Consider the following 243,190-nt stretch of genomic DNA (forward strand, 5'->3'; position numbering starts at 1 on the left):
TCTTAATATTTCTTAGTGGTGTTTTACGGCACTTTTGCGGGATAATGCCGTAAGGAGGCTCAACTTCATAAAGCAAAATTGGCCAGTTATTTCAGGACAGAGCTTTATTATCACTGGAACCTATTATTAAGGCCTCCCTCCTTCTCTCCATGTTGTCAGCGCAATGTGAGCTGCCTTGCTTTTCGTACATGCATAGTGGCAGAGTGTATTATTTTACACATGGCACAAATTATCATCTGGCTTGAGAATGAATGGTCTGTGAGGAGGTCAGGATGAGAACAGCTCTCTCTGCCCATTCTGAGGACAATCTGGACTCCAAAGGCTGGCATGCTGGCTCTGAGAACGGGGCTGTGTTTCTCCTGGCTGGAAATCTGCTGAGAAGCAGCATCTGCCGGCAGAGCAGAGATTTAACCAAGTCACTGCTGGCAGGATTTTGCACTGCAGCAGCAGACCTTGCCTCCATACTGGGATCGTTGTGCAATGCCGCACTTCACCAAAGCCGCTGCCTGTCCCAGCATGACTGAAAGCAAGACATCTTCACCCTCTTTCCAGGTAGGATTGAGTCCCTGCCTCCTCCAACAATTGATTTCCTTTTGCCAGGTTAGAAGAGTCTTGTTTTGTACAGTTGCCTGATTTCTCTCTATTGTACTGCATTATGCTATGAGAAGAGGATGCTAATGGAAGAAGAAAGCCTGATCAGGGTATTACAGCATGGCCCATTGTATTTCAGATCCTTAGGGAAAAAATGTAGCTGACACATGGGTGAGAATGTATTTTCAGAAGGCTTTCATGGCCGGAATCACTGGGTTCTTGTGAGTTGTCCGGGCTGTATGGCCATGTTCCAGAAGCATTCTTTCCTGACATTTTGCCTGCATCTATGGCAGGCATCCTCAAAGGTTGTGAAACGTCAGGAGATAATGCTTCGGGAACATGGCCATAAAGCCCGGACAACTCACAACAACCCACATGGGTGGGAGTTGCTTCCAAATAAATGTGTTTTAAGAAAGCAGCTCTTGAACTCAAAGGCAAACCATCCCCGTGGATTTTGTGTAGCAGAACTTTCTGTTTTACTTGTGGGGGACACATCTCCTGCAATGGGATGGAACTCCTGCAGAAACTTGGGTGATCTGGTTGTGTTCTCAGGGATGGTTCGTGGTAGTCAATGAAGGCTGCGATCCTCACTTTATGTGTGTCTGAAACAGCACAGTGACATTCAGCAAAGCCATTCTAGAGGAGGTGGCCCAGTTTGCTTTTGATTACTCTGTGATAGTATGCCAGTGATTTTTTTTCAGGACCATATGACTTAATAAATCAAAATAAAGTATTTATTAGGACAAAACACTCTTATGGTGCTTGTGGAGTACTGTATAACCTTGACAAGGCTCTTTCTTTGGAGGTTGTTAAACAGAGGCTGAATGGCCATCTGTTGGGGGTGCTTTGAATGCAATTTTCCTGCTTCTTGGCAGAATGGGATTGGACTGAATGGCCCACAAGGTCTCTTCCAACTCAATGATTCTATGAAACTCAATGATTCTATGAAACTGCTGAAGTGGATGATGTTATATGGGTGTACTTAACACTTATATGGGTGTACTCAACCACTGAACTGCTGAACTTGCTAACCAGAAGGTTGGTAGTTTGAATCTGTGGGACAGGGTGAACTCCCACTGTTAGCCCCAGCTTCTGCCAACCTAGCAGTTTGAAAACATGCAAGTGTGAGTAGATCAATACTCACCTCGGTACCGCCTCGGAGGGAAGGTAACGGCGCTCTATGTAGTCATGCTGACCACATGACCTAGGACAGTGGTTCTCAACCTTCCTAATCCCGCAACCCCTTAATACAGTTCCTCATGTCGTGGTGATCCCCAACCATGAAATTATTTTTGTTGCTACTTCACAACTGTCATTTTGCTACTGTTATGAATCGCACTGTAAATATTGGATATGCAGGATGTATTTTCATTTACTGGACCAAAGTGGGCACAAATACCTAATACGCCCAAAATTGAATACTGGTGTGGTTGGAGGTGTAATTGATTTTGTCATTTGTGAGTTGCAGTTGCTGGGATTTATAGTCAAGAAGCATTCTGAACTCCACCTGCGATGGAATTGAACCAAACTTGGCATACAGAGCTCTCATGACCAACAGAAAATACTGGAAGGGTTTGGTGGACATTGACCTTGAGTTTTGGAGTTGTAGTTCACCTACATCCAGAGTGCACCATGGACTTCAACAATGATGGATCTGGACCAAACTTGGCACAAATGCTCAATATGCCCTAGATGTGAACAATGGTGGCGTTTGGTTGAAATAGATCTTGACATTTGGGAGTTGTAGTTGCTGGGATTTGTAGTTCACCTACAATGAAAGCGCATTCTGAACCCCACCAATGATAGAATTGGGCCAAACTTCCCACACAGAATCCTCAGAACCAACAGAAAATCCTGTGTTTTCTGATGGTCTTTGGCGACCCCTCTGACCCCCCTCGTGACCCCCCCCCCCGGGGTCCCGACCCCCAGGTTGAGAAATGCTGACCTAGAAGATCTCTACGGATAATGCCTTCTCTTTGGATTAGAAATGGAGATGAGCACCACCCCCCAAAGTCAGACATGACTAAACTTAATGTCAAGGGGAAACCTTTACCTTTATAACACTTAGGAATATTTGGACTAAAGGTGATATAAAGATATTACATATGAGACTGTAGCCTCATACTTTAAGGCTGAGGGTGTTGTCTAAAACCTATTATGATTGGAAGGGGTTATATTAGAATGGGAGAGAAAAAATAATGCTGAGTTAGCAAATGCTGGATTAATGCATCTCAAAGCATTAAATCAGAGCAGCAGCAGCTGCATGGAAGATCAAGATAGGCTCCATTTCATTGAGGAAAATATGGGATTTTTTTTCTTAGCTGATCTATTAGGAAGATTAATTTATTTAAGAAATTAAAACATTGAGAAGTAGATAGTGATTGGATTGGGGCAACACTGATTATACTGAAGGCTCTCGGTTTTCTTTAAACATTATTACTGCCTCATTCACACATGAGTCTTTTGTTTCATAGAGTCAGTAATTAATCAACACAGCAGTTAATAATCCACATAACCAATATTATTAATATTACTAGGAAGAACAGAACCAATATTCTTAATATTATTAGGAATAACAGAACCAACACCACTGTGCCCGAGTTCAATATGCCAGAAGGTAAGGACTTTTAATACCTGTAAATAGGAATAATTACTAATTCATAAATTATCAATTAATTTATAATTAACTAGATTGGGTACCTGGTGTTGTCTGGGTTATTTCAAAGAGTAAATTTTTTTACACTAAAGAGAAGATTTTACTCAAACGAGGTTTTTTTTTTGGCTTTTCTCTGGAAGATCATACTTTTACAAAAGGTTATCATTTTCAAATGGTTGTGAATGCAATTTTTCTCCAAGTGCTTGTGGAGATTCTGGTTTTCTAAAAGGTTATGGTATCTAGTGCAGCGTTTCTCAACTTGGGGGTAGGGACCCCAGGAGGGTTGCAAGGAGGCTATCAGAGGGGTCACCAAGGACCATCAGAAAACAGTATTTTCTGTTGGTCATGGGAGTTCTATGTGGGAAGTCGGCAAACTATAAATCCCAGCAACTACAACTCCCAAATGTCAAGGTCTGTTTTCCCCAAACTCCATCAGTGCTCAAGTTTAGGTATATTGAGTATTTGGTCCAGATCCATCATTGTTAGAGTCCATGGTGCTCTCTGGATATAGGTGAACTACAACACCAAAACTCAAAGTCAATGCCCAACAAATCCTTCCAGTATTTTCTCTTGGCCATGGGAGTTCCGTGTGCCAAGTTTGGTTCAACTCCATCGTTGATGGAGTTTGGAATGCTCTTTGATTGTTGGTGAACTATAAATCCCAGCAACGACAACTCCCAAATGTCAAGTCTATTTTCCCCAAACTCTACCTGTGTTCATATTTGGACATATTCAGTATTTGTGCCAAGTTTGGTCCAGATCCGTTATTGTTTGAGTCCACAGTGGTCTCTGGATGTAGGTGAACTACAACTCCCAAACTCAAGGTCAATGCCCAACAAACCCTTCTAGTATTTTCTGTTGGCCATGGGAGCTCCATGTGCCAAGTTTGGTTCAATTCCATCTGTTGGTGGAGTTCAGAATGCTGTTTGATTGAAGGTGAAGTACAAATCCCAGCAACTACAGCTTCCAAATATCAAGGTCTATTTTCCCCAAAGTCCATAATGTCCACATTTGGACATATTAAGTATTTGTGTCAAGTTTGGTCCAGATCCATCATTGTTTGAGTCTATGGTGCTCTTTGGATATAGGTGAACTACAACTCCAAAATTCAAGGTTAATGCCCAACAAACCCAGTATTTTCTGTTGGCCATGGGAGTTCCGTGTGCCAAGTTTGGTTCAATTCTATTATTGGTGGAGAATGCTGTTTGATTGAAGGTGAATTATAAATCCCAACAACTACAGCTCCCAAATATCAAGGTCTATTCTCCACAAACTCCATCCCGCATATCAGATATTTACATGACGATTCATAATAGCAGCAAAATTAGTTGTGAAGTAGCAACTAAAGTAATTTTATGGTTAGGAGTCACCACAACATGAGGGACTGTATGAAGGGGTCATGGCATTAGGAAGGTTGAGAACTCTAGTGTGTCACCAACAGGGAAGGCAACAAAATCAACCTCTGTACATGGCATTCATTGACCTTGCAAAGGCATTCAACACAGTGAATCGCAGTGCTCTCTGGACCATCCTCCAAAAAATCGGGTGCCCTGACAAATTTGTGAACATCCTGCGGCTCCTCCATGATGACATGATGGCAACAATCCTGGACAGCAGTGGCTCCCAAAGTGACCCATTTAAAGTGGAATCCGGTGTCAAACAGGGATGCGTTATTGCCCCAACTTTATTCTCCATCTTCATCGCTATGATACTTCACCTTGTTGATGGGAAGCTTCCCACCGGAGTGGAAATCATCTATCGGACAGGTGGCAAGCTATTCAACCTCAGCAGACTGAAAGCCAAAACCAAGGTTACAACATGTCATAGAACTCCAGTATGCTGATGACAACGTCATCTGTGCGCATTCAGAAGAAGACTTACAAGCCACTCTAAACACCTTCGCAGAAGCATACGAGAAGCTCGGCCTCTCATTGAACATCGATAAAACCTAAGTGCTGTTCCAGCAGTCACTGACCAACCCCTCTCCAATGCCAGCGATACAGCTTAATGGTGTAACATTAGAAAATGTTGACCATTTCTGCTACCTTGGCAGCCACCTCTCCACCAAAGTCAACATCGACACCGAAATACAACACCGCCTGAGCTCTGCAAGTGCAGCATTTTCCAGAATGAAGCAGAGAGTGTTTGAGGACTGGGACATCCGTAGGGATACCAAGGTGCATGTCTATAAAGCTATTGTCCTCCCAACCCTGCTCTATGCCTGCGAAACATGGACTGTCTACAGACGTCACATGCAACTCCTGGAATGATTCCATCAGCGCTGCCTCTGGAAAATCCTGCAAATATCTTGGGAAGACAAGCGGACAAACGTCAGCGTGCTAGAAGAAGCAAAGACCACCAGCATTGAAGCAATGGTCCTCCACCATCAACTCCGCTGGACCAGCCACACTGTCCGGATGCCCGACCACCGCCTCCCAAAGCAGTTCCTCTACTCTGAACTTAAGAACGGAAAACGGAATGTTGGTGGTCAGGAAAAGAGATGTAAAGATGGGCTCAAAGCCAACCTTAAAAACTCTGGCATAGACACTGAGAACTGGGAAGCCCTGGCCCTTGAGAACTCCAGCTGGAGGTCAGCTGTGACCAGCAGTGCTGCAGAATTTGAAGAGGCACGAATGGAGGGCGAAAGAGAGAAACCTGCCAAGAGGAAGGCGCATTAAGGGACCGCCTTCCGTCTGGAAACCAATGCCCTCACTGTGGGAGAAGATGCAGATCAAGAACAGGGCTCCACAGTCACCTACGGACCCACCCTGGAGGATTATCCTACTGGGACAAGGAGGGCTCGCCTAAGTAAGTAAGCAACATGAGCATGTGGGGAACGCGGGGGCGGGGCCTCCCTTCCCGGTCACGCCCCCTCCCGCCCCGCCCCCTGACGTCACGCACTCCTCCTCCTCCCCCCTCCCAGCCTGCCTCCATCCGGGCTGCTCCCCGCCTCTCATTGTCAGGAGGCGCCCGCGCTGCAGCACTCGGGCCGGATCCAAGCGCCCCCCCCCCCCCCGCTTCGAGGAGAAGGGGTCCCCGGCGGGGAGGCCCTGCAGTGCCGCCCTGGGCTCCGGGAAAGAGGTAAGGAAGCGGGGCAGCGAGAGAGAGAGAGACAGGCAGGGAGAGAGAGAAAGTGCTGCCCCAGCCCAGGAATGTGAGGCATCCGCTTTGTTCCAAGGGAGAGAGGAAGAAAGTGCGCTCTTGGGCTGTTTCCTTCAGGAAAAGAGCGCAAGCCCGCCTTGTTGGGGGAACTTCCCAGGTTCTTCCCAAGGAAGGAAGGAGGGAGGGAGGGAGGGCTGGGCCCTTCTTCCTGCGCAGGAAATGGAGGAGGAGGAGGAGGAGGGCGGGAGAGAAGGAGCTGCAGGCCCGCTCCCCTGGAGGAAGGAGGAGAGTGTGGAACGCCTCTTCAAGGCTGTGGAGCCCCTCAGAAGCCCTCCTTCTTGCAGGTCTCAGGCCTGGGCCAACTTGGGCCAACCTCCTTCCAGGTGCTTCGGACCCCCAACTCCCCCCATTCCTAACATCCGGTGGGAGTTGGAAGTCCACAAAACACCTGGAGGGAGGGCCCAAGTTGGCCCAGGCCTGGCATATTGGAACCTGATTGGTTCCTAAAACATATCACTGTGGGTGGTGGGCTTACCTGCTTTGAACTGGATTATGTGGCAGTGTAGATGGGTCCAGAGCAGGCATGGGCCAACTTGGGCCCTCTAGGTATTTGGGGCTTCAGTTCCCACAGCTCCTAACAGCATCAGCCCCCTTCCTGTAGAAGGGAACTGGAGAAGGGAGAATGTAGGCAAGTAGCTATCCCAGGCTTGGGCAAACTTCGGCCCTCCAAGTGTTTTGGACTTCAATTCCCACAACTCCTAACAGCTTCAGGCCCCTTCCTTTTCCCGCTTGAGCTGCTTTAAGTAGGCCTTCACCAACCTGGAGAAGGGAGAATGTAGACAAGTAGCTATCCCAGGCTTGGGCAAACTTGGGCCCTCCAAGTGTTTTGGACTTCAATTCCCACAACTCCTAACAGCCTCAGGCTCCTTCCTTTTCCCGCTTCAGCTGCTTAAGTATGCATTCACTGAGCTGGAGAAGGGAGAATGTAGGCAAGTAGCTATCTCAAGCTTGAGCAAACTTCGGCCCGCCAAGTGATTTGGACTTGAACTCCCACAATTCCTAACAGCCTTAGGCGCCTTTCTTTTCCTACCTCAGTCGCTTAAGTAGGCTTTCACCGAGCTGGAGAAGGGTGAATGTGGGCAAGTAGCTATCCCAGGCATGGGGAAACTTGGGGCCTTCCTCCAGGTGTTTTGGACTTCAACTCCCACCATTCCTAACAGCCTCAGCCCCCTTCCTTTTCCTGCCTCAGCTGCTTAAGTAGGCCTTCACTGAGCTGGAGAAGGGAGAATGTAGGGAAGCAGGTATTCCAGGCATGGGCAAACTTGGGCCCTCCAAGTGTTTTGGACTTCAACTCTCACAATTCCTAACAGCCTCAACCCTCTTCCTTTTCCCGCCTCAGCCACTTAAGTAGGCTTTTACCGAGCTGGAGAATGTAGGCCAGTAGCTATTCCAGGCATGGGGAAACTTGGGGCCTTCCTCCAGGTGTTTTGGACTTTCAACTCCCACAATTCCTAGCATCCTCAGTCCCCTTCCTTTTCTCCCCTCAGCTGCTTAAGTAGGCCTTCACCAAGCTGGCGAAGGGAGACTGTAAGCAAGTAGCTATCCCAGGCTTAGACAAACTTGGGCCCTCCAGGGGTTTTGGACGTCAACTCCCACAATTCCTAACAGCCTCAGGTCCCTTCCTTTTCCTGCCTCAGCTGGTTAAGTAGGCCTTCACTGAGCTGGAGAAGGGAGAATGTAGAGAAGCAGCTATCCCAGGCGTGGGCAAACTTCAGCCCTCCAGGTGTTTTAGACTTCAACTCCCATAATTCCTAACAGCTTCAAACCCTTTCCTGAAAGGTCCTGAGGCTGTTAGGAATTGTGGGAGTTGAAGTCCAAAAACATCTGGAGGGCCGGAGTTTGCCCATGCCTGGTCCAGAGTGTCACACCCAAGGTTTGCGATCCAAATCCAGCCCACCTTGTTTTATGTGGCCCGCATTTCAGAGCTTGTAGCATTTCAAATAGTTGTGCTTGCATGTTGCTTTGTGTTTGTTAAAATTCACAGAACGTGGTCAATGATTGAAGCCCGTGTGCGATATGGTTTCTGAGGTTATTTAATGATATCTTAAGGCATAGTTACATTTACACAGTCTTAACCACTGCACCGTTGAATTGAGATGTTGACAAACTGGAATGTGTCCAGAGGAGGTTGACTCAAATGATCAAGGCTCTGGAGAACAAGCCCTATGAGGAGTGGCTTAAAGAGCTGTGCATGTTTAGCCTGGAGAGGAGACATGATTAGGGCCATGTAGAAGATGTGAGTGGAAGCCATAGGGAGGAGGGGGCAAGCTTGTTTTCTGCTGCCCTGGAGACCGGGACGTGGAGCAATGGCTTCTAACTACAGGATCACACCTGAGCATTAGGAAGAACTTCCTGACTGTGAGAGCTGTTCAACAGTGGAACTCTCTGCCCTGGAGTGTCGTGGAGGCTCCTTTTTTGGATGCTTTTAAACAAAGGCTGGATGGCCATCTGTCGGGGTGCTTTGTGATTATCCTGTTTCTTGGCAGGGGGTTGGACTGGATGACCCACAAGGTCTCTTCCAACTCTATGATTCTACATGGTTGTTTGAAGGCAGCCATAACGCTGATATAGCCTAGGGATGAAAATGAGCTAGACACCCCTGCTTTATGGTTTTATTTCTGCCATTTTTCTTTCTCCTTCTTTCATGGCCCTTCCACACAGCCATATAACCCAGAACAACAAGGCAGAAAATCCCACAATATCTGCTTTGAACTAGAATATCTGAATTTACTCTGCCATATATCTCAGTTCAAAGCAGAAAATGTGGGATTTTCTTCAGCTGTGTGGAAGGGGCCTCAGTGTCCTTTACGGCATTGTCATGGGTAGAAATTGGGCTTTCCCCACAATGGATGAATCCGTAACAGTAAAACTTTGTATCTTGCCTTTCGCCCTATCGTGGAGCTCTTAAATATTGTATCCAGGAAGCAGTTCGATAAGAAAAAGGTTGTAATGCAATGGATTAAACCCTTTTGCTGGCAGGACTGCTTACCGAAAGGTCGGCGGTTCGAATCCGGGAAGCAGGGTGAGCTCCTGTCTGTCAGCCCCAGCTTCCCATGCAGGGACATAAGAGAAGCCTCCCACAGGATGGTAAAACATCCAGGCATCCCCTGGGCAACGTCCTTGGAGACAGCCAATTCTCTCACACCAGAAACAACTTGCAATTTCTCAAGTCACTCCAGACACGGGGAAAAAAACCCCTTAGGTCGGATGGCATGAAAAGTTTGGATGGAGCACATGACTCTAAGGAGAAAGTGAAACCTTGGATCCTTGGAGTTTAATGCTGGAAGCCATTGCAATTAGGCCGCATGAATCTGGGAGACAGATTCAGCAGCAGCAATAAACGGTCCGCTGTTGTTGCTTTATGTATACAACACATTCCTTTAAAAAATACATGGTTTATTATTCTGTTTTGTTTGTTCTTCTCAAGTCTTTTATTATCGCAACAGTCTGGCAAGGCCGGCAATAGATTTTAACTGAATTTTTAAAATACTTTTTATATTTAATTCAATTTTAATGTTTGCATATTTGTATATTTTAATTTGTATGCTAATGTTTTTATGTTAAGTCCCTTTGAGTCTCCTTCAGGAGAGATAAAGTGGGGTATAAATTAATAAAATAATAATGTGTTGTCAAAGGTTTTCATGGCCAGAATCACTGGGTTGCTGTCGGTTTTCCGGGCTGTATGGCCATGTTCCAGAAGCATTCTCTCCTGACTTTTCACCCACATCTATGGCAGGCATCCTCAGAGGTTGTGAGATCTGTTGGAAACTAAGCAAGTGGGGTTTATATATCTGTGGAATGATGTCCAGGGTGGGAGAAAGAACCTCACCTACTCGAAGCAAGTTGAAATGCTGCAGTTGGCCACTTTGATCAGCATCGAATGGCCTTTTAGCTTCAAAGCCTGGCTGCTTCCTATCTGGGGAATCCCCTGTTGGTATCCTCGATGAAGCGGAAAAATTCCAGACAAAAGGCAGTCGGGGCCAGCTAACACCCAACAGGGGATTCCCCCAGGCAGGAAGCAGCCTGCTGGACACCACTTGTTCCTGAACAAACCCTAGTGATCCCATCTATGACTATATATTTTTTTTTCTTTTTAAACTAGAACAAATACAGCATCGTGTGTTAGAACTCCTGGTTGTCATTGCTCATGTTTACAGTTTCAAGTGACATACTATCAAACCTGTACTTGTCAATACAGAGGTTGGATTACTCTGCAGGAGGTCACTATTGGGGCAGGGGAAGTGAATGTTAATAAGTTGCTGTGAGTTTTCCAGGAACATTCTCTCCTGACATTTCACCCACATCTGTGGCAGGTATCCTCCGAGGTTGTGAGGTCTGTTGGCAGCTAGGCAAGTGGGATTTATATATCTGTGGAATGTCCAGGGTGGGAGTAAGAACTCTTGTGTGTTGGAAGCAAGTGTGAATGTTGTAGTTGGCCAGCTTGATTAGCATTGAATAGCCTTGCAGCTTCCAAGGCTTTGCTGCTTCCTAGCCTGGGGGGAAATCTTTGTTGGGAGTTGATTAGCTGGCCCTGGTTGTTTCTTGTCTGGAATTCCCCTGTTTTTTGAGAGTTGTTCTTTATCTGTTGTCCTGATTTTAGAGTATTTTAATACTTGTAGCCAGATTTTGTTCATTTTCATGGTTTCCTCCTGAATGTTGCAGTTGGCAACATGGTGCTCATTTCCATTTCTAAGCCAAAGAGCCAGTGTTGTCTGTAGACACCTCCAAGGTCATGTGTCCGGCATGAATGCATGGAGCGCTGTTATTTTCCCAACGGAGCTGTATCTATTGATCTACTCACATTTGCATGTTTTCGAACTGCTAAGTTGGCAGAAGCTGGGGCTAACAGTGGGAGCTCATGATGTTCCCTGGATTTGAACCTGCGACCTTTCAGTCGACAAGTTCAGCAGTTCAGCAATTTCACCCACTTCACCACTGGGGGCTCCTTGCTTAGCCCCAGTGGCCACCTTGCTTAGCACTAAATGGCCCTTGCAGCTTCAAAGCCTGGCTGCTTCCTGCCTAGAGAAATACATTGTTAATACATTGGGCAGTTTTAATGTTATGCCATTTGAAGAGCAGATAAATGTGTGGACCTCTGGATGTTTTTGGACCGGAGGAGGGAGCAAGCTTGTTTTCTGCTTCCTTGGAGACTAGGAACCGGAACAATGGCTTCAAACTACAAGAGAGGAGATTCCATCTGAACATTAGGAAGAACTTCCTGACTGTGAGAGCCGTTCAGCAGTGGAACTCTCTGCCCCGGAGTGTGGTGGAGGCTCCTTCTTTGGAAGCTTTTAAGCAGAGGCTGGATGGCCATCTGTCAGGGGTGATTTGAATGCAATATTCCTGCTTCTTGGCAGGGGGTTGGACTGGATGGCCCATGAGGTCTCTTCCAACTCTTTGATTCTATGATTCTATGATCTCCCATGGGTCCTTCTTGTATCATCAGTGTTGTGGGGAAATGGTCAAACTGAAGTCCAGCAGCGTCTGGCTGGCAATACTTTTTCCATTGCTGGAATGGGATGCTATGAGTGTTCAACAGTCTGAAAAATGGTAGCCTTCATGTGTTATGTTTGTTTCTACTTTTTTAGTCTGCTGTGAAGACCTAGAGCTTTCCAAACATTTCATGTTGTTGACACACTTTTTAGTCATGCATCATTTTGCGACACAGTAATTCAGTTTTACTAGCAAACTGCAGCTTAAACCAACCTCTTATAAGAGATACTAACGTATACATAAATTATAATAATGAAATGTATGAGCATTTATCTCATGAAATCTTTAAAAAAATGTGATTCATTGCTTATTTCACATAGACTCAGAGGTGTCTCACTACATTTGTGTGACACACCTACACGGTGCAGCCAATACACCAATGTGTCACGACACATTTTGGAGAGCTTTGACCTGAAGGGAGCGCCTGCATAGAGCATACCCAATGGGCAAGTGGTTCAGGGAAGCTCAAAATGCAGTAACCAGTCAAGAACTCATCTGCGTCAGGAAGACTTGTTTTAATCAAACTTCACCCCCAGGGTAGAGATGTTTGTGCTCAATTTACTCTGAGGAATTTTTGCAGCTTTCTCTAAAATGAAACCAGCTCCCTTGCTCATAGAAGCAGATTTTGGGTGTGAATCTGAGCATGTTTATTGCCTTCTGGGTCTATTTTTATTTATTCAGGGCTGATGAGTGAGCAAGACTGTTTTAGGAGCATGGGAAGGAGCCAGACCATTGCTTTCTGAGGAAACAATGCATTTGTTTTCACTAAAGTTCTATGGAATTCAGCACTTTTGGCTGTGGCCAAGCTATTGTCTGAAAGAGAAGCAGGACAAGGGTTTTTGCTTTCCTTAATTATTAATTGTGCCCGGTTCCTCTGTTGGTGCTCTGATACTAAATTTGGCTCAGCAAGCCAAAGGCAGCATTCTTTCCTCCGTTCTCTCCAATTACCAGTGCCCTGTGGTTACTTAAAAGAAAGGCACTTTGCTTATACCTGAGCATGCTTTTTAAAAAAATCTGATCAACACACATTTGTTGCCACAAATATTACACCTGTTTCTGGATATATTTGACTTTCTGTGTCTTAAAATGGCACCAGTTTCCCCCTATGAACTCTAGTTTATGAGATATAGAACATATGTCATATACTAGTCACCATCTGCTCATCCATAAAAAATCATGATAACCATAGCTAAGAAACTGAGCTGATGCGGTCTACCTTATTTATTTATTTTGTATCAAAAGCATTGCATAAATTCGTATAAAATTGATAAAAATAGAAGGAGCGCAGGCAGCTAAATTTTTTTTGACCAGAAACGGGCAACAGCAATGGCATTGTCTGTAGCCTCCAACAATTCTTCCTCTGTACATGAGGCAGGACATAGTGGACAAGCCTACAGATGCGGAGTTGTCTACCTAATGCAAGCCTCTGAATCAGCGCTCTGAAGAACTCCAAAAAACAGGCCTGAAAACCAAGGTAGTAAGAAGAATGTGTGTGTGTGTTTCTGTATTTTGGAAGTAGGAATGTTGAACTTCTGGAAGAACCGCCAGAAGAGCTGGAACGGGCCAAACTAAAGGCTTATCCAGTCCAGCGTTCTGTTCCCATAGAGGTCAACCAGATGCTTGTAGGGCTCTCACAGCAGGACATGAATGTAGTAGCACCCTTCTGTTCTATGTTCCCCAGCAGAGGTGTATTCCTTTTGACATTGCAGATGATATAGCCATCAAAACTAGTAGATGACACTCAATGAATTCATCTAATTGCCTTTTAAAGCCACCCAGGGTGGTAACCGTTTGCTCACCTCCTGAAAGCACATTCCTTATTTTAATTATGCCATATATGAATAAGTCATAAAATAACCTTTCTTCTGTCTTGCATCATTCAGCAGATTCTATTGTTGTTGTTATTATTATTATTATTGCATTTGTTACCAATACTACTATAATAAATAATAGTAAAACTTTATTTATATCCCTCCACCATCTCCCGTAGGGACTTGGGCGGCTTACAAAATAGCACACAAAGATGCCATACATAAAATACATAAAATATAATACATCAACATAAAAACTATAAAACATTACATTACTATGACTACTATTATTATTCTTTGCGTGTTTAAACTTGGTTAACACGGTTATTATGAGAATGGAATTAAAATGTATTTCAGCCCACTTACCATTTTCTTATGGAGCCCCCGTGGCACAATGGATTAAACCCTTGTGCTGGCAGGACTGCAGACCGAAAGGTCGGTGGTTCGAATCTGAGAGCAGGGTGAGCGCCCGTCTGTCAGCTCCAGCTTCCCATGCAGGGACATGAGAGAAGCCTCCCAAAGGATAGTAAAACAACTGGGCATCCCCTGGACAGGCTGTTAATTCTCTCACACCAAAAGTGATTTGCAGTTTCTCAAGTCACTCCAGACATGGAAAAAAGTTTTTTTATATATCCAATTCCATACCTTTGTGTTGTTTCCATTGCTTTTCCTGCTCCCCCCCGCCCCCATGTTAAAATGTTTCCTAATTTTCGTGGCATCATTGGCATATATGATGCCTCTGAGCATGTAGAATGAGGGAAAAGTAATTCTAAACAAAGAAGGAATGCCATTTGCCATGGTGATTCTTTTATTAATAGCGAGTTGTTGAATGTTTTGGGCTTTCCCTATGTTTTTTTTCTTTTTGCCATGCTTATTTCATTTTTTAGACTGAAGATGGTTTTGGTTTTCTTTTTCCAAAAACATCCTTTCTTCCTTTCATGCCTGAAGCAGCACTGAGAAGTGTGTTGGTGGATAATAGGTTAATGACAGATTTTAAGAGAAGTTGGCTCCAATACAAGAGTAGGGCATGTTTTTGTTCCCGAAGTAAAATTCATTTCGGAGGGGAACTGTGTTCAAGTTGTGTTCTAAAGACCACAGGGTGGGCTCAAAGGATAGTCGGTGGAAAATATGAAATTTAAAAAAATGAATTTCAACATTTCCTACCAAACATAAACATCACAGCTCAATTCTGTGCATGTCTGTATGTTCCTATACAAATCGACCCAGGTTTAAAGATCACAGATATAGCTAGTGCAGTCCTTCCTGGTGGCTGCTCCTAAACTTTGGATGCTGCCAAGGGATGTGCAGTTGTTCCTTTTCCTGCATTCTTTTTGCTGGCAGACCAATTTCTTATTTAAACAGGTCTTCAGCTTTTAACCGCTTGGTGCACAACATGTTGATTTTAATGTCCTTTTAACTATACTAAATTCATGTTTCTAAGCATTTCAGAGTTTTTAATATTTGTGTTTCAGATTGTTTTTAGCTATATTACTTTAATTATTGCGTGAGTTGTTTGGGTCCCATATGGAAGAAAGGCAGGTTATACATTAAATAAGTGAGCTCCAGGGCAATGGTTTCTCGGGGTGCAAAGAACGGTCCAGTTCTCAGCTACCTTGGGCCTAATACTACGAAAAATGTGGGATATAATAAAATAGATGCAGACATAACAAAATGAGTGGAGCAACTTCTGATTATTTGAGCCTAAGGAAAGGGGGCACATTGTTGTTCTGCTTCTGGCAGCAAAATATCTCAGCATGGTGCCATTTTTCCTGGTGCTACCACTGAAGTGAACCCCTACAAGCATTCTTTGTTAACAAAGAAGGGCTAAAGTTGGAAAAAATATTTTTTTGGACTGCAACACCCAGTGTGGTCAAGCTGCAGGGAGAGAACATTGCTAAGTGCTCTGTTAGTTGGCAAAGTAGCATCATTTTTCTCTCAACAGGAGTTATATTTTGAACTGAGTAACTGTTAAAGGAACAATCCTAAATATTTACCATATTTATACCCTGCCCTTCTCACCCCGATGGGGATTCAGAGCGGCTTTACAGGACACACATATGGTAAACTTTCAGTGCTGATCATACAATCTTATTTTCAGCATCTTGGAGGCTTTGCTTGACTCTGGCCACAGAGGGATTCTGTTGCTCCATCTTCCATGCTGAGGAGTTTTCCTCCAATCAATGCCCTTAAGAGCACATTTATTACCTCCTCATTAAAAGCGGTACCTATTTTATCTACTTGCATTTCTGCTTTCGACCTGCTAGGTGGGCAGGTGAGCTGGTCTAGCGGTGGGTGCTCACCCCGACCCGGGCTCAACCTGCCGATCTGCCTTTCGGCAGGATTTTTCTGCAGAACAATGGTTTAGCCTGCCGTGCTAAGCCCGCCCTCTCAAATATCTCAAAAGTACCAGATCCTGTCGGATCTTGGAAGCTAAGGAGGGCCAGTCCTGGCAGGACTACCTCTGCCTACATAAAACTCTATGGGGTTGCTGTAAGTTAACAGGCAATTTGAAAGCCTGTGCAACAAACACAACTGTTGAAGGCTCACGAAGATAGAACCAAAATTGACAGCCCTTATTTCTTATTTTTCTGGTGTGCTATGCAAGGCAGACATTGAAAGCAGAATGAGACCGCTAACTCCATGTGCTTCACACACTCTGTGTGGAACTACTAATTTCTTATAGTTTCATACTGACCCCAAGGTGGTGTCAATGGGTTAAACCGTTGTGCTGGCATTTCACACCAGTTGTGACTTCCAGTTTCTCAAGTCGCTCCTGACATGAAAAAAAAAAAATACTGACCCTTTTGGATTAGCTCCCAAATTGTCCTTCCATTAAACAAAATTAGACAACAGTCTTAGGTAGCAAATATTAGGGGGCACTCCCCAGCTCCTCCTCTAGACCATCAGCTTGTGTCAATGGCAGGTCAGGTCTGCTGTTTAGTCCTTTGCCTCAAGCAGGGATATATCCTGGGCAGACACTACAGGCTCTACCTTAAGCCCATTTCTGACTTTGTTCCGCCAAGTTGAAACAAGGGGAAAGTTTGAGGTGTAGCTCATGAGAACATTGCCTCTCACAAATAAGAATTCTCTCTCCCCCCCCCCCCCGCCTGCCCACCCGCCCACCCGCCTTGCCCATGAAATTTTCTTTTATTCCTTACATTTCTAACATTGTCAAGAATGAGACATTGAAAACCATTAACACCTGGGACTCTTCTATTTGCTGTGTTCGCATTCCATTGGTAATGTGCTCCTTTTCGTTGGATGCCGCCCTAAAGTGTATTTCTTAATGCTTGACTGAAAGTTTAAGTTACTGCAATGCTAGAAATGTGGAGTTTTAAGGTAAAATGTAACTACTAGGGGACTGGATTCTTATTGTGGAAGCCCAGTGTGAGTAGCAAGAGGAGACAAGCCCATTTCCTTTCCATTAGCCAGCTGCTGGTGCCTATGCATGAGGATCACTCTGATACTCTGATTATTCTACCCAATAATCTACACAGGTTTGCAAGCCATTTCCCCCCTTTCAGCCAAAAAATGTACGCGGAAAGATCATTTTGATGCCACTAGGAGGCAGAAAACTATGCCAATCTGCTTTAATTCAACCAGCAATCTTAGCAGCAGATGCCCTAATTTTAGTCCCCTCAGGCCTGGCATATGTGATTGGTTCTTAATGCACAGCACTCCTGAAGGTGGGCTTACCTGTTTTGAACTGGATTATATGTCAGTGTAGATGCGTTCAGAGTAGGCATGGGCTAACTTGGGCCCTTCAGGTGTTTTGGACTTCAACTCCCACAATTCCTAACAGCCTCAGGCCTCTTCCTTTTACTTTTCCCTTTCCTTGTCCGCTTAAGTGACTGAGGGGGGAAAGGAAAGGGCCTGAGGCTGTGGGGATTGTGGGAGTTGAGGTCCAAAACACCGGGAGAGCCCATTGGCCCATGCTGGGTCCTGAGTGTCATGGCCAAGGCCCGCGGTCCAAATCCATCCTGCCATGTTCTATGTGGCACACATTTCAGAGCTTATAGCATTTCAAATGTGGCTACCAGTCCAGTAAGCTTCTCCCAGTGTCCTAGTCGAGCATCCAGACCACCACATTCTCAATACTTTTGAATAAATCTGTATTTGTGTATGCAAACATGATAAGATATCTTGGAGATGGGACCCAAGTCAAACACAGAATAAATTTATGTCTTATGTACATCTATGCCTGAAGATAATTTCATACAATGATTTTGTGCATGAAACAGTTTCTATACATTTAACCATGCTGAATTCTTTGCCTTCTTTGACGCCTGCTTGACAACAACTGGTTATACCTGGGGTTTACAAACACAACTGCTGTCAGGCGCAATATGGAGACAGGTAGATCAGTGGAAAATGGGTGAAACAATGCCCAGAAGCAGCCCAAGTATGCTTTAAGGATTAGGGAGCTAATGGAAAAAATAATACTTTAGCTGATCTCCATCACATACCAGAAGTATGAAGGGATTGGTGATAGCATGGGTGGAAATACAGGATATGTGTCTGTCGGTCAATATTCTGGTTGTGTACAAAATCTTGTTCTCAGGACTAGTAAAGATGGAGGCTAGAACCTAAAGGTAATTTTAATAGGGTGGCTGCCACAACTGTTTGAAGGGCCTTTCCAAAGTACTTAAAAGGATCAAAGAAGGCTTTTCTGTGTAACTATGTGTGTGTGGGGAGGGTGTAGTTTGATAAGCCTAGGTTAATCCACACACTTTGTTATGGAATGGTGGGTGTACTTAAATTCTCTTTTGCAGGTATGTTTGTTTCTTCCTCCAATGTCTGGGTGTGGGGAGGTGCAGACAAAATGGCACCATCCAGCCACAGAAGGGAGGGAGCACAAGACCTGGGTGAATGCCAGGCTTTTCAGAAATACAAAAAGATGGGAGTGGGACACAGGGACCTTAGTTGGAAGGGCATTCTCCAGTATGGGTACACTAAATGTGTGGGTACACTTAGAGCAGTGGTTCTCAACCTTCCTAATGCCGTGACCCCTTAATGCAGTTCCTCATGTTGTGGCGACCCCCAACCATAACATTATTTTTATTGCTACTGCTATGAATTGTAATGTAAATATCAGGATGTATTTTCATTCACTGGACCAAATTTGGCACAAATACCCAATACACCCAAATTTGAATACTGGTAGGGTTGGGGGGCATTGATTTTGTCATTTGGGAGTTGCAGTTGCTGTGATTTATAGTTCACCTACAATCAAAGAGCATTGTGAACTCCACCAACGATGGAAATGAACCAAACTTGGCACACAGAACTCCCATGACCAACAGAAAATACTGGAAGGATGTGGTGGGCATTGACTTTGAATTTGGAAGTTGTAGTTCACCTACATCCAGAGAGCACTGTGTTTCCTGATGGTCTTTGGTGATCCATTTGACACCCCCTCATGACCCCCCAGGGGTCCCGACCCCCAGGTTGAGAAACGCTGACTCGGAGGCAACAGAATGTTGCTTAACTATTAGTGACAGAGGGCACAGATAACTAGGGAGGAAAGGAAGGAAGACTGGAATAATGGAATGGATTAATGTGGAGGCGGTCATGGCGGAGTGAGTGGAACAATGAACAGGAAGTCTCTGTTGCGACATTTTCACAGGTCTCATTTGTATGATATATTCCTTATGTTACACATTTCACAATGAGCTCTTCTACATATTTGGCCAACTTCTCACATTATGTAAAGATGTATCATAGAAGGGCCATGACTTGCAACAATGAAAAGAGGAGCCAGTTTTTTAAAAGAGGGAGAGAGGGCGATGAAACAATTTTGTGGACTGCCATGCTTGAATAAATCCCACCAGCTGTTCTAGGATAGTACATAATCTTGAAATTATTTAAAGGCAATGTGAATGACTAGCTGGAAAGCCAGATTTTTATTTTTTTTCCCAAATAATTTTTATTAAACATTTTATAAATCAACACAGGGAAAGAGGGGGAACAATAACAAGAGGATAGAAAAGAAGGAAGGGTAGCACAAAAACACAACAAAAAAAAACACCTAAACTAATCTAAAATGACCTCCACTCCAACCTCAGGATCTTCTCACTCTACTTCTCCAACTTACTTATCTATTCTTGTCCTCTAAAACTTTTATCTTTAAGTTTCTTTTCGTAGTCATAGAAAAAGGTCCAGTCTGTTCTCTTTAGCGATTTTCCAGTATTTCTTCTCATCAAAAAAGTTAGTTCATCCATGTCTCTTGTTTCTTTAACTTTCTCCAACCATTCTTCAATGGTCGGTATTTGGTCATTCTTCCAATATTTGGCAAAAACAATCCTTGCCGCTGTAGTGTAGTATGTAAATAATTTGTCTTCATTCTCATCCAGTTTAAAATCCGAATCTGTAAATCCCAATAAATAATACTCAGGTTTCTTTTTGAATCTCTTCTTCAACATCTTTTGTGTTTCCTCATGGACCGAAGCCCAAAACTTAGTTGTATCCTTACAAGTCCACCACATATGGTAGAATGTGCCTGTTTGTTCCCCACATTTCCAACATTTATCTGAGACATTTTGATACATATGACTAAGTTTATTCGGTGTCAGATACCATCTATAAAACATTTTATACCAATTTTCTTTCAGGTCCATGGCATATGTATATTTCAACTTTTTGTTCCATATTTGCTCCCATTCTCTAAACTGGATGGGTCGTCTTAAATTTTCGGCCCACTTAATCATACATGTTTTCACCTGTTCAGTTTCCGTTTGCCATTGGACCAATTTATTATAGAGTATTGTCACTGTTTTCTTTTGTATTCTTAATACTTTATCCCATGTGTTTTCTTCCCAGTCAAAACCAATTTTTTGATCTTGTTTGAAATATTCTTTAATTTGTAAATAATGTAACCAAGTTATATTGCCATAAGAGTTCTTGAGTTGTTCAAAAGATTTAATCTCCATTTTCCCTTTTACCAAGATGTCCTTATATCTTGGCCAAACCCTCCATCCTAACAATCTTCTTTGATGTGCCTCCATTGCTGAAACCCACAATGGTGTGTTTTTGTAAAAGAGAGCTTTATATCTCATCCATGTCCTCAGTAGGGAGGCTCGCACAAAATGATTACCAAATTTTTTTTCTTTTAATTCTCTATTATACCAAACATATGCGTGCCATCCTACTCTCAGGTCATGACCTTCTAAATTTAAACACTTTTCTTTGTCTAACGTCATCCAGTCTCTTATCCATGACAGAGCACATGCCTCATGATAAGTCTTCAAATCAGGAAATCCCAACCCTCCTCTAGATTTTTTATCTATCAGATTTATGTAGTTTATTCTTGGCCTTTTTCCTTTCCAGACAAATTTCAATAAATCCTTCTTCCATTTTTTGAATAGGGTTTGATTTCTTATTATCGGAATATTTTGAAATAGAAATATAAGTTTTGGTAGAACATTCATCTTTATTAAAGATATCCGGCCAAGAAGTGATAGGTTTAAAGAGTTCCATTTTAGTAGATCTTTTTGAATTTTCTTCCAAACTATTTCGTAATTATTCTTCAGAAGTTGACCATTTCTCGCTGTAATCCAGACTCCGAGGTATCTAATTTTCTTAACACTCTCTATCCCCACTTGTTGTTGTATCTTTGCTTGTTTCTCCTTTTCCACATTCTTAAATAGGAGCTTTGTTTTCTTCATATTCATTTTAAAGCCTGCCACTTTTCCGAATTGTTCTATTTTTGTTATCCAATTTTGTAAATTTTTCTCTGGATCCTCAATCGTTCCTAATAGATCATCCGCAAACGCTCGTATCTTGTATTCAAATTTTCCAATTTTCGCTCCTTTTATCTTTTCATCTTCTCTTCTCAAGCCAGATTTTTATGTAACTTTTTAATGCATGTATAGTTTAATGCCAGCCCTTTTGACTGCAATTTGGACATTTTATGATGCAGTAGACCAGTGGTTCCCAACCTGTAGTCCGTAGACCACCAAGAACAAAATATGGTCCGTGGCCTCACCATCACTATACCGTTGCATCAAAACCACGTGGCAACAAGAGCGACTGACCTCACAAAACCTTCTTATTGTGCTGAGGCAATGAAGATGTCACAAGGGGAGAGGCTGACTACCCATGAAAGATTACTACTACCACATCAGCTCTAGATTATTAAATATGGTTTTCTGTGGGCAAGCTGATGGCAACTACTGGATGGCATACGTTCTGTATCAGAAACTAGAGCTGATGTGGTCTATCCAATGCAATTTTCTGAATCCGCACCCCAAATAGCAAAACCAAATCTAAAGCTGAGCAAAAACTGAATCGTAACCCTTTGGGTACTAATGTTGGAGTGTGGTCCCTGGTCAAAAAATGGTTGGGAACCACTGCAGTAAACTCATAGAGCTAGATGAAGTCTTAATCACACAAATAATAAATCAATTGAAATAAATGAGAAGTCATTGAATGGACCTTTAAAATTACAAGACAGATAACAACTTCACTTACTAAAACAAAGCATTGGATACTCAATGTATTGTCGAAGGCTTTCATGGCCGGAATCACTGGGTTGTTGTAGGTTTTTCCGGGCTATATGGCCATGTTCTGGAGGCAAATTTTCTCCTGACGTTTCGCCTGCATCTATGGCAAGCATCCTCACTACCTCTGAGGACGCTTGCCATAGATGCAGGCGAAACGTCAGGAGAAAAATTGCCTCCAGAACATGGCCATATAGCCCGGAAAAACCTACAACAACCCATTGGATACTCAATTAGAAAGATGACTATATAGATGAATCTGTGGATGTAGCATCATAAAGCAAAACGTAAGCACTTGAATTCAGTTGGCTATTAAAACCAGATGTGATTTTCTAAAGGGTCTGCTACTGTAGAAAGGAAGGTGTGTGCCATCTACCAAATTACCATCAGTGAGGGCCACTTTTTCCCCCAAAATATTTCATATCGTATGTCTACTGAAAAGTAAGTACTATTGAGTTTAAAAAGACTTAACTTTCATACTTGCTCAGATATCTTTTAGGCTTCAATTCCTAAAAGACTTTGCCAAGTTTTGCACTTACCACGGGAGCTCAACAAGATTTATTTCTGGGTAGCCAGGCATAAAGCTCTTGAGTATATGTGAAGATTTTGAGTATGTTGTATTAGTGATCTCTACAATGTGAGATTATGTTTGGAAGGGATGATGATGACTGACTGAAAGGCTTCAATTTGGAGGAGGCTGTTTGTAGTGACTGTCATTAAGTCTCTGGAGGTTTCAGGCATGGGGTTTTCCCAGCCCTATTTGATAGTTCCGTGGATTGAACCTGTGACCTTTATTGGGCAAAGGATGTTCTCTGCTATTAAGTTATTAGCTCCTCTCCGGTTGTATTTCACTCCTCAGTTCCCTTGGGGCTGAGGATGATTAAGAGAGGTTGGACCAAGTGACTTCATTATTCATATTTGGCTCTGGGGCTTCAAGCACGCCATTCATGTATTGAGTCGTGAAATGTCTTTGAGCTGTTGGGATTTTGCTTCTTATAATTGGCATCAGTAGTGAGTCTCCCATGACCCAAGGGGTGAACAGATATTCTGGTATGGATTTATTTACTGTATTTAGTTAATTTTTTCATTGAGGTATGCAACTGACACAGAGTTTTAATAACCCACCTTGAGCATTTGTAATCACCAATTCACATAATTGGCCAATTGTATATGGATCAGTGTATTGTGGTTTGCAATAGAAAAGACTCTAAGGTACATAGGGTTCCAAATGCTAAAAATACATATTTTGATTTAGCTCCACAAAACAAAGAAATAAGCTGGAAGATCTGGAAGCCAAACCTTATATAGAACGACTTAGAGTATGTTTAGCCCAGAGGAAAGAAGGTTAAGATGAGATGTGATAGTCATGTTTTAAGTATTTGAAAAGATAACAGATTGAGAAGGGAGCACGCTTGTTTTCTGCTGCACCAGAGACTAGGATATGGAGCAACAGATTCAAACTACATGAAGAGATTCTACCTGAACATCAGGGAAAAAACCTCCTGCTGGTAGGAGCTGTTCAACAGTGGACTCTGCTGCCTTTGAAAGCAGTGGTGTTCTTGGTGTTAAACAGAGGCTGGACAGCCATTTGTTCGAAGTGCTTCAATTATATATTGTCCATATGGCAAAGGGTTGGACTGGATGACCCTTGTGGTCTCTTCCAACAATATGATTCCGTTATTCTATGATAAGCTTAGATGCAAGAATTAAAAACAGCAACAGTGTATAGTAATGATAGAGCAACAGGAAAGCTTGAGGGGATGTTTTTGTCACCACAAAGTTCCGTTGCTTCATACTGAATTATCCGGGCTGTTTGTAAAATAATAATAATAATAATAATAATAATAATAATAATAATAATACTATTTTTATACTGTTGGTCATTTTGGATTCTGATCCTGTCCTCTGGGGTATTATTTTTCCTCCATTTTAGTGTTATCTGCAGATTTGATAAGCATTACCTCTATTCCATTGTCAAAGACCCCATCTACACTGCCATTTAATGCAGTTTGAAAGTAAATTCATGTAATGCCGTTGAATGCAATTCAAACTCCACACTGATCTGAATGGTCAATGTAGATGTGCCCCTAGTCTCTGGGTTTGCATTTTGCTTTCAGCTTTCATGTGGTATGGTATAAACAGGACAGGTGTCGCCTTCCTCTTGCTATAGGCAGCAATTTAAGGATGGATGGTTCCCTATGCTATGGCTGCGCTTCCATGCTCTGGCCATAATCCAGCCCACACTCCTTGATGTCATCATTTTATTGTGTAGCATGGGCAGGACTTGTTGCTTCTTGGGAACTAAATGAAGGATGTGAGTCAACATGCTTTTATTATTTATATATGTTGGTTGATTTTAACAGACTGTTTTGGGTACATGGTATAATCGGACACAAAATCAATACCTTGATAAAGTTTTGTTTCGATTAGATTTATAGAGGTTCATCTCAGTTACAGGCAGACTTATGCATGCTCACAAAAGTGAAGAAAAATATTTCTAGTAGATTAATCCATGTCTTGTTTCTTTGTGAATGGTGAGTACTCTTTTGGATCATGTTTGCAGGAAAAAGTCCTGAGCAGCACTCAGGAAAAAAACAACCCTTTTCAGAATTCTTTAGCTGTTATAGCAAGGCGTTGGGGAATTCTGGAAGCCTTGAATAAATAGTAATTCCTGCTCTTGCTGTTATATGTGATTTTAGATAACCAAAATATCATAGCAGCCTGAAATGACCATGGCCACAGTTAGACTTGAAAACACTTAGAGATAGCAGTTTCCAAAATCCCTCGTGTAACATTATAGTAAGCTTTCCTTCATTAGATCAGGGCTCTTGGTGTTTTATTGTCACAAGTACTCTTCCCCATAGCCATGTAGCATGGTTAGGTAACCTATGTCTCATTCCCATCATTCCCCTGCTTCTGCACTTTTGTTCTAGACCAGGCAGCTTCAGGGCTTTTCCTAAGATATTTGGAGATTTTGGAAAAGTTACATTTTTGGACAGCAACTACAGCACAATCTAAAACGTTTAGTCAAAAATTAACATTTCCAAAGTTGGAATAATGTGTTCAGGGAAAAGGGATGTTGACGCCAGAGTATGGAGATAGCATATTGCTTTGATTTGGAGCCAGTCATTCTGTCCATGCTGTGCGGGGCTGCTCCAGAGTTTCACCAAACTTTCTTTAATGTGGAGCTAAACTGGTTCAGCCCAGTTTGTCCCATATTAAGGATCAAACGTCCCTGGACATTGTTTGGACATTTAAGAGCAGACATGCCTCAAGACAGTTACCTTTATGTAGCAAAGTGTATTTATCACTTTGGACTACAGTTATATATGAAGGAGAATCACATTTTGATTGCTCCCCCTTATAATAAACTGCCTGTAAAGAGAAAACTAGATTTTAAAAAGCTTTTTACAAACCTTAGCCTGCTCTGCTGGGTTTCTGTGTGCAGACAATCAAACATAGCTGTGCATCCAAAAAAGTATCACTTACTCGGAGCTGTCATTTTATTCTCACCTCTTTCTATTGTGAATGTCAAGCTTCAGCAGAGCTTTGTTCACTTTGTGGATGAAAGTCTAGAAAGCTAAGTAGAGTTAATGCTGACTATTGATTTTAGTTCACTACAACCCCACTGCAATGCTGAACATGCAAATACCTACTACACTCTCAGGTGGGACTTAATGTATAAATAAGATTTTCAAATGGCTGAAATGAATAAATCAACTTTAATTCTACAGTGAGCTAATACACAAAAACTGCAAGAAGAATGGAAACCTTTTATGGATTTCATAAAAAAAAACAGAAAATATGACTACAATAGGATTTGTGAACTAAAAGTAAAATGAAATAATACTTGTGTATAAAGTGTATGATTTGCATATTTAAGAGTAAAAAAGTGTTAGAAAATTAATTGAGTTAATACTTTTGAATTAGAATAGAAAGATATACCACTTCAAGAAGGTTGATACTGTAGATATATATACATTATAGGAAGATTTAGTATGTGTAGAATCTACATGAATGATAATTATAATGCATATTTTCATGTATGTTACTAATTTACTAACAAAATTAATTAACTCTAAGATATGTATATAGATGACTGTTATTAAGAGTAGAAAAAATAGAGTGAATAAGTTAATTGATGAAAAAGGCTGAGAAAGGTGGTATACAAATACAGTAAGTAAATAAATTAAACAAATAAATAAGTAGAAGGAACACTCTGGTTTGGAAGAGAAGGAAAGAAGTAGCAATATAAGAAGACAAATGAAATCAATACAGATCCTGAAGGATAAACTTTTACTCTTGTTAGAGAAGATATCATAGTTGGAACTTTTCTTTCTTTCTTCCTATACTGAAGAATATGTATAACGATACTCCAGTGGGTGGAAAGGAGTAATAGAGTTGAACGTCATCTGTACACAGATGATGTTCAACTCTGTTACTCCTTTCCACCCACTGCTAAGGAGTCTGTTCAGGTCCTGAACTGGTGCTTGGCAGCTGTGATGGTCTGGATGAGGGCGAACAAATTGAAATTGAATCCAGACAAGAAAGAGGCACTAACTGGTCAGTCATAAGGCCAAACAGGGTATAGGGTTACAGCCTGTGCTGGACAGGGTTACACTCTTTTTGAAGGCACAGGTTCACAGCTTGGGAGTGATTCTGGATTCATTGCTGAGCCTGGAACCCCAGGTCTTGGCGGTGGCCAGGGAAGCTTTTTCATAATTAAAACTTGTGCAACAGTTGTGCCCATACCTTGGGAAGTCAGACTTGGCCACAGTAGTCCATGCTGTAGTTACATCTCTAATAGACTACTGCAACATGCTCCACGTGGGGTTGCCTTTGAAGACTGTTCGGAAGCTCCAAATGGTCCAACGGGGGACAGCCAGGTTGATCACCAAAGCAGGGTACAGGGAGCACAGAACCCCCCTGTCATGCCAGCTCCACTGGCAGCCAATCTGCTACCAAGCACAATTCAAGGTGCTGGGTTTAGCCTATAAAGTCCTAAATGGGTCTGGCCCAGTTTACCTGTCCGAACGTGTCTCCCTCTATGAAACATCTTGGTGGCTAATATCGTCCGGGGAATCACTGCTCTTGGTCCTGCCTCCTTCGCATGCGCAACTGGGGGGGGGGGGGGCGAGAATAGTGTTTTACATGCAAGTGTTTTGGGACAGATTATAATTCCCATTCTATAGCAGCAAGCCAGGCTAGGTTTTCCCTCTTGTTAAATGTGACTGGTATGATTTCCCTACCCCCAAGGAGAATTCATTCTGTATCTGGTTTTACTCCTCACACTAAGCCATCATTTAGCAAAATGTACACAAGTTGGAAAAGTTCCCATGAACCTTGACATAACAAATTCTATGGTATTTCTCCCATGCTGTGGGAAGGTTATAGCTGTTTTTAGTTCTGCTTTATTGGAAGTTCAGTTTACCACAGCATCTGAACTAGATATCATGTAGAGCAAACTCTATTTAACAAGTTAGCTTCACAATCCACTTTGGTTTGTTATAGACTGATCTAGCAATATGTAACAGCACATTGATGGCTGCAATGAAGTTCCCTCCTGGCCATGAAGGAAGAGAAGGGGAATATACATGAGTTAGATCTTAGCAAAACAAAGACATGAAGTGAATCTGACATGAAGTGAATCTGCACTTCTCTCAATCTTTGCTCAGAGAGCTGGTTCTGGGTTTGGTTCTGGTTTTTAACATCTTGTCTCCCATCCACAAAAATGCTTTTTTTGGTATGATATAGGCCAGGTATCATATAGATGTGTGAGCCTCCGGTGGCACAGTGGGTTAAACCGCTGAACTTGCTGACTGAAAGGTTGGTGGTTCAAATCTGTGGAGCGAGGTGAGTTCCCGCAGTTAGCCCCAGATTCTGCCAACCTAGCAGTTAAAAAAATGCAAATGTGAGTAGATCAGTAGGTACCACTTTGGTGGGAAGGTAACAGCACTCCATGCAGTCATGCTGGCCACATGATCTTGGAGATGTCTACGAATGCTGGCTCTTCAGCTTAGAAAAGGAGATGAGCACCACCTCCCAGAGCTGGACACAACTAGACTTAATGTCAAGGGGAAACCTTTACCTTTACTATTGGCCAGTAGTTTCTACCTTTGGATCCCCAAACGTTATTGGATTTCAGCTCCCAGATGCCGCAGCTAGTATGGTCAACAGCGTGGGATTCTGGGAACTGTAGTCCCACATCTGAGGAAGCACAGAATAGGAACCATGTATGGATAAGCAGCAGGATGGCAAAGGCAGAAAAAAGAAAGAAATTATGCCAATTATAAAGAGCAAAAAGTTACTTCTCCAAGTGATCAACTCCTCAGGGTGCACCTATATGCTACATGCTCATTTTTTTTTAAATCATGATTATCATTTATGTTTTTTTTCTAAAGGACCGTGGCAGTTCTAATAATGTAAAAGTGCTGAGACTTCAAGGGCCTTTACAGAATAAAGTGTTTGCAGGATTCCACTATAAAGAAGTGACTAGTGGAGAGCCGCAGAGTTCAATCTTGGGCCCAGTACTGTTCAACATCTTTATTAATGGCTTGGATGAAGGTTTAGAGGGTATTAGGATCAGAATTCAAAATGACATTAACAGATTAGAGAGCAGGGCCAAAACTAACAAAATGCATTTCAGCTAGGAAAAATGTAAGATACTACACTTAGGGAGAAAAAATGAAATCCAAAGGTACAGAATGGGTGATGCCTGGCTTGACAGCAGTTCATGTGAGAAAGGTCTTGGAGTCTTTGTGGACAACAGGTCCACAAAGCCAACAGTGTGATGTAGCAACTAAAAAAGCCAATGGGATTTTGGACTGCATCAAAAGAAGTATAGTGGCTAGATCGAGGAAAGTCATGGTGCCTCTCTGTTTGGCTTTGGTTGGACCTCACCTGGAAACAACTTGCAGTTTCTCAAGTCGCTCCTGACACAACAAAAACAACAACAACTGGAATACTGTGTCCAATTTTGGGCATCACAGTTTAAAAGAGATAATTGACAAGCTGGAAGGTGTCCAGGGGAAGACAACTAAAATTATCAAAGGTCTGGAGACCATACCCTATGAGGAGCATCTTAAAGAGCTGGGTAAGTTGAGAGGAGACATGATAGCCATGTATAAATATGTGAAAGGATATGATAAGGAAGAGGGAGCAGGCTGCCCTGGAAATTAGGACTTGGAACAATGGGGTTAAATGATAGGAAAGGAGATTCCACCTGAACATTAGGAAGAACTTCTTAGAGCTGTTCAGCAGTGGAACTTCTGGAAGCTCCTTCCTTGGAAGCTTTTAAACAGAGGCTGGAAGGCCATCTGTAAGGGAACTTGGATTTTGCTTTTCCTGCATGGCACAGGGTTGGACTAGATGGCCCATGTGGTCTCTTCCAACTCTGTTACGCTATGATTCTTTCATTGAGACCTGACATAAGGAGACAGCTTGATGCTCTGGTAACAGGGATAAGCAATTCATAAAAATGATGTCTGTTTTCTCAATCCCTTATTTAGCTGGTGTACTATTTCTCTTTAGATGGATAACCTTTTTTGCAATCAAGTTTACCTTGGTTGAAACTTATCAATGGGATGGAGCAAGAATGGAGAAAATTAGGTCCCTTTCCAGATTTTCTTGTTATAAATGCGATCAATTTTGTTGAAAGGGAACAATTGGCCAAGATTGTGCAGCTGTCTAAATAGCTTTATGGGAATTTGAACTTCATCCTCTCCAATCTTGATTTGACACAATAGCTAATGCACTCTACTAGTGGTCATGTAGGCTTTCAGCCATCACCCATTGACCATCAGTGCCAACAGTCACATATTGTCAAGGTTTCTTGAGTGCTGGCTAACTGCTGTTGCCTGAATGCTGTTATCTTAGTTCCCTTAGTCTGCTGCATTCAGTAACATGGTTTAGTATTCTGAAAAGCAGATTTCCTTTTTTTTTTTGCTGCAGTGCTGCAGGTTTGCTGTGTCCTTCACCAGTCTGCACTTTTTAAAAAAAGGTGTGGTACAAAAATGCATCACTGCAAACAATGCAATGCTTTCAATACACACCGCCTTCCAAAAGCCAAAGAATGCTAACACATGCAGCTTGTGTGATTTGATGAGAAGGGGGGGGGGAGGGATATTTTTCTCAGCAGAGGTGACTGCAGACTCTGGAAATGCAAGCAGGTCACCTGATCTCATTGCAGCACTTTTCAGCTGGCTCATGCCTGGTTCACCCATCCCCTTTCTCTTCAGAGTGTGCAAAGCAAGCTTGAAAAGGAGAGAGAGAGAAATCTGGTGAAATGCCTTTGTGAACTTGTTGTTACATGTAGTACCTAAGTGAAACATACCAGAGGGAAACAGAACATATAGCAAGGGGTCTTTCCTCTTTCCCTTCCTCGATCTTGCCATTAACAATGTGATTAGGCTGCGCCTTTTGTCTAGCTTCTCCCGTTGAGAATAATAATTATACTTCAGAACATTCCATTAAATTGTTTTACAGACGGAGATCCTTAATGTGAGGCAAGGAATTCTCCCTTAACTCTGATATCCCTGCGTATGCGTTTTGTCTCATTTTTGCCTTTCTGCAGCTTAAGGCCGACAATGACCTTGGAACCACCGTATTAAACTATTCAATGTATTGTATACAGGCTGCCTAAAAACCTGTTAGTAAATTACTGCAATAACTAAATTAAAAGACATTGTTGGCTCATGTTTAACTTGTTGTCCACAACGACTCCAAGATCGTTCTCAAACATACTGCTGTTGAGCCAGGCATCCACCATTCTGTATGAAATGCAAAGATACAGAATGGGGGATGATGCCTGGCTCGACAGCAGTACATGTGACAACAATTTAAACATGAGCCAACAATGTCATGCAATGGCAAAAAAAAGGCCAATCGGATTTTGGCCTGCATAAATAGGACTATAGTATGTCTAGATCCAGGGAAGTCATGCTACCCCTCTATTCTGCCTTGGTCAGATCACACCTGGAATCACATTGTGTCCAATTCTGGGCACCACAATTTAAGGAAGATGTTGACTGAGTTAGAATGTGTCCAAATGAGGGCGACTAAAATGATCAATGATCTAGAGAACAAGCCCTATGAGGAGTGACTTAAAGAGCTGGGCATGTTTAGCCTGCGGATGAGAAGGCTGAGAGGAGACATGATGAGGGTCATGTATAAATATGTGAGGGGAAGTCTCAGGGAAGAGGGACCAAGCTTGTTTTCTGCTACCCTGGAGACTAGGACGCAGTGGAACAATGGCTTCAAGCTACACGAAAGGAGATTCTACCTGAACATGAGGAAGAACTTCCTAACTGTGAGAGCTGCTCAGCAGAGGAACTCTCCCCCAGAGTGTGGTGGAGGCTCCCTCTTTGAAGGCTTTTAAACAGAGGCTGGATGGCCATCTGTCAGGGTTGCTTTGAATGCGAATTTCCTTCTTTTTGGCAGGAGGTTGGACTGAATGGCCCATGACGTCTCTTCCAGTTATATGATTCTATGATTCTACTCAGCATGATAATGCTTTTAAATGATATATGAGGTATTCTTACATCTCTTCCTGGGCACGTTCAAATTTCTGGTGGTCTATAGATCAGAAATCTCAAACAGTGGATTGAAAGCTCCATTGAGAAAGTTTGCCAAACAATTTATTCCTGAACCAAATTATTTCTCTTTCTCATAATTCAGACCAGGGCTGGATTATTGAACCAGTTAACAAGAACCTGAACCTGAATAATTTGTCATAGTCTACTAATTGTTATCAGTAAAGCAGTATCCAAAAAGTCCCTATGCTTTTCATAATACAGGGGTATGGGAGGCACGCTTTACCTGTGTCATTCCAGCACCAAATCAAGACATTTTAATATATGTATTCTTGATCTAGTTGGAACTGCTACCTCTATCCTTCCTGGTTAATTTATATGCTGTATTTCTGGTTTGTATTTAGATGTAATTGTGACTTTGTATTGATGCTGCTACTTCCCTGGGAAGCTAAAAAACTGATTTTTTTTTTCTACTTCAAGCATTGGCTCTCAACCTTCCTAATGCCGCAACCCCTTAATACAGTTCCTCATGTTGTGGTGACCCCCAACTATGACATTATTTTCGTTGCTACTTCATAACTGTAATTTTGCTACAGTTATGAATCATAATGTAACTATCTGATATGCAGGATGTATTTCATTCACTGGACCAAATTTGGCACAAATAACCAATATGCCCAAATCTGAATACTGGTGGGGTTGGGGGACATTGATTTTGTCATTTGGGAGTTGTAGTTGCTGGGATTGATAGTTAACCACCCATCAAAAAGCATTCTGAACTTCACCAATGATGGAATCGAACCAAACTTGGCACACAGAACTCCCATGGCCAGCAGAAAATACTAAAAGGTTTTGGTGGGCATTGACCTTGAGTTTTGGAGTTGTAGTTCACCTACATCCAGAGAGCTCTGCGGACAATGATTGATCTGGACCAAACTAGGCACGAATACTCAATTATGCCCAAATGTGAGCACTTGTGGAGTTTGGGGGAAATAGATCTTGACATTTGGGAGTTGTAGTTGTTGGGATTTATAGTTCACCTACAATCAGAGACATTCTGAAGCCCACCAACAATAAAAGTGGGCCAAACTTCCCACACAGAACTCCCATGGCCAGCAGAAAATACTGTGTTTTCTGATGGTCTTTGGTGACTCCTCTGACATCCCTCTCATGACCCCTCCCCCCAGGTCCCGATACCCAGGTTGAGAAACGCTGGACTGGAGGGTTTAAATTAAGTAACACTGAATGAAAACTGAGTAGAAAAAAGACTACATAGGAAGCACCCTCACAATATTTGCAATGGGCTTTATATCTTTTAAAATCCTTCTCAAAACAGAAGATTGCCGACTGTTTAACAGGCAGTAAGGAATCAGAATCTTAGAGTTAGAAGAGACTGCATGAGCCATCCAATCCAACTTCCTTCTTTGATGCAGGAAAAGCACAATCAAAGCACCCATGACAGATAGCCATCCAGCCTCTTTTTAAAAGCCTCCAAGGAAGGAGTTTTCGCCACACCCTGAGGCAGAGAGTTCCTCTGTTGAATAGTTCTTACAGTCAGGAGGTTCTTCATAATGTTCAGGCGGAATCTCCTTTCTTGTAATTTGAATCCATTGCTCCAAGTCCTAGTCTCCAGGGCAGCAGAAAGGAAGGAAAGATGAAGAGAATTTAATTTGTAACAACAGTTTTCAGTCCAGAAGCAATGGCTGAACCCATTCACTCCTCAGTTGGGGATGAATTACTTGTCAGCATCAGTGCCTTTGAAGACTGGCAAAATTGCATTGCAGGAACTACATCTAATTGTTGTTTCCAATTAAAGTAGGTGAATTGAATCAGTGGAATTTGCATAAGTATCAGTATATCTAATCTAGTTTGCATGATTGCATTTAACAAATTATTCTTAAAATATGTGAACAAATGACAGTGATATGTATGTGGCAGCCCTATCCATATACTTAAGAGTACATTCACTGTGTCCTGATCTGGCTATTGCTTGGCTTTCCTGTCAAGTTAAGCTGGAGTTGTGTTAGAGCAGTATCACTTGTGCATGTATCCAATAGTAGAATAATAACTTCTTCCTACTCGCACATCAGCATCATAACAATCGCTTGAGTTGTTCATAATTAAGTATTACTTCATGCAGAAGTGTGCATTATCTTATGTTTCATCACTTGTGACTTGCAGCAGCCATGGATTCAAATTGTCCCCATTGAACAATAATTTGTTTAATCTAAGACGCTGTTTCTCACATATGACTCAACATTTGAAGTTACCTTCATTCAATAAAATAGCTACATTGGCAACACTGAGGCCAATAATTCGATACAAAATTTTTATTATTGTATTTTAAGTTTTACCCTTTTTTCATGTCAGGAGCAACTTGAGAAACTGCAAGTCACTTCTGGTGTGAGAGAATTGGTTGCCTGCAAGGATGTTGCCCAGGGGATACACGGATATTTTGATATTTTACCATCCTTGTGGGAGGCTTATCTCATATCCCCGCATGAGGAGCTGGGGCTGACAGACAGGAGCTCATCCACGCTTTCCCCAGATTCAAGCCTCTCAGCTGTCGGTCTTCAGTCCTGGCGGCACAAGAGTTTAACCCATTGTGCAACCGGGGGCTCCAGTTTTACACTCATGACAAAATATTTAATCTTTTTTTAAAAAAATTATACTCGTATCTCTATGCATTTCCCTTGTTTTTGAATACAGTTGTATTGTGCCATGCCATTGTTGAGTCCCTATGGGGAGAAAAGTAAATAAAAATAACATCATCATCATTATTATTTTGACGAGAGGAAATTAGTATATTTTAGGGAAATGTTTCACTTTAATATCACTATGGCTATCGTCTTATTAAGACTTACTTAAGAATAGCTTTTTGGGATTTATATCTAAACAGAAAGCATGCAAATACATTGTAAAAGTGTAATTATAGAATAAGAGTTCAACTGAATTCAGTTATCCCCCATGTTTGCAGTTTTGACTTTTGTGGATTTGATTAAAATGTTTTCTCTGGGAGTCTGTAGGGATGTCATGAGATAGTTAGGGTAAAAGTGGTGAAAACAGGAGAGAAACCTCTTCCTCAGATCCCTCCTGTTTTCCCCTCTCTTCTGGGATGACCATCCATCCCATGTCCTTCCACCGTCTTTCCTCGTCCTTCCTTCCCATACACCATCCTTCTCTATCAGGATTCAATTGACATCCGACTTTTGAAAGAGGTCTGTGGGCTCCATTTCCATGTGCAAAAACGAATTCCTGTGCACGTTGCAAATATCTTATTTGTAGTGGAAAAAACATGAAAGAACAATGCAATCTTTACAATGAAGAACAATTTTAACCATCATAAACTTTCCAGTATTTCAATGGGAAATGTGGGCCTGCTTTTGTCTGCTGAGATAGTCAAGTTAATTAGGATTGTTGTAACTGTGTGCCTTCAAGTCATTTCAGACATCGGGCGCCCTAAGTATAAAGATTAGGGTGGAGGGTGGGTCAACAACCTTGGAGGGAGCCTTAGTTTGGGGACACCTGAGATAGAGCTACTTCTGGGAAGGGAGGCATTAATGTGGCTAGGGCAGTGGAGATAGGCATGCTTTTTTGCTCCCTCTGATGCTTTCCGACTGAGCTGAAAAGGAAATTGGAAATTTGAAGAAAATTTAGATGAAAGATTTCATATGGAGGTTAAAGGGGGCATCTTCTAGGTATGAAAGAGAACCTAAGCCTCCTTGCTCATGGAAAACAAACTTGCCCCAGTTAAGGAAGAGCAGCTTACTTTGTAAATATATCTTGCCTCAAGCCAGAAACCATTTCTGTCCTTGCTGAAAACAAGGGATGGTGCTCTCCAGTGACTCAGTCTTGGACATTATTTAGTTGCAGGGAACAAGTTTAGGCAGGTTCTCTGCTCCTTCTGGTTGTCCTTTTGGATCCGTGACAACGTCATATGAAGTCTAAGCTTCCTGTGGAAGAAAGGGCCCTTCCACACAGTCCTATATCCCAGAATATCAGTGCAGAAAATTCCACAATATCTGTTTTGAACTGGGTTATCTGAGTCCACACTTAAGATAATGTGGGATTTTCTGCCTTTATATTCTTGGATATCGGGTTGTGTGGAAGTGCCCAAAGTGTTTTTTAAGAAAATAAAAGGAGCCATACTGGATTATGCTGAAGCCTAAACTAACTCGACATTGGTCAAGCAGGACTTGATGTAACAGCGGCATTCTACATGTACTCCTCACTTCACGAACTGTTCCTGCATGGCATTCTGCTCTGATAATTGGAAGAAATATATAGCCCAGTCTCTGTCATCCTCTTTTAAAACCTTCCATGCCAGCAAGCACTTCTGCATCTTGCAGAAGAAAATTCCATAACTGAATGAGTTACAAGCTGAGTAGATGTAGCATATATGGATGTAGCATATATGGATTTCAGTAAGGCCTTTAGCAAGGTTCCCCATGACCTCCTGGCAAACAAACTAGTCAAATGTAGGCTAAGCAAAATTACGGTTAGGTGGATCTGTAATTGGTTAAGTGAACAAACCCAGAGGCTGCTCACCAATGCTTCCTCTTGGTCCTTGAAAGAAGTGATGAGTGGAGTGCCGCAAAGCTCTGTCCTGGGCCCAGTTCTGTTCAACACCTTTATTAATGACTTAGATGAAGGGTTAGAAGGCATGATCATCAAGTTTGCAGATGACACCAAATTGGGATAGCTAATACTCCAGAAGACAGGAGCAGAATTCAAAACAATCTTAACAGATTAGTGAGATGGGCCAAAACTAAAAAAATGAAGTTCAATAGTGACAAATGCAAGATACTCCACTTAGGCAAAAAAATGAAATGCAAAGATACAGAATGGGGCACGCCTGGCTTGACAGCAGTACATGTGAAAGAGGTCTTGGAGTCCTCATGGACAACAAGTTAAACATGAGCCAACAATGTGACGTGGCAGCTTAAAAAGGTCAATGGGATATAGTGTCTAGATCCAGGGAAGTCATGCTACCTCTCTATTCTGCCTGGGTTAGACCACACCTGAAATACTAAGTCCAATTTGGGCATCGCAGTTGAAGGGAGATGTTGACTCTGAGCTGGAATGTGTCCAGAGGAGGGCGACTCAAATGATCAAGGGTCTGGAGAACAAGCCCTATGAGGAGCGGCTTAAAGGGCCGGACATTTTTATCCTGCAGAAGAGAAGGCTGAGAGGAGACGTGATGGCCATGTATAAATATGCAAGGAGAAGTCATACTGAGGAGGAAGCAAGCTTGTTTTCTCCTGCCCTGGAGACTAGGACGTGGAACAATGGCTTCAAACTACAGGAAAGGAGATTCCTGAACATTAGGAAAAACTTCCTAACTGTCAAAGCTGTTCAGCAGTGGAACTCTCTGCCCTGCAGTGTTGTGGAGGCCCTTTATTTGGAGTCTTTTAAACAGAGGCTGTATGGCCATCTGTAAAGGAACTTGGATTTGCTTTGAATGCAGTTCTCCTGCTTCTTGGCAGGGGATTAAACTAGATGGCCCACGTGGTCTCTTCCAACTCTATGATTCTTTGATTCATCATATAAAGAAGAACTTTTTTGATCAGTCCAGGGGCTCCCACCATTCTGTTTTATTGGTGTTATGAATGAGAAAGAAAAACAAGGCTTTTTTTTTCACTTTCTTCCTGCCATAGTTCTCATAGTACTAACATACTTGTCTCTTTTTTATTTGTGAGGCTTTTGCTACAACTTAACAATGAATAATGTTTCATTTTTCATGTAGTAGCTGCTTACCAATAGCAGTGTATGTAGTAAAAATATAGATTTTCAACAAGTTTCCTCTTAAAAGAGAGCAACCTTTCCTGACATGTCTTGGTGAAAGTTCCTGGGTGGGGAATGGGAGGAGTCTGAGAACTGAGACCTGCCTCAGGGATAGGAATTACTGCTCTGGCTAGAAGCCAGACTTTAAAACAAACAAACAAAACTAGACCTGAATGTGCGTGTTTCAGGAAGCTGACTTTTTATTGTCGAAGGCTTTCATGGCTGGAATCACTGGGTTGTTGTAGGTTTTTTCGGGTTGTATGGCCATGTTCTAGAGGCATTTTCTCCTGACGTTTCGCCTGCATTTATGGCATGCAACCTCTGAGGATGTTTGCTATAGATGCAGGTGAAACATCAAGAGAGAATGCCTCTAGAACAGCGTTTCTCAACCTGGGGGTCGGGACCCCTGGAGGGGTCGCAAGGGGGTATCAGAGGGGTCGCCAAAGACCATCAGGAAACACAGTATTTTCTGTTGCTCATGGGAGTTACATGTGGGAAGTTTGGCCCAATTCTATCGTTGGTGGAGTTCAGGTTGATTGTAGGTGAACTATAAATCCCAGCAACTACAACTCCCAAATGTCAAGGTTTATTTTCCACAAACTCCACCAGTGTTCACATATGGGCATATTGAGTTTTCATGCCAAGTTTGGTCCAGATCCATAATGGTTTGAGTCCACAGTGCTCTCTGGATATAGCTGAACTACAACTCCAAAACTCAAGGTCAATGCACACCAAACCCTTCCAGTATTTTCTGTTGGTATTTGGGAGTTCTGTGTGCCAAGATTGGTTCGATTCCATTGTTGGTGGAGTTCATGATGCTCTTTGATTGCCTGTGAACCATAAATCCCAGCAGCTACAACTTCCAAATGACAAAATCAACCCCCTACCCCACTCTACCATTATTCAAATTTGGGCATTTTGGGTATTTGTGCCAAATTTAGTCCAGAGAATGAAAATACATCCTGCATATCAGATACTTACATTACGATTCATAACAGTATTACAGTTATTAAAGTAGTAACGAAAATAATTTTATGGTTGGGGGTCACCACAACATGAGGAACGGTATTAAGGGGTCGCGGAATTAGCAAGATTGAGAAACACTGCTCTAGAACATGGCCATACATCCCGAAAAAACCTACAACAACCCAAGCTGACTTTTGCTGCAGAAAACAAATTCTGTGTGTCTGTTGACTTAATTCATGGAGAAGCAATAGGTATACATCCCAATGATGTCAAACCAAAGACAGTTGTATCAGTGGTACAGTTCTCACATATTTAGTGCAGCAGTTTCCATATGTATGAGGCCCCATCTATACTGCTATATAATCCAGTTTCTGAATCCAGATTTTCTGATTTGAACTGGATTATATGGCAGTGTAGACTCATATAATCCAGTTCAAAGCAGATAATCTGGATTCAAAAACTAAATTACAGTAGAGTCTCGTTTATCCAACATAAATGGGCAGAAGAACCTTGGATAAGCGAAACTGTTGGATAATAAGGAGGGATCAAGGAAAAGCCGATAAAATGTCAAATTATGATATGATTTTACAAATTAAGCACCAAATCATCATGTTCTACAACAAACTGACAGAAAAAGCAGTTCAATACATGGTAATGTTATGTAGTAATTACTGCATTTACAAATTTAGCATCAAAACATTGCAATGTATTGGAACAGCCTTGGATCCAGGTTGGAGGCAGACTGGTTAGATAATAGGGAAAGTTGGATGAGCGAAGGTTGGATAAGTGAGACTCTGCTATATATGGCAGTATAGATCCAACCTCAGTCTTATGCAATGTTGTTGCTACAGCCGCTGAGTCCTGAATGAACATGTAGAAACAATTCTGAAGGTGCCTCTATGCTGTGGAAATGATGTTGTTTGACACTACATTAACTGTCATGACTCAGTGATATGGAACCATGGGAATTGTAGTTTGGTGGGTTTGTTGAGACAACAGCACTCTTTAGTTTGGTGAGACACCAGCACTCTTTGACAATGAACACCAAAGACTTTCTAAAAGCACCAGTCCCAGTATTCCACACCTTTGAGCCATGGCAATTAATGGTGTCAAACTCCATTAATTTTACAGTGTAGATGAAAGATTCGGTTCGAATCTGGGGAGCAAGGTGAGCACCCACTGTTAGGCCCAGCTTCTGCCTACCTAGCAGAATGTGTGAAGATCAGTAGGTACTACTTCTGTGGGAAGGTAATGGCGTTCCATACAGTCATGCCAGCCACATGACCTTGAAGGTGTTTACGGACAACGGCGGCTCTTCGGCTTAGAAATGTAGATGAGCACCATCCCCCAGAGTCAGACATGACTAGGCTTAATGTCAAGGGGAAACCTTTACCTTTTTAGATGCACCCTGTGTCTCCTAAACCTGGCATTGTTCACCTTAGAAGAATTTGAAAGCCACAGGGAAGTCCAAGAATAACTCCTGTGTGAGAGGCTGTGAACCAAGAGACCACATTCTGGAGAAGAGCCGTAGCAGTGGGCTGTACCTTATAACTGTAGGTCACCAGCTTAAGCTGAAGTGCATTTCCAGTGAAGTCACGTAGGAGCATTCACCATAGTGAGGTACCTTATTGTGAGTCAGTATATAGCTTAAGTGGGTGGAGTAGCTGTCATTTCTGATTAATTTGAAGGCAGCATTTCCAGATGTGTAAATCAAAACTTGCTTTGCTTGTCCCCGTTGCCTGTCACTTGTTCTCACAGTGAACCGATTGTCATGAGTGTAAAAAAGTATTGAAAAATGTAGTGTTCAAGGAAGAAATAGAGGCCAAGTAGAAACCATGATCATCAGAATTGGAGGAAAGAAGAGGAAGATACAGTTGTCATGGCAGTCAGTTTGTGGTCCTCCTGGTCCCTTTCCACACTACACCATTATGACACTAATTTTAGTTGAACAACCGTAGTTTAATCCTATGGAATCCTGCGGTTTGCAATTTAAGGAGTAGTGGTGGTGGTGGTGGTGGTAGTAGTAGTAGTAGTAGTAGTAATAATAATAATAATAATATACTTCATTTATATTCTGCTCTAACTCCCTGAGAGGACTCAGAGCAGATTGCAGAATACATATACAGTGTTCCCTCACTACTTCGTGGTTTGCTTTATGCGGACTCGCTGTTTCACGGGTTTTTGAAAATATTAATATAAAATATAAAGCATTTATGCCCAATGGAGGCCAGGGACCCTGGAAGTGCAGCATCCTGAGACCCAACAGGGAAGGCCTGCCTCCCTGGCCTCCACATACCCCGGAAGTGTGGTGGCCTGAGGCACGGCAGGTAAGGCCTGCCTCCCTGACCTCCTGCGGCCTGTGTGGCTCTGCCGGGGTCTGCGGATGCCAGGGAGGCAGGCAGGCGCCCTCGGGATGGGCCAGGAGGTGAGTAAGGAAGCGTGGGTAAGAAAATAATACATAAAATATATATAATAATGTATAAATATTAAAATTTATATAGTGTCCCTACTTTGTGGATTTTCACTTATTGCGTGTAGTCCTGGAACACGATAATTGAGGGAACACTGTATGGCAAACATTCAGTGCCGTTATACAATTAACAAAGACAGACAATACATAGACACAGACAAGGCTTCCCTCTTTTTCATTTCCAGCATTTCGAAGCTGTGCCATGGGGAGGTACTGTTGTTCCATTTTTCCCACCGAGGAGCCTGTTGTCCATGGATGCTTTCCTGATCAAATTGCTGGCATGTCTTCAGGGGCACCTTTTACCTCTCCGCTAAAGTTATATACCTATCTACTCACATTACTGTTTTCGAACTGCTAGATAAGCAGAAACTAGGGCTGACAGCAGGAACTCACCCCGACCCGTGGCTTGAACTGCCAACCTTCCGGCCAGCAAGATTTTCTGTAGCTGGCAGTTTAACCTGCTGTGCTAACTGCATCCCTTAGAATATGTACTCCGTTATATCATTCCAGTGCCTAATCACACTAAGCTCACAAAGGCATGGCAATTAAAATGAAATCATATCATAATTTTGCAGTATGTAGTGTGGAAGGGTTCAAGATTATTTTGGAACTATAGTTCCAATCAAATTAGAATGTTGTATGAATGAAAAGTCTTTAGAAAGGTTAGGTGAGAAGGAGAGGCCTTTATAGGCTCTGAAAAGGCTGAATCTGCAGTAATGAGCTACAAAACCTACCGTATATCCTGATATATAAATCTAGTATTTTTACCACAAAATCAAACCGAAAACCTGATTTGTCTTATCCATGGGCCAATATAACTGCTGTACCTTAACTCTTGTCAAAAAAGGGACCACTCCTTTCTTGTTGAAAGGTTAGAGCAGGGGTCCACAAACTTTTTAAACAGAGGGCCAGGTCACAGTCTGTCAAACTATTGGATGGCCGGATTATAATTTGAAAAAAAAACCCATGAATGAATTCCTATGCACGCTGCACATATCTTATTCATAGTGTAAAAAAAAAACACTTAAAAACAATACAATAATTAAAATGAGGAACAATGTTAACAAACAATACCACTAGTATTTCAGTGGTAAATGTGGGCCTTCTTTTGGCTGATGAGATAGGATTGTTGTTGTAGTTATGTGCTTTCAAGTCGTTTCAGACTTAGGTTGACCTGAGCGAGGGCTGAATAAATGACCTTGGAGGGCCGCATCTGGCCCCCAGGACTTAGTTTGAGGACCCCTGGGTTAGAGCTTAGTCTGGACAGCTCAAAAGAAGTACCAACCTTCTACTCTCTTTGTCCATGGGGCTACTTCAGGCCTTTTTGAAGGTCTGGATGGGAAAATGGCAGCAGTGGTGGCAAGGGGCATCTGCCCCCCTGAGACAGCGCAGGCACTTGCCCTCTCCATGGATTGTCCCTCAATTTATTCACAGGTCAGATCAAAAACTGCAATTTAAGCTACAAATCCTGTCCTTAGTTTATACATAAGTTGATTTATGCACAAATATATATATGGTAGTTTGTTTTTAAATGTTAAAACTTGTGTGATTTGCAATGGGATAATCAAATCAGGCAGATTAAATAGCTCACGTTTACGAATGACTCAGTGAGTGCTGCTTCAATGTCAACTTCCTAGGCGTGTCAAAGGAAGCGTGTGCACAGACTCCTGTGGAAGTTGGTGCGTCTATCAATTTCAATTTCCTGGTACAAGGGCCATTCCTGATAATACCAATTTACCAAGGGAAGCTGTGTTAATGTCTGGAACAACCAAACAATATTGGTGTGGGCAACAATTATTATCTTACACTCTCCCTTGCCCAGCTCTTTTATAGTTGGCCGCATCCATTTTGTAATCCTGGCCATTGGTTGTTAAGCCTTGTCTGATGAATCTACAATGCAATTGGTTTTAAATTTTTTATTTTTAGTATGCTTTAGCAGGATTTTTGTATTTTATTATGCTTCTTTGATATTTTGTTTATTAAGTTAAATTAGGTTGTTTTATATTGTCTAATGAGCTTGTCTTGATGTAGTTTGTCTGTATGGTTTTCTTTTTGGCGATTGAATGTTTGCATTATATGTTGGAAACTGCCCTGAGGAGATAGGGTGGTATACAAATAATGATTATTATTATTATTATTATTATTATTATTACAACATTCATAATCTACAGAAGAAATGGAGATCATTTGTTCTAGATTAGCGCTTTCCAAACTTTTCATGTTGGTGGCAAACTTTCTAGGCATGCATCATTTTGCAACACAGTAATTCAGTTTTACTAGCAAATCTTAGGCTAAACCAACCCTTTATAAGATATATGATACATTGTAATAACAAAATGCATAGGGACACAACCTACCATGAAAATCTTTCATTTATATTTTTAGATATATGATTTATTGCTCATTTTGTATAGACTCTAAGGTGTCTCAATATATTTACATGACACACCTACACGCTGCAGCCGACACACTAATGCGTCATGAAACACAGTTTGGAAAACTCTGCTCTAGATGTTTTGGACTACATTTCCCATCATCCTCTCTGATGTTGGCTTGGGCTGCTAGGAATGAAACAAACTGACCTTTCACGCTACACAGTTTTGGCGCCATATTCCACTAACTGCCATGGCAACATCTTATGGAATTTCTAGTTTGGCAAGGTGATATTCCTGTCTAGTTTAGAATTCTAACTATACCATTCTAAACTGAAAACCCCAACATCTCATAGATGTAATCATGGCAGTGAAAATACGATATAGTTCCGTTTTATAACAGTGTCATGCAAAAAAGCCTCCAAAGCCTCAAGGCCCACGTCTGTATTCTACACAATTCCTATTCTCAACTAGAGAAAATATTAAAGGTCCTTTGCTCTGAAGATGGTGGGTTAATGAATTAGCATTGTTTGTTTCTGTAACGTCAACAAGAGACATATCACAAGAATGTCACCATGTTGCTGTATGTATCTTTGTATTTTAGTAAAATCCCAAGAAATTGGACCAAGCAGGACGGCAACAGACTTGTGACATGTTCCTGTTGACATCAGAAGCAACTTCCAGGGATATGATGATTGCATCTCTACTATCCTCACATTCAAGGACCTTAAATAATTATGTGAGTTGCAGACATGGGTTTCTGTTTTAAAATACTACTATCATTGAATACAAGATTGGGAGTGTATGGTTCTCCAGCTACTAGACTGCAACACCAGTCTACCCTCACCATTGGCTGTGCTGGTTAGAGCTAATGGGAGTTGCAGTCCATCATCATCTATACACATTATCCACCTCTGCTTTAATAGCAGAGGTGATAACTAATGAGAAAAACTTGTTAAGCTATGATTTGAAATTTGTTCTGTTCCCTCTATCCCAAGGTTTGGCAACCTTTGGAATGCCACAGGGTTATTCTGCACCAGAAGTCACCCAAGGGTCATATCCCATATGCAGATACATTTCTTGTCATGCCGTTGAAATTGAGTAATTTGGGGCAGTAGTAGCAAAACTAACAATTTCATAAAATAATTCATGCGGGAAGTATACACATTTCATTTTAAATTGAGTCATGTTTATGTGCCTCTACTAGGCAGATCATTCAGCTTGAAAATAAAGTGTGTGTACACATGCCTCTTATTAAAATAAGGCGCATACTCATTTCAGACTTTAAAGAGAAATTGCAGGTCAGCACTGCATTGCTGAAATTCACTATTCTCATTACTAATACTTAGTATGGTCCAGTGATTAGAATCTAACCACTATACCACACTGGTTATTAGTAGTGAATCAGATAATCAGGTTTTAGAGAAGACTTGAAAATACAGGTGAGAGTACTTACATTATTGAATGCTCCTCTATGTTACAATCATTGCATGAGGAAAGCCACCACAGCAAGAAGAATACTGGGCCAGAGTGCCTTATTTATTTATTTCGTATCAAAAGCATTGCATAAATTAGTATAAAACTGATAAAAATAGAAGGAGCGCAGGTGGCTAAATATCATTTGACCAAAAACGGGCAGCAGCAATGGCATTGTCTGTAGCCTTAACCCTAAGTTACAAGTTTTCTCTCTTTAAGAAGTGTTAACTTAGCAATTACAGGTGAAAAGCCCAAAGGCTTTATTCTACTTCTAACAGCTGTCTGCTGCTTGAAGAAAAGTAGGCATAAAAATAGTTAAGACCTCTGAATTTCATATCTCAGTTTTGCTTATATATGCAGTAGAATGAGGTGTTGTAATGTTGGTTATGGGGGTTCTGTGTGGGAATTTTGGCCCAATTCCATTGTTGGTGGGGTTCAGAATGATCTCTGATTATAGGTGAACTATAAATCCCAGCAACTACAACTCCCAAATGTCAAGGTTTATTTTCCCCAAACTCCAGTGTTCACATTTGGGCATATTGAGTATTCATGCCAAGTTTGGTCCAGATCTATCATTCTTTGAGTCCACAGTGCTCTTTAGATATAGGTGAACTACAACTCCAAAACACAAAGTCAATGCCCACCAAACCTTTCCAGTATTTTCTGTTGGTCATGGGAATTCTGTGTGCCAAGTTTGGTTCAGTTCCATCATTAGTGGAGTTCAGAATGCTCTTTGATTGTACATTAACTATAAATCCCAGGAACTACAACTCCCAAATGACAAAATCAATCCTCGCCAACCCCACCAGTATTCAAATTTGGGCGTATCAGGCATTTGTGCCAAATTTGGTCCAGTGAATGAATATACATCCTGCATATCAGATATTTACATGACGATTCATAATAATAGCAAAATTACAGTTATGAAGTAGCAACAAAAACAATTTTATGCTTGGGGGTCACCACAACATGAGGAACTGTATTAAGGGATCACAATGTTAGGAAGGTTGAGAACCAATACTATAGTAGTACAAAATAGTATATCAGATTGCAGGAGGGAAATACTTTTTTTCCAATTCACCCCTATCTTTACAATGGAGTAAGCAATAATCTTATCAGATTTTATTCCTATCTACATTGGCTCACTGTAGCATTCCAAATTTTCATACAGGAGCAACTCTCTCAGCTCTTTTTGGAAATACAGCTAGCCCTCAACTCATAAGGAATTGCTTCCAGGCCCTTATTGGGTTGCTGTGAGTTTTCTGGACTGTATGGCCATGTTCTTAGAAGCATTCTCTCTTGATGTTTCACCCACATCTATGGCAGGCATTCTTAGAAGTTGTGAGGTCTGAGGATAGCCATACAACCTGGAAAACTTCTGGAACATGGCCTTACAGCCCGGAAAACTCACAGCAACCCAGTGATTCCGGCCATGAAAGCCTTTGACAACATTGAGTTGTTGTAGTTCCAATAACTACAAGCATTGCAAAGATAGTGAAGAAGAAGCAAGGAGCACTCCATTAAGTTCCTAGTTGTCCTTCAGCAATGCAATCCCAATGTCAAAGAATAAGCAGAGAGCGTAGTCAGATCCATAGTTGGTTGAATTTGTGGGTGCAAAACCTTTAAATATGGAGAGCCTGCTTTATAGTCAAAGAAGTCAGAGCAGATTGAAATACAAGTCTTGAAAAGAAAACTACTGGGACAAGCCTTTTCTCCTTCATTACAATCTCTTTCTTCTCTTTCATTTCAGCTGCCATCATTTCATCAGGATTAATGAAACAACAGGAAGAATAAAGCCTTTTGAAAGCCCTTGCCCCCCCCCCCCAAAGGCAACAAAAACAACAACAGCAAACATGGCAGATTACTCTGCTTATAAAGAGACCTCAAATCGTCATTTGCGTTTCAAGCTTCAGAGCCTCAGTCGCCGCCTTGATGAATTGGAAGAAGCTACCAAAAACCTTCAGAAAGCTGAGGATGAACTACTAGAGTTGCAGGACAAAGTAATCCAGGCAGAAGGCAGCAACTCGAGTATGTTGGCTGATGTGGAAACTTTGCGGAAAAGGGTTCTGAAAATCGAAGGGAAGGATGAGGAGATCAGGAAGGCAGAAGAGCTTTGCCAGCTGATGAAGGAGAAACTGGAGGAAGAAGAAAGTCTCACTCGGGAGCTGAAATCTGAAATTGAGCGGCTTCAGAAGCGAATGACAGAGCTGGAGAAGTTGGAGGACGCCTTTGGCCGGAGTAAGAACGACTGCACTCAGCTCTGCCTCAGCCTCAATGAGGAGAAAAACCTGACCAAGAAAATTTCAACTGAACTGGAAGTTCTTAAGGCCAAAGTAAAAGAACTTGAACAATCAGAAGACAGGCTAGATAAAACTGAGCAGAGTTTGATGAGTGAGCTGGAAAAACTGAAATCTTTAGCTGTTGTTTTTGTAAATGAAAGAAAACACTTCACTGAAAAAGAGAAGCAGAATGAGAAGTTAATTCAAGAGCTAACACAAAAGTTGGAGCAAAACAACAAACTGAACCGGGCAGATCAGACGCGAAACACATCGAATCTGCTGGAGCGATCGTCCAATAGTATACTTGAGAGAAATGATCTGAGGATTGAAGTTGACTTGACGACATCTGCACTGTCCTCAAAAGAAACAAGAAGAAAAGGGAGCTTGGACTACCTTAAACTCATGGAAAATGAAACTCGAAACAAATCTGAAAACCAGAAGAATAAAAACCAAGAAGACAACAAAGTGAACGACTTAAATCAAGAGATTGAGAAACTGAAGACTCAAATCAAATGTTTTGAGTCTTTAGAAGAAGAACTTAAAACCCTGAGAGCCAAAAATAATGACCTGCACGATAGTTATTTAAGTGAGCAGAATAAAAATAAGGTGCTCACGGGGCAACTTGAAGAAATAAAAACGCAGATGAAAAAACAAAAAGAGCTAGAGAATGGTGAGGCAGAAATTGAGGAAATTAACTTGCCTAGCCGAATTAAGCATGATAGAGCTAAACACCGAGCGGTCGCTGCTGAATCGGCTGTTTCAAAGCAAAAGTCCCGAGAACTTTCTCCGCAGCATAGACGGGAGAGGATACGTAATCGAGAAACCTCATTAAATTCTGAGGGCTATGGCCAGGCTAGTAAACGGGTTACAAGTCCTAATCTGAACAGCAGGAGAACAGCCAAAGCGTCTAGTACTTCAGCATTGTTAGACACATTAGCAACTGATGGCAAACAGATAGAAAACAAACCAAGTCCATTGCAGAGAGAGAGTGTCACTCCACCTGCTGAAGTCAAAAAATCTCGAGAGCAACCATCCGTGCTTAGCCGTTACCCACCTGCAGCACAGGAGCACAAATCATGGAAGTCTTCTTCGAAACCCAAGAATGAAAGTGCATTGAGAGGTAAAGCCGAAAAAACATCTCAGACACTCAATGACACTCATCTCTGTAAATCTGATGAACTTGAAGACATGTTGTGCAAAACAGAAAATGCTGTATCATCTTCTGAAAAGGGAAATAAAACACATCTCACGGAATCATCCATTCTTCTGACGGAGACTCGGATCTCAAGCACTAATTATGGGCCAACTAATGGAACTGCTTTGTCCTATCGGCATTATCTCTCTGCAGAAATGTTAGATACTGAGCCCACCAGCTCAAAGATGGAAAACACACCACCTGTTTCTTCTCGCAGACAGCACTTGGAAGAGGACTCTGTAAAGGTCCCTAAATCTCACGAAAGAGAGTCTATAGATGCTCCAGTGGAAATGACAAAACCTTTACCTTTAGCAAAGTCTTGGCTTTCTTCAAGAAGCCAGGAAGATCTCTTGCAGAGTCATTTAGCTGCTCAGAAAGAAAAGACTGATCAGACGTTCACAGTAAATTCAAACAACAGTGGCCTGAAATCAACGTCTACAAGAACCAAAGTCATCAACCCCAGTAACACTCCAGAAGAGAAAGGTAAAGTCACAGTTGCTCCTAATACGTTTGATTTAGGGCCAAAGAAGGAACCTGTTTCTAGAGACTTCACAAGCTCGATGGGATCTTATCGGACATCTCCCCTCGAGAATGACAAAAGGTCTTATGGTGAAGAGGGCCAGGAACTCAGAAGGCCATCCAAAACATCTTCAGCAGGGTTGAAATCCAGAAGGCAGTTCAGCCCAAGGGAAGCTCTGAGATCTCAAGCCGTCATCAAGCCAGCAATTGTGGAAAAAGACATGAAGGAAATCATGGGTGGTTCTGGGTCAGGGTCAGAAGCCAGTTCTGAAAAGCAGCCCGCTGTCTTTAAAACCGTGTCACACAAAATGACAAGCAGCATTACTATTTACCCATCTGAGCCAGTTACTCAAAGGACCAGCACAAGTGAGCCCAGAAAGGACCAGCAGCAGGTTTCCGCCAGCAATAGTAGAGTCATTCCAAATGAGCTTTCCACAGGAGGGAAAGCAGCCAACACACCGTACGAGATCTCGATTAACAAGAGCAATATGTCTTTGAAGTCACCAGGGGCTGATAAAAATGGGGACCCTGTTTTGAGAAGCAGGGTGGGAACTGTAGTCTCTAAAAGTAGCATTACAATCAAACCTTCTGAGTTACTTGAGAAGAACAGTGAAACAGCGGTGGACACGCTTCACTGGAAAAGCCATGGCCCTCCAAACTCATCTGAGACCAAACAAGTCACGGTGAGAAGTGCGTGGCGAACAAGGCAGGGTTTGCACTCTTTGGAGGATTCGGCAACCAAAGCTGATGAAAACGCAACCCCTCGGGATCCATATCGGTCATCTACTGATCTTTCCAAACCAGAAGGGACTGGCCCACGTCTATATGCGATTGAGCAGAATTCCAGAAGGGCCAGTGCTGGTATAAACTCTTGGAACACTCCGGAATTAGACAGTAGAAGGACCAAAAGTAGCTTGAGTGCATCTGAGATGCTCAGCCAGAAAAGTAGTGCCAATGAGCCTGTGGAGGATTCTTCCTGGAGTTGCCCAGTATTACCTGTAAGTGTGTATGTCATTCTGTTGTTTTAAAATAATTACAGTTAGAAATTGGGTTCAAGGTGTTGGAAACCAGGAAGCAGACATGGCGCTTTGTGGGGTGTCAGCATGTGTCGTTGTAAAAGTCATAATCTCTCTCAGGTATCACTCCTCCCCATTTATTCCCCATTGGAAATAAGTGAACAATAATGCTGGATTTCTTGATTATTCATATAAGAAGCAGTCTACACTCTCTCTGAGACTATCAGAGAAGAAGGAGATACATTAATGAGATGACATCTGAACTTCTGTAGGCCGCCAGGTCTGTTCTGAAAACTCTAGCAATGTTCTGCCAGAAAAGTAAGGGAAACATTGGGTTGTTGTAGGTTTTTTCGGGCTATGTGGCCATGGCCTAGAGGCATTCTCTCCTGATGTTTCGCCTGCATCTATGGCAAGCATCCTCAGAGGTAGTGAAACATTGGCAAATTGGGAGCACTGGGGTAAAGCATAATATATTATATTATTAGCATAGTACAATATCAGTATTATATATTACTGTATTGTATTATACCATTATATTGTAATATTATTAGTAATATTACATGTAATAGGAGCCTCCGGTGGCGCAGTGGGTTAAACCCCTGTACCGACAGGACTGAAGACCGACAGGTCGCAGGTTCGAATCTGGGGAGAGGCGGATGAGCGCCTTCTATCAACTCCAGCTCCTCATGCGAGGACATGAGAGAAGTCTCCCACAAGGATGATAAAAACATCAAATCATCCGGGCGTCCTCTGGGCAACGTCCTTGCAGACGGCCAATTCTCTCACACCAGAAGCGACTTGCAGTTTCTCAAGTCGCTCCTGACACGACCAAATTTTTTTACATGTAATATAAAATATATTATAATAATAGCATATTATTATTAGTATTATATTGTATTACATTATAATATTATGAATATTATATGTATATACAATATATACTTTATGCCCTAGGAAGGAGCCCCTGGTGGCACAGTGGGTTAAACTCTTGTGCCAGCAGGACTGAAGACTGACAGGTCGGAGGTTTGAATCCTGGAGAGTGTGGATGAGCTCCCTCAGGCAGCTCCAGCTCCCCATGTGGGGACACGAGAGAGGTCTCCCACAAGGATGGTAAAAACACCAAAACATCCGGGTGTCCTCTGGGCAACGTCCTTGCAGATGGCCAATTCGCACACACCACAAGCGACTTGCAATTTCTCAAGTTTCTCTTGACATGAAAAAAAAAATCCCTAGGAAAGAATCTGACACTACTCAAATTCTGGGGATTTTCCTCCCATTGCAGTCAATGGATTTTAGGCGGCAAGGCTTGCAGTCAGTGGAAGGCAAGAAGAAAATGCCTGTCTTCCGTCCTCCCTCAGACACTTGTTACCAAGACTGTAGCACAAGAGCAGGTGCCTTGTCTACGGATACCTCCCGCACACACCCCTTACATATGCAGTTAATATATTTAGACTGCAGAAGTGGGCAACTGCAGTGACTGCCAACAGTGCTTTTTGTCCCTGCAGAGCATCCCATTTGAAAGAAATGACTGAAGATCAACTTCTGGTTTCAACTTCCAAATTTTGTTGTTGTTGTTACGTGGATAGGTTATTTTTGGGGAGGATGCTTTGGGTCCTGAGCAGCATTGCATTCTGGGAAATGTAGTTTACGGCAGGGCCTTTTGCATTCTCTAACACTGGGGGCCTCGCCTTTCTAAACTACATTTAAAATGGCTGAGTCTCCCGCTCATTAAATGTAGTCCCGCTGTCCTTATGATGACAATGGGACAAAACTCCAAAGTAAAAGAATTGGTTTTTAAGCACTGTATGTGGCTTTAGCAAAGTTGCTCAATGGTTATATGTACTGAAAATTAAACTGACCTTGGGAGACATCTGAACGTTACAGAACATTTACAAAAAATGCTTCAATTTCTAAATTCCTCCCCTCTCCCCTCTCCCGAATGTCTTGGACATTGCATCATATGCACAAATTTAACGAATTTAATCCAATATACAATTATTATCCAAAATTATGCACAAGCCTAGTAGATACAGTTGTTCATGGTGAGTACAAATTGCTTGTAACAAGAAGTAAGGCTTGGTAAACTGCAGTTCCCAAAATCCACAAGCATTGGCTATGCTGGGAGGGGAGTTCTGACAATTGTTCTGATGATTTTTAAGATTGAACCAGGGGGTGTTGTGTTTTATGCATCTTAATAGATTTGTGTCATGGTTTTATTGCTTTTAACTATGTATTTTTTAATATTTCTATGGTTTATTCAGTGATTATATGTTTTTTTTAGATTTTAAATTATATAATGTATTTATTTTTATTTTAGTTGCTTTTTAGAGAGATAAAGCAGGGTAGAAATAACAACAACAACAACTCTGTAGAGATGTTCAATGTATTGTCGAAGGCTTTCATGGCTGGAATCACTGGGTTGTTGTGAGTTTTCCTGGCTGTATGGCCATGTTCCAGAGGCATTCTCTCCTGACGGTTTGCCTGCATCTACGGCAGGCATCCTCAGAGATTGTGAGGTCTGTTGGAAACCTGGAAAATTGGGTTTATATATCTGTGGAATGATGTCCAGGGTGGGAGAAAGAACCCCGCCCACTTGAAGCAAGTTGAAATTCCTAAAGTTCGCCACCTTGATCATCATTGAATGCCCTTACAGCTTGAAAGCCTGGCTGCTTCCTGCCTGTAGAATCCCCTGTTGGAATCCTCGATGAAGCGGGGAAATTCCAGACAAAAGACAGTCGGGGCCAGCTAATAGCTCCTAACGGGAGATTCTCCCAGGCAGGAAGAAGCCTGGGAGAATAAACAAAATCTGGCTACCAGTATTTTAAAACCTCTAAAATAATAACTGAAAATAAAGAACAACACTCAAAAACAGGGGAATTCCAGACAAAAAACGATCAGGGCAATCTAATCACGTCCCAGCAAAGGATTCCCTCAGGCAGGAATCAGCCAGGCTTTGAAGCTGCAAGGCCATTAAATGCTAATCAAGGTGGCCCATTGCAACATTCACACCTGCCTCAAACAGACAAGTGTTCTTTCTCCCACCCTGAATGAAATTACATTTTACAGGTATGTAAACCCCATTTTCCTAGTTTCCAACAGATCTCACAACCTCTGAGGATGCCTGCCATAGGTACAGGCGAAGCATCAGGAGAGAATGCCACTGGAACATGGCCATACAGCCTTGAAAACTCACAACAACCCAATAATAACTGCTCTCCAAAAGTATTTTCTCAAGCTGTTATTGGAATCTAGAATAGAACTTTAAGGGACCACAAGGGCACCATTCTGCTATGCAGGAACACACATTCGAAACACTCCTGACAGATAGCCATCCAGTGTCTGTTTGAAAATCTCCAAAGAGGGGCCCCACTTACACTGCCATATAAGGCAGTTTCAAACCATATAAGATGGCAGTGTAGATGGGGCCATGGAGACAGTTTCTTTCTCTCTACCATTTCTCCCCCTCCTTGAATGTTTCCATAGCATTCCTATATAACACACCATAGGAATGTGTAAACAAGCTAATCAGTTCCATTTATTCCTGTGCACGAGTTGCCTTTAATAATATAATAATAAACTTTATTTATACCCCGCTACCATCTCCCCGATGGGGACTCGGGGTGGCTTACATGAGGCCAAGCCCAAACAACAAATTACAGCAAAATAAAACCTAAAACAAAAACAATAAACAGCATCATAATTACATAAAACATATGAATGCATAGCGATATAAAATTACAGTAAACACAATCCCAGTGACAATGGTCAGGCTACATGTAATGATTAAAAGAAAAAACTAATTAAAAACAGATTAAAAATTCGGGTGAGATAAAGGAGAAGCAGGTTGAACACTTATTTATATGGCTGGAACAGTAGTTCCAGCCATATAAATAAGTCCAGCAGCACTTGCATACCATCACTTTGAGGAGCAGGAACCCCTATGGCGCAATCGGTTAAACCCTGGTGCCAGCAGACTACTGACCGACAGGTCAGCTGTTCGAATCCGGGGAGAGCAGGTTGAGCTCCTTCTGTCAACTCCAGCTCCCCATGCGGGGACACGAGAGAAGCCTCCCACAAGGATGGTAAAATATCAAACACCCGAGCGTCTCCTGGGCAACGTCATTGCAGACAGCCACATCCCTCACACCAGAAGCAACTTGCAGTTTCTCAAGTCGCTCCTGACACACACAAAATTGAGCTATTTTCCCATCTGTTCTTCAAAACAATAAGATTTTATTATAGAAGTCACGATGCTTTTGGCAGAGAAAGGACTTAACAGCCACCAAGAAAAATCTTTCAAATGCTCAGGAAGCCAGAAGGCAGCAATTAGCAATGTGTGCATGTGGTTTGGGTTTTTTAAAGAACCATGATATTGAGGGAAGGATGCAGAAGGAATTTGGAATATTTCTGGGATTAATAATACACGTTCCAATAATGTTAGGGTGACTTTGCTTTTGTGTTGTGGGCCCTCTGCTGGTACTAGTTTGTAAATGCAGGATTCTTTTGGTAAGATTTATTAAAAACTATGCACTGTAATGCCTGAATGCGTTTATGTTAAGGATTTATTTAGAACCCAGCCAGATCCCAGGTACAAAAGAGTAGAACAGATAGGCAGCCAAGCATACTCTTAAGGAAAAGGGTGCCTTTGAACACATGAGGTCAATACCAGAACCAAACTCATAAATCATTTAGAACATTAGGAAGAACTTCCTGACTGTGAGGAGCCGTTCAGCAGTGGAACTCACTACCCTGGAATGTGGTGGAGGCTCCTTCTTTGGAAGCTTTTAAACAGAGGCTGGATGGCCATCTGTTGGGGGTTCTTTGAATGCAATTTTCCTGCTTCTTGACAGGGGGTTGGACTGGATGGCCCATGAGGTCTTTTCCAACTCTATGATTCTATAATTCAGTTGACTCCCCAGTGTTTTTCAGCAACCAGATGCAAAAGAAGAAGTTGACATGGGAAAGGTTATTTCCTGGTTTTTTTCTGTAATGAAAATTTAAAAAGATCTGGAATCATTTCACCAATATAGACGATCCCCAAGTTACAAACAAGATAAGTTCTATAGCTTTGTGTGTGTGTGTGTAGGGCCCCCTGGTGGTGCAGTGGGTTAAACCACTGAGCTGCTGAACTTGCTGAATAAAAGGTTGGCAGTTTGAATCCAGGGAGCGGGGTGAGATCCCACTGTTAGCCCCAGCTTCTGCCACCCTTGCAGTTCAAAAGGATGTAAATGTGGGTAGATCAATAGGTACAGCTTAGGTGGAAAGGTAAATGTGCTCCTCATTGTCATGCTGGCCACATGACCTAGGAGAAGTCTACAGACAATGCAAGCTCTTCAGCTTAGAAATGGAGATGAGCACCACCCCTCAGAGTCAGACACGACTAGACTTAATCTTTACCTTTACATAGACATGCACACACACATATACACATACACACACACACACTTGAATGCATGCTTCGGAAAGCATAGGGAAGGGCAAACAGCCCCATGGTGTTTGTCTTGCTGTCTGTGCCCCTATTCAGAAGATTTCACCTCACTTTCTGTCCCTGTGATCATTGGATTTTGAAAATTTGGCTTGTTGTGGAAATAGGGGTTGGTGACAAGGCTACAGTGGAGACACCTTTCCCTCATGATAACTCTTTCAAGAGTGAATTTCCCTTCCGAAGGATAGGTTCCTCTCACTTCTGGTTGTCTCACCCCCGTTTTAAACTAGGAGTTCTTTGTAAGTCAGATGTTTGTAACTTGGGCACTACCTTATACTGTTTCTAAATTCACATGGGCAGGAGACAAATGAACTTTGCCACAGGCACTTGGGGATCAGAAAGATGCCATCTGGGAGCAGCATGAACAGACATGTCTTCCTAAAGCACCTAACCCTTTTCTTGGTTTTGGTACAGGAGGAACACAAAGACTTTGTTCCCAGTTCCAGAAGAAAACCATTCAGCTCCTCTGAGCAGCTCTCCTGGGCGAACACACCAAGGAAGAGGCCAGAAAGCAAGCTGGAGTCCTCTTGCCAGCTGCCAGGCAGCAAATCCGAGGGACGGAGACGTTGGTCCAAAGGCTACTCAGAAGGAAACTGATCTGACTGAGGGTGAGGTGGGATCTCTTGTGGTTTAAGATTATCGTGGAGTTTAAGATTGTTCGCAAATGTGTTTGGCGGGGACGAGAGACAGGGCCTTCTCGGTGGTGGCCCCCCGCCTGTGGAACATGCTCCTCAGCAAAATTAGGTCAGCTCCATCTCTCCTTTCCTTTAGGAAGAAGCTGAAAACATGGTTTTGGGACCAGGTATTTGGGTAACAGGCTTGACAGCAATTGCAATTCGTGTGCTCTTTTTGTATAATCACAGAATATGCCTGAGAACTGATGTAGGCACTCAGCAGATTGTGGGTTAGTACTCAAAGGACCATACCAGACCATAGGTGCGTTGTCTGTCACCACCATCATAGACGATCTCTCATGGGGGAGTAGAGCCTTGGCTGTGAGTTAGAACAACTGATTCCATATCCATGGGCCATGAACCACTCCACAGCTAGAGGTTTCCAGATTTCAAAGTTCTGGCCCTGTTGCCACTCACCAGTTTCCATGGGACTTTTGTTGATTTTGGATAGACACACATGCCATTGCAAATCATCTGTTTGAAGTAATCCCCAGATGTATATTTATTTATTTCAAACATTTCTAACCCGCCCTTCTCAACCCACCCTAACAGCAACCCCTTGATGCATGTAACCCCACTGACCACATAACTACTTTGATTCCTTTGCCAAGAGAACGGCAGGATATTTGATCGATATAGCTAGGCAGAAAGAAAAAACAATTGTTGTGGTTAGATTCCCAGACTAGGAAAACTTGAGTTTAAAACTTTATTGGTCCATGAAAGTTGCCAAGTGACCTTGGATTGGTCATATTGTGATCCTGAGCTACTTTAGATGTAAACATTAAAGAAGTGGATGGAACTAAGCATTGATAAATCCATAGCTTTCTTCTTTCCCTGTAGACACATTCTTGCTGCCCTGAACTCTTTTGAGGACGTGTAGAATAAAATTATGCCACCTCTATAAAAAAATCACACCATTTAGCAATTTGCTTTTTTCCACAAGCAAGGAAGCCCTAGTTCTAGTTGAGTGGGACCTGATTTGTTGTCTCTTTTGGGAGAAAATGGTGTTGTGTCATTATCGTTCATGCCTACAAACTCAGAGCAACCACTTCCAATCTGGATGATGGAAGTGATGGAAGTTGGAATTCAACACAACTGGGAAGGCTTTGGTAGGGAAGAGCAGTAGCTCTTCTTAAGTGTTGGAAATAGCAATCTTCCAAGCTTCCACTGACTGTTAATGTATCTATACTTGTTAGCCTGCATTCTATGTGTGTGTTGATTTGCCAGTTTGACTTATCTCTTTGATGTGGAAGGAGTTACAGATGTGATTGTACTGAGCACGTGCAAACTCAGGACACCATTTTATGTTCAGTTTGCTTTTGGACTTCAATGAGGTAGATGTGTTTACTTCAGTGTGGTAAGTCTGCTTACCATTTCATTGGAAGTGGATGTATGTGCTCATGGACTTGAGTAAGTATAGATGTATTTAAAGACTTTTTAAAGACTATTTGCTTGCATACTGAATATATATAAGTTTGTTAGTAAACAAGATATGTTACTTTTCAAAGAAGACTACTTTCTATTGTCGAAGGCTTTCATGGCCGGAATCACTGGGTTGTTATAGTTTTTTCGGGCTATATGACCGTGTTCTATAAGCATTCTCTCCTGACATTTCGCCTGCATCTATGGCAATCATCCTCAGAGGTAGTGAGGTCTGTTGGAACTAGGAAAATGGGTTAATATATCTGTGGAATGACCAGGGTGGGACAAAGAACTCTTGTCTGTTGGAGCTAGGTGTGAATGTTTCAACTGACCACCTTGATTAGCATTTGATGGCCTGGCAGTGCCTGGGGCAATCTTTTGTTGAGAGGTGATTAGATGTCCTTGATTGTTTCCTCTCTGTTGTTTTGCTACTTTGTTTTGTCTCTTGAGTGCATGTCTTAAATAAGAGGTTTTAAGGGAGTGTGTGTGTGTGTATATATATATATATATATATAGGTCTTACTTTTCTACATCCCACCTCTGAGTTTAAGATCGTTCGCAAACGCGTTTGGCAGGGACGAGAGACAGGGTCTTCTCTGTGGTGGCCCCTCACCTGTGGAACATGCTCCTCAGCGAAATTAGGTCAGCTCCATCCCTCCTTTACTTTAGGAAGAAACTCTAAACATGGTTTTGGGACCAGGCATTTGGGTAACAGGCTTGACAGCAATCACAAAGTTTTAGGACAGGCTTTGGACTGGGTCGTTGGTTGCTGAATCGGATTTGGATATGGTAGTGTTATATTGTGTTTTTGTATGTTTTGGCTTCAAATTGCTGCCAGTGTAAGCAGTCCTGAGTCCCCCCTCGGGGGTTGAGAAGGATGGGTTACAAATGTTTTAAATAAACAAACAAACAAATAAATATTACAACAGCAAATTCTACTTCAAACAATCATCATCTGCTAACCAGGTATATTTTTAGTGGCCTGTCTTTATCCTTGTCCATTTAAAGACATGGTTCCTCAGTTTAACAGCTGAGCTACCTGTGTGCTATTACATTAATGTTTTATGAATATCACTAGTCTTAAGGTTTGACTTCTAACAAGGTCACACCATTCTTGACTTGTGCTTTTCAAGTAGTCTCTATGTTCACAGAGATTCACCTTTTGCTAGACAGAGGTGACATCATTTTACCTTTGTAATAATGTTATTTTGTACTGGAATTTCCAATAGATTGTGGACTTTCCAATATTAAGGGCCATCCAGTGACCCAAGCCCTTTGGCTTTCGTGGATAATGCAAAGCTTCCTCCGTTCTTGCTTCAGCTGCAGCAGCATGTGAGAACCAATGGCAAAGGAATTGTTCCCTCTTGTAGGCCACAGCCAGGAAGAAGCTGAACCATCAGCCACCAGGTTAACAGCAAGAAAGGGAGCAAGGTGGTGGTGGAAAAGGTAATGATGGATAGTTACCCACAAGTCCAGCACTTGATATAATGTTTTTTCTCTTTCTCCACTCCAGTGTTTCCTGCCCCAATACATGGCCTCCAGAAGCTGAACTTCACCCCCTCCTTGCTCTGGTCTTCCATGCCGCTGTCAACCACTGGGACCCATCTGGTGCCTGTCCTTCGACCCTTTCTGTGCTCAAGGCCTTGCCCTCTCTCTTAACCTTGGGCAGATTTTGAAATTTTATTTTAAGACTGGCTTTGCATTTTCCTTCACCATGGAGTAGGCCACAGCATTGTTGCTCAGGGGAATCCCACTCCATTGTCTTAAAGCTTGAACCTGCAGGACCGCATCTTAAGAGACAGCTGGGATACTTGGGACAAACATTTCCTGGAAAAGCAAAGAGCTTTTTGTGTTTTAGCAACCACTACAAGTGGAGACCTAGCCTAGTTGCATCTTGACCTTCAGGGTCTTTTAAGAGGCTGGAATTTACGTGAAAGCCATGAATCAGACTACTAAGAGTCTCCATCAATCACTATGGATTTTTGCTGTTACAGCTTCAGAGAGTACAGTTGCACTGAACCTGGATGCCCCAGAGTCTGGTGCTCCATGCGCTAGCTTGGCTGCAGCTCTGCAAGGGACCGTTTGGAAAGAGGAGGCCATTGCTTCACAACAGCCCTGTCTCCTCTCTGCCCTCATCTCCTCACTTGGCCCTTGTGAAAAACTTTCTCCCCAATTCTTAAGCAATAACCTAAACAAACCCTTGTCATCACAACTCCTTTGCTGAGGATTGTCAGTGTACCCACCTTTTTTTCACTCCGAAAGTCCTCATTCCTTGACCTCGGCTCCTTGGGCAAGTCTAACAAGATCCAGAAGTACGGCCTCCAGTTGCAACGGATCGGGCAGTGCAAGAAGCCTTCTCACTACATCCCGCGGACTGCTGCACAAGGCCAAGAGGGAGCTCTTGCAGAGAGAGATCCCCTCAATGCATTATTTGAACTAATCACATGAGGTCTTAATGCTGGCCCTCTTTCCCCCCAATGGGACAGCCACTGGGAATTTGGGCAGAACTGGCTGGAAAGCTGAGCAAGAAGAGTCTCCTATGTACAGTCGATCAACACATTCATGGGGTGGGAGGGGACACTTTTGTAAACATTTCTGCTACCTCACTCTTCACTTGCTTGAGCAAAGGGACCAGTGGAGATTCCTCCAGAGATACAGTGTCCTCCTTCCATACCGAAATCAGCACACTCCGCTGTGCATCTATCTCCACATATCTGCTCTAAGTCTTCCTCCATGTGCTTGGAGCATAATTCTTAGATGCTGCTGAACTGTAAGTTTTCATTCTCTCCTCCCTACTCCCTCCAATTTGCAACTGCTAGGGATTAACGTCTGCCATCTCCCTTTTAGGATGAACTGTGTTAATACATGCGATACCTACTCATGTGATGACCATTCTGAAATGGTCAGCCAGCTTTCCCCAAGGTGTTATTCTACCGTTGATACATCTCTGATTGTCACAGCCAGCAGGGCTAGTGGTCAGAGATGGAGTCCAAAATATCAAAAGAGCAAACCAGTGCAAAGTAATGGCACCATAAAACACTAACTGTACAGATTATGGGAAGCAGTAAAAAAACACATCCATACACGCATGTGACCACATTCACTATCCCCAAGCAATTAATATATGTGTCAAAAGGGCCCTCAAGACTGAAACCAAGCAGATGCAGGTCAGTCAGATGATAGTGTTGTGTCCAGGAGATTTGCAGGAATAGATATGCAGGCAGGGATAGATGCTTAACCCCAATCCTCCTCACATATGCTTGCACACATGCTCAATTTGCCCAGGTGAATGTTTACTTGAGAAATGGGAGCATCATGAAGTGGGAACTGGAATAATCCCCTCAGTTCCTCCTTGCAACTGCATCCGTCCCTGCCCCGATATTAGTGCTGGGAAGCAAACACAGGTTTGGGGATCCCTTTTTATGACTTAGGGTGTTGTTTAGCTGAGAGCTAACCTTGAAATCTCAGCGTCCCATCTTGACCAACTGCATTCTCCTGTGCACGTGCTCCAGATTAGTTGAAACCCCAGTAATAGTGTTCCTCCTTCTGCACACAACAAATCAGCATCAACACTTTTCCTTCCAGCCCACCAGCCTGGCTTGCTTGCTACTTGCTTGATGGCAAGGCCTCAAAAGGCAGCATTGTTGCATCTAAATTAAGATGTGCTTCAACCTCTCTATACTGAGGGGTGTTTAATTGCACTTTCAGGAAAAGGAATCAAGGCTAAACATTCCTTCAGAGCTTTATCCAACCCTCTGGGCGTGTTTTGCAGAACTAAAGAGCTCAGTTCAGCCCACAACTCTCTTCCAAAGCCAATATAATTTTTTACCTGGATTTTTAAAAAAATATGAAACAATCACAGTATTTATTTCTTTGCCTTTTAATATGTTGAACCTGTATAAAATTTAACTAGATTCTGTTTCTTCCCTCACATACTTATTTTATGTAGTTTTTTTTTTTTAAAAAGGAGTATAAATGTTCCTAATCGTTTTATATATATGAGGCAGAGGACACAGGCAATACCTTTTGCTCATCTAGCTGTTGAAAGTGTTAGTAAAATGCCCAGTAGGAAGGGCCTCAAACATGAGCCTTCTACTAAGTTGAGATGCAAAATGTCCAGGTATCCTGTTGGGCAAATAAAATTGACTATTGCCGCATATTACCTCATAGTGAGGGAGGTGGCATGCTTTGGGCCTTTAGAAATGTGAAAAACACAAAAGATTTTGTGCTTTTAAAATTTAAATTCCACATGAATTTTCCATATATACACTTATGTGTGTAATGCATTGCTGGTCACTGGACAAGACCATGGAGGATACTAAACCACACCGTGCAATAGCCTGCTTAGCTATTACTCTATTTTCCAGTGTATAAGATGACCCCCAACTTTTCCAGTTAAAATATAGAGTTTGGTATATACTCCCCATATAAGACTACTCCTCTTCCAATGCACACAAAATAAAAAAATTAAAAACATCAGATTTGAATTCAATATAGTGATTTTCTTATTATCGTAACTCGTTCTCTACCTCTCAGATCTCGCGCATGCATGCCTCCTGCGCCACTTACTGCAGTCCTCAGGAGCAAGATCTGAGAGGCAGAGATGGAGTTACGATAATAGGATACAAGGGTGGGCCAAACAAGTGAAAGACACATGTTTTTCTGGGCACAGCGCCACTCTATCTCTTTTTTCCATACCCTGGGCATCCCAGACACCTGCAGCTTGCTCCGCCCTTCACTTACACCTTCCCGGTGAGCCTCCCCCCTCACCTCATCATCGGGACCGCGTTAAGTCACTTATTTCCATGAACCCTGGCAAGTGGATTTTCTTCTATCGTACTTGTACAGTGGCATCCTTGCTGCTTTCATACGGTTGCCATATACGGTGGGGATGTGGCTGCAGCCATTTTTGAGCCCCCCCCCCCCCCCCCCGGTATGTGGCGACCGCAGATTCTCCAATCTGGCTCAGAAGTTTCAGCACTCAACCTATAAGACGATACCCGGTGTATAAGACCTTCCTGGGTTAAAAAGTAGTCTTATACGCCAGAAAATACAGTAATTAGATCATATCACGTACTGCTCATCTCATTTACACCCACCACTGTTGAAGTCTCGAGGTGTAGAGCCCTCTATTCACCTGATGATGTAATTATGTTATATCCACAAACTGCACCGTGCCCCTTCTGAGGTCACACTGATTCTGTTGACTTGAGAGTTATGTCACTTGCCTAATCAGACTGGTTCCATTGATAGAGCGTTTACATAGCCTTTATTCCCTCTCAGCAATAATTAACTTGGAGCAGCCATTTTCCATGAGCAAAACCTGTATGTACTAACGGCGTCCATTCATTGGTCAACAAGGGCTTGAGAATTTACCTGAAGTAGTTGTGTGTGTATGTCTGCATGCTAAACATGTTTTGAAAGCCATTCCACTCGATTTAAGAAAGCACTTTAGCTGTCACATAACACAAACAGTTTCAGTCTGCTCATTGGAACTTGGATCTCACCCTACTTGAAAATGCAAGCAAACCACCCATGGGGTGTGTGCGATGCTGCTATCCAAAGCCACTCCTATGGCTGGGCTATCGATGCCTGTCATTTTCTGCAAGGGGAAGCAGCCAGTGCAGAGCAAGATAACTTTGTTCATGTGTGATTTATAGCACCTTTCTAAGACATATTTATGTGGAAATGAGTTCCCTTGGGACTTGATTAGTAAGACTGCTGCCTTAAATACTACCACCCCACACCATTTCCCTTCTCAGTGTGGTGAAATTTCAGCCATTTTCATTGTGCCCTTAGAACAACGGGGAACCTAAAAGGCATTGAACGATAGCTCTGCAACTCATTACCATTAGCCAAGCTGGCAGGGTCTTCTGTGAATTGCACCTAATACCTAGAGCAGAGCTTTCCAAATGTTTCATGTTGGTGACATGCTTTGTAGTTCATGACACAGTAATTTGGTTTTACTAGCAAACTGAAGGAAAACAACCCCATATAAGAGATATGGGCACATATATATATAAACTGTAATAACAAAATGTATGGGGACACAACATACAATGGAAATATTTCTTGTATATTCTTTAAAAATACATGATTTGTAATACGATAGCATATATTTCCAAGATTTTATCATTTCTTGTTATGTTCATGCAACACACACGTTACAGCCAACTGTGTCCCGACACACAGTTTGGAAAGCTCTGATCTAGAGGGCCAAATACTCCACAGCCTGGCCTTTGAACAAGGGCAAGAATTGTCGCCAACCAGCTGTTGTTGGAATGCAGGTCTCCGCATTCTTGACTATAGACAGTGCTGGTTAGGACTGCTGGAGGGTGTGAGTGCAGCAAAACATCATCTTGACAAGTTAAAACATCTTTTTCAAACTTTATGCCCTCAAGGTGTGTTGAAGTATAACTCCCATAATCCCAACTGTCTGTGATTTTGTAGTACATGGACGTGGAACCCAGTGGTAGCCCTCTCAAAAATTTGGGATCAGCATGGCAGAAAGTTGCAGTCAAAAATAGCTACTAGGCCAAAGGTCTCCACCCCTACTCTAATAGGAGCAGGAGGAATGCCCAAATGATGTTTCTTCCTATAATAAATATGACAATCAGCATCTAAAATGATATACCCACCTTGACAAACAGCCCATTTGCTACAGCTATCTTGCTAGCTCTCATTGGAATTGAAAAATACCACCCTACACAACAAATTCAACAATGAAACTCACCTACATGCATCTTCAACCATCTGTGGTCACTACTACTTCTAGGACCTTATTGGTAGGGCACAGTAAATTGCATCTCCCTCTCATCCCAAAGTAAGAGATTCAGATCTTAGCTACAAAAGTGTAATTGACTTTGTTGCAGGATATGAGTTTTCCAGGCTGTATGGCCATGTTCCAGAAGCATTCTCTCCTGATGTTTCGCCTGCATCTCTGGCAGGCATCCTCAGAGGTTGTGAGGTCTGTGGGAAACTAGGAAAATGGGGTTTGTATATCTGTGGAATGTCCCGGGTGAGAGAAAGAACTCTTGTCTGTTTGAGGTAGGTGGATGTTTCAATTTGCCACCTGGATTAGCATTTATCTCAAAAATGGGAGAACTCCAGACAATAAACAATCAGGGCCAGCTAATCCAACTCCCAACAAAGGATTCCCCCAGGCAGTAAGAAGTCACACCTTGAAACTGCTGGGCCAATAAATGCTAATCATGGTGGCCAATTGAAACATTCACACCTACCTTGAATAGACAAGTTTCTTATTTATCTGTCTATTTCTGGTATTTCTATCCTGCCTTTCTCAGCCCAAAGGCAACTGAAGGTGGCTTACAAATTTGCAGCAATTTGATGCCACAACAGTCATCTATACAAAAAACCTCATTAAAAACATATAATTCCCAGTGTTTTCCTGTTAAACTCTTTTTTTCCAGTAGCATCGTCTAGCCGTTCCATGTTCACTCTTTCATAGTTCCATGTTTATCTATTATGCTGCATTTCCAAAAGCTTGTTCAAAGAGCCAGGTTTTTACTTTTTTCCGGAAAGTCAGGAGGGAGGGGGCCGATTTAATATCCCTAGGGAGGGAGTTCCACAGCCACCACTGAGAGGGTCCTGTCTCTTGTCCCCGCCAGACGCACCTGCGAAGAAAGCAGGATCGATAGCAGGGCCTCCTCAGACGATCTTAAGTTCTTTCTCCCACTCTGGACATTCCAAAGATACATAAACTCAATTTTCCTAGTTTCCAACAGACCTCACAACCTCTGAGGAGGCCTGCCATAGATGCGGGCGAAACGCTAGGAGAGAATGCTTCTGGAACATGGCCATACAGCTCAGAAAACTGACATCAACCCAGTGATTCCAGCCACGAAAGCCTTCAACAATACAGTGGATCTTTTCATTCCACAGACCAACATAAAAACAAAGTCTCAGAAAACATAACACCTGTCTTATTTCTTGAACCTTGATATCAAAATATGCATCTCGAAAGAGGGGCAGTGAGTGACTTTTCCTTATGGCTTGTGTGAAAGCTCCTGTTCCAGTATTTTTTGGCCCAATTTGATCCAGGAAGCGCTCCATTCCAAGATCCACTGCAGAGTTCAGGAAAAAAAAAACAACAGGAATCCACAACAGCAATTCTGCTCTAATAACCTTATATAGCCAGTTGTTCAATCTCCGGAGCAAAAACACCCCCCCCCCCCCCAGCTTCCCACACCATTTGATGCCATGCCCTCAGGATCTGTTGATAGTCTTACATTTCACACAATATAATGAATGTAAATATCCATTATAGTATAGTTCGGGGTTATCTGGCCCCGTAAAAATCAGAAGATTGTTAGAAGATCTAGAAATCATAACCTTGAGTGCAATAGGAGCTGATTGTATTATTGAACAGACGGTGACAATTTCAGGAAATGGAGAATCGTTTAGCTCAAGCTGCACACTTTAAAAAAATCTGTAAATATTTGCCAATAGTCTGGCACGTTCATTTCTGTTTTTAATGGTAACTCATCAGCATAAAGATCCTGGAATCATCCAGGGACTCTATACTGGGAAATTATGAGTAAAAAGAAAGTAAATCCAGTGTTCTAATTATATATGCTGCATGTGTTAATTTTTTTCCTATCAAGAAATGTAAATTCCAACTTATTCCATCTGGAGGTCAGAAGAATTGCCCTCATGTACAGCCTGCACAATGCAGCCTCGCCTTCTTCATAATGAGACCCAAACTGCAGCTGCTCTCCAGAGCCAGGGAGTAGCTCTCACAAACCGGTAGCGCTTGGTTGTGTGGAAGATCCCAGGTTCGTGAAGACTTTTGAGACAGCTGCTGCCACTCCAAGTAGATAGTCCTCGACTTGAAAGTACATAAGGCAGCTTTGTATATCCATATGCCACTAAAGTATCTGGCTTTCCGTGATAAATTGTTGACAATGTGCCAAGAATATAGGGTTTTAGCCATAGGGTTATCCAGAAGGAACCCATATGTATGCAGGAGCAGGATATTGCCTTCCAGGCCTTGAACTGGTTTTTTTTTCCTCGCGTCAGCAGTGACTTGAGAAACTGCAAGTCGCTTCTGGTGTGAGAGAATTGGCCATCTGTAAGGATGTTGCCCTGGAGATGCACAGATGTTTATGATGTTTTACCATCCTTGTGGGAGGCATTTCCTCATGTCCCTGCATGGGGAGCTGGAGCTGACAAAGGGAGCTCATCTGTGCTCTCCCTGGATTCGAACCTCCAACTTATCGGTCTTCAGTCCTGCCAGCACAAGGGTTTAACCACCGGTGTACCTGCTTCAAATGATATCAAATGGGAAAGGGACATTCAGAAAGGCTTCCATGATGCCATATCTCCACCTTCAGCGGACCATCCAATATTTTGCTGCTTCAAATGATGTCCCGCTATGATATCCAAAGAGAGAAAAGGGGGTGCAAGGTGCTGTTGTGCATGAGCCATCTTTCCTCCTCTTTTTCTTTCCTCTTGGCTAGAGACCAAAGGACTTGTTGACCCCTTTAGTGGTTGTGGGAAGCAGCGTGCCTTCCATGCCTACCCAAGGGAGGAGGGACGGTCTTCCGGCCAATTATGAACACTTGAGAATCCTTCAGATTGTGTGGAATGTATTTTTAAGAGATGAATATATATATTTTTTCTATTCGCTAATGTTAAGATTGGGTGAAAGGGATTGCCAAATCCTGACATTGTGTACTACAGGCAGATGAACACCTCCTGCCTTGTCTTCCCTTGTTTTCAGGTTCAGAAAGAACAAGTGCAATTTAGCAAGGTGTTGTCCCAATGTCCTTGTTTGCCAGCCATCTCAAGCCCAGCAACTGACCAGCACTGTCCCCATCACTCCACCCCGGCTCCAGAGGAAGAAGCACGGTGGTGTTAGCATGTTCACTTGGGGGAAAGCCCTGTCCTTTCACGTCCCAAAGTTGTCTGGGTACTTAACAGCAGGTGGGGCTTCATCTACCCATTACACAGAGCAAAAAGTCTGCATGCTATGTTTAAACGCAAATGTTTGTCTGCATGTTATCTTCTGACTAATATTGTCTGTTCTACAGTACATAATAAAACAATTTGTATGGTATTACGTGTGGATTACTTCGAGCTAGAAGGATGTAGGTTTCCTATGAGAAAAAAAAACCTGTTGAATTTTACACAATCCACACATGTCGAAGGCAAGGCCCATGGGCCAAAACGGGTTTGCCACAGCATTTTAAGTGGCCCATGTGGCTTTCAATACCAGAGCAACATAGGTCCAATTATTTATTAATTTTTATACCCTGTCTTTCTTCCCATGGAGATTCAAGGTGGCTAACCACCACACAGTCCCCAATTAAAGTGATTACAAAAAAAAACTTAGAACTAATTAACCAGTACTGTGTGGTTTAGGTTAAAATACAATTAAAATATGATAAATACAATTTAAAATGCATTTCAAAACAAACAATCCCCACCACAACCTCCCCAGTAGCATGCTCCTTATCGTTCTCCAAATGCCCGCTGGCAGAGAAAGGTGTTTACCTGCTTTATACAGTCTTACAATTACAAACAGCCCTCAGTGAAAAGGAGTTTGATACCCCTGACCTAGGAGCCCCCAGTGGTGCAATGGGTTAAATCCTTGTGCCAGCAGGACTGCTGACCGAAAGGTTGGTGGTTCGAATCCAGGGAGCAAGGTGAGTTCCCACCTGTCAACTCCAGCTTCTCATGTGGGGACATGAGAGAAGCCTCCCACAGGATCGTAAAACATCCGGGCTTCCCCTGGACAACGTCCTTGCAGATGGCCAATTCTTTCAGAAGCGACTGGCAGTTTCTCAAGTCTCTCCTGACAGACACACACACACACACAACCCTGACCTAAGACCTACAGTATTGCCAACATCTAGTGGACTTTTATGGTATCTTTGGGCCTATATATCCCTTAAGCTAAACTTAACAATAAAATAGATTTTTATTTCAAGGAACATGCCTTTGAGGATATCAGGGAAAGCTTGTACTCCACCTGCGGTCCCCCTACAACAGATCATGCTCTCTATCTTAATAATGACTGATTCAAAGCCACTGAAAGAAAAGTGTTGTGCACAAGCATGCTGCTGTTGACCCACAATGTGGAAACACGCCCACAGTATTGGAGCCTTTCAGAGATTGCCTGGATACTTCCAAACATTAATTATAAGTTCGATACAAACCTTATCTTTTGAGGTGAACACTTGATGCCTATTTGTCCAAATGCAGAGTTTAGCAACTGCAACCACTTCTGGAAAGAAGGGTTTGGCTCTTTGAACCAGCAAGAAAGAATTTCACAAGTGAGATATGGACATGGGTCTCCAGTTAATTATGGCACCACATTTAGGTACCTTTTGTGTTGGCTTCTGATAGCATGTTATTTAATGTTTATAATCAAAATATGTCTGATCATTCCTATACCTTCCCAGATCAAACTTTGTATTAATTACAAATAATGCCACCCTATTAGATGCTAGACAAGAACCAATGTTAAATTTATATGATGCAGATTCAAAGCAAGTATATCCATTCCAAGTGCTCCTATCCCACCAAGTCCTGAGTGGGTTCATGTCAGGCATGGTTTCTAACCATTTAACACTACTACACAGTAAATGAGAGAGAAACATTCTTGATGTTTTTGTTGCATATGTTTTTATTTTTTTAAAAAAACAACAACATTTATTTCTGCTTTCCAAAACAAAATCTACCATGAAACAATCTCACCTTAGTTACCAAAGCAGCTAAGTTACAGGAGTTCTAAACTCTGGAAAGAAACTGACCCCAAACCACATCTGTACCAGAATAAATTTCCATCGAAAACAACTAGGAGTCTGTATTCAGGGAACCACAAGTACCTCTCCAGTGGACCAGGTTTAGGCTGGCAGTGAGCAACTGCCATCTCAGAGGAGGGAGGCCTTTGGAAGGTTAACTTTCTGACTCCTACCTTTGCTTTCTAACTGATGGTGCTACAAGACCAAGGCCACTTGCTTCTAATCACAGCTCTGTTGTTCTTCCAATCATTCCACCACTTCCAGCATTTTGTACCTTCACATGTTTGGCACCTGCTGTGGAGCTGCCACTGGAGTGGCTTGCCGAGGCAGAGTATACATCGCTCCAAGAAACTGGTCTGCAATGCGTCCAGCTTCTCTCAATCCGCTCAGCAGAGCTCCATGAACAGTTGCGGGGTAGTTGCGGATTGTGTGTTCTCCAGCAAAGAACAGCCGAGGAATAGGCTGGGGAAAAAGGAAGTTTGGGTGAGCAATGTTAAAAGGGCCCCTTTGAACCTAGTCAAAATTACAAATCACTTGCAGAACTAAGGAACGTTGAAGAAAGGGAATGCTTTCATGTTTTTAGGACCACTTCCCAAACCCAAGGCTGAGCTGGAATCTGAACATGGTTGTCATACTTCTTTCCTGGAGAACTGCAAATCTCTGTAACTAAATTCCTTTGCTGTAGCTCCAGCAGTTGTAGTACAAACCTGAAAAAGCTCCTCATCTCACACAGGCTTATAGTTTCTGCACCTACTTTGAGAGAATGCACCCAAAGTATACTGGGACAAAGCTACCATCCTCCCTTTGTTGGCAGCAATCATGACATCTTACCATAAGAACTAGTCTCTAATATATACAGCATATACTTGAGTATAAGCCGAACCAAATATAAGCCGAGGCACCTAATTTTACCACAAAAAAACCTGGGAAAACTTAATGACTTGAGTATAAGCTGAGGGTAGGAAATGCAGCAGCTACTGGTAAATTTTGAAATAAAAATAGATACCAATAAAATTACATTAATTGAGGCATCAGTAGGTTAATTTTTTAAATATTTACATAAAATTGTAATTTCAGATAAGACTAACTCTGATTCAACCATTATTCTAACCACCTTCAATGTAAATTTGCTTACCTATGCTTCCAATAATAATAGATTAAAATAATAAATAATAAAAATAATAGAGTAAAATAATGTAAATGTAATAATAATAATAGAGCAAAACAATAAATGTAATAATAATAATAGTAAAATAATAAATAACTTTGACTTGAGTATAGGCTGAAGGGAGATTTTTTCAGCCTAAAAAAAGGGCTGAAAAACTCAGCTTATACTCAAGTATATACGGTACATTGTATCCATACACTCTAATAGAATTTGGAGAAACCCCTAAAAAAGGAAGATCGTTCTCTGTTGCTTACCTACTTAAGACTGACTGGGAGTCCACAGAGAAGGGACCAGGTCATTTCTATGGCCTAAGCAGCATTCAGTATCATGCTGGTGTCAACTAATGTAAACAACAAGCCTGTCAAGTTCTTAAGGCCAAAAAATCTAAACAACCAAAAGGCCAAATTGCCACAGACAAATAGAAAAATACATTTTATAAGGTTGTTAGATATCTATAAGTGCATAGTCCTCTCCTGACAGCTTTAAGGATATGACAAAGGAAATCTGTATCTCAGATGATAGTAAGTGAAATGCTAGTAGCAAGAACTGGCAGTCAAGTCCAAAATTCAGGATGCGTGCTTCCTGGCATTTTGCGGCTTCCCCTATTCTCACCTGTGGGGCTCCTGGAATGGCTGGTCCTGGAGTGATTGGCTGAGCCATCAAGTCATAGTCATTTCCTGAAGATCCAGCTGCTACATAGGAATAGGATCCTCGGGCCCAAGGATCAGCCCGCCAGCGAGAGACCACTGTTTCCTTGGGCTATGGGCAAAACATGGAAGGGAAAAACCACAAACATTGTTAAAGCACTGAAAGTTGAGCTTTAAACAGGCCCTGACATTTGGAAGGAAGAGCATGCATTTGTCTATACATGTATATAGACAAAATATACAAATTTGTATTTGTATATAGACAACACATTTTAAAAACAAGCTTGGAAAAGAAACTTGCAAAAAACTATCAACAAATATGGAGGGAGAATCTAGTCTCTGTGTTTACATATTGTAAACAGACCCTGAAAGGATCCCATTTATGCATTTTGCCAATCATTCAATGAAAAATGGGACCTGCCTTGGTAAATAAGCTATTAATTTGCAGCATTTCAATATTTCTGTTCAGTATGACTTATTATGTTAGCCAAAAGCTAGGACAAAAAGCTTTAAAACAAACACAACATGCAAGACAAAAGGAAACAAGCAAAATTATTGCCAGGCTCATATAAAGAATAGAAATATTTCAAGCTATAGATACATCAAATTAATACTTGGGAGTCTTCATGGCAATTTTATCTAGCTCTCTCTTTCTGATTTTTTTTACGGCCAAAGCAAAAAATAAAAAAGGCCACTTTAGGTATTCTGTAATCATTAGTTTCACTCAAAAAAAAAAAAAAAAACCCAGAACCAATCTATATAAATAAAAATGTAATGTTTATTTGTGGGATTAACATAAGTCAAAAACCACTGAACAAATTGATACCAAATTTGGACACAAGACACCTATCAGGCCAACAAGTGACCATCACTCAAAAAACACTAAAAAACACAGGAAAAGGAACTGAAAAAGCAAAAAAAAAAAACCCCAAAAAGACACTACAGCGCATGTGCAAAAATGACTCTCCCGGCAAACAAAACACACAATAGCATATCCACACTCCTCTGGATTACAGCTCCCAGCGTCCCCTAGACCAGGCCCTGCAGGAGAGGAGGATGATCCAAATGCACTGCTTCCAAGTTGCAGACTTTCTTCTTGGATTTCTTTGAGAGCATCCCAATCCCTGCATACTTCCAATTTGCTATTCTTGGACTGCAACTCCCAGCAAACCTCCAGATAGATTAGATAAGATAGAATAGATAGAAATAGGTAGGTAGATAAATCGATCAGGAGGACTTCTAGGAGTTGCGATGCAAGAATAGGTAGAGAATGAAGAAAGGGGAGAAAGAGGAAGGGAAAGAAAGGGGGGGAAGGAAGGTAAGAGGAAGAGAAGGAAGGAGAGAAGGAAAGAAAAAAGGGAAGAAAGGAAAGGAAAGAAGGAGGGAGGGAAGGAAGGAAGGAGAGAAAGAAAGGAGGAGAGAAAGAGGGAGGGAAGGTTGGCCACAGCAACACGTGGCGGGTATAGCTAGTTGTATATTAAAGTTCCCACTTCAATGTATCAGCAAGTGGACCAGAAATATGTATCAGGGGGTCACTATGCAGGGGATAATTCAGCATATGATGCACCATGTCTTCTAACTGACAGTGGCAAGAAACACACAGCCTATTTTCTGGCTTAAGTTTGACTCAAAATGTTGTTTTCAAAGAGGAGAATGGTTGAGAGAATTTTGAAAACTTCCTTGATTATACATCCTGTCTTGCACTAGTATCTTAGTCATAACAAATATGACTATAAACTATGAGAAATGTTGCGGCAGCATGATCTAGGTATGCTTTACTAAAATGTATAGGGATGGGATTGAACATCATACCTGAGGGACAGCACTGCTGCCAAAAATGCCCTTGAGAATAGCAAGGCAGCGCCCAACAATGACATCATCACTGATATTCTCCATAATTCCAGCTGCTTCGCCTGCCACCAAGGCCAGAAGAATTGGTGCTGTGCAGGAGGGGAAAAGGCATTACTAGGACATCAGCAGATACAATTAGTACTTCTTCCTTGTTTAGCAAATACTAAACCAGAGTTCTAATCACATCTTATACTTGTTCAGTGTTTTCTCATTTCTCTGGTAGATACTTTTAAAGGGGGACAGCATGGTGTAGTGGTTTGAGACCTGGGTCTAGGGTTCAAACCCTCATGCAGCCATGAAACCCATGAAGAGACTTTGGGCAAGTCACATTCCCAGCCTTAGAAGAAGGCAAAGAGACTTAAGGGTCTTTCCACAAAGCCATATATGTAATCCTGAATATCAAGGCAGAAAATCCCACAATATCTGCTTTGAACTGAGTTATCTGAGTCCACACAGCTACATAGCTGAATAAAATGTGGGATTTTATTTAGCTGTGTGGAAGGGACCTGAGTTTCTGAACAACTCCTCCCAAAAAAAACCCCTGTCCCAGCACTGACTTTTGTATAAGGTTGACCCTGGATTTTTTTATCCATTTATTCCAACTTAAATCCAAGTATATGTGGCACTCTGCTTTCTGATCACATCCATAAACAAGTCAACAGACCCAATACCAGACAAATGGCCTCATGTACTGGAAGCCTGCCACATAGTCTATACCACTGCTTCTTAAACTAAACAAATGGGGTCTTCTTCACTCAATGATGGGATCACGAAAAATTTGGCAACAGTAAAAGGTTTCTGAACACCACCCATTTACATAAATTGGTAGTAAAAATGTGCAGTGTTTACTTGAAACTTGAAATCAGCATCCTACTTGTGATACCAGATGCATGACTGTAGCATGATCACACACAAGTAGTTTCTTTCTCTCAAGAATTAGAGAAACTGTAGAACTATACTGAATTTCCATTCTTCCTGCTTTTTGACATTTCCAACAGCGTCATTGTGCAGAATACAAATACTTGAAAGGAAGTTGAATAAATATGTATATGGCTCGAAGAGGATGTACTGTTTTAATACCTCCTCAGGGAATATTTTGCTGCTCCTGTGAAAACAGAGTATGCTTTGCTGTAAATACCTTTGTAAAGATTCCAAAACAGGAAAAGCTCTCCTCTGCTGGCTGTTGTGCTGCCAACATGACCAAACAAATTAACACTTGGGTCCCAGAACACACGGTCAAAACACAACACAACCTAAAGAGAAAAATAAGCAGATATCATAAGGAGCATTTCACATTATGGGACAATATATTTGTAAAACTTAAAATTACATAAACGAACCAAAAGTGACTTAGTTTTTTAAAAAAACATTTCAGCCACAAGAAATGCACATGTTCACACAAGAATACAAGACAAAGATCATCACATTTTCAGTGTTCCTTAATTTATAACTTAAGATTTAACCTTAGAATGAAAGCAAGGTAAGTTCTGCCATTTTTTTTGTCGTGTCAGAAGCAACTTGAGAGACTGCAAGTCGCTTCTGGTGTGAGAGAATTGGCCATCTGCAAGGACGTTGCCCAGGGGACGCCCAGATGATTTGATGTTTTTATCATCCTTGTGGGAGGCTTCTCTCATGTCCCCGCATGAGGAGCTGGAGCTGATAGAGGGAGCTCATCTGCCTCTCCCCGGATTCGAACCTGCAACCTGTCGGTCTTCAGTCCTGCCGGCACAGGGGTTTAACCCACTGCGCCACCGGGGGCTCCAGTTCTGTCATAAGCCTGATATTAAACAAAGCCATGTAAATGCCATGTTTGCAAATATTATGATAAAGAAAATAATGTCCCAGAAGAGACAGCATACGAAAGAGAAAAGGAAAAGCAGAGGATTCTTCTAAGGCAGTGGTTCTCAACCTTCCTAATGCCATGACCCTCATGTTGTGGTGACCCCAACCATAACATTATTTTCATTGCTACTCCATAACTGTAATTTTGCTACTATTATGAATCATAATATAAATATCTGATATGCAGGATGTATTTTCATTCACTGGAACAAATTTAACACAAATACCCGATACACCCAAATTTGAGCACTGGTGGGGTTTGGGGGGGGGGGGTGTGTGTGTGTGTGTGTGGATTTTGTCATTTGGGAGTTGTAGTTGCTGGGATTTATAGTTCACCTACACTCAAGGAGCAATCTGAACCCCACCAAGGAGCATTCTGAACTCCACCAACGATGGAATTGAACCAAACTTGGCACACAGAACTTCCATGACCAACAGAAAATACTGGAAGGGTTTGGTGGGCATTGACCTTGAGTTTTGGAGTTGTCGTTCACCATAATCCCTCTGGACACTGTGGACTCAAGCAATGACAGACCTGAACCAAACAAATACGCAATATGTCCAAATGTGAACACTTGTAGAGTTTGGACCTTTGGGAGTTGTAGTTGCTGGGATTTATAGTACACCTACAATCAAAGAGCATTCTGAACACCACCAATGAGAGAATTGGGCCAAACATCCCACACAGAACCTCCATATATTAAAGGAACTTGCTGACATGAGCCTCTCTCCAGCCTTGCATGCTCTCCCTCGCCCACACATGCGCACCATGCTGCCATGCACCAAGCACACCTGCTCTCCCCTTCCCAACTGAAGTCTCAGAAACAGCCCTCCCACCAATCACAGCAGAGGGGGGCTTTTGGTGGGAGGATTTACTGTCTGTTTCCAAAAAGGAAGAGAAGGACAGGCGGAGAGATCTTCAGCCTTCTCTGCCAAAAGGGGTTCCTAAGACCATCAGAAATATATGTTTTTGGATGGTCTTTGACAACCCCTCTGAAACCCCCTCGCAACCCACACCCCAGGGGTCCCAAACCCAGGTTGAGAAACACTGCTCTAAGAAGAAAGATGCATCTCCAGGCCCTCTCACAGAAGGGCCCATTTTGAATGCCTGATTGAGTTCACTCTCTGCTATGGCACACACTAAGAAGCTAAGAAAGAAAGTTCCCATTCATTCCAGGGGAAGCCAAGGATGCAGCTATTATACTTATTCCTCTACTGGCATACATCTTTGTCCATTCCAAGTTACCTTGTTAAGGTTTCCAAATCCCATTCTCTGCACAGCAGAAGTCTTCCACTCCGGAAGAGGAGGAACAAACTGTACTGCAGGAGGTTGCTGTTTCAATACTCCCAACGGAAGAGTACACAGAACAGCATCACACTTATAAATAAATGTCTGGCTGGTGGAACGAGTGTTGACAGCTATTACTTCACATCCTGGTAAAATTGGAAGGGACGGATGGGATGGAGAGAGGGAGGGAGGGAGGGAGGGAGGGAGAGAGAGAGAGAGAATGTCCATGGAGGCAAAATCATTGTTGTTGGATAATTTACGGGAATAGAAGAACATATAATGGATAACATAAACCACTACAACCACCTAAAGGTTGAGGTTCTTATCTTTATTACCCAAGTGAAGGCTTTCATATGAGGAGAATTTCATCCTAGATTTTATGTGTTTCCTCCACCACAGCCATCCCAGTGTTTCTTGCTCTCTCCATTGGTGTGGAATTTGCATGATCCCGCCCACTGCCTCTCTCTAACCCTTTCCTATTCTTTTCTATGGCACACAGCAAACAGAGGAATTTATTAGCAACTGAACATACTAGAGAGGTTTAGGGAGAATTCTCCATGATTTATAGGAGTTGTAGGTATTGAGATGTATAGCTCATCTACAATCTAAGAGCACTCTGAACTCCACCAACGATGGACCTGGAACAAACTTGGCACACAGAAGCCTCATGATCAACAAAAAAAAATACTGGAGGACTTTGGGGAAAATTCACCTTGATTTGGGGGAGTTATAGTTCACCTACATCCAGAGAGCACTGTGAATCCAAACACTGATGGATCTGGACCTAACTTGGCGCACATATCTGATATCCTGAAGTTTGATTACTGCAGAGGTTTGGGGAAAAACTGACCTTCCTTTCTGGGAGTTGTAGTTCACCCACAACTAGAGAAACTGTGACCTCCAACAGTGATGAACTTGGACCAAACTTGACACACTGAACCCCCTTGACTAACTCAACCTACTGGAAGGGCTTGAGGGGACTGACTCACCATAGGGAACTGTAGTTTACCCCACAGCCAGAGAGCACACTGAACCCCACTGATGATGCATCTAGGGCAAACTTGACAACATAACAAACTTTAAGTGTTGATGGAGTTTTTCGGGATTAACCTGGCATGATGTGAGTTGTAGTTCACCCACAACCTTATGCATTTTGTACAATTAAAAATGACTTTTTCAAAGAACCTGGGCAATGCCAGACACCAAAATTAGTATATAATACAATATATAACCATTTATTGGGGCTCTACCAGAAACTTTTGTTTCAAAAAGGGCTCTCCGGATGAGAAAGCCCCTGCTCCACAGCAAGGTATGAAGATTTAAGATCCTTTTCCTAAAGTAAAGACTTAAGACCCGAAGCAGAGTGCCATCAGAATTCTGGGATAAAGGCCTAGCACTGAGAAGAAGCACCAAAGGTTGTGGCCTTCCCCCTGGCAGAGGGTCATTGAGTAGGGACTGTCCATCTCGGGAAGTTTATCTCCACAGAAGGCACACTGTTTGAATGACCCCATAGTGATCATTAACCAATGGTGACTCCAGCAACACAGGAGAACCAAATATAATGGAAAACAAAACAGAGAAAATGAGTATAGAACAAAATCTGATCCAGCTGAGAAACCAAAATGTAGATCGAACCATGAAGAACAAAATCCAATGAAACCAGGAATCTGTCCAGAAAATGTTCAGAAAAGTACCTAACTGATGCTCCTACTACAGTGGAACTGAAGTTTAGTCAAGAAGAACACTAATATGGGATGCAGGGAATGGGATGGGCTACTGCCAAAATGCTTATGTAATAGCTCTAGAAGGTTCCGAATGATACACTGCACAGACAGGAGATAACCCATTTCTGTGAGTTCTAGAGACCACGAAGAAGAACCAGCAAGTTCTATTCCCCACAGACTGTGACTAAAATGCAGCTTTGAATAAAACCAACCAGTAGTAGCTGCAAGAGTCCCTTCCTAGTAGGATTTGATCGGCCCTTTCCCTCCTGCTATTTTGCAAACAAGTGAAAACTTGGCTTTGGGGGAGCAAGCATTTGGCCCAGCATAATTATCTGTGCAATACAGTTGGAATTGACCTTGGATTGATGAATATGATTATTTGACTCTTTGGCTTTGGATCTATGCACACTAGTCGGCAAATGTTTACATATGTTGTTTTAATGTTACTTTAAATTGTGGTTTAATTGCTTTTAACTGTTATTATTGTTTGGGCATGGAATAATGCCAATTATGTAAGCCGCCCCAAGTCCCCTTCAGGATATAAATGCCATAAATAAATAAATAAATGTTGCTTACCTGATGCCGTGTAGCGAACTTGTCGAACAGCTGTGTTTAGTTTAATGTCCAGTCCTTCAGCTAAAGCTACAGGCACACACGAATAGCCATTTCTCACAGTCAGATGGCTGCCTGTGAATTCAAAATCATCATCCTAAAAGGGAGGAGAGGATACATTGAAATCCCATCAGTGCACATTCTGATTTTTTTTCCATGTCAGGAGTGACTTGAGAAACTGCAAGTCGCTTCTGCTGTGAGAGAATTGACTGTCTGCAAGGACATTGCCCAGGGGACGCCCAGATGTTTTTTGATGTTTTTTTTAACCATCCTTGTGGGAGGCTTCTCTCATGTCCCCACATGGAGTTGGAGTTGATAGAGGGAGCTCATCTGCGCTCTCCCTGGGTTGGATTCAACGTTCAGGTCAGCAACCCAACTTTCAAGTCATCAGTCCTGCTGACACAAGGGTTTAACCCACTGTGCCACCAGGGGCTCCATACCAGGAATAAAAACCACACAAAATCAACTAACCCAAAGTTCCTCAAAATGGGCAGGAGCAAAGCAGACATCAACCTCCAAAAGCAGACAAGAGCACAAGGAATGGGGGCTGCTCACTTGAAACCCTAAAGCCCTGTATTCTTGCACTAGCGCTCCTCCTGGCGCTAGCTCTTAACTCAAAATGCTGCTCATAGGTCAAAGCGAAACCCAGGCCGAGCACTGTCTTTTAACTCAAAATGCTCTTAAGCTAGGACACTCTTGAGTCATACTGTCACAGAAAAATAGAGTTGGAAGAAACCACATGGGCTATCTAGTCCAACCTTCCGCCATGCAGGAAAAACACAAAGTACCCCTGAAAGATGGCCATCCAGCCTCTGTTTAAAAGCCTCCAAGGAATGAACTTTCACCACACTCCGAAGCAGAGAGGTCCACCACTGAACAGCTCTTATAGTCAGGAAGTTCTTCCTAATATTCAGGCAGAATTTCCTTTCCTGTCATTTGAAATCATTGTTCCGAGTCCTAGTTTCCAGGACAAGCCTGCTCCCTCTTCCTTGTGACATCTTTTCACATATTTATACAGGCCTATCATGTCTCCTCTCTACCTTCTCTTCTGCAGGCTGAACATACCCAGCTCTTAAAATGGTCCTCATAGGTTATGGCCTCCAGACCTTTGATCGTTTTAGTTGCCCTCCTATAGACAAATTCCAGCTTGTCAATATCTCTTTAAAACTGTGGTACCCAGAATTGGACACAATATTCCAGGTGAGGTCTAACTAAAGCAGAATAGAGAGGCACCATGACTTCCCTCGATCTAGACACTATACTCCTTTTGATGCAGCCCAAAATCTCATTGGCTTTCACTGTACAGGTTCCTCCTCCTCTTCTTCTTTTTTCTCCTCTCACCTCATTCCTCACCATGAATGCATTCTTTAAGGGAGATTATCCTGGAAACCTCTAACCCAGCCCAAATAAAGACAGCTAAGAGCAGAAAGATATGCAGTAAAATTACACTTGTATCATGTATGATAGATTCTTTAGATGCCAATAAAATGCAAATAATACATTCTGAGTTTCAATTTGTACTGAAAGTACATATGGCTCTAGTTTATGAAGGAAATGTCTATAGCAGGTAGACTATAAAATATAGAATGTGGTGTATAGGGTGTATACATTTAAGTAGCACTTTAAATAACCAAAGGAAGGAACCTTAGGAGCATATATAATTCTTTGTTTTGTTTTGTGACTTGTAAACATGGAATCAGACAAAAATACAATTGTCAAGCTTTTAAAAAACAGATTCAAATGTATTTTTGAGATAGATTCATCTGAATTTCAGTCTGGGGAAATAATGAATAGTTACCTGGTCCCAATGCTTCAGTGACAGAGTAGAGAGAGGTGTGGCATTTGCAAACTCAAGGTTTGCAAAATGCCAGTCAAGAATCTGTCTGTCCCTTGATGATAAATAAACATCACTACAAAAAAGAGACAAATCAACCATTAAGGAGATGCTAGTGTACGTTTGCACATGCTGGACAGAAAGCAGTTTTTAATTCAATATAATTACGTAGCTTAGTCCCTTCAATTTAACAATCACTTTCATTAGAAATTCCTTCAATGTCTTATCAGATAATAGAAACTGGTTTTAAATTGCTTTCTGTATTTTTCTGAATGAGTGGAAGAGAGGTTGCTGGAAGGCCACACCTTCCTTCTTAGCAAACACAAATTATCATAAATGGTTATGTAAGTAAATCAAGAAAAGAGAAAATTAAATGCACACATATGAGCCCCCCCCCCCCCCCCCCGTTATTGTTACATAGATGACAGTGTTGAAATGTCATTTTGAAATCATTTTGAATATACAGGCATTCTCCAAGTTATGAACAAGACAGGCTCTGTAAATTTGTTCTGAAGTTGAAATTGCATGTAAGTCGTAACAGGTACATTTTTCAGTGGAACTCCAGCCAAGTATGCAAGTGTGTATATGTGTGTACAGAGATGTCAAAAAGCACAAAACTGCTAACACAAATATCCAACTGCTCTCATTGTTAAGCTTACAGTTTTACCTTGGAGGGTTAGCTTCTAGTTCCTGGAGCTTCTCTTCCAGTTTTGCTTGTGTTTCTGCCAACTCATCGTATTCCTGACAAGGAGATTCAGACATGCATAAACATACAGGGAAATACTGAAGGGCAATGTTGAAGAAATATTTGAGTAAGCATATGGCCAATGCTTCAACATTGGCCCGCTGAGTCTCTAAGATGTGATGCTACATTCTCCAGTCAGGTATAGCTGGGCCAAGTATTTGAGTGTCTATATACAGGCAGTTTTAAAACAAATATGAAAGTTTTAAGAAATAATCAAACATTAAAATAAACAAAGCCATTTTTGTGTCACTCCACACCTTGCAGAGAGCAGTAAGATCTCTATGTTTACTCTTCACGAGGAACTCCGCTGTGATGTCTCGTGGTGGTTTCACTTCAGATGCCTCCTTGTATTGCTGATGGAGCTCCTTTATTTTCTCTTTCAAATTCACCATCTATTGGGGACAGGAGGAGGAAAACACACCCATGAAATGGGATAGCAAAAGAACCTCACTCAAAAGTATTCTGTGATTCTAGCCCATAACACTCTCAAGTGCAGGACTGCAGAGAGGCCATGAAGGGAATGCCATCTTTTGCACCCTGCAGTGGTCTCAATATGATGGGCAAGAAACCTCTTGGCCCGCAAGGGACCCCAATCCAGCTTCCCTGTTGCCCCAGAATGAGGGAATTTTCTTATCTAAGTGGGTGGGAAGGTTTCTGTTTGGGGAGAGAATAGCTAACTTTCCTTGGTGTTTCAAGACCTCACACAATACTTGGCTTTAATGAGGCTTTTAAATAATGATGATGATAATGATAGTAATAATAAGTTGTATTTGTAACCCACCTCTCCTAACAGCTCAAGAGTACAGCAAAGTCAAAACATATCAACATAAAATAAAAACATATATCAAAACACACAATTATATTAACCTAAAAAACATATAGCAAACACAGGGTACAAACATTAACATATAGCAGCAATCTGGATGAGTACAGATGATCTCCCTCTATCAGCTCCGGCTCCCCATTGCAGGGACATTAGAGAAGCTTCCCTCAAGGATGACAAAACATCAAAACATCTGGGCATTCCCTGGGCAACGTCCTTGCAGAAGGCCAATTTTCTCATACCAGAAGCAACTTGCAGTTTCTCAAGTCACTCCTGACACACACAAATGCAAATCCAAAGCTCATTATTCGAAGTTGACTGGGTAAGCCTGCCAGAAGAGATAGGTCTTCAGTTGGGTTTTAAATTCTGACAGCCTCTTTAGCTTTTGGTGCTCTTCTGGCAGGTAATTTCATAGTCGTGGGCCAGCCAATGAAAAGGTCCTATAGGTAACGGTTGTCAGTCTGGTTCTAGAAGGTTGGAGTAGCCCCCCCCCCCCCAACTCAAAGAAACCTCAGTGTTCTAAGGGGCAGATTATGTGGGAGAAGGCAATCCTGCATGTAACCTAACCCCAAACTATGTAGGACTTTGAAGGCTCCACAAGTAGCAAAGAAAGCTTTTTTAATGTGGAAAAAGGAAGGATGGGAGAATGCTGCTTGGAACCACATGCTGCCTGTGCGGTGTCCCCCTCCTCCACTGCTGGCATCCAGGCCCTACAAGATTGTACTGGTTCCCACCTCTTTCATAAATAGTGGTGCAGTGGGAATTTTCAGTCTAATATATGGAATAATTCCAGTTTTAACTGAAAGAAAGATGCTGTTTGCGTCTCAGGCAGATTAACAACTGACCTTATTAAGAAGATCTTTAAGTTCTTCTTGAGTTTTTACTATCTTCTTCCAGTGTTCAATCTGCTCATCTTTCACATGCTTCTCCTGTAATCTAAGTACAGAAAAAAATGGCACTAGAACATGAAAAATTATTCAGACCTCCCCAAAGAGTGTACCACTCTTAAATGAAAATAACAAGGTCTATACCATTTCTGCTTAATTTTTACATAGCTTCTAGACAAACTGAAAACCCACAATATAAAGACAATCAAATCTCATCAAACAGAACATTTCTTGTGTTTCCAAAGTATTTCATATTCCTATTGAGACAGAACAGTACTAAAGAACAATAAACAGTAAGTGTGCCAAGAAGGAAACATTGGGGAATGACTTAACTCCAAATACTGCCCACAAGATAAAACTTCAATTTAAAATGTACACTAAAGACGCTGGCTCCTCCCCAGTTTTTCCCCATGCCTTAGAATCATAGAATCATAGTTGGAAGGGACCTTGTGAGCCATCCAGTACAACCCCCTGCCAAGAAGCAGGAAAATCACATTCAAAGCATCCCTGACAGATGGCCATCCAGCTTCTATATGAAAGCCTCCAAAGAAGGAGTCTCCAACACACTCCGAGGAAGAGTGTTCCACTGCTGAACAGCTCTCACAGTCAGGAAGTTCTTCCTAATGTTCAGGTGGAATCTCCTTTCCTGTAGTTTGAAGCCATTGTTCTGCATCCTAATCTCCAGGGCAGCAGAAAACATGCCTGCTCCATCCTCCCTGTGACATCTTTATCCATGGTACTCATCATGCCTTCTCTCAGCCTTTTCTTCTGCAGGCTCAACATGCCCAGCTCTTTAGGCCTCTCCTCATAGGGCTTATTCTCCAGACCCTCGGTCATTTTAGTCTCCTTCTCTGGAAGCTTAAGAAGCCTATGTTGCTGCAAACTTCACTTTCCTGTTCTCAAGATATTTGATATTCTGACTTCTCAAAGTGCAAAATAATGAAAGAGAACCAGTGAGGAGAGATTATAGACTACAGCAGCATTTAAGCCTTATGCCATCTCAGTGTTCAAACTGATAGCAGATGTGTACAGGAAAAAAAATCAAAAGCTAAATGTGAATAGTTTAGTAGTCTAAGCATCCCCTCACCCCCCCCCCCCCCCCCACACACACACTTCTGGAAGATGCTTCCTAAGTTTTCTATGAAATGTAATGCTACCTACTGTATGACAACTTCCAGAGCTTGGCCCAGAGAGACTGGTTTGTTATTGAGAATGTTGAAGTCCAGCTGGTGGCTCAAATATGAAGTGGCTTCCAGCAAACGATTAAACTCTTGCTCTACCATTTCATCTTTTTCCTTTGGAACCTGAAAATTGCACCACTGAAGTTTACAACATGAAAAAGAATGAAAGCTCAACAAGGACATTCAGATAAGAGAAATACTTTGTAATCGTCAAACATATTAAGGAAAGGTGAGTGGGTGGGTGTGTTCCCCATGTCACAGAACTACCTATGCTCTCTAGCTGAAAGGTAACAACTTACTTGTAGCCATCCTGTTATTTTTTTAGCTAAATGGTAATTTGAATGCTGTATGCTCTGGCTTATCCATTTTCCACTAGAGATCATTGGCTCTTTCTTAACCATGCAAATGGCATCATAATTATCTAACATTCATACTCATATGGTGAATCACATTTTGGAAATGGAAATCAGAAAATGAATGCCAGAAAAGCTGAAATGGTATATTGCAATAACTTCAGCAGACTTGACATGTAAACTATACAAAACTTTTTTGGGGCAAAGGGAACGACATTTTTGGAAACACTAAAAAATGCAACATTTACAATTATTTTGCTGTTTTAGGAACATGCAGAATCATCATTATAACTTGGTTTAGCATAACGTTATCAGGCTTGCCATATTAAAAGTCAAATTTATTCAGAATATAATTACAAATGGAACTTATTTTAACATTTAAAATTTTGTTGCAAATGAGCTGCAAGGTTCTGAATTGTAAGGAACACTTGCATTGTATGGTAACCTTTTGATTTCCCACTTTATGGAGCAGACATTGTCCCCATCAAAAGTTCTGAGGGAAAAGTTAAGACAAGGAACTGTAATACAGGACAACCTCCTTATCCACAGACTTGATATCTACAGTTTCACTTACCCATGCTCCTAAAAATATTCCCTCCCACAAATGTTTATGGGCCTCTCTAGGTCCTTCAATGCTATTTTGTTGTGTGCGTTTAGCCCAAGTAAAGCAATGATGTAGCATTCGCTATTATCTACCTTTTCAGTTATCCACAGAGGGTCTTGGAATGTTTTCCCCAAGGATATGGACTTGGTTATCTAACCTGCTACTTTCTATAATCTTACATAAAGGTCTTCCATAATCTTTAGAAATACTTGAACATTTTGTCTTTAACGTTTTTTCATCATTCTAAAAGAAAATAATCCTGATTCCTTTTTTCCTATTTCATCCCCACATGGATTAATTGAAAAATTACATGTTTCCAGGCCTTCACATCTCTGTTTTTCAACCACACATTAAACAAGCCCCATGTTTCTCCAGTTTTAATTAGAGAGAAATTTTTGAAAAGGATCAGGAACCTCCTTTTAAACCACTGATTCAATCCTGAACTCAGTCCCAGATCTACGTTGCCATCCCAATGAGGCTATTACTACAGTAGTAGCATCCAAAGGAGATGCATTATACATGTAATTATCTATTTCTCATGGTAGGAGCAACAGTAGATTAATGGGGGGATTCAATTTTAGACTGGGGAAACATTAAAGTCAGTGTGCCATTTTGATCCAAATTATTTCCTTAAAAACAGGTCAAGAAGAATTAAAACTTACTGCTTGTCCATTGGCTTCATAAAGAGGACATTTTTGTTTTATTTTTGCTAATTCCATGTTTACTTGCTTGCTCACCACGGCCATTGGGTTTCCTCCTGCAAAATATTTTGTACAGAAACAAGCAAATAAAAGAATTAACAACTAGATCAGGCACGGGCACTTTGGCCCTCCAGGTGTTTTGGACTTAAACTCTCACAATTCCTTTCAGCCAATAAGCTGGCTGGAATTTCTGGGAGTTGAAGTCCAAAACACCTGGAGGGCCAAAGTTTGCCCATGCCTGGTCTAGAGGTATTCTGTAGGACAATCCTGCCCAACCTGCAGCCTTCCAGGTGTTTTGGACTTCAGCTCCCAAAACTTCTGTCCATTGGACAAGCATGCTAGGGCTTCTGGGAGTTGGAGGCCCAAATACCTGGAAGACCACAAGCTGTGCAAGCCTGCTGTATGTAGTACAATTATATGAGAGCAATACAGAATACTGTAAAACAAATATTTGAAATATGTATTTTCCTGAGCTTTTGCCTTTTTGTTATCATTCTTGCTTTTTAATAATAATAATAATCATCATCTTTATTTATAGACCGCCCTATCTCCCCGAAGGGACTCAGGGCAATTTCCAACAAATATAGCAGTCATTCGATGCCAAAACAAAACCATACAAACAGTTTCCATCAGGACAAGAGACATTAGACAATGTAAAACAACATACCTATAACTTAATAATCAAAATAACAAAAAATAAGAATAAGAAATAAAATTAAAAATAAAGTAGAAACATCACAAAATATAAAGAACTTGATAAAACACACTAAATATAAAATATAAAACCTAATACACTGGGGCTCCATCAGGCGAAGTTTAACAATAGCAATGGCCAGGAGTGCTAAAAATGTACCTAATCAACTAAAAAAGAACTGGGCGAGGGATAGTGCAAACAGCGTATCATTGGGCCATGGAAGTGGATGAAGTACAAAACACAGGACTGATGATCTTTTCACTTTTATTTTATGTAGTCTCTATAGTTAGACTAAGATCAGGATAGAGACAAGTCTGAGTTTACAATAATACTTAGAAAAGGGAGAATCGAATGGTCTTCTCAGCTCTCAGAAAACACAGGAATAAAAAATGGAAACCTAATACAACCATATTACTCAATTAGTCATATTGAGAGTCCAGCAGACTGTTCTTCTTTATCACATCTCAAGACATCATGCACACTAAAAATCTTCAAGATCAAATTCTTATCTACACCCTGGTTCCCTCTTCCAGGCTTTTAAAATATAGTATCTTGTCAGGTAAACTAATCTGAAGATCATAAAATCCCATATAAATCTTTTTGGGTTAGCTTAATGAAAATATTACTACAATATAACTTTTTGTAAAAATGTAGGAACTACACAGGTAGCTTCCATTCAGGAACATCTAGCTCTCTTGACTTTTTTCTAAAGTTCAAGGAAGAGCATGTGTATGGATGTTCCAATCAGATGTCATGGAAAATAGAAACTAACAGACTATATTTTGTTAATCTGCTTTAAAACATTTTAAGTGGATTAGGGAAGATTCTTACCAGGGATGAATAGTCAACAAAGACTGATTTAATGCAACCACAGATATCCGACTATTGGGTACAGGATTATCAAGCATAACCCTGTTCTATTATTTGGAAAGTGAACTGTTAAAATGAACAACAACAAAAAAGTGGGTCTGAAGCTGCAACTTAAGGGCCACATGCACAAAAAGACACATCTGATGAAGTTAGGTGTACTATTAGTGGCAACTATAAAAGGAAAAGAGTATACAGACGGCATTCCACATTTGCAGGTTTAATTTTTGCAGATTTGATTAACATGTTATCTCTAGGAATCTAGAGAGCTAGGTTTAGAGGGCTTTATTATTTACGGTTTTCCCATTTTGTGAGTAACCCTGCCTCCTTAGGTCCTGCAAAAGTAGAGGGCTTACTCAGACTACCTGCAATCTCAAGTTAATACTTACCAAGGCCTGTCACTACCATGGCTCCTAGATCTGCAACATAGTTTCCTTTGCGAAAAGTAGCAACTCTGCCCCCAACGCGATCCTATAAAAATTGAGAGAGCTCTTGAATTTCACTTTAAAGTGCAGTGTTTATGAAATTACCATATCCTACTTTTTATCCATATTACTATATTCTTTCTTCCAGATCCAGTGACATTCCAATTGAGAAATGAAAAGGCATATAAACAGTGCACAAGGGCAAACAAACACTTGTATTTGTTTAATAAAATATTTGCATATTTGCTTGCTTATACAACTTATGAAAAGGTTTTCAAAACAATGACAACTCTCACCCACAACAAAACACACTACAATCAAATAGTGGGCTACAAAACTTACAGACATGGAACAGGAGCAATCCTACATTCCTGTGTACAGAGGAATGAACTCACAAAGCACTCAACTATTCTGCAAAGGGAAGATGTACCAGCTTCCACTAGAGCAGTGTTTTTCAACCTGCGGGTCCCCAAACGTTTTGGCCTTCACCTCCCAGAAATCCTAACAGCTCGTAAACTGGCTGGGATTTCTGGGAGTTGTAGGCCAAAACACCTGATCACCCACAGGTTGAGAACCACTGCACTAGAACAGTGGTTCTCAACCTAGGGTCCCCAGATGTTTTTGGTCTACAACTCCCAGAAATCCCAGTCAGTTTACCAGCTGTTAGGATTTCTGGGAGTTGAAGGCCAAAAACATCTGGGGACCCCAGGTTGAGAACCACTGCACTAGAAGCTTCCTAAAGTCACCAGAGGAATCTCTAGCTCAGAACAAATTTTGTTTTGCTTTTTATGTAACATCATTTCATCAGAAGACCACAAACAATTATGATAATTTGTGAGTATACAAGCTAGGAAAAACGTGTTCACAGTCGAACAACTCCTGGACTTAATTACATATTTTGACACATATCCTCATAGACACTCACCCGTGCTTCTAGAAGTGTGACATCCATCCCAAAGCTCTGTAGTTGGCGAGCTGCAGCCAAACCAGAGACTCCAGAACCAATAATGATCACTTTACCAGTCTTCTTAGCTAAATCAGAAATGCATGAGGAACAGGGGTATGTTGTTAGTATATGGCACTGATCTCTGCAGTCTTGGCCTACCAATGAGCAAGTGTGAGTTATGTTCACAGTGAATTTCTGTATTCCTTGAGCTTGTAATGTTGTTTTTGTTTATATTATTAAATGCTGCCCATTCATTGCCCAACACACATTTTGGTGCCTCAAATGTTAGCCCTGTTTCTGGGTATATTTGATCTGCTTATTCCAAGAATGACATCCATTTTTCCCTATCAGATCTAGTTTCTGAAACACAGAACATACAGCATCTAACAGTTGTCATCTGCTTGGCCACAGTAAACCATGATAACTGTATCTAAGAAATTAGAGCTGATGCAATACAGGCTACGATAGCCTGAAGACGGAGAGACAATACAAGATGGGATTTAGAAACTTAGTAATCTTATCTATTGGAATATATAATCAATAATTTAATTAATCAAAGGAAAATCAAGTATACAAATAGTCATACAAAACAAGACTGGTACAGGAAATAGTCTATTCTAACCATCAAATAGATGGAGATTATAGATACAACATTTTGAACCCGGCTTTCTACATGGTTCTATTGATGCAATTACAATGAATTGCTGTTCCAGGAGGGAGGGGGGAATGGTGGGGAGTGTATGGGTAATACACATCCAAACATTGTATAAAGTGTCATATAAGGTAAATTTATTTTTGGAATAATGCATACCGAGATAAGACTTGTATAGCAAAAATTTGTTAACTGACGGAATGTATTAAAATACATTTTTAAAAATCCAAATTTAAAAAAAGAAAAGAAAAGAAACTAGAGCTGATGCAGTTTATCCAATGCAATTTTCTGAATGAGTGTCCCAAATAACCCCAGCAACAGGCCTATAGACCAAGACACCAAGGAAAAAATGTTTTTGGTGGACTGTGTTATTAGAATGGAAACAAAGCATAGACAGCAAAATATAGACATCAGGCAACAGTGATCCCTTGACTATAAGGGGCTAGAACCTCAATACAGGGCATAAGAAAATTAATTTTTAAAAACGAAAGCTTCTAAAATTTCTCAGGCAATATGGTCAGTGGACATGCTGGGTTGGGATTTCCAAATATTACTGTTCAAAAAAAATAACTCCTCCATGCTTCCTGAGATTTTCACAAGCACTGTATATACAGTTCTGCTTGCAGCCAAAGACTTTTTAGCTCAGCAGAAGAAATGGGGAAATACTGGCCTGCCCAGCCCTATCACCAGCCATGCTCTTCTGTCTGTGATTACAATGGCCACTGGTGAAGGAGGAAGGGGAAGAAAAGAAAAATAAGGTCCCATTTATTAAATTGCTTTGCTGCTTTGAGTATTTCTGTTAGAAAACGATGGCAGGATATGAAAAAAACAAATATTACACCATATACTTCACCAAAGTTTTCCAAACTGTGTGTCACAAAACATTAGTGTGTCAACTGCAACATGCACGTGTGTGTTGCACAAGCTTATGAGAAACCTCTGAGTCTATGTATAATTAGCAACACAACTGAAATGGAAAAACTTAAAAAATACTTTATGACAAAATGCAATTATGTCTTTACATATTTCATCTAATATTGTTTGATTCTTACACGTATTTACATAATGTTTTCATAAATGACAAAAATATTAGAAATGTATGTTATTATCTTACAAATCATAATTTTAAAAATATAAATGAGTATGCTATGTCCCCATACATTTTGTTATTATGTTATTATGGTTTATATCTCTTAAAAGGGTAGGGTTTAACCTCCGGTTTGCTAGTAAATCTCAGTAACTGTGTTGTGAAATGATGCATGTTTAAAAAGTATGCCGGTGGCACAATGAGTTAAACCCTTGTGCCAGCAGTACTGCTGACTGAAAGGTCAGTGGTTCAGATTCAGGGAATGGAGTGAGCTCCTGTCTGTCAGCTCCAGCTTCTCATGTGGTGACATGAGAAAAGCCTCTCATAGGATAGTAAAACATCTGGGTATCCCCTAGGCAACGTCCTTGCAGACAGCTAATTCTCTCAGATCAGAAGCAACCTGCAACTTGCAGTTTCTCAAGTCACTCCTGACACAAGATAAAATCAACATGAAATGCCTGGAAAGCTATATACTACATCAATTGTGTAGATGACTAAAACTTGGCAGTACAGAGAAAAGACAACCATCCCACACTCTGTAAAACCTTAACTAAAGTCTTAAAGCTTTATTGTTCAAAGAAAAGACATCACACGTTTGTTAACACAAAGAAAAAGAACTGAACTCCTTACTTGGGAGAGGCTTCACTCTTTTGTAGATGCCAAAATTTATTAAGCCATGCCGTTCCAGATAGCTATGTACACGGTGAACTAATACAGTATCACCTACAAAATAAAAAAGGGATTTAACATACTTGCAGTGCATTTAATCTGAAGACCCATGTTCCCTTTGCTGCACTCCATATTTCAAGTTAAATATATCTGCCTCTATTAACAGCCGATCCATAAATGAATGAGAGTAAGGAAGGTGGTGTTTAAGGGACTAGAAATATTGGAGCATAGACAAAGTTCTTTTAAGAGAACATTCCTTACTGCAGGACAAAGGTCTCATAGAAATAAGTGGCTTTTGCCTTAAGCAGTGCTCTTTTCCCCAGTATTTAACCCATTAAGAGAATGGGACGCATATGGTGCTCTTATAAAATGTACAGAATCTATTTTATCTTGATGCAAAATTTTATTCTATTTCAGAAGGAGAAGACAGAGTAATGTCTCTGAATGCATGATAGTAAGTGTTTTGACCACAAATGTCAGCCTAATTAAGAAGCAAAATGGCAGAGTAAAGGAAGAAATAAGAGGAGACTAGAATTATACACAAGTTTCAAGTTCAGATCTAATTAACAATTTGCTTTTATTTTCCCTCTGAACAAATTGGATGTTATTCTTTATTCTAATGTCCCATGGAATCCTATATTTCATACAAGAGAAGAACAGCCACTTACTATTATACGGAGGTTCCAACTGCTGTAGTGTTGCCTCAAATGTCAACTGAACCTTTGGGTTGTCTAACCAAAGCTGCAACTGCATTCAAATGTCACAAGCACATAAAATGGTTTAGAAAATTGTATTATTATAAAGCAATTTTTAAAGTTTTACATTGCTCTTATGGATGTCAACATTAAATCCAGAAAACTCCATGACATTGCACATAAAAATATTGACAGGTCTTCATAATATGTCAGATTTAGAGAAAAATGTATTTAATCAATTTCCAGGATAATCAAAACTTGGTTTGGACTTAATAAACTGCAAATAAATATAGATATAAACCAGACTGGCCCAAAATGCGAGATCTGATTCACTTTTTACCTGGGGCGTCGAAGCACCTCAAGTAAAAGCACATTAATACAGAGCAAGCCAGGCTTTCCTAGTTTACTCCACATTAATTGAACATCTCTAAAGATCCAGGCTTAAGCTAAGATCCAGATCTTTAGAGGTTAGGACCCTGTGGGGACCCCTGAGGTCAGCCCCCATAGCCAACCCGCATCTTCGGGCTCCCAAAAGTCCGGAAGAGTGGAAGGGTGCCCACCCATTCTCCTCCAGCTCCCATTCGTCCCTCTTAACCAGGGGTCCCCAAACTACGGCCCGCGGGCCACTTCCAGCCCGTCAAGTGTCCTTATCCGGCCCGCGGAGGAGGAGCCCCCCCCCCCCCACACACAGTGCCCCTCCCTTGGCTGGCTCACGCTATCCGTCAAGCTCGATGGACAGCGTGAGCCAGCCAAGGGCAGCTGCTCCGCATGGCCTACTCGTGCGTAAAGCACCTCGCAAGGTGCTTTACTCGCAAGTAGGCCGCGCGGGGCTGCTCCTCCCTTGGCAGGCTCACGCTATCCGTCAGGCCCGATGGACAGCATGAGCCAGCCAAGGGAGGCTGCCCCGGCGCTCCATGCAGTCATGCCGGCCACATGACCTTGGAGGTGTCTACGGACAACGCCAGCTCTTCGACTTAGAAATGCAGATGAGCACGACACCCCAGACTCAGACACGACTGGACTTCATGTCAGAGGAAAACCTTTAACCAGGAAAATTGTGGAAGATCCAGAGTGGGAGAAAGAACTCTTGTCTGTTGGAGGTAGGTATGAATGTTTCAATTGGCCACCTTGATTGCCATTTCATAGCCTGACAGTTTTTAGGGAGAATCCTTTGTTGAGAGGTGATTAGCTGGCCCTGATTTTCTGGAGTTCCCCTGTGTTTGAGTGTTGTTCTTTATTTACAGTTATAATTTTAGAGTTTTTAAATACTGGTAGCCAGATTTTGTTCAGACTAGAAATAGGAAGATTTCCCATTCTCTGCTCCTGGAATTACTGCCTAAAGAGGGCTAGAAAGAACCCCCTCTAAGGGCCCTTCCACACAGCAAAATAAGATATATGCAATGTGCATAGGAATTTTTTATTGATTTTTTAAAAAAAGAAAACTATAGTCCGGCCCTCCATCGGTCTGAGGGACAGTAAACTGGCCCCCGGTTTAAAAAGTTTGAGGACCGCTGCTCTAAACCTACCAGAGGGCCCTGAAGGCAATGAACGTTCCCCTACACAGTCCTCCTGACACTTAGAAATTTCCTTCCTCCCCGCTCCTGACGTGTCATTTCCAATCATCAAGAGGATTCTCCAGAGGGATGTGCTCTGCCACCAGGCCCCTTAGGTACGTTTTGAGGGAAGAATGGGGAGCTGGGGACTGGATGCCATCCCGGGTCAACCTTTGTTTGAACCAGGATGGCATTCAGCCACCCACCAAGGGAAAACTTAGGGTTGTGGGAGGGTGTGAGGACTTCCTCCTGTGTTTTAGGTAAGTGTAGAAGGGCCCTCAGAAAATGTCACTAGAATCTACATAAAACACAGTTTGGGGTATAAGGACTACAAATGTTCAAATACGTGCACAAAAGAAGGCAAGCCGATATAAGTGGTCCTTCTACAGGGGCACTCAGAAAGCTCTTGAGACAAGGGGAAATGTATTGTGCTCCCACTGATTAACATACCGTCCTGTTTCTGATGTAAAGAAACACCTTCTGAGTTTGTTGTGGGCCACTAATAATGTCTGGAAAACAAGCTGCTTCCTGTGATGTCATCCGATCATGCGGAAGTCTGCTCTGGAAAGCCGCTCCCTCCACACCTATAAAAAATGAACACATGTGTGACAAGCATCTAAGAAGTTGCTACATAAAGTCACCTTATCCTCTGCTAAGAAGTGCAGAAAGCATGTAACTTCAGACTTTTGCTTTCCCACAAACTTGATGGCCTTCCTTCCCTTCTGTGCTGTTCTCCCTGCTCCCTATTTTTAATATATATTGTCAGATGCAAGGCACAACCACTTAACAAAAAACATGAAATCTGAGCATGTATTTCACACACCTAATTTCAGAGTGTAGTTAGGCAGATCAACTAAAAAAAAGGTATTTTGGAAAGACCTTTGGAATTCTCAGTCAGAGAGGTCCCTGGCTTCCCTAAACTAAAACCCCAGAATTCTGCAGGAGGCAGCCACACAAAAGGAAAGTAGGTGCCCCACTTTAAGATGTTAATGTGATATTGTCTTGAAAATGACAAGTGAAGAAAGAAGGATGGCATGTCCACAGACATCATGTTAAATGTTTAATCTAAAATCCCACAAAATTTGCAGCCAGCAACAACAGGACAATATAAATCAAGTGTGGCAAAGTATTCTATGTTGTTCTTGATATTGGGAAAGTCTTTTAATTTTTTAAAAGCTTTTGAAAAGCCCCTGTGCTGCCAACACTAGTCTCCAATTGATTTTTTTTACTATGCATCCCAGTAAACAAGTTACTATAAATATAGACAAGAGTAGGAAGAATGTAGTCCAGAAACTATTGGTATATTTTTGGATAGTGTGTGGTAGTCTGGCAAAATTGGATGATTTCTAGTTGTTTCACAGAAGCAAAACAATTACTGTATATACTCTAGTATAAGCCTAGTTTTTCAGCCCTTTTTTAAGGCTGAAAAAGCCTCCAGCTTATACTCAGGCGAGGGTCCTGGCAGGAAGGCCTAGGGCTGAAAGAAGGGCTTCTTTCAGCCCCTCTGTTTTCAAAACAAAGCAAGGTACACCTAAGATTTTTATATCTAAAGTACAACACCATTCTACACATATTTACTTGACAGTAAGTCCCACTGTGTTCAAAAGGGATTACTCCCAGGCAGAATAGACATAAATGCAGCTTGAATCTATTAAATATTCAGCAAATGACAAGAAAGTTGAACATTCCTACTAATATCACTTCTTAGAAATGTATACATGACATTCTGTACAATGTTAAAGGTTCTCGTTACACCCCAAACTGACTATCTTTTCAACTTACAAAGCAGCAGTGTACTGACTAAACTCAAGTAAGAGTGGAGAAATATAAAACCTGCCTAAAGAATTCAAGAGTATGTTTAATTTCTTATCATGTTATCTAACTGTGATACAAAGTAACCCCCCCGCCTTTTTTTAATGGGCACATACAATTCTCCTGGACTTGATGTGAAGGTCTGACCATCCAACATGCCCATTCACTTGCAAGCACCAATCCCTGATTTGGGGGCTCTTCCTACTAAGTGCCAAGCCTCAAACACACACCTGATGCTTGGCAGTCTCCATATCCTCCAGAACTGTCATCTTGAAGTCCTCCTGCTTGCCCTGTGAAAGAAAGATGCGATCTCAGGGACTTTGCTCCACAAGTTCAAGTCATTTGGGGGACATAACAACCTGAGAGTCTGCGATTCCAGATTAGTTCACCAACAAGTAGGGGAAATTGCATCTTCTTGGGATACCATCTTCTGGAACCTGGTTCAACCATCACATTATGCAATCTTCTAATGCTTCATCCTTGTTGTTGGAACCTTTTGTCAGATTCTTATGGGGAAAATAGGTACAAATAATGTTTTAAGGCAGTGGTTCTCAACCTGTGGGACCCCAGGTGTTTTGGCCTACAACTTCCAGAAATCCCAGCGAGTTTATCAGCTGTTAGGATTTTTGGGAATTGAAGGCCAAAGCATCTGGAGACCCACAGGTTGAGAACCACTGTTTTAAGGGCATCTGGCTGGCAAACAACGATGAATCAATGTATTAACATATCAGAGCAAAACACAGAATATATTTCATGCTTACAATAAGGAAGAATATGCAAATAGTCTAACCAAGGATAGCAATGGTATTCCCCGCTTTTGAACTATGGGGTTGGAGGAAAATTCTGAGAGTGCCTTGGACCGCAAGAAGATCAAACCAGTCCATACTCCACGAAATAAAGCCCAACTGCTCACTGGAGGGAAGGATATTACAGGTAAAGATGAAGTACTTTGGCCACATCATGAGAAGACAATGATGCTTAGGAAACTGGAAGGAAAAAGGAAGAGGGGGTCTCTTTAGCCTGAAGTGGCTGGCTTGACTCTAAAGGAGCTGGGGTGGTGACAGTCGACAGGGAGCTCTGGCGTGGGCTGGTCCATGAGGTCACAAAGAGTCGGAAGCGACTGAACGAATAAACAACAACAACCAAGGATTTAAAACATCAAGGATTTCTATAGACTGAAAAACATAAAACTTAGGTTACTTAATTTTGATTATGCTTTACTTCACTCTCAGAAGCAAAACCTAGTACACTCTAGAGGCATTCAATTCTAGACAAACTTTTTACTGAACTTGTTAGCACTCATGAATACTTGTTTCACTGATATAAAAAGTGGCTGACTGGCTCACAGATAGGTTGAACAAGCTTTCAACCTATCTAGAGTTAGAAGTATAAAGAGCATGCTCCTAGAGCAAGCCTTCTATTATCTCACCAGTATTTAAGTCTGGACCGCTAACCTTCCTGCAGAAAGCCACATACAGAATCAAACATGCTTCTATAAAGACACTAGCATTTATTTTATATTTTAAAAATCTAAGGTGGACATTGGGAGGGGTATATGTTGGGTCCATTACAATAAGCTTCTGTGTGTCAGGCACAGGACAACAATTATCCAATGAGACGGGACCCTCTACTCACCAGATGGTTCTTCTGGCTCACTTTCATTCTCTTCCTCTGGAGGAGGAGGAGGAGGTGGGGGAGGCAGTTTTTTTTCTTTCTCTGCTTTAGCATTTCTCTCTTCTTCAGAATAGTACTCATCTTCAGAAAGGTTAGCGAGGCTCTCATCCATTTCTCTATATTCAACCTGTAAGCACATTCACACAAAAATAATCAAAACTAAACAAGTAAATTAGTGTAGTACAATGATTTTTGCTGCAAGCAAGACTGGGGAAATTAAGAGTGAAGGAAACAGGGCAAAACAAAGAGAGAAAATACCAGTATAACGGGTAATGACAATTCCCACGCAGAATCTAGTTCAACCCCCTGCAGTGAAGCAAAAGCACAAAATCCCCCTGACAGATGGCCATCCAGCCTCTGCTTAAACGTCTCCAAGGAAGAACCTCTACCAGACTACGAGACAGAGAGTCCCACTGTTGAACAGGTATCACGGTCAGGAAGTTCTTCCTAATGTTCAGGTGGATTTATTTATTTAGGGCATTTGTATCCCATCCTTTTCAATCTCCGTAGAAGGACTCAGGGTGGCTACCAACCAGCACAGCACAGTGCCAACTAAAGAGTAAAACCTATCCAGAGGTCTCTTTTCCTGCAATTTGAATCAATTGCTCTGAGTCCGAATCTTCAAGGCAGGAAAAAACAAGCCTGCTCACTCTTTCTTATCGCATCCTTTCAAATATTTAAACATGGAGATCATGTCTCCCCTCAACCCTCTCTCCTGCAGGCTAAAGAGACCCAGCTCTTTAAGCTGCTTCTCATAGGACATGGTCTCCAGACATATATATAAACCAAATCTATTACAAGTAGTTTATCAACAGACTAATCTGTCACTCATCAATATGCATCAACATCAAAACTGACCTTACTCTAAAACAATTTAAAATTCCTTAGAATTCTTTTTGTGGGGTCTGTTGGAAACTAGGAAAAGTGGTGTTTATATATTTGTGGAATGAATTTATTTGATTGTTAAATGAATTTATTTGATGATTTTGTACAATGTTTTAAAATGATTTTACTGTTTTAATTGTAATTCCTATGGTGTGTATATTGACAGCATTCAGAAGACCTACACGCCACTCTAAACACCTTTGCAGAAGCATATGAGAAGCTCGGCCTGTCATTAAACATCAAGAAAACCAAAGTGCTCTTCCAGCAGTCACTGGCCAATCCCTCTCCAATGTCAGAAATACAGCTTAATGGTGTAACATTAGAAAATGTTGACCATTTCCACTACCTTGGCAGACACCTCTCCACAAAAATCAACACTGACACTGAAATTCAACATCGCCTGAGCTCTGCGAGTGCAGCATTTTTCCGAATGAAACAGAGAGTGTATGAGGACTGGGACATCCGTAGGGAGACCAAGGTGCTTGTTTATAAAGCTATTGTCTTCCCAACCGTGCTATACGCCTGCAAGACGTGGGCAGTCTACAGACATCACATGCAGCTCCTGGAACAATTCCATCAGCACTGCCTCTGAAAAATCCTGAAAACCTCTTGGGAAGACAAGCGGACAAATGTCAGCGTGCTGGAAGAAGCAAAGACCACAAACATTGAAGTGATGGTCCTCCGCCATCAACTCAGCTGGACCAGCCATGTTGTCCGGATGAAGCTCTCTGTCCCTTCTGGCAATGGCTGGTCATTTGTGTAAATGTTGAACATTGATGGAGCAAGCACGCTGCCCTGAGGCAGGCCGTTCTTCTGTTTCCGCCATCTGCTTCTCTGGCCCTGGAACTCAACAAAACAGCTCCTGTTTTGTAGCAGGTTTCCTATGAGGCGGGTGAGGTGCTAGTCCTTTGTGATATTATACATGTTACTCTGGAGGAGGCGGTGGTTTACAGTATCATAAGCCACTGACAGGTCTATGAAGACAGCTCCTGCGATCTGCTGCCTTTCAAAGCCATCTTCTATATGCCGAGTCAGGTTCAGCACTTGCGATGTGCAGCTTTTGCCTTTCCTGAAGCCAGCTTGCTGTGGAATCAGACATGGGTCTATTTTTTTCCGTAATTCTATGCAAAATAAGTCTCTCCAGAACTTTGTAAAGATGGCACAACAAGGAGATTGGTCTAATATTACAATATAGTGGTATGGTGCAATATAGCAATGTTTAATGCTGATATTGTACTATGCTAATAATATAATATATTTTATGTAATATATACCTTGTAAGACGCTCTGAGACCCCTTCGGGGTGAGAAGTGCGGCATATAATTGTCATAAATAAATACATAATAAATAAATAAATAAATAAAATATATAGATTAGATAGCAATAGATGAGCCTGGAACCCCAGGTCTCGGCGGTGGTCAGGGGAGCTTTTGCACATTTAAAATTTGTGCGCCAGCTGCACCCGTACCTTGGGAAGTCTGACTTGGCCACACTCTGGTTACATCCCGTATAGACTACTGCAATGCTCTCTACGTGGGGTTGCCTCTGAAGACTGCCCAGAAGCTGCTATTAGTCCAACAAGCGGCAGCCAGATTACTAACAGGAGCGGGGTACAGGGAGCATACTACTCCTCTGTTGCACCAGCTCCACTGGCTGCCAATTAGCTTCTGAGCACAATTCAAAGTGCTGGCGTTGGCCTATAAATCCCTAAATGACACCGGCCCAGTTTACCTGTCCGAACGGATTCTCCCCTATGAACCATCAAGGTTGTTAAGATCTTCTGGAGGGGCCCTGCTCTTGGTCCCACCACCCTCGCAAGCGCGTCTGGTGGGGACGAGGGACAGGGTCTTCTCGGTGGTGGCCCCTCGGCTCTGGAGATTAGAACTGCCCCTTCTCTCCTGACTTTTAGAAAGCTGGTGAAAATTTGTCTTTGGAATTTAGCATTTGATGAGTGAATCAATAACTCTTGACCACACGGACGGATGGTGATGAATTGTGATTTCATTCGGACGACGTGGCCGTATGTAATTATATGTTTGTATTTTAATGTATTTTACGTATTAGTGCAGGCATCCTCAAACTGCGGCCCTCCAGCTGTTTGGGCCTCCAACTCCCAGAAGCCCTAACGAGCTTGTTTGATTGTCAGGAATTCTGGGAGTTGAAGGCCCAAACAGCTGGAGGGCCGCAGTTTGAGGATGCCTGTATTAGTGTATTACGAGGTGTGATGTTTTGTACTATTGTTTATGAATCTCTTGTTGTGAACCTGCCTGAGTCCCTCTTCGGAGGTCGAGAAGACCGGGTTATAAAAGCTCTAAATAAATAAATAAATAGCTAGCAGGAGGACTGCTGGGAGTTACAGTCCAAGAATAGGTCGAGAAGAAAGGAGAGAAAGAAAAAGGGAGGGGAAGGAAGGTAATAGGTAAAATAGGAAGGAAGGAAAGAGGGAGGGAAGGAAGGAAGAAGAGAAAGAAAGGAGGAGAGAAAGAGGAAGGGAAGACTGGCCACAGCAACGCGTGGCGGGTACAGCTAATAAATCAATAAAACCTTGGCCCGTTTCCGGCGACTGGTCCGGCGGCCTTCAGGGGTCTCGGCGATGCCGGCGCTCTCCGGGCCCAGGCCAGGCCCAGCTCCTGTGGCAGGCCCGGCGGGCGCTACTTCAGAGAGGGCCCCAGGCGGCGAGGCCCGGGCAGGCTCTTTTTTGCGGGGCGCTCGTTCCGAGGCCTCCGTGCCGCCCAGGGAGCCTGGAGCGGCCTGAGGTGGGGCAGGAAGAGGCGCCGCCACGGGGACCGCGAGGGGGGCCTCGGGGGAGCCATCTCCGCCGCCTACCCCCGCCGGGGCCGCCGCCTCCACCACCGCCGCCACCTTCTTGCTCGCCGACAGCATCGCCTCAGTTCACTCCGTGGGACAAAGGCCACTCCGCGCATGCGCGCCGAGAGCCGGACGCGCCGGAAACCCCTCCCCTCTGCAGCATTCCCCTCTCTCGCTCGGCTCTTGTCATCTCTGAGTGAATTCTTTTGTCCTTCGGTGGACACCGTAGCTTCTCAAAAGCCGAAAGAGCGTCATTGCGAAACGCCGCTTCTGTCGCCTCCGGGGAGTCAGTCCGCTTCCTTTCTCCTTCCGCGAGGAGGAAGGTGCTTTGCCTCATGTGGCTCCTCTTCAGGGGTTTGGGGCTACGTCTCCCCGAAGGCCCCGCGGGGGGAGTTTAAGCGAAGGAAGATTGCCCGCCCCATTTCAAGACAGGAACCCAACACAGTCTGCGAAGCAGCTGCACCTTCCTTGGCCCACCAAAAGGCAGGAAATGACGCAGGCGAGGTGGTCCCTGCTTTAAAGTTAACTGAGGCGGGAAATACACTGCCCTGTCGCCCAGGATCCAATCCCAGAGTATCTGCTTTGAACTGGATTCTATGAGTCTACACTAGGCATTGGCCAACTTGGGGCCTTCCTCCAGGTGTTTTGGGCTTCAACTCCCACCATTCCTAACAGCTTCAGGCCACTTCCTTTTTTCCCTCTCAGCTACTTAAGTAGGCCTTCTCCGAGATGGAGAAGGGAGAATGTAAGCAAGCTGCTATCCCAGGCATTATTATTATTATTAAACTTTATTTGTACCCCGCTAGCATCTCCCGAAGGACTCGATGCGGCTTACAAAGGCCAAGGCCTCAACACACAATATAACAACACAAAACCTAAGGCAAATTAAAAGCAATTAAAGCAATATAAACAACAAGCAATAAACAATACACCAAATTTATTTATTTATTTATTTATTTATTTACTGCGCTTATAGACCACAATTCTCAGCCCAAGGGCGACTCATTGCGGTGTACAACATGGAAACAAGTGCAAATTACAAGACATAGTGTAAAATAATCCACAATTCATCATTATCAGAAAAACATCTTATCAAAACATCAGCATCAACATTACTACAAAATCCATTCCGAGTCGTCTCATCGTCAAACCCACAATCCAAAATCATTCCCATTGTTCCATTCCTATGGTCAAATTACCAGTCATTGCACTTCTTGATCAAATGCCTTCTTAAACAGCCAGATCAAAGGCCTTCTTAAAACACAATAGAACTGGGCCGGGCCAGAGTAATTGGTACAGGATTAAAAGTGCTGATGTGACAGGAGGTATATAAGGCTTATAGGGCAAGTGCAGTGTGCAGTGTGCAGCAATCTTAGTTCTAATAAAGTGCTTATGGGACTTGGTATTGGAGATTTCCTAATCTGGGAAGGCACATCGGAACAGCCAGGTCGGAACACCCAAGTTGACATGGGCCAACTTGGGCCCTCCAGTATTTTGGGCTTCAACTCCCACCATTCCTCACAGCTAGTTAAGTAAGCCTTCTCCGAGCTGGAGAAGGGAGAATGCAGGCAAGCAGCTATCCCAGGCATGTAGATTCTACCTCTTGAATTGAATGATAAGGTGCTTGTGCAAAGCATCCCCAGGAATGGTATTTGTCTTTAAACCAGAGCTTTCCAAATGATGATGCACTGACAATATTCTTCCTTGATGAATATACTGTCTCCCATTCACATTGCAGATATAAAAACACTCCTGCATGTGGGCATCCATATTGTTTCTACTGGCAGTGACCTTTCATGGCTATTCCCATAACTTGACCCTTTTAAGTAGAAAGTACTGAAATTAACATTGCATAATTCAGCTGTAGTCTTGCTCCACAGGTGGCAAGTTGAAATTAAATCCAGACAAGACAGAGGTACTCCTGGTCAGTTGGAAGCAGGCCCGTAGCCAGGATTTCGATTTGGGGGGGGGGGGGGGGCTGAGGGTCTACCCTAGCAAACCTTTTGTATCGTTACCCCAATACCCCCATGCATATGGGATATATTGAGTATGATGATCAGATCATGATATGAATAAACATAACAGTTTAAATAATACATCAGTAAGGCCTTTTCGCAAACCACGATGAGAATTTCGGGGGGGGGGGGGCTGAAGCCCCTCAAGCCCCCCCGCCCCCGCCCCCACCGGCTACATGCCTGGTTGGAAGGCAGATCAGGGTATAGGGTTACAGCCTGTGTTGGATGGGGTTACATCCCCCCTGAAGATGCAAGTTTGCAGCTTTGGGGTGATCCTGGACTCATCGCTGTCCCTGGAACCTCAGGTGTCGGCAGTGGCCAAGAGTACCTTCGCAGTTAAAAACTTGTACGCCAGCTGTGCCTGTACATTCAGATGCCAGATTTGGCCATGGTAGTCCAGGCCTTAATTACATCCCGTCTGGCCTACTGCAACACTTGCTTCGTGGGGCTGCCTTTGAAAATACTTTGGAAGCTTCAGAGAGTGGCAGCTAGGTTACTAACTGGAGCATCATTTTCCCCTGCTGCGGCAACTGTACTGGCTGCCAGTCTGCTTCCAGGCTAAATACAAAATGCTGGTTATTACCTATAAAGCCCTGGCCTAAACGGTGGGTCGAGGCTATTTAACCGACCACATCTTCACATACAAACCAACACGGGCATGGTGGTCCGCAGAGGAAGCCCTGCTCTCGATCCCACCCCCATCTCAAGCGCGGCTGGTGGAAGAGAGGGGGCCTTCTCTGTGATCGCTCCCCGCCTCTGGAACTCCCTCCCCAAAGAAGTAAAAATGCCCTCTCCCTCATCTCCTTTAAAAAACCTTTGAAGACCTACTTTTGCACTTTAGCATATGGAGAGGAGGATGATTAGAACAACTCAACATATTTTCAATCAGACACTGGAATTTCACTTTTGTGCTGTTTGGCTGTTGTATACCATCATCCATCATTTTATACTTCAATTGCATTTTATTTATATCCTGGATGTAAATGTGTACGATGAGGTCCATGTGTTTTTAACTGATTTTTGGTTATCATTTAAGTTTTTAAGTTTATATTGATGCAATTTATTTGTTGGTTTGATTTGTTTTGCTGTTCACTTTGGCATTGACTGTGGGTGGCTTCTCTTCTGGAAACAACCCTGGGGAGATAGGGTGGGTTACAAATAAAGTATTATTATGATAAGAAATACAGAACAATGAAGTGAAACAGCTTTCTATTTTTTTAAAAAAAAATAAGGATGGAAAATGTACCTATGTGTAGTTATCACACCTTTATTCTTGGTGAGCAAACTGCTTACTTAAAAAAAGTTTTTTAAAAAGAAGCTGGAAATTTAAGTAAAGGGCATGAAATGACCAGCAAACTGTGTAACTTTGTTCACCCCCTAAGCAAGTACTCTTTCCCTCTGAAAGGTAAAATATGCCAAATGGCCACATAGCCATATAGAAGCCAGCTGCAAGGGAGGCTTGAGAATAATGTAGAATGGTTTATAACTGCCTTTGCTGGGATTGCAGACAGGGAGGAACAAGTACTAAAAACCAAACCCTTATAGTCCTGATTATAAAACACTATCCAAAGTAACCATGGTCTTTAAAAACAGAAAAAGATGACACAGCACCATCTTTGAGGACAGAATATGACAACTGTCCTGTTTATTTAAATCAGGCCAATGGTACTTTTATTGGGCTGTGAGTTTTCTGGCTCTATGACCATGTTCCAGAAGCATTCTTTCCTGAAGTTTCGCCTGCATCTATGGCAGGCATTCTCAGAGGTGGTGAGGTCAGTAGGAAACTAGGCAAGTGGGGTTTATATATCTGTGGAATATCCAGGGTTGGCAAAAGAACTTGTCTGTTTGAGGCAAGTGTGAATGCTGCAGTTGATCACATTGATTAGCATTTATGGTCTAGCAGCTTCAAATTCTGGCTGTTTACTGCCAGGGGAATCTATTGTTGGGAGGTGATTAGCTAGCCCTAATTGTTTCTTGTCTGGAATTCCTGTGTTTTTGAGTGTTGCTCTTTATTTACTGTTTTGATTTTAGAGGTTTTTTAAATACTGCTAGTCAGATTTTGTTCATTTGCATTATTATCTTCTTTCTGTTGAAATGGTGCACGTGCTTTTAGATTTCAATATCTTCTATGTGTAGTCCTTTTATCCTTGTGAAGCATATTATCTGAAGTTACAGTTATACGTTCCCAAGCCCTGCTGCTTAGAACAGGTTGCAAATGATTACTGTCATAAACATAATATATGTAACACACACACAGATGGCTGTTTGTCAGCTGCAATTTATTATCAATCCTGAATTCAGAGAAAGATGGCTTTATTCGTCTCTGTAAAAAGCTTTTGTTTTCATTCACTGCAGACATGAACCTGACCCCAAAAGGAAGAAGCTCACACTTTCAGTCCAGACAGTATTTAATTTACTTCAGCTTTCCTCAAATGGTGCTCCCCAACTGTTGGACTACACTGTGCCCCACAATGGCCAGGGTTAATGAGATGTTTAGTCCAAAACATCTGGAAGGCACCAATCTGAAGAAGCCTGGTTAAAATGTTTGAATCCCAATGGTCAAGGGGGCGATGTTCTAGTTTCATCCCCCCACCTCACGCACACATGGATGAGGTAGGAAAGCTAGAAGGTAACTGTAAAAGAACACCCAGACACAGTGCTTAAAAGGTACAAAAGTCACATTTCAACAAATTCAAGCATGAATACTTCAGGTTTCAACAATTTACTTTCTCCCCCAGCTGTATTGTGATTTAAGATAATGTTACACATTACATTCTTCGCCAGCAATCCCCACAAGGTATTCCTCTTTAGAATCCAACTTCTTGTAGTTGAAAACAGGATTTTTGGCAGCTATTTTCTAATGAGGTGAAACAAGCTTGTCTGTTTGGAGAATGATGTGCTCAGGAATGGAATGCGTATATTACTTTTTAAAAAATGGAACTTGATTTTGGGATGGAACGTCTTTCATAGAGCCTACAGTTTCAATCTTGCTTAGATTCCTTCAATGCTTGAAGTCTTTCTAGCAGTGGAGGATGAGAATAATGCCACATTGAAAACAGCCAGTCTGAAACAGGGAATCCAAGATTATCTTTGTTCAGCTTGATCAGCGCAGAATACAAGTCTTTGGCCTTTCCAAGATCCTTGGCAAAGGCATCAGCTTGAAATTCAAATCGCCGACTTAATACAGTTAAACAAAAGGAGAGGACCTGTATAGGAAGAAAAGAAACATTACTGAACATCTCAGAACTCATTTCAGAAGCCTCCAAAACCAAGGATTCTCAATCTTTGAGTGTCCAGGTAGTTTTGGATTTCAAATCCCTAAATCCCCAACCGGCATAATTAATGGCCATGGACCATGGGAGCAGATGTCCAAACATCTAGAGGACCAAAGGCTGAGAACCAATGATACAAACCACTTCCTATGTCAGTGGTTCCCACCCTGTGGGTTCCCAGATGTTTTGACCTACAACTTCCAAAAATCCCAGCCAGTTCACCAGCTATTAGGATTTCTGGGAGTTGAAGGCCAAAACATCTGGGGACCCACAGGTTGATAACCACTGTCCTAAGTGAAACCATTGCCAAAGCACTCATCTCCTTGGTTTCAGAGAATGAATGAACTCGACACCAAAATAACTGGCAAATGGTCCATTCCCAAACACTGTTCTAAGTGCTGGCTTGATTGTAAACTATCTCATAGAATTATTTTCCCAGACAAATCTACCTGAGCTTTTCTCTTGGCCCTCATGTTTGACAAGGGCATGAGAGGGAGCCTTTGAGGTTGGCTTCTGACTATGGAACCCATACGCTCACATCTCTTTTATCTATGTCTTCCAGAAGGCAAAGATCTTTTCATTTAAATAGCTTTGTATCCACCAACTGATTTCTGCTAAAAAATTACATAAGGGACAGCAATGCTCTTTTCTAATTCATTTTGTCATTTTTCTAAAAAAAATAAATAATGTTTAGCTTTATACTTGGCTTTAATGCATAAACATTATGATTTTTAAATGCTAGAATCCTGTAGGTGATTTGCATCTTTGTAAATGGGCTTAAGTCTTTGGAAATTAGAATTGGACAGTTATGTAAGTCGGGGTTGCTGTTACAGCAGCATATTCTACTATCAAACAGCTCAGTTTTTTCCGCAAAGGTAAAAGTTTCCCCTGACATTAAGTCTACTCATGTCCAACTCTGGGAGGTGGTGCTCATCTCCATTTCTAAGCTGAAGAGCTGACATTGTCCGTAGACATCTCCAAGGTCATGTGGCCAGCATGACTGCATAGAGCACCGTTGCCTTCCCACAGAAGGCATGTTTCACCTACTCACATTTGCATGTTTTCGAAATGCTAGGTTGGCAGAAACTGGGCCTAAAAGCAGGAGACCACTCCCTGGATTTGAGCCACCAACCTTTCAGTCAGCAAGTTCAACAGCTCAATAGTTTAATCCACTGTATCACCAGGGGGCCCTTACTAACAAAAAAAAAAAACTTTCTGATGGTAAGAGCTGTATGACATTGGAATATGCTGCCTCATCATGTGGTGGAGTCCCTTTCTCTGGATGTTTTTAAACAGACGTTGGAAGGTCATTTGTCAGGAGTGCTTTGATTATGTATTCCTACATGGCAAGGGGTTGGGCAAGTTGGTTCTTGTGGTTTTTTTCAACTCTATGATTCTAAGTGGATGGAACTGACTGTATTTCCTCTTCCTACAACCAACCCTCAGGATCTTACCCACATGCCTAAAATGCTTGCCCAACAACTGAGGCATTTTACAGAGCAGTTGGAAAGTTTGCAATGCGCAGGTTTGTCAAAACTAGACATAGAAACCCATCCCACTCATATATGGTGCCTTCATCTAACTCTTCTTCCTACTCAAACTTTCCTTTGGGAAATTTTCACTGGGGTTTTGTTGGTTGGAAGGAAGAGGAAAGTCAACATCTCCCCAAATTCATTCTTCTGTGCAAAAATGGCTAGGTCCAGTTCCAACTACAGAAAATATTGCTAGATTTATATTAATTCCCAGGGGGAATTGTGTTAGTCTGTTGCAACATGGTATCTCACAAACTGGCTAGTTCTACTGAACCCATTTATCTTTCAAGGTAGGAATTCGGCAACCATTTATTTTGAAAAATTAATAATTCAAGAACCATCGTGGAATTTAGGATATAAACCAGTGAAGATGCCACTGGTATTTCAACCATGATTGTTTAAATGTGAAATTCTAAGTCGTACATTACCTCATTATAAGGTGAGAAAATAAATTGAAAAATGATTAAAAGGCCTATCAGGGTAGGCTGTGTATCATAGAATCCAAAGGCGGCAAAGAGTTCCTTTCGGCCAATCAGCACAGCAAATAAGAAGAAACATAAGAAGGAGTTCATCTAGGAAGGGAAAAGAGCATATTATCATTTTGAAGACTTCTTAGCCTGTTGGCAGGCTAACTAAAGTAATGATAGTCTTAGAAGTACCTTCAAACTACTCAAATAAGGAGACTAGGAAACTTAACACTCCAGATGTTTTGAATTTTTCAATTTCACCGATCATAGCAATCTTGTGGGAATTGTACTGCAAAACTTGTAATGGGTCAAAAGTTATGCTGTCCTGCTCAAGAACTTTCATGTGTGTAAAGACTTTTAATTTTATTTAAAAGTTTGGGGTGTTCTGTATTTTTATATATTTTAAATAAAGAGCAACACTCAAAAAGCAGGGGAATTCCAGACAAGAATCAATCAGGGCCAGCTAACACCTCCCTCCAAAGGATTTCTCTAGGGAGGAAGCAGCGAGACTTTGAAGCTGCAAAACCATTAAATGCTAATGAAGGTGGCCAATTGCAACATTTACACTTGCCTCAAGCAGGCAAGTGTTCTTTCTCCCACCCTGGACATTCTACAAATATATAAACCTCACTTGCCTAGTTTCCAACAGACCCTTCAACCTCTGAGGATGCCTGCCATAGATGTGGGCAAAGTGTCAGAAGAGAATGCTTCTGGAACATGGCCATACAGCCCAGAAAACTCACAGCAGCCCAGTGATTCCGGCCATGAAACTCTTCGATAACACACTAACAAAAATTAGATACTGTACACTATTTAGAGGAAGGAACTGGTAAAAACCACCTCCGAGTCTTTCTTGCCTAAGAAAAGCCTATGAAATTAAGGAGGTCGCCACAAATTAACAGGCAACTTGAAGGCACATACAGACACACAACTCTGAGCAACCACCACATCATTATCTACAAACTCTGACATACTCATATTTCCTTTTCACTGCTTTCATACTACGATGAAGCTGTGTTATCAGAACACTACAGCCACTGTATTTTCTAAGCAAACATTACACACATAAAACAGAAAATTTCACAGGATTTCTGCTCACCTGACTTATGACAATATTTTTAATCGTGTGGCCAAGTTTCCAATGACCCAACTCATGGCCCAGCACAGCCAAGACTTCTTCATTTTTGCAGCCTTGCTTCTTACTCTAGAATTAAGGGGGAAATACATGATATAGTAATTTATGGGGAGAGACACTTGCCTCCATGATCATGACTGCACGGGACAGTAAACAGAAACAGATATCAAGATGAATGGTAACTGAATTAGAATGAATCCCTATCAATGAGCAGATTATAACAAAAATAATATAACATATTAAAACTCTAGAAAGTTACATATAAAAAAATTGCTTACTTTGACTTTTGCCTTTGCCTCGGCATCTTCTTCATGTCCTTCTGCTGCCTGAGTCTCTGATCCAGAATCCTCAGAGCACTCTTTGTTAAGGGCAGAATAATCTTCCAGGAGAGTGTCAAATAGCACTATACGTTTATTCTTGAAAAAGCCATAGAAATAAGCATTGCTGTGGGAAGACCGTTTGGAACCTAGTGGGAAACCAGTGCAGAGGCCAAATGGAGGACAGATTTTAGCCAACATTATAATTATAATACTTATGATAAAACATTATAGAAGTAAACTTGCCCCTTAAGTTCAAGAGCAGAGTTTTAGGTGGGAGATAATCTGTCAACTGGCCCTACTCCCTTTTGGGTTACTAGAAACACAACCAGGTATATGGTGGTCCTCTGATGGGGATACACTTTTTCTTACTCAGACGTGTATATGGTGTTTTATATGCCAAATAACTTCATCCTGTTGTCCAAACATCTAAGAGTAATTAGTCTGATGAAATTCAATGAGAATAGTCATTTGTTCACTTGATCTGTTCAGCTTCAGCCAAAGTGCTGCATCATGTGTAAAAAAACTATACTATGAGGTAAATCACAAATTAGTATAGTTGGCCCTCTACATTTGGTGTCATTAATGAATATGATAAATCTTTTGATCCTCCTGGGTGACTCTATGGTCACCTTTTACCAGACGTTACCCACAAAACCACCTTTGAGGACCTAGAAATTCACAGAGAGAACATTTTTCTAGAAATCTTTAGCTTCCTGTGCAGTTTGATGGTCAGATTCTAGCAGAAGTTGCCCACAGAGTAGCCCAAGACTTAAAGAGGTTAATAGAAAGCTTTTCTATGGCGTTAAAAAGGGTTTTATTTTAAAATTTACAGTTTTCCCACTTTCATGGGGGTCCTGATCTCCTAACCCTGATAGAGGTGGAGAGTCTACTGTAGTGAATAAACACAACTTCATACAGGTAAACTGGATCAAGGGCTGGTCCTTGCAAGGCCACAGGTTTCCAGGGTTTTAAACGTATTTCTCACTTGACTGCTGCAATCATATGTGATGAGGAAAAGGATATAAATAGTGTAAACATGTAGAAGAGCTTGTCTATGTGTTGTTTAAAATAATAAAATTTGAAATTTGATATGAATGCTAAAGATGTTCTGGAATGTGTGCCTTGGGTTTACTTTGTTTTTTACATGAATTTATTTATTTACTAGCCATCCCCTGCCACGTGTTGCTGTGGCCCAGTCCGTGGATATGTGCTTTGTGTGTACATATATGTGTGTATATGTGTGTTTGCATGTATATATATGTGGTTTTGTGCATGCATTGTAATGTATTTTTGGTTTGTTTGTTTTTTGGCTTTTTAAGTCCCCTTCGCTGTGTTTATCAGTGTTTTTATGAGTGATTGTCATTCGTTGGCCTGATAGGTGTATTGTGTCCAAATTTGGTGTCAATTCATCCAGTGGTTTTTGAGCTATGTTAATCCCACAAACAAACATTACATTTTTATTTATATAGATCTGGGACTCAAAGTAGCTTACAAGCCCCAACAAAAATTTAATGGCACAACATAAACACAACAATAAAATAAGCCATATCAAACTATGAAACAGTTAAAATATATAAACACTTAATCACATAAAAATATTAAAAGATTAAAAACATAGAACTGCCAAGTCTTGATTTCCATGCTTATTTATTTACCCATAGTCATTCAAATTGTTGAGGTCTCATTCCGTGTTATCCTACTCTCCAAACACCTGCGTACAGAGCCGGGTCTTTAGCTTTTTTCTAAAAACTAGGAGGGATGGGGCTAGCCTGATGTCACTGGGGAAGGAGTTACACAGCTGAGGGGTTACCACTGAGAAGGCCCTGTCTCTCGTCCCCCCAATCACGCCTGAAATGGAGGTGGGACCAAGAGCAGGGTCTTAAAAGTTCTATTTGGCTCATAAGGGGAGTTGAATAAATTATCTTTGTCTGTACCCTTCTGTATAATCTTCTGCCTTCTCCCTGAAGCGGCAGAAAGTACATCAAGTTAGATGTTCAAGTCTCTAGAGCAGTGGTTCCCATACTTTTTGGTCATGGAACCCTTCAGAAGACCTCTCCCCCTAAAGGACCATAACTGCGTCCCTAAGGATTATGAACCCACAAATTTCCTTCTTTCATCTACTCTATGGCATGGGTGTTTGTATGATGCAGGTTTGGAAATAAAGAGATTCACATTTCATTTTTAAAGCAGAGGTACATCAAATTTCAATAATATGGAAAGAGGGAAACACAGTGAGCCCAGTGGTGGGGACTAAGGGCTTTTTAATTCTTGTGAAGGTTATGTTATTTCTATTAATAAATACATTGCTCCTGGTCACTTGCTTAAGGGTTCACCATGTTTCCAGGGCCATTGGCTAAAGTTCAATCCTCAACAGAATATATACACAGAACCACCGCTATGATCATACAGAGTATTAGAGAACTACAAAGTCAAGGCTATGCTTTTAACTCTCACCTTCTACAACGTACACTTTTGTCAGAGGAAAATCTATGTTCTGCGCCATTGCTTCAATCTGCTGTTTGAGTTCGCCTTCAGGGAGTGGAATGAATTTATCAAACAATGGAGCAATGTAGTCTGCATAGATTGTGACAAGAACCTATTGTGGGACACAAACAGAGACACCTTAGGTCCAAGCTTTTCTCCCTTGGTCAAGCAATTTATCTTTCTGATCATATATTTTGGTTAACATCCTAGATGATGAAATCTAAAACATCCAGGGGCCAAAGTCTTCACTGCTAAGACTAAAGCTTCCTGTTAAATGCTCCCACTATACAGAGCTAGCATTCAAACATAATGTGTGTCACAGTTCGCCCACAGCACTCTTCTGTTGCACTTTTAATTATCTTCAAGAAATCGGCTAAAAAATCTAAACGTTACATCACTTTTCCACATGAGAAACGGCCCTGATTCCCAGTTCTACATCCTCCCAGACTCCACCCCCACCCCCCGCTTATCTGCCAGGTTTTTTGTGCTAATTGATACCCACAAACTACAATATGCTACTGCCTATTCAAACTCCAATCTACTACTTAGTATGAAATATACACAATTTGCTAGAGCAGGTATAATACATCTTAAGCAATAACATATATGTAACATTGTCATGATATATAGTAGTCCCATGCCACACATTTTATGCTATGGCAGATCCTAAGGAGAGAATCCTGGCATTCCCAACCATAATTTAGAAAAAAAAATATGACCGTGTTTGCATGATAGAGTCAGCCATATTCCTTTCTTACAAGTTGGAAAGAAAATCATAGCTAGTGCATGGATCAGCAGTAAAAATGATTTAGGGACTGATTCAAGCTCATCACCAACATTTAATAGCTGCACATCAAATGATTCTAGACACAGTCAGAATACTCACCAAAGAAACAACTAAAGTGAAGAGCCATGCATAAATGAAGAAATAATCTCCACCTATTTTTATGATGTAAAGTAGAAGTGCTGTCACTGGCAAAAGAATGCACTGAGTCACAATGAATTTCTTGATTGCATCTTTAAAAAAGAATCCCAGAGTCTGAAAAAGAAAAGACCTTTAAGACAAAGCATCTGATGCTAACTATACAAAGTGGCTAGGTTGTAATGACAGTTGCTTTATGGCCCCTGCTTGATTCGTCTTGCCAAAGAGACGGAGGAAACAAACAAAGCAAGAAAGCACCATCTATTGCTTGGATGCCGTTATATCTGAATAAGTACCCTGACTTAGTAGTATGTTTTATTGATTAGCCTATTGGCCATATCAAAAACATTTGACAAACACATGCATATAGAGCATACACCCCACAGTACAACATACATTAAAAGAAACAAGCTGTTAACAGGGTCCTGATGCAGATGAAATATCTGCATCACCTCTACAGTTTACCCCAATCGACTCTAAATATGCAGTTCTTAGCTGTTGTTGCTTTAAATAAAAAGGGGGCCATTTTATGTGTTATTTTAGCATTCTGGCCAGCCAATAAAAATGTAGTTTTAATATATGGATCTCAGTGTGTCTTTTGTATAATGTATGACCCGAGGTATTGGTTTCTCTCTTTCTTGTACAAGTTACAACTAAACAGTACATGTGTGATATCTTCTACCTCTGACACTCCACAGATACAAAATTGTTCACTATATGGAACTTGGTTAAACCTAATCATAAATTACAACCTATATAATGAAAGGCTTGTTTGGATTTATGATTCTGGCTTGTTAAGAAAGCAACCAATAGAAATTTCTGTCTGAATGTAATGATGAAAAATGGACAGAAACCTGACTGGAAGAAGCAAATATGAACAATTCAGTACCATGATGCAATATTGCTGCCTGTTTCTATCCAATGGAATTATCCCACGCTAACTGCTACAAAGCTACACACTCCAAAAGACTTATTTGATAATGAATTTAGACAGATTATGGGGAAATATTTTTTATTAATTAAAAAAAATGACAATTTTGAATGATCCGCTAGACCTGAAGCAGTGGAAAAAGAAAGAAAAAACATAGACCACACCCTTGAAAGATGGTATTTCTACAATAAATGAGTTTGAATATGTTTGTTGCACCTTTACAGCTGTAAAAACCTACCAATTAGCATGTGTAATTGTGAACTTGCAACTCCAGAGTAAATTTGTTTTTTAAATGAATTGTTTGAATTCACTAGCAACTGCCTGTAGATGAAGCACCGTTTTCAGCCACCAGGTTCTAAATCTTCCCTTGCAGTGAAAGACAAAAGGGAAGGTAGGTCTAGGAAATTATTTTCTTCACTGGGCAAAAGGCAACTTTATTTGGTCTTTTCCTCTGCAGTGTCCTCAAATGCATCCAACAGTTCACAGAGAAATAAAATAAAATAATAATAATAAATCACACAGTCCTAGACGCTTGGGAAGTGTTCGACTTCGATTTTGTGATACGAAATCCAGCATATAGATCTCGTTTGCTGTGATATACTGTGTTTTTGTCAGTATAATAATAATAATAATAATACTCTTTATTTATATCCCGCCACCATCTCCCAAAAGGGACTTGGGGCGGCTTATAAGGCTCTACAAGTGTAGTATATAACATAAATGGTACATGAATATAAAAACAGTATCACATAAAAGTGATAAAAACAACCACTATTAACACACCAAATAAAATAAAAACACAGTTTAAAACACAGACCATCTGGAGTTAAAACTAGCTGCCTTCAAATTACAACTAAAGTGCCAAAGTGTCTGCTGCCTAATAATAGCTGCTGCCTAATAATAGTATGGAGAATGATCATAGGGAAAGTCAGAATGAACACTGTAATAAACACTAGGAAGAAAAAGAAAATGACAAGAGACAGTGGAAATGCGGACAGGGATTAAGGAGTTTCCAAACCAATGGCAATGTTGGTAATGCAACACCTTCGCCAGACTACAAAATGTGGCATAACACAAAAAAGATAACATGGGAGGAATATTAGTATTAATATGGCAACAAAGAAGTACTACATCATACCTGTTGATTGAAACCATGTTTTTCCTCAATGACAAAAGTATTGTAGAGACTCCAAGGCAGACCTGTGACCGCACTGAAGAGTGTAGCAAGCAACAAGAAGACCAATGACTGAACAATCTGTGTACAAGGCAAGAGAGGTAATATTCCAATTTAGACACACATCTGGTTACAAACTCATTAATATTTACAGCAGATCCATTGAAATTAATGTAATTTGTTAAGACAAACTCATGGATGTCATTACATTGGTGGCATCGGATTTGAGTTTTGTATGATCAATTTAATTTTCATTAGAACCTCAAAGTACACGGTGCATCGGTGTGCTGGGTACCTTGGAGAACATGCTCAGACAGTGAATTTATTCTTCAATACAGAATGGAGATCACATGACCTGCCACATAAAAACCAGGGCTGGTCTGCCTTCTAATGTTTCTATGTCTTGGCACCATAATTTAGATAGGAGATAGGATAGTCTTAAGTATTTATTAATTTCATCGTAGTCCAAACTGGACTCATATGTGATATTTGTTTCCAGTCTGGCAATAAGAAACTTCCAGTGATACATAATTCTGATGAGATATATGAAATGAAAATAAATGTTATTCTTCACTGTTGGAAAATCTTGCACTGCGTGAGGACTACTACAGAAGCTCAATAATATAGCATGGGATGGAATCTTGTGCAAGATGTTGCTCAAACAAGTGGTTTGAGACCTTGTGTATCTCAGCTGAGAACTTCTTCCTTTTTCTTGAATTGGGAAAGAGGAGAGGGAGCAAAGAGTGTTGGCTCAAACTTGCAAATGCTGATAACATGGCTATCTTAGCTACCTCTGTCCTCTTACCCACACAGAGAAGGGAGGGCAATTAAGCCAGAAGGGGAATGAATTCCCACTATCTCTGGCTATCAGGTATAATGAGGAATCCCTTCAAGCAAACCTATGGGGGCTGGGCTGGCTTGGATACCTTTGTGGGCCTCTGTCTCTGATGCAGAGAAAAATTATTTTAAAATCTCAGGAGTGATCTAAACCTTTTCTCTAAAATCTTTTTACATGTCCAACAGGATCAAGGATTTGCCCATTCCATGTAAAAGATATAGCAAGTTAGTTTCCTGTAGAAACTGGGGGAATCAACGAATGGATTCAAATTGTAATGAAAGATATTTTTTATCACATTAGGGAAAAAAGGTACTGATGGCAAGAACCATTCCACAAAGGAATAGAGTACCATGAAGTTATAGATTCTCCTTCATTAGAGGTATTTTAACTGGATGTCCATTTATAGGAATACTTTAGCTGTATATTATGGACTAAATCAATGGTTGGTCCTCCTGGTGTTTTGGACTTCAACAACTTACTAGCTGTTAGGAATTGTGGGAGCTGAAACCCAAAACACCTGGAGGACCAATGGTTGCGAACCACTGGACTAGATGACTATTGCAGTCCCTTCCAATTATATGATTCATTCTAATGTTCCAGAAAAATAAATATCCATGATTCATTTGCTACATTTGTTGCTTTTGGGTATCCTGGAGCCATATGGCTGGCCACTGTCAGAATGGGGAAACAGGATTAAATGAATATAAGAAGATAAAAAGAGGTCTCATGGATCAGATTAAAGCCAACATTTAAAGACAGGGAAGTGAATATTTCAGTGTTCAAGAGATACAAACAAATGCACTTACCTCATACTCGGACCCAAAGCCAGCACGGCTGGAAATATCGCCTGAGAGAGACCAAAGGAATGGAATTCCTCCACAGAGAAGTATCACCTATAAAAACAAAAACACTGTAGGGATCAGACTGCTAATACCTTCAACAACACTGGGGCCAAAGCTCAATGAAGCAATGCCTGGTTGTTGTTCTTTCCTTTAGACACCAGAGAAAAGCAAATAGGTTGACTGACTTTTTTTAAAAAAAAGCCAGAGCAATCCCTGACTAAAGAGGTGAAAACCCAGTGAACAAGGGGAAAAAATCAGGGTGACAAGAGAAAGATTTTTAATATTAGGCATCACTCACACAAAACAGAAGGAACAACACAGTAAAAATGCTGTAATGAACATGTTGGCAGATTATGGGAATTTTAGCGCAAAATACTATTTTTTTTTCAAGTTCTAGTAGTTGAAACTCATTCCTAATTTCTGTCCCAGGACTAGAGTCATCCGTGGAATATTTTTACCAGGGCAGTAGAAAATTTACATAAAAAGGAAACTTCTTTATGTTCTGAATTGCTAGAAAATGTACAAAAAAACAAAAGATACTTACTGTGCCCTCAATTTCTGAGTATAGGCCTGACCAAAAGCTGAAAGCACTTTTATCCAGTTGATAAAGGCGGGATTTTTCAAATGTTTCTGAGTCCATAATTGGACCCAACTCCAGTGGAACATGGGTGGTTGTCTTATACACAGTCCTCTGAAACACAGCAGTAATATTTGAAACACTACATGCAACTTCTGCAGACACCAGACATTTAACACATGAACCTTTAGGGAAATTGTGAAATATTTGGAAAATACACCAAATTAAAAAATTCTATCATGGCTGGCAAAGACATAATTTTTAAAAAGGAAAAGGGAGCAGAAAGGCTGGAAACAATAGGCTTCAAAAATTTGGATCAGGCCACAAGTGGAAAAGATTTAACGAGAGAAGTTTTTGAAGTACCCAGCATGATTTCCTAGCTCTCTTTGGACATCAAACACACAATGCCTCCTCAAAGCACTGCCAACTGTATTTCCCTTATTCCACCACTGCTCTTTGTTTCAGTGAGAAAAAGTAGCAGTGCTAATTAATACGCATTCTTCATGACTGCAATATCTAATCAATGGTTTCCCTTTGTCCCTCCCACTTTGTACATTTTTCTTATGAAGCAACATACATAGAATCATAGAACTGGAAGGGACCACATGGGCCATCTAGTCCAACCCCCTGCCAAACACTTAGCTTTATGTTAAAATGTTGAATATCTGGAAGAAAAGGCATATGTATCATCAAAAGAGGAACTTTATTTTCCGAGTTTACTTCCCTTATTAATACAAAGCCTTCTACACTATTCCTCCGCCTACTAAAAACCCTGTGTGCTAGAGAGAAATCCCACTAACAATTTATTTGATAATTTCAAAAGTGAGGACAACAACTATGACTGTCTTATTTTGACCCAATCTATGTGTAACACGAAAGCTTTAAAACACCTGGTTGAGCCCAAGGCATTTAAGTCTCCATCACTTCCTCTTTGTGGTTATGCACTTCATGATCTCAACGTAACGCTGCCAGGTTTTCAAAATAGAACTAAAAGACAGTTGAAATTCATGACACGCACAGTTCATAATCAGGAAGTAGTTACAAGTTTGTGTTCTACCTAAATACCTAATGAAAGTATTGATTTCAGTTATGCATCTCTGTGTAAAATTAACACATTTTCTACATTCATAAAGTGTTTGATGCAGACTTTTTTGTTTTATGAACACATAGGAGATGTGAATCGTAAAAAGGCACAAGCCCCTCTAACAAGTGACATACATTTTAATAAAAGGTACCTGGCAACCCAACATTAGAACACCCCCACCCGTTTGGATACATGTTTCCTGATGAAAAGATCTGAAGATCTCAAATGTTTGGTTTCTCAACTGTATACAGTTTGAGTTGATCCTAACAATCCATCAATTTTAATTTTTTCTTATAGAACAACACAGCTTATTTTGTTTTATTTTCACTCCTGTGAAAATAAAACAAAATTAAATTAAATTAAAATTTACCATTAATTTTAAATTTTAATTTTAAATTAAAACTACCATTAATTTACATGGGAAATGGTTACAACAGGAAAAGCCTATTGTAGCTCAGTCAAGTCAAAAAATCCATTGGCATACCTTATTTTTGTAAATCTCCAAATTACCCCTTTCTATTGTAGAATGTCACTTTAAATCCCACCCCATGGATGTTTTGTCATGCTCTTTGTTTAAATGATAGGGGTGATTATATGACAAGTTTCACACTCCAATTTTTAGGAGAAATGTTGTTACACATATCTGATTTACAAATGACTCATAGTTAAGAAAAGGGCCGAGACAACAGAAAGTGAGAGAAATCCCTCAGATGGGAAATTCAACCCTGAAAGAGTTTTCATGGGGAAAATGGGGGCAATTCCACACAGCTGAATAAAATCCAACATTATCTGCTTTGAACTGGAATATATGGCAGTGTGGACTCAGATAACCCAATTCAAAGCAGATATTCTGGGTTATTTGACTGTGTGGAAGGGCCTTTAGATAACCCAGTTCAACACAGATATTGTGGATTATCTGCCTTGATATTCTGGGTTATATGGCTGTGTGAAAGGGCATGGGATCTCCACTGAAGCTTTAGCACCAATCCTTGTTTCCAGAACAAGCCACATTTTTCAAAATCCAATTTTCACAAGGACAAAAAGTAAGGTGAAATCTTCTGAACAGGGGCACAGGTAGCAAAATAAACACCACAAGGGTGTAAACTCTTCCTTATACTATCCAGAGATAGATAGATAGCTGAAGTTACACTGAAAAATTGTACCTTTTCTGACTTACATACAAATTCAATTTAAGAACAAACCAACAGAACCTATCTTGTTCATGATGTGGGGACTGCCTGTATTAAACAAAACAATCACTCTTCTGCATGCTCCTTTGGACATGAAACCTGCCCCACACACTCCTGAAAGCAGCTAGAACAGGCATGGGAAAACTTGGGCCCTCCAGGTGTTTTGAACTTCAACTCCCACAGTTCCTCACAGCCTCAGGCCCCCTCCTTTTCCTTAAGCAGCTGAGGAGGGAAAGGAAAGGGCCTGAGGCTGTGAGGAATTGTGACAGTTCAGTCCATAACACCTGGAGGGCCCAAGTTTGGATTAGAATGAATAAGGTCTGGGCCAGGCTGGTCTAGGAGTGAGTTTCAGGATGTCTCTGTCTTGAACTTGTTACTGGTGCTTTGAAGATGACCACAGGGCTCTCATCACACTAGAGCAGTGGTCCTCGATCTGTGGCCCCCCAGATATTTTGGTCTCCAACTTTTAGAAAATTTAATAGCTGGGATTTCTGGGAGTTGTAGGCCAAAATATCTGGGGACCCATAGGTTGAGAACGTGCCCTTCCACAGAGCCCTATATCCCAGAACATCAAAGCAGAAAATCCCACATTATCTGAATGTGGACTCAGATAACCCAGTTCAAAGCAGATATTGTGGGATTTTTGGCCTTGATATTCTGGGATATAGAGCTGTGTGGAAGGACCCTGGGTTATCTGAGTCCACACTGCCATATATTCCAGTTCAAAGCAGATATTGTGGGCTTTTTGGCCTTGATATTCTGGGATATAGGGCTGTGTGGAAGGGCCCTGGGTTATCTGAGTCCACACTGCCATATATTCTAGTTCAAAGCAGATATTGTGGGATTGTCTGCCTTGATATTCTGGGACAGAGGGCCTCAAACTTTTTAAACAGAGGGCCAGGTCACAATCCCTCAAACTGTTGGAGGGCTGGATTATAATTGGAAAAAATCATAAATGAATTTCTATGCACACTGCACATATCTTATCTGTAGTGCAAAAAAAACCCCTTAATATCAATACAATAATTAAAATGAAGAACAATTTTAACAAATATAAAGTTATGAGTATTTCAATGGGAAGTGTGTGCTTGCTTTTGGCTGATGAGATAGGATTGTTGTTGTTGTGTGTTTTCAAGTCGTTTCAGACTTATGTTGACCCTGAGCGAGGGCCAGGTAAATGACCTTGGAGGGTCGTATCCGGCCCTCAGGCCTTAGTTTGAGGACCCCTGGTCTAGAACCAGGGAAGTTGTCCTACCCCTCTATTCTGCCTTGGTTTAGACCACACCTGGAATCACACTGTGTCCAATTCTGGGCACCACAATTGAAGGGAGATGTTGACAAGATGGAATGTATCCAGAGGAGGGCAACTAAAATGATCAAGGGTCTGGAGAACAAGCCCTATGAGGAGCGGCTTAAAGAACTAGGCATGTTTAGCCTGAAAAAGAGAAGGCTGACAGGAGACATCATGACCATGTATAAATATGTGAGGGAAAGTCATAGGGAAGAGGGAGAAAACTTGTTTTCTGCTTGTCCTGGAGACTAGGGACCTCATCACACTCGAGAATGAATTCACTTTAAATCTTTCTTCCTCCTGCAGAATTATGGGGTTTGTAGTTCAGTGAGGTTGTGAAAGGCTCCTCCCTAAACTACAAACCCCAGAATTCTGCAGGAGGGAGCAAGCAGATTTAAAGTGGATTCATTCTCGAGTGTGATGAAGTAGCAGCTCACTTCTACTTCCGGGCAGCGGAATCTGCGACTCCGCAAAGAATCCCTATTACAGCCCAGGAAAGCCCTGCTGCGGCACTCAGCGGAGGCCCAGAACACTTAGAGGAGGAAATGGGCCTAGTTGACAGCCTGAGGCCTGCCGTCAGGCTCAGCCCTCTCGGGGGGAAAGAAGGGAGGGAGGCGCCTGGTGGCGAGGCTGACCTGCCGCCGGGCGAGCAGCGCTTCCCAGAGGTAGACGGCCCACGAGAAGAGCAGCACCGCGGCGAAGATGCGGCTCTCCGGCGGCGCCTCCTCAGCCCAGAGGCCGCCCTGCAGCAACATCGCCGCCATGCCTCCCGGCCTGCCTCTTTCTGCGGCCCAGCCCTTCAACCGGCTCCTGCTTCCGCCGGAAGTGCCCTTCTCTTTCCGCTCCCAAAGCTTCATGGGATTTATTTTTAAACAAAGACTTCCGGCTCCCCTCAGGAGTAGGAGAAGAGGGCAGGAGGCAAGTAGAGTAGGCCGAGAAGAGGCCCCAAGCCGGGTTTCTTTCCCTCTCTAAATGGTTTCTGGCAGAAACAGAGTCTTGTATGAAACATAAGAGTTGGAAGAGACCTCAGTCCAACCCCCTGCCAAGAAGCAGGAATATTGCATTCAAATCACCCCCTGACAGATGGCCATCCAGCCTCTGCTTAAAAGCTTCCAAAGAAGGAGCCTCCACCACACTCCGGGGCAGAGAGTTCCACTGCTGAACTGCTCTCACAGTCAGGAAGTTCTTCCTCGTGTTCAGATGGAATCTCCTCTCTTGTAGTTTGAAGCCATTGTTCCATGTCCTCGTCTCCAGGGCAGCAGAAAACAAGTATGGAAGACGAAAGAAATACCCACAATAGAACAATGGGCCCTATTTATTTGTTTTTTATTTGTCGTGTCAGGACAACCAGTCAAATTATATTACATTTCTAACAGAACAAAGCAAACAAACAGACAAAATACAAAATTTGTGAGTTTGGTAGTTGATTAAATGTCCTTTGACCAGTAGCTGGCCACTTGGAGTGCTTCAGGTGTTGCTGCAAGAAGGTCCTCCATTGTGCATGTGGCAGGCAACTCCCCGCAATCCTCCAGACAGTTCCATCTTGGATATGCCATCAGCTGGAGACCCCTCTCCCCAGCACCAACTGCCGCTCTGGGCCAGAATGAAGAGAGAGAGGGACAGGGGACAGTTCCACCTTGTCTCCTGTGCTATTCCAATAATATGATATAACACAATATATTGTATATACATATAATATTTATAATACTATAATGTAATGCAATATAATAATATGGTATTATAATTATATATTTATATTACATGTAATATTACTAATAATATTACGATTTTATTTATTTATTTATTTTATATTTATTTATCGTGTCAGTAGCAACCAGACAATTGTATTACATTTTAAACAAATTTGTAACAAACAGACAAAACACAGTTTGCAAGCTTGGTAGTTGATTAAAGGTCCTCTGACCAGTAGTTGGCCACTTGGAGTGCCTCTGGTGTTGCTGCAAGGAGGTCCTCCCTTGTGCATGTGGCAAGGCTCAGGTTGCATTGCAGCAGGTGGTCAGTGGTTTGCTCTTCTCCACACTTGCATGTCGTGGATTCCACTTTGTAGCCCCATTTCTTGAGGTTGGCTCTGCATCTCGTGGTGCCAGAGTGCAGTCTGTTCAGCGCCTTCCAAGTCGCCCTGTTTTCTGTGTGCCCATGAGGGAGTCTCTCATTTGGTATCAGCCATTTATTGAGGTTCTGGGTTTGAGCCTGCCACTTTTGGACTCTCGCTTGCTGAGGTGTTCCAGCAAGTGTCTCTGTAGATCTTAGAAAACTATTTCTAGATTTAAGTCGTTGATATGCTGGCTGATACCCAAACAGGGGATGAGCTGGAGATGTCTCTGCCTTGGTCCTTTCACTATTGGCTGCTACTTCCCGGCGGATGTCAGGTGGTGCAATACCAGCTAGACAGTGTAATTTCTCCAGTGGTGTAGGGCGCAGACACCCCGTAATAATGCGGCATGTCTCATTAAGAGCCACATCTACTGTTTTAGCGTGGTGAGATGTTTTCCATACTGGGTATGCATACTCAGCAGCAGAGTAGCGCAGCGCAAGGGCACATGTCTTCACTGTATCTGGTTGTGATCCCCAGGTTGTGCCAGTCAGCTTTCGTATGATATTGTTTCTAGCACCCACTTTTTGCTTGATGTTCAGGCAGTGCTTCTTGTAGGTAAGAGCACGGTCCAGAGTGACTACCAGGTATTTGGGTGCGCTGCAATGCTCCAGTAGGATTCCTTCCCAGGTGATCTTCAGGTGGACCCTGAAAGTTCTAGATATCTTGAACATGGATAGACTTACTCAAAGAATCGCACTAAATAATGGGGGTTACCAAAAAACGGACTGGACAAAATTTTTGGACTTTATTAAAAAAGAAAATAAAGAGATCTATATTAGTGAATTATAAATAAGCTCAAAGGAAGCATTAATAAGAAACCGGAGACAAAAAGTAAAATAACTAGATTATTAGTAAATGATAAGATTTTCAACTTGGGGAGACCTGGCAGTTTGCTTCATACTCTAATCTGTTCGTTTTATTTTTGTTTTTTGTTGTTGTTTTGTTTTCTCCGTTTTTTTCCTTCTCTAACTTTCCTTATTGGATTATTCCCACTTTTTTATGTAAAACAATGGAAAAAGTGAAGACATGTATCAGTTTTCTTCTTTCTTTTTCTCTAAGCTCCTACGCTTTAGGAGCGATTTATATTCTCAATAAAAATATATTTAAGCAAGCTTGCTCCCTCCTCCCTATGACTTCCTATCATATGGCTATCATGTCTCTTCTCAGCCTTCTCTTCTTCAGGCTAAACATGCCCAGCTCTTGAAGCTGCTCCTCATAGGGCTTGTTCTCCAGACCCTTGATCATTTTAGTCACCCTCCTCTGGACACTTTCCATCTTGTCAATATCTCTCTTCAATTGTGTTGCCCAGAATTGGACACAATATTCTAGGTGCACTGCATGAACAGGTTGTTGTAGGCATTTTGGGCTTCACAACCTCTGAGGATGCCTGCCATAAATGCAGGCGAAACGTCAGGAGAGAATGCTTCTAGAACATGGCCATAAAGCCCATAAAACCTACAACAACCCAGTGATTCCGGCCATGAAAGCCTTCAATAATACACTGCACTACTGACACAGTGCATGGGGAGCAGACCCAAAACACCAGCTCTGGCCATCTCTTACTCAACTGCTGAGTACTAACTTTCTTAGGCGATCCCCGTGGCCCAAGGATGATGGCCCTTCAAGTGTAGTGTCTTGGCAGTGGGTCCGTAGGTGACTGGGGCCCTATTCTTGACCCGCATCTTCTCCTGAAATGAGGGCATCGGTTTCCAGGTGGAAGGCAGTCTCGGTTAGGGTTGGCTTGACACACCTTCCTCTTGGCACATTTCTCCCTTTCACCCTCCATCCGTGCCTCTTCAAATTCCACAGCACTGCTGGTCACAGATGACCTCCAGTTAGAGCACTCAAGGGCCAGGGCTTCCTAGTTCTCTCTGTCTATGACACAGTTTTTAAGGTTAGCTTTGAGTCCATCTTTAAATCTCAACACCAACATTCCATTTCCTGTTTGTAGGATTTTTCGGAGCCAACGCTGTTGGAATTGTTCCAGGAGTTGAGTGTGACATCTGTAGACAGTCCACGTTTCGCAGGCATATAACAGGGTTGGGAAGACAATAGCTTTATAAACAAGCACCTTGGCATCCCTACAGATGTCCTGGTCCTCTAACACTCTCTGCTTCAGAGCTCAGGTGGTGTTGTATTTCAGTGTCAATGTTGACTTTGGTGGAGAGGTGGCTGCCAAGGGAACAGCAATGGTCGACATTTTCTAATGTTGCACCATTAAGCTGTATTTCTGGCATTGCAGAGGAATTGGCTGGTGACTGTTGGAAAAGCACTTTGGTTTTCTCAATATTCAATGAGAAGTCAAGATTCTAAGCTTCTGCAAAAGTGTTTAGAGTGGCTTGTAGGTCTTCATCTGAATGCGCACAGACTACATTGTCATCAGCATATTGGGTTGGAGAGGCATCTTCCTTGCTTCTTGTAAGCTGCTCTGAACCTGTAAGTTTCATAAGTATCCATAAAACAGATATACTAAAGTATTTGGGAGGTTCTCTATCACTTCTATAACAAAGATCATGGACTAGATGGCCAACATATAAGGATTTATTAATTAAAAATACTACTAGTTTAAAATCCCATACAGATTTAAATTGAGATTATGGCAATATTTCTTGATTACACTATTTGCAAATTAAAGAATATTATAATCAAGATTAAAAATAAGCTTTAACATGAAAGAGGTAGCTTGGGATAGGATACTTCAGACAGAGAAAAAACTCATCACCAAGCTATATAATAAGCTCCTGGAGTTGTCCACGGAAACAGAAGTGGTAACGAACTGTATGATTAGATGGTCGGAAAATCTTAAAAGGCCCATCCATTTAAATGAATGGGAACAAATTTGGAACAAGAAACTAAAATATACCTATGCCATGGACCTTAAGGAAAATTGACTTAAGATGTTTCATAGATAGTATACCACCACTAAGAAACTTGATCTTATGTACAAAAATGTAGAAAAAACTGCTGGAAATGCCATGACCACGATGGGAGCTTCTTCCATATGTGGTGGTCTTGTAGAGAGGCCCAAAAATACTGGAAAATTATACATGAAGAATCTCAAAAAATACTTAGAATGGCATTCCCAAGAAAACCAGAATATTACTTTCTAGGCCTCATGGACTCAGAGCTCATTCTGGACCAAAACAAGGACATTTTATTTACTTATATATCTACGGCAGCGAGGATCTCCTATGCAAAACTTTGGAAAATGGATAAGACACCACACATTGATAATTGGATAAGTAAACTAAGAGAAATTAGAGACATGGACAAATTAACGTTTTTTTCTGAAGAATAACTTGGGAAGTTTAATAAAAAGGACAGACTGGAATCCCTTTGAGGAACATGAAAGGGGGGAAAAAAAACAAAAAGTACTTAACTATTGTATTTTTACTTTTCTTTATATATGAATTTATAGAGTAAGAAAAATATAATGGCAGATGCTCAGAATGGAATTTCCCCCTCTTTTTGCTCTTTTTTTAGGTTGTCTTTATCTTTTCTCCTTTCCTACTTTCCTTTCAATTTAATGTTCCCCCACTTTTTATGTAAAAACAATAAAATGTTCCCTTTGTGGACTCATATATATATCAACAAAGATCATGGTAAAAATAAAACTGCTTTATAGTGATCTTGGACTTTTGAAAAGCTTGTTTGCCTGTTTAACATGCTGGATGAACACAAAAGATCTGGAAGAATTATTTATTTATTTACGATATTTATATGCTGCTCTTCTTAGCCCGAAGGGGACTCAGACCGGCTTACAAGATATATATGCATACAATATATTATATTATTAGCATAGTACAATATCAGTATTCAATATTACTATATGTACTATACCATTATATTGTAATATTATTAGTAATATTACATGTAATATAAAATATATAATTATATTATTATTATATTGTATTACATTATATTAAATATATATAATATATGTAATATAATATATAATTATATATCATATTATTATTATATTGCATTATATTATAAATATCTGTATATACAATATATTATATTATTAATACTTTTTTGGTTTTGTTTTTGCTCTAGAGATAAATCTAGGAACTATAACAGGGCAGTTTAAAAAGCACAGGCCAACAAGAGGTGTGAGTTCTTGAATGATTACTGAGGAGACAAGCCAAGGTAGATATCTCTATGAAAATCTGATAACAAACTTACCAGGGAATCTGAATTGGCTCTTGACTCTTGCTATGGGGTTGTGTCCTGGTCTTAATCCCTGCATCCTTGCCTCCCGTCCTGGGCTTAAGAAACCAACTCAAGATTCCTCCAATGCACCTGGCTCCCCTCTTCCTGCACAGTCACATCGCTCAATCAGTGGGGAAGGAAGGAGTGATAACAGATACCTTTTTTAAAAAAAAAAAATTTTGGCAGAGAATAGAAATAGGAGAAGGTCTGAAGGGCGCTGTTCAAGAAATCTCTGCTAGGAATGTCTTGCTGTCACAGCTACCCAGAGCCAAGGCAGACACTAGACTGGGAAACTAAGGGAAGCCTCCATAATCCTCTCCTACTGCAAAAAACCAATGATTCTTTGGTTAGATCTTGCAAAGCATTTCAGGTTTCTGCATTGCATTTGCTACTTAGAATTGAGAATATATTACAGTGTAGGAAGTCCTTTACAGTAAGAAAACAATGCCAAGGGGTTTTTTTTCCCCTTGCAGACGGCCAATTCTCTCACACCAGGAGTCACTCCTGAATGCCAAGGTGATTTGTATCAAATATAGAGAGACATATATAGAATCAGAGTTGGAAGAGACCTTCTGGGCCACCCTTGTCCAACTCCCTGCCAAATAGCAGGAAAATTGTATTCAAAGCACCCTCGACAGATGGCCATTCAGCTTCTGCTTAAAAGCCTCCAAAGGAGGAGCCTCCATCACACTCTGGGCAGAGAGTTCCACTACTGAACAGCTCTCACCATTAGGAAGTTCTTCCTAATGTTTAGGTGGAATCTCATTTGAAGCCATTGTTCCCTTTCCTATAGTGTCATCACACTACAGCAGAGGTCTTCAAACTAAGGCCCGGGGGCCAGATACGGTCCTCCAAGATCATTTACCCAGTCCTCGCTCAGGGACAACCTAAGTCTGAAACAACTTGAAAGCACACAACAATCATCCTATCTCATCAGCCAAAAGCAGTTCCACACTTCCCATTGAACTACTAATAAGTTTATATTTGTTAAATTTGTTCTTCATTTTAATTATTGTATTGTTTTGCACTACAAATAAAATGTGCATAGGAATTCATTCAATTTTTTTCCAAATTATAATCCAGCCCTCCAACAGTTTGAAGGACTGTGACCTGGCCCCTCTGTTTAAAAAGTTTAAGGACCTCTGTACTAGAGAATGAATCCACTTTAAATCTGGTTGCTGCCTCCTGCAGAATTCTGGGGTTTGTAGTTTAGGGAGGAGCCTTTAACAGCCTCATTAAACTACAAACCCCATAATTCTGCAGGAGGAAGAAGCCAGATTTAAAGTGAATTCATGCTCGATTGTGATGAGGTCCCTAGTCTCCAGGGCAGCAGAAAACAAGTTTTCTCCCTCTTCCCTATGACTTTCCCTCACATATTTATACATGGTCATCATGTCTCCTCTCGGCCTTCTCTTCTGCAGGCTAAACATGTCCAGCTCTTTAAGCCGCTCCTCATAGGGCTTGTTCTCCAGACCTTTGATCATTTTAGTCACCCTTCTCTGGATACATTCCAGCTTGTCAACATCTCCCTTCAATTGCGGTGCCCAGAATTGATCATCGTGTGACTCCAGGTGTGGTCAGACCAAGGCAGAACAGAGGGGTAGCATGACTTCCCTGGATCTCGACACTAGACTCCTATATATGCAGGCCAAAATCCCAATGGGTTTTTAAGTTGCTGCATCATATTGTTGTTTAACTTGTTGTCTACAAGAACTCCAAGATCTTTGTCACACGTATTGCTGTCAAGCCTGGTGTCCCTCATTCTGTATCTTTGCATTTTATTTTTTTCTGCCTAAGTGAAGTATCTTGCATTTGTCCCTGTTGAACTTCATTTTGTTAGTTTTGGCCCATCTCTAGTCTGTTAAGATTGTTTTGGATTCTGCTCCTGTCTTCTGGAGCATTAGCTATCCCCCCCCCCCCCCCAATTTGATGTTGTCTGCAAACTTGATGATTATGCCTTCTAACCCTTCATCTACGTCACTAATAAAGATGTTGAACAGAACTGGGCCCTGCAGCACTCCACTCATTACTTCTTTCCAGGATGAAGAGGAAGCACTGGTGAGCACTCGTTAATTCACTTACCCAATTACAGACCCACCTAACCGTAGTTTGGCTAACCCATATTTGACTAGTTTGTTTGCCAGAAGGTCATGGGTGACCTTGTCGAATGCCTTACTGAAATCCAGATACGCTACATCCACGGCATTCCTTGCGTCTACCCAGATTGCAACTATATCAAAAAAAGAGATCAGATGAGTCTGGAATAACTTGTTTTTGATAAATCCACGTTGACTATCACAGATGACTGCATTTCTTTCTAAGTGTTTGCAGACCACTTCCTTAATTATCTTTTTCAGATTCTTGCCTGGTATCAACGTGTTCTTCCTTTTTCTACCAACGTAAGCAAAAAGCCCTTTATATTGTTTTTAATGTCTCTGGCAAGCCTGAGTTCATTTTGGCCTTTAGCCTTGCAAGCTTTTTCCCTACAGGAGTTGGTTATTCATTTGAATTCTTCTTTGGTGATTTCTCCTCTTTTCCACTTCTTGTGCATGTCTCCTTTTAGTCTTAGCCCAGTTAGAAGTTCTTTGGACATCCATTGTGACTTCTTTGCCCTTGTTTTATTTTTTCTCTTTGTTGGCACTGTTTGCAATTACGCCTTGAGTATTTCACTCTTGAAAAACTCCCATCCAGCCTTAACTCCCTTGTCTTTTAGTATTGGTGTCCACGGAATGCCGCTCAGTATTTCCTTCATTTTTCGGAAGTCAGCTCTCCTGAAGTCCAGAATGCGGGTTTAACTTGTCTTAGTTTCAGCCTTCCTTTGTATCACAAACTGCAGGAGCACATGGTCACTTGATCCTATGGATCTGACCACTTCCAACTGCATTGATAAGGTCCTCCGCATTTGCTAGGATGAGATCAAGAGTAGCAGATCCCCTTGTTGCCTCTTCTACCTACTGGACCATAAAATTGTCTGTAAGGCAGGCGAGGAATTTGTTGGACTTTGTACTCTTGGCCGAGTTTATTTTCCAGCAAATATCAGAATAATTGAAATCGCGCATGACTCTCTCTCTTCTTTGTGCCTGTTTGGCCAACTGTTGACAGATTTTGTCGAGTTCTTCATCCTGGCTCGGAGGTCTGTAATAGACACCCACAACGAAATCTTTTTGAGTCCCAGTTCCCTTGATTCTTATCCAGATGCTTTCAAGCTGGTTTCCCAGATTGAATTCTTGCATCTCTTCTGCACAGTAACTGTTTTTGAGATATAAAGCTATTCCCCCTCCTCTCACCTTTATCACCTTTATCCATTACTGTACTTGGATGATGGAATAGAAGGCATGCTTATCAAATTTGCAGATGACACCATATTGGGAGGGACAGCAAATACAACAGAGGACAGGATCAGAATCCAAAATGACTGTAACAGATTAGAGAGCTAAGCCCAAACTACCAAAATGAATTTCAACAGGGAGAAATGTACAGTACTACACCTTGGCAATAAAAATGAAATGCACAGGCCTAGGATGGGTGATGCCTGGATTGAAAACAGTCCATGTGTAAGGGATCTCGAAGTCTTAGTAGACCACAAGCTGAACACGAGTCAACAGAGTGATCTGGCAACTAAAAAAGGCAATGGAATTCTAAGCTTCATCAACAGGAGTATTGAGGGAAGTCTTAGCACCACTCTATTCTGCTTTTGTCAGACCTCACCTGGAATACTGTGTCCAGTTCTGGGAACTACAATTTAAAAAGGAAATTAAAGAGCTAGAATGTGTCTGGAGAAGAGCGACCCAAATGATCAAAGGTCTGGGAGTGACTTAGGGAGTTGGGACTGTTTAGCTTAGAGAAAGGAAGACATCAGGGGACATCAAGCAGGGTCCTGGACTGGATGACCATTGTGGTCTCTTCCAACTCTAGGATTCTATTATTGTACCCCCAAAGTTTGGTGTTTGTTTGTTTTTTTTCCCAATCAGGCTGAACAGATGTTTCACCTGGCAACAAATTCTGAATAAGGCGATTTCTTAACAGGTAGCCTTATGTAGTCAATGAAAGAAAAATAGTACCCAAGGGGAAAAAGCCTTGAGCAGTGGATGCTTTATTTACCAAATAAATAGAGTATTTTAGTATATTTGCGAAATTATTTTTAAAAATTAGGGTCAGTGTCTGCCTTACATGTCATAATATTATTTAACAGTACAGTCAACCTTCCATTTCCATGGAGTCTGCAGCCATGGATTTCAACATCCACAGATTGAAAATATTCCCCCCACCACAAATAAAAAAGCAAACCTGGATTTTACTTGTTTATATAAGGGACACTATTTTCCTAGATCACTGTATATACAGTAGACTCTCAAGTAACCAGAACTCTCAAGCAAATGGCAAAAGCTCAAAAAATAACAATTTAAATTAAAAGCAGTTCTTATAATACAATAAAAGAGTAAAATTGTGGTACATTAAGTTTGTATTTATTTGCTTATAATACTGTATTTCAATACTCAGGTCAGTAAAGCGTTTATAGGGTATAGTATTAGAAAGAGGAGCCCCCGGTGGTGCAATGAGTTAAACCATTGTGACGGCAGGACAGGTCGGAGGTTCTAATCCGGTGAGAGCATGGATGAGCTCCCTCTGTCAGCTCCAGCTCCCTATGCGGGGACATGTGAAAAGCCTCCCACAAGGATGGTAAAACATAAAAAAAAACATCCGGGTGTCCCCTGGGCAACGCCCTTGCAGACAACCAATTCTCTCATACCAGAAGAGACTTGCAGTTTCTAAAGTCACTCCTGACATGAAAAAAAAAGTATTAGAAAAGTTTAAATAGTAACTCTCAAGCAACCAGAAACTACATTTATCTGGCATCTATAAATCCCAATGGGTGTTGGTTCACTGAGAGTCTACTGTAATAGGATTTGAACATACAAAGATTTTACTATTCGTAGAGTAGCTCCTGGTGGTGAAGTGGGTTAAACCCTTGTGCCGGCAGGACTGAAGATCAACTGGTTGGAGGTTCGAATCCGGAGAAAGCGTGGATGAGCTCCCTCTGTCAGCTCCAGCTCCCCATGCGGTGACATGAGAGAAGCCTCCCACAAGGATGGTAAAACAAAAAAACATCTGGGCGTCCCTGGGCAATGTCCTTACAGGCAGCCAATTCTCTCACACCAGAAGCGACTTGCAGTTTCTCAAGTCGCTCCTGACACACACACACACACACACACACAAAAACTATTCATGGGAGGTGTCCTAGAACCACACTCCAGGGATTGTGAAAACTGCTAATAATGAATACCAATGTTCAATAAGATATTTAAAAACTAAATCCACCACAGACTGGCAAATCAATTCACCTATATATTAAATTGCCAGATCAATCTAATGCAAAACATTTCTTGAATTCCAAACTTGCCCCTCCCCCTTTTTTTATTGGTTGATTGAATTCTTCAGGGGTGAATTAGAATATAGGATGAATTTTAAAAGAACGTAATTTTCTTATGCTTTGTCGAAGGCTTTAATGGCTGGAATCACTGGGTTGTTGTAGGTTTTTCAGCCTATAGGACCATGTTCTGGAAGCATTCTCTCCTGATGCTTCGCTTGCATCTATGGCAGGCATCCTCAGGTTGTGAGGTCAGGTTGTGAGGATGCCTGCCATAGATGCAAGCGAAACGTCAGGAGAGAATGCTTCCAGAACATGGCCATATAGCCTGAAAAACCTACAACAACCCAGTTTTCTATGGTTCTCTTAAAGCCCATCGCCAAAACTCTAAAAACCCAGAAAACCAGTTAGACGATGAGCAGTGCAAATATGAGCTTCTTAAGTACACCCCAATAAAAATTGGTCTTTAGCTTGGTCCTTATTTCCTTCTTGATGTACCTTATAACTATTTGTGAGGAAGTTAATAATAATTTGCATGATTTAAACTGTATTTATGTGTTTGTGTTGGCTGCAGTAACACTGGAGAGGCCTATTTCAAAGGAATCCTCCATCTGCGTCGCCATGGAGACCAAGGCAAGCCGGCAGAGAGAGAAATGGGAGGAGCCTAGAGGGGAGAGTTTTGAAAACAGACGGGTTAGTGAGTGAGTTAAGAGTTGAGGGTGAGGAGTTGGTAGAGGAAAGTATTAGGAGGTTGTAGCTGAAGGAGAGTGAATTGTGAAGCAAAGTTTCGAGGCTTTGGAAAGCCAGATTAAGCTAATGGAAGTTTCTTAGGCTAAGGAAAGGCTAAAGAATAAGCTTATTAAGTATCTGATCAAGGGAGGATCAGATAAGGGAGATATCCCTGTATTGAAACTTTGCTTAGTAATAAGTGCTTCACCTCAGAAAGATACTGTGTAACCTGAAAGAGTGAAACGACTTTGGAACTCCCTGCCATTAGAGATCAGAACTGCCCCCTCCCTCATGACGTTCAGGAAACTAACAAAGACCTGGTTGTGGAACGCGGCATTTGACAACTGATTTAATTCTTTGCCCACATGAAAGGAGGATGATGAATGGGATTGTGATGGTGTCGGACGATTTGGCTCTTTTAACTGGGATGATAATGTTTTAATGTGTATGGTGCTGATATTTTAATCGTGTGATGAAGTGGCATTGTGTTGTTATTGTATATTTTTTGTATGTTAACACATGTTGTGAACCGGTCCGAATCCCTCTTTGAAGGTGAGAGGGTGGGTATATAAAACCTCGAAATAAATAATAAATAAATAAATAAACGTTCATCTAACCAAGTATTATTCTAAGTTCTAGAAGAAAAGTTACAACTTGCAACCACACGCTTTGTACTCAATAAATTTGTTATCTTTTGTTTGAAGACTGCCTCATCTCCATCAATTCTGCATCCAGAGTGCAATTTCTCACAATAATACATCTTACCTCACGTTGGTGGCAGAAATACAGAGAAATAAATAATAAATCTCCCTCTACTCTCCTGTTACACAACAACACTTGTAATTTAGCTATTCCTCTGCTGACTACTTCGCAAATTTGGTGGCAGTGATAATTACTGCATCTTCGCACTATTGTACATTCAATTTTGTGAGAATTCTCTCTCTTCAACACCACTGCTATCTTGACAGGTTTCCCTCCTATCACCCTTCGACTTAAACACATGATCACATTTTGATGTGCCAGAATCAAAATTACTACAGGCACTACTCAAATCAAATGTGTCTTAAGCTGACTCTGCAGTCAATGGAAATGGGTGAAAAAATTCCTTTTATTGAAACTCATAACTCAAAAAATATAAGATGCTGTAGTGTACAATATGTTACACAAAGCACCCTGAGGTGCACATTCAAGTCAAGTAAGATCTTCCTCCTCCCACCCGCCTCCCACCCCAACCTTGGTACCCTAAGTACTTGTTTCATAGACAATCATGCACATTTACTTTGCAAGAGGCAGCCCCCTTCAATATTCTGTCAAGTAGCACCAAAATATCAACTCTCTCTTAATATAACAGGGTTTTAACCAATACTGTAGAATATGGAGAAGGTGGCTGCATCCCTCCATATCTTGTTGGACTGCAGAACTTGTAATCCCTCAATGTTGACCATGCCATTAGGGCAGGCCCGAGCTGCAGTCCAACAACTTTGGAGTTCTATCAACTGACCAATGCTGCTTTAGACAGATGCCATACATTCATGGGACTGTACAGTCAAATCTAACTTTTAACAACAGGTGCAAACATCCAAATTAAACAATTTCCCCATTTAACAGTAGTGGAGGCAGTCTCTCTCTCTCTCTCTCTCTCTTTCTTTTAAATAGAAACAAAACATTATGAACTTCCCACACAAAGATGATCTGCTTTTTTTGTTGGAAAAAAGTCTATGAGCTTAGTGGAAAATTTAGATCTTTCAAGAACAACTACTGGTCGCAAATAATGCAGTTGTTTTAAGGCATGGTCCCCACAGTTTGTAAGCGCCTTATCCAAGATGGCCCTCAGATTTTCCAGAGAAGGGATAGGAGAGTCCGTTGTCAAGAGAGGTTGTACCCCTCTCAGCTGCCCTTGCGCTTTAGAGCCACTGCTCTTCTTGGACACAGCTGCTGAGACATGTTCACATTTAGCTCTGCTCTGTGGCAAATCCCTTTTAATGTCTTTAGCTTTTTCTGCCGTGCCACCTCTTTCAGGTTGTTCAGGTGGTTCCCATTCATGCTCAGAGTTGCTTTCGTCGTCGTCGTCATCATCATCATCTCGTGCCTCACTTTCTTGGATGAATTTCAAGAATGAAGACTCAAATCCCATTGGTTTGAAGGACTTTAGATCAAAGGGCTTAGGTGCTGGCTGGTTCTGTAATTTGTTTTTTGGAGCAGAAAAGGGAAGCTTACTAGTATTTGGTTGCCAATCACTAGCATCCTTCTCCCTTGGTAACAGTGTATCTGACCTCATGCAATAAGAGTTATTCTCTCTTTCATCGCTCTCTCTGTCCTGGGATGTTCCATGAATTTTTCCCAAGTTTGTTTTACACTGCTGAGGTGATTCAACTGCACTACGTTCTTCAAAACATCTGGATTTGGGACTGTGGGTATGTTTTAAAGTGCCTGTACACAATAAGACACCAGCTTCTGGAGGCTTGTCACTCGCAGAACATCTGCTATTTTTACTGTCTTTATCTTCAAGATCAAAATCAGAGTTCAGACCAAGACACTCCTCCCTTCCATGCTGATATGCAGAGCGTAATGACACATCCTGTTTAGCGTTATGATTTGCTTCTTTATTTGTACTCTGAGTCCCTTCTAAACAAGGATCATTTATCACAGTACCGCATTCAACACAAAGTACAAGCTGCTCATATTGCTGTTCTATATAAACACTGGCCATCTGATGGGTACGCTTGTAATGTCTCACAATACTGCTTTCCAGTTTTACTACTGAAGGACAGCCGTGAATCATGCATGGATACTGAGTCTGGTCGTAGTTATCTCTGCACATCTGCAAGGCCTCTTCTCTTGTTCTGAAATTATATAATTGCTTCCCTTTGTTTTTATTATTGTTCTTCTCAACCTTCTCACTGATATGTCTCCTTTTGTTACTCACATTATGCCTTCGACACCGGTCTTTCAAGCAGCTTTGTTCTTTGGCACCTCCCATGACACCATGTCGAAAATAAACATGCTGACAATAACGGCTGTACGTTGTGAAAACTCTGTTACAGCCATTGAGATCACAATGGATTTCAATCTCTTTATTTACTTCTTCCTCCTTAGAATGTTCTTCCATCAAATGGTGTTTTAATTTGTGAAAGGAATAAAATGCAGCTGGACAGTGAGGGTGATGACAGGGGAATCTAACAGATTCAGTTTCAGAAAGCATTTTTGGATCTTCTCCATGATCAAGTGCATGAAAGTCACTGCAGTGCTTAGCAAGTGATTTAGGACACAGAAACCTCTTGCTACATGTCTTATCTTTTTTACATTTGGCAAGTTCCCTCTTTGTTCTCGCTTTGTCCTTTTCCAAACAGAGTTGCTCTTTGTTATACTGGTGTACAGTTCTATAGTGACGAATCAAGCCTTTCTGATTAGTAAATGCAGAACTGCAATTTTTATGAACACAATGGAATGGTTTGTGGTATTTATGCAAAATGTAACAAAGATTTCCTTTGGCAACTGTTCTTTTACTTCCCCTCCCCTCTCGTGCTTCTAGTCCTTTTCGGTGGCTTTCCAATGTGGAGAGTTTAGACTGTTTCTCACTTACACAACTCTCTCCTTCTTCACTAGATTCCAGATCTGTTTCAGAACTGAGCTCCCCCTTCTTGGAATGACACCGTTGTTCATCAGTAAGTTTACTTTGGCCATCAAGTTCTTCCTCTGTGTTGGCGTAAAAGGATGACATTGAAGCCGCACTGCTATTCAGCATATCCTCCACGCAATCACCATCCTCAAAACTTTCATTTGCAAACAGTTTTTGAGTGGCTGCCATATTGCCAAGTTTATGCTTGTTTCTATAATGAACTCTAAGATGTGTTTTCCTTGTAAATGATCTTTGGCAAATATGACATTTAAAAGGTGAATAGCGGTACTGAAACATGTTCAACTGAAGCACCATCTCTTTTGAATAATTATGTTTTCTAACATAATGTGTCAATAGCGCTTCTCTGGTCACAAATTCACAACTGCAACCTTGATGCTCACAGAAAAATGGTTTGGCTGCCAACTGAGTAAGATATTGATTTGGTAGCTTGCCTCGATGCTCTTCAAGAAAATGGTCTGAGGTAGATTCATCTTCAGAGTTGGAGCCCTTGGATGAGTACGACTGCAGCAATCTGGAAGAACTTCCAAATCGGCCACTAGAATTTGTTAAACTTAAATGCTTTAAGCCCAAGAGAAGCTCCAACATTGCATCCTCTGTACTTCGTGCTTTAGCATATTCACAAAAGGATGTTTCCGGAGAAGAAGGACAAGGTTCGTCTTTTAAAAAGCATTTGTCATTAGGGCTTGTATTACCATCTAAAATGCCTGGAGAATCCGCATTTGTATCTGAATGATTGTAGAGCTCTGAGTCAATTTCTCCAGCAGAGCTATTATGCAGGCTTTCATTGAACTGACCAGTATCTTTAGCCTTTAGGCTATGCCTCCTTTTAGGTTTGAAATGGTATGGATGAGCCCTTCGAAGGTGTTTCTGCATACTCTTTGAATTGTTGTATGTTGATCCACAGCCTTCAAAGCCACAAGTAAACATTTTCCCATCAAAATAGACAGCCACATTAGAATACCGTTCTTTTAAATTGGATGGACAGAAGACCTTCTCATGAGGTAATACAGCACTAGGAGCTGCCTGACCACAATCCACTGTTTCAGTTAGTAAAGCCACCTCATTCTCATTGGTTAAGGATGCAATATTGCTTCCCACACTACCATTACTTTTGCCATCTACCTCTTCATCAGACAAAGGCTCTTGCTTAACCATCAGGGTTCCTTCTGAATTTGTAGATCCAGGAGGCAAACTAGGACTCTCATTGAGATGGGGAGGATCTTTTTGTTCAACCACTGCAGAATCGGAAAGACAGGCATGATTGTCCCTGGAAACAGGATCCTCGTGTTTAATTGGTATCTCCTTCATTTCACCATTTGAAATATGCATCGATAGATGATTTGTAAACTCACTTTTGGAATAGTAAAACTTTTTACAGCCTTGGAAATTGCAAGTGTATGATGCATCTCTAAAATGCTGGGCTTCATGATGGTAGAGTTGTCCTAAGTCACTGAAAAAAATATTACAGCCACTGAGCTCACATTTATAACGCAGATCATCATGCTGCTGCTTGTGATGTAGCAGCTCATTGACAGAGTTAAACCTAGCATAGCAACCCACAGACACACACATGTAAGGCTGAGGTCCAGTGTGCACTTGCTCATGTTCCTGCAGATGGACCGCTGACATGAAATGTCGCCTGCAATACGAACACTTCTCACGCCGGTTTTTCATGTTCAAGTAATGCATTGCATTTTCATCATTGTTTTGGTGTTCAGCTTTTAAATGAACACTCAAGTACTTGAACTGCTTAAAAACTCTGGAACAGTCTGTGCCTGGACATGGATATACATCTCTGTCTTGCAGGTGGCAGTCTTCTAGTTTGCTAAATGTGACATAGTCTTGAGGATTTATCTTGGGCTTTTCACGCGGCATTATTTTCAAAGGCTGTTTTTCTACAAGTGCTGGAGAAGCAAACCTTGACAGTCTACTGTTTGCCAATTTTTCTTTCTTTAACAGCATCTTTTTCTTTGCACGGTGTTTTCCACTAGGAGGCATTTTTACATGTTCCATCACATGACGCACAAAGACATCCTTACTTTTGAACTTTTTAATACACACTGGGCATGTAAAAAGACTGCCTTCCATATGCATCTTAGAATGGTGAAGTATTCTGGCCTCAATGCACTCCCTTTTGCAAATGGCACAGAAGAACTTGTACTGAAGCCATCGCTGGTATCTCTCTGAGGAACCAATTGGCTTTTTGATCCTCACTCTCATTTTTGGCTGATTTATGCCTTCAAACCTGCCTTCTTCCTTGCCTTCTTCACAGTCACTTAGGAGGCTATCTAACAGTTCAGTCTCATTGAATGACATCTCATTACAACTCAGGTCGTCCTCTGACTCAGAAACTTGTTTTCCTAACAATTTAAGACAATGCCGCCTCAGTGTCTTCCAATCCCAAAATTCTGGATCAAATGGCCAATAAGCTTTTAAAGCCAACAAGAGCTCACAACGGAGTGAGTTTGGAACAGGTGCATTTTCTTCATCAAACTTTTGATCTGGTAGCAGGTAGAGCTCCTCAAGCAGATTATATCCTTCTTCTTTTGGGCCAAGCAAGTATTCAGTGAGCTGGCATGCTCTTCTGACTTCAAGATCTTCTGGTAGAAGGCATGCAATTGTTTTGCATACGGAGGTCTTCATTTCATCATTTTCATTTGATCTGAGTTGCAGGGCTCTTACGCATAACAAAACAGATACAGCCAGGCCTGCTTCTTCTGCCTAATAGAAAAAATGGAAGGGGTGGGTGAGAAGAAAACATACATTAATGTAAATTCTCACCTTAGAAATCATTTTGTTCACACAATATGAAAAATGCCTGAAAACACTTATCCAGATAACATACAGATTGCTCTTCAATTAAGTTGATTACAGGGGACTTCATACTCATAACAATACTATTATTCTTTCAGCCAAATGTTCATCCCCAGACACACCGCTGCTCTAGTAACCAGTTAAAGTTTTTTTGAAAGGTACCTGTGACATTTCATTTTCTAAAATACAGCCAAATAATTTGGGCTAAACATTATTTATTTATTTATTCTCATCCCAAAGAGGACTCAGGGCGGATCACAGAAAATATACACGGCAAACATTCAATGCCGTTAGACATACAGGACGGACAGACATCCCTTTTTTGTATAACTCTCCGAATATGGTTTGAAAATTGTACATCCATCTCTGGCCCTACAATTCATATTATCACTTCAATATTAAGACAGATCAAACTGTCATCTCCTTACTGTTCAGGCCAATACCACAATCCCCATACTACAGACTGCATGTAGCTGTTTAGACGTTCTTCCTCCAAAGTTAAACCTGGGATGCTATTACCTTAAGCATTATGTCACACCACCTGGCCAAGTTGGCTATAAACACACAGATCCCACCGGAATACAACATACAATGCCTCATGGTAAAGCATTCCACACTGTATCAGAAACTACATGAACCTGCCCATAAGTCACTAAGTGAGCTGCCTAAAGCAATAATCTTCCATTAGGCATCAATACTAGCACACATATTTTGGGTGCTTAACAAAACCCTTTTTACCTTGGCCTTTCCCCAGCCATGAACTGTTTGGAATTATAAGTTGTTAATACTGTGTTTTCATAGGACTTTGAAATAGCATGGTTTGTATAACTGAATGCATAAGTAAACAAGATAGCAATGGAAGCCAGAGGATGACAGCTTGTTAAAAGTGGTATGCATTCCTGGTAGAGACGAAACTTTTCCTAAGGTAAATGGGGTGTCTACTTTTGAATTATTATTTACATGGTTTGTATCTCCATTTTCTCCCAATATAGGGATTCAAAGCAGGTGAGAGGTTTCAGGCACAAAAGGCACTAACCCATATCCATTTCTCAAGTATTAGGATCAAAATAAAATTGGAACAGAAATACAGCCTTCCACAAGTTGCCAGTCTGAAATTCTCATTAGACCCATCCACTATGGCCAATAGTAAAGACTGACGAGTTGCACCCAAGCCATATCAGGAGAGTTATACTTTTCCTATCCCTGTCATAGAATACTTTAATGTTAAATGAGACTACCAGTTAAAGTCTATTTCCACAGTCCCCTCTACTATAAGACAACAGAAATCTTTCCTTCCTTGTGTACTTATCCTTTACAATTCCCTGTTTCAATGCCAGAGTTTTGCTACTGGTTTAATTCCCTTGTCTAACTGTCCTAGCAAAGATCGGGGAATTGGGCTACGACAGCGATTTCCTGACCCTACTATCTTTTCCCGAGATTTTTACCCTCATCAAAAGGAGGCTGCTAGATAGGGACCACAACCAATTGTTGAGCTTGGCAAACAAATCCTGCTCACCTATCAACTTGGCAATTCCATACACACAGGGAAATCCAGCCTTTTACATCACAGAGCTCACCAACCCCTCTTACAGAAGAGCCTACATGCTGGCTAGATTTAACATCATGCCATCGCCGCTCCATAGAGGAAGACTCAATGGCCTCCCGAGTGACAAGAGGGTCTGCCTCTGCAGCACAGGTCAGCTAGACTCCATACCGCATATTCTCCTGCACTGTCCACTCTACCAGGAGCTAAGATCCAGTCTGCTAACACAAGTTTTAGACTCACTGAAGAACCGCAGCGATTCTGACAAAGTGATTTTGCTTTTAAATTGCCAGGACTTTAGCTGCTGCCTTTCAGTGGCAAGATTCCTGAATGAAGTCTGCAAACTGAATGTGTAGCAAACGAGAAGCCCTTTTTTATTATGTGTACTATTTTTTATACTCTCTGCCATGTTATGCCAATAAAGGCTTATTGTATTGTATTGTTGTATTCCCTTGTCTTTTCAGAGAAGAGATAATTGGGGGGGGGGGGGGAATCAGCAATGTGCAAAAAAAAAAAAAAGTAACATAAATGCAACAGTAGGATGAAAGCCCAGGAAGAATTCTATATGATCTAATGTCATTTGAAGTCTGGAATAACACTGAATGTTAGAAAATTTCACAAGAACTCCACATCTACAATAGGCACAAAGCAAGGTAAACTCAGTAGTGCATGAAACTAAAAATAAGAGAGAGTACACAGACAAAAGATCTACTCTGCTCTGCAGCAAAATTTTATGAAGACCAACCTTCCTAAGAGTGGCACGATTTGTTTTATGTCCAACCTTCAGCCAATGAGGTCTGCCTTGCGATCAAAGCAAAATGCACCACCAAGTTATTCTATTTGCATATTTTCAGAAAATACAAAAAATACACCCGTGTCACTTTCTTTCATCCAGAGAATATGCAACATCAGCCAGCATATCACAAGCAGGCACATACCTCAGCTTGTATGACTCTTATAAGAAAGAACAAGTGCTGCAACGTTCTCGCAATAATGCCAAATTGCCGACATCGCTCCAGGAAGGAGTCTAAAGATGGGTCAATCCTTCTTTGCAATTTGCTCCAACACAAAGTCAGTTCCCTAGGGAGAGGAGAGGGAGTGTGTATGTTTAGGATTATTGGGTAATTAGCAAAAAAGAGATATGCAACATTTTACAGTTCAGCCATTGTGCTCAATTCTGAGGTAGACAATAGACATTTTGTGGGGTTCCTGAATTGTAGAATATTGAACAACATAAATGAATCCAGTAACATGTATGCTGATAAAGATATTTGATCTCAGCTATATCACCCAGTGAGGTTGACATCACATCAATACCAAGACAGATTCAAGAGCCAACCCATCAAACAGACAGAGAACAGTTACACTACTAATGTCAATATATATTTGGATCCTCTACTTACCAAGAGCAGTATACATTTCCAGTTTGAAGCTGCTGAGTGAGGTACGTTGTGCAAAGAATAAACGCAGTACTCTCTTGGCTCTCGGCTTCTAGATTACATATCATATCGAGAACGTCTTTGCAGTCCACTTTTGCAATCTTAAAAAATAAGAAACACAATGAAACTGTACATATGCACTCACACTTTCCTTTTTGAGCAACCACAGTGACTTAACAGGAGCCTATTTCTATTTTAGAAGAAAACCATACCTTAGTTCTGAAGGCGTGTGTTGAAATCTACTATGTGCAGCAAAAGGCATTCATGAACGACTATCTGTACTATAAGCACAACAAAACGGGCTCTTTTAATCAATAACAGTGATGGACAAAGAGTGGCCTTGGCACTCCCTGTATCCTCTCAAGACTGTAGTAGTTGTTCTTGACGCCTCCAGATTCACAGGAGGACCTTGTTTTTGCCCCAACCCAAAAAAAAAACCACTTGCGAATTACTCCTTCTGAAACCTTCCAGGAATTTCCCCTTTTAAAAAGATTACAAGGCCCCAATGCACTATTTTAACATAAAAATGTTTTCTCTAAACTAGATTTGAACTTCTGGTTTTGCTTTTATGGCTTTTGGGGCAGGAAATTAACCCCCAATCCACTGTAGTAGCCCACACCAATCCATACAAATAAGAATGGCAACTATAGAATTTAATAAGCACTGCTCTACCAAATAATCTGAGGTCATAAGCAATAACAATTTGCACGTTTACCCTGAAAGTTATTCAACACAGGGCAGAAATCCAATTTCAAAATTATCATCAAACATACAATAATAATATGTATTTAAGCAAAAATGGCCTTTCTAGCATTTATGTCTTCTTTCCAGTATACTACAAGAAGCTGTTTGCAGTCTTCGAAGCAATGCAATTTGCCATTATTTCCATGCCATGTATCTATCTATCTATTTATTTACCATATTTATACCCCACCCTTCTCAACCCCAAAGGGGACTCAGGGCAGCTTTAAATATAGGCAACTATTCAATGCCTTGCGTTCAAAAGATTTCTCATCAGTGTGGGTCATTTATAAACTCACATGGAAGCATTCATGTTCCCACTACCACAAGATCTAACACAGAATGAGCCAAGAAGCTATTGGTGAGGACTGTTGAAAATCAAGAAATGCACAGCCATAATGAACTGAAAATTCTGCAAAGGATAAGATGAAAACTATTCACACATACCTTTTTTTTGCTAAAATCGAGAAAGGCAAATGGAAGAACTACTGTTTAAATCAGAGTAAAATAAAAACCACTGTGCTACTATTGTACTTCTATAGGAATACATTTTTGTCCCTTATATTAAGGGATAGGAATTATTAGACCTCTAGACATCCTAAAGATCAGAATGGGAGATAGGTCCTGCCTGTCACATTTAGGTGTTTAGTCAGTCTCACCTAATAGTTACAATGTACTCAGTTTTGCTAGAAAACACACTACTCACCTCTTTAAAGGACTCTTCATTTGGATGCATGGAACACAAGCATGTGATATAGGCTTGGAGAAAAGGTGATGTATCTGAAATTTCTGCAGAGTCTTTACACAGTTTAGCCAAGGAGGCAGCTTGAAGAAGGCAGTTAGTCTTCATTAAATGTTTTATTCGCATCTGCAGAAAGGTGGGTCCTTCTCGTTTGATCAGCTTGTTGACTATGAAAAAGTGACAACATATTATTACACATATATTTATTACAAGAATTTGGTAAGATGCACCAGTGACTGCCATCTAAATTCCTGTCTACTTGGTCTATTATTCTAGTAACTGTAAACAATCTCAGGACCAATGTATCAAGCTAATGAAATCAACATGAAAACTTTTACTGATGAAATAAATTGGATTTTAAATTATATCAGTGAATTATATTAGGATTGCGTGGGTTATGGTGATAATAACATTTTATAAGGTTTTAATGTATTTAATTTTAATTTTAATGCATTTTAATTGTATACTATGGTTAAGGCATTAAATTTTTGTCTATCTGTAAGCTGCCTTGAGAACCCTTCGGGATATAAATATCGTCAATAAATAAACTATAACGCTTTTTACATCTTTTTAAAAAGTCATGCTTAAATAAAACAATTAAAAGCATGGAGGACAGAGAAAATGAGTATGGAAGGCAGACAGAAGACAAAGAGCTCTCATTCCATTTCACTGTTATCTTTATCACTGCCAAGTAAAAATTGACAATGTTACTACCTGTAGAAAACTGAAATCACAGTTCTATAAAGTAAGGCAATGACCTAAGAATGACCCAATGCAGCCAGCAAAGCTGCAAGAATGCATCAAGAATATTTAAAAGAATCATTTGGGGCTAAAACATTGCGATATAAAAATGGATTCAAAGGAGCTCCACAAGAGATAGTCCTTAGTTCAAAATTGGCACACAAATCCAATTGGCAATATATTTGAAAGCTAAACTGTAATCAAAAGGGACAACCAACTTAACAGTAGTGATTCCAAAACAACTTCATTTCAGTGAGACTCACAAGTTCCTGACATACAGATTTTAAAAAACTGAGTCATAAAATTAAACAAGCAATTAACAGGACTTTTATATACTTTTTATATATAGGGCAGATTTTCTTATAGCAGAAAGAAGTTATAGAGAAAAGTAACTTGATGACAACCCAAGATTCAAGATAAGAATTAATATACCAATACATTATTAACTTGTGTATGTCTTTCAATTAAGCTTCAATAACTGAAACTTAGCCTAGACAAGACTAAAATGTTCTTGAGCATTCAAAGGGCAGATAAGGGAATAGGGATTCAGCCTGTTCGTGATAAGCAAATTAATAGTATGGATATAACAAGAGATTCCCAGCTCTCAGCATAGTTAGGGAATGCATTTGTAAAATTAAAGCTGGTGTGCCAGCTACAGCCACTGTTAGAAATGTTTAACTGGCCACACTGACACATACTTTAGTTTTACTTGGTGGGATTGCAGCAGCTGTGAGGTAAATATGGTTTTTTTAATCCCTGTAGATAAGCCCAAGGACACAAAAGAACTTACTGATTCTATGGTAAGTAGTAAGGGTGTGCAAAATTATCATTAGTCCGTCATAAGTCAGAATGTATTTGTTAAATTCATACTTACAATGTGATATCAGACACATGGGCCAAAAACCTTTGTGTTTTCAAATGAATTTTAATTGTATTTGTTGTTTTAATTATATCTTTAACCAGACACACAGTACCATTTATTTATTTATGTTAATTTTTGTACTTGCTTTGTTTTAAACTGATCAAAGTATGTGATTGTTAGCCACTTTGTGTCCCCTCGGGGAGAATGGTGGGGTATGAATAAAGATGATGATGATAGTGATGTTGATGATAGTCCCCTGCAAAAGAACAAGCAGAACTCACACCAGAACATTCGAGCTGCAGTCACAACTTCTTACCTTCTTCTGCTTCTACTGGTTGCTGTGATATAATCTTTAAAAGAACCGGATTCTTCCAAATACCTTCCTTGCAGATTTCAGCCAGGACTTCAACACTATTATCTCCAAATTCAAGTAGAGCATTATGAGAATCCTACATTGGATTAAAGAGAAAAGTATATTTTAAAATGCTGTAATTGACCATTAGGATCCCTTCTGCATCAGCTACCTTAATATGTATAAAGTGAACTACAGAATAAATTTAATCTCACGCCAGCCTGGAAGAGTAAGAAAGGAAGTCTAGATTACCAATGTATGTATCTCAGAAATTAGAGAAATTAGAGAAATTGTATCTCAGAAATTAGAGAGCCTAATCAAACAAAATTAGTTGTCAGAATGTTCAGAGGTATTTCTTCTATACAGAATGCAGGAATATTGTATTTGTAAAAGCTCAGCATGGTATAGTAGTTTGAATGCTAGACTATGACTCTGGAGACCAGGGTTCAAATCCCTACTCATCCATGAAACTCACTGGATGACCTCAGTCAAGTCACACTCTCTCGGGTTCAGAGGAAGATAATGGCAAATCTTCTCAGAACATATCTAGTCAAGAAAAAACCTGTGACAGGGTCACATTAGGTCAGAAACACCTTGGAGGCTAATAACAACATAGAAAAGCTCATGGAGACCCCCCCCCCCAAAAAAAACAATGATTGCTAACATACTCATCCACTTCCATGCTATGATCTCAACTAGTTAACTGTCTCATATCCCCAAATGCTACTATAATTCCCACATCATCACCTAACTTCATCTGTCTCTTTAAATGTTGTAAATCTGCTTCAATTCATTGCATTTAGCACACATTCCCACCCACCCCACCCTGATTGTAAAAATAATCCCTGACCCATACCTCTCTACCTCAATTTTGTGAAGAAGATTGCAGGTGAATAGCGACTAAATTTTACAAAAGAAGTATTCTTTCTTAACAACTTAACAAGCAGTTCATAACCGAGTTGTGCGAGCTCCATGCAAAACTAAAATAGCGAACAAGAAATGGGAAACGTAGAACCCTCCATATGTCATATTTCATCACATAACAGTCGCCATCACATAATAGTCGCACCCCTCCACATAACAAGAGCTGGGAGGTTTCCCTTGCTACCAAGAAAAACCTCCCAACTCTCCCCGGTAGACGTGTGTCCAGTAGGTGTGTGTAGGGGTGAAGGCTTACACTCATGCATATCTGCTGGGGAAAGCTACAGGGTCTCCTGAAGGCCTTGCTCACCCATGCCTGCTGGCAGGAGAGAAAAGGTGTACCATCTTTCACCGCATAATAGTTGCACCCCCCTTTTTTGAAGGGGGAAAAGATATAACTATTATGGGTGAAATACGGTGTTTTAACTACACCTTCATGATTAGCCTTAGCAAGTCTGGAGATCACTAGGTTGTCTAATAACACAATTTAAACATGCACTTTAAATCATATTATTAGTAATTACAACTAATCTTTCATAACTGATAACACAATTGATCATAACTGATATTTCAATCATCTTTCAATGTTTCTTCCAATTGCATTTCTGTCTTCATCTTCCTTTCATCGTTTCTCAAATTCTTACTATGCCAGATCTTTACACTTGATTCCATGCACAAAAAAGAATTTAACGACAATTTGAAAAGACATTGCTTCTAAACAAATGCTTCAGCAGAACAGAAATGAAATATACTTGCCTGTATGGACTGAAACAACCTTAACAATGGTTCTGACTGCTCTTCACCTTCAGGCACAGAAAGTAGTAATTCAAAACAACTCCTGAAATTAAAATTCACAAAATAAAATTGTTAGACTTATTATTATTATCTCACTTTGATCTCTTGGTTGAGATGTAAATCAGCTCACAACATAAAACATGCAATTTAAAATCCACCACATACATATATTAAAATTCTTAAACATAGAAATAATAATAAATAATAAAACTTTATTTATACCCTACCACCATCTCCCTGAAGGGACTCGGGTGGCTAACAAACCACTCAAGGTGACACAAATAAAATAGAATTACATATCATCAAAACAATACAAATTTGACTGAATACAACAAGGAAATCAATCAAAATCACTCAAAAATTAAAAACAGTTAAATATTCTTAATACCCTACAACACACCCCTGACTTGCTCTTAAAATTTTTTTTCTTTCAAAGTCTGCCTGAAGAAAAAAAGTTTTCGCTTGCCACCGAAAGGACAGCAAAGAGGGACCCAGTCTGGCTTCCTTAAGCAGGGAATTCCAGAACCAAGGGGAGGTCACCGAGAAGACCCTCTCTCATGCCTCTCCCAACCATACTTGCAATGGTGGTAGGACTGAAAGAAGGAGCCCTCTTGAGGATCTCAGGGCCTGAGCAGGTTAGTGCCAGAAGAAGCAATCTGCCAAATACCCTGGCCCTGAGGACTTTATAGGATCATAACTAGCACTTTGATTTGAAACAAACTGAAAGCCAGTTGAGTGCTTATAACACATCGAGTGTACTCAGCCCCAGTTAGTAATTTGGCCACAGCTCTTTGGGCCAGCCAAAGTTTCCAAACACTTTTCAAATTCAGCCTCAATTAGTGTTATAGTAATCCAAAAAGATGTAACCAAGGCAGGTGCCACCATAGGCATATTTGGCATCTCAAATAGCAGGCGCAGTTTGCACACAAGTTTTAAATGTGCAAAGGCACTCCTGGTTACCACAGAAACATGGGCCTCCAGGTTCAATGCCAAGTCCAGTAGATTACTCAAACTGCTGATCTCTATATTCGGGGGGGGGGGGGGGTGTAATTCCTTCCGACTGACCAGGAGCACCTCTGTCTTGTCTGGATGAAGTTTCAATTTGTTTGCCCTTATCCAGTCCATTACTGATAACAGACTCTGCTTTAAGGCCAGGATAATTTCCTTGACTTGGATAGAAAGAAGTAGGAGAGCTGGATGTCATCTGCATATAAACTCTAGATGATATCTCCTAGTGGTTTTAAGTATATATTAAATTGTATTTGGGGGTGGGGGGGCATGAACATAAATCTAGGTAAAGCAGGTAATTTTGCTAGTTGTCCCTCAACAGGATTTCCAAACATCTTTCCATGGAAAAGTTGGAAACACACCCACAGGCTATGAATTCTCCAAACTCAGCCCACTCCCATCTTTTTGTCACAAGCTGAAGAAAGCAAAAATCCTAGATGCTGATATCTTCTGAAACAGTGTTTTCTTGGCAAAATGTTTTAGGGGAGGGTGCCTTTGTCTTTCTCTAAGGCTGAGACTGTGCCACTTGCTCAAGGTTTCCATAGCTAAGTGGGGATTTGAACCATGAACTCCAGAGTCCTAGTCCACCATTCAAACCACTACACCATGACTCTAAGACACAGGCAGACAGGCCTGTAGCCGGGGGGGGGGGGGGGGGTTAGGGGTTCAACCCCCCCAAATTTTTTAGGTTTAAAAAAATAAACCTGGTTTATTTTAACTGGTTAACCAAATCCCCATGCTAAGTCTATGAGCCGTGGGGGGGGGGGGGGGGGGAATGTTGAATGTTCTCATTAAGGAGGCCAGACTTGGTGGAGGTGGTTGACAGGGGCGGAGCTGCAGGCTATTGAAGGCTGCTCTGCCCCTGCTGTGCTCTTTGCTTCAGCGTGAGCTAAAAGGTAGGTTTCAACTCCCCCCCCCCGAAATTTTCAAACCCCCCCCCCCCCCGAAATTTTCAACCCTCCCCGAAATTTTTTTCTGGCTACGGCCCTGCAGGCAGACATAACAATTTTCAAAGATCTCCTAGAAAGGACATTTAATTGGTCATTAAAACTGAATTCCTCAAGTCATACTTACAGTACTAGCCTGCCAAGTACCAGAAGAACATCTTCACATTCTGTAGTCAGGTAAGGTCGGGCACTGGCAAAGCTTTGAATGGCGATTTGATAAACTTCCAGAAAAGGCAAAATGTGCTCAGAAGCACCCCGATTGCCAGCATATTGTAGCAATATCTAAAAAAGGAAACAAAGGGAGAATTAATAAGTTCAACAAACAAACAAAACTCTATTTATATAAACAATGTTATGATTGCATACTGAGGAAATTAAGTTTTGCAGTAAAAAATGGCAGGTTGTCATTCTACATCAGTGGTTCTCAACCTGTGGGTCCCCAGATGTTTTGGCCTTTGACTCCCAGAAATCCCAACAAATGATAAACTGGCTGGGATTTCTGGGAGTTGTAGGCCAGAACACCTGGGGACCCACAAGTTGAGAACCACTGCTCTACATATTGTGATATCCTCCTAAATCAGTGGTTCTCAACCTGTGGTCCATGGACCACCAGTGGTCCCCAAGAACTAAAAATATGGTCCACAGCCTCACTATTACTACACCGTTGCAATGAGAGCAACTAGTCTCGCAAAACCCTCTTACAATGCTGAGGTAATGGGGATGTTGGGAAGGAAGAAGCTGACTGCCCACGAAAGGTGCAACAACAAGCCTCCTGACTGCTGCTTCTCCTCCTTCCCCCTCCACCTGAGTGGAGCCGTTCCATGTGGCGCCTGGAAGCGGGGTCACATTGCTGTCTCCATTGTTGTCCCTGGGATTATTTTGGGTAATAATTCAGAAAATTGTATTAGATTGACCACATCAGCTCTAGAGTATTAAATATGGTTTTCTGTGGGTGAGCAGATGGCGACTACTGGATGACATATGTTCTATATCAGAAACTAGAGTTGATGTTGTCTATCCAATGCAATTTTCTGAATCAGCACCCCAAATAACCCAACCAAACCTGTTAAAATTCAGAGTGCTTAAAATCAGTAAAGGCAACTATAACACCCATTTCCCTTCTCTTCTATTGCTAATGGCAGCTTGTAGAAGGGTCAAGTTAAGGAAACAGTAGAAGGAAGAGAGCTACACACGTGCTTCCTAATCAAAATCTCCTTCCACTACGACTCCATGGTTGCCTTTAATCAAAATTTCAAAGAAATAAATGAACAAATCTTTCTCTACTATCAATACAATTTCTGTACTATTATGAGCTACCTGTCCGATCTTCACCAAATCCTAGCTGTACCAGTAGAGGAAACATTATGCCTATAAACATATGGACAACAAACATAAGGGTTCAGAGAGTGTGCCCCATGTTCACACCAGTTTCCAATAATACTTCTAGTAAACGCTGGTACAATTTGCACTAAATCTAGGTTTATTTCATTGGTGAGTTATCCATCTCTCAACTGATTCACATGACTTGGGGGAGGTGCAGGATGGGACAACACTTCCTTTTCACAGAATCTAAAAAGGAAATAAGATCTGCTATCTCCATGAGGTTACACCACTACATCTTAACCATTATTGAAGCAAGGCTGCATTTACTGCACAGAATGGCAGAATATGGTATTCACAGAACCAGTCCTATAAAAAAGGCTATTAAAACAACAAGCACTGTTTTGACTTTTCAACATTTTATTTGCATTCTATTGTCTTATAATTATATTATAAAGCATAGCAGTAGTACCTCCAATGATTCCAACATAATTCAATATCATTAACTGATTGGATTTCTGAAAGATATGATCAATGAATATATATGTATTTTATAACAATGCATATATATGTATTTTATAACTTATTTATTAAGTATGTTGTTTTAAAATGTTATTTATTGTGTAGCATTGAATTTTTGCTGTTGTTAGCTGTTCTGAGTCCCTCCATGGAGGTAGAGAAGAACAGGATTTAAAAGTTCTAATTAAAATAAATAAATAAATGCAATTCAACTAACATTTCTTATTGCATTATAACATTGCACTGCTAATTGACAGTGGTTCAACTGTCAAACCTCCAGTTTTTGGTTATACATGCCATATAGTAAACCAGCGAGGAGTTTGCAGTGCAGTTACAATTCTACTCAGGAATCTTTTGAAGTAAAAAAGCTCCACAGGCACCAAGAGACTCATACAAAGGAACTATGTCAGATTATTTGATGAGTGGATTTAAACTCATCTTCTAAGCATCACCTAGCACTATAGGGAAATTTCAGGGTGTCCGAAGTGTATCAGCCTCTCTAGTTCCCAGAATTTGAAAGAAACACAGGGCCACCATAGAAGAAATGTGGTGTCCCCTATGTTCCTCACTTCCAGTGGACAACCTTGTGAATTGGATTTAACCGATGGCTAGAAATCAGTCCCCCCTAGGGCGTTGAGAAGGGCGGGTAGAAATGCTCAAAATAAATAAATAATAAATATCTCTTATAGATGGCCAAGTGTTTAATTATCTGCTTGAACATTTGGTTAGGCTTAAAGAAGACAGCTTTATACAGCTGCTCTTTTCCTGACTTTGGAAAATGGCAAAGCTAAATATTTTGGAATTTGCCCAGTTGGATAAATGAAAGTAAATCCATTGGCTGTATTCTCTGGACTATTTGGCCTACTTTTCCTATTACTATCAACAGTAATCTCTCTCACCCCTTTTATCAAGTTTCAAAATAACTTATTTTAAGTTTTCTTCTTTATGAGGACTCAAGAAAAAAGATTCAGGCTTTTAAAGCATGTTTGTGAGGAAACAGACAGGTAATTAAATAACAGCGACTGGATCTACTGGCGGAGTCTTCTGAGACAAGAGGAGAGACAACTTCCAAAAGGAGATCTCTGTGTATCCCCAAATTTAGCAATACATGTTCATCCCCTTCCTCAAACACACACAAACAAACAAACACACACAAACACACACACACTGATGTTAGGAGCCCAGGATCCCTGTAAAAGTGGAAAGAAAGTGAATATTATAATGCCCGACCCCAACATGCATGCTAGACTCCTCTCCTACTAACAACCTCTGCCCATCTCCCTTTTCCCAACATCCCACCATGGTTTGACATCTGGTAGCAGAAGAAGAGTGGGGAGCATGTGGATCATTGGGAAAGGGGTTTAAAATTTGGTAGCAGCAGAAGAGAGTCTTCATGGTAGGAAGATGATAAATGGAAGGAAGGACAGCAGAAGTGAGGTGAGGAGACTGAGCTAGTTAAGCAGCAGCTATAAACTTGAAAACAATATAAGATATGAACACAGGAGGCTGACTGTATTGACAAACTCAGCATTCATTCAACTCTCTTCTGTTCATGGGAGAACTTTTATTAGATTCATTTCTGCTAATGGAACAGAAAGTGATACAATTTCCTTTAAAAAATAAAGTATATTTATAAAATTTCTCACACAAAGCAAAACAAATAAATAACAAAATAAAACAACTACAAACAGAGCAAATACCAATCTGCTCTCCTACAAACCCTCACAAAAGCCAAGGATAGAAAATTATAGTATTATTCACTTTCTCCAAACTATTTGACATTTAAACTTCTGTCTGGCAATCATACAAAAAACCTTCCCACTTTCAAAACCCACACGTGTTATCTTTCCTTCTTTCTTCTTTATATAAAGATAAAGACTTCCCAATCTTTCAAAATAAAATGTCCAAAGATTTCTCTTAAACCAAAGTGGATAATTTTTCCATTTCTGCAATTTCAAAATGGCATGTCTTATAAAATTATAATCAATATAATATACTATTATTATTGATATAATAATATTTATTATTATTAATTTTGGTGTCAGGAACAACTTGAGAAACTACAAGTCGCTTCGGGTGTGAGAGAACTGGCTGTCTGTAAGGACGTTGCCCAGGGGACAACTGGATGTTTTGATGTTTTACCATCCTTGTGGGAGGCTTCCCTCATGTCCTCGAATGGAGAGCTGAAGCTGACAGAGGGAGCTCATCTGCACTCTCCTCGGATTCGAACCTCTGACCTGTTGGTCTTCAGTCCTGCCGCCATAAGGATTTAACCCATAGCACCACCAGGAGCTCCTATTATTAATAATAATATCCTACTTTCCTCACATAAAAGAGACTCAAAGCCACAACACTGCTAAAAACAATACAATGTACAATGTTTAAACATATAACATAATAACAATACGAAAGAATTAAACATAGAACTATTAAAATAGATAAAATCATCAACACCCTTAGAAACCATTGAAATACATAGAACACTACACAGCACGCCCTCACTCATTCTGAACTTTGGCATTTCCTTTATTAGAATGTCTAAGGCCCCTTCTACCATGCCCTATATTCCAGAATATCAAGGCAGAAAATCTCACATTATCTGAGTGTGGACTCTGATAGCCCAGTTCAAAGCAGATATTGTGGGGTTTTCTGCCTTGATGTGAGGAGCCCCCGGTGGCACAGTGGGTTAAAGCACTGAGCTGCTGAACTTGTTGACCGGAAGATCACAGGTTCAAACCCGAGGAGCGGCATGAGCACCCACTGTTAGCCCCAGCTAGAAGTTCGAAAACATACAAATGTGAGTAGATCAATAGATACCACTCCGGCGGGAAGGTAACAGCTCTCCTTGCAGTCATGCCGGCCACATGACCTAGGAGGTGTCTACGGACAACGCCGACTCTTCGGCTTAGAAATGTAGATGAGCACCACACTCCAGAGTCAGACACGACGGGACTTAATGTCAGGGGAAAACCTTTCCTTTACCTATTCTGGGATATATAGCTGTGTGGAAGGGCCCCAATTTTGATGCAACAACTCCAATTTTTCAAAAGTATTAAATTTCAAAGAGAAATTCTAAATTAATGTTCATTTAATTCTCAAGATAGGGAACGTATTGTCAATGGGGCATAAACCCACACAAGTTCTTTTCATCTTGAACTGTTACATATCTATCTTGTGTGGTTCTGCAAACACTTTCTCTGATGATATTGATGATTTTTACAGAAATCATTTTCCCTTCTTCTTATCCAAAGATGCTGCATATTTTTCCCCAATACAATTTCCAATTATTTGGCCTATTCCTTTGTAACCTGCAGAGCAAACCTGAGCACTGTTCAAGAGGGTTCCACATCTTCCTGATATACATATTACAGGGAGAACATAGAAAACTAGTACAAAAACTACAGATAATAAGATACAACTGAGATTCACCCCATGATTAGCACATCCATTCTGAAAAGAAGCCATCATATTGATAAAAGAAAAAGCAGGGAGGGTGAATAAAATGTTACTTCTGTGCAGAGTAGGTAAGTGAGCAGTGTACTGGGAGCAGTGGTTTTTCAGCTATTCAAAAACTATCTAGAGCTGGGGAAATTAGAAAGGTGGCAAAGTGTGTTGACAGCGCTGCGATAACAGAACCTGGGATTATGGAACTCACTGCAAGGAAATATAATAGTGTCTCCTAATTTGCATTGCTTTAATGTGAGAATGAACAAATTCTTAAAAGGCTGTCAGTGCACCCCTGTACATCAATTGCTGCATAGTTTGGGACAGAGGTACAGTCGCATATTGCTGGTAGACCTCCCAGATGTAACACACTGGTCAGTATGGGGACGGAATGGTGGACAAAACAGATCCTTGGTCAGATCTAACATGCCCGCTGCTTACAACTTCTATCCTCCAATCCCAGAGGGAGATTGGAAAATATCCTATGTCTAGGATCCGCCATAGATAAAAAAAGTGTGTTTTCTTTGACTGCTAAACCCTGACAATGCTACCCCTTCTGTTTTATATGTAATTACTAGAAACTGTTCTATTATATTGTGTATAACTCACAACACATTAGCAGATGGGAATTAAAAGGAGGCAGCTGCATATTGTAGTTGGTGGGAACCGGTATCTATTAGCACCAAGCACCTGGGAGATAAGGAAACGGAGCCAGGGAGGGTGAAGTACTAGGATCCAAGGCCTTTCCCATGTGAACTGGTGTTTGGGTAGATAATGTAATATTTTTAAAAAAAATATTCTTTATTAAGTTTTTAAATTATATAAACATACAAATACAACATACATATATACCTTACATATTACACATGTATGGAAGTATGCAGACACACATAGTGTACCTCTATTGTACAAAGAGCAGAAAAAGATATAGAAAAGAGAAGTCACCTCCCCCTCCCCCCACACACACTCTACCCTCCATGCATACAAATGTACATTCACTCTGAGCCTTCTAACAGAAAGACAGGAAATAGAAAATATACACGAAGTTAAAATATGACTTCCAATTTGTTTCCTAACGGTGTAGCTATATGTGGTTTTTAGTCACCCCATTTCTCCTCTTTATTCGAGGTAGGGATCCTTATTTTACTTTGACCCGATTATTTTGGTAATTTTTTAAATTGTTTTTATTATTCCTCTTCTTTAAGCAGTACTTTCTTCAGCCCTCTTTTTCTCATATTAATCTACTGCTTTCCAATCCGTTTGTTTCATTGGATTACCAGAATTACATTTTTTAAAAAAACGTTAGTTTGTCCATGTCCCTGATGTCCAGGAGTTTATCGAGCCATTGTTCCACTGTTGGCGTCTGTTCCTCCTTCCAATTTTTCGCGAAGGTTATTCGCGCCGCTGTTGTTATATAGGTAAAGATGATGTCCTCGTTGCTTTCTAGATTTAGATCTTCATCAGTGAGGCCTAATAAGTAATATTGGGGCTTACACGGGATTTTTTTTCCATTATTTTCTGGGTCTCTTCCTGTATGTTTCTCCAAAACTTAGTTGATTTGGGGCAGGACCACCACAGGTGGAAATAGCTTCCCACCTGTTTTTTTACATTTCCAACACGTATTCTGATAGTTTTTGTACATCAGGCTCAACTTATATGGTGTTGAATACCATCTGTGGAAATTTTTGAGCCAATTTTCCTTGAGTGTAATCGAGTACGTGTATTTTAATTTCTTCCTCCATATTCGTTGCCACTCTTGAATTTTTATCTGCCTGCCTATATTTTTTGCCCACAAAATCATACAGTGTTATATTGTTATATTTTTCTTTTCTAGTTTTAAGATTTTATCCCATGTTGTTTCTTTGTCTTCAAAGCCGTTTTTTTGGTCCTGCTTAAATGTTTCCCCTATCTGGTAGTATTGAAGCCATGTTAGATTTCCAAAGTTCTTTGCCAAGCTTTCTTGAGATTTTAAGGTCCATGTGTTGTTGATGTTATTTTTTTCAAGAAGGTCTTTATATGTCGGCCATTTGTGCCAGCCCAGGAGCCTTCTTTGTTTGGCCTCGATCGGCGATACCCATAATGGTGTTTTTGTGTGAAAATACTTTTTATATTTGTCCCAGACTTTTATCAGCGCAGATCTTACAAATGTAATATGTAATATTGTAATAATGTAATATTTAGATTAGTCACTTGCCACCCCCTGCCACGCGTCTGTGTATATGTGCTTTGTCTGTGTATATGTGTGTGTGCGCGCGTGTGGTTTTGTGCATGCGTTGTTATGTAATTTTTGATTTTTGGCTTTTTAAGTCTCTGCTATGTTTTCAGTGTTTTTATGAGTGATGGTCACTTGTTAGCCTGATAGGTGTATTGTGTCCAAATTTGGTGCCAATTCATCCAGTAATTTTTGGGTTATGTTAATCCCATAAACAAACATTACATTTTTATTTATATAGATTTCTGGAAAGTCTGCAAAGAGTGTAACAGAGAGGTTTTTGTGAGCCAATGAATCTCTAACCAGAGAATTGTTTGAATACTAAGTCTGCATAGAGTAGACTGATAAAAATAGCTCATGTATTGTACTTTTTTTAAAAAACTTCCATTTTCAAAGTTGGAGTTATTTTGAGAGACAGGTTAGGTGTGCACCAGATAATACTTCATGCATTTTTCTATAAAAGTGAGGCACAGTGAATACATTAATCTTTAAGGTGCTACAAGACTCTTTGTATTCTCAAGATGTATTTTTATATATTCTCATTATTATCAAATAACATAGCATACATCAGAATAACCTTCCTTCATATCTACAAATATACTCTGTGACCAGGAAGATGTAAAAGTGATTTACTACTTATGTTAGATACCAAACAGTTAGTGCCACATCTAGGAACAGATATGGATGAAAAACACAAATCTGAATCAACATTATCCTGAATTGTTGTTTTAACCTTTTGCCCCACTTTTCCTGTTGTCAGTTATGTAATTTCCACCTGTATCATATACTGTACTGGGATAAAAGGCAGGGGCAACATACATAGAGTGACAAAGGTAAGATGAACTCAATTATTTTCCAATACAAAGAAGAAGAGGAAATAACTTTGTTTGAAGGAAAAAGATCTGGAAGAATATTATTAATCTAATGTAAGAACACTATATATTAATGAAAACAATACCATGAATAGTAAAATTTAGACAATAATTTAGGAAGGTGAAAAATTAAAATGCAGGAGATACTTTTTTTAGTTTGTTCTTATTTTAAGTTGAGAAACAAATTGTAAGATGATATATACTTATGAAGTATCTCAGATACTACATACAGAAGAGTTCTGAACAATGAGCTAGTCCCATTAATCTAGTTGACTAAATGTAAAAACTACACAACTTCTTCCCAGCCTGACCCACCTCCAAAGTGTTATGAAAATGAAGTTGCAAGGCCAACATTAGGAAAAAATAAGGAATGTATTCATTTTATTTGTATTTTTTATATTCCATCCATGATATCCAGATATCCCATTATATGATTAAAACTAATAAATATTATTTTTCTGAATTATTGGTATATTTTTCTATTCTACGTCTATTTGTGTTTGTGTGTTTTTGGAGGAGCGTGACTATGAAACAGCATTAATAAGAGGAAAATGGTAAAAAATTTGCACGCATAAATGGCTTGGGGAATTTTGAGGAATGGAATTAGCTGCATCGTACAACCTTGCCCTACACAATTCAGAACCAAGCCATTTTTAGAATAGTATTCTCCCATATGAACTCATCCAAGGTTTGAGGCTCCTCACATGACTCCTTTTGAAAAACATTTGGAAGGAACACCAACAAAGGTCTTTATAGTGGTTGCTCTCAAGTTTGGGTGGGGGGAGAGAGATTTCCTTATGAGTGGCAGAGACATTTGTATTCAGGATACATTGAGGATCTCACTGATTTGTTGCCGAGATAGATTTTTAACTGGTTGGTCCTGTCATTTCTTACTGGTGTATTTTAATTGATACGCTTTAATGTTCTGTAAACTTTGTTTTAGTCATCTAGTTCCTCTTTTATTGGAAACTAGCTGTCCCCTGCCACACATTGCTGTGGCCCAGTCTGGTGATCTGGAAAATAAAGTAATGAGAAAGTGTTGGTTTCTAATATATGTAATTCCTTTATGCTTGTGAGTAAACAGTATTTCTTGTTGTTTCTTTGTCAGTGTTGATGTGGAGAGTATCTGGTTTGCCTACTCTGGAATATGCAACATATCATCGTCCTTCTTTAAGGGTCTCTTTCAAATCTATGATACTATATCTGTGTGTGTGTGTGAGAGAGAGAGAGAGAGAGAGAATCATATCTATCTATATTTATGACTGGATGGCTCTTTGTCAGGAGGGCTCTGATTACATTTTCTTGCCCTGGTGAAGAGAGTTGGACTAGATGGCCTTAAATATTTTCTGTTGGTCATGGGGGTTCTGTGTGGGAAGTTTGCCCCATTTCTGTCATTTGTGGGTTTCAGAATGCTCTTTACTTGTAGTGAACTATAAAATCCCAAATGTCAAGGTCTATTTCCTCCAAACTCCATCTGTGTTCATATTTAGGCATATGGATTTTTGGTGTCAAGTTTGGTCCAGATCCATCATTGTTTTGAATCCACAGTGCTCTCTGGATGTAGGTGAACTACAACTCCCAAACTCAAGGCCAATGCCCACCAAACCCTTCCAGTGTGTTCTGTTGGTCATGGAAGTCCTGTATGCCATGTTTGGTTCAATTCCATCATTGGTGGAGTTCAGAATGCTCTTTGATTGTAGGTGAACTATAAATCCCAGCAACTACAACTCCCAAATGTCAACGTCTATTTCCCTTAAACTCCATCTGTGTTCATATTTGGGCATATGGAATATTCGTGCCAAGTTTGGTCCAGATCCATCATTGTTTGAGTCCACAGTGCTCTCTGGATGTGGGTGAACTACAATTCTCAAACTCAAGGTCAATGTCCACCAAACCCTTGCAGTTTTTTCTGTTGGTCATGGGAGCCATGTGTGCTAAGTTTGGCCCAATTCCATCATTGGTGGAGTTCACAATGTTTTTTGATTGTAGGTAAACTATAAATCCCAGCAACGACAATTCCCAAATGACAAAATCCATTTTTTGAGTGGAGGACATACATTGGGTTGTTAGGTGTCTTGTGTCCAAATTTGGTGTCAATTCTCCCAGTGGTTTTTGAGTTCTGATGGTATCACAAACGAACATTACATTTTTATTTATATAGATGTGAATTACATGTATAGTAAACAAAGTGACAAAAGCTTGCATTGGTGTTTTCCCAAAAGGTGAACAGTGGGGAAAACGAAGCAGTTGGCGCAGTAGGCAAAATGCAGCATGTACAGGAATATCATGCTAATCTAAATGAATTCAAGTCTCCACAACCAGATGCATTACACCCAAAAGCATTTAAAGAGATAACAGAATGATTGCAGAACTATTTGCAATCATCTGTTATAAGGAAGAGAAAATAAAGCTAGTTTTCTGCGACCCTGCAAACCAGGACTCAGAGCAATGGGTTCAAATTTCAGGAAAGGAAATTCCATCTGAACATCAAGAAGAACTTCCTGACCACAAGACCTGTTCAACAGCGGTACTCTACCTCAGAGTGTGGTGGAAACTTCTCCTTTGGAGGCTTTTAAACACAGGCTCGATAGACATGACAGGGGTACTTTGATTGTGCTTTTCCTGCATGGCAGGGGGTTGTACTAGATGGCTCATGTGGTCTCTTCCAACTGTATTATTCTTGCATTCTATGATCTTTCAAATGTCAACATTTTCCAAAAAAAGGGGGGGTGCAAACCATTACCACCCAGTCAGCCTATGACCAAAACCAGAATAGACTTTTGAGCACATCATAAAGCAGTCAACATAGGTTTCTCAAAAAAATAAACAAACAAAAAAAAACATGCCAGACTAAGTTTCTATCTTTCAATCTATCTCCTTATAAGCTTGATAGATAAAGCTTCTAGAGAGAGAAGTGACCAGTGCGGTGCCACAGAGTACTATCTTTGGTCCAGTGTTTTATCAATGACCTAGAGAGTTAGGCCAAAACTGTGCAGTGAACATAACTGAACTGATGTTTCAGTTTTGCTATCATTGATAACCTATCCCAGAAGCCTCTTATCTGACTTCAGTGCATTAAGCCCATAGTTAATGCCACATCTCCAGATCACTTTCATGTTACAATCTCTGTCACAAATAAACAAGTGCATTTATCTAAAAATATTCAGTATACTAGATGCTTTGAGTCCCATTTAAGAGAGGAAGGTGGGATATACATATAATAATTGTAATCAATCTACACAGATTTCATATCAAAGTCACAGAAATTATTTTCAAGTTTCTCTACAATCAACAACTTACTGTTGACATTTTCAGCACAATACACAAATATGGATAACTATTTCAGTAAAAGAAAAAATACTATCCCCTTTTTAAACAAAGCCACCCAAACAGAATGGCTTTGATATTGTCAACATACATTTTTGTAATGAAATGGTAACATACTGTAATTCTTAAATTGTAAGACAAATTTGTGTGTATCTTGCAATCAATGGTGTATTGGAATCAAAGAAATATGTTAATATTACAAGGATGCTTGCAAACACAAAACCTCATATAAACGTGGTAATCAAGACAGAATACATCTATACCAGAGCTTTCCAAATATTTCATGTTAGCGACACACATTTTAGACTTGAATTATTTTATGACACAGTAATTCCGTTTGGCTAGCCAACCAGAGGTTAATCAACTCTTTATAAAAGATACAGACACATATATAATTTGAAATAACTAAATGTATAGGCACATAGCATGAAAAGATTTCATTTTTTAATAAAAATATGGTACATGATTTATTATTTCACATAGATTCAGAGGTTTCTCATTTAACACATCACAATAGAAATACTGCCTACAATTAAAACATTTGTCAATGTAGCAATGCAATTGTATCTTGTTAAATGTTTTTATTATGAAATTTAAAAAAAATTAAAAAACTTATTAAAAACTAATAAAACAAAGATCTCAACTATCATCTAAAAAGTCCAATAGTTGTAGACCAGGACTTCTTAAACTTTTTTACTTGCTTTCACTTTTGGCCTGAGATAAATAAAACAAATATAAAAATCAAGAATTTAATGATAACAAATCTGAATTGGAAAGGCTTGCTAACAGGCCAATTTTCCATTTCATGAAGTACACCTGAAGCAACTTCTGCAAAATCCATTGTAAACATACTGCTAACGCCCAGGTTATTTGAAGGACCATCCCTATCTCTAAGAAACCTACCATCATCTGAGGAGGGCCTTCTCTTTGTCCGACCACCCTCTCAAACATGTTTGGTGGGACAAGGGAGAAGCCCTTTTTGGTGGCTGCTCCTAGACTTTGGAACTTTCTCCCAAGAGAGACCAGGATTGTTTGCCTTTTGCAAGCAGATGAAAACATTTATTTACCATCAGGGATCTGGGAGAAGATATGAGGTACACTACTGGTCATGTTGTGAGTGGGATGTTGAATTAGATCAGGGGTCCTCAAACTTTTAAAGCAGAAAGCCGGTGGTGGGGAGGAGGGGAAACTATAGTTTGAAAAACACACAAACAAATTCCTATGCACACTGCACATATCTTATGGATAGTGAAAAAAATTGAAATAACAATACAATATTTTAAACAAAAAATAATTATAACCAACATAAACTTGCCAGTATTTCAATGGGAAGTGTAGGCCTGCTTTTGGCTGATGAGACAGTCAAGTTAATTAGGATTGTTGTTGTTGTGTGCCTTCAAGTCGTTTCAGACTTAGGGTGGCCCTCAGTCTAAAGTTTAAGGTGGGGGCCGAGTACATGATCTTGGAGGACCACATCCAGCCCATGGGGCTTAGTTTGGGAACCCCTATGTTAGATGTTTCACTTTGAATGAGATGTTACCTACAATTTATTTTAACATTATTTTAACTTTGTAGTTATGGCACAAATATTTCATTGTTTTTAAATATTTGTATTTACCTTGTTTTAAATCATAGTAGGTTGCATCATGTTAATGTTAGCCACCTTGACTCCCTATGGGAAGATAGGTGGGATACAAATAAATACAGGCAGTCCCCAAGTTACGAATATCACTTTGTTTACTACACAAACAGGGGTGTGAAAGGTGTACCCCCTAGAAGCTCCATCACCAACCTCGTTTCCACAATAAGTCACATTTTTCAAAATCCAATTATCACAGAGACAGGAAGTGAGGCAAAATCTTCTGAATAGGGGTACAGATAGTAAAACAAACATTACGGGGTGTTAAACCTTCCCCACCCTATCCACTTGGCTGAAGTTACACTTAGAATCTCACCGTGCTAAAAGAGTGGATGTGGCTTTTAATGAGACATGCTGCATTATCACAGGATGTCTACATCCTACATCACTGGAGAAATTATACTGTTTAGCGGGTACTGCACCACATGACATCCGCCAGGAAGTAGCAGCCAATAATGAAAGGACCAAGGCTGTGACATCTCCGGCCCATCCCCTTTTTGTATATCAGTCAGCACGCCAATGCCTTAAAGCAAGAAATTGTTTTCTAAGATCTACAGAGATACTTGCAGGAACACCTCAGAAAGTGAGAGTCCAAAAGTGGCAGGCTAAAACCCAAACCTCAAGCCATGGCTGATACCAAATGATAGACTCCCCCCCTCCCCTGAGTGCACAGAAGACTGGGCGACTTGGACGGTGCTGAACAGACTGTGCTCTGGCACCACGAGATGCAGAGCCAACCTTAAGAAATGGAGCCACAAAGTGAAGGTCATGAAATGTGAGTGTGGAGAAGAGCAAACCACAGACTACCTATTACAATGCAGTCAGAGCCCTGCCACATGCACAATGGAGGACCTTCTTATAGCAACACCAGAGGCACTCCAAGTGGACAGCTACTGGTCAAAGGGCATTTAGTATCACGCCAAGTTTTTAAAAGTCTGTATTTTTAAAATACATCACAACTGTACCCTTGTTTCGCTTCTGATACGATAAATAAACAACATATTAATGGCAAAATTTCAATGCCATATACATATAGAAAAAAATTGTAATAACTAAACACTAACATATCACTACAAATTAAAATCATTAAAACTATTAAACGTAAGACATAAACAACATTTAAACATTAAAACAAAGCATTAAAAACATCCTAGTATAAATATTAAAATTACATGATCCAAAAATCATACACTGTAGCCATTCAGATTGTCACTGCACATATTTCCTAATTATTCTTTGCACTGAATTATTTTACTGCCCAAAAGTTCGATATCACAACCATTTTTTTGTTTTCTTTCTTAAGGTCGGGGGGGGGGGGTGCTGATCTAATCTCTCTGGTGAGAGGGCCAAGGAGCCACCACTTAGAAGCCCTTGTCAGTTGTCCCCATCAACTGAACTTGTGACAGAGGTGGGACCGAGAGCAGGGCATCCCCAGAAGATCTTAACCTGTTTGTTCTTGTCTCTGTCATCCTGTATCATCTGCCAGATGTTAATAATTTAAAAAATAAGACTATGACAGGTGAGATGGGTCCTTAACAATGCTCTGAGCCTTCTTAAGGCTGTGGGACTTACAAAGTTCTTCCAAAGAGAGGAAAGGGAAACTAATGATTCTCTGTGCAGCAGCAGTGACCCTTTGGAGCACCTTCCTGTCACTGTGCAGTTACAAAACCAATAAGAACAACAAACCAACAAAACAGTCTGCATAGCGCAATGGCATAAAGCAGATCAAATCCAGGGAGAGCGGGTTGAGCTCCCTCTGTCAGCGCTGGCTCCCCATGCGGGGAAATGAGAGAAGCCTCCCAACAAGGATGGTAAAATGTGAAAACATCCCTAGGCAATTTCCTTGCAGCCTATTCTCTCACACCAGAGTGACCTGGAGTTTCTCAAGTCCCAACGTATCTCCCTCCCACCTCGGAGTTTACAATCATCAGGGGAGGCCTGCTCTCAATCCCGCCACACTCACAAGCATGATTAGTGGGGACAAGAGACAGGGCCTTCTCGGTGGTGGCCCCTCCGTCTATGGAACGCACTCCCCATTGAAATCAGGCCGACTCCTTCTCTCCTCTCCTTTAGAAAAATGCTTAAATCTTGGCTTTGGGGCCAAGCATTCGAGCAACAAGTGCAATGACTTATGAGAACTGTCAATGAATAGACCCTGGACCGGAACTCTGGATTACAATTTGGATTGGGGGACTTAGGCTTGGTTCAGTTTTAATACTTTAATAGTCAATATTTTAATGTATTTTTATAATCTTGTTGGTTTACTTAATGTTAACTGTCTGTACTGTGAATGTTTATTTATTGGCATTTAATTATTGCCAGCTGTAAGCCACCCTGAGTCCCCCCTTGGAGACTGAGACGGATGGGATATAAATGTTCGAAATAAATAAACATCCTTGTAGATGGCCAGTTCTCTCACACCAGAAGCGACTTGCAGTTCCTCAAGTCCCAACATCCTTGCAGACAGCCAATTCTCTCACACCGGAAGCGACTTGCAGTTTCTGAAGTCCCAACATCCTTGCAGACAGCCAATTCATCCTTGCAACAGCACCTAGACTGGCGCAGCTGGCTAGAAGTCAGCTGCATTAGATCACTACTGACTGAAAGGTCATGAGTTCGAAGCCAGTCCGGGTTGGAGTGAACTTCTGACCATTGCGTAGCTCGTTGTCAACCTTTGCAGCCCGAAAGACAGTTGCATCTGCCAATTTAGGTACCGCTTATGCAGGGAGGCTAATTTAATTAATTTAGGACACCATAAAAATCTCCAGCACGCATGCAAAGAATGAGGAAGTGCTCCATCAGTGTCACAAATGCACGTGAAGCGACAGCTCGCTGGTGGCCAGAATACCCTCATGAAGCTGGAATATTAGTGGCCTCTGTGTGTCTGTCTATAGATGTTGTATGCCTATGGCATTGAATGTTTGCCATGTATTTTATTTATTTATTTATTTATTTGACACATTTATATTCCGCCCTTCTCATCCCGAAGGGGACTCAGGGTGGAGCACAGCATATATATGGCAAACATTCAATGCCGGGACACAAATTCTTATATACATACATAAACATTAAAAACATTTACCAAAATATTAAAATACACCATTTAAAACCATCCTAGTTCATCCAGGTCAAATCTTATTGGCCTGGTAATTTATTGCCCTGTTCCGAAAGCTTGGTCCCATAGCCAAGTTTTTACCATCCTTCTAAAGGACAGGAGAAAGGGGGCTGACCTGATCTCACCAGGAAGGGAGTTCCATAGCAATCACCAAGAAGGCCCTGTCTCGTCCCCACCAATCGTGCCTGTGACAATGGTGGGACGGAAAGCAGGGCCTCCCCAGAGGATCTTAATCTCAGTGAATTACATGTATAGTAAACAAAGTGACAAAAGCTTGCACGGTTCATAGGGAGAGATGTGTTCGGACAGGTAATTTGTATGTATTGTCGAAGGCTTTCATGGCTGGAATCACTAGGTTCTTGTAGGTTTTTTCGGGCTATAGGGCCATGTTCTAGAGGCATTTCTCCTGACGTTTCGCCTGCATCTATGGCAAGCATCCTCAGAGGTAGTGAGGTCTGTTGGAAATAGGAAAATGGGTTTATATATCTGTGGAATGACTGGGGTGGGGCAAAGAGCTCTCTGCTGAAGCTAGAGTGAATGTTTCAGCTGACCACCTTCATTAGCATTTGAAGGCTTGGCTGAGCCTGGGAAAATGTTCTGTTGAGAGGTGTTAAGATGTGCCTGGTTGTTTCCTCTCTGCTGTTTTGCTGTAGTAATTTGTACACTGTAATCCACCCTGAGTCCCCTAAATAAATAAATTCCCTCACACCAGAAGCAACTTGCAGTTTCTCAAGTACCAACATCCTTGCAGACGGCAATTCTCTCATACCATAAGCGTCTTACAGTTTCTCAAGTCGCTCCTGACAGACACAAACTCCCCCCCAAAACAAAGCACCACAAAGTCCAAACAGAAGGGTGTAAAACTCTACATCAGCCACTAGGTGGCGTTCAGAAAACTTCAAAGTGTTGCCACAGTTAAGGAAGCAGCGTTGCCGACAAAATGATGCTTCACAAAAGAAGGACACAAAAGAACTACACAAAATAATCAAGGAGACAAGATGTTTTTTCACAAAGCCTTCCCAACGGACGAAGGCATCGAGGAAGAGACAGCAACTCGAGGCAGGGCATGGATTGGTGGCCCAACAACAACACAAGCTTCGATGGGGACAGAGGCGGACTGGCGCGGCGACAGCCCCTCGGCCCCGCCTCCTCAGCGAAAGGCCGTTGCTTGGCGCCGAGGAGGCGGGGCCGAGGGGCCGTCCCCGTCCGAATTAAGGCGCCTGCTAGGCCTCGCCGAAACGCGCCACACGCAGCTAGCCGCCCGCCCGGAAGCGCCTCTGCCGCGGCCCAGCTTCCCCTCCCTCCCTCCCTTCCTCCTTTCCTCACCTGGCAGAACTCCCGGCAGTAAGCCTCCGAGGAGGAGGAGGAGGCCCCGTCCGCTCGCCGCTCTCCCAGCTCGGCCTGCAGTTGCCCCAGCCGGGAACGGAGGCCCGCGGCCAAGCGCTGAGTCTCCGGCCGCAGGGCCGCGTCAGCCTCGGCGTCCGCCATCTGCACCCGGCCCCAGCGCGCGTAGGCAGCAGAGTCACGTGACGCTCCCCCTCGCAGCCGCTGACCACATCGGCGGGGGACGGCCTCACGTGACCGCAGGCCCCGCCCCCTTTTCCTTCCTACGCAGGTCCTATTGGTCGCGCGCTTCGGTTGGCTTGCCGTGACGCCAATCCATCGCGCCGGGAGGGGCTTGTTTGCCTTCTTTCCCTGAGGTGGTGGCCAATGGGGAGCCTTTTCCGTGTGATGCAAGGCTCTTGCGTTGTGGTGCTGCGGCAAAAGTGTCTAATACGAGTATGGACCAACTTGGGCCTTCCAGGCGTTTTGGACTTCAACTCGCACCATTCCTCACAGTCTCAGGCCCTTCCCTTTTCCCCCTCAGCCGCATCACTCAGGCTTGGGCCAACTTTGGCCTTCCAGGTGTTTTGGACTTCAACTCCCACCATTCCTCACAGCCTTAGGCCCTTTCCTTTCCCTCCACAGCCCCATAACTCAGGCCTAGGCCAACTTGGGCCCTCCAGGTGTTTTGGACTTCAACTCCCACCATTCCTCACAGCCTTAGGCCCTTTCCTTTCCCCCCCACAGTGCCATAACTCAGGCCTGGGCCAACTTGGGCCCTCCAGGTGTTTTGGACTTCAACTCCCACCATTCCTCACAGCCTTAGGCCCTTTCCTTTCCCCCCACAGCGCCATAACTCAGGCTTGGGCCAACTCGGGCCCTCCAGGTGTTTTGGACTTCAACTCCCACCATTCCTCACCGCCTCAGGCCCTTTCCTTTTCCCCCTCAGCCGCATAACTCAGGCTTGGGCCAACTTTGGCCTTCCAGGTGTTTTGGACTTCGACTCCCACCATTCCTCACAGTCTCAGGCCCTTCCCTTTTTCCCCTCAGCCGCATCACTCAGGCTTGGGCCAACTTTGGCCCTCCAGGTGTTTTGGACTTCAACTCCCACCATTCCTCACAGCCTCAGGCCCTTTCCTTTCCCCCCACAGCCCCATAATTCAGGCCTGGGCCAACTCGGCCCCTCCAGGTGTTTTGGACTTCAATTCCCACCATTCCTCACAGTCTCAGGCCCTTTCCTTTATAATAATAATAATAAAAAAACTTTATTTATACCCCACTACCATCTCCCCAAGGGACTCTGTGCAGCTTACGTGAGGCCGGGGCCACAATACATCAATAATTAAAACAATAACAAGTAATACAAAACAATAAAAATAAAATCATAGCAGGAAATAAGCATTAACAGAAACACAACCAAGTTTCATTTCCCTCACAGCCGCATAACTCAGGCCTGGGCCAACTTGGGCCCTCCAGGTGTTTTGGACTTCGACTCCCACCATTCCTCACAGCCTCAGGCCCTTTCCTTTTCCTCCTCAACCTCAGTTGGTGTATGCCTGGTCTTTATTTAGTTATTTATTTATTTCCGGTATTTCTGCCCCGTCTTTCTCAACCTCCGAAGGGAGACTCAAGATGGCTTACATTTGGCACAATTTGATGCCATTAAATATAACAAAGCAATATAACAACAATTAAAACAATAAATAGCATATTAATTACAACAATAAAAACAGTATTAACCGCCGTATCACCATTCCAGTCGAATTCCATATCCAAAGCGCTATTTATTTATGACATTTATATGCTGCCCTTCTCACTCTGAAGGGGACTCAGAGCAGCTTACAAGTAAAAAGGAAATACAATATGTTATTATTATTATTATTATTATTATCATAGCACAATATTAATATTATATATTACATTGTACTATAACATTATACTGTAATATTATTAGTAATGTTGTTTATTCGTTCAGTCACTTCCAACTCTTCGTGACCTCATGGACCAGCCCATGCCAGAGCTGTCTGTCAGCCATCACCTCCCCCAACTCCTTCAAGGTTAAGCTAGTCAGTTCAAAGATACCATCCATCTTAGTAATATTACATTTATTGTGTCTTGGTCACCTCCAGATTGGACTACTGCAAGGCGCTCTACGTGGGGCTGCCCTTGAAAATGGCTCGGAAGTTCCAACTGGTCCAACGAGCAGCGGCCAGGATGTTAACTGGGGCCCCTTACAGAGAGAGGTCAACCCTGCTGTTTAAGGAGCTCCACTGGCTGCCGTTTATTTTCCGAGCCCAATTAAGGTGCAGGTGCTTACCTACAAAGCCCTGAACGGTTTGGGACCACCCTACCTGCGTGACCGCATCTCTGTCTACAAACCCACACGTTCACTTCGGGCATCTGGAGAGGCCCTGCTCGTGATCCCGCCTACGTCGCAAGCGGGTTTGGTGGGGACACGAGACAGGGCCTTTTCTGTGGTGGCCCCCTGACTCTGGAACACCCTCCCCAAAGATCTTAGACAGGCCCCTACACTGGCAGTCTTTAGAAAGAACTTGAAGACCTGGCTGTTCCGATGTGCCTTCCCAGAATAGGAAATCTCCAATACCAAGTCCCATAAGCACTTTATTAAAACTAAGATTGCCGCACACTGCACACTGCACTTGCCCTATAAGCCTTATATACCACCTGTCACATCAGCACTTTTAATCCTGTACCCATTACTCTGGCCCGGCCCAGTTTTATTGTGTCTTAGTGTATTGTTTATTGCTTGTTGTTTATATTGCTTTAATTGTTTTTAATTTGCCTTAGGTTTTTGTATCGTTATGTTGTGTTTTGAGGCCTTGGCCTTTGTAAGCCGCTTCAAGTCCTTCGGGAGATGCTAGCGGGGTACAAATAAAGTTAAAAATAATAATAATAATAATAATAATAATAATAATTTAATATAAAATATATAATTATAATATCATTTTATTAGTAGTAGTATATTTTATTACATTATAATATTCTCAATATTATATGTATATACAATATATATTATATTATATTATATTATATTATATTATATTATATTATATTATATTATAAGCACAGTGTAGAAGACAAGATGGAACTGCCTTCCTGGCCCCTCTCTTCATTCTGATCTCAGAGCAGCAGTTGATGCTGGGGGGGGGGGGGGGGGGGCTCCCAACTGATGACATTAGAGACCAGATGGAACTGGCTTCATGGCCCCTCTCTTCATTCATTCATTATTATTTATGCCTGCTGTCCAAAAGCCTGGTCCCAGAACCACGACTTCAATTTCTTCCTAAAAGACAGGAGGGATGAAGCCAATCTTACTTCGTTGGGAAACGAGTTCCACAGGCAGGGGGCTACTGCTGAGAAGGCCCTGTCTCTCGTCACCGCCAGATGTATTTGTGACGCTGGTGGGAGCGAGAGCAGGGCCTCCCCATATGATCTTAAACTGCAAGGCGGGACATAGAGGGAGATGCATTCAGACAAGTAAGCTGGGCCAGAAGCGTATAGAGCTTTATAGGTACATTGGCAGTCTTCAGAAAAAACTTGAAGACCTGGCTGTTCCGATGTGCCTTCCGAGACTAGGAAATCTCCAATACCAAGTCCCAGACGCACTATACTAGTATTAAGATTACTGCACGCCGCACACTGCACTTGCCCTATATGCCTTATATACCACCTGTCACATCAGCACTTTTAATCCTGTACCCCATTACTCTGGCCGGCCCAGTTTTATTGTGTCTTTGTGTACTGTTTATTGCCTGTTGTTTATATTGCTTTATTTGTTTTAATTTGCTTTAGGTTTTGTATTGTATATTGTGTGTTGAGGCTTTGGCCTTTGTAAGCCGCATCGAGTCCCTTGGGAGATGCTACCGGGGTACAAATAAAGTATAATAATAATAATAATAATGGGTCAAAACCAGCACTTTGAATTGAGTTCGGAAGTGGATTGGCAGCCATTGGAGCTGACATAACAAGGGGGTGGTGTGCTCCCTGTATTTCGCTCCAGTTAGTAATCTGGCTGCAGCCCGTTGGACTAGCTGAAGTTTCCGAACAGTCTTCAAAGGCAGCCCCATGTAGAATGTGTTGCAGTAATCTATTTGGGATGTAACAAGAGCGTGGACCACTGTTGCCGGATCAGACTTCCCAAGGTATGGGTGCAGCTGGCGCACAAGCTTTAAATGTGCAAAAGCTCCCCCGGGCACCACCGAAACCTTGGTCTGCTCTGCAGATATCCTCTCTCTCTGGTAAATTTAGCTCCCCAGCTGATCATTACATTTGGACTACATCTCCCAGACTGAAAGGCTATAGTCTGGGAATGTTAGTCCAAGACGTAATGCTTCCAAATTCTCCATCTATTCAGCAGGAGACCAGATCTGGAGTTGTTTCACAATATACCATTTTAGCAATTGTGATTCCACTTTTTCTGCCATAGCAATTCTGGATTTAGCAGGATAGTTAGAAGTCTCAGTCACATCGCTCTGGTTCCAACTAATGGCCACTAATTCTCCATTAATTTGTCTAATCCCCATTTTAGCTGGTGACCGTTGACACATTTCGTAGCAGCAAATACAACAACAATATTTGTTACCTGTCTCTGCTTGTGGCTTGAGGTAGGGTACCACACAGTTAAAAAAACAACTAAAACACACTTTAAAAATACATATAACAAAATTAACTCAAGACCAACACCAGTAAAATGAAGGCTAAAACTTACAAATAATAACACTATGTGACAAAGTTTTAAAAAAATTCTGTACCTGACTTAAAAGTGTTATTCCTGTTCAACTTATTTTGAAAGTAGTTGCTTATTTATTTATTTATTTACTTACTTACTTATTTATCGTGTCAGAAGCGAATTGAGGGTACAGTTATAATGCATAGAAAAACCTCAAAGAAAGTTAAACACTTGGCATTATACTAAATTTTATTTGATCAGAAGCTGGCCACTTGGATTGCCTCTGGTGTCACTGTGAGAAGGTCCTCCATTGTGCATGTGGCAGGGTTCAGACTAAATTGTAGTAAGTGGTCTGTGGTTTGCTCTTCTCCCCATTTGCACGTCATGGCTTCCACTTTGTAGCCCCATTTCTTAAGGTTGGCTCTGCATCTCGTGGTGCCAGAGCGCAGTCTGTTCAGCGCCTTCCAGTCTTCTGTGTGCCAAAGTAATTGCTATTACTCCAGAAACTTCATTTTTGTGGCTGCCACAAACTCTGTTGAATTGGTTGAGACTCAATGAGAAATTTATTGAAAAACTATAGCAAAATGTACTGCAGGATGTCCCTCCCCAAAAACAGTTTAATAAACCTTTTCCATGTTTTTTATGATAGAGCCAATTATGAAATTACATGTATAACCCAGGAACAAACATTGTGTTATATAATATAATGCATGCAATTTATCTATGTGTTAGCTATGCACTGTGTAAAGAGGTAGCATTTTTTATCTGAATACCCCACCTAGCTGTTTCACTGGATGGCACTTACTATTAACAGTAAGTGCCATCCTATGGATATGGGCAGTAAATAGCCAACCCATCTCTTTACCACTAGCAAACACCCAATTTTATCATGGTCTTCTTAAAAGGCATCCGAGCCCTGTGACTGCAGTTTCAAACGTGATCGTTTGTTGTGAGGATTACCCTGTGCTGAGAAGGAGTTGAAATAAAAGCAAAAGTGAGAGAGAGTAAGAAAGAGAAGGTGCAAGGAGCAATAAAAATAAAGAAAGGGTCTGAAGTTCAAGGATACTTTCAGCTGACCTCTCACTGAAGAAGCAAATTGACACAAAAGGCTGCCCGTTAGTGAAAGTACCCCCTCAATGACTGGACTTTGCTCCACATATCTTTGCCTGGATTATACCTTGGCACTGGGATTTGCTCTAACTCTGACATTTATATAGATTTTTGTATTTCACAAAGCAAATCCATAGAGAATTTTTAGCATCTAGGTAATTTCATAATTCTTACTATTTTAATATTTATTTTACATTTTTTTATTATTTTAATTATTATTAATTCAATATGAGACTTAGTTCTCGAGCATATTTTCCTGCTTTTAATAATTTCAATAACTGTAAAATTATAAGGATAAAACTTTAAAGTAAAAGTAACATCATCTTTGTACAAAGCCCAGGAGTATCAAACAATTTTGATTTTGATTTTAGGCTTAAACTTTCAGTGCCATAGAATGGTGTCTACAGTTATGCAAAGCCTCTGCTCTTAAAACTCTGCCTACTCTTGTCCAAAAGTTGATTTTAGAATACTATCACCCAAAAAAATGCTGAGAAATAATTAATAGCAAGTGAGCACTGGTTCAATCAAGAATTCACAGATCTCATCACATTAGACAGAGCAATGGAAGCAAGAGATGATGGTGATGAAGCAGAATCTATCTCTCTGTTCTCCCTTAACAAAGTGCTGCTAATTGGCCTATTGACCTAGATCTAATGGAAGTGACTCCTCACTAGCATCAAAAAGACAATCATCTTCTCACAAAAGGTATCCAGTTATCTTATGGACAGAACTTAAGGGTGAAATATCTTACTTTTCTGTTAACTCCAGTAAATAATGCTGTTTTGCCCACACAACCTATTTAGTTAATATGTATTCTGTGCCCTTTACAGAATAAAATTTCTGGCAATACAGTTTTTTTCTATAAAACTGTACATGTCAGGTAGTGTGCTTTGTTGGGCTGGATATTTCTTACCCAGAATACATTAATTGTTCACTATAATTTGTATTTGGTCTTCAGATGTCTCTCCTTTCTCCTGAATATTAGGAATATAGATTAAAATGTTATATAGATAGTTGTACTCAAGGCTGTATGAACCATATTCCTTTCCCCTACAACAAGATATGGTTGAACTGCAACTCTCATAAAGTGTTTTGATCTATCTAGATATCTACATATACCATAGAATGTTTGTATATCTTTATACAGAGAGGGATAGAGTAAACTGACTTGGCATTTATGAATGAAAGAAAGGTGGGAAATAAATTATTAATATCATCATCATCATAATCATGCATGCATGCATAGTTAGCCGGGATATTTCAGGCTACTAGGAGTTGTAGCCAGCAACATTTGGAGGGCCACACATTAGTTTACTATATCAGATTTTTGCTGCCTGTGTAGCTCCACAAGCATCTTTTAACTGCAACATCCTTTGTAAATTGTCAAAAAATTAACCACTTCTATTATGAATCCTACACTGAACCAAAGGTAATAATAGCATGTTGATTTCCCCCCGTTTGCATATACTTTGTGGGTTTGTATAAATTATTGTGACAGAGGATCAATGTGTTTTCTGAACAGATTTTATATGAGTCCTACTTGCGACAGAATGTGGGAACCAGACGTTCCCATTAATTTTTTTGTTACGATTCCACCAGTCTGCTTCTTCAACTTCATCCCAAGGCGTTCTGCAGTCATTTGATTTATGCAACAGAGCATTGCAATAGGAAAGTATTAATAAATATAGTTTGTAAATTCCCCTCCACCTTTTCTGCAATCCTGGTAATGAGTGGGGGACAATTGTGTGTTTTAAAATGCATTTCAATTGTATTTATTGTATTTAAACTGTATTTTTAACTCAACACACAGAGTATGGTTTAATTGTTTTGTTTTTTTAATTTTAGTATTTGCTTTGTTTTAAATTTATCAAAGTGTGTGGCTATTAGCCACCTTGAGTCCCCTCAGAGAGAAATGTGGGGGTATAACTGAAGTAAATAATAATAATAATAATAATAATAACAACAACAACAACAACAACAACTTTCGAATTCAGACTGACAAAGTTTTGGAACACAATACACCAGACATCAAGATTGTGGAAAAGAAAAAAGTTTGGATTATTGATGTCGCCATACCAGGTGACAGTCGCATTGAGGAAAAACAACAGGAAAAACTCAGCCGTTATCAAGACCTCAAAATCTAACTGCAAAATCTGGCATAAACCAGTGCAGGTGGTCCCAGTGGTCATTGGTGCACTGGGAGCCATGCCAAAAGACCTCAGCCAGCATTTGGAAACAATAAACATTGAAAAAAATCACAATCTGTCAACTGCAAAAGGCTACCTTACTTGGATCTGCGCGCATCATTCAAAAATACATCACACAGTCCTAGATGCTTAGGAAGCGTTCGACTTGTGATCTTGTGATACGAAATCCAGCATATAGATCTTGTTTGCTGTGACATACTGTGATAATAATGCAATCAAAGCCAGAATTGAAAAGTCAACAACAGATTCCAAGTGTAGACTCTGCAAGGAAGCAGACAAAATTATGGATCGCATATTCAGCTGCTGCAAGAAGATCATGCAGACGGACTATAAGCAGAGGCATAATACCATTACTCAGATGATTCATTGGAACTTGTGTCACAAATACCATCTGCCTGTGACAAAGAACTGGTGGGATCACAAGCCCGAAAATGTTACAGAAAATGAACATGTCAAACTAATCTGGGACTTCCAAATTCAGACAGACAAGAGTTTTGAAACACAATACTCCTGACATCATGATCATGGAAAAAAACAAATTATAGATCGTCAATGTTGCAATCCCAGACAATAGCAGAATTGACAAGAAGCAACTGGAAAAGCTCACACAATATGAGGATTTAAAGATAGAATTGTGAAAACTCTGGCACAAGCCAGTAAAGGTGGTCCCAGTGGTGATCGGCATATTGGGTGCAGTGCCTAAAGACCTTGGCCTACACTTAAAAACAATCAGTGCTGACAATATTATCATCCGTCAGCTGCAAAAGGCCACCCTACTCAGATCTGCACGCATTGTTCGTCGATACATCACACAGCCCTAGACATTTGGGAAGTGTCCGACGTGTGATCCAATACAAAAGCCAGCATACTGATCTTTTTTGCTGTGTACTAATCTTGCTGTGTCTAATAGTAATAATAATAATAATAATAATAATAATAATAATAATAATGCATTTAGAAGTTGCCCTGGATGAAAGTCATTTTCACAACAACCGTAACTGCTATTTGCATTTAACCCACCAGACAACATCTCATTAAGTGCCCACTACATTTTTGTTAAACTAGCCTCATGGCAGGTGCCAGGTTGAACAGCTTTATGCAAATTCTAAGCAAAAACAAAAGACTTGTGAACAGAGGAACACATTCATTCCTCTATCAATTATTTACTTTAAGCTATCCCTGCGAGTATAAAATTATGCATCCCCCCGTTCTCTTGCCCTATAACCATGGAGCAAGTCCTGGGCATGGCACTACTTCTGGCTTCCACAGGTAAGAACAGTTTTGCCTATATAGGTATAGGTATAGTTCGATGGTGAAGCACTTGATGCCATGTTACAGCATAATATTGGCATGTAATTGTCAAACTATATCAGTCTGATTTTTAAAAACAGCATCTTTTTAATTTTAACTGTTGACCACTCTTATCTTGTAATTGCTAATTTGGAGACAGTCTTATTATTATTATTATTATTATTATTATTATTATTATTATTAAAGGTAAAGGTAAAGGCAGTCCCCTGACATTAAGTCCAGTCATGTCTGACTCAGGGGTGTGGTGCTCATCTCCATTTCTAAGCCGAAGAGCCAGCGTTGTCCATAGACACCTCCAAGGTCATGTGGCTGGCATGACTGCATGGAGCGCAGTTACTTTCCCGCCGGAGTATTGATCTACTCACATTTGCATGTTTTCGAACTGCTAGGTTGGCAGAAGCTAGGGCTGGCAGCGGAAGCTCACGCCGCTCCCCGGAATCGAACCTGCGACCTTTCGATCAACAAGCTCAGCAGCTCAGTGCTTTAACCCACTGCGCCACCGGGGGCTCCATTATTATTATTATTATTATTATTATTATTCTAGATCGATCAACATGTCACTTTCTAAAGTACTACCCTTTATTGTTCTTTTTTTTTAAAAAAAATTGTATCCAGTTGTCTACATCTTCCTCACTGAATCCTCACTGAATCTTAACTCGCTGAAAGCATGGTAATTCATTGAGAGCATTAGCTGCTGCCAATGAAAAACAATGCAATTAAACGTAATGTAAAGTCTTCCTGCAGTGCCTAATTGGTGATGTCATCCCTTGAGGACCAGGTAGGGGGGATCATACTGTATCTATGCTATAGAATTAATGCAGTCTGGCACAACTTTAACTGCCTTGGCTTAATGCGATGCAATCCTGGGGGTTGTGGTGTGGTTAGGCTCCAGCACTCTTTGGCAGAGAGGGATAAAGACCTTGTAAAACTCCAACTCCCAGGATTCCATAGCATTGAACCATAACAGTTAAAATGGTGTCAGACTGCGGCAATTCTATAGTGTAGATGCAGAATGAGCCTCTCTACCTAGTCCTTAAGGGATGGCATCACCAGTTAGACCAGTGGTTCTCAACCTTCCTAATGCCGTGACCCCTTAATACAGTTCCTCATGTTGTGGTGATCCCCAACCATAAAATTATTTTCGTTGCTACTTCATAACTCTAATTTTGCTACTGTTATGAATCATAATGTAAATATCAGATATGCAGAATGTATTTTAATTAACTGGACCAAATTTGGCACAGATACACGATATGCCCGAATCTGAATACTGGTGGGGTTGGGGGGAATTGATTTTGCCATTTGGGAGTTGTAGTTGCTGGAATTTATAGCTCACCTACAATCAAAGAGCATTCTGTACGCCACCAACAATGAAAGTGAACCAAACTTGGCACACAGAAGTCCCATGACCAAGAGAAAATACTGGAAGGGTTTGGCAGGCATTGACCTTGAGTTTTGAAGTTGTAGTTCACCTACATCCAGAGAGCACTGTGGACTCGAACAATGATGGATCTGGACCAAACTTGGCACGAATATTCAATATGCCCAAATGTGAGCACTGTCAAAGTTTGGGGAAAATAGACCCTGACATTTGAGAGTTGTAGTTGCTGTGATTTATAGTTCATCTACAATCAAAGAGCATTCTGAACCCCACCAAATATAGAATTGGGCCAAACTTCCCACACAGAACTCCCACAACCAACAGAAAATACTGGAAGGGTTTGGTGGGCATTGACCTTGGGCTTTGGAGTGTTAGTTCATCTACATCCAGAGAGCAGGAGAAGGGCTTTTGATGGGAGGATTTGCCGTCTGTTCCCAAAAATGAAGATAAAGACAGACAGAGAGATCTTCAGCCTTCTCTGCCAAAAGGGTTCCTAAGACCATTAGGAATATTTCTTTTCTGATGATCTTTGGTGACCCCTCTGAAACCCCCTTGTGACCTCCTTAGGAATCCCGACCCCCAGGTTGAGAAACACTGACTTCAGCACTACAGACAGAGTTCGCATTACATTTGATTGCATTGTTTTCATCAGAAGCATGCTTTCAGTTAAATACCATGTCTTAGAATCCTTGGAAGAAGGGTAAACTAGAAACGTGAGAAATAAGACATCACACCAATGTGTTGTGAGGAATACATGACTTCTGAAATTAGTCTCAGAATAGTTTTATAGCAAAATAAGTGGATCTGTATGTGCCTGAATGGATTGATATGGGGAAGGATTATTCATTGATCATTTTTGGGCAGGAAGAATGTCCAGGCATATTCCCATCACAAAAACACTCAAACTATACTGTAAAGAGTTACTGAATTTCATTTACATGATACTTGAGGCTCTGACAGTAGGAAATCTATGATAATAGTTAGAAAAAAGTATCAGAACAGTTAAGATCCTAGTTACACAGCACTTTTTAAAGCCATGTTCACACATCACGCTAAACCATAAATTCTTACTGTTAGCCATCAGTTATCCTGTATATATCTTTAGTTATTACATGTTGAAAAATTGTTTTAAAAGGGAAAAAAAATAAATGAGCAAGGCAGTCTACTGAGGAATTACTCTCTGAACACAAGGCTAGACACAGAGAAAACCTGAATTCCTATTTTATTTTATTTTAACAGTACCTTTATTTTTAGACTTGGTAAGTGCAAAAACCATCCATACACCTGGCAAAGAAAAGCTGTGCAGACAAGTACAACATGTAACTTTAATTTCACGCTTTGAGCGGCTCCTTGTTCTCATAACACAGAACATTCAGGCCTACACCTGTGCTTTGAACTTTTTCCAATGAGAATTTGCAAGACAAGAATTTGGCACGGGATAGTTAACTAGTAAAGTTCTGTTTGCAGAAAAAACTACCCCCCACTCTCCCCATTGCATCCACTTTCATGGTCACAGCGCTAATAATTGCCAGAGAAGATAGAATCCTAGATATTATCGGCAATAGGAAGAGTCTGGTCTTGCTTCTACAGTGAAGTGGTTTCAGAAGATCCTGAAAATAGTGTATTATATCTAGATATATAAAAATGTAATGTTTGTTTGTGGGACGCACATAACTCAAAAACCACTGGACAAACTGACACCAAATTTGGACACAATACATTTGTCAGGCAAACGAGTGACCATCACTCATAAAAACACAGCAGAAGAGACTTAAAAGGCCAAAGAAAATTTACATTACAACGCATGCGCAAAACCACACACACACACACACATGCACAAATATATACACTGACATATACACACACAAAACACATATACACAGACTGGGCCACAGCAACGCATGGCAGGAGACGGCTACACAATACACAACAAAGCTCTTTGCAAGCAACATGACAAATGGTTATACTGTATGGGAGATTCTAGGAATTAGAGTTCATATCAGTAATTTTCCCAAGGTCTGGTATTCAAGTTTCCAATTGTATTTGGATAAATAGATCTTATTATGAGAGATCCACACATTAGCAACCACATCTGGACAAAAAGCTGCAATCGTCTGCAAGATCGCCACCAATGCTTTTTAATGGGAACATTAATTACTATTTCTAACTGCCTGCAACCTAAACCATCCAGGATGTTTAAAATGTGTCACACAATCTGTCCCCATGGTCTCCAAATTTAAATAGAATCATATTCGCCAATACATCACACAGTCCTAGACACTTGAGAAGCGTCTGACGTGTGATCCAATACAACAGCCAGCATAGTGATCTTATTTGCTGTGTACTAATCTTGTTATGTTTCAAATAATAAGAGTAATAATAACTTCCTAATTCAGACTGACAGAGCTTTGGAGCACAATACCCCTGACCTCATGATTGTGTTAAAAAACAGAGTGTGGATCGTCGATGTTGCAATCGACGGCAGGATTGAAGAGAAACAGCTGGAAAAGCTGACACAATACAAGGATTTAAGATCGAACTGCAAAGACTCTGGCACAAACCAGTAAAGGTGGTCCCAGTGGTGATTGGCACACTGAGTGCAGTGCCTAAAGACCTTGGCCTGCACTTAAAAACAATTGGTGCTGACAAAATTACCATCTGCCAGCTGCAAAAGGCCATCTTACTGGGATCTGCACACATTATTCGCCGACACATCACACAGTCCTAGACACTTGGGAAGTGTCTGACCTGTGATCCAATACAACAGCCAGCATAGTGATCTTGTTTGCTGCGTACTAATCTTGTTGTAATTCTAATCATCATCATCATCTTTTAAAAATATTCTGCCCTCTCTTGCAGTGTTATGTCAGACCGGTGAGCGCATCATCGGGGGAAATGAATGTTTGGCCCACTCCCAGCCCTGGCAAGTGTTCCTCTATACCTCCAAACTGTCTCGGTGCGGAGGAGCCTTGATCGATACCTTCTGGGTGCTTACAGCTGCACACTGCTGGCGAAGGCAAGTTCGTGGAGTCTCCATGGAAAGGGCAATGGCAAGTTTGCAGGTTGGGAGTCCAGAGGCTAAAATTTAGTTGGTATATATCAGTTATTCTAAAGAAGCAACTGGGCATTTTTGTCCAATGTGGAACAATCTCATTCAAACAAGTCTGTAGAAGGGAAATAATGCAGGCAGTATTTCTGCACATGAATGTGCTTGGGAGTACATTTATTGTGAGATTGGCTGAGATTTAATGTCTTGGTTCAGTTTTACAATGCTTCAATTCAACCAAAGTGTTGCATAGTGTGATTAATGTATAATTATTAGTGCATAGGAAGACTCCAGCAATACATGGAGAGAGATTTGCCAGATGTACAAGCTGGCTTTAGAAAAGGCAGAGGAACAAGAAACCAAATTGTCAATATTCACTGGATAATGGAGAAAGGCAGGGAGTTTCAGAAAAACATATATTTCTGTTTTATTGATTATTCTAAAGCCTTAGACTGGGTGGATTGTAATAAATTGTGGTAAGTTCTTGTTGGGATGGGGATACTGAGCCACCTTGTCTCTCTCCTGAGGAATCTGTACAAGGACCAAGTAGCAACAGTAAGAACTGGCCATGGAACAACAGACTGGTTCAAGATTGAGAAAGGTGTACGGCAGGGTTGCATACTCTCCCCCAACCTATTCAATTTGTATGCAGAACACATCATGCAATGTGCAAGGCTTGATGAATGCAAGGCTGGGGTTAGAAATTTCTGGAAGAAACCTTAACAAGCTTAGATATGCAGATGATACCACTTTGATGGCCGAGAGCGAGGAGGAGCTGAGGAGTCTTCTAATCAAGGTGAAAGAAGAAAGTGCAAAAGCTGGATTGCAATTAAACATAAAAAACCCAAAGATTATGGCCATGGACTGATTGACAACTGGCAAATAGAGGGAGAAAACATGGAGGCAGTGACAGACTTTGTATTTCTAGATGCAGAAGCATCTAGAAGCAGACTGCACCCAGGAAATCAGAAGACGTTTACTTCTTGGGAGGAGAGCAATGACCAATCTCGATAAGATAGTGAAGAGTAGAGACATCACACTGGCAACGAAGATCCGCATAGTCAAAGCCATGGTATTCCCTGTAGTAATCTATGGATGTGAGAGCTGGACCATAAGGAAGGCTGAGCGAAGGAAGATAGATGCTTTTGAACTGTGGAGGAAAATTCTGAGAGTGCCTTGGACTGCGAGAAGATCCAACCAGTCCATACTTCAGGAAATAAAGCCCGACTGCTAATTGGAGGGAAGGATAGTAGAGGCAAAGATGAAGGACTTTGGCCACATCATGAGAAGACAGGAAAGCTTGGAGACGACAATGATGTTGGGCAAAATGGAAGGAAAAAGGAAGAGGGGCCGACCAAGGGCAAGATGGATGGATGTATCCTTGAAGTGACTGGCTTGACCCTGAAGGTGCTGGGGGTGGCCACGGCTGACAGGGAGCTCTGGCATGGGCTGGTCCATGAGGTCACAAAGAGTTGGAAGTGACTAAACGACTAAATGACAAAAGAGAACCTATCTTGTTTGTAACTTAGGCACTGCATGTAATAAAAGGTTTTTAAAGCCATAGTTACATAATCTACCATATTAAAACATCAATATTTTAAAAATACAAAATGACCAGGAAAGCTAAAGCATCATGAAAGATGTGGCTGTTTAGTTACCACATGCCAGGCTAAATAAAAAGGTCTTCACTTGGTAGTAGAAGTAAAGAGCCCCTGCTTTGTCTTTTGTTGTGCACAACTCTTGGCTACTGTTTTCCTTGCAGAGGCCTCACAGTCCATATCGGAGAGCATGACCTGCGTAAGCATGATGATGGGGAACAGTCCTCCAAAGTAGCCAAACTCATCCGTCACCCGGAGTATGAGCCTAACAGCCTCAAGAACGATATCATGCTTGTGCGCCTGGATACCCCTGCTATCCTTGGGAAGAACATTAAGACAGTTCCAGTGGCTAAAGAATGCACACATGTTGGCGCAAAGTGTGTGGTCTCAGGATGGGGCACCACTACTTTCCCCGCAGGTAAGAGGAATTGCTAAGTGTTCTTCATTCATCCTGAAGTAGGGTTTCTTAAATATGAACTCCTTCCATCTGTGAAGTTTTTACATGACTAAGGCATCTAGCTATATTAAAGAGGAATAAAAATCAAACATTTACTGATAATCAACCACCATTTGCAAGGCTTGCTAAACAGGCTGATGGCCCTTTTGTGAATTACAGCTGAAGCATCTTCTGCAAAGTCCACAATGAACACTGAGAGTTGTTGCTAACAGATTTGTGTAAATGAGTGGCATACAGGAACTTTTTGTTGGGTGAGTGGGCTTAGTAACAAAAGTCCCTCCCTATAAATGCACAGCAGATTAACTTATTAGCAGTAGCGTGACCCAGCACCAGTAGCTCAAAGTGATAAAAAGAACAAAAACACACAGACCTATATTATCTCTTCCATATGGTTGTATTATTGACAAGAACAAAGTTTCCATAACACAGATAAAGTTCTTTATACTTCCTTCTTTGCTTCCACACATGGCTTCTTTCTCATGCAGATAAACAGTTTCGTTCTCATAGAGCCTCTTCTCACACCAAAGTTACACAGGAGCTTGACCCAATAGCTTTTTACACACAGCAGCCTTCACATCGGAGCTTCACACACAATGGCCTTCAACCTGCAGTTTCTCTCACCGAAGCTTCTCACACCACGCCTTTTCAAACTGAGGCCCACTAACACTGAGGCCTAACTCCCACTGAGGCCCTTCTCCCACTGAGTCCCTCTCAGACTGAGGGCTTTCTCATACTGAGGCAAACTAACACTGAGGCCTTCTCATACAGAGGCGTATCTCACTCAGGTCTGCTAACACTGCAGGCTCCCACAGGCTGACACCTCTGTCAGACTGAAGCCTCTTCATACTGAGGGCAACTAAGACCGAGACGTACAAAGCTACAGGCATACCTACCGGTACTTATATTGAACAGCAGCTTTTGCTAAGTCATTGCATCTATTTAACTCTTTCAGTGCATTGTAATTTAAAATATCCAGTTAATTTTTAATATTTCTGACACTTTACTGCTGCCAACTTTTTTGTGACTCTGACATTGAGTTCAGGGGGACCCTTTTGAGGTTGGGATTCACAATTTAAGAATCAGTGCTGTAGACAATAGATGGACGTGTATCATTAGGCAACAGATGGACATGTGTCATTGGTCTGTCTTTTGCATCTACCCAGACCCTTCAACTGGAAGTCTCCTTTGAAAAAAGAAGGGTTGCTTCTGAAATTCTCCAGTACTAATAACTCCCCTTTAAAGTAAGGTTCACTCTCCCCTACACTTTGTTTCAACACAATAGGAAGTGAGCTTCCAGTAATGTTCAGTTTTGCTTTGGGAGTATGGTAGGACAGTGGCAGGTCCTGGGGTGAGTGGACAGCAGATCCTGGAAACTCAAAGCTTTCCACCTCTGGCTGGGAAAATGGGGTTCTCCAGGTATGGTTGGGTTCCTATCGCTGTATAATAGCAGCTCAGGCTTCTGCAAGAACCCTGTCCAGTCTTCATCCCCTGCTGCTATGTCCCTCCTGGTGGCCAAAAAGATTAATCTTGAGGAAATGCAGGGTGTTTCCCCCCTTTTGCACACACACACATCAATAGAGAAGCAACTTGTGGCTAAATTATTTATATTGCAAAATTTATGCCTGTAAGGAATACTTGCCTGAAGGAAGCAAGGAACCAGATCTTTGGATACTCTTAGGAAGTCACCACAGCTCAGTGGTAGAGGATAGGCTTTGCATTCAGAAGGTTCCGGGTTCGAGGTATTCCTTGCTAAAGGGATTCTAGAAAGCAGGATCACAAGTATCACATGTCCGAAAGTGAGAACTATACTGCTGGGGAAGGAATGGTAATTTCACCCAAGAGTGTTGTTAGGGATATAATCAGTGGTTTGGATGTATTGTTGAAGGCTTTCATGGCTGGAATCACTGGGTTGTTGTAGGTTTTTCAGGCTATATGGCCATGTTCTAGATCTTCTAGAACATTGCCATATAGCCCAAAAACCCTACAACAACCCAATCAGTGTTGTGCTTAAACAGCAAAACAAATAACGTGTAAATACAATGATCAGGTTACCTCCAGTCTTGGAAAATGCCAGGTTTGGCTCACGTGGGGTCAGGAGTACACAAAACTGCCCTCTATGTATGTCATCTGGAGATGGCTGAGCTTTTGCAAAGATACAGTATCCTCCGGAGAGTGGATTGCAGGGTGGTATTGTGGGTCACGTTGGAACTTCTGAGGCCCCTTCCACACAGTTGAATAAAATCCCACATTATCTGCTTTTAACTGGAATATATTGCAGTGTGGAGTCAGATAACCCAGTTCAAAGCAAATATTGTGGGATTTTTGCCTTGATATAGGAGCCCCTGGTTGCGCAGTGGGTTAAACTGCTGAGCTGCTGAACTTGCTTACTGAAAGGTTGCAGGTTTGAATTCGGGGAGTGGAATGAGCTCCTGCTGTTAGTCCCAGCTTCTGCCAACCTAGGAGTTTGAAAACATGCAAAGGTGAGTAGATCAATAGGTACCGCTCCAGCAGGAAGGTAACGGTGCTCCAAGCAGTCATGCCAGCCACATGACCTTGGAGGTGTCTACCCCCAAAGTCGGAAACGAGTGGACTTAATGTCAGGGGAAAACCTTTACCTTTTGCTTATTCTGTGTTATATGGCTGTGTGGAAGGGCCCTGAGATCCACGTTCTATTCTCCTTGTTGAGTAATCAGACTGGTCATTCTCCCAGTCTGAGTGGCTTAGGGTGATCATTGTGAAGATAAAGCGAGGAGGAGGACAGCCATATCTGCTTTGATCTGGATAAGGGATGGACAACTATGGAACAACTATGACAACTATACTCCAACGCCCCCCAAAAATTACAGCTGTTGTCTCCAAATGCCCTCTAAAGGCATGGGACATTTTTGCTATTTTGGGAGGATCAGACATACTTTTTTAGGCCCAGGAGAAGCCTTTCTTAAGCCAGCATCCATTTAGAAAGTATTGGGGGGAAATTTCATGGGGTTTTTTTTTACCCTAAGGGACACTGAGAGCCACCCAAACACCTTGAAGCTGCATACAACTCATGTGGCATGGTGTTTTGAAAGATGAAGCAGAATTCTGTGTTTGAATCCCTGCCCAGTCATGGAAATCCAATGAAGATCTTTGGCACTCTCTCTTACACTCTCTCTTGGCACTCTCTCTTACACTCTCTCAGCCTCAGAGAAAGGCAATGGCAAAAACTAAGAAAACTCCATAGCTTTGCTATAAGTTGGAAATGCACACAGCAGCAAAACTGAATGTTATAAATATACATTCCTATTAACCCTGGTGGCGCAGTGGCTTAAACCGCTGAGCTGCTGAACTTGCTGACTGAAAGATTGGCAGTTCGAATCTGGGGAGTAGGGTTAGCTCCCACTGCTAGATTGAGTAGATTGATAGGTACTGCTTCTGTGGGAAGGTAACGACGTTCCATGCAATTGTAAGGGAATGCCGTCCCTAAACCCTCCGGGATCTTACCAGGTCGCTATGGATCACCACAGGAGTCCAAATTACTTAGAGCAAAACACAGATTTATTCCAGACTGCAGTAAGGAAGGCGGACAGACAGCATACGTAGCAGTATGCCGATACCAAGCTGCCGCGCCAAATGGCACGACCGTTGGACTTACATACCCTCAGCAATGCATTTAGCAACCATATTCCAGTAACATAACACGCCCCATGTACCCCTGTGGCCAGCTCTGTGGTCAGCTACCAGTAAACATGTAACAACCATGTACCCTGTGGTTAGCTGTTGTTCCGAGAAGCTATGGGGCAACGATGTTCTCTGTGGTCAGCCTGTTCCAGGCAACCATGTACCTTGTGGTCAAGCAGTAGCAAACATGGAGCAAGCATGCCTTGGTCAATCATCCTGTTTATCCCAGGAGCCCAAATACCGAGCACGGCATGCCTACCCAAGCACCTTGCAATGTTCCCATGCAGCCTATATGTCTGAAGTAACCACAGTATCCCCTAAATATGGCTTACTGTCCTCCTCACAATCATGCTTGCCACATGACCTCGGAGGTGTCTACGGACAACGCCGGCTCTTCGGCTTAGAAATGGAGATGAGCACCACCCCCCAGTGTCGGACACTAGTAGACTTAATATCAGGGGAAACCTTTGCCTTTTGCTATTAACCAATGGCCAGGTGCAAACAAGAGATTGGAATCCATGAACAATAGGAAGTTCGTTCATTCCTTCCCCAACCCCAATGTTATTTCTTCATATTGTTTCCAGATAAGGGAAGGGGGATAGTTGGGAATGTAGTGTCAGGGAAGAAGCAACCTGATGTAAAACAGTAGACCTTCTGCATGATCCACTCACTTGAGGATTCATCTTGCAGTAAATTATGCCTATCGCCTGCAGTGTTTAGAGATCAGCATCGTGTCAAAAGATATATGCAACGCTACATATGGGAGCCTCTTTAATGACAACCACATTTGTGCTGGAGCAATGGAAGGAGGGAAAGATTCATGCCGGGTAAGTGGCAAAAACAGACTGAATACGGACTGCCTTTGGACCTAACTGGTTTTCTCCCAAAGGCTTATGCACATGGTTTTAAAGTGTTTTAATTTTTCAAACATACTTAAAATTGTTAACATGTTTTAATCTATTTAATATCATCAAAGTCTCATGATACAGGGCAAGATTTCATGATCAGTATGATAGTAACTGCTGCTTCTATGATTATTATTACTGGGGGATGTTGAAATCGTAAAGGTTACAGCTTTTAAAAAGTAACTTTCCAAACTCTAGTTTTGAGAAATATTTGCATATATAGAAACTTAGGCCCCTTCCACAGAGCTGAATAAAATCCCACATTATCTGTTTTGAACTGGAGTATATGGCAGTGTGGACTCAGATAACCCAGTTCAAAGCAGATATTGTGGGATTTTCTGCCTTGAAATATACAATGCCAGAAAACCGCACATTATTATTATTATTATTATTATTTTACTGACACAAAAGCACAGTATGTCACAGCAAACGAGATCTATATGCTGTGTGATGTATGATTATGATTATTATTTGAAACACAAGATGAGTCCACAGCAAGCAAGATCACTCTGTTGGCGGTGGCTTCTTCTTTTTCTTATTTGAAACACAACACGGTTAGTGCACAGCAAACAAGATCACTTGTTTGTTGGCTGTTCTATTGGATCACACATCAAACACTTCCCAAGTTTCTAGGTCTGTGTGATGTATCGGTAAATAATGTGTGCAAATCCGAGTAGGGTGGCCTTTTGCAGCTGACAGATGGTAATTTTGTCAGCGCTGATTGTGTTTAAGTGCAGGCCAAGGTCTTTAGGCACTGCACCCAGTGTGCAGTTCGATCTTTAAATCCTCGAATTGTGTCAGCTTTTCCAGTTGTTTCTCTTCAATCCTGCTGTCGCCTACAACATCAACGATCCATACTTTGTTATTATGATTAGTATTATTATAAAACCCATCCTGCTTTTGGACAATGACCATTTTGTTCTGGTGACTTTACAGGGTGATTCTGGGAGTTCTTTGGTGTGCAATGGGACCCTTCACGGCATCGTCTCATGGGGACCTAAGAATTGCGGAGAAAAGAACAAACCTGCTGCTTATACAGAGATCTGCAAATTCTCCAAGTGGATAGAAGAAACCATGCAGATGAACTGACACCAAATCAGTACTGGTGAGGTGGATATTCCCTAATAAATGTGTGAAATCAAGACATTATCTGGCTTTCACTTCTTGGTTCTATTCTCATGTGGGGACAGCGACAGGAGCCCCTTTCAATGGGTGATGAAAGACAGAATCATCCCCCTCCTTTCTTAAAAGAAGGTGGTTAGAATTAAGACAAAAAATAAACAAGAGAGGAGGTTAATTTGAAAATGAGTACAATGCACCCCAACAGGGAGCTCTGGCATGGACTGGTCCATGAGGTCACGCAGAGTCGGAAGCGACTGAACAGATAAATAACAACAAACAAACAAAACAATGCAAAAGGCAAGCTGCACAAAAGTTTAGCTTGTAAGAGAGGCTGGCAAGCAGTTTCTGGGTAATAATTTGGAGGCACTTCCTGATAGTAAGAACTGTTTGGTAGCATGTCTGCCTTGGGAGATGATGGATTCTCAGTCACTCACTTTAGGTACCGTATATTCTACCTTTTCTTGAAATTCTTCCTTCAGAGTAATTGCTGTGTGCCTTCACATTATTTTAGGAGCTCCCGGTGGCACAATGGGTTAAATCCTTATGCCAGCAAGACTGCTGACTGAAAAGTTGGTGGTTCGAATCCGGGAAGGGGGTGAGCTCCTTTCTGTCAGCTCCAGCTTCTCATGCGGAGACATGAGAGAAGCCTCTCACAGGGTGGTAAAACATCTGGGCATCCCATGGGCACCGTCCTTGCACACGGCCAATTCTCTCATACCAGAAGTGACTTGCAGTAAAACTCAAGTTGCTCCTGACATGGGGGAAAAAACTTAATATTTTCTTGGCAAGGTTTTCTCAATGCCTCCTTCTAAAAGTAACAGAATGTGAATTGCCCAAGATCACACTGGGATCCAAATTAGGTCTTCCCAAGTCCTAACCTTAACATTCAAACCACTATACCACACTCTTGGGATTCTGTTTCGCTGGAAACAAACAGGCTAGACAGCTTTCTGTCAGGGATGGTGTCCTGCCTTGAACTGAACTAGATTGCCTACAAATTAACTTCTAACATTAAAATGCTATTATGTGCCAGTAAACATGACCAATATGGAAGGGTTACGTGAATTGTAGGCCAACATGTTGGAGACCATATATTGCTCACTTGCTGATTTAAGGAGATGAATATATGCCCTCCACAACACCCCTGAACATTGGCCATGGGCCGGGCTTTAGCACAGCTAATAAATCACCAGCAATGATAACATCTACCAATCGAAAGGTTGCTAGTTCGAAGCCCCGGGTCTGCGTGAGCACCTGACTGTTTACCTAAGCTTGCGCTGTAAGTAGAGAAATTAGGGACTGCTCAAACAAAGCAGGGAAACTATTTTATGACACCATAAAGAAAAAGAACAGAAAAAGCCCTGCGACCAAAAGGAATGAAGAAGTTCTGATGGCTCTTTGTCAGAGGACGGAGCAACAGCACCCCCCTGTGGCTGGATTCGAGGACAACCTCCAAGGTGCCAAAAAACAAACAAACAAACAAACAAAAGCTGGACGTCAACACAACATACCTCAATTCTGTTCTGTCTGTCTCTGTCCTGACTATCCAAAACGGCACTGAATGTTTGCCGTGAATGTGTACTGTGATCCGCCCTAAGTCCCCTTGGGGAAATATGGCGGAATATAAATAAAGTATTACTATTATTATTATTTGGGACTAATGGGATCAAGAGTCCAACAAATTCCAATTATTTACACCTGTGGCAGCAAGTGAGATACCTGCCCAACAGCAGGTGAGTCCCTGCCATTCCAATTAGGCAATACTAGAAGAGAAGGATAAACAATCTGCTCTGGTATAAAGCAGCTCCTTTATTTCCCCAAATCCAAGTGTCTAGGCAAGAAAGAAAGATGAAATGCAAGTTAATGGTTAAAATTCCGATTTATTATTACTTAATTTTTTTCAGAAACAGAAAATTGTCCCCAGTCTACCTGAGAATAGCCATTCGACAACACAGGTGCTCAGGTCTGTTATATCTCTGCCAACTTTGTCAGTTAAGAGAACCATTTATTCTGTGTAGATGAGGAGCTGGAAACATGTCACTCTCCAAATGTCATTGGACTGCAACAGTCCTCAGTCCTGAGGACTGCAGCCAAAGCTAAAGGGATGATAGGAACTGCAGTTTGCCCACATTTAGAGAATCACAAATTGCTAATTAGGTGCAAAGGTGCACTATAGGTGGGCGGACTGTGTCCCTCCAGTTATTGTTGACCTGTAACTCACAGAATCCTTCACTACTATCAATGCGGAAGTTGATAGGAGATGCAGGCCAGCAAATGCTGGGAGGACAGATTCCCTGTCTCTGATCTACAGTTCATCAATACAGACATGAAACAGGTAACTATTTACCTTTCAAGGTAATGAAAGCCTTGTCTCAGCAAGAAAGGCCACTGTGGTTGAGTTCAGGCTCAGAAATCTATTGTCCTTGGGCCTTGGTTTCTCTGTTGAGAGCCTTCCTGTTCTTCTTCCTGTGTGCTTGCTTCTGGCTGCTCCCCATCCATCAATAGAGCCTTCTGCAGCCGATTGGGCTTCCCAATAGCCAGCCTTGGGAGACCTCGATTGAGCCCTTCGAGCAGCACACAAGCTTTACAGAGGGATTGGCTGGAGAGGTAGCCGCAACGCTGGCATGTGCCCTGCGTGGGCATGCGGACGTCCTCGCGGAGGGCCAGCCGCTCACCTGAGTGCACCAGGTCGGCCACGGTGCTGGGACGAGTGGCCTCGAGGTCTTTGAGCAAGGTGCGGGCATGGCCCCGGTAAGCATTGGGGGAGTAAACACACTCGGTGCTGAAATAGTCCAAGCCCTGGAAGTATGCATAGAGCACAATTTCCTTCTCGTAAGCGTGCTTCAAGGGCTTGCAACGCGGCAGCGCCCCCTCGCTTCCCGTCATGATTTCTGTACAGCGTCGAAGCCGACCCACGTCTCCTCGCAGGAAATTCATCAGCACCGTCTCCGCAACATCGTCAGCGTTATGACCTAGGAAGCAAAACCGAAAGGAATTGAATGAATTAGATCAGGGGTCCTCAAACCTTTTAAACCAGGTCACAATCCCTCAAACTGTTGGAGAGCCGGATTATAATGTGAAAAAAAACATGAATGAATTCCTATGCACACTGCACGTATCTGATTTGAAGTGCAAAAAACACTTAATAATAATAATAATAATAATAATATAATAAAACTTTATTTGTACCCCGCTACCATCTCCCCAAGGGACTCGGTGCGGCTTACATGAGGCTGAGCCCACAATACAACAGTAAACAATAGCAACAGTAATACAAAACAATAAATAAACTCATAAGCAAAAAATAAGCAATAAACATTAACAATAACACGATGCGTTTAAAAACCTATGGCTGGGCCAAATGTAATAATTAAAAAATTTAAAAAATAATGCTGGGCATGACAAGGTGACATATAACTGGGACAGAAGTTTTGGAGAGGGATGAAATGTGCAGACAATCCTAGATCACTAATAAAATGCGTTTAGGGACATATTGCTGGGAGTTTCCTTATTCTGGGAAGGCACACTGAAACAACCACGTTTTCAGGCTCCTCCTAAAGACTGCCAGAGTTGGGGCTTGCCTAATGTCCTTGGGGAGTGAGTTCCAGAGTCGAGGGACCACCACCGAGAAGGCTCTCTCCCTCGTCCTCACCAATCGCACTTGCGATGGTGGTGGGAGAGTGAGCTGTGTGTGTGAATCATATATATCTATCTATATCTACGGCTAGATGGCTCTTTATCAGGAGGGCTTTGATTACATTTTCTTGCCCTTGTGGAGTTGGACTGGATGGCCTTAAGTATTTTCTTTTGGTCATGGGGGTTCTGTGTGGGAAGTTTGCCCCAATGTTGTAGTTGGCGGGGTTTAGAATGCTCTTTGATTGTAGGTGAACTATAAATTCTAGTAACTACAACTCCCAAATGTCAAGGTCTATTTCCCCCAAACTCCATCTGTGTTCATATTTGGGCATATGGAATATTTGTGCCAAGTTTGGTCCCGATCCATCATTGTTTTGAGTCCACAGTGCTCTCTGGATGTAAGTGAACTACAACTTCAAAACCTAAGGTCAATGCCCACCAAACCCTTCCAGTATTTTCTGTTGGTCATGGGAGTTCTGTGTGCCAACTTTGGTTCAATTCCATCGTTGGTGGAGTTCAGAATGTTCTTTGATTGTAGGTGAACTATAAATCCCACCAACTACAACTCACAAATGACAAAATCATTTTTTGAGTGATGGTCACTCCTTGGGTTAGTGTCTTGTGGCCAAATTTGCTGGCAATCTGTCCAGTGGTTTTTGAGTTATGCTAATCCCACAAACGAACATTGCATTTTTATTTATATAGAAGATTGATGCCGCTCCCATAATTCCTTACTGTTGGCTAAGCTGGGGAGGGCTGATGGAAGTTGCAGTTCATCATCCTGAGAGCCACAGCTGGCTACAGCATTAGAGACTGTATGTGAGACAAGCTCTATTTCTAACACAAGGCCCTCTTCACAGGACACAAAGAAACCACTGTGAATGTACACTGTAGAATGAGTGCAGTTTGACACCAATGCAATTGCCATGACTCAAAGGCTATAGTATCATGGGATTTGTAGTTTTGCATAACCATTCAACCTCTCTGCCCAAGAGTGCTACTGCTTTCCCAACCTACAACTCCCACGATCACACAGCGTTGAGCCACGGCAGTTAAAGTTGTATCAAGCTGCATTAATTCTCTAGTGTAGATGCAGCATGCTCCTCCCTACCTGGTCCTCAAGGGATGGCCTTGCCAGTTAGGCACTGCAGGCAGACTTCACATTGTCTTTCACTGGAGGCAGCTCTTTGGTGCCAAACTGCATTAACTCTGAAGTGCAGATGTGCCCCAGGTGATAATGGTTGTAAAAGTAAGCACAAGAGTTTTACCCTGATCGATCTCATACAGCATGCTTAAGGCAGGCTTTTGGGGGAGAAACTTTTTGGAGAAAAACACAACTTTAAGTGGACTTTTTTGGGGGAAATCCATGTTAAGGTGGACTTTCTTTTTGGGGGAAAAACTATGTTAAGATGAACTTCTTTTTGGGGGGAAACCCATGTTAAGGTGGACTTCTGTTTTGGGGCAAAACTCCATGTTAAGGTGGACTTCTGTTTTGGGGCAAAACCCATGTTAAGGTGGACTTCTTTTTGGGGGAAACCTGTTTAGGGGGACTTATTTTTGGGGGGGCAAAACCCACGTTAAGGCGGACTTCTTTTTTGGGGGGAAACCTGTTTAGGTGGACTTCTTTTTGGGGGGGCAAACCCACATTAAGGTAGACTTCTTTTTGGAGTGAAACTCCATATTAAGGTGGACATCTGTTTTGGGGCGAAACCCATATTAGGTTGGACTTACTTTTTGGGGATGAAACCCATGTTAAGGTGGATTTCTTTTTTGGGGGAAACTCCCATGTTAAGGTTGACTTCTTTTTTAAGGAAAATACATGTTAAGGTGGACTTCTTTTTGGGGGGAAACTCCATGTTAAGGTGGACTTCTTTTTGAAGACAAAACTCATACTAAGTTGGACTTCTTTTTTTGGGACGAAACCATGTTAAGGTGGACTTCTTTTTGAAGATGAAACTCATATTAATGTATTGTCGAAGGCTTTCATGGCTGGAATCACTGGGTTGTTGTAGGTTTTTTCGAGCTATATGGCCATGGTCTAGAGCAGGGGTCAGGAACCTTCGGCCCTCCAGGTGTGGTGGACTTCAACTCCCACAATTCCTTGAGGCTCGACATTCGCCGCAAAGGCTTACCTTGGCCTCAAGGAATTGTGGGAGTTGAAGTCCACCACACCTGGAGGGCCGAAGGCTCCCCATGCCTGGTCTAGAGGCATTCTCTCCTGTCGTTTCACTTGCATCTATGGCAAGCATCCTCAGAGGTAGTGAGGTCTGTTGGAACTAGGAAAATGGGTTTATATATCCGTGGAATGACCAGGGTGAGACAAAGGATTCCTGTCTGCTGGACATCTAATTACCTCTCAACAAAAGTTTGCCCCAGGCACAGTCAGGCCATTGTATGCTAATCAAGGTGGTCAGTTGAAACATTCACACCTAGCTCCAGCAGACAAGAGTCCTTTGTTCAACACTGGTCATTCCACAGATATATAAACCCATTTTCCTAGTTCCAACAGACCTCACTACCTCTGAGGATGCTTGCCATAGATGCAGGCGAAACGTCAGGAGAGAATGCCTCTAGACCATGGCCATATAGCCCAAAAAAACCTACAACAACCCAACTCATATTAAGTTGGACTTCTGTTTTGTGGCAAAATGCATGTTAAGGTGGACTTCTGTTTTGTGGCACAACCCAAGTTAAGGTGGAATTATTTGGGGGGGGGGGACACCCCATGTTAAGGTGGACTTCTTTTTGGAGATGAAACCCATATTAAGTTGAACTTTTTGTGGCAAAATCCATGTTAAGGTGGACTTCTGTTTTGTGGCAAAACCCATATTAAGGTGGAATTCTTTGGGGGGGGGACACCCCATGTTAAGGTGGACTTCATTTTGGAGGAAAAACACATGTCAAGGTGGACTTGTTTTGAGGGGAAACTCCATGTTAAGGTGGACTTCTTTTGGGGGAGGGAAATACATGTTAAGGTGGACTTCTGTTTTGGGGGGGAAACCCCATGTTAAGGCGGGCTTCTTTTTTTGGGGGGGGAGGCGGACCCACCGGTGGCGATCTTGTGGGCGCCGATGAGGGCGGCGCCGCGGTCGAGGGCCTGCCTCCGGAAGACGCCGCAGAAGGTGCAGTGGTTGCGGGCGCCGAGGTGCCGGGCGATGCGGTCCATGCTCCACCCGAAGAGCTCGTCGTAGGAGACCACGCGGAGCGGGAGGCCGAGGCGGCGCTGGCTGCGGCGCAGGGCGGCCAGGGAGGCGTCCCGGTAGCCCGCGATGCCCTCGTCCACCGCCAGCAGCACCAGGCGCAGCCCGTAGCCGCGCCGCTCGTTCAGGGCCCGCAGCACGTGGGCCAGCACCGCCGAGTCCTTCCCGCCCGAGGCCCCGATGGCCACCGTCTCGCCCGCCCGGAAGAGCCGCCCCGCCGCGATGGTGGACGCCACCTCCTCCTCGAAGGCCGCCGCGAAGCAGGAGCGGCACAGCGCCTGGCCCGTCTTGGGCCGCCGCACACAAGCCCGCGCCGCCCCCTGGCAGCCCTCGCACGGACCCGCGCCCGGCATCGCGCCTCCGCAGGCAGGCAGGCAGGCAGGGAGGGAAGGAGGGGCCGGAAGGAGCGAGGCGGAGGCAGCAGGGCCGGGACTACAGCCCCCAGCAGGCTGCGCGCCCGTGGCGGCCTTTTCCGGTCTCTCCTCTTTTTGCCTCCTCCCCCTTCGCTGCTTCGGCCCTTCCTTCCTTCCTTCCTTCCTTCCTTCCTTCCTTCCTCTCTCTCTCTCTCTCTCTCTCTCTCTCTCTCTCTCTCTCTTTCTTTCTTTCTCTCTTTCTTTCTCTCTTTCTTTCTTCCTTTCTTCCTTCCTTCCTTTCTTTCTTTCTTCCTTCCTTCCTCCCTCCCTCCCTCCCTCCCTCCCTCCCTCAGGGGACTCAGAGTGGCCCAACAAAAGCATCATAAAAACACCACCACAGTACAATTAAAATTTAAAAATTTTAAACAATTAATTAAGACCCATCCATTAAAATCGAAATCCAAAAACCAGTCCAGGTCAATCCATTGCCATAAGTTGTGTGATCTTCTTCCACTTGCTGCTCACTGAGCAAATGCTTGGTCCCATCACCAGGTCTTGATTTTCCTTCTAAAGGACAAGAGGGAGGTGGCCAATCTGATTTCTCTAGGGAGGGCGTTCCATAGGTGGGGGCCACTGCTGAGAAAGCTCTGTCTCTCATCCCCATCAACCGTGTTTGTGATAGTGGGATGGATATGCAGATGATACCATTTTGATGGCTGAGAGCAAGGAGGAGCTGAGGCGCCTTCTAATCAAGGTGAAAGAAGAAAGTGCAAAAGCTAGGTTGCAATTAAAAATAAAAAAAACCCAAAGATTCTGGCAACCAGACTGATTGACAACTGGCAAATAGAGGGAGAAAACGTGGAGGCCGTGACAGACTTTGTATTTCTAGGTGCAGAGATTACTGCAGACGCAGACTGCAGCCAGGATATTAGGAGACGCTTACTTCTTGGGAGGAGAGCAATGACCAATCTCGATAAAATAGTGAAGAGTAGAGACATCACATTGGCAACGAAGATCCACATAGTTAAAGCAATGTTATTCTCCATAGTAAACTACGGATGTGAGAGCTGGACCTTAGGGAAGGCTGAGCGAAGGAAGGTAGAACTGAACTGTGCTGAACTGTGGTGCTGGAGGAAAGTGCTGAGAGTGCCTTGGATCGCGAGAAGATCCAACCAGTCCATCCTCCAAGAAATAAAGCCCGACTGCTCATTGGAGGGAAGGATACTAGAGACAAAGTTGAAGTACTTTAGCCACATCATGAGGAAACAGCAAAGCCTGGAGAAGACAATTATGCTGGGGAAAGTGGAAGGCAAAAGGAAAAGGGGCCGACCAAGGGCAAGATGGATGGAAGGCATCCTTGAAGTGACTGGCTTGACCTTGAAGGAGCTGGGGGTGGCCACGGCCAACAGGGAGCTCTGGCGTGGGCTGGTCCATGAGGTCACAAAGAGTTGGAAGCGACTGAACGAATAAAGAATAACATTCAAGCTTCATTTGGCAGTCCAAATGGTAGCTATCGTTTTCTCCTTAGCAACAACTTTAAATGAATTAATTGTCCTCTGCTCAGCTGCTTTTGTGTTCCAGCTTTTTTATGCACAAACGGACGCACAGATATTTTTCAGACATTGTTCTTGCCCTGAGATTCCTCCTTCACACACAAAAAAACTGGAAATGTGATGCCTCAGAGGTGGCTGCTCATCTCCCCTATCACTAATCCTGTACTGGTTGACATTTGAAGCCTAGGTCAGGGTGAGCTCCTGGTCTTTATCCCAGCTTCTGCCTACCTAGCAGTTTCGAAAGCAGCAATGTGATATTTTTGTACATGGAAAAAATAAGACATCCTCTGAAAATAAGCCATAATGTGTCTTTTGGTGCAAAAATGAATATGGTCTTATTTTCAGGAAAATCTGGTAGTCAAAAGAAAACTTTGCTGAGAGCAGCCTTAAAGCTGTTTGAAAATGGCCTGTAGGTCCTAGCATTAAAAAAAATTTTTTTTGCTTTTCTTTCACGATTAAATCACTATTGATTTTTTAAAAACTAATTTTACCACAAAAAATGGGGAAAACGTATTGACTCAAGTCTAAGCCAAGGGTGAGAAATGAAGCAGCTTCTGCTAAATTTCAAAATAAAAATAGGTACCAATAACATTCCATTAATTGAGGCTCAGTAGGTTAAATGTTTTTGAGTATTTATATAAAACTGTAATTTAAGTTAAGACTGTCCAACTCTGATTAAACCATTATTCTGACCTTCTTCAATGTAAATGTGCTTATGTATACTTCCAATAACAGAGAGTAAAACAATAAATGTATTAAAAATAATAATAGAGTAAAATAATAAATGTAATAATAATAAAAATAATACATGTAATTATAATAATAAATGGAGTTAAATAAAAATGTAATAATAATAATAATAAGAGTAAAATAATAAATAATCTTGACAAATATAAGCCGAGGGGTGCTTCTTCACCCTAAAAAAGGGATGGAAAACTCGGCTTATACTTGAGTATATGCGGTAATTCATTTTGGTAATTGGATGGAGTGTCATATATATCCTGCCACTAGGGGGCTCCCTCCCATTACATTCACTTATGCGATTGAGTAGTAGGAGGAACTGAACAGAGCAGAAGACAATTCATTATTTTAAATACTACCAGTCTTCGAATCACGCAGCATAGCTAGTGTCTCCGATGTTTGCTGGTATAGCCCTGAGGTTTCTCAACCTGGTCAGAAATTTTGTCCAGCACATATGTCAATCGCTACTGAGTTGAAACATCTGGAGGGCAGAAGGCTAAGGAAGTAGGTTGTATTTGGAATTTTTGTGATTTAAGGGAATTGAAAGGGAGAGGAGTTTAAATATGCTGGAATCTGGCGGATTTCTGCTGGATCCATATTATAGTAATGGACTTATCCAGTCCTGACTTTGCCTTTCTAAGCCCAAATAAATGCATTATGCAGAAGAATTGGGGAGGGGGCTTCTCAAACGCATTTCATGTTATTCCTCCTCTTCCCTGGCATCAGTGCCTAATTTCCTGTCCTCTCTGACATCTGCATTTGCAAACAGAACTGAGGAAGTTAATAAGAGCCCTTATTCAGATCTACTTATTTACGTTACTACTCCCACAATTGACCACTAACCATGTTTGCTAGGGGATTCTGAAAAGTGCAGTCCATTTTTGGAATCTTCCCACTGCAAGGTAGCAGCAGTACAAAACTTTATGGCAATTTTAATAACCTTCCAGTCAAAACTGGTGCCTAAAAAGGGGAGGAACTGATTAGGAACGGTTAATTAATAACAAGTGGAGTGAAGGAGACCTAGCTATTTGTACCACTGTGGATGCCAGGGATGTAGCTTGGGGGGGGGGGGGGGTTGTTAAGGCTTCAATCCCTCCCCCTGAAATATGTCAGGTTAAAAAAAACCCTGGTTTACTTATAAATTTTAACTGGTTAAACAATAACCAAAACCAGTTTTTTTAACCTGACACATTACGTGGGGGGGGGGGGGGGTTGAACCCTTAACTGTCCCCCGTCCCCCCAGCTTTTGCCCTCGAGGATGATATGGCAGCAAGGATTCTTATTATTTATAATTTACTGTATTTCTATACTGCTTTTCTCACCACTGGAGAGACTTAAAGCAGTTTACAACATACTAATGGCAAAATTCAATGCCAGACATGCATGTAAATATTCATAATATCTAAGCAATTAACTATGAGTTAAAATAAACTAATACCATTAAGCATAAGACAGAAGCAACATTAAAACAGGCATCCTCAGAGGTTGTGACCTCACAACCTCTGAGGATGCCTGCCAGATGCAGGCAAAATATCAGGAGAGAATGCTTCTAGAACATGGCCATACAGCCCAAAAAACCTACAACTATTCAGTGATTCCAGCCATGAAAGCCTTCAACAATACACTGTACACTATGTTGGATCTCTTGCTTTGGATTATTTATTTCTAAATGCTTGACTAAAATGTTAAGTTACTTCCAACAGTAGAAATATGGAGAAAGAAAATTTAATTTAATGGAGCAGAATTCTAGCCAGAAAGGGATGTAACTCAGGATTATTATTTATTATTATTATTAACTTTATTTGTACCCCGCTAGCATCTCCCGAAGGACTCGATGCGGCTTACACAGGCCGAAGCCTCAGAACACAATACAGCAAAACATAACACAACAATAAAAACAAAGCAAATCAAAATAGTTAAGCAGAATAACAACACTAGTAACAATACATCAGGACAGTTAAAAACTGGGCCGGCCAGAGCAGTGGGTACAGGGTTAAAAGTGCTGAAATGGCAGGAGGAACATAGGATTAAAATAGTGCGGTGTGCAGCAATCTTAATTATACTAAAGTGCTTCTAGGACTTGGGATGGGGAATTCCTAATCTGAGAAGGCACATCGGAACAGCCAAGGTTTTAGATTCTTTCTGAAAACTGCTAAAGTAGGAGCCTGTCGAAGATCTTTTGGAAGGGCGTTCCAAAGTCGGGGGGCCGCCACCGAAAAGGCCCTGTCCCGTGTCCCCATCAAGCGCGCTTGCGACGTGGGTGGGATCACGAGCAGGGCCTCCCCAGATGACCGGAGTGAGCGTGTGGGTTTGTAGATGGAGATGCGGTCGCGCAGGTAGGGTGGTCCCAAACCGTTCAGGGCTTTGTAGGTGAGCACCTGCACCTTAAATTGGGCTCGGAAAATAAATGGCAGCCAGTGGAGCACCTTAAACAGAGGGGTAGACCTCTCTTGATAATGAGCCCCGGTTAGCATCCTGGCTGCTGCCTGCTGGACCAATTGAAGTTTCCGAGCCGTTTTCAAGGGCAGCCCCACGTAGAGCGCATTGCAGTAATCCATTCTAGAGGTGACCAAGGCATGGACCACCCCGGCCAGATCCCCCTTCGCGAGGTACGGTCGCAGCTGGCGCACAAGTCTCAATTGTGCAAAGGCCCTCCCAGATACCGCCGACACCTGAGCCTCAAGTGTGAGCGATGAATCCAAGAGGACACCCAGACTGCGGACCTGTGACTTCAGGGGGAGTGTAACCCCGTCCAGCACAGGTAGCCACCTTATACCCCGATCCGGTTTGCGATCGACCAGGAGGACCTCTGTCTTGTCAGGATTGATCTTCAGCTTGTTCCTGGCTGGATAGCTGGCTCTACCATGAAGACAAGGTATGAAGACAGGTATGAAGCAGTAGTTGCTGTGGAGGGAACAGTAGATTCTCCTTTGCTGAAGCAGAGAGCTGATTATGACACAAGGCTTTTCCTGCCTCTGCTGGCCTGCTCTCATTACCAACAGGAGAACATTCCAATGGCCATTCAAATTCTCTACATAAGAGAATAGAGATTGTCTTGTTCTGTGCTTTGTATTGTTGATGCTAGTCTTGTAAGTGAGTGAAGTCAGGCCTGCATAGGAAATATACGTGTGTGCACGCACAAAGGACGCAAGAGTCATGTTGGATGACATCCAGCAATTGTTTGACTTTGTTGGAGCATGCAAGGAATCAGTTAATGGGTGTGTGCCAACTGTAAAATAAGATGCATGAAGCTGATTGGTCGGGAAATGTCTGGGAAGATGGTTAAGCCTGGGAGTTTTGGATATTGTTACATTTTTGTTCAGGCTTGAGCTATGCAGGTGCGGAGAGAGACAGTTTGAAGAGAGAAGCAGAGAGAGAGAGAGAGTTTGGTGTATGCTCTGTTTTCATAAGCTGCTGAAGGAGTTTATCCACATGGAGAGAGAAAGACCATTTTAATTATCTCATAAAAGGACATTATGTGAGTTGACACAACTGATCACATTGTACACATGTTGTTCTGAACTACTTGTTCCTTATTGTTCATCTGTGTGACATATTTTCTTTTTCCAGCAAGGCAGTATGTGGGCTGATCAAACTTGAACTACATGTGGTTTATTCTACATTACACCACAGACTTTTCCAGATGTGTTGGACTACAGTTCCCATAATCACAATGACTACACTATCTATGCTGGCTGGATGTGAGGGGAGTTATAGGAAAACACAATGTTAGGACGCCTTAGAAGTCATGCCATAAATGTCAACATGAGACATGCAACTATGTTATGGAATAAAGAGTGATATATAGAGTTTTAGAAGTAGACCATTTGTCCAGACATCTTTCTATGGGAATCATTTATTTATCTATTTATTTACTACATTTATATACTGCTTTTCTCTCCCTAAGGGAACTCAAAGAGGTTTCCAACATTAAGGTAAAGGTTTTCCCCTGACATGAAGTCCAGTCGTGTCCGACTCTGGGGGTTGGTGCTCATCCCCATTTCTAAGCCAAAGAGCCAGCGTTGTCCGTAGTCACCTCCAAAGTCATGTGGCCAGCATGACTGCATGGAGCGCTGTTACCTTCCCGCAGGAGCTGTACCTATTGGTCTACTCACATTTACATGTTTTCACACTGCTAGGTTGGAAGAAGTTGGGGCTAACAGTGGGAGCTCATGCCGCTCTCTGGATTCGAACCTGTGACCTTTCGGTCAGCAAGTTGTGCAGCTCGGGGCTTTAACCCACTGTGCCACTGGGGCAAAATTCAATGCCATACATACATGTGAAAACTGAAAGATAATAGCAAGACAATAGCATATAACTATGTATAAATTGACCTACCCAAAATAAACATAAACATAAAGTAACATTTAGACACAAAGCATACAAAAATTAAACATGATATTGAACTGGCGAGCTGTTTTTAATTGAATGTTTATAACTGTGTTAATTGTAATTATGATTTTTAATGTATTGTGCTGGCATCTAATGGCTGCCTGTTGTAAGCCGTCCTGAGTTCGTCTTCGGAGGTGAGAAGGACAGGATATAAATGCTCAAAATAAATAATAAATAAATTATTGCACTATGAGCTTTGCTGTCCAAAAGCTTGGTCACTTAACCACGTTTTTACTTTCTTCCTGAATGTCAAGAAGGAGGGGGGATGATCTAATTTCACTAGGAAGGCAGTTCTATATATGAGGGGCCACCACTGAGAAGGCCCTGTCTCCCGTCCCCACTTTTGAGCATGTGAGGAAGGTGGAATCGAGAGCAGGTCCTCCCCAGAAGATCTTAATCTCCGAGGTGAATCATAGAAGGAGATACGTTCAGACAGGTAAGTTGGGCTGGAACCGTTTAGGACTTTATAGGCAAAAGCCAGCACTTTGAATTGTGCTCGATAGCAGACTGGCAGCCAGTGGAGCTGGCGTAACAAGGGAGTTGCATGCTCCCTGTATGTTGCCCCTGTTAGAAATCTAACTGCCGCCCATTGGACCACTTGAAGCTTCAAAGGCAACCCCATGTAGAGCGCATTGCAGTAGTCTATCCTTGATGTACCAAGAGTGTGGACCACCTTGGCTAAGTCAAACTTCCCAAGGTATGGGTGCAACTGGTGCACAAGTTTTAATTGTGCGAAAGCACCCCTGGCTACCACCGAGACCTTGAGTTCGAGGCTCAGCGATGAATTCCGGAGAACTCCCAAGCTGGGAATTAGAGGGCTTGGCAGTGTGAGGAAGCAATAAAAACCATTTACACCCGAGCTGTTAAGAGCTAGGAAATTGGATACTTCCCAGAAACAAGCATATGGCCACTATAAAGAAATGTCATGATTATTGCACTAAGGAACACTCAGAGTGTTTGAACAGCCATATGACGTTAGCCAATTGACACTGCTCCATGCCAAAATTTCACAATGTAAACCTTGTGATTGTGGTCAATTGTTTAGTGCAGACAATAATGTAATGTGTAATTTCTTTTGCTATTTGATATCAATAAAGTTATCATCTGCAAAATTGTGAGGCTTTGGTGGGGTGTTGTGCAGTTTCCAGGCTGTATGGCTGTGTACTAGCAGCATTTTCTCCTGATGTAGGTGAAACGTCAGGAGAAAATGCTGCTAGAGCACAGCCATACAGCCCAGAAACCACACAACACCGCAGTGATTCCAGTCATGAAAGCCTTTGACAAGACAATTAGACTTGGATAAACAATTAGGTTGTACATTTCTTGACACATAACAGGGTAAACTGCCAGCTTCAGAAAATTTTACCAACCAGAAGGTTGGCCGTTCAAGCCGCAGGTGGGGTGAGCTCCCTCCGTCAGCCCTAGCTCTTCTGTTTACCTAGCAGTCCGAAAACGGAATGTAAGTAGATAACTAGGCGCTGCTTTCGCAGGGAGGTAAAAGGCGCCCCTGAAGACATGCTAGCAAGGTGTCCATGAAAAACAGGCTCCTCAGGTATGGAAAAATGGAACAACAGCACCTCCCCATGGCCGAGTTGAGCACAGCCTCCAGATGCTGGAAATGGAAAAAAAAGAGGGATGCCTTGTCTCTATCTATGTACTGTTTGTCTTTGTTAATTTGTATAACAGCATTGAATGTTTGCCATAAATTTATTTATTTAAAGTATTTATATTCCACCCTTCTCACCCTGCAGGGGACTCAGGATGGATTACAATGCACATATACATGGCAAACATTCAATGCCATTTTTAGCCATACAACATATATAGACAGACATAGAGACATTTAACATTCCAGCTTTTCCGGCTTCATGAGGGTATGCTTGGTTCTGGCCACAGGGGGAGCTGCCGCTTCACCGTCCACTTGTGACACTGAGTCCTTTGATGGAGTACTTCCTCATTCTTCTGCACGCTGCTGGAAAGTTTTATGGCATTGTAAATTAGTTAAATTAGCCTCCCCGCATAAAGCGGTACCTAAATTTCCTACTTGGCAGATGCAACTGTCTTTCGGGCTTCATAGTCTATTAATGGTCGGGAGCTTACTCACTGGCTGCCAATAAGTTGCCGAGCCAAATTCAAGGTGTAGGTTATTACCTATAAAACCCTAAACAGTTCGGACCCTGCCTATCTTCGCAATCGCATCTCCCTCTATGAACTGGTGCGAACTTTAAGATCTTCTGGGGAGGCCCTCCTCTCACTCCCACCACTGTCACAAGCATGACAAGAGAGAGGGACTTCTCGGTGGGGGGCCCCCGCCTCTGGAACGCCCTTCCTAGTGAAATTAGACAGGCCCCATCCCTCCTTTCCTTTTGTAAGAGCTTGAAGACCTGGTGGTTTAAACAAACCTTTGAGAATGACTAGTTCTAGCTCAGCCCCAGATATTGTTGAATATGGCTATATCTTTTTCTGCCACTCATCCAGGTCACTTCCTCCTATTAGGCCTTGGAAATGAACAGCCATAGACTATATCTATTATTGTTGTTTTCTGCTATAGCATTGCACTTAATTTCCCGGGCCCTCTAGAAATTGCACTAGCCTCGGCCCAGCCTTTTTAAATTGCGTTGAAAAGGCAGGATTATTTTAAATATATATGTGCCATTGTGATTTTTTATGCTTATATTGTTTTGCTAATTTTATGCTTATGTTGTTTACTCTGCATGTTTTGATGATGTTACTTGGAAACCGCTCTGAGTCCCATCGGGGAGATAGAGAGGTATAAATAAAGTTTTGTTGTTGTTGTTGTTACTTTGACCCGGGCTGGCTTCGTACTCATGACCTCTTGGTTAGTAGTGATTTAATGCAGCTGGCTACTAACTAGCTGCGCCACAGCCCGGTCCTTCTGTATTTTGTAATCCGCTCTGAGTCCCCTCAAGAAGATAGAACAGAATATAAATAAAGTATATTATAAATAAAGTATATTATTATCCTATCTATTCCCACAGTGGCCAGTTAGATGCCTTTGAGGAGCTGACAAGCAGGACACGAGTGCTATAGTTATGCATGCCGTCAGAGATGCTGTTGGAGTCACCTAGGCATTTGCTTCTAGGTGACTTCAACATACCATTGGAGGCCAGTTTGTCAGATTTCTGGGGTTTGTAGTTTAGGGAGGAGCCTTTAACAGCCTCACTAAATTACAAACCTCTGAATACTGCAGGAGGCAGAAACCAGATTTTAAGTGGATTTTTTCTCTAGTGTGATGAAGGGGAAGGTTGGCTTTAAGCCCATCTTTAAATCTCTTTTTCTGTACACAAACATTCCGTTTTGCATTCTTGAGTTGGGAGTATAGTTACTGCTTTGGGAGATGGTTATCGGGTGTTTGGACAACGTGGCCAGTCCAGCGGAGTTGATGACATAGGAGCATCGCTTCAATGCTAGTGGTCTTTGCTTCTTCCAGGATGGTGACATTTGTCCTCCTGTCCTCCCAAGAGATGTGCAGCATTTTCTGGAGGCAACAAAGATGGAATCATTACAGGAGTGAGTGTGACGTCTGTAGACGGTCTACGTTTTGCAGGAATATAACAGGTTTTGGAGGACAACAGCTTTATAAACAAGCACTTTGGTCTCCCTATGGATTTCCCGATCCTCAAACACTCTCTTCTTCGTTCGGAAAAATGCTGCACTCGCGGAGCCCAGGCGGTGTTGTATTTCAGTATGAAACTTGACTTTTCTAATGTTACACCATTAAGCTGTATCTTGTCTGGCGGGGATGAGAGACAGGGCCTTCTCTGTAGTGGCCCCTCAGCTGTGAAGAGTGAAAACTTGTGAAAACCTCAGCTGTGAAGAGTGAAAACTTGGCTCTTTGAGCAAGCGTTTGGAACTTCAGCATGACCAGATAAACTCAAATTGGAATATGAACTAGGAACGGCTAAGACGATGGAACGGTTGAGGAATTGAACAAGAAGACATAGTTTTTATAATTTTTATTGTTGGTTGCTTTTATGGTTTTAAAATGTATTATGGTGTGATTTTTTTTGTTTTTAACCGATGTATGTATTTATATATGGCATCTAATTGTGCCGATTTGTACGCTGCCCTGAGATGCTGTTATGGGCGGGATAAAAGTGATGTAAATAGATAGATAGATAGATAGATAGATAGATAGATAGATATTTCTGGCATTGCAGAGAGATTGGTTGGTGACTGCTGGAAGAGTTTGAATGGGAGACAGATACAAATGGGTATGACTAGAGCCTACAGTGAGTATAGCAACTAGCATTCAAGTAAATGTGGCATTTCATTGTTTTCTTCATTGATTCATTAATTCATACATGTATAAATGCACTTACTGTCATCCATTCACATATCAACTCACACTTATACAATTATACATTATGGAGTTTGGAAGCCCAAAGGTAAGAATATTTACTCAAAAGTTAGACTTGAGTGACCTCAAAGAGATCAATTTCCTGCTAAATGTGCATGGGATTACAGCTTGAAAGAACAAGTTAAGCCAATAAACTTTGTCTTTGTGATCTTTATAAACCTTTTCCTGCGTTCCCACACCCTGCTCTAGCAACGCATGAAGAACAGGAATTGTACATAAAAGATTTATTTGTCATGGCTTTTTTTTTCAGTGGACGGGAAGTCAAGATGGACATGAGCCAATTATCTCTACCTCTGTGGCAACTCACTCTCACCTGCATCATATCAGGAATGCAAGAGAGGATGTGAAGTCAACTCTTCAGCTCCCTTGATGGTCAGACATGCTCCAGACAAGACTTCAATAAGTGATCCAGGGGATTTGATGGCATCAGGCTCTAAGATGCACCACAACCACAAACGGGTTCCTCACATATTGATGTGGATGATAAACATTTATGCAACAGGTAGGCATCAACAACTTTCAGGGTGTTCCCCTGATTTGAGGTTTTAGCTTTCTTTTCAAGGCTCTTCGGGAATGTGTACCAACTAGAATCATAAATACACAGAGTTTTCACTGTATCTTTATCACATCACTCTGTACACACAGAATGATATAGTAAAGATAAAGCTTTGACGGCTGGTCCTGGTTTAGGAAGGTCACGAAAAACATCTGGAACGAACTAGAGACCATACTATGGGAGAAGAATCAATGACCTTTTAAACCAGGGATCCTCAAACATTTTTAGCAGACGGCTGGTTCACGGTCCCTTCAGCTGTTGGGGGCCGGACTATAGTTTGGAAAAAAATGAACAAATTCCTATGCACACTCCAAACACATGAAAGGACAATAGAATATTTAAAATGGTGAGAGAGTCAAGTTAATTAGGTTTGGCTTGCTGTGAGCTTTTTGGACTGTATGGCCATGTTCCAGAAGCATTCTCTCCTGACGTTTCACCCACATCTATGGCATGCATCCTCAGAGGTTGTGAGGTGTGCTGGAAACTAGGCAAGTATTTATTTATTTTGTTTATTTTCTATATTTAAATCCCGCCTTTCTTGACCTTGAAGGAGACTCAAAGGCGGCTGTCATGAACCCTTACCTTTAGCAGTTAGGATGTGGGCCTAGCGAAGCCCCGGCGGCCATTTTAGATTAGGGAAACAGGGAGACGTCATCTTAGGTTAGGTTTTCTTAGAGGGGGCATGTAATTGTTAAGGAAGCAAAGAGTGGATGGCCAGGATTAGTTAGGAATAGGGGGCGAAGCCTAACATTCAGATAAGGAAAAAAGTGTACTTTTTGAATTCAAGGTTTGAGTTTGGCAGTTGGGAATTGGCAGTTAGGTAGTCAGTTGGCTTAACAGTTTGGTTGGTGTTAGATAGGAGAGCTGGGTTAATCTTTTGTGGTATTCAAGAGCTATAGAAATGGATAGCAAAAATACAGATAGTGGAAATACAGAAATACAGATCTCCTGTTTTGTTAACATCAAGATTTGAACCCAGAATCCATCTAAGAATTGTACATCCAATGTAACCAGAAGCTTATGTACCAGTAACTTATGGAAACCACTACGCATTTGTACCAGAAGTTTAAGCCTGTTAAATAAACATTTTATTATAGTTAACACTTTACAACAGCCTGTGTGTGAATGTCATTGGTAATTTAAACCCTCTGAAGGAAAAAAAAAAACACTATTGTAACACAAAAGGGTGTTACTAGTATCCTCTCCACATACAACTCAGCCTGGATATTAAACAATAAGGTGGCAGCATACCCAATTGAAGAGGCCTTTTAAAAACCTCTCAGTTCAGACGTAATTCAAATATATATATATATATACACAGTTATATCCCTGTTTTATCAACCTCCCTCCTAAGGAGGCTGTCGAGGTCCTGAACCGGTGCTTGGCCGCTGTGACGGTCTGGATGGGGGCGAACAAATTGAAATTGAATCCAGACAAGACAGAGGTACTCCTGGTCAGTCGTAAGGCCGAACAGGGTATAGGGTTACAGCCTGTGTTGGATGGGGTCGCACTCCCCCTGAAGACGCAGGTTCGCAGTTTGGGTGTGATCCTGGATTCATCGTTGAGCCTGGAACCCCAGGTTTCGGCGGTGACCAGGGGAGCATTCGCACAGTTAAAACTCGTGCGCCAACTGTGCCCGTACCTTGGGAAGTCTGACTTGGCCACGGTAGTCCACGCTCTGGTTACATCCCGTTTAGACTACTGCAACGCTCTCTACGTGGGGTTGCCTTTGAAGACGGCCCGGAAGCTCCAACTAGTCCAACGCTCGGCAGCCATGATACTAACAGGAGCGGAGTGCAGGGAGCATACAACTCCTCTGCTGCACCAGCTCCACTGGCTGCCGATCCGCTACCGGGCCCAATTCAAAGTGCTGGCGTTGGCCTTTAAAGCCCTAAACGGTTCTGGCCCAACTTACCCATCTGAACGTGTCTCGGCCTATCAGCCCACCAGGACCCTAAGATCTTCTGGGGGGGCCCTGCTCTCTATCCCGCCTGCTGCACAGGTGCGGCTGGCGGGGACGAGAGACAGGGCCTTTTCTGTGGTGGCCCCGCAGCTATGGAACGCCCTTCCCATGGAGGTAAGATCAGCCCCCTCATTGATGGCATTCCGGAAAAGACTAAAAACCTGGATGTTCGAGCAGGCGTTCGGTTAACTCAGTGCAATAAGTGTAATGATTGAAGGACTGGCAATTTGGATGATGAAACTGGATCACGATTTTAGTCAAGAGATGAATTGGATTGTTTATTGATATATGTATTGTGGATTGTGTTTTTATGCTTTTAAACTGTATACTGTTGTTTGTTATAAGTTGTTGTAAACCGCGTTGAGTCGCCGGCTAGGCTGAGAAACGGCGGTATACAAGTATAGCAAATAAATAAATAAATAAATAAATATGACATTCATTATAATTGGTGGCAAAGCGGTGTGATCCTTAGTATGAGGTTCCCTTATAATTGTTGGCAGCTTGTGGGATTCACTATTTCAGAATTACCTGTTCCTTCTCCCTGCAAAAAGTAGTTCCTTGGTGTTAGAGTCCTTATAATGGCTTACAACAGAGGCGTGGATGAGCTACCTCTATCAGCTCCAGCTCCTCATGCGGGGACATGAGAGAAGCCTCCCACAAGGATGGTAAAACATCAAAACATCGAGGCATCCCCTGGGCAATGTCACTGCAGACTGTTAGTTCTCTCACACCAGAAGTGACTTGCAGTTTCTCAAATCGCTCCTGACATGAACTCCCCCCCCCCCAAAAGAGGCAATAATTCAATGCCTTAAAACAATTCAACAATAAATAAATATTAAGTTAAAAAGATTAAAAGCAATTAAAATATAAACATTACCACTTACTGCTATAAAATCACATTATCCACAATCAAGGTTGGGCCATTCCAGTGAGGTTTATATATCTGTGGAATGTCCAGAGTGGGAGAAAGAACTCTTGTCTGTTTGAGACAAGGGTGAATATTGTAATTGGCCACCTTGATTATAGATGTGGGTAAAACATCAGGAGAGAATGCTTCTGGAACATGGCCACACAGCCTGGAAACTTACAGCAACCCAATGATTCCGACCCTGAAAGCCTTTGACAACACATTAAATGTAGTATTATTATTATTATTATTATTATTATTGCCAAGTCATGTTAGCATTCAGTGGCCACATCTTTGTGAATATATGATAGACTCCTGCCTAGACTTGAAAGCCTGGAATAGGTAAGGCAAGACTTTGAACTGTATCCACGAAAGGTACTTTATTTGCTCAAATCTAATGCTCGCCATTATTTTTTTTTGGTAAAAGTGCCTTCCCAAAATTACGCTTTGCCATTTCTATCTAACCTCTTAGTGCTTATTTATTTATTGTGTCAGAAGCAAATTGAGGGTACAGCTGTAATGTATTTAAAAACATAAAGTTAAACTTGGATCATACTAAATGTCCTTTGACATTTAGTCAAAGGACATTGGAGTGCTTCTGGTATTGTTATAAGAAGGTCCTCCCACTGTACTCAGACTGCATTGCAATAGGTGGTCTGTAGTTTGCTCTTCTCCACATTCGCATGTTGTGGATTCCACTTTGTAGCCCCATTTCTTAAAGTTGATGGAGTGAGCACACTCCCGTTTCAAAACTCCCTGCTTGGGTGGTGATGGCACAATTGTCAGCATAGATGAAACTCTCTGTCTCTTCTGGCAGAGACTGGTCATTTGTGTAGATGTTAAACATTGATGGAGCAAGCACACTCCCATTTCCAAGCTCCCTGCTTGGGTGGTGATGGCAAGATCATCAGTATAGATGAAACTCCCTGTCCCTTCTGGCAGAGGCTGGACATTTGTGTAGATGTTAAACATTTATGGAGCAGGCACATCTCCATTTCCAACCTCCCTGCTTGGGTGGTGATGGCAAGATCATCAGTATAGATGAAACTCCCTGTCCCTTCTAGCAGAGGCTGGACATTTGTGTAGATGTTAAACATTGATGGAGCAAGCACACTCCCATTTCCAAGCTCCCTGCTTGGGTGGTGATGGCATGATCATCAACATAGATGAAACTCCCTGTCCCTTCTGGCAGAGGTTGGACATTTGTGTAGATGTTAAACATTGATGGAGCAAGCACACTCCCATTTCCAAGCTCCCTGCTTGGGTGGTGATGGCACGATCATCAACATAGATGAAACTCCCTGTCCCTTCTGGCAGAGGTTGGACATTTGTGTAGATGTTAAACATTGATGGAGCAAGCACACTCCCATTTCCAAGCTCCCTGCTTGGGTGGTGATGGCACGATCATCAGCATGGATGAAACTCTCTGTCCCTTCTGGCAGAGGCTGGACATTTGTGTAGATGTTAAACATTGATGAATGCAAGCACACTCCCATTTCCAACCTCCCTGCTTGGGTGGTGATGGCACGATCATCAGCATAGATGAAACTCCCTGTCCCTTCTGGCAGAGGCTGGTCATTTGTGTAAATGTTAAACATTGATGGAGCAAGCACACTCCCATTTCCAAGCTCCCTGCTTGGGTGGTGATGGCACGATCATCAGCATGGATGAAACTCTCTGTCCCTTCTGGCAGAGGCTGGACATTTGTGTAGATGTTAAACATTGATGGAGCCTGGGTGTGATGGAGCCTGTGTGTGAATTCCCTGTGTGTGATGGAGCCTGTGTGTGAACTCCCATTTCCAAGCTCCCTGCTTGGGCGGTGATGGCACGATCGTCAGCATAGATGAAACTCTCTGTCCCTTCTGGCAGAGGCTGGACATTTGTGTAGATGTTAAACATTTATGGAGCAAGCACATCTCCATTTCCAAGCTCCCTGCTTGGGTGGTGATGGCACAATCGTCAGCATAGATGAAACTCTCTGTCCCTTCTCCTGAATCAAAGCAATTGGGGAAGGTGTTTCAGGAGCAGTTTAAGGGATGTCACCTCTAATTTAATTGCCATGGCTCAATGCTTTGCAGTGCTGGGATTGGTAATGTTTACTCAGCTCCACATAAACTCCCACTCGTTTTATTGCAGCTTATCAGAAAGTACACCATATTGTGTGCACTTATGTCAAGACTGGATTAAGCCAGTTCCACCTGTTTGTTCACTGGCTGATATTGAGCTGGGTTGCTGATAACACTCCATAGGGTGAAAGCCTGCAAATAACTGCCTTGTCCTTGGTAGACGTCTGGGGGAAATAGAGGGGGCGGGGCTCCTTTGTGACGTAGACTTCCGCGCAGCGCCCTCTTTTGGAGCTTGCCTTGATATGCTTCTTTTCCTCTCCGCCCCGCCCTTTTTTTCTACCACGCGCCCTCTTCTTCTTCTTCTTCGGCTTTGGAGCACTTCGCTACCAATCACAGGCGACGCGTCGCCTTGACATTGCGGGCGCTCGGGCTCTGATTGGCCGGCCTGGCGCGCGCCTCTCCCTCCCCCCCTCCCCACGCCGCTCGTTCGGCGTTACGCGATTGGCTGGGCTCCCACTCGGCGACTCGGCGCCCAGCTGAGGGGCGGCAGTCCCCCTCGGAGCTGGCGGAGGGTGAGTTGAGCCCGGCCCAACTGAGTGTAGCTATATCCTTTCTCTTAGAGCAGGCCTGGGCCAACTTGGGCCCTTCAGGTGTTTTGGACTTCAACTCCCACAATTCCTCACGGCCTCAGGCCCCTTCCTTTCCCCCCTCAGCTGCTTAAGCGGCTGAGGGGGGAAAGGAAGGGACCTGAGGCCGTGAGGAATTGTGGGAGTTGAAGTCCAAAACACCTGAAGGGCCCAAGTTGGCCCAGGCCTGGTGTATGAGTTGAGATTGGCAGTTGGACTGACAGAGAGAGTCAATCTCCTGACTAAACTGGCATTTTAGCACTTTTTGGGAGGGTGGGGGTGGCATTAAATCCTAGCTCATTGAATGGGAGGCTCACAGACATAGAGGTCTTTGTTCCTTTTTGGCTCAACTATTCCACACAGCACTCCTGATGCTTGGAAACCAGTGGTTCAGTCCGCCCGCTGTGTTCTCTCTGATGGCTTCTCCAAGCCCCATCTACACTGCCATATCATGCAATTTAATGGCACTCAATTGTAATACATGGCAAAGGTTTACTCATATAATGCAGTTCAACTGCATTCTGAATCGGGCAGTGTAATTTATTTTACTTGATTTTGTACTGTGGTTGGTTCGCAGCTTGGGAGTGATCCTGGACTCATTGCTGAGCCTGGAACCCCAGGACGGTGGCTGGGAGACCTTTTGCACAATTAAACTTGTGCGCCAGCTGTGCCCGTAACCTTGGGAAGTCGGATCTAGCCACGGTGGTCCACGCTCTTGTTACATCCCGGATAGATTACTGCAACGCACTCTACGTGGGGTTGCCTTTGAAGACTGTTCGGAAACTTCAATTAGTCCAGCGGGAGGCAGCCAGATTGCTCACCGGAGCGTCATACAGGGAGCATACCACCCCCCTGTTGTGTCAGCTCCACTGGCTGCCGATCCAGTTCCGAGCACAATTCAAAGTGCTGGGAACCCTATACGGTTCCGGCCCAGCGTATCTGTCCGAACGCATCTCCCTCTACGTCCCACCTCGGAGTTTAAGATCCTCTGGGGAGGCCCTGCTCTCGGCCCTGCCTCTGTCACAAGTGAGGTTGGTGGGGATGAGGAGCAGGGCCTTCTCAGTGGTGGCCCCTCACCTATGGAATTCATTCCCTGGGGAAATTAGATCAGCGACATCCCTCCTTTCCTTTAGAAGGAAATTAAAAACATGGATGTGGGACCAGACATTTGGGCAATCTGGCAGATAAATAAAGGACTGCGACGACGGATAGGAATAGACAATGTGGAACGAAGTATGGACTCTGAGTTGGCGAACGCTGTGCATGAGATTGGCTTATTGACTGTGATATATATTGTTGTTTTAATTTTTATAACTGTTTAACTGCTGTTTTTATACGTTTATTGTATTATTGTGTAGGCATCGAATTGTGCCATTTTGTAAGCCGCCCTGAGTCCCCCCTCGGTGAGAAGGGCAGGGTAGAAGTATACGAAATAAAATAATAAATAAATAAATGATTGGATACAGTGTTTCCTCACTTATTGCTGGGGTTAGGTTCCAGGATCTCCGGCAATAAGTGAAAAACCATGATATAGAGATGCTCTATTTATGTTAATATTTATACATTGCTAGCTGTCCCCTGCCACGCATTGCTGTGTCCCAGTCTGGTGATCTGGAAAAGAAAGGGATGAGAAAGTGTTGGTTTCTAAATATATGCAATGCCTTTATGTTGGTGGGTAAACATTATTTCTTGTTGTTTTTTTGTCAGTGTTGATGTGGAGATTGTCTGGTTTGCCTTCTCTGGAACATGCAACATATAATTGTCCTTCCTTAGGGGTTCCCTTCAAATCTATGATACTATATCTGTGTGTGTGTGAATCACATATATCTATCTATTTCTATGGCTGGATGGTTTTTTGTCAGGAGGGCTTTGATTACGTTTTCTTGTCCTGGTGAAGGGAGTTGGACTGGATGGCCTTTAGTATTTTCTGTTGGTCATGGGGGTCCTGTGTGGGAAGTTTGCCCCAATTCTGTCATTGGTGGGGTTGAGAATGCTCTTTGATTGTAGGTGTAGTATAAATCCCAGTAACTACAACTCCCAAATGTCAAGGTCTATTTCCCCCAAACTCCATCTGTGTTCACATTGGGGCATATTGAGTATTCATACCAAGTTTGGTCCAGATCCATTATTGTTTTAAGTCCACAGTGCTCTCTGGATGTAGGTGAACTACAACTCCCAAACTCAAGGTCAATACCCACCAAACGATTCTAGTGTTTTATGTTGGTCATGGGAGTCCTGTGTGCCACATTTGGTTCAGTTTCATCATTGGCGGAGTTCAGAATGCTCTTTGATTGTAAGTAAACTATAAATCCTAGCAACTACAACTCCCAAATGACAAATCAATTTTTTTGAGTAATGGTCACTCCTTGGGTTAGTAGGTGTTGTGGCCAAATTTGGTGGCAATTCATCCACTGGTTTTTGAGTTCTGTTAATCCCACAAACGAACATTACATTTTAAAATTTTTATATAAGACTAGCCGTCCCCTGCCACGCGTTGCTGTGTGTATATATGTGTGTCTATATATTTGTGTATATGTGTGTTTGCATATCTGTATGTGGTTTTGCGCATGCATTGTAATGTATTTTATTTTTGGCTTTTTAAGTCTCTTCCGCCGTGTTTTTCAGTGTTTTTATGATGGTCACTCGGCCTGATAGGTGTATTGTGTCCAAATTTGGTGTCAATTCGTCCAGTGGTTTTTGAGTTATGTTAATCCCACAAACAAACATTACATTTTTATTTAGCTTACAGCATTCAGGTTTGCAGTGATTCTAGCTGATAGGCTAGGATAAGATAATATGCTTAGATTTTTAAACAAATGTTCACAAGTTGATGTTTCTTAATCCCAGATGTTTGTCTGCACTGGCGGATACAAAAGTTAATGGGGGCAAAGGGCATGCTGGAAATTAATAAGGTTTCTATAGCCCATTGTCTGTCATTGCTGAGACTCATAAGTCACTTATAACCCTTACTAATCAAGCTATATATTGTTTCAGTTTTACGTATGTCACCAGTAGAGCACTAATCTGTATCCAGGTTTGTGTTTTCTAGCCAAATGTTTTTGTGTGCCTCTTGACGCTTTGTGATATGTAAACACATGATAATATGAAAATACCAGAAGTTATTCATGGGAAGGACATTTCCTTGTCTTTTATTCTGCTGTATTTGTATATTGAATACTTCCTTTGTAAATTTCTGTTTTCTTTATCACACTTCGACGCATGATCGGAACAAATGCCTTCCAGTTAGTATCTTACAAATTCTTTGGATTCCCATCTCAAATCAGATACAGTTAGTCTTGTGAAGCATAAAGAAAAGGCCAAGTCTTAAACTATGTTCATAATTCCTGGGATCTTCTTGTCTTTTTTCCTTTGAAGTTCAATGCTGTGTGATTTCTTTGTTTGTTGTCATTATTATTATTATTATTATTATTATTTCTTTCCTGTCTCTCCTCGTGGCTCAAGGTAAGTTACAGAATCTATATAAATAAAAATTTAATGTTCATTTGTGGGATGAACATAACCCAAAAATCACTGGATGAATTGACACAAAATTTGGCCACAAGACACTTTTCAGGCCAACAAGTGACCATCACTCATAAAAACAAAAAAACACACAGTGGAAAGGACTTAAAATCCCAAAAAACAAAAAATTACATTACAGCGCATGCACAAAAACGACCCCCTGACCCCACGCTCTCCATTTCTACTTGAGCCAAGTGTTAATATTACAATTGCCCACCTGGATTACCTTTGAATAGCCTTGCACCTTAAATGCCTGGCTTTTACCAGCCAACGGGAAACCTTTGGTGGGCGAAGTTCCCTAGCCCAGATTGATTCCTTTCTGGAAATCTTCTGTTTTCTGAGGGCCACGGCAATGCATGGCCAGGTACAGCTAGTAATTAAAATAATGACAGTGTAGACAGCCACTTATTTTGGGTGTTGCCTACATGTTGTATGTCTCTTGTGCATATAAAACTTACATGTAGGTAGAGAATATATTATTTTTCAGGCTTCAAGAAAGACGTCTTTGAATTCATCTTTCAATATCTGAGCCCTTTAACATCGTCAAGACAGAATATAGTTGCAAGTGGCAAACAAGGATAATTTGAAAGTGGTTCTTTTGGCTGTTGTCTATTTCATAGAGTTCATTCCGCATACAGTGCTTTTGCAAATTTTGGTGCGTTTTAGAGTTTGCTATGAATAGTCTATAGGCACTGAGAAATTTGCCCACTTAGAAATTGGATGAGTGGGTTTTTGGATCCTTTATTTTGTTTCCCTCCTCCTTTTCCTTTACAGTAGGGAAGTTAATTGAATGATTTTAGATTATGAGTGGGCAGGCAGAGAATAGTCTCTTTCTTTCTGTATTTTTATTGTGCAGGGTTATAATTTTAGGTGCCTTATAAATAAAGTACGACAATGGCTTTGAATGTCAGACTTGATGGACCTTTTGTTTTAGCGAACAGGGTTTTCAGTGCATTTTATTTCATTCGAGAAGGGAGGTGAAAAGTAGCAAAAGGGGGAAAATACTGCAGACCTTCTGGGAAAGTCAACACAAAGAAGAACCTTGGAATAGGGGAAGAAACTGAATTCTCTTTTGTATAGCCTTTCTGTGAAAGTTGACAGTGCTCATGCTCTCTTTTTTCTGGGTTCTGAAACATAAGAGCCCAATTGGATCAGACCACATGGCCATCTAGTCCAGTGTCCTGCTTTCTTCGTTCAGTGACTGATTATATTCTCCTGGAATGCTTGGAATCAGTAGTCCTCTTCTGTTATGGCTTTCTGCAACGCTTATAGAGGCTGCCTTTAGGCATGGTGGCCAATTACTACATATGACCTCTTTTCTCTTTGAATTTGACAAATACTCTTTCAAAGTTGTCTAAGTTCCTGACCATCACCAAAACTGGAAGCAGTGAATTCCCTATGTTAGTTGCATATTGTGTGAAGCACTTTCTTTTGTATATTGCTATATATTGGCCAGTCAATTTAGTTGTGTGGTCCTAGTCTTATGGAAGATGCAAATATAGCCTTTCTCAGTATGGAGCCAGTTCCAAACTCTGATAACTTTGATTACCCTTTTCAGCATATAAAACTGTCTACAAAGGTATGGGGGAGTGTGTACATACTTGTGCATGGGATTCATTGTTAGATGTGATTGGTGCAGACTACAGCACTTTCCCCATAGACAGATACAGATGATCTCGAGGGTTAGAGAGTCTCATAAGTTACATGGTTCATTACATTGTAATCAGATGTGCTCTCTCTTGCATCTGAAGGCAGCACTAAAATTGTATGGAAAGTGCAGAAAAGCAATTTACTCCTAATTATTATGAGAACCTCCATAATAATATGACCTACATGAGCATGGAACAGATGTCTTCAGGAGAGGTTAGGCTTTCATTTTCTGGAGATATTTCAGCAGAGGCTAAATTATTGTATTTAGGGATGTTAGAGTTGCTTCCTGTTTTTCAGTCCCTTCATTGATGATCTCAGTGCAAAGCTGAAGTTGGAAGGTAGCCAAAGGCAAATCAACTACATACAATTTTTCAAATAACAGGAACTTTTCTCTGCATTTTCTTCACCAGCTCATTCCACCATTTAAAAACAGTGAAAGCTGAACTAGAGGATAGTGCTGATGTGATCACACAACTCCTCTTTCTGGCCAGCTGTAAAGGATACCTACAACTAATACCAATATGAATTGTAGAAGAATGTTATGAATGTGCTATTCCTGAAGGAATGCATGGGACAATAAAAGAAAATCTTACCAGCAGCATATGGCCATTTTTCAGAGCCTGCCTTGTTTGTTCAGTGTTTTAAGGATGGCTTTCATCAGCCATACCTACAATTGCAGTGTTCCTGTTCGAAGTAAGCGATGCACGTGTTTCTGTTAGCCTGTTTAACAACTAGTCTGCTTTAGAAGATGGCTGTTTGCTAAACTGTACTGATTGTACAGCATTTTTAAATGCTTGTATTTTATTTTTAATTAAGATTTTATGAGATCAGGCTTAGTTTGCTTTGGAGACTGTTTCTAGTTCTGTGAGGTTAGGATTGAATAATATTTATATTATTCATGATATTCCTGTACCAATTCATGGTTTACTTGAACTCACTGGATAGCTATCTTGCTACAGTAAATATTGTGCATTGTGTTTGTATAGTACAATGGTACATTTAATTGCAGGGGGAGTTGGAGGTAGAATATCAGGACTTGTTATCCTTAATTATTCCTTCCATATGGAGCCCTTTAAGAAGAAAAAATTAAGCACAAGCATTAAATCTTGACAACGTCTGGGGTGTCCAAGCAACAGAATGCTAAGTGCCATTCCACAGGGAACCCTAGAGAGCTTAATCCCAGTGACTGCATAACCTGTAACAAGATCGCTGTTCTTCTGTGAGAAAATAAACAAAGCAGTGAAAAAGACTTTCTCTTTTTATAGAAGCTTGAGAAATGCTTAGATCATCTTAATTTTGTTATTTTCAGGGAGATATGGTACATATCACAGAGGAAATGGGGTTATGAATAGTTTGCCCCTTTGCCACTGTGAAAAGTATAGGGCTTAATCTTAGGGTAAAAATCTGTAAGGAGTGACAAATTGCATGCATTGATACAGAGAGTTGTTATCTCAATTTCTGGCAGGGAAAACAGACTGCTGGTAGTGATTGCCTCCTACCCGTGTTCTGAATATATTGCATATTGCCGTCCCACTTTCACCCCTCCCTGTTTCCTCATCTCATTTTGCTCTAGACATTTTCCACTTCCTGTTTAAATTGGCTGCATACTGTAGGCTTGGAGGCTTTCATTACTGTATGAAAATGCCAAGTTATACTGTACTTAGAGTTTTCTGTCTTGATTTCTTTGTGTGCACAGCTTCTACATAATGATCTCCCTTTACCTTCTCTAATATATTGCAGAAACTCTATGGAAGTTGGGGGTAAACATACACTGAGCTCCAAAGAATAAGGACTTCCAGATTTTGCTGAGCAGAATTATTCAATCTGCACATTTAAGGTAGGTATATGAAATTCTTGTTTACTTATCTGGATATTTTTTCTAATTGCCTTTCATATAGCTGAACCCAGCAAATATATCCAGGTGTAGAATCCCTTCTCTTTGGGGACATGATTTCTGTGTGGCGAGGGATTTCTTTCTTTTTTCTTTTTTGCTGCTTTATGTCTGTGGTTCTACTATGAAGTACTCCTTTTCTCTGTGTAAGCTAGTAAAAGTAAAGTCTTCCCCATGACATAAAGTCTAGTCGTGTCTGACTCTGGGGGTTGGTTCTCATCTCCATTTCTAAGCCGAAGAGCCGGTGTTGTCCGTAGATACCTCCAATGTCATGTGGCTAGTATGACTGCACGGAGTGCTGTTACCTTCCCATCAGAGTGGTACCTGTTGATCTACTCACATTTGCATGTTTTTGAATGGCTAGGTTGGCAGAAACTAGGGCTAACAGTAAGAGCTCACCCCGCTTCCCAGATTCAAACCGCCGACTTTTCAGCAAGTTCAGCAGCTCAGAAGTTTAACCCACTGTGCCATTGGGGACTTAAGCTACAAAACCAATTAATATATATATGCCCAGAATTGGGAAATTGCCCTGATGAAATGGTAGATTTTCATATGGATTGTATGTCCACTTTTCCATCAATTGTTCTGAAACAATCTTTAAAAGTCCAATTACATATGTCAGTAAACATCTTCTAATGGCACAGAATACGTATGTCCTTAGTTGTGGGGATGGACTTCAATGCCAGGAACTGAAACTGTGATACATTCAGTTGTGAGGAGCAGCAGAGCTGACCAGAATGCTGTGGTGCCTCTACAACAAGCATGGGCAAACTTTGGTCTTCCAGGTATTTTGGACTTCAACACCCACAATTCTTAACAGCCGATAGGAAGTCCAAAACACCTCGAGGGCCAAAGTTTGCCCATGCCTGCTGTACAAGCTTTGTAATTGTTGCTGTGTGACAAATTACAGACCAGCTTAATTTGTGTGTGTGTGTGTGAAGCATCCTACTTTTCTGGTTATATGTAACATACTAAGTACTAGGAAATGATACAGTCTTGTATACAACAATTTAGAGGCATTCAACCAGGCACAATTGGTTTGCCTACCTCTGGCCTACTGCCAAGCGTGCTGGTCTCTTTACAATAAGGCTATAATTGTCTAGAAACACAGTTTTTATATTAATGTGTGGCCGATTCTTACATCTGCATTTCAAGGGCCAGTAGTCTGAGTAGAATGGCATGGATGAGCTGGAGCAGAGAAAATTGAAGGTTAACCTGGATACTTTTGTTTCTGCATCTTTTGTATTGGTGTTTTATATCTGGAGTTCTTCTGCCCCATTTTAAAACATTCTGTTTTCAATAATATGTATGAGAGGCCTATATACATTTCTAGCATTAGGAGATAGGTTTCCTCTTTCCCCCTCATTGTTGGAATCTTCAGCATATGTCTTAAAAGGCAGCTATAGTGTTTTTGCACTATGGAGCCTGTGACTGCATAATGCAAGGGAAGTGGTTTAGCAGCTTAACAACTCCTGTTTCTATGAATATCTGTAATATCAACATGGCCTTTCCAACATTTTAAGTAATTGACCAGTTTCAGACAATATTGTATTTTCTGAGGAGAGATTGTGACTTTGTGGTGGATTTTATTTATTTATTGGCCTCATGAATCTGGTTTAGATAATTTAACCTTTTAAACAACACAATCATAATTGATCAAATTCTAGGTTATCTAGACAAGGGCTTCTTAAACTTTTCCCCACTCCCAACTCCTTTCTACCTGTGACCTCAGGTGAATAAAACAGTTGTAAATGTATTACTTACTGATAATAAATCATAATGTTCAAGGCTTGCTAAACAACAACAACAACGATTCTTTATTGATTAGTCCATTTTGACCACATCAAAACATGCAAAACATACAAAACACACTTGCCCATACATACAGTAAAACTGTATATGAATACAAGGCATCCCGGCCTACTGGCCTGTCGACCCACTCCTAAATGATTGTGCAACTACAAGATAAAAAGATAAAAAATTGATTAATTCCTTAAATTCCTTGCTAAACAGGCTAATTTGCCTTTTTATGAAGTGCATCTTGAGCAATGTCTACAGAATGCAGATTTGTGTAATAGATGGTATTCAGAAACCTTTTACTGTTGCCAAATGTTTTGTGACCCCAACATTGAGCTAATTTGGAGTCGGGACCCATGGTTTTAGAAGTAGTGATCTAGATCAACGTGTACTGTGACACTAAGCTTTCCATGTAATGAATCATAATTTCATTGTAAGAAGGAAGCTTCATAAGACCATAAGGTCTGGGAAGCATGCCCTATGAGGAGTGGCTTAAACAACTGGGTCTGTTTAGCCTGAAGAAGAGAAGGTTGAGAGGAGACATGCTAGCCATGTTTAAATATCTGAAATGATGTTACGAGGAGGGAACAAGCTTGTTTCCTTCTGCTCTGGAGACTAGGTCTTGAAGCAATGGGTTCAAATTACAGGAAAGAAGATTCTTCCTGAACATTAGTAAGAACTTCCTGACCACAAGAGCTGTTCCAACAGTTGAATTCTCTGCCTTGGAGTGTGGTGGAGGCTCCTTCCTTGGAGGCTTTTAAACAGACGCTGGATGGCCATCTGTTGGGGGTGGTTTGATTCTGCTTTTCCTGCATGGCAGGGAATTGGACTGGATGGCCTAGGGGGTCTCGTCCAACTCTATTCTTTAATAAGCACCATGTACATCAAAGTGCTGTTGGCTGTACATGGTGATTTTTGCAGCTAAAGGAAAGCCACCTCTCCTCCAAAAACATAAAATAAATAAATAAATAAAAACAGTATAAGGAAAACACCTGGAGTATACAGTGAAATTGTGGGGTGCCAGAGGTTTTTTTTGTATTCTTAATATTGCAGAATTGGTAGCAAGAGAAAAGAATCCAAGGAAGGTTTTAACTGGCTGTGAAGACCAGGGCTTAGAAAAAGGGTTTAAACTTTAAACTGGCTGTGCCACCCCAAAAGCTAAATGACAGTAATGATAGAGACAGAATAAGACTTGAATACTATATTTTGTTTGGTGTGGAAATTGAGCTAATTTCTCCAGGCTGCAGACATGCAGGATCTGTTTATTTTTTAAACAAGAGCTCAAGGGTCATGTGCTAAATGAGGTTTGGGGAAAAAGAACTAGTTGGCTCATAAATTCCACGTGCCTTAGGAGGCTGCTTTATGCTGACTATTGATCCATCTTGCCAAGAAAAGGACTCATGTGTTACTTCAGATTGGCTGGACTTCAAACCCCGACAGTTTTAACCAGCATAGCCAGAGGGGAGAAATGCAGGGAGGTGCATTCCGGCCCTTAGAAGGCCATATAATTCCCATGGTGATCTAGCCTCATAGTTCAATGCCAACTGGGTGCCTTTACAGATTTTCAGATCAAAAGCTCTCTTCACTTTGCCTTGAAGTATTGGGACCTTATGTACCTATATAGCATGAACTCAATGACTGAGCTACAGCTCTTTTGTCATAATATATGTTTATGACCTCCATACTCAAACACATCACTACAGCTCAGGAATTCTGGTCAAGTTAGAGCTAAAGCTTATTCTTAAACACCTGGGTTCTTGCTAAGTAAGGTAAAGGTAAAGGTTTCCCTTTGACTTTAAGTCTAGTCGTGTCTGGCTCTGGAGGGTAGTGCTCATTTCCATTTCTAGGCCAAAGAGCTGGGGTTGCACTCCAGCATGACTGCATGGAGTGCCATTACCTTCTCACCGAAGCGGTACCTGTTGAACTGCTCATATTTGATTGTTTTTGAACTGCTACGTTGGCAGAAGCTGGAGCTAACAGCGAGAGCTTACCTTGCTTCCCAGATTCAAACTGCCAACCTTTTAGTCAGTAAGTTCAGCAATTCAGCGGTTTAACCTGCTGCGCTATTGGGGGCTCCAGGTGCTTGCTAAAGGACTGCGAACCACTCGCAGATTTGCCAGTAGATTATTTCTGCTTTGGGAGACCTGACATAGCATATAGATAAGGCATGGGCAAACTTTCTAACTTGGGGGCCGCATGGTGGGCCGGAGCGGAGTGGACAGGCCAGGAAGGAGGCGGTTCTCCTGAAGCCCTCTCTCTGCCTTTTCCTCCCCTTCCTCTTCTCTTTTGAAGGGAGAAAGAGAAAGAAAGACAGGAAATGTTTGGATCTCAAAAGGGTTGACCTTGGTCAGGATGAGATGGTGGACGGGAGAGAAAAATTGTATCAGTTAGACCCCATATTGCCTACTCCTGATGTAGAATACTAGAGCTGGAAGAGACCCCAAGGGCCATCCATTTCAGCCCCCTGCCATGCAGGAAGGCACAATCAAAGCACTCCCGATAGACAGCCTCTGCGGAAAACCCTCCAGAGAAGAAGACTCCACCACACTCCCAGGCAGCCTATGCCACTCTCCAGGAAGTTCTTCCTAATCTTTTCAGTCACATCTTTTCCCCTGCCATTTGAAACCATTGCTCCCTTGTGCCCTAGTTTCTAGAGCAGCAGAAAATCAGTTTTCCCCCTCATCCTCCTCAATGGGACACCTGTTTAAATCTTGAAACATGATTCACATGTTGCCTCTCTTCCTTCTCTTCTCCCAGCTAAACATCCCCCAGGAAGAAGGAAAAAAAGAAGGAAAGAAGGGAGGAAAAGAAGGAAGGAAGGGTGGAAGGGAATGGAGGGAGGGAGGAGAGAAGGAATGAAAGACAAAAAGGAAAGAAGGAAGGAGAAAGAGAAAGAGGAAAGGAGGGAGGAAAGAGGTAAGGACGAAAGGGTGGAAGGGAAGGAAGAAGGGAAGGAGAAAGAGGGAGGTAATAAGAAGGGGAAGAGGAAGGAAAGGATGGACAGAGAGGAGGGCCTGAGAAAAGAGCCCAAGGGACCACATCCAGCCCCTGGGCCTGGATTTGCCCATACCTGACATAGATGCTAACATTAAGTGTGGGGTTTAGATAACAAGCCTCTCTGATCTTGCTTCAGGGAGTCTTTCCTAACAGAAGGAAATACTTTTGTGTTTCAGAACTTTGTAAGATTATCATATTTTACCCATTTCTCTGGAAATTGGCAACCTCCCAAGCAATACAACTTTTCACACTCTGATAAGAAACAGGTAGTGTAATATTGATAGAACACAATCGACAAGACTGTTGTTAGAGATGTACTCTTAGGAGGAGGATATTTTTGAAACTGATTTCTCTAGTAATAATCCTGATAGGCAGGAGTTAAGAATTGGTCAGGATTGACATTGAAAACCACAGCTGAAACAAGTTCTTGCTTGGCAAGGTCCATACATTCCACTGAGTGGGAGGGAGTTTGGATTAAATGTGAAAGGTTGGGCAAGAGCTCTTTACTAGATTTCACTGCTGTATTTTCTTTTTAATATTACTGATTAAAACAGATTAGTGATCTACTCTAAGGCCAAACAGGGTATAGGTTACAGCCTGTGCTAGATGGGGTTACACCCCCCACCTCCAAAGGCGCAGGTTCACAGCTTGGGAGTTCTCCCGGATTCATCGCTGAGTCTGGAACTCCAGGTTTCAGCGGTGGCCAAAGGAGCCTTTGCACAATGAAAACTTGTGCACTAGTTGTGCCCATACCTTGGGAAGTCAGACTTGGCCATGGTAGTTAACACTCTAGTTACATCCCAAATAGATAACTGCAATGTGCTTTACATGGGGTTGCCTTTGAAGACTGTCCGGAACTTCACTTGGTCCAATGCGTGGCAGCCAGATTCCTCACTGGAGCAGGGTACAGGGAGCACACAACTCCCCTGTTACTCCAGCTCTACTGGCTGCCAGTCTGCTACCAAGCACCATTGGCTTTAGCCTATAAAGGCCTAAACGGTTCCAGTCCAGCTTACCTGTTTGAATGTATCTTCCATCTTGGAGGTTAAGATCGTCCAGGGAGGCCCTGCTCTCTGTCCCACCTCCTTCGTAGGTGCAACTGGTGGGGTCGAGAGACAGGGTCTTTTCAGTGGTGGCCCCTCATCCATGAAACTTCCTCCCCAGTGAAATTAGATCAGCACCCTCCCTCCTGGCCTTCAGGGAAAAAAAGCAAAAACATGGCTGTGGGACCAAGCATTTGGGCAGTAGGCAACACAAGGAATGAACAGGGATTATGTGTAATTGATATTTGATATTTGGTATATTTGATATTTGGAATGGCCTTTGAATTATGATTTTTGGTTATGTGATTTTAATGTTAATATTTATATGTTTTTAACTCCATGTTTTAATGTCTAAATGTTGTTATGTTTATTATTTAATTGATATGTGTTATTGTTGTTTTATGTTAGGTTTTCATGTTTGTGAGGCATTAAATTTTGAATATGTTGGAAGCCTCTTTGAGCCCCCCCCCCCCCCCGGGGTGAGAAAATGGAGTATACAAATGAAGTAAAGAAATAGATAATAAATACTCTTCCTTTGCCTAGTTGATATCTCCTCAACCACACTTTACCAGACTTTGATTTAGGATGGTCAAAAGAATAAACATTCCAGTTGTGGCGGAAAGATCTCCTTTCCCCTCAAAGGGAACCTTATCCCAGAAGCTGTAATAGCATTCCAAATCTGCTTACATTAGGAAATTGCATAAATAATTCAAGTCCAAAGAAATGTCCTTTTTCATATAGGTAGTTTTCTCTTTTTGTAGTTTCTTTAGTTGGTTCAGCCAAAAGATACAGATGGCTATAGGCAAAGCTTAAGAAGTGTAGTTTTTTTTTCTTTTTAAGGGGGCATTCTAGCTCACAGGATCTGAGTAGAGATATTCTAGAAATATATTTCCAAGTTTCATCCAAAGTGTACTTCTCTTGTGAAGTTTCACTATGCACTTGCGTGCGTGTCCCTTATTGTCCCTGAGCTGTTATATCTATATGGAGATCACTTAAATATTGTGCCTACCTAGTTACAGGTTCTGAAGAGATGGGGCAAGAGGATTCCAATGTGGAAAAGCAAATTTCACAGCCATAAATTCAGGGCACCTGTAAATGCCTCTTCCACATTAACTGTGAGTTGCAGTTGTTATGGCAGCCCATGCCCTGCCCAGCATAATAGTTATCTTGGAGCAAAGCCAATATGGAAAAATTAAGAAGGAACAAGGAAATGACTCAAGACTTTCAGAGCAAGATGTCCAAGCTGATAAAGGAAGAAGAGGAGAGGCCACTCTATGAAGTTCTTTCACAAATCTTAATTTGTGAAAGGGCTTTGTCCTTTTCCCACCATATCACCCACTGCAAGAGCATGAGTCAAAAGCATCACACTACATTTGAGAGGTAGAACAGAAAAAAATATCCTTCCATGAATTTGAGAGAAGCCCCAGGGCCAGTTTGACTATCTCAGGATTATCAGCTCATGTTCCTGCCTCAGTTGCAAAAGGGGTGTTTATATGGAGGGAGTGTATGGAAATGACTTGCCTCTATAGGCAGTCCCTAGGTTATGAGCAAGATAGGTTCTATAAATTTATCCTTAAGTTGTATTTGTATGTAAATTGGAACAGGTACATTTCTTATGTGTAACTCCAGCCATTTTTTTTTTTAGTTTTGCATAGTACAGGGCAAGATTCACACCTCTATATTTCTTCTGCTGTCTGTGCCCCTGTTCAGGATATTTCACCTCACTTTCTGTCCCTGTCATAATTGGAGTTTGAAAATTTTGGGTTGTTGTGGAAACAAGGACTGGTGATAAAGCTTCAGTGGAGACATCTTTCCCTATGATAACTTTCAGGAGTGATTTTCCCTTCATAGTGGTAGATTTCCTCCCATTTTCTGTTGTCTCACCTGTTCTTAACTAGGTGTCATATGTAAGCTGGATGTTTGCATCTTGGGGACTGCCTGTATTTCAGTCTCAAGATAAAATTAGTGGGCCAGTGTTATATGTGTTTACAAAGCATGCTCTTCTACCACTTGAAGTATGGCAGGTGCTTGTAGAAAGGCGTATTAGTATTATACTGGTTGGAGTGTTAGATCTGTACTGAAATTACTTGGATTCCCACCCAAATTTATTTATTTATTTACCATATTTATATCCTGCCTTTCTCTACCCGAGCAGGGGGAATCAAGGTGGCTTACAATGGTACCTACACAATGCCTCGAAACAACAAAATTCACCTAAAATAAATAGGTTTAAAATTACAATATAGTAAAAATACATTCAAGCTTAAAACACACCATCCAGAGTTCAAGGCCTAAGACCATTCCATGATCAAATTGCACATAATTCTAAATGAGCCATTGATTTGTGTGGGTGACCAGAATCTTTCCCAACAAGGATTTTGTGAAGTTGAGAAAATACTTGCATATATTATCCTGTGCTTTTGGGTAGTGGATACTACGGGGGGGGGGGGGGGGGGGGGGGGGGAACATTTATCTCCTGATGGCTTTTGGCAGTATTTTTGACCTTTTCATGTGGCCCAGTTCCTTTTTATTTTTATTTCCTGATTGTATGTGACTGAGTATGTAGAGTAGGGTGACAAAAACCTTTTCCCCCACCCTGCTTCTAGTTTCACTCATGCCCTTTTCCTTTTCCTCATACTTAAGCTTGTATTGATATATCCTTTGTCATCCTAATCCTTCCTCACCTTTCTTGAGAGAACTTTGTTTTTGTGAAGCAAAACTAAATGTAGACTCACAAAATAGTGAGTCTACATTTAGTTTTGCTTCAATGTGGCTTCTCATGCATCTGGAGAGCTAGGGGTAAGTTGTTAATATGCCTTGTCTGACCATTTGCATGTTTAAGATGAGCAGCTTTGTCTTCTGTTTGGTGCGTGGAATTCCCAGGCTGTGGACTAACTCTTACTGGGATGTATAGATGAGGAATTTGAGCTTTTGTACCTGCACATAAATGAGAAATATACTTTTCTGATAATGTACTGACTGGAACAGTTATCTCTGGCATATCTTCTTTTCTTTTTTTTTTTAACTAGGACCATTTCCAATTCAAGAGAGTTATTAATTTAGTCAGATTTTCATAAACTTACTTTTCTTGGTGGATCTTGTGCTGTGTGTTGTCGAAGGCTTTCATGGCCAGAATCACTGAGTTGCTATGACTTTGCTGGGCTGTCTGGCCATGTTCCAGAAGCATTATTTTCTGATGTTTCACCTGCATCTACGACAGGCATCCTCAGAGGTTGTGAGGTCTGTTGTAAACCAGGCAACTGAGGTTTATTTATCTGTGGAATGTTCAGAGTGGGAGAAAAAAATCTTGTCTGTTTGAGTCAGGTCTGAATGTTGCAATTGGCCACCTTAATTAGCATTGAATAGCCCTTCAGCTTCAAGGTTTGGCTGCCTACTGCCTGGGGGAATCTTTTGTTGGGATGTGTTAGCTGGCCCTAATTGATTCATGTCTGGAATTCCTGTTTTCTGAATGTTGTTCTTTATTTACTGTCCTGATTTTAGAGATGTTTTTTAATACTGGCAGCCAGATTTTGTTCATTTTCATGATTTCTTCTTTTCTGTTGAAATTGTCCACATGCTTGTGGATTTCAATGGCTTTTCTGTGTAGTCTGATATGGTAGTTGTTAGAGTGGTCAAGCATTTCTGTGTCCTCAGATAATATGCTGTGTCCAGGTTGGTTCATCAGGTGCTCTGCTATGGCTGACTTCTTTGGTTGAATTACTCTGCAGTGCCTTTCATGCTCCTTGATTTGTATTTGGGTGCTGGGTTTGTAGACTTGTTTACAGCTGCATGCCATATGGTAGACTCCTGCAGAGGTGAGAGAATGCCTCTTGTAGGCGAAACATCAGGAAAGAATGCTTCTGGAACATGGCCATACAGCCTGGAAAACTCACAGCAACCCACTCTTCTTGTGCTGTTGAACTCGCTTGCTGGAGTCAAGACCTCCGTGGTGACTTTCTGGCAGCTGATGAAGGCTTTTTGCGGTGTCCGGCTTTTGGAAAATGACTATGTGGAGATGACTTTTGATAACCTGCTACATTGTCTGCGTGTGTGGTGTTTTAATCATTATGCTTTTAATTCTAATTGCTGATCTAATTATTTAATATTTGTAAAATTTTGGTGATGTGGACTTTTATATGTATTTGTTTTAAATTTTTAGACCAATTTGAGTGTCCAGGCTGGGAAAAGAGTAGGATATAAACAAATGAATAATACATCAAAACAAAATAGTGTTTGCCTGGCTTGCATGTGTGTGTTGCAGTCAATGTCCTCTCATGTGAAAGAGAAAGAGGGAAGGATGACCTTAAACTGTTGCTTGCTATCATAAGGTTTTATAAGATTCTGTATCAAAATTAGAGTTTTTAAAAAATCTGTGGGATTGAATAATATCTATCTCTTTATCTGAATGGATTCATTTGACTAAGTCGTCTTTTTAAACTCTTTTGTTCCCAGCAGGTTACTGTTTCCTTTCTCCTTTGTTGCTGGCACCTTTAGGCCCAGCTACACTATGGATAGATGATCCTGGCCCTGCTCCGCCATGCTGCAGGTGCGTGGCCGCTACCTGCTGCTCTTCCTGGGAGTACAGCTGGTGGTGATGGCCCTGCTGTACCGCGAGGGCTACCGGAAACGTGTTGCCTATTTCCTAGGCATTTTCTACAAAGGGGGCACATTGACAATGTTGGCCAGCTTACACAATGCCTCGCTCCCAGGGGATGTCTATGCCAACCTCAGCTTGATTGCCCGACCCCCTCTGCCCCCGGATGACCTTCCTTACTGTCCAGAGGCGTCTCCTTTCCTTGGTAAGAGAACCAAAGCACCTAGATTTTCAGACCTGGTTCTGGTGAATGTTGAGTTCTTAGTCAAGACTTTTAATTCTCTTGACTGAGATAGAAACTTAGAAACATAGAAATAAACACAAAGAATCTCTAAAGTATCACAGCTACAATCTATACGGTGAGTGGGCTTATTAACAAAAGACGTTCCTCATAAATGTACAGCAGAGTAACTTATTAGTAGCTGCATGACCCAGCACCAGTAGCTCAAAGTGATAAAAAGAACAAAAACACACATACCGATGTTGTATCTTCAATAGGAGGCTTTTCTTTATATCAAAATAATATAGTTATACTATTTACAATAACAAGTTTCCATAACACAAAGTCCGTTATACTTCCTTCTTTGCTTCCATGCTGGTCTTCTTCCTCATGCAGCCTCCTCTCACAAAGAACTTATACTGGAGCTTCACACAGTAGCTTTTTACACACAAGCCTTTATACACTGGAGCTTTACAACCTGAGGCTTCTCTCACCAAAGGTTCTCACACCAGGCCTTCTCGCCCTCTGAGGCTTTTCTCCCACAGTGAGGGCTACTACCACTGAGATCTATTCTCCTACTGAAGCGTTCTCTCAAACAAAGAGGCTTCTGTCACACTGAGGCACACCTTCTTATATTGAACTACAGCTTTTGCTGAGTCATTGCATCCATTTATTCCTTTCACTGCTCAATTACAAAAATGTAATTAAAAATATCTAGTTAATTTTAAATATTTCTGACACAATCTACTCTTTCAGGGGTGGAGGATCTATTAAAATGACCCACCCTTGAAGTCCTTCTATGGCTGGTATCACCGATGATGATGTTGATGCCCTGATGAGTAAGTGAAATAAAAATATAACGAGGGTTATTGACACAATCGCTCCAAATGCCCTCTCCAGCCCCTTACTAACCAGGCTCCCTGGTATACAGAGACTCTCAGGGAACTGAAATGGGAAGGACAAGAACTAGAGAGCAGATGGCAGAAAGCCAGAATTCTGTGTGACATGATAAAGAGGACATCTTTTTTCCTATAATGTGGCAATATGTGCAGCAAATGAAGCTTTCTTTTCTGCACGTATTGCGTCCAGCTGAGCTGTTTAGGATAGTGAGAAGTCTATCCTAGGTACCCTCCCCTTTGAACCTGCTGGTAGTACCTTCAGTAGCTCATTGTGATGCCTTTAATGACTCTTTGAGTGGGATTACACTGGATCTGTTTCAGTTGGTGAGTACTGCTGATGCAGACAAGCTGCTGGGACAAGTAAGGAGCACAATCTGTTTTCTTGACCTCTGCCCCTCTTGCTTGTCATCCAGAGAGGAGATGCAATTCAATCTCAAATACAACACATTATCAGTGCATCTCTCGGGGAAGGGAACTTTCTCTCCTGTTTAAAAAAAGCAGTAGTTAGACTGCTACTGAAAGGGCCCCCTCCCTGGGTCCTGTGGAACTTAATAACTACAGACCAGTGTCCAATCTTAATTTCTTTTTAGACAAGGTGACTGAGAAGGCAGTTGCTCGCCAACTCCAGGCAGTTTTGGATGACACACACTTCCTTGACCCATTTCAAACTGGCTTCACAGCAGGATATGGAGTTGAGACTGCTATGGTTGATTTAGTGGACGATCTCTGTCTTAACACTGATAGGAGGAGTGAGTCCCTATTGGTTTTTGTGTGTGTATGTGTCAGGAGTGGCTTGAGAAACTGCAAGTCGTTTCCGGTGTGAGAGAATTGGCTGTCTGCAAGGACGTTGCCCAGGGGATGCCCGGGTGTTTTTGATGTTTTACCATCCTTGTGGGAGGCTTCTCTCATGTCCCCACATGGGGAGCTGGAGATGACAGAAGGAGCTCATTCATACTCTCCCCAGATTCGAACCTGCAACCTGGCGGTCTTCAGTCCTGCTGGCACAAGGGGGCTCCGTCCTTATTGGTGCTTCTAGATATCTCAGCGGCTTTGATACCATTAACGATGGTATTCTTCTGGAACGCTTATACATGTCTGGCTGGTCCAATAAAAAAGAACAGCAATTTTTTGTCATTGCAACTTGAGTGCACTATAACACTAACTAGTGAATAGAAAGCTATAGTTTCAGGAACCGACAAAAATGGAACTTGTAATTTATGGGTCCATCTTTAAACAGACTCTTAATCAGTTGTATACGTTTACACATTCATGAACAGAAAGAATTGACTCTCCTTTCACTTATTTTTCCCCTCCTAGAAATGATAATTGAAGACGTTAAATACGTCATTGAAGCTGTATTTTGAAATTGTCATATGACTGGTCAAATAAATAAATAATGATTACATAATTGAAGGTTGACAATATGACCAGGAATAAAGTGAGTGGTGAAAATAAAGACATTGGAATAAAAGACAAGTTAGTCTTGTAACTCTGTTTGATCTATAAGGAAAATATATTGAGTTGTTTTCTATTGGAAGTTTGGTTTGCTGTGAGGGAGGCGTCCAATCTGTTGACACATGGTGTGTTTACTGACACGTCTCTATCCATCTGCAGGAGGCCCCATTCGGGTGTCCTTTCCTCCAGGCCTGACACTGGAAGACATTGTGCGGAAGAATCCTTATGTGAGCAAAGGGGGTCGCTACCGGCCCCCAGACTGTGATTCCACCCATAAAACAGCTGTGATCATTCCCCATCGCAATCGGGAGCAGCACTTGAAGTATCTGCTCTACTACTTGCACCCGTTTTTACAAAGGCAGCAGCTTAGCTATGGCATCTACATCATCCATCAGGTATAGTAGTAGTTGAGAGCCTGGGCAGGAAACATAGGATTGTGCTGGAAATGGAGGAAATGCGGACCTAAATCCTACTATTTGTTCTTACTAGACCAGATCCATTGAATCAATTGGACTGGCCAATGTGTTGGCTCATCACAAAAGCAATAGATTCAATGGGTCACTTCTTACCTGCAATTAAATGGCAGAATTATTTTTCAGGGAAGAGGCAAATGTTGAAATTAAAACTGGGAGTGCAGGGTCTTTCGTAGAATCATAGAGTTGGCAGAGACCTCAATGGCCATCCAGTCCAACTCCCTGCCAAGAAGGATGAAAATCTTATTCAAAGCACCCCTGACAGATGGCCATCCAGCCTCTGCTTAAAAGCCTCCAAAGAAGGAGCCTTCACCGTACTCCAGGGCAGAGAGTTCCACTGCTGAACAGCTCTCACAGTCAGGAAGTTCTTCCTAATGTTCAGGTGGAATCTCCTTTCCTGTAGTTTGAAGCCATTGTTCTGAGTCCTTGTCTTCAGGGCAGCAGAAAACAAGCTTGCTCCCTCCTTCCTATGATTTCTTCACATATTTATGCATGTCCCTCATCATGTTTCCTCTCAACCTTCTCTTCTGCAGGCTAAACATGCCCAGCTCTTTAAGCCGATCCTCATAGGGCTTGTTCTCCAGACCCCAGATCATTTTAGTCGCCCTCCTCTGGACACATTTCAGCTTGTCAACATCTCCCTTCAATTGCAGTGCCCAAAATTGGACACAGTGTGATTCCAGGTGTGGTCTTACAAAGGCAGAATAGAGGTGTAGCATGACTTCCCTGGATCTAGGCAATAGACTCCTGTTTATGCAGGCCAAAATCCCATTCACTTTTTTTAGCTGCCACATGACATTGTTGGCTCGTTTAACTTGTTGTTCACAAGGACTCCAAGATCTTTTTCACACGTACTATCAAGCCAGACTTCCCCCATTCTGTATTTTTGCATTTCATTTTTTTCTACCTAAGTGGAGTATCTTACATTTCCAGCAACATCAGTGGGAAAGAGAGCCACAGTTCCTCTCTGCCAGTTGCAGGAACCTGGCAGTGGCCCCATACCCTCTCTCTGTTTCTCCATTGGAATATTTTCCCCTGCAATTAGGAGAATGGAGTGCAACCCTAGCAGTCTCATCTTTGTCTCTCTCCTTTGGAATTCTCACAGTAGGCAGATAGCCAACCAAAGATGGTTTCAGTGCTAGGCAGTAGTGGGGGGCAATAAGCAGCAAGTCGTGCTGAAGAGCTGAACCCAAGCCAGATGCCCTGAGAACAGTAGAACAGAAGGGAGTGTTGGGAGTAAGCCAGTATCCTTGAGATCCTTAAAGTGGGAGGTCAGCCAGGGAACCTTAGAGTTGGACAACTGAGGTCCTATTAAAAGTTCGTAAAGCTGGCATGCATATCATGAGCAGTAATGTCTAATTGTGAAAGAATTGTGTCATGGAAGAAGTCTTTTAGTGTGGGTTGTGAATATGTGCATTTACTTCTATCACTCATCTTTCTCAGGCCGAGAACTACATTTTTAATAGAGCCAAACTCTTGAATGTGGGCTTTAAGGAGGCTATGAAGGATGAGGACTGGGACTGTATTTTCTTCCATGATGTGGACCTTATCCCTGAAGATGATCGCAACATGTATACCTGTGACCGGTTTCCTAAACATGTGGCTGTTGCTATGGACAAGTTTGGCTACAAGTGAGTTAACCAGGCATGATATTCCTTCCCCCCAGAGTGCCCCTCTCTTATTTCTGTCCACCTTAACTCTTTCCTTTTCAAAATAGATATCCTTTATGTTTTCGTTCTTTTCAAAAATAAAACTGTGCTAAAAAGAGTTCCTTTTCACACTATTCCTACTGCTAACCTGGCAGTGGGAATAGTGTGTGTGTTGCAATAGCTTTATTGTTAGACATAAGCTCAGGGAGATCTGGGCTTGAATCCGTACTTTGGGCTTCAGTTGCTTATGAACATTGCTGCAAGAAAGACTGTAGCTCCAAAATGGCCTCCTCTGAAATAGAATATAGTGCTGCTCATGAAAGACCTAAAATCATTTCTATGTCGGAGAGGAGAGGGTACAGTGGAGTTTTAATTTGACTGGACTCACTGTTATTCATAGGAGCCCCTGGTGGCGCAGTGGGTTAAACTGCTGAACTGCTGAACTTGCTGACCAAAAGGTCGCAGGTTCAAATCCGGAGAGCTGCATGAGCTCCCACTGTTAAGAGTAACATGAAATCCCTGGTGGGTTAGCAGGTTAAACCACTAAGCTGCTGAACTTGCTGACCGAAAGGTTGGCGGTTCAAATCCGGGGAGTGGGGTGAGCGCCTGCTGTTAGCCCCAGCTTCTGCCAACCTAGCAGTTCAAAAACATGCAAATGTGAGATCAATAGGTACCACTCCAGCGGGAAAGTAACGGCGCTCCATGAAATCATGCTGGCCCCATGACCTTGGAGAAGTCTATGAACAATGCCAGCTCTTCGGCTTAGAAATGGAGATGAGCACCAACACTTAATGTCAGGGGAAAATCTTTACCTTTACTGCTGTTTTACCTCTTCTCTCTCAGAATTGGCTGTTTTATTTGGTTCATGTAAGAGTTACATAAGATTTCACATTTGAATCTATTTTCCTCCCCCCCCCCCCCCCCCAAAATCTCATGTTCCTCTTTGTATCATCCTTAGATTGCAACTCTGTTCTATTGCAGGGGATTCTAAATGCTAGAAGAGATTCTGTAGGATTTTCTCTTGAGATTCTCAGTACACAGTATTAGTTGGTAACCTACTGCTTTATAAATGGTCCGTTTCAATTAATATTCTGTTAGGCTTCCCTACAAGTCCTACTTTGGAGGTGTTGCAGCACTCAGTCCAGAGCAATATATGAAGATGAATGGCTTTCCCAACAACTACTGGGGCTGGGGCGGTGAAGATGACGACATTGCAGTCCGGTAAGAATTCTCCTGCAAAATCTTAGTGACAGAAGAGCAAACAGATATATTGTCAGGCATTCAGTTACCTATTGCGCACAGGCAGGCCTGTCATAAATGCAGGGTGGGACCTCTGGAATCCTGGCTCCCAAGGCATGTGGTAATCCCTAGAGCAGTGGTTCTCAACCTGGGGTCCCAGATGTGTTTTGGCCTTCAACTCCCAGAAATCCTAACAGCTGGTAAACTGGCTGGGATTTCTGGGAGTTGTAGGCCAAAAACATCTGGGGACCCCAGGTTGAGAACCACTGCCCTAGAGCCTGTGTAGAACAAGTATAGTGGTATAGTACAATATAGTAATATATAATACTAATATTGTGCCATACTAATAAATATATTGTATGTACATTGAATATTGATCATAATATTGTAAAACAATATAATACTAATAATACAATATAATAATTATATATTTTATATTACATGTAATATTACTAATGATATTACAGTATAGTGGTATAGTACAATACAGTAATATATACTAATATTGTGCTATACTAATAATACAATATATTGTATGTACATATAACTTGTAAGCTGCTCTCAGTCCCCTTCGGGGTGAGAAGGGCGGGATATAAATGTCATAAATAAATAAAAATAAACAAGCAGAACCTGAACAGGGATTGGGGTGGATTAGGAAACGAGTTTATATATATTTTTCTGGGGTGTAGGAAGAAAGTCACAAATACAGTGGGATAGATCTGAAGATGCTGAAACCGAGTGTACTGCATGGGGTGTCTTGACTGTTGACATACCTATACATGTGTTGAAGGCACTTTTAGGTTCCAACCGATGCCAAAATGTCTGTCTCTTCTCCTCCAGGGTGGCGTTGAGTGGGATGGTGATCTCCCGCCCATCTGTTCAGCATGGCCGTTACCGTATGATCAAACATGGACACGACAAGGGCAATGAGCAGAACCCCAAAAGGTGAGTGGGAGAGAACTCCTAGGGGAAGAAATCACTCTTGGACAACCAGGTTTCTGCTACATAAACCCAGATAGCCAAATGTGCACAAGCCCTTTCCTTTTTGTTCTCTGCAAGCTTTGTTAATATCTGCAGAATCTATGCTACACAGGATGTATTTGTGATACAGAAGGTACCAGAGTAAACAACTCATGGAGAATATTGGGTTGCTGTGAGTTTTGCAGGCTGTATGTATGGCCATGTTCCAGAAGCAATCTCTCCTGACGTTTTGTCCACATCTATGGCAGGTATCCTCAGAGGATGCCTGCTAGATGTGGGCAAAACATCAGGAGACAATGCTTCTGGAACATGGCCATACAGTCCGCAAAACTCACAACAACTCAGTGATCAAATCAAATCAAATCATTTATTTCGGTCATTGACCAGCACAGGAAATAGTCACATTTTCATACAAACTTGGTATGTTTGGTACATTAAAAATATAAATAACAACTCCTCAGTGATTCTGGCCATGAAAGCCTTCGACAATTCATGGAGAATAATTTATTGTTTTGTCCATGTGACATTTAAGCCCGACCGTCGTCAAACTTATATGATGGCTTGTATTATTTTCAACTGAACTTTGTGAAAGAAAAGAAAGCTGTGTGTTTAGCTAGGATTAACACACTAGAGATGACAACTTGGGACAATTCCTTAAGATGCACTGTAGTTGAGGAAGAAGGGGTCCAGTGCTGTTATGTTAGAGCTATATAGGTGCTTTTATTTTTATGCTATGGGTGTTTTTTTGTCATTGTGGGGCAGGTCTTCCTACAATCGTATTTTTGTGGAGCCAAATAATCAGAACTAAATGCTTGTCACTATAGAAAGCTTACTAATTCTGATCAATCTTAAATTTAAGCTATATAACAGCACTGAATGCTGCTTGGTTTTTATTCATTGTTAATATTTTCTTCTTAGGGCTGCATGTTGTTTGTTTGTTTGGCCCAGTTGTGTGTTTCCTGAGATAATTTCTTTAACTCAGAACACTTCTCATTACCATAAAGTTCCTATTTTTAAAACTGGACTTTTTTTGACCAGTGTTACTCCTCTATCCCTTTCTCAACCTATGTGTTCCGCATCATACCCTGTGAACTTTCTTCAGACAAGCCACTTAAATATAGGTTGCTTACTTGTAACTGTAGTTTCCCGAGTGGTCACCTGTGAATTCACACATATGGTAGATTCTGCACCTGAGCTGTCTGTGCGATTCACAGTTGACCACGATGGGAAATAATTGATATACTCTTTGTTATAGAAAACGGATTGTGTGCTCTTTACCACACTGCAGAATATTGTCTAAATAATACTATTTCACTAGAAATCACTGTAAAAAGAATGCGGTTTACCCCTAAACCACAAACGTATCAGTAGAGAGAGAGAAGGCAATGCTTGAATAGGTTTTCCTTGTTACTTTTTCTTCCAGATTTAACTTGCTGGCCAAGACAAGGAGAACGTGGAAACAGGATGGCATGAACACATTGGAATACCAGCTGCTTTCCAAGGAATTGCATCCTCTCTACACAAATATCACTGTCTTCATTGGCACTGAGAAGGGAATGCAACGGTCCACGTGAGGCACTTGCTTCGGAGTGGCATGGAACAAGAGCCTCCCTCTTGACATTGCTCCTGGACTGAGAAAACCAAAGAATCCAGAAAGGGATGTCTAGCCCTGAGCACTGCCGTTGTGTCATGGGGAGACTGCAGTGGCCAGCAACATGCCAGGGTAGTTGTTCAGTGGGAACTTTATACACACTTTCCTTCCACTGCCCCCAGCAGTTTTATCTTGGGTGGTAGTGGAGCCTGACTTTTGGGGACTTAGCTTGTGAGATGCCTTTCATACCTTGGTTAAAGGAGCAGCACAGTGAGACTGACCTTTGCAGTCTGAACCTCCCCTGTTGCTGCACCATGGTTTTTCTTATTAAAGTGCAATTTATTTTACAAGTGTGTCACCAAGTGGAAATGTTTCTTCTGGAGACAAAAGCTGGGGAATACTTGAGGTGAGCTGTGCTCTTTTCCAGGACAGGTTTAGTTGGTTGGAAAGAAGCCTGTGCTGTTTCTTCTGCTTCCAGAGCTGCCAACATATAAGCAATGGAATGATTTTGCCTCCAGCAGGTACTGGTTTGTATTTGAGGAAATTGTGTGCCTATATGCAAAGTATCAGCAGGGCCTGGGGAGTCATGGTAGAATGTCACAATAATTTATATTTCTTCCACTTAGCTTTGACCCCGGTTTGTGTTCTGATCATGAGCTTCTGCTGCAGAAACATTCACATGGGATTTTCCCCCTTGGATGAGGAGTATATCTCAGGGTTGTCTGCTCCCTCAACTGTGGGGCTCAGCTAGTCTTCTGATTTGCTAAAAGCAAGTGGAACCTTTTCTGAATTCCTGTGATATTATGTACAGATCAAAACTATCAAAATGCATCAAATCACTTTGGTACAAGTATTTGAAAATTGCATTTTATAGGGGAAATAAATCATATCCTCAATATTTTTTTCCAATTCCTCTAAGAATTCCTCCAATTCCATGTCTCCTCTGAGAGGAGACATGATGGCCATGGCTACATGTGTGAGAGGAAGTCATAGGGAGCAAGCTTGTTTTCTGCTGATTGGAGACTAGGACGCAGAACAATGGCTTCAAACAACAAGAAAGGAGATTCCAGCTGAAAATTAGGAAGAACTTCCTAACTGGAAAGAGAGCTGTTCAGCAGTGGAACTCTGCCCCGGAGTGCAGTGGAGGCTCCTTCTTCAGAGGCTTTTACAGAGGCTGGATGGCCATCTATCAGGGGGTGCTTTGAATGCGATTTTCCTGCTTCTTGGCAGGGGGTTGGACTGGATAGCCCATGAGGTCTCTTCCAACTCAATGGTTCTATGATTTATTCAGTTGGGATTTGGTACCTTTTGTCAACAAGCTTCACAATCGAGACAATGTACTTTGACCATTGTGAAAAAACACAAAACAATCCTTCTGAACTGTTGCTCAAGACAGCCACCTTTGTGACCCTTCTTATTGCTCAGCCTGAATCAGCACAGCAGTGCATTACTGTAGGTGCCCACTTCAAAGGATTCTCCTAAAATGGGCATATCAGATCTGGCAAGGAGAGTCCCTGAGAAATCTGCTAGAATATCTTGATGGCCCTGCTGGGTGAGACCTTTTTGGTCCATCGTGTTCAGTGTGCCTCCCTCTACTGGGAACAATTCAGAGGATCCCAGGTTGTTGTGTCTTTTTAGAACAAGATCCAAGTTGAGGGACCGTTTGTACTGCCTGAAGGAGTGACATGGAAAGATGATCAAAGGGAATTCAACACAGCTACTGTGCTACAGTGCTATCAAATTGAACTTAGGTGTTCAGAGATAATTTGCCAAATAAATGGCAGTGTGATTTTAAAGAAGAGGAAGTTTATTTTTAAAATGAGATGGCCTTTTAAAAAGCAAGTTGAAAGTTAAAAAGCTTTTTAGCGGCAGGACATAAAAGGACAGATTGCTTATCTGTAACTGTCTTTCTTCAAGTGGTCATCTGTGAAATGACAACAAATGGGTTATCCTGCATGGAGCACTATCCAGGATCTTCTAGAGGAAGCCTGTGCAACCCAGAGGCCCCCAGCTCCCAGGATTCCTGGTCACTGGACAAGCTGGATAGGGCTTCTGGGGGTCTGAGTCCCAAACACCTAGGAGGTTGTGCAGGCCTGTTCTAGAGCTTTAATGGTACATTTTGGTAGATGTCCTGCCCACCCCCTGGGTGCCACATCCCTACAATTCCCTCCTAAGGGAATTCCGTGGCACCCAAGCAGCACCCAAGCATCTAAAGAGAGGCAGAACATGACAAAGGAGGGGTGTGAATGGGTGCAGTAGTGTATTTCACAGATGACCACTTGCAGAAACACAGTTACAGGTAAGCAATCTTTCTTCTTCATGGTTTCTGTGAATCAGATCAATTGATGACTGGCAAGTTACTAGTCTAACACATACCTTTTTTGACTAAATTACATAGCCAAAGTTGAGGTTCGTGTTAAACCCACTTGAGCATGTAAACCCACTTGTGCCCCTCTGTGAAGCCAAAGCCACCCACCTGAACAGGAGGCTGCTTGGCTGCTATCCCACACACAAGCTGGATACTAGCTAAACCCATCTGAGGATACATTGAATAGAAACTGCAGGAAACATGTCAAAGCCAATGATAGAATTCCAAAGAACACTGGATGTCCTATAAGGTGAGAGCAGACACAACTGTCAGCAAAAAGGAATATCCAGTCCCGGGACTAACAAAGCAGGGGTGACTTTGTATGACATAATGGCTCATATGTTCTGCTGCTGGAAGCAGCTACCACTTGAACAGCTCTTTCTCACATCAGAAGTCATATAGATCATAAAACGCCAAAGGCTCAAGTGACTTATTGGATAGTGGAAATAGGAGCTGTTATGGTAAGTGTAAGTCTTTACAAGCTGCCACTAAATACTTGATATGAGCAGCAAGAATACTTGCCAAGGCCCCAGAAAAGCCAAGATACAGCTGTCAAGCAGTGCTTGATAGAGGAAAGGGACAGGGCTCTGGAAGAAGTCCAATACATGAACCACCTTTATATTCATTGGAGAGGCCCCTGTAGACTGGTACCAAGGAACAGGATTTCAGTGTGCAGTGAATGCTGGTACGAAGGAATGGCTCATAATACTGTAAGTGTATTTTGTATATGTGAAGTTACTTTTCCCCCTGAGGAATCTGAACATGATAAAATTGCAAGGTCATTTCCCAAGCCTTATAAATTGAGTTTTAAAAAGTTGCAGTTGTTATGAAATTGTTACACGATATGATCAGTAGCATTCTGTACTTCCATAGTACAGAGAATTTGAGCAGGCCCAAAACCAAATACGTTCTCAAATATAGAACTCAAATATAGCAGCCTGAAATATCTTACAAGTAACCCAGTCATTAAAATTATGAATTTTTTAAAAGGCCAGTTAGAGACACATTTTAATTTGGAATAGCAGTAGGTATGCTTTAAAAATGTGACCTGCACATGCTGTGAAGTGGTAGACATCTTGAGAGATATTTATCTCCTTGTCAAGGAGAAGTAAAGATGCAGCACCAGAAGAGAACCATTTTCCATATTAGATTGACTTGGTAACTAATAATCACTGCTCCTAGCAGCTACTTGGAAAGCTGCATTTGGGGTTATCTGCTTCATGCAGTTGGCTTTTTGTATCCCACAGCTTAAGGTAACATTTGTGTTTATAGCAAAACCTCCCATTCAGCCCACTGTAGTCTAGCTCATCCCAAAATGCAACCCTGATGCCATTCGGAATGAAAGGCATGAAGTATCGTACATATTGAGAGGCACTCTTTGTCTTCCAAGATGCACTTTAAATATCTAGGTGACACCGATCACAGCCGTGGGCCCCTGTGCAGTATTCTTATTGAATAATACAGGGTGTTTCAAAATAATGGACCCAATTTCAAAGCAGTATACAAGTGCACCAGCATTTTACAATTACACAAAAAGTTACAAACAGTTTAATGGGTTATCACATTTTATTAACCATTTGGAGCCAGAAACATTTTAAAAAATACCCTGCAAGTGGAGAATATTTTATTACGATTTATGTTGGGGGCTTGTCATCTTCAAATGACTGAGGCCACGGGCTCATTGTCCGCTGGGAGAAGCGTCTAGCAGTAATCATTCAAAACTATGCCTCAACCTTTCAATGGGTAATAGTTTTATTCATGTGGTTGCAGAGATATTACTATTTCAAATTGGGTCCATCATTTTGAAACATCCTGTAGGTCTCTTAAAAATATCCCCTCTTGTCTTTCAGTTAACAAGCAAACAGACACACTGTTGGCTTCCATCCAGCTCCCGCAAGTTGTAACCGACTTCTGCAAGGAACCATGGAACATGGTGCTTAACATTACCATGCTG

General features: G+C 41.7%; 7 protein-coding genes across 14 annotated transcripts; 3 read left to right on the forward strand and 4 right to left on the reverse strand.

The window, feature by feature from the left end:
• The first annotated feature begins 417 nt into the window (after nucleotides 1-417).
• LOC132780316 (leucine zipper protein 1) lies at nucleotides 418-67,477 on the forward strand. Of its 4 annotated transcripts, none has more exons than XM_060783946.2 (5): nucleotides 418-552; nucleotides 43,938-44,072; nucleotides 46,560-49,800; nucleotides 55,718-55,911; nucleotides 58,913-67,477. In XM_060783946.2, exons 3-4 carry the CDS (start codon nucleotides 46,663-46,665, stop codon nucleotides 55,898-55,900), a joined length of 3,321 nt encoding a protein of 1,106 aa, XP_060639929.2. In that variant the 5' UTR covers nucleotides 418-552; nucleotides 43,938-44,072; nucleotides 46,560-46,662; the 3' UTR covers nucleotides 55,901-55,911; nucleotides 58,913-67,477. The 4 variants fall into 4 exon arrangements, with proteins under 4 accessions (XP_060639929.2, XP_060639931.2, XP_060639928.2 ...); XM_060783945.2 differs by lacking the exon at nucleotides 418-552 and adding an exon at nucleotides 6,172-6,328; XM_060783948.2 differs by lacking the exon at nucleotides 43,938-44,072.
• Nucleotides 67,478-69,031: 1,554 nt separating this feature from the next.
• On the reverse strand, nucleotides 69,032-100,654 carry LOC132780315 (lysine-specific histone demethylase 1A). Of its 3 annotated transcripts, none has more exons than XM_060783942.2 (20): nucleotides 99,931-100,654; nucleotides 96,463-96,628; nucleotides 95,058-95,117; nucleotides 93,466-93,599; nucleotides 91,436-91,514; nucleotides 90,729-90,821; nucleotides 88,339-88,445; nucleotides 87,378-87,459; nucleotides 85,389-85,483; nucleotides 83,750-83,907; nucleotides 82,547-82,637; nucleotides 81,136-81,270; nucleotides 80,801-80,874; nucleotides 80,098-80,209; nucleotides 78,264-78,396; nucleotides 75,922-76,109; nucleotides 73,972-74,086; nucleotides 72,795-72,922; nucleotides 70,948-71,094; nucleotides 69,032-69,629 (listed from the first exon to the last, which is right to left on the reverse strand). In XM_060783942.2, the coding sequence occupies exons 1-20, from the start codon at nucleotides 100,267-100,269 to the stop codon at nucleotides 69,444-69,446; spliced, it is 2,622 nt and encodes an 873-aa protein (XP_060639925.2). In that variant the 5' UTR covers nucleotides 100,270-100,654; the 3' UTR covers nucleotides 69,032-69,443. The 3 variants fall into 3 exon arrangements, with proteins under 3 accessions (XP_060639925.2, XP_060639926.2, XP_067316760.1); XM_060783943.2 differs by having other exon boundaries at nucleotides 83,750-83,892; nucleotides 99,931-100,653; XM_067460659.1 differs by having other exon boundaries at nucleotides 100,213-100,652.
• Nucleotides 100,655-104,471: 3,817 nt separating this feature from the next.
• On the reverse strand, nucleotides 104,472-121,093 carry LOC132780314 (CAAX prenyl protease 1 homolog). The gene is made up of 10 exons (XM_060783940.2): nucleotides 120,904-121,093; nucleotides 116,671-116,817; nucleotides 116,091-116,177; nucleotides 114,411-114,527; nucleotides 112,306-112,458; nucleotides 111,390-111,531; nucleotides 108,894-109,081; nucleotides 108,580-108,684; nucleotides 107,442-107,585; nucleotides 104,472-105,415 (listed from the first exon to the last, which is right to left on the reverse strand). Exons 1-10 carry the CDS (start codon nucleotides 121,030-121,032, stop codon nucleotides 105,191-105,193), a joined length of 1,437 nt encoding a protein of 478 aa, XP_060639923.2. The 5' UTR covers nucleotides 121,033-121,093; the 3' UTR covers nucleotides 104,472-105,190.
• Nucleotides 121,094-133,781: 12,688 nt separating this feature from the next.
• Nucleotides 133,782-167,224, reverse strand: LOC132780312 (zinc finger protein Rlf). The gene is made up of 8 exons (XM_060783939.2): nucleotides 167,013-167,224; nucleotides 149,366-149,520; nucleotides 147,245-147,326; nucleotides 145,532-145,664; nucleotides 143,577-143,779; nucleotides 142,094-142,230; nucleotides 141,629-141,770; nucleotides 133,782-139,054 (listed from the first exon to the last, which is right to left on the reverse strand). The coding sequence occupies exons 1-8, from the start codon at nucleotides 167,172-167,174 to the stop codon at nucleotides 134,360-134,362; spliced, it is 5,709 nt and encodes a 1,902-aa protein (XP_060639922.2). The 5' UTR covers nucleotides 167,175-167,224; the 3' UTR covers nucleotides 133,782-134,359.
• An 8,861-nt stretch (nucleotides 167,225-176,085) lies between these two features.
• On the forward strand, nucleotides 176,086-188,513 carry LOC132781984 (trypsin-like). Its single transcript, XM_067460749.1, has 6 exons — nucleotides 176,086-176,092; nucleotides 176,190-176,285; nucleotides 180,568-180,724; nucleotides 182,517-182,770; nucleotides 187,157-187,293; nucleotides 188,308-188,513. The coding sequence occupies exons 1-6, from the start codon at nucleotides 176,086-176,088 to the stop codon at nucleotides 188,458-188,460; spliced, it is 804 nt and encodes a 267-aa protein (XP_067316850.1). The 3' UTR covers nucleotides 188,461-188,513.
• A 1,840-nt stretch (nucleotides 188,514-190,353) lies between these two features.
• Nucleotides 190,354-195,735, reverse strand: CTU1 (cytosolic thiouridylase subunit 1). Its single transcript, XM_060783938.2, has 2 exons — nucleotides 195,178-195,735; nucleotides 190,354-191,465 (listed from the first exon to the last, which is right to left on the reverse strand). The coding sequence occupies exons 1-2, from the start codon at nucleotides 195,680-195,682 to the stop codon at nucleotides 190,900-190,902; spliced, it is 1,071 nt and encodes a 356-aa protein (XP_060639921.2). The 5' UTR covers nucleotides 195,683-195,735; the 3' UTR covers nucleotides 190,354-190,899.
• A 16,976-nt stretch (nucleotides 195,736-212,711) lies between these two features.
• On the forward strand, nucleotides 212,712-239,218 carry LOC132780308 (beta-1,4-galactosyltransferase 3-like). 3 transcript variants are annotated; one of them, XM_060783936.2, is made up of 8 exons: nucleotides 212,712-212,813; nucleotides 219,780-219,876; nucleotides 230,220-230,566; nucleotides 233,095-233,330; nucleotides 234,852-235,039; nucleotides 236,156-236,278; nucleotides 237,137-237,241; nucleotides 238,701-239,218. In XM_060783936.2, exons 3-8 carry the CDS (start codon nucleotides 230,305-230,307, stop codon nucleotides 238,849-238,851), a joined length of 1,065 nt encoding a protein of 354 aa, XP_060639919.2. In that variant the 5' UTR covers nucleotides 212,712-212,813; nucleotides 219,780-219,876; nucleotides 230,220-230,304; the 3' UTR covers nucleotides 238,852-239,218. The 3 variants fall into 3 exon arrangements, with proteins under 3 accessions (XP_060639919.2, XP_060639920.2, XP_067316761.1); XM_060783937.2 differs by having other exon boundaries at nucleotides 230,223-230,566; XM_067460660.1 differs by lacking the exon at nucleotides 212,712-212,813 and adding an exon at nucleotides 219,650-219,672.
• Nucleotides 239,219-243,190: the final 3,972 nt, after the last annotated feature.

This window comes from Anolis sagrei, chromosome X (assembly GCF_037176765.1).
Source record: "Anolis sagrei isolate rAnoSag1 chromosome X, rAnoSag1.mat, whole genome shotgun sequence".
NCBI classification, from domain to species: Eukaryota; Metazoa; Chordata; class Lepidosauria; order Squamata; family Dactyloidae; genus Anolis; species Anolis sagrei.

Bases quoted from the DNA above. Each gene is read 5' to 3' on its own strand.
- LOC132780314 (XM_060783940.2), bottom strand. From the start codon at position 121,032: ATGGCGGCGATGTTGCTGCAGGGCGGCCTCTGGGCTGAGGAGGCGCCG. The intron at 107,586-108,579 runs GTGAGCAGAAAT...TTCCCTTCCTAG, and splicing joins AAAATATTGTCATAAGTCAG to ATGAACTCCTTCTTATGTTT. The intron at 105,416-107,441 runs GTAATGTACGAC...CTTCCTATACAG, and splicing joins TTTTCTCACCTTATAATGAG to GTCCTCTCCTTTTGTTTAAC.
- CTU1 (XM_060783938.2), bottom strand. From the start codon at position 195,682: ATGCCGGGCGCGGGTCCGTGCGAGGGCTGCCAGGGGGCGGCGCGGGCT. The intron at 191,466-195,177 runs GTGGGTCCGCCT...TTTGCTTCCTAG, and splicing joins CGCCCACAAGATCGCCACCG to GTCATAACGCTGACGATGTT.
- LOC132780315 (XM_060783942.2), bottom strand. From the start codon at position 100,269: ATGCTGTCGGCGAGCAAGAAGGTGGCGGCGGTGGTGGAGGCGGCGGCC. The intron at 96,629-99,930 runs GTTTTATTGATT...ATGTGCTTACAG, and splicing joins GTCGCCGGAAACGGGCCAAG to GTTGAATATAGAGAAATGGA. The intron at 85,484-87,377 runs GTAAGTATTAAC...AATATTTTGCAG, and splicing joins CATGGTAGTGACAGGCCTTG to GAGGAAACCCAATGGCCGTG.
- LOC132780316 (XM_060783946.2), top strand. From the start codon at position 46,663: ATGGCAGATTACTCTGCTTATAAAGAGACCTCAAATCGTCATTTGCGT. The intron at 49,801-55,717 runs GTAAGTGTGTAT...GTTTTGGTACAG, and splicing joins GGAGTTGCCCAGTATTACCT to GAGGAACACAAAGACTTTGT.
- LOC132780308 (XM_060783936.2), top strand. From the start codon at position 230,305: ATGCTGCAGGTGCGTGGCCGCTACCTGCTGCTCTTCCTGGGAGTACAG. The intron at 233,331-234,851 runs GTATAGTAGTAG...CATCTTTCTCAG, and splicing joins GCATCTACATCATCCATCAG to GCCGAGAACTACATTTTTAA. The intron at 236,279-237,136 runs GTAAGAATTCTC...CTTCTCCTCCAG, and splicing joins GATGACGACATTGCAGTCCG to GGTGGCGTTGAGTGGGATGG.
- LOC132780312 (XM_060783939.2), bottom strand. From the start codon at position 167,174: ATGGCGGACGCCGAGGCTGACGCGGCCCTGCGGCCGGAGACTCAGCGC. The intron at 142,231-143,576 runs GTGAGTAGTGTG...TTATTTTTTAAG, and splicing joins ATGAAGAGTCCTTTAAAGAG to ATTGCAAAAGTGGACTGCAA. The intron at 139,055-141,628 runs GTATGTGCCTGC...TTTTTCTATTAG, and splicing joins TAAGAGTCATACAAGCTGAG to GCAGAAGAAGCAGGCCTGGC.
- LOC132781984 (XM_067460749.1), top strand. The intron at 182,771-187,156 runs GTAAGAGGAATT...TTCATCTTGCAG, and splicing joins CACCACTACTTTCCCCGCAG to TAAATTATGCCTATCGCCTG. The intron at 187,294-188,307 runs GTAAGTGGCAAA...GTGACTTTACAG, and splicing joins GAGGGAAAGATTCATGCCGG to GGTGATTCTGGGAGTTCTTT.